This window comes from Suillus fuscotomentosus (genome assembly GCF_016647785.1).
Source record: "Suillus fuscotomentosus strain FC203 chromosome Unknown F5891scaffold_9, whole genome shotgun sequence".
Lineage (NCBI taxonomy): Eukaryota > Fungi > Basidiomycota > Agaricomycetes > Boletales > Suillaceae > Suillus > Suillus fuscotomentosus.
The window spans coordinates 1-208,730 of record NW_024539521.1 but is presented as its reverse complement, the minus strand read 5'-3'; the positions used below and the strand labels follow the sequence as shown (position 1 = coordinate 208,730).

Genomic DNA, 208,730 nt, shown 5'->3' with positions numbered 1-208,730 from the left:
AGAGTCTCTCTCTCAATGGACATAAATGGATACAAAAAAAAAACCCACTTTAGGAAATTTGCGACACGTGACTGATCAGACTCAGCCTGAAGCTTGCGCGGCCACCAGCGTTCAGTGCTGTTCAGTGACTCCTCCGATCTCTGCAGCAGACTCGATATGATGCTAGACATACACACACTGCAAGCGCTATCTGTCGTCTGGTACCTATTCCTTGGCTCCAATATTGGTCTGTGTCTCTTGGGCTTGGGATGGTCCTTCCAATAAATGGGCGAAGTTTCTCAGCTTTCAAAGAAATGGGTCCGAATATTCAGTTCAACCGGCACTCACCCCCTCAAGTTCATTCACAGGTATTTATTCACTGGCACATTCAATCTCGTCATTACTTTTGAACCACTAAACCGGAGTCATCGCACGTTCATTAAAGTGCGTATCATCACCACACCTTCATTGTCGCTTTCGTTCCATGTTCCCACCATTCCTTCTTCATCGTTCTTTCTTCGTACAACCGATACATTGGCTTTATATACCCGCTCTTCATCTCTCCCGTTCCCTATCTTTGTACGGCTGCCCTCGTCACTATGCACGCCGTGTTTTAATGACTGGGAATTGGGAACAACGCATGTACTATGTACTTCTTGTCCCATCTGTACTCACCAGCATGTACACGAATTAAAGGAAATGGTGCGGATACTCGCTTGTATCTCACGTAACCAAGGAACAACCGTCCCTCCCTCTATTTGGTTCGCAGGCATATAGTACGGGAAGCTAACTTTCAGTCACTAAGCATTGAGGTGGCACATCGCAAACTATACAGGCTACCTGCACCGATATGGATAGTATTTGAATTGTCGGAGCAATTGCATCTATCTAGTACGTTGTGCACTGAATTTTTATCTGTAACAAAGCTACCTACGCATGAGAGTCTTTGTGACATTGTAGCCCGATAAAGACATCGAAAACATGAACGTTACAGTGCGCATGGAGCGACCGATGATCAATCCCAGGACCGGGGATCCGATTGACTTTGGGAGAGGAAAGCGGTTTATTGGATTACGCGTTGAGGTATGTGTGCTGGCAGATCTCATGATAACGGTGCACTGGTGAGTTGTCTGTTAGTGACATTTACTAATGATATCGTTGTCTATCTGACCTTTAGGCTGATAGAATGTAACCAAGTCGTTCTTATCGTGCCTCGTAAATCGGCCCAGCGAGGCGAAGGGATTGCTGAATTCGATGTTATCATTGAAATCCGAGGCCTCAAGCTTTTTCGATGTTTATATTGCGCTAAGTTAGGACTGCATGTGATCTACAGTATTTCATTGATAGAATCCTTGCCTGCTTCACTTCATATGCCAACCAAGGCAGGAAGAGGCATCATCCCAAGCACTTGATGGTGGTATATCTAAGCCATCCCCATACGTCCTCCCAAGTTTCTCCTGCTCGCTCACTTCCATCCTCCAATAATATGACCGCGCTAGTTTCAGATGATCCCAGTTGGTCCGGGCCACTCCTTGATCCACATAACATGTGCAGCTATTTTGTAGGTTCGTGGACAGCTAGTCGGATTATGACAATGACAACTCGATCTCACCTTGCTCACGGTTTCGCAGTTGCCTCCTCTGTCTGTGTAATGTACGACTGGGGTGAGCAGGATCGAGTATCAAAAAATCACTGATATACCTATGTATTTTAAGCACTCACATTCGGACAAGAGGTCAGGTTGATGCCATTATTGGAGCAAACATCCCGCTAATGATGATTTACAGGTTGAGCTGATCTGGGTGAGTGGATTCTTGTATCAGAAGAACGACGTGATAGTCCAACTATTGTGCGGCAGAACCAACGCTGGTCCCTGATGACCGTTATGTATCTCAGTGTATGTACCTCGTGACATAAATGTGGTTGGCAAGTCATGGTGCTAACTTCGAAATATCCTAGGTGCGCTACATCGGAATGATATATGCCATGTACGTTTCGGAGGCTATGCAATCCGCGTCGCGCTAATCAGCTATTGTTTACAATCAGCATCTGCATTCTAGGTGTGTTTCCTCATATTCATCGTGCCTGTTCTGACCAAGGATATACAGTTTATGTTCCGACAATTTCGGTAACAGATATGGTGAGTATTCTTCATAAACCCTTGTCATTCCCGTTCAACTAACATATTGCCATGCAGGGGTGAGTGATATTCTCGAAAAACTCGTTGATTCAAGATAATGACTTCCACAGCTGTGAGTTTCTTTCAAATGTGTGCTCCTCCGAGACTAATAATTCATATTGCTTGATTTGTCAGGCCATGTGTTGATCGATGCAATAGAATATATCAACGGTGTTGCAAATATAATATTGGGTGGTGAGCTATGGATTTTCGTGATATGGACTTGACTAAAACATCAGCCAAGTCATCATGATCGCTCGCTTATATGTCATGTATCAGAAATCCAGACGTGTGCTGATATTCCTCGTCATTGTCTTCCTGGCTATCAGAATCTCCATCGGAGTAATGATCGCAATAATGGTGAGCCGTTTTGTAGTGGGTAAGCATTAATTGTGGATAAAAGATCAGGCTCATTGACAAATATCAGAGGAACACGTTCTTTACGGCAACTATGAGTGCGCTGTTTCTTTTCGGGGAGGGAGCCTACGAGCTCTGGATTACACCGCTTGGATGCTCCTCGCGGCATGGGAGGTCCTCACACTGTTTCTCGCAGTCTGGGTGGCTGTAAAACACTTGCGTGAACTGCGACAACGATCATCAGGGGGATTCATCACCGACTGTTTCACGGTTTTAATGAAAACTCACGTTGTTTACTTTGCGAAGTGAGCTCATAATCTGAATACATTCTTTTGGTGCTAATTCAAGTCCTGTATGTGCTAGCTTTGTCGCTCTTGCTTGCATAGAGTCCATCGGTTATCTTTCTCCGAAGATCTCAGCGGTACGCCGATCTATTCTGACCTATGCATGCAACCCTGATTCATCATTTTCATAGTCCTCATATTCCACGGAGACCCAAGCTTATAGTGGTTTCTCTGAAATATTTATGCTCACGCAGATGTTTATACTGGGACCACGCCTCATCCTAAGCATTCGAGAATATCATGCTGAGCTTGTGGCCCACTCCGATGCAGCAACCGCTATGACTTCAATCGATTTCCAGGAGCGCGCCTGTGTCAGCTAGCAGTACTATGCGAAACGGAAGAAGATTCTCGATACGAATTCGTTTGTGTTTATTCAGAATTTCGTTTTGATACTTAGATATGCAACTTGTTGGTCGCATGGAAGCAAATTTGAAAGAGAAACAGGTTCTGGGGCAGACCAATATATTCTTGCATCAGTTGTCCTTACCAATACCACTAGTGCATCGTTTCCCTGACGCGAGCATGACTGTACTATTCGGTCCAGGACGTATGTCGATGCTGCAGTGTTGATGGGGTACTGTACAAGCTGTACGGACTCAATCATAAATTGTTTGCAAATAGCGCCTATACTGTGCTATCGATAACTCATTATCAAGGTCTTCAGGAGACACTTTGAGCGTGTCAAAAATGCCTTAAACGCCTCGTGGGGCCATCTTGTTACATTGACAGCCCCGAGCACGTGCCAGAGAGCTGATACGAGTCCCTTGTGTGAATGTATGGACTGGGTATATAGGTAATCTTGTTATTCTTTTCAACAAGTTGCTAATGAAGATTGTTGGTACTATCCATGACTGTTTGCAATCCTGGGATCCCGTGAACAACCGCATTTAGTTGTCGTTCATCAGGGAAACGTAACTCATTACACATGATTACAGAGTGCTACGAAGCGCTCCGTAGCACTCTGTAGCACGATCTAACCCGCTGATGTTGGCGTTCAGTGATGATGGCGGGGTTGTTCGTATAAAGGGAACTGTCTTCAAGTTGGGAGTATGGCGCGGTTCCGAGATCTGGTATCTGGTAATCATGCCATCAATGAAACAACATCTGGCATACATGATATCAGAAGAAACATACGGGGACTTGAGTTGAGCGTATGAGCTCAGGAAGCGAATTAACATTCTTATTTGCAGATGCGAATGGCTATGAAACTCGGCACTTGCGATAGCACGAATGATGTGCGACACCAGATACATACTTGCCTTTGAGGGGGCCCTTGCCATCCTATCCATTGTCTCCATGTTGTCTTATCAGTATTGATGCGAAGAACAAGACTCGGAGGTCTGACTCTCCTCTGAACGGGTAAACAACCATCCGATGTTACTGTCAGAGTCTCAGCAATCAATATTTCATTCTTCAACTACACCAGATATCTAAAACCGATCGGGTACCGAAGGTCATTGACATCCTTTACGTCCCGTTCGTTCCTCTCAATCTGCTCATTCAGATGCTTCAAATGCAAATACATACCACCAAACATGCCTGTCGACACTGCAAGTGTAGCAATGCAAATGGCATAGGAATAACGATATGTCGGGCCCCAGTTCGACGGCCATACGTACCTATGTGGAGTGCAGTCGTGAATAATTAGCGAGAGATCGATGACAATGTCACTGACGATCCAATAACATTGCCTGTCTGCCCCAGTGTATTCATCAGAGCAATAGCAACGGCGCGCTTCGCAGGTTCTCTGGCGAAAGTGTTGCTGATCCACCCTACGAGCACCAAGTATCCACCGACGACTTGAGTCATCAGGAACCTGTATATATCTAAGTACAAGAGCCTTGATGCCCCACGAATGGCGATACCACTTACAGTGAAATATAGCGCGCAGCCTTGTCCATCGTAAACATCGATATGATGAATGCAAGGACGCAGAGTGCATTGGAGACCATGAAGCATTTGTAACGTTTCTGCTTTTTGTCAGAGTACCTGGGCCCCGTGAGATGCGACTTTCTGATAGAAATGATTGACTAACCATGCAAGAGGAAATGCGACCATGCCCCCGAACACCCACGGAGGAGCGCAAAGCAACAGCGTTACAGTCGCGTCATATCCCAGTGTCGCGCACAGCGTTGGGAAGTAAGCGATGAAAGACTGCCCCACTATCTGAAACATAGCTGCAACTGAAAACAACCACACCTTCCAGTCAGACACGGCATCCCGCAGTCCTTGCATGGTCGTCTGCTTCCGAAGTTCGTCAGCATTATCATGGCCATCTTCTGCAAGGCGAGAGATAGCAAGTTCTTTTTCCTCCGGGGTGAACCACCTAGTGTTGTACGGGAAATCAGGGAGTATGAGCATCGCGCAAATCGCAACCGAGATGGTGATGCCGCCTTCAATGTAAAATAACCATCTACAGATCATTCAGCTCCAAGGAGCGATAGAAACTGATCGCCACCTGCCTCCATGCAGCTTGACCAAGTTTGTCCTGCATGCCGTGAAGTATACCAGATGCAAGCAGCGATCCGAATGCAGAGCTGAGAAAAACTCCACAAGAAACGAGAGCTATTCTCAAGGCGACCTCGTCTCGCTTGTACCATTTAGATACAAGAAATATGATACCGGGGAAGAAGGGAGCCTCGGCAATGCCAAGAAAGAAGCGGGCGACAACAATCCCAGTATAACTTGAGTCAAACTATCAGAAACAAGTTCTGAACGATGGAAAACAAGGAAGTGTACTTCGTTGTGATCCCTGAGTACGATTAGCAGTCAGTCATCTTCATGAACGATCATTGTAGACAAACCTGTCAATACTGATATTGTACCCCATACTAACATACAGCACGGAAGCATGACAGAAGGTTTCTCCAGCCAGTGTAGGAACATATTCCTGAAGAAAAATTACATTCAGCTGTCTGTGGATGAATGACGAAACTCACCCTGGCACTTGCATTGTGATGTATCCAACAAATAGGATGGACAAACTTGTGGCATATTGTTCCCCATGGAGGTGCAGGTCTTTCTCAAAACCTTGCAACCGAGCGTTGCTGTAGACGTCATAAGATTCATGCAAGTACATCGGTATGTCACGCACCTAATATTGGTCCTGTCAATCTAGGGTGCAGTGAGTATCAAAATATAGTTTGCAAGAACCTCAGACTCACGAAGTTCAAGGTATATAAAATCAGTATTATGGACATACGCAAATCAAGCTTCCTCAGTAATCTTTTCTCAAGGTCATCACGAGCATGACGGTAAACACCAGCGGGCACGTCATCGATCATGACGACGATGTCAGCTGTTTTTGGATCGCTGAGAGTGGGCATCCTTGAGGGGAGGGGGGGATAACGCAACATGTGTGCTTGCATCTCTTATCAACACGCAGGAGTAATGGTGCCGATCTGATTACAGCTGATTGCATTGTAATTGTCTATCGATGTCCCATATCAATGTTGACTGCACCATCGATTGATCAGGACAGTAGATCAGGCTGCACCACCAACATCAACTTCTAGACCCAATCCAAGCGACGCACCGGATCAGCAGCCCTGGTGATTGGTTTGGCCAAATAGTTATGCTGAAGAATGAAGCTGGATGAAGCAACTGGGTGACGGAAGTCCGCGGCGAGAACGTACCCATCATCCGGCAGAAGCCCCGTGCCAGAGCCAGCGGATATACATATGTAACCTGTAGACATAAATATAAACACACCCTGGAAGTAGTTGATGGGACTGATACTTGTCGTGACAATGTCTGTTGAAATGAGCATCTGAGGCGCAACTGCCAAACATGACAAGTACTTGAAATCACGAGTGATTTTGAGACACATTAGGACAGTCTTCCGGGCGAACGTCTCACCCATTCCGTTGGGACAAACATTCTTACTTCAGGTGACCATTCAGAGCCGCAGCCGTCTTGCCAGATGACCGCGGTTGTTCGGTGTCAGAAAGAAATATAGGTCACGGCGGCGGCGATCGGGACAAAGGGTCTATGTTCGTATTATAGAAAGCTATACCAGAGGGCATAGTGCCTGGCCTAGCCTGCATGACATTGGGTTTCCAAAGTTCATGAGTCATCATAACAAAGGACTTGAACGCGTAAACAAGCATCAACAACGCGGTCGAACTGTTTTGATTAATGTCGGAAGCATCGAGCTCTCGTCTCCTATATCGCGGCTCGCTCTCCCTGCCGGACTCTTATATCCTCTTAGATGGACTCACGTTCTCAGCAAACCTTCTGGCTAACAAAGACCTCCTCCACAACCCACTCGCACTAGCACTCGAGAGCATGCGCGGTCGTCCCTCTCTCAGACTAAAAGGTACAGAATTGCTCAAGAATATATGCATAGACCCTTCAGATGATGTCTGTATGTATGTGAATACTTTGAACTCCCACAACACCCCGTTCACATCCATCAGGGACATCCATCCATCCGCCACCCTCTCTCGCGTCTACTTTGAGAACATGCTCTGCTTATCGCATCTGTCTCCTGATGGACGGACAGACACAGGCGTGCGTGTGGCCCTGGGAGATACTGGTACATTTACTCCTCTATTATTCTATTCGATCTGGACTGATTGCCATTTATTTGTAGATGGTCCAGCAACGACAGAAATACTGATATTTGGAAAGATCCATTCGTCGCTGACTACTCCATCCCTAACGATCCACGTTGCACGAATTATTCCTGCTACTCGTGCTCCCCGCCCAGATGATCCTACACCCCGAAAACCGCCTCAGCATCTTCTCACGCGCACACAATCTATCGGAGAACTGGCAGCGAACACGAGGATCAAAGTCAAAGGAGATGACTCAGAGGTAGTGAGACGGGCGAGAGAGGTCATGCTGCATTTACCGAATTCGAAACCACGAGGGCGAGGAAAGGAGAAGGAAAGAGGCAGCGTTGGATTTAAAGTACCCACGCTCCCAGCAAAGAAAACCAACCACGCACCAGAGGGAGACGTTTTTGGACCTGTCAGCGATGCTAAAGGTAAAGCACGCGCGGTGGACGAAGGAATTTGTGATATAGAGCAGGAGAACAAATCTGTCTGTCCAACCCTCCTTGGCATCGTTGTGCCGTGCTCAAACGTCACATTCCACAGATCATCAAGAAATTTACCGTAAGACACCTTGATGCAGTCGGCGTGTCCAAGACACATCCAGAATTTAAGGAGCTCTTTGGATTCGTGTATCGTGGTACAGCTTTTGCTCTTGTACGTGAATGTGTTCTTCTTGGTGGTCACATACTTACTTTTTGCTATTTCAGAGAGCCACGATAAAGAGATCTCCTGTTAGTGCGCGAGCTCTCGAGATGCTTGTGGAAGCACACATTAAGCTTTATGTTACATCACCCACTTGAGAGGAAGGGCTCTTTTCCAGCTGAAATCGCATTCCCAACAGCAGATCGTTCGCATACAGTACGGAATTATATACCCCGCTTAGAGAAACTATGAAGGACCATAATGCTACTAAATATGAATATTAAAAGTGCGTGAAAGAACATCTGCTGAATAAAATCAAGCCATTAGTCCCTAATATATGATTGACATAGATATTAATTATGGCATGAAGGAAAGCCTGCAGAATAGCATCGAGCCGTTAGATCGATATAAGTTAGCCATATATATTGATTATCGCGATTAATAAGATATGCAATAAGATATGCAGGGGGAAACCAATGGTACAAGAATCAAAATCCACTTGAAAGCATTAAGCGTCGATGCATCAAGCACCGCTCCCCACAGCAGCGGGTCTCGGATAAACACTCCCCACAATCTCCTTAAACGCCCTATCGTTCTCGTATCTCTCCCTCGTTTGCGTAACAATAACCTGCAATGTAGGCCTGGGACTCTCAGCAATATGCACATCATCCTCATCCCTCTCAAAAGTCGAGGATGTGCTGAAACAGTTTAGCACTTGGAGCACCGGGCTCGTAGGGCGCGAAGGTGGGTTGGACCGTGGTAATGCGGATAATGAAGAAGATGGAGAGGTGGTGGGAGATGGCGAACGTGAGAATATCCGTGGAATCCTCATCTGCGCTCTAGATGGCATACGACTTGGATTGCGAGAAGGAGTGGGAGTGGGAGTGGGATTGGGACGGATGATGGTGCGTGTGACTACAACGTCATCTCTCTCGTAAACATCGACTTGTTGAGCGTGCGATGGAGGCACATCATGCATAACGGAAGACGCAGTGGCGTATGTAGTAGAAGCAGAAGAACTTGGTGTGGATGAACGTGATGCCTCCGAATGTGCATCTCCCCCCTCAAGAGGGACAACTACAACCTCATGGTCCGGCCATACACCACCTACGCTCGCACGTACAGGAAACAGTCCACACGGTCGAGTTCTGACGCAAAGGCCCTGCCCCATTGTCGATTTTTCAGTGCCGGTTTTAGAGAGCGAGTTGGGCCTCTGAGAATGGAAATGGAGGTGAGCGTGGTGTTTAGAAGATGCAAAGAAATGAAATGAAAGGAAAAGAAATACTTACTGTGCTAGTGCGCAGTACTGGGTGGAAACGTTGTGCGTCCATGGAGTCGTAACGTGCGGTATCCATTTCCATCTTGGTATGTATACGGCGTGAAACGGCTCCGGAGCGATCAAACAAATTTTAGAATACCTGTGAGGAAAGGGGACGATGACTGCTCATCTCCAGGAACCAAGGATTTAAGCAAAAATGCCTGCTCCACAAATACCTGGACAATAAGGTGTGGAAGCAAAATGTTCGCCACATATCGTGACTGTACCACTGAAACTTTTTATTTACTTTCTTGTCCGTCTGTGCGCGTATGTGTGGGTGTAGACGTGCAGGGTGGCGTTGGCGTTTAAGCAATAGCCCGCTTTGTATGATTGCAAGTCCGAGGTTTTAATCCCGGGCGTTTGAAACTTGGTGAGGATCCACAGCGGAACGTGTCGTCCTAGTGGAAAAACTGCCACGCATTGGAAGCATTGGTTATCATGAGTCAACAGGTCTGTCGGCATGTGCATTACCGTGCGGTCGTCGTGTCTTTAACGTGTCTTTGGGCTTTAAGCCGGCGCCTACAACCATAACGTGTTTTTTCGGTAGGGAGCCCACGAGTAATACATGGTATGAGTCCCACAATCGGTCTCGGGCGCTGTATGCGCAGCTTGATTGGACGGAATTCGAGGTTGAGATACGAAGAGCGAGGAGGGTCGTGGTGCCCAGCCTGAGGGAGCGGACGCAGCTGATCGAGGTAAGTGTGAGTGGTGTTGAGGATTGGAGGATCAGATTATTGTTGTGACTGTGATGTCGTGTAATGTAGGTGGCACCCAGACAGGCAGCAGGTTGTCGGCCGCGTGTCAGAATTATACGGGCACGAGATGACTTGCCTACCGCGGGTACCCGGACAACGTGGTCAGAAGATGTCGATAGGTCAAGGGTTAGTCCTTCCACATCATTGCTGGTGCTGAGCGCTGATTTCCCTGTCCACTATACCAGTATTTGTAGCCTTTGAACTTTATGGGAACATGCTTTTGGTGCTTCCAAACATCAGTCACCAGTGCGTCAACATCCTCGCATGTCAAACGACATTGCCGCATTCACCAGTAACAATCAAGGTAAATTCCCTTTACACAACAACTGCAATGATTCTCTCCAGATTAATCGGAAATAAGGAATGGGAAAGACAACTACACCCTGATTGAGGAGTGGCAGTGCAGGTGAGAGCAGCTGTACCAGATGTTTTTCACAAATGTCTGCACAACTGTTCTCATAGTGGAGGTTGTACATTGTAGACCGTCGGCGTGACTAGTGACTAGTTGACTAGTTGACTTTGTGAGATTAGTAAAACTTCAAAAGCTCTCCCCCCTCCGACACGTCACATGACATCACGTGACTTCGTTGAATAGCGTGCTGTATGATTCTCGTATGCCAAGGCATGAGCATGAGCATTTATTTACTCATACCGCGCGGCGTCCCACCACGAACGAGCACCGCTCTCAGAGGGGTACCCAAGGAGTGTCCTAGGGCATTTTTCGTGATACACAGGCGTGGTCTCAGCACAAACATCTGCAGAAACTGCAGAACTGTCAGGGAAACTCAGTGAAAACATAAGTCATAAAAATGATGAAGCGATGAAAAGTGCTCAATTCTGGAATTGGCCATTTTATTGCAGCCTCTACTACAGGTCGCCTAGGTATCTGGCGCCTCTTATGATTTTCCGATTCGACAGATCGTGTCCCATCGTATCTAGCAAAAAGCCTTGATCGTGATTTCTGTTATACTTGTTGCATCGTGGGGCCATCGCCTGATCCTAGAATTTTCGCACGCGAGTTCCGCAGGTTAGTATCACGGTGGAAACCACTAGCGAATATATGCAGAGTTCGAAACAAATAGGGATCCGAGTGCACTTAGCACTTGCCCTCAAACGTCGAGTCAGAGGCTGGAACGACTATTAATATTGATCAGCGTCGTCGAGTCCTTAAGCATTCTAGTGGTAGCTTCCATATGACATGCAGTGCGAATCCCTGCCCACGATCTTCGGGGCATCCTATCAGCGCCCTACTTTTAGTTTGAAGATCCACGGGCCGTAATCGCCGTCCCCGTCAAATCCGACAAAGTTGCGGGCGCCGATGCGCGCTTAATGCTGCTCGAGACCAAGAAAAAGCAGTTGGTCAGGGCTACAGATACCATTGAACTGGACGGTCAGGGTATTTTTGTTTCGAGTATTGCATTGCGACAGACACCGCTAGGTCAAACACATATTCTCTCCGGTATATGTCGGCTACCCTGACCGGTGCACTGACTCCGGCGTCCATAAAGGTACAGCCATAGACCAGCCTAAAGAGTGCTTTAGTTGGATCGATTCTCAGCATGAATAATAAATTTTGCTGTTCAGGTAGTAGCAGTATTGTAGTTATGGCGGTTCGCAAATTAACTGTGATCAGGTTAGAAACAGCATGATGCGGCTAGTTCGTTACCTATCCTCGTAACATCCTCCCTCGGCAACATCACACGAGCTCGGCCGAGGTGATAAGGGTACTATCAGACTTTCCGATTCTGGGATAAGGCTGATCAAAAAGCCAACTAACGGAGCAAGGTATTTCGAATTCCACGGAGTAGATGGGGCTGGAGCCTTTAAATTTGAATTGGACAGACCTCTGCTCAAGTCGAGCGACATAGCTATTGCTTGAGGGAACTGAGGAACAGTGATTATTCAGAAGTAGGTCTGCCATGTATTCTGCCTTCCACAGTGTCAATAGCAATCTTGGTAATCAGATGCATGGCTGATATCGAGGCGCTTAGTCTCCACTAGGTAGACCAATAGAAGGAAATAAGAGTCTTTCTTTGTATAGAGGCGCTGGAGAGACTTACCCTGTTCTCTGCTCTAAACGTCAAGCGCGAGCTCATATCAGATCGTGACAAACTTGTAACATTCCGCCGCCGAATATTTTCGAGTTTTGCTCTTGCTTCTGATCGCTGGACAAAATACAAGCTGCCAGCACAGGTTGTATAAGATAAGGGCGGGTGGTCTGCGGACTGAGCCAATCGTATTTATTCCATGGGGTATATGGAGAGCCTTGGAATTCGAATTGAGAACTCTGGCTTCCTTTCAAGCCGAGCGATTGTTGCTCTGGGGGACTGAGATATGGAATTCAGTTTGATAGTTCGTTGTCCAATGTCGTGTCTCGCCAGCAGTATCGTTCGCAGTGTCGCTTCTGTTTTCCTCTATATTGCCGCTTTCCACGTCGTCTTTGACGGTCTCAGTAATTGCCTGATCGGCCCTCTGGGGCTCCACCCTTCCTCCTGATTGTTGTTGGAAAAAAGGTGATAGACTGCCAGCACAGATGATATGATATCAGAATATGGCTGTTAATTAACGCCGGGATGGACTCATATAGTGTCAATAGCGGCTGGCACTAAGTGATCACTTCGGCAGGAGAAGATGTGTGAGTTCAGTAACGATATCATGCGTAACATACGAATGATCAATTAACTGAAATTTGGGAGATCTGAGTTTCGAAAGATCAGTGCCGGACCGAACGGAGAGGATCAACTGACATTGGAATGTACCATATGATTGCACCCTATCGGCCACATGCTTGAGGATAAGTTATGAGTGGGAAGTTTGTCCCACCTGAATGGTTGTAGGATGACATTGCCCACGAACACTAGAGAGTACTTCTCACTCTGTGAATGCAAGTCTATCATGCGGTACGTCTTCTAGTTAAAGTTGGTGTGTCGTTGATCACATCATCATGATGAAACCGTGTCCATTGTTTGCCAAGGTCCTGTTAACGTCAAAATAGTCTGAGATCGCTATTGCTATGTGCAGCCTAGCAGGTAACATAGTAGACAACTTACGAGAAAGAGTAAATTGCCATGCCAGCTGGCAGCCAGCGCTGCGGTGTGGCTGTTGCAGACTGACCGTCGTGACTTGCCTGAATCGGCGTTCATTGAAATCTCTCATCCAAAGTTCTCAAAGGGCGCATTCACTTTTCCCAAGCTTCTTCTTCCTCCGACGTTCCTTCAATTCGATTCCCTTTTCTTCTTCAAGTTCTTTTTCTTGCCTGACTTCTCTATTTTATGGAGACTCCGTCGTCGTCGACCACTCTTGCGCTGCCGAAACAATCACTGAGTCGTCGTTATCCGAGGTTATCACCATCGTCAACAGCGTCTTCCGTTCCAGAGCTTTATTCATCATCATCGACAGACAGAGAACGCAGTTCAACAGAATCTGCCATATTTACCATATATTCCATGTACGGTGACGACGAAGAGCAAACCAGCTGGACTGCCTCTTCAACCTTCGAGGATCCTTCCAAGGAACTTGACTTGTCCTTGGGGGACAGCTTCAATTACAGTAACTTTTTTAATCACAGGACTTCCTATGTTTCCAATACCGACACCACTTTTATCGACCTATCCACAGACATGAAGCCCTTCGGCACATTGTCAAACCCTCATGATCGGACACCGCTATCAGCTACTTCGAATGGCTCTGCCAACTCGTCCTACCCACTCCCACTGTCGAATCACGCCAATTCTCATGGAAGAGACACCCTGGAACTTCCTACACGTTCCAAGCGCGTTCCTCCTATCCCAACTCGTTCCCAAAGTGCTCTCACTTCATGTAGTTCTTCAAGTGATCTAGACGCCGTTTCGCCTCCTGTATCACATCTTACGCCTCCCCATAATCACCCACCATCATCCTTGCTGAGAAGTAAGGAACGTCATGTTCCTGAACCTACTTTGGTTCTCACCCCCCTACAGCCAACGTCTTTTTTAATCTCACCATCCTCTCAAACGCCTTCTTCCTCTCCCACCACTAAACAGCAGTCGAAATTAAGCAGTCCTTCTAGCAAAACGTCGCTGGTGCCCTCAGAAGGTGAAGACGTGGACGCGTTCCACGTGCGGAGTACGTATGCACACCTCGACGCAACTGGTGTCAGAGGCGATGGCTACGAGGAGGGCGTGGAACGTACACGCGCACGAATTCGTGCCAGTAAAGGAAGCGAGTTACGCGCAGAAGCTGCCCTGGCTGGTCCCTCAGAAAAATCACGAGACCTTGAAGCTCGAGAGCTCAGCGTGTTGTCAAGTTTAGACCGGTGAGATTGGATCAGGGGAGTACATCCTCTCAAATCTCATATTTTGCAACTAGCTATGGATTCTTCATCGTACCATCTCACGACCGACTGGTTCTACTACCATCTGGTCCTCTGGTTAAACGATTGACCTCAGTCAGGGCCGGTTCGAAATCAGCCCCAAGCCATGCTGTGTCTGTCAGCTCATTGCCCGCAGCTTCATCTCCGCTCAAGGAACAGATGCGGGTTGCCAAGTGGGACAGGATGTTGGAAGTTCTTAGTCGAGACGGCGGCGGAAATGTAGAATCGTGGGGTATCAAGGCATCGAAAGCGCACAAGCTTCGCCAGAGGGTATACAAGGGGATCCCTGACCGGTGGAGAAGGGCAGCTTGGGAAGTACTCATGAGTCGGTTTTCGAAATCCGGACGCAAGTCGATTGAGAAGCTTGGAAACCATTATTCACAAGACCTGGAGAAACCCTCAAGCTACGACGTTCAGATCGACTTGGATGTACCAAGAACTATTAGTGGTCATATCATGTTTCACACGCGGTACGGACTTGGGTACGTTTTAGTGCTTACTTTGATTTTGCCAAGGCTGATCCCCTTACTTCAGGCAACGTTGCCTGTTCCACGTCCTACACTCCTTCTCATTACGATGCCATCAATGTGGCTACGTGCAGGGCATGGGTCCCATAGCTGCGACTCTCCTATGCTATTTCGAGCCTGAAAAAGTTTATGCCGCCCTTTCCCGCTTACATGATAACTACAACATGCACACCATCTTTGCTCCCGGTTTTCCAGGATTGTTGCAGGCCATTTACGTGCAGGAACGAATCATGGAATCGAAGATGCCGGACGTGTACGCTGCGTTCAAGAAACACATGATTTCTACGACTTCATACGCGACAAAGTGGTACATCACGCTTTTTGCCAATTCCGTCCCTTTTCAGACACAGCTCCGGTTATGGGACGCGTATCTCTTAGAGGGTGAAGACCTTTTCGTTGCGGTAGCAATCTCTATCGTATGGGTCTATCGAGGCATGTCGCTCTCTACTTATGCAGTGATCCTTATTCTAATCCAATCAATAGATCACATTACATCCAGTTCCGCCAATTTTGAAACCATCCTATCCCTTCTATCCTCTTTCTTCGTACCTGAAGACGATGACTCGCTTCTATCTTGGATAGAACGCATGCTCGGTGACAAAAAGCTGCGATTACAGATGGCGCAGTGGCGTCAGGACTGGGTCGAGCTCGTCGCTTCAGGTAAGGATAGCGAAGCCCTTCTATAGCATTGCTTTCTCTCCTCCCTCCCATTCCCCTCCTTGCCGGTGCTTTCGTTCTTAATTTTCCTTGTCTTGATATCAGACTTGCATTGCTATTGGAACTCTTGGTATATATTGCGACTGCCTCAACGTCGTTGTACTCACTCTCACTGCCATTGTTCGCGTCATTAATGGAACCAATTAAATGCATTCTTTATGAATCCCAATGCGGTTATAGTGAGTAAGAGATCATTAACCTTAGTAGCCAACTAAGGCATAGCTCATTGCCATTGGATCGGCGCCCAGATTATATTGCAGCTATCACCATGCTTACAACCTCTGCAAATCACTCGATGGCCGTGAAGTTCACGGTGTTTGCCACGTGGATCTGTAAACGGATAACTACAGCCATCTCGACTCTGTTGGCAGGTTTTGTCATGTTTCCAGGATTCCAAAAGACAGTGAGAAGCAGCATACAGATGGTGTCAACCGCGCGCTGGGATCCATGGAGGTTCTGGGGGAATGAAACAATACTTACCTCAAATTACTCTGGCCAGTCCTGTTCTGGACGCAAACAGTAAAAACGCGATGTTGCAGCCAGTTGACATAACTAGGATTTGTAGGTTAGATGGTGTTCCCAGCGTGCACGTCAGACAGTAAGTAATTATTATGGGACGTCAGTTTGTGATAAACAACGCGTCCTATTTGTTTAACTGATCACGAGACCAAAATAAATCCTCGTAATGAGCTATTATGTAATGTAGACTGCTGTGCTACTTCTGGAGAAACATCTCTGGAGCGACACCGCGAGTATACATTATAAGTGTCAATTTCAGGAAAGAGGATTGTGAGAGAGGCGAATTATTCTGTAAGATCTTCGTGTTGGTTATTCAGGGGATGTACTGACCACCATCGTGTGATCTGTCCCTCGTCTACTAGTACCCACCTGTCAAGCTCAAGTCCAACGTCATTCGACACATCTGCTTCACACTCTCCGGGGCTGATAACTGTCGATTCCTGTCATGTGGGAGCGCACGCTCCAGGATCTCATTCGCGGCTTGCGGGCCAACAAGAACGATGAAAGCAAATTCATTGGACAGGCCATGGACGAGATCAGGCATGAAATCAAGAGCAAGGATATGGAGCTCAAGGCTGGTGCTGTCATGAAACTCACATATGTGCGCTGCTTTTACTATCGATAAGCTTCGAGCCTGACATCCTTTTGTAGCTGGACATGCTAGGATATGACATGAACTGGGCTTCCTTTCACATCATAGAAGTCATGTCGTCCCCAAAGATCCATATCAAGAGTGTAGGATATCTTGGTGCCGTCCAGTCGTTCAACGAAGACACGGACGTGTTGATGTTGACTACCAATTTGCTTAAGAAGGTGAGAGGCAGAAGATCCAGCCCTTTACTGTGAAACACGCCATTGAATCACGTTCAGGATCTAAGTTCAACGCCTGCAGATATCGCAGTCACTTTAAACGGTGTTTCCTCTATCATGACCGCAGATCTTGCACGCGACCTCAGCCCTGAATTGATCGGCATGCTCAACCACTCCCGACCCCACATACGCAAGAGAGCAGTTGCTGCTATGTACAGAGTGTTTCAGAAGTATCCTGATGCCCTCCATCATGGTATCGGTCGATTGCAGGAAAAACTAGAGGATTCTGATCCAGGTCAGCTCAAGCTAGACGAGATCAAGCTGCTTGTTTAACCAATGCACGCACCCCCAGCTGTGGTTTGTGCGACAGTAAATGTCTTGTGTGAGCTCGCTCGAAGAAATCCCCAAGACTACCTTCCGCTTGCCCCACAGCTCTTCCATCTCCTAACCACATCGTCTAACAACTGGATGCTCATCAAAATTGTCAAGTTGGTATGGACCTCACTTTATTTTTACGAACCCACTTACTCTTATTAGTTTGGTTCTCTCTCACCTCATGAACCGCGGCTAGTGAAGAAACTGCAACCGCCGATCACTGATTTGATATCCACAACGTCTGCGATATCCCTTCTATACGAGTGTGTACACACATGTATCATCGGTAATATGCTACAGGGCATCACTGGCGACTCGCTTGCACGGACGTGTGTGTCAAAACTCGCAGCATTCATCGAGGATCCAGATCAGAATCGTCTGTGATTTACTTTGTCCTTTGAATGAGTGCGACTAACTGAGTTACAGTAAAGTACATTGCTTTGCTTGCAATGGTGAAGATTGTACCTACACACCCCCATTTGGTTGCAGAGCACCAAGATACAATCCTTTCCAGTGTCGATGATGAAGATATCAGCATCCGTATGCGTGCGCTAGATCTGCTCTCAGCACTCGTAAGTTATCGTGAAAATTCCTCTGCTTGTATGACATAAATTCTGTAGGTCAATCGAGACAATCTACAATCAATTGTGCAGCAGTTGCTGTCGCATCTTGTCAAGCCCGAGTCCTCCGCCATTCCGTCTGCAGTACAATCCTTATCTCAACACATCATCCCTTCTACTCCTGCCAAGTCCCCGGGTGCACCATCTCAGTCCACCGCCTACCGCCTTGTTCTGTCACAAAGGATCATGACAATGTGTTCTCAAAACACCTATGACAATGTATCCGATTTTGAATGGTACCTCTCAGTCCTCGTTGACCTCGCATACGTATCGAATGTCGATATTGGCACGCAAATTCGCGACCAACTCGTAGACGTTGTTGGACGCGTGAGAGCGGCTAGGAGCTATGCAGTTAAGTTGATGGTGAAGGTATTGTCTGACGATACTTTCTTGCTGCACGCAGGTGAGCAGGGTAGCTGTTCCGAGGTGCTGTGGGCAGCGGCTTGGATATGTGGAGAGTTCTGCAGGTGCGTTTCAATAATCAACTCCCTTCCGATATGCTGAACGATCGTACTACAGCGAGCTTTCTGCGCCGGACGAGCTTATTCCCTACTTACTCCAGCCAGAGATTGCCTCTCTGAGACCCGACATCGCCGCCGTGTGCATACAATCGGCCACGAAGCTTTTCGGATATTGGGCTTCTGAAGCGGCAAAGCAGTGGATGGAGAGCTTCCTTGAAGACCTCAAGCAAGCCGTTGATATCATGATTGAACAGATGGAACAACTTGCATCGAGCACCCAGATCGAGGTCCAAGAACGTGTGAGTGATAAGGATCGCAACGATCGGAGATTCGCAAATTACTCAATTCATTTTTGTAGGCTGCAAACGTTCTTCAGCTGCTTATTTTCATCAAGCGTGATGTCGCGATGTACAAACCAAAGCAGGACAACGGGTTCTCGGACCCGAGTGCAGCTGCCTTCGACCCCGTATCAGAACCGAGTTTTCCAAAGAGTCTCTACCTTATTCAACCACTCTTCTCGTCGCATGAACTTAATCCTGTTGCATCCATCGCGCAAGCGAGTGTGCCCGTTCCTGACGGGCTTGACCTGGACGCGTGGATTGTGCCTTCAATGCAAGATCGCGTTGCAGAAGAGGGCGATGACGGTGACGTGACTGAGCGGAAGATCAAGAGGAATAAGAAAGGGAAAGAGAAGGAGTCTGGCAGCAGAACGAAGGTTAAGGGCGGGAAGAAGAAGCAGAAGGAGGGAAGCTACCAGGAGGAGCTTGCACCGCAGGAAGAAGAGACAGCTGAAGAAAAGGCTGAACGAGAGAGGGTAGGCATTGACCACAATCTCCGCATCACTTTGACTTAACTAACGTTACACAGCTTAAGGCCGAGCGATTGGAACGAATGCGGGACGACCCATACTACATCATGGACGACCGATCTCCAAAGCCTTCTGCAGAGGATGTTGATTCAATCCCCGTCGTCCGACTAGATGGTCCCTACCAGTGTCACAAGGTATTTTTCTCTACACGCACATGAACATGGCTGACACCCCTGTAGAGGAACCCCGCCTTCCTGGGCTGAGAAGCAGCGCGTCCATACGATCGGCTCCTCCGTTATTTGTCGTGCAAAAGGAGGGCGAGATGCCTGCGGGCGTTGTCATAACATCGCAACCGTCAACTCCCGTGCCATCCTCACGGCGCCAAACTCCAAACCTATTTGACACCACCGCAACGCCTCCACTTTCCCTTCCTTCTTTCCAATCATACGAAGTTCCTGATGACGAACTACGCACGAGCACTCCAGAGCCTATCAAGGTCACGCGTGCAAAGAAGAAGGGAACAAGTACAGTAAAGAAGAAACGAACAGTGAAACCAGATGCGAAGGTAGGGGATGGAGGCACAGTAGTTACACGTTGATATAATATCGTACTGTCAATGGCCCTGGCGCTCGTTTTCAACATGTTTTGTGTTGATACTTGGGCCCAGATCAGCAGCAGCAGCAGCACTCGTTTCTTCAAACCCACTTCGTTTACTTGAAACAGGGTTTTATTCAACTGATATGTGTTGGCATGCTCGCAAGGTGGACTCAAGGTTTGAGATTGATCCCATATGCATACCTGATATGAATGACGATCTCACGCCATAAAAATGTTCCGCAGTGTTTTTGACAAAGCAAGAATCTCCAGACAGCTAGAAAGCTTTGGAAGACTTAAATGTGGACGCTAGCGCAAATCACGCTTGCTTCGAATACGCACGAGGCACAACGAAAATAACATGATACTAGTAATTAAACGGGACTACAACAGCGCTCACCAGTGTTTTCAATATTATCTCTACAATTGGGGCCAGTCCTACGAAGTTCCTTCTCTCTTAGTATCGGCGCCCGTATTCCTCATCAGTAAGGCCTCACAATTTTGGCTACCAGAGTCAGTTCCACGTTGGAAAAATCCACAAGGAAGAAACACTTGACGGACGATAACCCAGAAACGTGCTGGACATCGCGACAAGTACAACAATGTTCCCTTGGTAGAGACATCATTGACCTCGGAGATGGGTAGTGTCCTGCGCAGTATATCCATTCAACGTTCGAAAAGCCAGTAATACGCAAGGGTATCACCGTCGTTTTCGAACCAGGGTGGATTTGTCGGAACCAAATCTAGAGTCGAGGTCTCGGAGTCATCAGATAGGCCCGAATGACAGACGTGGACATATATCCACCCCGAGGATGCGGGCCGGCATCAGACTTTTGATTTGACCATAGTGATGGATTGCCAGGGAGGGAATTCAGAGTGTGAAACTCGTTTTCGAGGAGAGTTCTGGAATCACAATCTATGAGTTGAAGATTGAAGATATCCTGCTTTGAAATAACGAGGAGCTAGCTCGGCCATATTCTTTTTTTTATTTGTTTTTTGTAAACCAACCCCTCAGATCTCAGAGCCAAGCCTGCCGTGGGTATGCGCCGAGAAATTTGCATTCGAAGCATCCCAGTAAAAATTCAAGGTGGGGTTAAACGGGGGGTACCGGAATAAGAGATATATTACGTACATACCGGAACAAACTCAAATTGTACACACGTACCGACGTACCGTTTGAACTTTGCACCATCCAACGATGAGGCATCGATGAGGACCCGTCTAATATTCATTTACAGTATGTTTAGACTGCTGTCATGATTCCCGGAATCACGGGCAAGTTCATGCATACGAGTCTAAGCCTCTGGTCCAATGTCTCGTCAAAACTGACGTGATTTTTGATACGCACCGCGGTCCGCAAGCCTTGGTAGGAACATCAACACAAGCATTCGAACCGCGCCCCATTTTGTATCTTCCGTTTTGCCTGTATCTTCTGCTCTGACATGGTGGTGTTACTCTCTTATCCTTTCTTGTCCGCTCCCTTATTCAACTTCTACAGTGAACAGCGAATGACCGCGAGCAAAAATATTACCTGGTTGATGTTTGGTTACAGAACATTAATTGCGCATACTACAAACCCTGACATGTCCTCAAATATCACTTTTTGCCCACCAATAACGCAGTTTTGCGACAAGCTATTTCCTACGTATGATGTCGCCCCATCTCATCCAGACTTCACGCGCCAGGATACCTGGCGTATCTGTGCTGTGTTTCAGGAGCCGTAGTGGTGCAAATCAATGCCTGAGACGACTGTCCAACGAGAAGAAGTCCTTTGATGTTCCCTGGAAGTCGATGCCGTCGATAAGGATTTTTTTTCACTCGCCTATCCTTCACCGTATCAATCGTCCTCCCGGGCCAGACAGGTTTTCCTTGCACCTTGTTAATCTTGATGACCGCATATACAGGCACTAAAAGCGATTGGTTGTAGGTTCTCAGTAAGGTGGCAAAGACACGTTTGCATCGAGCAACCAATGTTGCAAGACGGCGATTTCCTCCAACTTGTGTGGTTTTGAAAATACGGAAGCAAAATGACAGTCGGACTTGTGTCTTCATTAGACGAGTCAAGTTCTGCCAGGATATTGCGATGTATGAACCAAGAAACAAAATACAAGTGTGAGTACTCGCAAGAAAGTGTAACAAGAATATTCGTATCCACGCCGTTTGGCGTCTGGCGTTTGGGTCTTCTCGAATTGGATGTTGGTGAGCCGTCTCAATAATCCTGCGTTTACAACGCGATACGAAAGGTGTAGATCAAGTTCTGCATTGACCATTGCACTTCGCATAGGTTCGTTCTTTGTCGCTGTTGTTGACCCGTTCACTGAGTATGCCATTTCTCCAAAGCACCGACATAACTTACGGAGATCTGATGGATCTTATCACTCAGTGTAATTTGGCCTTGGATCTATGATTACTCAACTGTTCGTGGAGCCAGAAACATAAGTTGTGGTTCTCCAATCAGGATCGTTTACCTCAGGAAAGCACAGACATCCACAGCGCACCTACAACGTGCTGCTCGTCTTTGCATCACGGACTTGCAAAAAGAGTGGATAACTCAAGCGTATATGCAAAGCTGAACACATCGAGCAAAATGGCCACTGCTCCACCTAATGCACAATAATCCTCCACAGTGAATGTTCGCCGAAAGCGAGGTCCCCACTAGTGGAACCACACTTTCAAAGCGGCACGCGAAGACCATATAAATATTGCTTCATTGACCTTCATCCTCCATCCCTTACACGATACACCTGCTGCTACTGCGAACGCATACCCATTCTCATAACATCTCAATTGAATATCTGCTGGCTCAGGTACATGTATTCCCAGCTTCGATGCCTACATTCTCTAACTATATCTACTTCTTACCTTTAGATGACTCAATCTCCCCCACATCCCTCATCGCACGGTTCCGACTCTTCCAATGCAAACCAGGACACCCCAAACACTGGCATGCATATGGGTACAATTTCCCTGGCTCCATCCCGCACACATGCATCATCCAGGCTATGCCCCCGCACCCCCTCCCTTCCCGTACGGTGTCCCTCCCCCATACGCGCATGCTGGAGTTGTGCATCACGCGCCCCAAGCGGGACAACATGGTCATTTCCCTCCTGCGGTGACCCACGTTTCGCATGCCACTCATGTTGGCCCACCGTTGACTACTGCACCTTTTCCTCCACAACACCCATCCGCGCCCCCCATGTACCATCAACCATTCCCGCCGGGACATTTTCCAGGAGTCACAACCTCCTATGCAACTCACACATCGTACCACCCATACTCCCAAGACCGTAACCTCAACCGAATTGAAATGGGCTCCGACGAGATAGAGGACGACCCGCTCTTTGTAAGTTTTCCTTTTAATTTTGTGAGATCGCATTTCTAACCCTTGGGACAGGAACCCGTGTTAGATCAACATGGTCAACATGATGGGAGATATGTGTGTTTAAAGGATGGCATGCTCATCCGTCCTGCAAGTTACAAACGCCATCTCAAGACAGGAAGACATCTTGGTTACAAACCAACGGAATTCGCATGCCCTCGTTGTCTGCACACGTACGTATTCCTACTCTCAAACAAGCGCGTCTCATCATTAATATTATTATGATTAGTTATACCCGACGTGATGCCTGCAAGAGGCATTGGGAGGACAGTTGTAGAAAGCTAGTAGCTAATGGTCGGCTATCCTACACAGCCGCTTGCCGAGCTTTCACGAGTTTGAATTCTGCTTTAGCTCCTACGTCGTTCATGCCCCCTTTACCCGCGACCGCCACGACGACGTCCCATAGCTCACCACCCGAGATCATCCCGACAGACGCCACAAACCCTTATTCCTGGGCAGCTAGTGACGTACAGGACCCTCCTTTTGTGGCACCTATACTTCCCCCATCCGAAGGGCAGGACATTGTACTCGCAGAGGTCCACGATACTTTGGCGGCTGATGCGATGCAAGAACCTCCTTTGGCGACACCCGTGCTTCCCCCATCTGAAGTACGAGAGATTACACTCGCAGAGGCTCGTGGATGCATTCACTTTTGGAGGTGGATTAATGACACGGAGGGCCTGGTGGATCCCCTCCCTCCCATCACTGAGCCTCCATCCTCTCGCCTGCCAGAGGCCATGCTCGTAGACGCCGCCGAAGACCCGGATGTTTGGCGTCTCATTAATGAGATAGACGACTTTGTAGATCCCGAAATCCCTCTCTCCGAGTCTTCCACAGACGCTGCCGAAGACCCTGATTTTTGCAACTTTCCAATCAGGACCCTTTTGGTATGCTCTTGGCTAGACAATTCTTACGGGAGTGATCTACACCAACGATCTCCCTCTGAATTACCACCTCTCTCTTCTGCCCCCGTCGACCATGAGATGTAGAGTTCTTTTCATATTTCACATCCTTACCAACTATCCACTATTCTTTCCATGTCTTGTAATTTCCCTGTCGCCGATTCACGTATAGCACCACACATTCTTTTCATTCTCCCTCGCATAACACATCACTTCTCGTTCATTTCTTTACCAACTATCCACTATCCTTTCCTTGCTGTCACCCATTCACGTATAGCACCACACGCTCTTTTCCTACTGTATGGCATAGCCCGCTACCACGTTCATTTCTTTACCAACTACACACTATCCTTTTTATGTTTCCCTCCTTGCTGTCGCCTATTGACGTATAGCACCACACGTTCTTTCATACTCCATGGCATAGCGCATGTCCCACTACCTCTCGTTCATTCTTACTATCACTGTTATTGTTAATGTCATCCTTATTGTGAAATGCACGCATTTCTTGTATATACGTGCTGGAAGATATAAGGAACTAGCGAGCAGGTGAGGTGAAACGTGTCATCATACTCATTCTCAAAGCCTTGCAACCGAGCGTTGCTGTAGATGTCATAAGGTTCAAGGTTTATTCTCAATCCATCGGCAGTCTGTACCCATGTACTTGAACATAGGTGAAGTAGTGGGCAGGTCGAGTGATGAGTAGAGGATGGGGATTGCCGGAGTTTAGAGGGGGTTGTATTATATCAAATCAACATGCATGCCGCCCATCTGCAAGCCAGAAAACACCAACATCAAAAACAGATTCTATTGGTCATTCGTACTACAACTTTTTTCTGGTACGCTATTCCCCAAGACAGCTCGCAGAGCACCACGTCCTAACAGTTTCGTTTATTGATATATAAATTCTCTCATGTGCAATGCAAATAGTTCTACATACATGCTCAGGTGACACAAATCAGACACCAGCTTCCTTGGAGTAAACACTTGAAGTCTTTTGACGCATCTTCAAGATGACCTGCATGAATATTAACAAGATACAGCCGCCAGCTGTGACGCTCTACATAACGTGTTAGTCAAAAACTGACAGCGCAGTTTCACATGAATCACTCGCCCCAGCAAGGATAGCAGCCTTCCACCAGATGTAATGCGACGTCAGGACAATCCCACAAATCGGTGCACCTAAGCCGAACGTGAGTGACTGTCGAGGAAATGTAAACGGCACACGTGCCCACGAGTGATCCGATACCTGTGAAAACGTGTTCAAGACTCCGAGTGTCACCAAATAAAGACCCAGAGACTCACTAGATATTGCATACGTTATTCCCATCCGTGCGCTTGAGCAGTGTCAGACAAAACCAAAGGCACATGGTAAGTGGTTACCCAATATGTGAGAATTCAGGAGTCAGATGCGATATCAACGGGCTCATCATTGCTATAACTGGAGTCGAAACTTGGTGAGTGTCAGAGGAGCATCACGAACCTACGCACAGCCTCCGGAAAAAAACCCATAGCTAACAGCTATAACAGCTACACTGGCGGCCGAGTGCAAGCCAATCATTGCAAATAGTGCGGCGGAGGATATTAATAAAGAGACAATGGTCGTGTTCGGGATGCCTACGTATCCAGCGACAACACTCCCAGTAAGTCTTCCGATGGAAGAACCACAATAAAGAATTGTGATCTGTCGGCGTGATAAGTAGTTCTTGATTATTTGAGTGATTTTTGATACGTACAGAATAAAACGAAAATCCTTGGCTCAGACCATGCAGGGTAGAATCTAACTGGATATAAAAATTTTCGAAAGAGTATCCAAATTCGAAAGCAGCCATCCTAATCAGTGAAAGCAACTTTGATGTTCATGTCATCGAGTATTGCAAAGCTTACGCACCCTACACAAGCACAAATGTAAGCACCATCTCTCGACGAATTTTGCAGAACGCGGGTGTAGCTAACGATCTTTGGTTGCGGTGGAAGCCTTGTTCGCATCAAAAGATTTGCGATGAAAAGCAAGCCACCACTCAGGGCCGCACTTGCACGGACACCGTTCGCAAAGCCGAGTCTTCCATTGATAAGATTGTTGAGCATGACGGGGTGCAAGATTGCAGCCAGAGCGCTCCCCGTGGCGACAATTCCCATCGCAAAAGCTCTGCGTCGCTGGAAGTGATGCGATACTACGGTGAAGGAGGGAACATTCGTAAGGCCTGTTGCAATACCCATACCGATGCCTTGAGAAAGGAATATCTACACACATAGCAATACGGTCAGCGAAGCTGCGCATTAACAGAAATGGGACTTGCTTGATAGTACTGATCTGGTTTCGCCAGGGACAATAAAAAGAGGGAGGAGCATTGGAGGAGACAGCCGATTTTCATCACAAGGTAACTGAAAGTGTATGATCAGGGATGCCTTCATGGGGACTTCTTGCACACATACAATGCCCCTCGGTCGGCCATCCTTCCTGATACGATGCCAACTGATAAACCCAAGAACACATTAACACTTCCTATCCAGCTACACCGCAGTAGAGGTCAGAAACACGAACAACCAAGAAACTACCTAGGCAGATCTAGAGCTCACTGACGCGATTGCAGATGGTGTGGAATTGGTTAGGTATGTTTGAGTATAAAAGTCTACATATCCTGGTTGTCAGTCCGTCCACGTAAGATAATTCACATATATGCTTGCCCTGGAAGACACCGTAAGCGTTGCTATATCTGGAACATGTTATTAGCTTGGGCCCACAAATGCAAAGTCGAATTTACCCAAAGCCACAGAATTGGATCAACAAGCTTAACGGTCGCAGTTAATGGTGAGGATGCAATGATAAATAGGTGGACAGAAGCACTTACGCGCCCAGCACTGTGCCCCAAGCGGTGAAACCACCTTCGGGAAAACTTAGCGCATCCGAGGGGTCGACAAGGCTGGTATTTCCAACATTTTCGACGGATTTCGAGACGCTCTCGAGAGTTTGCTTTGCAATCTCATCACCGGATGAAGGTGTGGACATGGCTAATGAGGGCCAATTGAGCGATGGGTTAGGCATGCATAGTATCCTATAATGAAGTTTAAATATGAAGCTGATCCGGACCGACCATCCTGGAGGCTCGTATCAAAATAAACACACCCTGGAAATAGTTGTTGGGACTGACACCGACCGTCTGGCCCGGGATCCAATTAATCGATAACGACCTGCAAGTCGCTGTAGATTCTTAGTAGAGACTCATTTGAATCACTGGCAGATGTGCAACCATCGCTGTACCCCTTCTCCATAGCATAAGAGGAGAAATGTTATAGATTGATTTTGAGTTTAGGAATGTGCCAACGATGCTCCTGAGCACAAATCATAATGCATCAATGCATCACACGACGTGGCACGTGCTAGACACGCCGACCAAGCTTGTCTTGGGCACATTAGCTCGTGAGAGATGGACCAATGCAACCTTTTACTTGGTCATGCAATGTTTCGGGGGGAGATAATCTGTCAGTCACCTGAGACAATCATCATGTCGTGCAATCACGCGAGACACAGTCAACGCAAATCGCAAAAATTATCTGATAGAAACCCGTCAATATCAAAACACAGTATTAAATAAAAATGCTATCAACTTTACAATCTAGTCATCAGGCATATTCGAGGAAACAAGGACGTTGTTGTCAGAAGAAACCTTCCCATACATAATGATAACCTACTATAAAGTTCCCACGAATAAAAAATTGTCCGGAGCAAGGTCATAAGTTCAACGAACCCCTAGTCACAAGGCACGGCGTCCTAGTCCGAATTGCCCTATTAAGATTGCCGGCAATGTGGTTGACAAACGACGATGACCTGGTATTTGTTCCTACGACTCAGCTTGGGAGTTCATGCAAAACCATTGCCATCTGCGGAACCAACTGTTCGTTTTAAAGACGTACACGAGACTAGTACTCGTAATGGACTTTCGTACTCCACATCAACTCGCCCTGCAGCCGCCCAATCTTTGCATGCACAATGTCCAACGAGTCCATGCCCACATACATGTTCACGAGGCCTGGAATGCCCTCTTGTACACCCTTTCGCAGGTGTTGATCATCCATCCGTATCACCGACCAAATGCGTTTGGTCACAACCTCAACGTCAGCCAGCGCATCGCTTTTGATGAACGCATCAAGCCCAGAACGCATCTTCGTGGTTACAGCTGCCGGTTCTGATGCGTAAGCTGCTGGAGGCTCAAGCATATCACTTGATGAGATAGGCGTGCGCGTCCAACCTGGGTGGATATTCACGAACTGTATGGCCGCTCAGTGATGAGCGACTGTCATCTCTTCCATCAAGTACTCACACGAATGTTCCAAGCAGGGAGCACTTCCTGTGCCAGGACTTCGGTGAACGAATCCAAGGCTAACGGTGGTGAGCAAACTTTACACAGGGTGCCATAAACAACATGACAAATTTACCTGCTTTCCTACGAATACCAAATGCCTCAGCAAGATTTGACCAGATAGCATCCACCCACTCACGTAGTGTTATAAAACCCGAGCAGAGGGACCCCGTTGATCGCTGCCACGCTCGATACTTGAACGAGCATCCCCCCACAACCCTTCGGGTTTTCCTCTCTAAAGAATCTAACCGCCTCAAGGCTTACCGCTGCCGCGCCCCAGAAATTGACATCCATCACAGCCCTGGAACGGGCCAAGTTGGACTGACGTCCCCTCCAGCTCCTGGTAAAACACCTGCCCCGCGTTGTTATACACGACATCGATGTGCCCAAAGGCATTCTTGGCCTGTGCGAAGACATATTTTATCTGCGCTTCGTTCGTCACGTCCAGGGGGAGTACTAGGAGCTGAGTGCGCGGATATTGGGCAGCGAGGTCATCAAGGACGGAGGGTTTGCGCAGAGTTCGCGACAGCAATCTCGCCGTTACGCAGGACCTCTTCCGTCATCGCCCTACCGAACCCAGAAGAAGATCCGGTAACTGCGAGCAGTCAGTGACCCGCACGCTGAGGAGTTACAGTGCACCAACTTACTCAACCAAACTCGAGGAGTGGATTGTGCCATGATAAATCTATTAGAAATGAACTAAGGGAGGAGTTTTAGTAAGACAAAGTCGATGTGCAGAATAAACGTGAGACATACTTCAGCGTCTGAGAAGAATTGCTGAGGGGTAAATGACCCTAGACAACGAGATTATAAAATACAGGAGCGGATGACAAAGAAGAGATGATATCATAGCTAGGTGATGCATTGATCATGATGTGACATGCCAGGCCTCCCTTGGGAGACAAATGTTGGACAGGGATTAATCTAACCAGTAGGCAGTGCCTTTGTGAGTGGATTCCGAGCCTGTTTGGAAGAAAGGTCCGAAGTTCCTCTCGATATGACGCGTGACGAGCCATGGCAGAAGAAAATCAATTTGGCACATAATTGAGATAATGATGATCATCTGCCTTGGTGTGCTCTACATCATGAGACAGCGAACGCCGTGCAGGAGGCCTTGTGTCGGAACATATCGGCGAGGAAAGAACTGGACAGCGACACATTAAGTATCTAAAGCGGGCGTACATTGACATAGTAAAGAGTCAGGATGGACAGGATAACTGGCAGGACAACGGCGTATAATTCATTGGCGCTTCACACTCTTCATTCATGCTAATAAGAGCTACATGATATATATGATGTACATCACGGATCGGTGTGGTAAGGTGGGGTGAATGCATCTGTGGGTTCGTATTTGTGGGGTGAGAACGTCCTAAGAATGTAGCAACGAAAGCAAGGAAAAAATGACTGCAAATCAAAATCTCACAATGTCAGTGGTATTTAACCTACTGCTGGTGATCATCCTCTACTCGCTCCACGGAATCTACGATCTCGTTCACGAGCTCCATAGTCACACCTGGGATGATGCGCTCAGCCTCATTGAATGCCCGCTGTAGGGCGCTCAACGCGACTCGCGCTTCCTGTGTCGATACTCGAGGGAACAGCTGAACACGCTGATCAGCCCTGTCTGGATAGGAGTACGGAACCCTTACCGAAGCTATTGCGGGTAATATGACAGAATCAAGCATAGTAGTATCAGGTAACTCATCGTCCTCTGGTTCATGCTGTTTCTCTTGGACAGACGCGCCTCTAGGATAAGTGTCCAAGTACTGGTCATCATAATCTTCATCAGAAGACTCCCGCTCGTGGCCAGTTTGTGTCTCGTTGCTGGGCCCTCCACTCGGCATGTGCCTCACGGTGGCTTGCTCATACACGCTTGGTGCTCGAGCGGGTGGTGCAGACGCTGGCGCCAGCGGAGGGGACGAAGGTAACGGCGGCAGCTCAGTCTTGGACCTTAACGATGACCCGGACGCCTTTTTCGCTGTGATCGAGGACGAAGATGACGCCTCGCGAGAAGATCCATTCATCTCCCATGTTAGGGGGGGACCAGATACCTTGATCGAGTTTTGTGCACGCCCAATCGTCCCCGACCGTCCTGTGTGTCGAACAGTACCAAAGTCCCAGAGATCTTCTAGGTCAGCGTTTGCAGGCCTAGAGAAGATATATGAGAGGATATTGGAAAAGCTGGAGCGACCCACAATTCTTGATTGACAACTTGTTCCTCTTCCTCCACGCGATCTCCACCCTCGGCCTTCCATCGCTCATGCCTCTCGATTAGTTCTGTGAGGTAACTAGTCTTCTTTGCCATACGAACAAACTTGTGCTTTAACAACTCGCGTGCCGTCGGGCGCTGTGATATATTTGTCCATTTCAGTTATGGTAACATGAAACGAACACAAAGAATGGAGATCATACTAACATCGCGGGGATCCCGTTGCAAACAATACGCAACAAAGTCCCGAAATGGCTTGGAGAAGTGACTGTCCAGCTGCGGCGGGGGGTTCTTGGGTATCAAGAATAGTACCTGTGTGACAAGGTGTAAGCAACATCTCGGAATCTGACAGCCGCCCAGTCCCGCTGACCTTCATCGGATGGAGCTCCGCATAGGGTGGCTCTCCTTTTGCTAGTTCAATTGCAGTTATACCCAAGCTCCATATATCTGCTTTATGGTCATAACCACTCTGCTTGATTACCTCAGGCGACATCCAGTATGGCGTGCCGACAAAAGTGTTCTTCTTGGCGGACAGTGTTCCAGAAAGCTGCCCGGACACGCCAAAATCGGCAAGCTTGACATCACCTCCTGCGGAAAGCAGTATGTTGGCAGCTGCGTGTGATATGACATAAGTGTCAGATGAATCAGGAGCGAGGCAGTGAAATGACCTTTGATATCCCGATGAAGCTTGCCCTCTGTGTGCAAATAGTCAAGTCCGCGAAGAAGCTCTCGGACGATGATCGCGATATACTCTTCCCGAAATACGCCGGGCTTCATCTGCGTAATGTGAAATAAGCGCAAGTTACCAGAGTTGACTGCGATCATACCAGATCGGAACACGAGCCGCCCGAGCAGTATCTATATAGTATCCATGAGGCAATGAGAATGTAATGGAATCTAGGAACGTACTCCATGACTATCCAGAGATTCGAACCCTTGAGGAAGGATCCATGATATCTTGCGTGCAAAAACGCTGCATGTTAACCTCGTCGAATCCAGACAAGAGCAAGACGGTGAGGAAGGTACGAACTTGGTGACGTGTGGTGAGTCTAGCTGTGATAGAATCTGGATCTCTTGCTGAATGTCCTCTATCTCGTCTTCTGCGCTTTCGAGATCTATGATCTTGATGGCGACGGTCTTCTGAGTTCGTTTGTCGTACCTAGAAAACGCGTGAGAGGGACCGCTGAAAAGCTCGTATCGTCATAACACACCCTTTGTAGACTTCTCCAAAGGATCCCTTCCCTGACGCAGATAGTCAGTTGGCTGTGGTAAGGAACAGGACCTGATACGTACCGATTCTGTCTTGTTTGACATACAACTCCTCCGGGTCTTGATTCCTAGTATCCTGGTAGTGTCTCATGAACTAACTCCTTACCGCCATCTCTCTCCTGCTCACCATCATTTATTGCACACGCACTGACTGGGAGTGAATGGTTAAATGGTTCTGGTATATTGAGTAGGTGTTGGACTGGTATCAAAGTTTGTTTGGTATAATTAGTGTCAGTTGCAGAGAGGGTGGGGGTTTCAAGTTGTTGATGGTTGGTGGTTATCTGACGTCGGTGATAGTAAGCGAACTCAGATTGTCGATCTTCCCATCATGTGCATGAAGTCCGATCAGCAGGCAAACTATATAAGGACACTACAGAAGGAGAGCCTCGCAGCAGTACGATTACACGGACACAACAGACAATCAACAGTGTATCCAGTACACAAGACATCGCATTCTCATAGATACTGATAGCACTTCCACGTTCGTTTAGCTGCCTTTCGCCTACAAAATCTTCCGATGTTCCTGTACAAGCGATTGAGTGGTTGAAAATGATGGGATTAGGTGTTACTTACAGGGGCATGAGTGGTCTCATGATCGACGTGCACAAAGGCACGCTCAACATTCGGAAGCACCTCGATCTTATCCTGTAGCTGCTGGCTAATATCGTGTGCCTTCCACAACGGGGTAGTAGCGTCCATGACGATATCCACCTCGACGATATAGTCCTAGTTAAAACTGTCAGTGAACACAATACGTCGGTTAATCAGACCAATGGCACGCACAGGTCCGCTCTGTGTCATTGGATCAAGTCAATATGCAACCATACGCAATGGGATTGAACACTTACGTGGTACGCCCGTACAGTATCAATTTTCTCAATTTCATCGCTGAAGGTCATAGCTTTGTAGATGATGAGCTGCAGGAAGTCGTGTGGCGCAGACTTCCCAGCCAAGAATCCAAATTGTTCGTAGATAGTGTGACTCCAGGTAATGATGACTCCAGCGCCAATCTGTAGCGATCACATGAGCGGAAAGTTCATGAGGGTACACGAATGAAGCGCACAATGATAGCGCCAGCAGGGTCCAGCCCTGTTTAATATGTAAGTTCACAAGAAATGCAAGGGTCGAGGTCACGAACACCATCGTAATCTACTTCCTCCAGCAGACATCAGGATACCTGGGGAGTATGATCGCTTCAGGGTACCAAATTGCTTGAAGGCGAGTCGTCTTACCGAATCCATTAATGAAAAGATCATTTCGATGATCCTCCCATAAGACCTGCACTTGGCTAGACTTTGATCTGAGGGCAAAACAATATAAGAAAAGGACGAATTTGACCGCTGTTTGATTTGAGATTTTATTAAATGATTGCAAAGGGCTCCAGTACAGGCTACATACCAAGCGCAGCTGCCACTGCGATGATTGCCTGGATGTGAAAACCGTTGTCTTTTTCTTGAGACATGAGTGCGCGGACGGATTCAACGATAACAACCAAATTGACCGAAGCCATGCTGCAAGAATGTTAATCAGGTTCAAGGACTTGATAGCTGAACGAACAGTGAACCTGAAAGAAAATGAGATCATTTCCCGCCGAGTGAACGAATGAATCACCATAGACTACATTTCCAATGGTTTCGAGTCGGGAGCCACCAACAGGCCATTTGTTAATATCCATTGACAGTGCTTTCTTGTGAGTCCAGTATAGAAAGATATTACTTCCAAAATCGAAAGTAGCATCAATCCCTGTTGCGATGAGGGATAAGGAGACGGACGACACAGCAGCGTATACTAGTGTGGAATAATTAGCGAAAGCAACACGGACATATTGCAAAGACGTACGCTGAAGTACGCAGAGAATGAAGTTGGCAAAAAGACTTGCCCAGACTGCGACTCTAACCTGAATGCGTGATTGATTCAGCAGAGATAAGCAGCCCCACAACGCTTCCTTACAGAAAAATGGAAGTGCGCTTCATCTTCTCTCGCCTCTTGTGTATGTTCTTCCATAGGCTTCAGCAATGATTGAATGAGCTAATCATTTACCCTTCAGCACGAAATCGAAATGATACAATATAAGAGAAAAACTCACGTCATTCTGCTTTCTATGAAATTTCTCGAGTCGTTTACCGGTCCTACGGCGACGACGAAGCTGTGAGAGCTCGTCGTCTGTCTTGAGACCGATCCGGATCCTGTATGGGTCGGGAAGATCGCTACCTTGAAGTTTTGGGGCCACCTCGATATCTTCGTTCCTCCTTGATACTTGTGCGTTGGAGTTCTACGACTAGGCTGTGAGTGGGGGGGACTCGAGGACACGTGCGCGTGAAATGGTCACCTCTGATGCTTGCCTTAGGCTCACTGAAGTTGAATTGGGATTAGACATCTTCAACAATTTGATAATTTGATAGTGTTCAGCGCTGCGAGATGTGAAAATGTGATGTTGCGAGTACCCTTGTCGACTCGGTCAATGAAAAACTGGTGTCAGACCAACGCTACACAAGGAGTAAGAGCGAGCCTTTAGTCAGAGCAAGGTGAATGTGTGTAGGCGTCCGAGGACCACGATACTTATGTACTTCTGGGCAGTGCAGTATGCCACGGTGGAGCCTTCCAAAGACATGCGGTGAGAAAAAAAAGTGTAGAGGCTAAGGGTTGGCTTATCAGATAACGGTTATCAGCTTATTATTACATACTTAGTTTGGTTCCATTTTTCCGAAGGTTTGTCGACAACTTGCTTGTTGACCTAATGGTAGAAACAGGTTACGATTCGTCATTGATGTCCTTACTTTTCGTTCTTGCGATCCTCATGTGTGTTCATTCGAATTCTTCGTGTCTTTTACCTGCTCAAATTCTTGTTCAGATTCGCATGTTTAGGATGGTGTTTCCTGTCGTCATGCATGGGAACACCCCTGCTTCGTTCCTTATCTGACCTATGGAACCTCATGGTTATATCTGGCTTAGTAACTGATACTGCCAGCTCGAGAAGACGGAGAGCACTTGGGGAGGATAATTTATGGGAGATGACGGATTACAGAAGAGGACCGTAAAAACACCCTCACAGATTTACAGTTGCACTGCTGCGGCATGGAAAATACTATGGTCTTGGACTTGGAGGTGTCTTGGACCAGATCATTTACTATTTTAACCCATTTGCACCTCATGATCATGCGTCATGACCGTGACGTGGACACGCACTTGGGCTGTGTTGCAGACCTATTCACAATCATAATGCAAGTGTCGTCAGCTCTGGGCAGGCACAAAATTCCCCGCGAAAGAACCGTGTCTGAGACATGTTATGCCTCACCTGTGCTCACGATTCGGGTTCGAGCCTGTGGTTTGGTCTGGAATTATTGCACAAACGTCGTCGTCGACAGGTTTCACCATCTCTGTCAGCCACCGTTCTGCAAAGGTATAAAGACCCATCCATGCCTCTGCAATCCTTACCCACATCTTTCCCTGCTTTCTGTCTTATCAGACCACTCTAGCGCTCCATTTAACGACCTTTACGAACCTTTCTTTCTAAATATCCTCATAATGCGCTTCCTTTCCCTCTATATCGTCTTTATCTCGTTCTCACTTGCTCTCTTGCTTTCCGGGGGTGTCCAAGGCATACCAGTCAGTGTCTCCAATCCCAATGCACCACCACGTCATAGTGAGCTCCTTCCTGCGCATCATTACCAATATCCTCTGACCACTTTTCCCATATAGCGGAGGTGCATAGGCGCGACGCCGCGGGCTCCCTTATCTCTGTTGTGGTTGGCATCATATCGTCCATTCTTGGCTCACTTAATCTTCCAGTGGAAGCAGTGCAACCAGTACAGGACGCAATTGGCCATGTACAGAATCTGACCGCTAGTCTGCCCCCCCTGCCAGCCTTACCAATTTCAGCTTTGCCAATTCCACGGAACGCAGTAGAAGCGGTCGGCGTCGGCAGTTCTTACTCTTCCTCGTCGACTGTTCAGGCAAACTCGACTGCCTCCCCTTCTCAGGCGTCAAACGCCGTCGCCTCTGCGTTGGGTGCTCATCAGCAGGCTGGTGTGCACACAGGTCGTGGACGCCACATTCACCATCGTGATACAACCTCAGCATCTGCACCATTGTCTTCAGGCTCGGCGCATGCCTCATTGACCAGCGCTTCTGGTTCAGTGCGTGTCCCCCTAGCTAGCGCCTCGGGCAAGCCTGCTCTTGCTGTGGTTCCTGCTCTCCCAGTATCACTACCCATCCCAAACCCTTCTCTCCCGGTACCGGTGCCTGTCTCGCTTCCTTCTCTCCCAGTATCGGTGCCTGTCCCGATTCCTTCTCTCCCAGTCTCGCCACCTATCTCCGTCCCGATTGCCGCCGCATCCCCCATGCCCCCCAAGACCTCTGGTACAACCAAAGGCAAGAGGACTCACCACAGGTAATAGCCTTCCATAATTGCATAGCTGGCCTCCGCTGTAGGGACTTCATCGTGTTGAGCGAATTGTGGGTCCGCTCCGTGTTGAATAGTTTATCCTCGCGTTGTAGGCCGCTATGTTATTTGGTTGAGCCTCATGCCTATTATGTAATGATTGGCGCTTTGAAATTTGAAATTCATAAGCATTCCCATACGCCGCGGCCCTGTCAAGCCGCCGGAGTACTGACTCTTACTGAGTACTAAGTCCCGCCTTTTGAACGGACTCGTGAGTACGATGACGTTTCACCCTTAGATCTTCCAGCACGTATATACAAGGAATGTGTGCATTTCACCCTAAGGATGACAATAACAGTAACAGTAACAGTAAGAATGAACGAGAGGTAGTGGGACATGCGCTATGTCATGGAGTATGAAAGGAACGTGTGGTGCTATACGTCAATAGGCGACAGCAAGGAGGGGAACATAGAAAGGATGGTGGGTAGTTGGTAAAGAAATGAACGTGGTAGCGGGCTATGCCATACAGTAGGAAAAGAGCGTGTAGTGCTATACCTGAACAGGCGACAGCAAGGAGCAAAACAAGCAAAGAATGGTGGATAGTTGGTAAAGAAATGAATGAGAAGTGGTGTTATGCGAGGGAGAAGGAAAAGAATGTGTGGTGATTGGGAAGTTGTAACAGTCAGGGTCTTCAGCAGCGTCTGTGGGAGATTCGCAGAGAGGAATTTTGGGATCTACAAAGTCGTCTATCCCATTAATGAGGCATCAAACATCCAGGTCTTCGGCGGCGTCTGCGAGCATGGCCTCTGGCAGGCGAGAGGACGGAGGCTCAGCGATGGGAGGGAGGGGATCCACCAGGCCCTCCGTGTCATTAATCCACCTCCAAAAGGGAACGCATCCGCGAACCTCTTCGAGTGTAATCTCTCGCACTTCAGATGGGGGACGCACGGGTGTCACCAAAGGAGGTTCTTGCACCGCATCAGCGCCAAAGTATCGTGGACCTCTGCGAGTGCAATGTCCTGCCCTTCGGATGGGGGAAGTACAGGTGACACCAAAGGAGGGTCCTGTATGTCACTAGCTGCCCGGGAATAAGGGTTTGTGGCGTCTGTCGGGATGATCTCGGGTGGTGAGCTATGAGACATCGTCGTGGCGGTCGTGGGTAAAGGGGGCATGAACGACGCTGTAGCTAAAGCAGAATTAAAACTCGTTAAAGCTTGGCAAGCGGCTTCGTAGGATAGCCGACTATTAGCTGCTAGCTTGCCACACCTGTCGTCCCAATGCTTCTTGCAGACATCACGTCGGCTATAACTAGTCACAACAATATCAATGATGAGACGCGCTTAGTTGAGAGTAGGGGATACGTACGTTTCCAGACAACCAGGGCATATGAATTCCGTTGGTTTGTGACCAAGATGTTTTTCTGTCTTGAGATGGCGTTTATAACTTGCAGGACGGACGAGCTGGCCATCCTTAGAACACACATATCTCCCATCGTGTTGATCATGTTGAGCTAACATAGGTTTCTGTCCCAAGGATTAAAAATGCGACCTCACAAAATTAAAAAGAAAGCTTACAAAGAGCGGGTCGTCCTCTATCCTGCCGGAGCGCTTTTTAATTCGCCTGACGTTACGACCTTGGAAGTTTTCCGCGAATGCGCTTCTCGCCGACCGACAAACCTGGTGCTTGAGGGAGAGATGGAGAAGCAGAGCCCGTTACCAGCCCGGCCCCGTGATGTTGATGGAGGTATGGTTGGTACGATGTGTGAGTTGCATAGGAGGTCATGACTCCTGGGAAATGCCCCGACGGGAAGGGTTGATGGTACATGGGGGGCGTGGATGGGTGTTGTGGAGGAAAAGGGGCGGTAGTCAACGGTGGGTCAACATGAGTGGCATGCGAAACGTGGGTCACCGCAGGAGGGAATTGACCATGTTGTCCCGCTTGGGGCGCGTGATGCACAACTCCAGCATGCGCGTATGGGGGAGGGACACCGTACGGGAAGCAGGGGGGTGCGGGGGCATAGCCTGGATGATGCATGTGTGCGGGATGGGGCCAGGGAAATTGTACCCATATGCATGCCAGTGTTTGGGGTGTCCTGGTTTGCATTGGAAGAGTCGGAACCGTGCGATGAGGGATACGAGGGAGATTGAGTCATCTAAAGGTAAGAAGCAGATATAGTTAGAAAATGTAGGCATCGAAGCTGGGCATACATGTACCTGAGCCAGCAGATAATCGTTGAAGACGTTATGAGAATGGGTATGCGTTCGCAGTGGCAGTAGATGTAGCGTGTAAAGGATGGAGGATAAAGGCCACCGAAGCAATATTTATGTGGTCTTCGCGCGCCACTTTGAAAGTGTGTTTCCACTGTGAGGACCTCGCTTTCGGAGAATATTTACTGTGGACGACTATTGTGCATTAGGTGGAGCAGTGACCATTTTGCTCGATGCATCTACGCTTGAGTTGTCCACTCTTGTTGCAAGTCCGCGATGCAAAGACGAGAAGTACGTTGTGGGTGCGCTGTGAATGTTTGTGCCTTCCTGGAGGGAACAACCCGATCGGAGAATCACAACCTATGTTTCTGGCTCCACGAACAGTTGAATAATCGTAGATCTAAGGCCAAATCACATGAGCAATAAGATCCATCAGATCTCCGTAAGTTATGTCGGTGCCTGGGAGAAATGGCATACTCAGTGAACGGGTCAACGACAGTGACAAAGAACAAACCTATGCGAAGCGCAATGAACAATGCAAAACTTGATCTACACCTTTCGTGTTACCTTGTAAACGCATGATTGTTGAGACGGCCCATCAACATCCGATTCGAGAAGACCCAAACGCCAAACGGCATGGATACAAATATTCTTATCAAACTTTCTTGTGAGTACTCACACTTATATTTTGTTTCTACATCGCAATATCCTGGCAGAACTTGACTCGTCTAATGAAGACACAGAACCGGCCGTAATTTTGCTTCCCTATTTTCAAAACCACACAAGTTGGAGGAAATCGCCGTCTTGCAACATTGGTTAATCGATTCAAATGTGTCTTTGCCACCCTACTGAGAGCCTACAACCAATCGATTTTAGTGCCTGTATATGCGGTCATGGAGATCAACAAGGCAATGTTAAATGCAAGGTAAACCTGTCTGGCCCGGGAGGACGATTGATACGGTGAAGGATAGGCGAGCGAGAGAAAAAATTCTTATCGATGGCATCGACTTCAGGGAACATCGAAGAACTTCTTATCGTTGGGCAGTCGTCTCAGGCATTGATTTGCACCACTACGGCTCCTGCAACATAGCACAGAAACGCCAGATATCCTCGCGCGTGAAGTCTGGATGAGATGAGGCGACAGCCTACATAGGACATAGCTTGTCACGAAACTGCGTTATTGGTGGGCAAAATTTGATATTCGAGGACGCGTAAGCGTTGGTAGTATGCGCAATTAATACTCTGTAACGAAACATCAACCAGGTAATACGTTCGCTGTTCGCTGTAGAAGTTGAATAAGGGAGCGGACAGGAAAGGATAAGAGAGGAACACCACCTTGTCAGAGTAGAAGATACAGACCAAACGGAAGATACAAAATGTGTGCGGTTCGAATGCTTGTGTTGATGTTCCTACCAAAGCTTGCGGTGCGTATCAAAAATCACGAGAGTTTGACGAGACATTGGGCCAGAGGCTCAGATTCGTATGCATGAACTTGCTCGTGGTTTCGGGTATCATGACAGCAGTCTAAACATACTGTGAATGAATATTAAACGGTCCTCATCGACATCGTTGGATGGTGCAAAGTTCAAACGGTGCGTGTGTACAATTTGACTTCGTTCCGTTATGTACGTAATACATCTGATGAGGCTCTTGTTGTTCCGAGTTCACGGCCCTTAAACATTTTTACTGGGATGCTTTGAGCTCGGCACACACATGTCACAGACCCGCTCAAGCACATGGCAGGCTTAGCTCTAGTGAGCTCTTGAATATGGTTGAGCGAGCTCCTCATCATTTCAAAGCAGGATACCTTCAATCTTCAACTCATAGATTGTGATCCTACCGTAAAAATCAGAACTCTCCTCGAAAACAAGTTTCATGCTCTGAATTCCCTCCCCTGGCAGTCCGTCACTGTGGGCTATCAAGTCGAAAGTTTGACGCCGGTTCGCATCCTCTGGGATGGATATATGTCCACGTCTGCCATTCGGGCCTATCTGATGACTCCGAGACCTCGACTCTACATCTGGTTCCGACAAATCCGCCCTGGAAAATGATGATGATACGCTTGGGTATTGCTGGCTTTCCGAACGTTAGATGGATATACTGCCCAAGGCCCTACCCATCTCCTGAGGTCAATGATGTCTCCAACCAAGGGAACATTGTTGTACCTGTCGCGATGTCCAGCACGTTTCTGGGTTATCGTCCGTCAAGTGTTTCTTCCCCGTGGATTTTTCCAACGTGGAACTGACTCTGGTAGCCAAAACTGTGAGGACTGGATTGTTGCTCTGCGAAATAATCACTAACTTGACATCCTGTGGATTAGTTGATATCAACGATACATAGCTGTTATCCATCGTTGCTCTTCATGAGCAAACTGCTATGTTGTGATCCCTACAGAACTTTGAACAGAGTTGGCAGTTTATTCTCACGCACAGGAAGATATCAAATCTCTCCAAACCTCCGCCTTAGCTTTCATCTTTCTCAATGACTGCAACATTATCAGTGATACCTACTTGGCTTGCCAGAGCATTGGCAAACGATTCCCGCTTTATCTCCGAAACTGTTTGCATCACATTGTCTGAACGAGAATATGCTCGCGATCACTTACGGACTCAATCTCTCGTGGCAGAACCACATTCTGCGTCGCTTCTTGCGCGTGGGCAGCAGGCATTGAATTCTGCACTGGGAAAGACCGATCCAGTCGCACACTACTCCATCATGATAGCCCATCATCCAGACAATGTAGTCGCTAATCGATATTCCAATATTCAGCCATATGATCGGACGCGGGTTGTTGTGGGCGATCTGCAGGGCAGTCGCTGCAGCGTCGGAGCCGAGGGTAGCAAGGGAAGATATTTTAATGCAAGCTGGGTTCGGGAGCTGTATGGCGGAAAGTTATGGATTGCTACCCAAGCACCCCTTCCGCGCACGGCACATGTGTTCCTCAGTGCCATCATGCAACCAATTTCTACTCCTCCAGCATCTCTCAATTCTCCTCATGTGCACTCTCCTAGTCGTGTTCGTACCATCGTTCAGCTCACACAAAATACGGAGAGAGGACGACAGAAAGCTCATATCTATTTCCCTTCCACCCCTGGACAATCAATGCTGTCGAACCCAGATCCAACAAGCGATGCACCTGTACTGAAGGTGACGCTACTAGAGAGAAAGCGAATAAACGAAGCCTGCTGCGTGTACAGCAAAGTCTCCATCATTCCAGTCACCTCAACAAATCCGCAAGATGCTGTGGTATTCACCCATATGCTGTATGCTGCATGGCCGGACCATGGAGTTCCTGAGGATGAAGACCGAGCTAGCCTTCTCGCCTTTGTTCGTCTGGTGGATTGCGTTAACACGGATGCCTCTTCATTCCCATCATCTCCGGAACCAGATCCAGACCCTCCTATCATGGTCAACTGCTCCGCTGGCATAGGGCGAACTGGATCATTCATTGCGATGTCGTCACTGTTACGCGCATATCGCCTTTTGAGTGCTAATAGCCCGCACCCGAACTTGACACCTCCTCCACAACCTCTGTGCTCTTTGCCTGTCCCTCCGCTGGGTACCCTACCAAAGGAGCTTCAGGAAGACCTGATAGCACAGGAGATTGACAGTTTACGAGAGCAAAGACCTGGGATGGTCCAGAGGGATGAACAAATTCATCTCATATATGACATCTTGGACCAGGCTTTTGAAAGGAGTCTAAAAGTTACTGTTTGATCATCCATTCAACCTTCGATTGTTTACTCCACCACTACAGTACATGATGACACCAGTGATATCGGTTACGCTTATTAGTCTACTGCAAACCTGTAAATGTATTTGCCGCCGGATGTCGAATCCAGCCCAAAATCTATACCCACGGAGCCAATAGTTTACATGTTCTCTCTTCTATTCATTCTAACGACATTATTCGAACTTTCATTCGGTTTGTGGGGCACCCACGGTGCCCGTGTATGACCAGGATATTGCAATTGTAAGCGTCACTACGCTGACTAACTTGAGCTGACGACTCTTATCTTTTCAATTTCCCACTCTTGCTCGCCAGTTCTCCACTGCAACCCCCAGAATGTCTTATCCATCAACGATTCAAGCCATCGCGATTTCAAAGACAGGGGGACCTGAGGTCATTGAGAAACGAGAGATCCCTTTCCCAAAAGTAGCCCCGGATCATCTGGTTGTAAAGGTAAAATCATTATCAAGTTCCTATGCAAATGTTAACACTTAATCTGTGCTGCGCTGAGTAGGTCCAATATCTTGGTATCAACTTCATCGACACATACTACAGGCAAGTGTCTAAACCCCCCAAGCATCCCGAAGAGCGTCGTTAAGTAAGTGTGCGACAGAGAAGGAATATACCCAGCATCTGGATTCCCATTCGTGATCGGGAAGGAAGCCAGCGGTGTAGTCATCGCACTTCCTACAGATGAGTCCGTTTTGAACGACCCGGATTACAAGAAGTGTGGGTACAAACAAGGCTCCCGCGTCGCACTCGTACGGTATACTGTCTATATACTTCTTGCAATAACTCACGAGCCGACAGGATTATTTGGGTTCGCATGCGGAATACGTTTCTGCACCTTGGAAAACGGTATACGTGATTCCTGAATCAGTGTCGAGTTTGACGGCTGTCTCGGCTCTCGTGCAAGGGTTGACGGCTATTTCCTTCATGGAAGAAGCATACAACGTGCAAAAGGGTGATATCATCCTCATTCACACCGTCGCAGGTGGTCTTGGACTGCTCATGACCCAGCTGGCTAAGTCGCGAGGAGCGATTGTGATAGGGACGACCTCGACGCCAGAGAAGGCCTCCCTTGCGAAAGCTAATGGGGCGGACCATGTGATATTGTATAAGAACGAGGACACGGTTGCACGTGTCCTGGAACTTACAAATGGAGAGGGTGTCCATGCAATCTTTGATGGTGTGGGTAAAGACACGTAAGATTCGAACCTGTGGCTTCTCTTGCATGACTTGAGTTGACTTTGGTGCAGGTTCGAGTCCGACCTCATAATGATCAAGCGGAAGGGCACTATTGTCTCAGTGGGTAATGCTTCGGGGCCCGTCCCACCATTTCCTCCTATCAGGCTCCAGAAAAAGAATGTGAAGCTTCTCCGGCCTACGTGCGCTTGACCACTGCATGGTCCAATTTTATGCTAACGATTAGATATTCTAGCATGAACAACTATACATACACCTCAGCAGAAGTGCTCTACTACGGAAATGCCCTATTCTCCCTTCTCGCAGACGGCACCTTAAAGACGCGGATCTTCAAGGAGTATCCATTCACTACGGAGGGGGTAAGACAGGCACAAGTTGACCTGACAAGTGGCAAAACTACCGGAAAACTTGTAGTCAAAGTCAGTGATTAATGGGACGTTGTACGATGTTTCAGTCAAGAACGAAGTTATTCGTAACGGTGTAATGATACTAAGTTATGTATTGAAGGAGCAGATTTTGTAAATATTGTCCTCGCACAAAGACCCGGTGGTTTTACCTGAACCGACATCCAAAGTTCCCAACAGATTTAGCTGTCAGATTAGGCCCAACGCATTATGAAGTTTGAGGAGTCGGAGGTAAACCTCAGGGACCCTAACCTTGGATATAATCTGAGCAATTCCAGTGATCGGGGATCTGCGGTAAAGGCAAAAACACTGCAAAACAAGTACGACAAATAAATAAAAATTAAAGCTTGAAGCTCGCCTGTGATCAAGCTACGCATCCCATTGAATATTGAGGTTCCCAGGAGTCGAGGGTGGCCGGTCGTATCCACCAGTCGCAAACATGGTTGTGTCTGGCGGTAAACGACTGTCTTCGTTTGATCGTGCCCTGTCTCAATTGGACCGGTTATCGTCTCTCCGTTCTTCACCTCCCACTGCCTGTAGGCTATGATCTATCGGAGGATCGGCTTACCACTTGACCACCATCTCGACTGCAGCACAACAACGCTGTCCCACCCATGACTTTGCCTGTGTTGATGTCCCACAGCCTCGTTCCACCTAATCCCAACCTACTTCCCAATCCAATAATCCGCGTAACGCTCGCTCGAAGCTCCCTACTAGTATGCCAGGGTGCAACTACGTGTTAAAGTTAGCCCCCAATGCTATAAACTTATCGGGTCACCTTCTTCAGTTTTGTTTGTCAATGTTCAGTTTGTGATCTTACTGTTGGCACGAGCTCTTACCGTCGAGCAGAAAACTGAGGATAACGTCTTGAAACAGGGCATGACTGTTGAAGTTCAGGTGCGTCAGTAGTAAGAATGTAGTTGAGAATGAATGGTTAACAAAAAGGGAATCAGCTTTTCGGTAGCCCGCTTCTGTGAAGGTGCCAAGGAGATTCGAAACCTGACTTCTCAAGTACCTGCAAGTCCACGCACGCTTACCAAATATAAAACCAACAATACAAGACCAATATAGGGAAAAATAAAAGTCACAGCTCGATCGACACGTCTGTTCTACGACCTTAGTCACGGTGGTCGTGGAAATAAGAAGACATACAATGCGAGGTCTCTAGTTGTGGATGGCAGTTGTTTTACCTAGGGCTATTTGGGACGACAATAGAAAGGCGTGTTGGTTGTGGACTTGTGGTTTTCCAGGTGTGAGATTTAAATAGGGACGCGACTGTTGGCGGAACGATGGAATTATTTTCTCCTTCAAATCTCCATCTCAACATCTCAACCTCCTTCGCATTAACATGCAGACATCTAACTCAAACGTCGGTTCACCACCGATCTCAGCTAGCATTTTGGAGCTGCAGCAACCTGTAAGTGCTTGGTCCTGGAGATATTTGCATCTGGATATAATAATGAAATTTACTTCAATATCATCCAGTCCAACACTTCGTCTGGGGGATCTTCTTCGCGTATCCCGCGCCTGCCAGCAGAAATTCTCTCGGAAATTTTCCTCCACAGTCTGTCCGATGACTTGCCCTTTTTTCCCACACAAAGACTAGCTCCCCTGATATTCACAAGAATATGTCGACAATGGAGGGAGGTTGCTCTTGGCTTGCCATGGTTATGGACACAGCCACGGTTGATCGCGGACGATGGCTTCCGGGAGAGAGCTTCTGCCTACGACCTCTGGCTCAAGCGATCGAGAGGATGTCCTCTCTCGTTGAAACTCGAATGTTACACTGATTTGAGTGAGGCACGAAGCCTACTCCAGCCATACATCCATCAAATCTCGTCTCTGGAGCTTACTTTTTGGTACTGCAGAAGCCCCTTCATTTTGGAAGACTTCCACGGACTCAAGGAGCTCGTCGTACACAAGTACCGTGGACGGTCCAGAGCAAATCACTGACCGCTCTATCTCGAAATTGCCGGTCAACCTTCGCAAGATGGACATATCGGATCTGCAGTGGATCAGCTGCAGGCGATTAGACTTCGTCGCTGATTCCGGATGGGCCCATCTCACGCATCTCGAGATCAACGTACACGGACTAGATGCATTCCCCCGCATACTCCGCCTATGTCCCGACCTCTCTTTCCTGATGCTGCACGGCATATTCCACCCGATCAAGAATCAAGAACCAGTCACGCACACCAACCTCCAACGCTTACACATGTGTGGGGACATGTATCCGACCTCGAGCAGGAACCTTGGCATATTCAAGGTCCTCACGCTCCCGAACCTTCGTGGACTCCAAGCCGCCCATATGGGGAGGTGGCCGCAAGAAGAGTTTCAAGCGTTTTTGACGAGGTCGAAATGTTCCCTGGAGCGCCTTGCTTTTTGCGGAGTGTCCTTGACAGTTCAGCAGCGAGAGGAATATGCTGCTCTCGTTCCTTGCTTTGAAATAATAAAAATTTAGAGGCTACGTTGCTACTTGGACAGATAGTCGTTAGGTACCTATTTTACGAAGTGATGACATTGGTTTATACTTACTTATACCCTTACGAGCTATAGACGCTATGTAGATACAAAGAGGACTTTAGATCTTATTTTCAATCGAGAGTTATTTGTCGTCGAAAGGATGGCCCAGGGGAAAGGTGAAGGAAATTTCAGTACTTTCCAATCGATGTTATCACTCTGAAGTTCAAAACGCCTCGCTCATTGAAGTCAAGTTCCGGGGTACATAGATTATTCGAAACAATCATGTAATGTTATATTACAGAACTTTGGCGTGGTCCAGCGCTAGCTGCGCTAATAACCAGTACCAACGCCATTCGAGTAGATATCGCTACTGTAGTTGAAGAGAGAACATCCGCGCAGGACAGTCTGATTGCAGGAGAAGCACCAGTTGTTAGTAAAGCTGATCGTGGTGTTCTAGATGAATGAATCTGAAAGAAGTCATATGTACGTGCTGTAAACTTTAAAGCACAAAAAGGGCTCACCACTAGACCACGTGCCATCTTGACTTGCAGCACAACGACGCTGTCCCATCCATTTTGCGATGTCTTTGCCTGTGTTGATCTCACTCCACCTAATCCCAACCTACTTTCCAATCTAATAATCTACGTAACGCTTGCTCGAAGCTCCCTACTAGTATGCCAGGGTGCAACTACATGTCAAAGTTAGCCCCCGGTACTATAAACTTCCCGATACTCATCGAGTCACTTTACTTGTCAATGTTCAGTTAGTGTTCTTACTATTGGCATGAGCTCTTACCATTGAGCAGGAAACGTCTTGAAAAAGGGCATGACTGTGTTGAAGTTCAGGTGCGTCAGTAGTAAGAATGTAGTTGAGAACGAATGGTTAACAACAAGGGAATCAGCCCTTCGATAGGCTGTACGCACGGTATTACTATTACAGGGACTCCTGTGGAGAGGTGCCAAGGAGATTCGAAACCTGACTTCTCCTTGAAGTACATTCAAGTCCACACCTATCAAATATAAAACCAACAATGCAAGACCAACATAGGGAAAAATAAAGGTCACAGCTCGGCCGACAGGTCTGGACCTTAGTGGTCATGGAAATGAGAAGACATACAATGCAAGGTCTCTAGTTGTGGAGGGCGGTTGTTTACCTAAGGCTATTTGGGACGACAATAGGAAGGCGTGTGGTTTGTGGACTTGTGGTTTTCCCGGTGTTAGATTTAAATAGGGACGCGACTGTTGGCGGAACGGTAGACTTATTTCCTCCTTCAGATCTCCATCTCCAATATCTCAACCTCCTTCGCGTTAACATGCAGACATCTAATTCAAACGTCGATTCACCACCGATCTCAGCTAGCATTGGGGAGCTGCAGCAACCTGTAAGTGCTTGGTTCTGGAGATATTTGCATCTTGATATAATAATGAAATCTCATCCAGTCCGACACTTCGTCCGGGGGATCTTCATTGCGTATCCCGCGTCTGCCAGCAGAAATTCTCTCGGAAATTTTCCTCCACTCTCTGTCCGATGACTTGTCCTTTTCCCCCACGCAAAGGCGAGCTCCCCTGATATTCACAAGAATATGTCGACAATGGAGGGAGGTTGCTATTGGCTTGCCATGGTTATGGACCCAGCTACGGTTGATCGCGGACGACGACTTGCGGGAGAGAGCTTATGCCTACGACCTCTGGCTCAAGCGATCGAGAGGATGTCCTCTCTCGTTGAAACTCGAATGTTGCACTGACTTGAGCGAGGCACGAAGCCTACTCCAGCCATACATCCAGCAAATCTCGTCTCTAGAGCTTACTTTTTGGTACTGCAGAGACCCCTTCATGATGGAAGACTTCCATGGACTCAAGGAGCTCATCGTACGCAAGTACGCTGACGATTCAAAACTAGCCATTGAGCGCACTATCTCAAAATTGCCGGTCAACCTTCGCAAGATGGACATATTGGATCTGCCATGGATCTGCTGCAAGCAATTAGACTTCGTCGCTGATTCCGGATGGGCCCATCTCACGCATCTCGAGATCAGCATATACCGACTAGATGCATTCCCCCGCATACTCCGCCTGTGTCCCAACCTCTCTTCCGTGACGATCCTCGGCATATTTCACCCGATCGAGAATCAAGAACCAGTCACGCACACCAACCTCCAGTGTTTATACATGTGTCCGAGCTTGTGTTCGAACTGGGACAGGGAACTTGGCCTGTTTAAGGTTCTCACGCTCCCGAACCTTCGTGTACTCCAAGCCGCCGATATGGGAAGTTGGCCACAAGAAGAGTTTCAAGCCTTTTTGACGAGGTCGAAATGTTCCCTGGAGTGCCTTGCATTTCGCGGAGTGTCCTTGACAGATCAGCAGCGAGAGGCATATGCTGCTCTTGTTCCTTGCTTTGAAATAATGAAATATTAGAGCTACGTTGCTACTTGGACAAATAGTCGTTGGGTACCTATTTTACGATGTGATGACATTGGGTTATACTTACTTATACCCTTACGAGCGATAGAATTATGTAGATACAAAGAGGACTTTAGACCTTGTTTTCAATCGAGAGTTATTCGTCGTCAAAAGGATGGCACAAAGGAAGGGCGAGGCAAATTCTAGTGCTTTGCAAGCAACGTCATTACTCAACGTGCATAGCTACTTGAAGTCTAAACGCCCTCGCTCGTTGAAGTCAAGTTCCGGAGAACGATAGATTATTCAAAACGATTAGATAATGTTAGATTACAGAACTTATAAGATTGCCGTGGTCTACCGCTAATAACCAGTACCAACGCCACCCAAGAAGGGATCGCTACTGTAATTGTAGACAGAACATCCGCGCAGGACAGTCTGATTGCAGGAGAAGCACCAGTTGTTAGTAGAGTTGATCGTGGTACTCTATATGAATGAATCTGTGAGCAAGAAGTCATACGTGCTGTAAAGAGCAGCTCACATCAAGTACTTGAACGAATTTGTCAAACGTGATGCTCGTGTTGCCGAACATTTCAAGTTGACGGAATTGGCTGTCCTCCGTACCATTTTTGAACTTCATGCTAACCTCGTACTGACCCTGCGAGTCCTGCGACAACTCAAGGGCAACAACAGAAGCATAGTTGGCTGTGAATTGGTATCAGTCTGCAGTGCTGAGCTCATACACTGTTGATACTGACCGATACCACTAATGTCAGGGTCCGTCAGAGTAGCGTTGGTGACGTTAAATAGACTGATGAATGGTTTGTAATCGACTTCCTGAATATTCATCTTGACTTTGTTAGAGGTCTTTGTCATGTTGCCCAAGGCCCAAAAGATCTCTGGGAGGAGTGTGCGAATGGCAACTGCAGCAAGGTTAGTGTAATGCATTTTTGTAATTGATCTAAACTTACCTTGTCCAATGCTAGCTGAAGTAGAATCAGTGAAGACACTGTTTTGGGCCCAATTAGCATAATAGCGAGCTTGCTGGAGGAAGGAGGGAGGTAGGGTCTCATAATAGGTCTTATTATAGGTGTATTGGACATTGACATGGTCGTATATCTGCGAGACAATGAGCTCAGTCCGAAAAAAAATCAAACGAACCCTTACATTCCACTACACAATTTTGTCAGAAAAGCTTTCACAGATGCGATGGAGTGACATACCATGTTCGTGAAGTTGTTACTGACGCTCCCCAAGTAAGGTTTCAATGCAGTCAGGAATGGCGCAGCAGTGGCAGACATGTTTAACCATGCAGATGAAGCGTAAGTTCGGTTTAGATGAGATTGGAAATACTAGGTTCTTGGGCGTTACGAAGTGACCTGCTGAAGATAAGATGGATTTCATACCTCGCAATCCATCCAGCTCGTGAGAGACGGACTCTGCCAATACTCCAAAGATTGCACTGCAGACCATTAGTTAGAGGACCAGCGAGTAGCTGGGACTGACTTGCCTGGAACATATTGGTATCCCCCAAGAGGAGAGAGAACCGTTGTACCATTCGCTAAAGTTATCTCTGACTCTTGTGTGGATGGGTAAAGACCCTGAAGCAGAGCATACGCGGAGTTCAGGATAACATTTCCTCCACCAGCGTCTGCGCGGACCGCCAACTGGTTGATGTCTGCGACATCAGTGCTGATATTCTGGATGAAAGATGGTGAATCGGGATTGAGATATATGTTACGAAGGAAGCTCCCGAGTTCGAATTCTTGTTGCTAAATATTCGTGAGCAAGATCCAGCATTATAGCACAGAGCTCTCACCTCGCCAAGAGGAGTGATGTATGCTTGGGTGGAGTTGTATGTAGCTGGGTCTTGGTAGTATGCCGTCCTGTCACCGTGGCGGGCCAAAAGAACTACACCGATGAGTCCCGCTGCGGTAGTAGTGTTGACCATGGCTGGAATTGTTGAAGTTGTAGCGATCAGGGCTTTAGCTTCACCGTTGTCCACTGGCACTTTATAGCACGTCAACGTGCATAGCAGTTTAGCCCATCTTCAGACTAGCGTTATTTGAGCTGAGTGCCGTAGACAAGATGAATACCGCCATGCTTAGTACAAATTTTTTAGCTGATATTGATGAAGCTAACAGTTGGAGGAATAAGTGCTTCAAGCGCCTAACCGCTGGTTACCGTACTAGGACCACCAAGGCTAGTGTCTGCTAGTGTGTAGTATGTCGCATAGCGAAGGCATCGCAAACTCACGAATACCGCCCGGCTGCGGCATACGGCAACAACAGAATACGACGGACGAACGCTAATGCTATTCAGGTTGCCACCGAGGCTCCGGTTTCAACAACTTCTGTACAAAGACAGGTGTACAGGAAGCAGTCAAAATCCATTTCCGCATTAGGATTTTACATGGCGATTTGAGTAATGGGAGCAGGAGATTGATCTTTTAGATGCTGCAACCATGGTACGTATAGGTCGAGGACGACGTGATGAAGAGAGGAAGTTGAAGAATGTTTTAACGTAATGTCTTGTCAGTAACTGCAGAACCGATCATGACGTGAGTACGTAGGCCTGAGATAAAATGCTGTTCTTGACGGAAGCTGCGTTACCAGGCAATATAGCCACGTATTTTTTGCTATACACAGGTACTTAGACTGGATGTATTTTGCATACCGACTAATCCATGAAAATCATAGCTTGTAACCAATATGAATCGATGAAGGGGAAAAGTAGTAACAATGTTGAAAGCTTGATGACGGGTGGACAAATCGACACCGAACCGCCAAAAATACTTGCTTACATATCACAGATCTGTAAGTTCAACGACTAGTGAAATTGAGATACCCGGGGACAGGTTTGGAGTTAGTCTACAAGCAGGATCACAACCAACCGCCCTTCTGATTGATGCATAGACACGATAGTATGTCTGAGGTCCTCGCACTGTTGTTTGCTGTGAAACAAAACACCTTTGTGACCTGTGATGGACAGAATGGACAATTGGGATATCTGAAGCGCTCTGGGGAGTATAGTGACCACACTGACCATGAATTCGATATAAGTATAGGGTGAACAACGCATGCAACGTGCAACAATTACAGCAACGAGGTACCAGGGAACGAGTGAAAAGCAGAGACGGAACCAATGGCTTCCGTGCTGGCCAGCTTTGGAGGAAGGAGAAACATATTCATCGTCGAGTAAGAATTCGGCAGAAGTGAGGGAGGACAACGCATACAGCGAGTAACGATTACAGCGACGAGATGCCTGATCAAAGTCAGTTAGAAGCAGAAACAAAACCGGCTTCTTCCATGCTGTCCGGAGTTGCCAATCCATAGGCGTGAGCCGGGATTGGGGGAAGGAGGAGGAGGAATATAGTCTTCGTCGCGTATAAGGTCATCTTCAGGGCCGGGAGCACCCGCTGCAGCGTACCGCTATACATGAATGCATGAGATTTTGAATACGACGAGAAAAACGAGATGCGTGTACCAGTCTACCAGGCGCGAGAGGAACATCGACGATAGCGGGTGATGCATGAGTTGATAGTTGGTGTAGGCGGGATTTGAGATTTGAGGAAGTATTGATGGCGGAGGATTGGGTGGTGCGTGGTACTGATGCGTGTCTAGCCTTGAAGAATGTAAGCTTGATATGTAATTATGGTGGTCCACACTCACATTATCGCCATGTTTTGGAAGTATACGAGGTAGGGGCAATGTAGCAGAGAACTGCAAGGGACTTGTTAATTCAACTGGAAAACAAAAAGCTACAAGAAACACACATCCAGGAAATCACGAGGCTCGTCGGTGCCAACCGCGTCTGTACGAAAAGAGGATGGAAAGAGTTTGCGTAGAAAGCGGAGGCGAGCGTGTGGATCCCTCGCAGGCAAAGGTCGAGGGATAGCAGACACGGCAGGTATTATCGGTTTATGACGCACGGAACGAGGTGTTGCATCGGACTGTAAGGAAGCAATGGTGTGGTGTAGATGAAGGAAAGGGCAGAATCACATACGTCAAGTAAACCAGCATGGCATGAACGTTCAGATTTATTGTTCTGTAAGGATATTAGCATATAAATGATGGATGTATGTGGGGGATACACACATTGGGCTGTGGTTCTTTAAGCTCGATGCTAGCAAGGATGTTGGCTGGAATGTTGCATATATAGATTTTAGCGTCACCCAAGGTCGTGTAAGCTAGTTGGCGTGAAGCGGGCGAAAAGACGAGGGTCCTGGGAAATCCCGAGACATCGAATGAAGCGAGGAGCTGGCGGAACTCGAAGGCCCACAGCCCGATGGTGTAAGCAGACGAGATGGCGAGAAGAACACAATCAGATGAAAGTGCTAGACTACGGATGTCATCAGTGTGTTCGAAAGGAGCTCCAACAATTTCGAGCGTCGACGCGTCAAACTCATAGATCGTTGTGACCATGAAATCATCCGTGAAGCTGGATGCGGCTACGATGGACTTGTCTTTTGTTGTCCAGAAGACCGGCAATTCGGACCAGGGCTTGGTAGGAGTAGATTTTCGTACAAGCAATTTCTGTGCCTGAACATCCCACACCTGAAGGTTCTGCCTCCAATTAGACGACACCGCCAGCTTCCGAGAGTCTTCCGAGAGTCGAACTGACGTTATTGGGCCATCGCCTGTTTTGAATGGACCAGCCACGAGTTTGCCTGTGTCCAAGCTCCATATCCGAGCTGTCCCATCGTATGACCCACCCGCTACCAACGCGCTGTCCGTAGAGATATCGATGTATCTGATCGACCCAATGTAAAATGTTCTCACGATCCCCGTCTCAACCTCACTGACTTTGAGTCCGAGGGTATAGCCAGCACTGACAACCCATCGACCACCAACCGCATCTATACCATTCCCGCAAACCTCCCGAGCCTCCTCAATCTCCTTACCCTCTCGCAAGTCCCATCGCCGAATCGTCTTATCGCGTGATCTGCTGATCATTTGCTTGCCGTCAGGAAAATAGGAAATGCACGAAATATGGCTGAACTCGTCAGAATCTTGCAAGGAATATTTCCATGATTGATGTCCCTCCAAGGTCCTGACTGGCGTCAGAATCGGTTTGTTTTCTGTTGTACCGGGTTGCATTGAGCTGGAAGCCATCACAGCCGTATTGGCCAGAAGATGTTAGTTGATGGACGTGTTTGGTGAGTTTTTCTTGTGCTCTGTAAGGCTAGGCTTGACGTTGGATCAATTTAATCTCTCATTCGCTCGAGAGCTGCTGCACTTTGCTGCTCAATCAATGGTCAGTTCCTCCGTGCGTGATGCTTACATGGGATTTGGTCTTACCAGGATGCTAGGAAGGACGAAGAGCGATGACGGGTACAAGTATGGGCGCGTCTTATTTCTATCTTCCAGAAGGCTGTGCATCATACAGCATATCCTTTTTCACTCCCCATTCCACAGCATACAATCTTAAGATGGAGACCTTTGAGCGACATCCACCCACGTGCATCTCGTGTAGTTCTTGCCAGTAGGGCCGCCTATGTGCCAGGGCACAATGGATTGTCAGTCGAGCATGAAACTCGTCATCGAGGATATTCAACTTCGCGTCGGGTCGCATTTTTGAACAGTTCTGTGTAGGCCCAAGTAGTGTGAAAACGTGGGGTGCCAGCGAATTGCCAGCGAACAAACTGAAATTTTCAACACCTTCGGAACAAAAGCTTATCGGGATTCGGATGCCAATGCGATCCAAAACAGTTTTTCTTCCTTTCCATACACGCACACCAAATTCTGCTGCACTCACGTAGTCTAAAATTCATTCAAATGCGTGTCTACACCTCCATCGTCATGTCCGAAACCATTATCAACTTCATGCGAGTAGTATGCATGATGACCTGGAAAGAATCATCAAAATGATACAGAGGATTTTCGGCACGCACCGCCCAGGCCCCACTGAGGCCCCACTGCAAGCTTGAAGGCCCACTGGCAGCAGAAGAATAGGAAGGTCATATGACAACCAAATAACGACTAATCTTCAGCCATTGTTGTAACTCATAAGTATTCAAAGCCTTCAAATCTCGAATGATCGTGGCCGGAAATATTACCTATTCGACATTTGGCCGCACTTAGGGAGTCCATACCAATGCGCCGGTTATGCACTGCGGATGTTGAACATAGCCCCGTGTCCTCAGGCATCACCTTCTCACCAATGCTGTCACTCCATCCTATCAGACTTCCGGACTCAGGCCGGCCTAGGACATGTGGATGTTGGTTCCGTGCTGTATCCACTGGCTCAGGTAGTTTAAAACAATGCGCAAGCTTCCTGGAGTCGATGACACCAATGAGCAATTTTTTGCCTCCGTGTCTCTTCACCGAATGGTTCCGATTCTTCCCATGCAACCAATACATCCAAAATTGAAACACCGGCATGTATATGAGTCAAAACCCAAGTCGCTGGTGTAACAGAGAACGGAGCTTTCGTTTTGGATGGCTGTCGGGCGGCAGCCATCAGATGGAAGGACTTCCCGGAGGTCCCATTTGCGACCACATTTTCGTTGAGGAAGATTGTCGGTTTCATACCGTATTTCTCCTGGCCATTCATTGTCATTGGTTTAGGGGTTATACCGAAGACCAGCAAAGCAGCAGGCTTCGTACTCATTGGCATCGGACTCCGCCTGTTTTTTCCCCTTCGACTATTTCTGTATAGCAAATCTGGGCGTATAATCAACAAACAACCGTAGTTGATCGGGGTCAAAGGAGTGGTTGATAGAGAAACGGTAGAGAGTCACTTGTACGGGGGTACCATTGCACGCTTCCCAAGGACGTATTTCACTCCGAGCGGTTCGCTGTTCTCAAAACCGGAACAGTTCTCGAGACGCTATCTTTCCCTGGTCCCAGCCCGCATGCATTCATAATCCAGGCTTCTGTAGGCGAGAGCAATCTCTCTAAGGGTGTATGAGTACAAGCGCACGGGTACAAGAATACATACCTCAGCAGTTGGCAAGAACAACGTTGAGGTATTATGAACGAGTATGACAAGTATCGGTGAGTTACGTAACCATCAGTGGCTTGGTGATGCCATCGATGATGTGAAGCACGGAAGGAACTGTACAGTTTATAATGTAAGCGTATAAGTATAAGCGTCAACATCTTCTACTATCTGTATGGTGTGCCAGCTAACGGGACACATAGTGCCCTCCCCCATACCCCGTCGCACCTTCGCCTGGTACGGGTGCTGGAGTGGCGCATCACGCGTCTTAAGTAGGGACACAATGATTATTGCCCTCCTGCAGTAACCGATCTCTCGCATGCCACTCACATTAGTCCATACTCACCACTGACTGCTGCTGCTGCCCCCCACAAGACCCATCCGCCCCACCCCTGTACCATCAACCCTTTCCATCGATTTCTTTTTCAGGAAGCGCGAACCCTTACGCTGCAAACATACCGCATCAAGGATACCTCCATTAGCATCATGGGCCTGGACTCGCAATGGGTTCTGCTTCCTCGCCCCCCGCGAAGCACCATTTTTTTCGATTAGTCAAGACATAGACTGCCACATCAAACAAAAATAGTCCTCGGCGGGATGAAGAATGACCCATTATTTGTGAGTTCCTTGTCAGTCCTGTGATGTCGGATTCTCAAACACTGGCACAGACACCCGTGTTAGATCAACTTGGTCGGCCCAAAGGGACATTCGTATTCTATGGACGGCATGATACTCGATCCTGAAGGCTATCTGAGGCACATCAGGACAAAAAAGCACCTAGGCTTCAAACTAGAGAGAATCTGATGCCATAGTTGTTCCAAAACGTGCGTTTTCCAACACTTACAACCAATGCGTCTTATCATTAATATTGATGTAATTATGTATACGAGACGCGACGCCTACAACTTGCCATTGACGACATGCCTTTTGTATGATAGCCGTTACAAGAGACACTTCGTCAATTGCAAGCGCGAACAGTCGACGGTTGTAGGGCGCTCCTCCATCATACTCAACTAGTCAGAATCCGATTCTGCCGCGCACCCCATGTTCGCCACGTCGATGTCCCAGAACATGCCGATCGCACTACCAGCAACTTGTATCACGCCGTTGTGTGGAACACCCAATTTTACAAATTCTTTTCTCTCAATCATCAGAGATTGCAGAACCCGCCGAAGAAGATGACGATGATGCTGATTTTTACGATGCTGATTTTTGGGAGGCTAATGAGATCAAGGACATTCATGAGATGTAGTCATACCCCACTGATTATTTTCTTTGGTATATTATCTACTGTCATTCATTTATGTATTGTCTTTCTACCCACTACATGCATTCTTTGTATTCTCTACGGACACAATGTACTGTTCGTTCTTTCTACCAACTACACCCATTCTTTCTATTCCCTATGGCACAACACGCTTCTCGTTCGTTCCCACTATTACAATCACTGTTATCGTTCTTCTGACTATGATCATGACCATAGTCATTTGGTCATTGATTGGTGACAATATACACATTCGTTGCATGTATGCACTAGTTGGATGGGTCTGAGGAACAAGCGACCAGGTGAGACGAACAGATTTGTGACATCATCTCCCAGTCCCTTCCAAAGACGAACCTGACAAGCATCAATGTTAAAATCAAAACATCGATATATTTCTACCGTAGAATATCGAGAGGTTGTTGAAGATTCAAGTGGAGATCAAGACACGCAAATCATTAATAGGCCCGAGCCTCAACCAAAGTTACATGGTAGTACTTACCACACGAGGTAAACTATTTCAACACAGGGCAGATCACAATTCACTCAGTCCCTTCGGCGGAGTCTAGTTATGCGGTAGTATGGAGGGTATTCATGGAGATTGAAATGTTCTAGAGACTGGATAGTAAATGCTCATAATGAATGGAGCAATACCTCAAACTGTTGTAGACACGACCATCGGGACTATCGATATAAATCAGGGGGTATAGTGATCGCGAAATCGTGTAGGGAGGACAACGCATATGGCGAGCAACAATTACAGTAATGAGATACCCGATCAAATTCAGTTAGAAGCAGAAACAGAACCGGCTTCTTCCATGCTGTCCGGAGTTGCCAATCCATAGGCGTGAGCCGGGATTGGGGGAAGGAGGAGGAGGAATGTAGTCTTCGTCGCGTATGAGGTCATCTTCAGGGCCGGGAGCACCCGCTGCAGCGTACCGCTATGTATGGATGCATGAGATTTGCAATACAACAAGAAAAATGAGACGTGCATACCAGTCTACCCGGCGCGAGAGGAACATCGACGATAGCGGGTGATGCATGATTTGTCTGAAGGGGCCACCAAGTTGATAGTCGATGTAAGTGGGATTTGAGGGTTGGGGAAGTATCGATGGTGGAGGATTGGGTGGTGAATGGTGCTGGTGTGTGTCGAGCCTTGAAGAACGTAAGCTTAATATGCAATTATGGCGGTCCGCACCCACATTATCGCCATGTTTTGGAAGTGCACGAGGTAGAGGCAATGTAGCAGAGAACTGTAAGGGACTCGTCAATTCAACTGTAAAACAAACAGCTACAAGAAACACACATCCAGGGGATCACGAGGCTCGTCGGTGAGAACCGCATCTGTACGAAAAGATGAGGAAAAGAGCTTGCGTAGAAAGCGGAGGCGAGCGTGTGGATCCCTGGCAGGCAAAGGTCGAGGGATAGGAGACACGGCAGGTATTATCGGTTTACGACGCACGGGACGAGATGTTGCATCAGACTGTGATGAATGACAGTGTGATGTAGATGAAGGAAAAGGCGAGACCACATACGTCAAGTAAACCAACATGGCATGAACGCTCAGATTTATTGTTCTGTAAGAACATTAGCATATACATGATGGATGTATGGGGGATACACACATTAGGGTGTGGTTCTTTAAGCCCGATGCTAGCAAGGATGTTGGCTGGAATGTTGCATATGTAGATTTTGGCGTCATACAAGGTCGTGTAAGCTAGTTGGCGTGAAGCAGGCGAGAAGACGAGGTTCCTGCAGCTGGGAGATCCCGAGACCTCGAATGAAGCGAGGAGTTGGCGGGACTCGAAGGCCCACAGCTTGATGAAGCGGTGGGAAGAGCTGGCCAGAAGAACATAATCAGACGAGAGTGCTAGACCATTAATGAAATCGTGTTTGAAAGGAGCTCCAACAGTCTTGAGCGTCGATGCGTCAAACTCATAGATCGTCCTGGGGAAGTCATCCGTGAAATTAAATGTGGCTACAATGGATTTATCTTTTGTTGTCCAGAAGACCGGCAATTTGGATGTTAGCCTGCTAGGAGTAGATTTTTGTACAAGCAATTTCTGTGCCTGAATATCCCACACCTGAAGATGCCCCGAACTTGAATTTAGAGACACCGCCAGCTTCCGAGAGTCTTCTGAGAGTCGAAGTGCAGTCATCGAGCCAAGATGATCCTCGCTATTTTTGAATGGACCAGCCACGAGTTTGCCTGTGTCCAAGCTCCATATACGTGTCCCATCGTATGACCCACCCGCTACCAACGCGCTGTCCGCGGAGATATCGATGCAAAAGATCCACCCAATGTGGAATGTCCTCACGATCCCCGTCTCAACCTCACTGACTTTGAGCTCCTCCCAATCAACAGTGACAACCCATCGACCATCCCTTGATACCCCCATCGCATCTATACCATTATCACAAACCTCCCGAGCCTCCTTAATCTCCTTACCCTCTCACAAGTCCCATCGCCGAATCGTCATATCGCCTGATCCGCTGATCATTTGCTTGCCATCAGGAAAATAGGAAATGCACGAAACATCTTTGTGCTCGTGAGAATCCTGGCGATATCTCCATGGTCGATGTCCCTCTAAAGTCGTGACTGGCGTCATAATTGATTTATTTTCTGTTGTACCGGGTTGCATCGAGTTGGAAGCCATCACATTTGTATTGGCCAGAAGATGTCAGTTAATGGACGTGTTCGGTGAGTTCTTCCTGTGCTCTGTAAGGCCAGGCTTGGCGTTGGGTCGATTTAAACTCTCATTCGCTTCAGAGCTGCTGCACTTGCTGCTCAAATCAATGGTCAGTTCCTCCGTGCGTGATGCTTACATGGGATTTGGTCTTACCAGGATTCTAGGAAGGACGAAGAGCGATGAAGGGCACAGTATGCCATGGCGTGTCTCATTTCTATATATTTACTCTTCTTCATGATGGCTGTGTGTCGTACAGCATGTTCTTTTAAAGTTCACTGTAGTAAGCACGTCGGCTTACCTCAGCAGTACATGCACTAGGTTGCTGATACTGAAGGCTAAGCTTCAGCAATCTACCTCTTGTGTAGCGGTTATGCGCGTGCGGCAGTCTGACCTGCTTACATTCACCCCAGGCCTGAGTGCCTGAGTTCAGCAAGCCTACCTCTCCCTTTCCGGTCCGTGCACAACATTTCTAGTTGCTGACGAATATTTTGTACACCACTGAGTACCAGTTCGGTTCCCACATGCAGTGCCTTATCAACGACCCATATCGTGTTATGAACTGCGCTGCTATATCTTGGCGAATAGCAGGAAAGTATCGCAGGTTTTAGGTAGGTGTTATTTCCTCCGCGTTCCTCATTTTGTATGAGTTCTTACTATCCAAACTCCAGGGCCTTTCAAGTGGAACACCTGCTCCGATATTGTCTCCATATTCACTACCATTTCTTCAAACGAACCCATGCAGCACACGGCCGAATCCGAACCGCTTTCAATAGATTCAGGCCGAACATCGAGTCATGAAATGAACCAACCTCTATTATAAGATACGAGCTCGCATCTCTTCTTGCGCCACAGCTTTGTGCAAATCGGGTAAAAATGACAGTATGTTAAATCTTTATGCCCGTCGAGTTCAAGTTCTGTGTTACGGACTCAGAGATATATGCCACAAAACGGCCCATCCCACCTGCTCACTCGTTAGATCTTGTAGCTAGCGCGTACATGCAAGTAATATGTGTATCACGACCAACGAATCATCAAATCACTATGATGATGATAACAATAATGATAAGGATAATAGCGATCACAATTGTGTGAATGAACGAAGAATACAATGAAAGTGTGTAGTTGGTAGCAGATAATACAACAAGAAAATATTCAGCAGCAGAATGGAAATATAGCTACGTCTCCTAGATACCCTTTATCTCATTAGCCTCCCAAAACTCAGCGTCGTCGTCGTCTTCTTCTTCGGGTTCTGCGATCATGCTAGTCCCTGATGATTGAGAGAGGCAAAGAACAGGATTCACGACAGTGGGCGTTCCACACGACTGCGTAACATAAGCTGCTGGGGCTACAATCTGCATGTTCTGGGACATCGACGTGGTGAGCATGGGGTATGAGTAAGAACACGTGAACGCCGTGGTAGGTGCTGTCACAGGCGCAGCTGAAGCGGGACTCATGGAGTTCTCACTAGCTGAGTATCCTGGAGAAGCGCCCACAGCTGTCGAGTGTTCGCACTTGCCATTGACGAAATGTCTCTTGTAGGCATCGCGTCTCGTATACCTAATCACATCGATATTAATGACGAGACGCGTTGGTTTTAAAAGTCGAAAAACGCACGTTTTGGAGCAATTATTGCATTTGAATTTCTCTAGTTTGAAGCCTAGGTGCTTTTTTGTCCTGACGTGCCTCAGATAGCTCTCAGGATTGAGTATCATGCCGTCCCTAGAACACACGAATGTCCCTTTGGGCTGACCAAGTTCGTCTAACACAGGCGTCTGTCCCAATGTTTGAGAATCCGACCTCACAAGACGACAAGAAAACTTACAAATAACGGGTCGTTCTTCATCCCGCCGGGGACTATTTTGCTTTGTTTGATGTGGCGGTCTATGTCCTCCGCGATGCATTTTGGACTGGCCGAAAAACCTGGTGCTTGAGGGAGAGACGAGGAAGCAAAGCCCGTTGCTAGTCCAGGCCCGTGATGCTGGTGGAAGTATCCCTGGTGCGGTATGGGTGCAGCGTAAAGGTTTGCGCCTCCTAAAAAAGAAGTCGATGGGAAGGATTGATGGTACAGGAGTGGCGCGGATGCGTCTTGTGAGGGAGCAGCAGCAGCAGTCAGTGGTGGGTATGGACCAACATGAGTGGCATACGAGACATTGGCTAGTGCAGGGGGTTGGTAACCGTTTTGTCCCGCTTGAGACATGTGATGCGCCACTCCAGCACCCGCACCAGGCGAAGGTGCGACGGGCGCGTATGGGAGAGGGACACTATGCGTCCCATTAGCTAGCATACCGTACGGATAGTAGACGCCTGAATTAGGAATGCATGCAGGCTGGGGCCAGGGAAATTGACCCATATACACGCTGGTGTTTGGCATGTATTGGGTTGCATTGGAAGAATCGGAACCGTTCGATGAGGAGACATGGGGGGTGTATTGGGTCATCTAGAGGTTGTATATAATTAGGAAGCGTAGGTATTAAAGCTGGAGATACACGTACCGTGGCCAGCATATAGTCAATTCAAATATGAAGTGGATGTGTACGCGTTCGCAGTGGCAGTAATTGCAGTGAGTTAGAGATAGAGGACAGAGGCCACCGAAGCAATATTTATATGCTCACCTAGAGCCGCTTTGAAGGTGTCCTCGAGGTGTGTTTCCACTGCAGGGGCCTTCCTTTCAGAGAACATTTCCTGTGGACCACTATGATTTACTAAATGGGATGATGGTCCTTTGGACCGACGACTCAGCTTTGCATCCACGCTTGAGTTATTCATTCTTGTTGCAAGTCCGCAAAGCAAAGACTAGAAGCGGGTTGTGGATGCGCTGTGGATGTTTGTGCCCTCCTGGGGCCGACAATCCGATCAAAGCACCACAACCTATGTGTCTGGCACCGTGAATAGTGGAATAATCGTAGATATGAGGATAACTTGCATGAGTGATGAGATCGATCAGATGTCCATGAATCACGTCGATGCTTTGGGAGAGGCAGCTTACCCGGCGAACCGGTCAACAACAGAACGAACCTGTGCAAGGTGCAATGCACAATCCAAGACTTGATGGTACACCATTCGTAACACCTTGTAAACGCATGATTTAAAGACAGTTCACCAGCATCTGATTCGAGAGGACTCAACCGCGAAGCGACATGGATAAGAATATTCTTATTGATTTTCCTTATGAGTACTCACACTTATATTTGGTTTCCTGATTACATCGCAGTATCCTGTCATAGATTATGGCGGAACGTGACTCCTTTCATCAAGACATAGAGTTGACCGTAATTGTACTTTCCTATTTTCGAAACTACAGAAGTTGAAGTCTTGCAACATTGGTCGATTGACGCAGATGTGTCTTTGCCACCTTACTGAGAGCCTACAACTGATTGCTCTTTAGTGCCTGTATGAAAAGTAACAAGACAATACCAATTGCAAGGAACATCTTTCTGGTCCGGAAGGACGGGCGATATGGTGATGGCAAGGGATCTCAGACTCCTTCATCGTTTAACAGCCGCCTCTGGCATTCTTTTACACCGTTACGGCTCGAGACACAGCGCAGAAGCGACATCCGCATGTCCTCGTGCAGCCTGAGTCCGGAAGTGGATCGGATGGATCGACAGCATGCGCAGGGACTAACTGGCTACAAAATGTGTGGTCTTGGTGAGCAGAGTGTGATACCTGAAAACAAGGAAATATTTTTTGAAATTTGCGATGTACACCGAACGCATTGGTGCAGACTTTCGGAGTGCGGCCGAACGTCGACCAGGTAATATTCCGGTCACGATCATTTACGGTCCCACTTCAAAGGCTTTCATTACTGATGTTTCAATCATGGGTAAGATCATATACACTTGATTTTCGTGACCTGCCCATTCTTCGCCAGTACCGGTGAGCCTTACAGCTTGCGGTGGCGCGCTGCGTGTCGAAAATCTTCTGCGTCATTTTGAAGGGGTCTCTACGGGGCAATACTCGCATGAACTTTGTAATGATTGTGGATATGATGACAGAGGTATGAACACCCATCAGAATAGATTCTGAACAGTCGTTGTGGATGCAGCAAAATTTGGTGCGCGTGTATGTCAATGGAAGGAGAAAGGAAAACTGTTTTGGGTTCGTTAGTTCTAGTTAGCATCCGAATCCCGATTGGCTTTTATTAACGTTCGACCGGTCAAACGTTCAGTACTCATATTCAAGTTTAGGTTATTCGCCTTGCGTTTGCACATTACTCGGCCAGACCTACACAGAACTGTTCAAGAAGCGAAGCTAACCGAATTCAATGAGCATTCAAATAAGGTCAAATCAGCTCTTCGTCATTTCAAGCAGGATCATTACTATGATGACCTTCAATTTTCAGCTTATAGTTTAGTGCGATATCACCGTAGACTCGAGTTTCATGCTCTGAATTTCCTCCTGGCTGCTAATCTATTTTATATGGGTTGTCAGGTTGAAAATTTGACGCTTTTTGCCCTCTCTTCTCATTCCTATCGAGATCTTCCCAGCACACGCTTCCTCTCCATCTCTCCATCTCTCATTCGCATTTTCTCAGCCATGATTCATTTGCGAAAGCATCCATGGCATGCTCATCGGTGTCTCCAATCACGTTGCACCACTACGGCATGGTCAGCTCCCTCCTACGCAACATACCTACATAATTTTCTCTAACCACTCTTGCACGCATAAAGGAGCAGTATAGTCGTTGGGCCATCAGTAAACCGGTGAGTTCTTGCTGGGGATTATGCTGATTATGGTGCTTTTACATGGTCATATATTGCTTTATATCACTTTATATTACAATGTGACGAAAACCTTTCCTATATATTACGATATATAACGATATATGACGATATCTTCTTCTCACAGGTTCTCTGATGGCCCGCCCGCCCACTTATGACCTCATGTCTGCTTTGCTTAGTATGGTATAGTCCATTCTTGACTCACTCAATCTACAGGCCCGATAGCCACAAACCATTGTTAACCGCCTACAGAATTAGACTGCTGGTTTGCCCTCCACTTAGCCTTCCATGGGGCGCAGTAGAAGTGGCTAGCGGTCGCAGTCCGTACAGTGACTCCTCGACTCTTCAGGCAAGCGCGACGGCGTCCTATTATAGGGCGCTAACTTCCTCTTCTGACGGATCAGCTACTACTCTGCTTCGGCTGCTTGTTATGTAGGTTGATGTGCATCCTGGTCACGAACATCAACGCCTCTGGTCAGTCTGCTTTCGCTGTTTGGCCAGTTCTACTTTCCATTGAACTTTTTTCTCTCCTAGTACTATCGGTGCCCATGTTTCTTGTCATCGCTATCCCAGTTGTCGTCACACGGTCCCTGGTACAACCGAGTGCGCGAAGAGGGCTCTCAGGGACGCCTATCACGGGTAATGCATGGGTATTTGATTTTGTTGGATGGCTCATTCACTCCCCTGTATCAATGTAGACAATTTGGAATCACGTTCATTTTTTGCTGTCGTTCTGCGCAGCAAGATCAAAACCATGCTGTGGTGCCACTAGTATGGGCCCCGTGATTGATGGTGCTAGTACGTTTGATTATGAATTCGCCAAAGAAATCGTGCACGCTCATGATGATGGTAGCCGAGTTTGGTTCTCTTGGGGCCCGTGCTATGTCGTGGGAGGGCATCCTAATACTTTCTGCATTCCATACAGTGACATCCATTCTCCGCCTTTGCAGAATGGACGGGATCAGCCAGTTTATCGTTCCGTGCACCTCGGACATGCTGTGGTAATCTGCCACCAAGCATGAGGGTGAATTACCACATACAGTACTGTGGATGCGGCACGAACTTATCTTCGGAGAAGTCACGTGATACATTCAAGCTTAATAGGCTTCTGCTCAACTTCCGCTCAATATTTGCACCATCACGATGGTGTTCTATCATTCACCCCCGCCCATTTAGGTACATACTCAGGTCCAAGTAGTGCTCACATTCTTATTCTGAGTCAGACTCGGACACAGGTTTCGGCTGTTATGAATAATCCCTGCTGACGAAAAACAACGGCGCCGGCTCCGAGCGCAATTGGGCATAGTCCTGTGTCTGCACTAGCCATTCAACTTCGTAGCCAAGGCAGTTGTCAGCATCCATAGAAGCGGCAACATATAAATGATCTCCCAATAGATCCCACTTCAAATCAAACATAACGATGAACTTCTTTACCATCCCCTCTCCATCAAGTCTCTGGACAACCGTACGTCCGGGTGGTGCATTTAACGTTGCTTGTTCATTTGCTGCATTATGGGCCTTTGTCAAAGTGTTAAGGATGCTTCGCTGGCGAGTGAAGACGACTCAACTACTGGGTCCGCCTCGTACCAGCCTCGTATATGGCGTCTCGCGCGACCTCGCCATGTCTGAAGATAGTGCTACAATCTATGAACGTTGGGCGACGGAATATGGGGTAGTGTATATGATTCCGAGCGTCCTCGGGCAGACTAGAGTCGTGCTGTGTGACCCAAAAGCCATTGCACATTTCTACGCTCGCGAGACTTGGACATATGTGCACACGCCCCTTTCGTTGGTGTTTTTGGAGGAATCAGTATGTTAATGTCATCATCTTACCTCGTCTGTTTCATATCTCCTGTCAGATTGGCAAAGGGCTACTATGGGCTGAGGGCGAAGCCCACAGAAGGTACTGTTCAGCTCTTGTCCTTGCACAAGCGACTTACCTACCACCTGCGAATTAGGCAGCGGAAGGCCCTCACGCCAGCATTCAGTAATGCAGCCATTCGGAAACTCACATCGGTGTTTTATGACTCAGCATACAAGGTAAGGATTTGCGATGTGGGAAATGCAGCATCTCTGAACTTGATCCGTTACAGGCCAAAGGAAAATGGGATACTGCCATAGAATCGAGCAAAGATGGTGACGCTGTAATTGAGGTCCAGAACTGGTGCGCAGCTTTTCTAACTTGGCAAGTGGCGTTCCTAATCAAACCGACTCAAAGGATGAATCATATATCGTACGCGAAGATATTTTGTCAATGACGCCTCAAACTGACGGAACATCAGTTTGGACACGGTTGGCATTGCTGGTTTCTCCCATGATTTTGGCTCGCTCGACGGAAAGCCCGCCAGCGTGACCGAAGTGTTTGATACATTCGGAAGCAACCAACAGGCTTCAGCAGTGAACGAAGTTTTTATCCTGCTCGCATCAGTATTTCCTATCATTCTCAACATCCCCACTAACCGGCAAAAACTGTTCAAGAAACTTGCCGTCACCGTGGAACAAATATCTAACGAATTGTTGATTCGCAGCCGCCGGGAAAAGGATGTCAACATAAACGAGAGAGGCCAGGAAAATTCTATCATAGGATTGTTGAGTACGCTCCCCGAGAGATTCATCGTAGTCTCTTGATTAACGCGGCGATAAGTTAAATCCGAAGGTCAAGATACCGAGTTGCATATGTCGGAGGAGGAAGTGATGGCTCAGGTCCGTGAATACGATGTATCACAGCCATGATTTACGAGCTCACGTCTCGCAGATGAAGGTCTTGCTTCTCGCGGGTTATGAGACGACATCCAGTGAGTCAATTTCTTGCCCGCTGCTGTCATACCGGCTGACTCTTCATCGACAGTCAGTCTTACTGTGAGTTTACTGCACGACTACGTCTGCACGCTATTAATGTGATGATCAGTGGGCGCTGATCGAGCTATCACGACACCCCGATATCCAAACCAGGCTCAGAGAGGAACTGCTTGCCTTTGGCCCTGATCCGACATATGACCAATTAAAGGCCAACCTCCCATACTTGGATGCGATTGTCCATGAAATTCTAAGACTCCATCCTCCGGTGCCGGAATTCGTTCGTCTTGTGAGTGTGTATGTCTACATGTGAGTAGACACGACAACTTTAAGTTTACAGGCAGCGGCAGATGACGTCATTCCCTTGAGCACACCTGTGCGCACAGTGTCCGGCAACATGACGGATAATATATCTATAGCGAAAGGGACATTGATCACGATATCAGCCGCGGCTATCAATCGTTCTTCGGCCATCTGGGGACCTCACGCAAAGGAATTCAAGCCTGATCGTTGGTTGACTGAAGACGGCATCGGTGGGAAGGCCAAGGAAGTCCAAGGTCATAGGCATCTGCTGACATTTGTTGATGGCCCGAGGACGTGCCTTGGAAAAGATTTTGCGATCATGGAATTCAAGGTGAGTAATGCGAATCAGTAACTTTGGACGTCATTCACTGTGATATAGACGGTTTTATCTGTTCTGGTGAAGAACTTCGTGTTTGAGATGCGGGATGGACCGAATACTCCAGTCGAAGTTGTGACGGGCATCTTACCTCGTCCACGGGTTGTTGGAGAGAGTGGTATTGGAGTGCCTTTGAGAGTTAGTCGGTATGAATGATTGGTTGCTCTGCACCAGATTTTACTATATTTCTCCCCACTTATTCGCAACCAAATCCCTTGGTTTGTATTCAAATCAGAAGAGGTACGTGCAATTGGTATTGTAATATGGACACTATATAGCTTTATATGCGCTATCCTTGTTATCCTTCTTGCTGCCAAGCGGGGCATTCCCAGAACATTGACCGCCATGGATTTGAAGTCATAAGCAGTGTACAATGCCAAGTCCTTATATTTCCCTCCGCCCGCCTCAAAAGGGACTTATAAGGCATCTCATGATAGAGTTATAAGCCTGCGGCTTTTTCCGACAGCGAATTGCTTCCGCGGGATCAAACGTGTCCCGTCCTTGCATATGATAGTCAAAATTGTAGGACACAAATGATAAAATGGCGCAATCAATTCCCTATGGAACAATACTCTCATTTATCACTATGCACAGGCCGGCCCACTTGGTCGTGCAAGTGACAACGCGATCGAGGGGCCAGACTTGAGTATATGGGTCACGTGTCACTGTGGACAAGTTGTTTTAGGAAAGTGTTGTAGTTCGCGTAATTTTTACCGCGACCTCTTCGAGTTTGCTTTCTGCAGCTGCAATCCAACCCTTGTATTTCAATTGAGCCGTCGCCATGGCCGTAATTTCTAATACAACAGCCAACATCTCCGTTGAGAGTCTCGCGACCATGAAAACAAGACTAATAGACTAGTAAATATCACTCGTGGCACCTCAAGGTGTTTTGTTTCTTTTCCCAATCATGTATGGCCAGTTCTCTCTGGTTTCTCGTCTCATCTCTCCGGCCTTCTCTTGGTCTCACTCTGGCGCCAATGGACGAAGCAGAATAGGAACAGGAACGTGGGGTGTGCGAGTCCACCAAGATTTCAATGGTCTTCCAAGTTTGAATATACTTTCTGACGACATATTGGTCGATCATATATTCGACTACCTGATGGTGGAAGATATCCTGTGCCTACGAATGGTAATGTCTATCTTGCATTTACTATCTGCTGTCACTAGACTTGCTTCAGGTCAACAGACTGTTCTACAATCTTACACACCATGGCATAATATGGAAACGGTTTCTGCGGAGGATTGGACCCAATGTACCAGCGTTACCGCCTTCGCAGCATTATTCTCCTAATTTCTTGACCTCGTTTGAGGCTGAACGATTAGTCATTCGCGCGATTACGGTCCACAAGAACTGGATCCTGCCAAATCCGCCTGCCGCGTCCTATCTCCCTGTGCAGGCACATAGGCACATATTATCAATGGTCGTACTTCCCGGTGGAAAATACCTTGTCGCTTCTGCATGCAATCTTGCCAAAACTCACTACAGCTTGGTTGTATATGTTCTTGATCACCGTATCTGTGGCATTGTTCCTCTAGCGGAAACACCTGTCCGAGGGAAAGCGTATAATATATGTGCCAAGTATATGAACGTGGAAGGCACGCCAAGCATTGTTATCGGATATATTCGCAGGAAGACGTTGAAAAATCATCAAAGTACTAACAGGTAGAAACTGATTGTGCCTTCGAGTGTACCTTCCAACACTGACTGTCGGCTCAGCATTGATCCCTCCATATACAATCCGTACCTGAACAACCCACGGTGTCAGATTGATGCTCCAATGCCGCTGGAGTATGTCGCGACGTGTTTACAGATATCCCTTGATGCACTAGATGCGTTAGGAAATCCTATCCTCGTGCCTGGCTCTCAAGAGTTTTTCGACTTTGCTGCATCACAACCTCCGCCATTTCGCTTTCTCGGACACCTTCGCAGCGATTCAGAGCTTCGAAATGTCGATCTTGGCGAAGTCGATGGCGTTCCGAACATGGTAGTCGCCAAGATGCCCGAAACCATTGTGATGAAGGAACTAACTTTTGATGGTGCCATATCTACTTTTAAATGCGCGCGCGAAATCACACTTTCACAACAGGTATAGTCCTTTTTTTTGCTGTGAAGATTACTCTAAACTTCTCAAAGGAGCAACCTATTTGTAACTTCCGGTTATTACCGTTGCAAGGGCAAATTCTCGTCGTGCGCTCCACTAATCGTCCGCGATTAGCACCGCCCAATCCCTCGCCTGGTGGTCCACCTATCATTCCTGATGTTATGTTCACTGTCGCCATGTTTCCCACGCCAGACCCTGGGGATACAGAAGCAGGAGAGTTTAACCCGCTTTCAATTGCCTCCTTCTACGGGAAAGACATTGAAGATTTTCAAATAAGCGACCCACATGTGCCCAATGACCAAGGTCGAAATTTCTTGCCGCCTCCTATCAATATCTTCTACAGGAATGAAAGCGGGGGTCGTATCTGCCACATGATCATTTCGCCAACCCCACGAGAGAGCGCGCCCGAGGCATTTAGATCTACAGGAAAACCACATTACGCTATCACGAACCTGAGGTCCAACATGATGCACCGCCTATCCTTCAAAAACGACGAATCCAGAACAGTATGCAGAACATTCGTCATCCCAGGATGTCTGCGTTCTTTATTCTACTCCATTCCACGCGATAATCGATCAGACACGCTTTCGGTCCGCAACTTCTCCGGCCATCTTCTATCCAAACGAGGCGATGATGCCTATAGTATTATGCGGCGCGAAACGCTACAGAATATCCTCCGAAATGTTCCCAAGCACCGCGAGACTATGCTGGGACAGTTTAATCTGCCTTCATATATTCTTGATCATATTCGTGATGGTGTGACAGCGATAGCCTGGGACGAGGGCACTGGGCGTATCTTTTACTCCAAGCCACACGAGACGATGCTGCACATACTTGATATGGCACAAACGCCATTGGAAAGTGAGTTGAAGTTCGCGTGCTAAATTGGTCATACACCTAAAGTTATTTTGTAGCGATAAGTGGGCAGCGTCATCCCATCCCTTTGGAGGATGAGCGCATGCTCGATTTGTGAATTATAGCACCCAATGGACACTTTGGACTCGATCGCATGAACCACAACTAAAGCGCTCATTACTTCTTGCATCGTAAAATTGACCGATTGTATACTAGTATACCCAGTCCGCGATAACTTCATTTTGTTTGTATCTGGTCATTACTCTAATGTACAACATAAAATTGATACAGACGCAACGAGGTAGAGATGTACGAGCTATGATGGAACGGTAGGATAAGAGGAACTCTCCACTTCGCGGAATAAAAACTGTGTATGCGATTGTAATTAGGATAGATGACTGAAACCTTTCCATGAGGCAACTGCTCAAGCAAGAAAATGGTAAACAAGATCATTAAACAAGATATAGGTAAACACATCTTTACCATGGAATACAATTCTAGCGTGCATCAGGCTCTGGACGAGTGAGAAGAGGAGGAGGTGATCGAATTACCGGACCGGGACACTCATTCCTGCTCTTTCCCCTACTAGCGCTGCTTATCCCTGCGGCCAAACGGGAATGACGCGGTGAAGCTCAACTTCCGACTCGCCCGCTTCATAGCACTAGTGGTATTAGTGGAAGCGCTAGATGGTGGAACTGCCTCCAGGGCGGTAGATGCACGTATTGACTTTGGCCGTTTAGGCAAGCCCGTCGCGCCTTCCTCGTACAACTTACTTTTCGCCTGCGTCTCGCCCTTGTCCGAACGAGGCAGTGTCATGGGTAATGTCCCGTTGAGTAGATTACCCACAGCACCTGGCAATGGAGGGAGATTATGGTCCCGGGGTATAGTTGCAGAGGAACGTGAACCAAGCGTAGCACCTGCAGTCGTTGGCCGAGCTGGGGATTTAGGTGATCTTGGTGGCTCTAAGTCATGAGGTGACGCCATTGGCCGTTTGTGCGGCCGTGTATACTCAGATGAGTGGCCTCGAGGAAAAACTGAAGGAGGGGATTGTGCTATACTTGAGTTTTGCAGAGAAGTAGGTATCATTGGCAAGGGGCGAAGGGTGTGTGAGTAATGGTCAGGAGATGTCGATGACGAGGTGCTTGTAGTGGAAGAATATGATGTAGTGGCTGAGATGGAAGGCGAACTCGAAGTATCTCGTCGACTGCTCGTACTATGCGATGATGCCCGAACAGGGCCAGAAGCAGACGAAGGGCGGCGATGAACCATAAAAGGCGCTACAGGACGATCAAGACCTGCAGGCTCCGACGGATGTCCAAAACCATTATCCTTGGAATGCCTCGATGTCAACCCGGTAGTGTGGAACCTCGATGGAGATGACGACGTATCCAAGGGCACGACAGGAGGCAATGGCATATTAGTTGCCTCAACTTCCAAGGTTGGACGTGCTTTCCCTCCTGATTTAAGGCTTTTCCTTCGGAACCAGTAGGTGCTCTTCTTCTCTGTTTCCTTTTCCTTGTCATTCGGACTCCGTAGAGCAGGGTCAGGTATAACAGGTGGCAGCGGATCTGATGGCTCGGACCTGGGGAAGGGAGCAGTGGATTTTGCAGCCGTGTCACGCTTGTCTAAACCGATCTTCAGTGAGGGGACATGTTTAAGTATGCCAGTACGAGCGGGCGAGGACGGCTTCAGTGACGAGCCACGACCGACTGTTGCATTATACGGAGGTACTGAGGGAGGGCTGGGTCTCATAAATTCCGAGGGGATTTTGCGCAATGGTCTCTCAGTAGGAGAAACGGGAATATTCATGGGTAAAGATGGTGGGGGTAGTATAGGCGCAGTCTCAGCATTTTCTGCCTCTACAGGTTCTGCAGACAGCCCGGGAGGCAATGGTATAGGTTCTGAAAGCGATGCAGGAGAATCTGTAGGGAGTCGTTGATGTAAATGTTCCTCAGGCACATGTGGACTTGTCGGACACAAATCAAGGGCGACAAGGTCTAGATCCACAGCTTGGTAGTATAGCACATAGGCGGAACCCGAATTGGATTCGCCGAAGTACTTGGGTATGTCGGATTCTTTGATCGACTCCACCGTTTCATCGTCAAATACAAGCCAGGAACCCAACGTCTTGATGATGCTGACATAGTGACCATGGTTTGGCCCGCTATATTTACCAGGGACAAACGAGGGAAGAAAAGCGTGTCAGCGGCGATTACAGATAACGAGCGTCACACGCGACAAGGGACGTACTTTCCGATGTGAACTACTATGGCGAAGAGTTCATACAGTCGATCAGGGTTCTCAGCATCATCGACAGTGTTGAACAAGCGGAGCTCGAAGGGAAATGCAACGCGATAAGCCAGCTTAATGTACTTTTGTACATCTTCTTGATACTTGAAGCGCTTGAGATGTAGAGCGAGAACATTGGGCAGTCGCTTTATCTTCATCCTGATGTGGGCCTCAGTGTTGAATCTAGATGAACAACCGATAAATACCTCTTTTCCGCTTCCTGGAGGTCGCAACATCCGTCGCAGAAAAACTTGTTTCGCTGGCAGAGCATTTCACTAGCGCTGAATTGTCGAAGACATGCTGTCACGCTCGAGTTCTGTTCGATATCTATGGAGAGGTCCAAAAACGATTCGTCACGTGAAGATACCTGTGCGCGATCAGTAAGCGCGGCAGTAAGAAACACGACAACACACATTCTCGCATGTTAAACATCGAGTTTCGCTAGTCAGTGTACCTTCGAATATCTGGTGAATAAATGTAGACCCCGTCGACGGATTGCCTGAGCTCGACGTGCTTGCTGTCATTACCAACGGTTGTGAGGTTGTAGATGATGATTTGACTGAATGATCCGCTAGAAAATAGAGCAACATTTGGGGTGTCAGTGGAAAAGACAAGTGTTCTAAATTCTGATTTTTCCACATACAATCGTCGAGAGGAACCTGCAGGAACTTCTTTTCTTCTTCTATTTCCTCAACAATCTTGTTGAGGAGGTAGTTTAAGAATTCGTGCGCATCCTGGTGCATTGTATTTCTAAACGCCTCATTTAATTCTTTGAGTTTATCTATGAATGCTCGGGGGGCAACGGTGCCTTTGTCAGCTGGGTTCTGCGAGATGTGAATGTACAAGGAGCGAAGTGCAGACACCAAAGTCCGTGGTGATGAGGGGATCGGTGGTGTTGGAGGGTTTACGATACCGGTTTTTGGGGGATATTCTTGTACAGACTGACGCTCTGTTTGCTTGGAACGGGCGGCAGCTGCGGGAGAAGCGGGAGCGGCACTGGGAGCGAACTGCGAGGATAGGGCTGCTTGGATGGCGATGCACGGATCTGCATGCTGAATTACGAGATCTCGAAAGGGACTGCAAAAATATAGAGCCTGTAGAACAGAGTTGGCATAACTTTTAAGTCATCAGCGGGCGGTTGGAGTGTGGGAACGAAATAAGTCGTACCAGGTGTTGCCAAACTACAGGAATGATGGAAATAAAGATCATTTGTGGAGATGGAGTAGTTAGATAACATACGTTCTCTAGACCAAACTGCTTTCCATCGGCGCAAGGGATTGGCAACGGCTGCGGGACAGAATGGTCGCTGGTGGTTTGTAACACAGGTTGACCAAAAGGGTTCCATTTCCCTATAGCCATAGTTCAGAGCTCGGGTAACGAGCTCTGTGATAGAAGAAGATGGCGGTTCAAATTCGGAATTGAGGGAAGATTGGTACGGCAGAGAAAGCTCGTTATGAGTAGCATCAAACAAGTTACTGACATGGATTTCCACCACAAGCGACCCGGCCCCCTTCTCCGGTTCTATAAAAGGTAATTTCTCGCGTGGCAGACCAAGGCACTGCAGAGGCTCAGCTGACATGTGCTGCAGCATATTGCAACCAGCGCTCACCAGCTCCACTGATGGCTGCGCATCAGGCATGCGCGGATTTCATGTTATCTAAGTTGGTCTACCGGTGTGGCATGCCGACGGCCCCCATGGCTTGGTTTCCAAAATGAGCTCAAGGTACCATGTACGTAACCCAATCATTCCAATCCATGACATGTCCATCTCCGTGCCCGTGTGCCTCGCCCCCCGAAACTTTGTTCTTTCACCTCCTTCAAGCTCTGTACTGCTCTTATCATTGCCTGAAACTCGTAGCTATAGCGCTGATCACAAACCCTGGATCTTCTTCATCAATGTTCTCATTGGTGTGTTCATGCTCTTTGACGCTTGACTATCTCACGCCTGCTCATCAGACCCTTTGATTTGAGTCGAATAGGCAACCATTTGTGCATCATGCGCTGCCAAGAGTACATCCGTGGCAGAAGGAACTATCGCAGGCATTTCATAATGTCTAGCATAAGTCAAATCAAAATCTCTATTTGGCGTTGAAGCCAAACTATGTGGTACGCAAGAGTTAATTAAAAATGAAACACGACAACACCATCAAAGATGGCTCAAGTTATACGAATCCCGTCTCACATACGTGGATCCAATCCCCGACCTTCACCACGCCATTCGCAGTGAAAATCCCGTTGCACCCCATACAGGGTAACCTGGGCCGCCCGGGATCCAGGCCTCTTCTATGCTTCATTAAAACTTTTAATGGCACGGCCTTGTCACGTACACCCGTCTCGGGATGTACATTTGGCAGCTGCGAAAGTGATAGATAATCAGCAACCATTTTTGAAAGGAAATAGCATATTCGTACCACGCAACGAGTGCATTTACGCACAAGCCGAACGATTGGCGATACCCCGTCGACAGCTTCGTGATGGGAATCGATAGTGAATTCAGTGAGTATATCCTCGAAGAAAGGTGCGCCGGCTCCTTTAATCACTATGTTGGGGCGGAACCTGCAAGTGAAAATAAGATGAGCACAACGATCCGAAGTCGTACAAGCTCGGACCGAAAAGGGATGGGTTTACCTTTCTATCTGTAGAGTGTCGCTGGACCACTTTTCCTCTATGCCCTGCGTGCCCACCATCCCTCTGATATGCTCCTGCGCGGCCGCGACACTTTCCTCGGATACTATCAATAAAGGGTACCCATCCTGAAAATATGAGGGTGCATCTAGGTTGGGAAACCGTATAGTCGGCGGACAGATCCGCTGACGTGGGCCCTTCACAGCCAAGTGTACTGGCAACCCCATATATTCCGAAAGTATCTCTGAGGGTGACCTTCCTATGTTGGTCTGGCATACGTACCCCTCGATGTCATCCTTACCCCACAACGATATATTGAGACTAGAAAACACATGGTTAAGATAAAAGACATCGGGCCGCAGTGACACATAGCTGTACTCACTTTTCCCAATCCTGAAGTTCTTCCTCGGTGGGGTTTAATGGTACAGAGAAGGTCTCACAGCCCGACTCCTTTGGGAAAGACACCTCGAGCCGGCCAGCCTCTGAAGATGAGGCCGGAATGATGCGAGGGTGTATAAGAACCATCTGTATAGAATTATGCGTCTACTGGACTGCGGTGCTACTGACGGCATAGGACGTACCTTAGCCACATCTCGGGCAGTCACGACTGCGTTATTATGTGTCTTTATTATGCACCATCTACGATCATTCTACAGCACAGTCAACATTGATTATCAGAAACATATTTGATGCACTGACATCGAACCCTTCAAGAGTGTAATTTGCCTCTGGAACAGAAGTGCCCTTGCAGCTCTACAAAATCAACACTGCTAACCAAGCGGAAATCAGCGTCACACACCTTGATGGGGTGGATGAGAATCCTTGTTACACGTATATTTGACGTATCGAACTTCGAGTGATCTGGGGCAGCAGATCCGGCTTCTCCCTTGTCTGATCGACCAGCTAATCCTCAAAGAACAGATTAGATATTAATTCGAGCAACTGAAGGCACAAAGCGCGCGCCCCAACAACCTTCCAAAAATATACAGAAGCACTCAGGAACATGGCGCACCTACTGATTTTGATTTTGATCTCTGCGATAGAACTAGATAGGCAAAGGGCGCAAGGAGAAGGATGATCGAAATCCACAAGGTTTGCAACGTGGCACGACCGTGTTCCCAAATTGTTGGCAAGTCCACCATCGGTTTCATTTCGTTTATGGAGTTGGCTCTTGAAGGCTGTTGTCCTCGTTACGCCACAGCTGCTGGCCCTGTGAGGCCCTGCAATGTTCAATTGGCCAGGAATTCGGGTGAAAGTTGTATTGGGAGATGGGAAACAACCTTGGTAATTAAACAGCAAACCTGGCCAAAGACTCGGATGATTTCGCTGTAGTGTACGCAATGAAAGTACTGGTGGGAATAAGTGGAAAAACTCTCAGAGGACTGTCTCACGAGGGCCCATAATAAAGGCAGAACCGAGTCAGTCCTCCATTTCTTACAGGAAGTCATTAATCATTGCCATCTGACACATGATATCCCGGGATACTGCTACTGCCGAGCCACGGAGAGCCTCGGAAGTCGGGACGATATCATCAAGGTAAGATTATCACCGTCACGGTAATGAACGAAGTACACTGCGGCCAACTTGCTCCTATGCCACCGCGTCATGCAGCGCCAACGCGGAGATTCTCAGAGCTTCATAGTATAACCAAATTACGGACGTCTCTTCTTGAAAATGATGTGGTAGTAGACCGGTGTGCTGGCACCATGGCATATATATTTGATCCCTTTCAGGCTTTCAGCTCAACCTAGACCTGAAGCTTGAAGTTTCAAAAATCAGAGTCGGCGACACAGTGACACAATCGCATATACTTCAAACGTATTACCATGCACAATGCTACAATCTGATGGACGTACAACACCTTCATCTGCATAAACTTCCCCACTGCTCATTCAATCGTGCTATGCCGTTCTCAAAATGATGTGCACACCACTGTCCGTGCTGATGATGTCGCTGAACTCTCCGACCTGCAGACCAAATGCAGCGTCTTCAAACGGCTTCTGCATCTGACCCTTCGAGAAAGGCCCGAGATTTCCCTTCTGGGAATGTGACGAACAATCGGAATGAATATTCGCCAGTTCTTCGAACTTCTCCCGCGAGTTGCCAACCTGGGCCTGATATCCTCGGAGGATGTCAGTAGCCTCTTCCTTAGAGCGTGTAATATTCGCCTAGGAGTACACAATGTCAACATGGGTCCCTTTTCGGAAGGCAGATGTATGCACACCTCCTTCCAACTCGACGGTCGCCGACTGTCTTTGTGCTTTACCAACAAATGGCTCGCCGTGATTGTCCCAGCCCCTCCACTGCTACCGCCGCTCAGGTGCTGTGAACCGGGAAGAGACTTGATCTGATCCTCCGATAGTTCTGAGGGGGCATCCCAGCTTGATTGCTTGGTGGCAGCGTTAAAGTAGTATGGTATGCCCTTCGAGTTGGACATGCGAATTTCCCAGCCAGACGACTGGGTGGGAAGCAATGAGACAAGATCGTGGTTGAACGTAGTAACCTGTGGTTACTCACCATCACGAGATTTATCTGATGTGAGGAGGATGTGGCTTTTGTTGTGTTCGTGGTTCGATTGACGACTGAAACTGTGCTCATTTCAGCATTATGTAATGCACTGTTTTAGGACAAGAGTATGTAAAAACACAGTAGACTTCTGTCATACGGTGGGGCCCTATGGGCCCCTGTGTCTCAGGATTGGATTGGGAAGTCTGGGAGACAGAATGTTAGAGACTTGGCCGGTCTGGAACAACGTCTGGGCTAAAGTATGGGACACGACGGCAGCCAACAGCACTCCCAACGGAGTTTAAATCCCTTTCGACGTTTCGAACGGTCATGCCAATCAAATTAAATCAATCCTACCAACACGCCCGCCGCTGCCTAACATCTCGTTGCAATATGCATGTTCATGGACCGTGGACCGCCTCAACTCTGCCTACATCTCCTTGCCTGCCCGTTATTGAGGGGGAAAGTATATCAGGGCAGCCACGATGCTGACAATGTGTGGCTGAGGTTGGATGATGTCATCCTCGAGGAGGCCAGCGCATCGCGAGACCGATATATGACATAGCGGCGAGCTTGTTGTGTTGCCGCATAGCAACAAAAAGACTCCCAAACGTCCATGGAAGTAAGTCCTCGGTGCTGCTGTAGACAGTGCGCGAGAAACAACATCAGCTTTCATACTCCGCTTGGAGGTGCCGATGGGCCAGACTTACTTTGGCCCAGACTTTGTCTCTGGCTATGCCGCTATTTCAATCTCCCTGGGAGAGTACTTGCCTGAAAGGCTGAGAGTACTCATATTAATACTGGGCGAATTGCGGCGCAGTGAGAGTTCTATCCTTGGTCTGTCTAGACCGCAGTCATCGAATGATCAGAAGGACTAAGTATGACCGTGAGCCTTTCGGGCCTCACTCTTTTACCAACGACGCACGGGTTCTGCAGGAAGTCGATCCCGCCAGAACAGTGAGCAGATTTAACACATTCTCAAATAGGTCCTCAATCGCACACAGGTGGTAGACTTGGCTATGTCAGAGCTATCTAGATGTGTACGGCGTCGAGATGACTGGTGGAATCTATTTAAACGTCCGGAAACCCGCGCTCGGTGGGCTGCCGAAGCCCTCGGTGAGCCTATGACTGTACGAGCACCAGACCACAACCTCAAAGTCTGGCTGACTCCTAATCAGGTTGGCAAACCTGCTGATTTTTTTGAAGAGTTAATAATGCAGTTTCGTTTTGGGGTAGGTTGAATATGTTCTAGAGGAGTTGCAGGGCTATGCAAGCCTTCGCGACGTCGAGAATAATTGGCAGGCCCTCTTTTCTGGATATCAACAATAGGCGCTGGCATACTCACATGCTACCAGTCAGGTTTCCTGCTTTGAGCGCATTTGGGAGTCTCAAGCAATACTTGACAATTCAGCGCGCGCAAGCCTAAATTGTCAACTCTCTCGCTTTCTGAACACCCTTCCAGACAAACTGGCACGTCGCGAGGGAGACGAACTAACGCGCCGCATTATAGACCCATACCTGTACCCTCTCATTTATGGTCGGACGCTTGGTTACGACTCAGCCATGGAAGAGTCTCTTCGTCCTGAGCTAGTGCCCGACGTTACAGACGCGACCGGCACAGATTTTCTCTCCCAAAAATTTGCATGTTTGCCTTGCGACTTTATCATATCTCAGGACGGCACAGCAAAGGCTCTCTCGTATATAAACAACCTCCACCCTTGCTACTCTGCACTCTATTGCCAGTTCGAGGAGTTGCTCTCGAAATGTGTTCCAATGTTCGAGCACGTCCTCACGGACTTGCATGTAGACAACCCGACCAGAGTGCGAATACAAGGACCTTCGTCGGCAGAGTGGGAAGAACCGGAGCCTCCAGATTTCTCGCGCGATTCCTTGGATTGGTCCGCGTTTGAGAGTAAGAAGCGGCAGTGGATGATGCGCCGGTCGATTGGGCCTGACGTCCCGATCACTGGTTACCCAGGTGGGCTTGAAGAACGCGGAAGTATTGTGCAACTCAGGGGGAAGACCCTTCAAGTCATACATGACGTTTACGATATTTGCATTGTATGGTTCACTTTTCGCACCGTTGCCATTCCCTAAAATCGAATTCATTTAGAAACCAGGCGGCCCTGCATTTCAGGGCTCTCAATGGCGCGTGGAGGGCATGAAGAACGAACGTATCGTCGCCTGTGTCCTTTATAATTCATCAAGTGTATGTCATCTCTTGATTTGTCAAGCAAACCCTCAACCATTTTTAGGAGAATATTACCCACAACTCGATTGAATTTCGCATGGCTGTCAAAACACCGCCCGCGTTTCCCAAGACAGGATACCAGGACGTAACAATGAAGACTTGGGGTTTACAGGCAAGAAAACCTTGTCATCAGTATATTGGCGCTGTCCCAATTCACGAAGGACTATGCATCGCGTTTCCTAATATTTATCAATATCATATCACACCATTCTCATTGGCCGACCCGTCAAAGGAGGGTCACCAACGCATCATCGGGCTGTACTTGGTTGATCCAAGTATTGTGCCGCTGGCATCCACGCAGAGAGTCCCACCCCAACAGAAGACGTGGACAAAGTTAGGTCTCGAGAAGGGGACTCGTGGAATCTTTGCAGTGGAGCTCGTTGATAAAGTACTTGATGAAGTGGACGGACTCATGGATATGGATGAAGCCGTGAAATATAGGGAAAGGATGGTGAAGGAACGAACCAGGCTGTCAGTGTTGAATGATGTACAGCGCTTCAATATCCCATGCAACAGCTGATTATCAGGTAAGCTACAACGACAGGTATCCTAATAAGTTCGCTCTTGATCTTCTATATATCCGTGATTAGAAGTGTGTAGATAGACTCTAGTACCACTAAATTACTGTTGGGTATATCCTTGAGGGTTCATCGACTGCCAGTTCCATAAATCTCGGCACATAACCTCGAGAGGCTGCGGTGCCTTGAAGCCCAGCTCCCTTTCGGCCAGCGCAGGATCCGCAGTAAGATCAGGAACATCGCCGCGGCTATTCAGAATTTGTAAATAAGGGATGATTACTATAAACCAGAAATAAACTTGCCGTCTCCCAATGACCTCATATTTGAAATCGAATCCTGTAGCCTTGCGCATCGCCTCGACAATCTGGAGGACACTCATACCCTTTCCTTTCCCTAAATTGTAAGCCTTGTAGCGCGCATCATCAGGGCAGTTATCAAAGATAGCAGATTCAGGCGCAAGTGCGTCAAGAGCGAGTAAGTGTCCGGAGGCCAAATCAAGCACGTGGAGGTAGTCTCGGACGCAGGTACCATCCCTACAATCCTACATGAACACTGAACGTTGACGAATGGTATTGGATACACTCACGGAGTGGGGTAATCATTTCCGAACACTTGCAGAGTGGCAGCGTCTACACGTCCAATAGCCATATGTGCTAGCAAAGGTAACAAGTTCCCTGGGCGACCGCGGGGGTCCTCGCCTATCAATCCGGAGGGATGCGCACCTGCAGGACTGTATGCAAGTCAGTATCAGTATATATCAATAGACAAGAGCGTATCACTTGAAGTAGCGAAGTGAGATGGCACGCCATCTATTCGGTTCAGCTGTTGAAGGGGTGTTAGTGGGATCTCAGGTACAGCAAGGGACGCTTACCGTGGCATAAATCATCGATAACCATCTCAGACATGACTTTTGTCTTGCCGTAAGGGCTGTCTGCTTTAAGACGCGTCGTTTCGGGAATTGGGATCACAGGGGGTGTTCCGTAGACAGTAGCAGAAGATGAATAGACAATGCGAGTGCAGTCGAAGTCTGACATGGTCTGCAGCAACGATACCGTAGCAGCAACGTTGTTCGCATAGTACGTCAAGGGAATCTCAACAGACTCGCCGACCGCTTTGTACGCCTGAAAATTTTTATTCGGAACAATCCAACTTGCGTGAAAAAAACCAGTACTGACGGCAATGTGAACAACACCCCATATTCCACCCTTGCCATAGCGTTCAAAGATGCCCTTTATTTGCTCCGAGTTGGTCAAGTCGCACTGAAATACATCAATTTCTGTGCTCTCCTTGTCTGCCTCCGACGGGTTTTCGGGAAGTGTGTCTTGCGCAATTTGGGCTACACGAGTGAGCGACCCAGGGAATGAGTTGTGGTAGTTGTCGGCAGATATGACTTTGTATCTTCTTGTCTGCTGTAGAGCGTAGATGACATGTGAACCTGGATAATCGATAAAACTTTGCTCAAAACGCAAGCTGAACAAGTCGTGCCTCGAGATAATTACCAATGTAGCCAGCTCCACCAGTCACCAGGACACGCTGTAACGACAAAATATGAGCCTACCCGAAATATGAGATATGCAGTGAAAGTACGCACTCGCAAACCGGTGGATGTGGACATCGTCGAAGGTTGAAGAAAGCAGAATTTACGGAATGTTGGCAACCGACTTGCAATGTGAATTCATCCCGAAGTTTGGCTCTGAGACGCACGATCACGGCCGCGCCTCGGCAAGCACTGTTAGACTTTTCTAAGTGCATCATGGGCTAAATACGACAGGGAAAAATAAAAGGTACTAAGAAAGTTCTTGACAGCGAAATAGTACAATTAAGCCTTGCATGCATCCTCCCAATTCGTACTACGAAGCGAATTCCGAAATTTCGAATTGTCTTCTAGCCCATCACCGATCTTCCATCTTTACATCTCCTTCAGCATCCAATGGAATCCCTGCAGTCCCCGTGGCATCACCTGCCTTGCCGGCTTTGCGGTCCTCGTGCCCTTGCATGGTCGACAGAGAAGATACCATCTCTTCGGCCTTCTGCGTCTTCTGATTCTTTTCTCGTTCCTTCTCTATCTCTATCTCATTGGCAAGTAAAACAACATCTCCCGTACCGATCTTGCCAAAATGCTGCAGATATTGATCTCGTGCTGTACGCAATGCAAGCCATGACCAGCGTTGTCTGTTCTGTTCAAGCTTATCAGTGGGATCATGGAAGAATAACTGCATTTTGTACCTCTTCATATCGAGCTATCTGGTCATCAGTAAGAGAAGAGGCGGGTGGTGGAACAGAGATGGAGGGAGTTTCTGAGACTGAGGCCGCAGCTGAAGGAGTTGGTGTGGGTGCTGCTATCGTTGAGGACGGCGGTGCGAGAGTGATTGGGGGACGAGCAGGACTCGATGCGCCCGCTTCTAGGAATGACTTTACTGGGGATGAGCCAGGTTTTGGGGGTAGGGATGGATGCAAGGGCGAGCTGGAGATACTGGGTGTCGATAGCAAAGCAGAGAACGAAGCTGCTGGCAGTTCCACTTTGGATGGTTCTGCTGGTGTCGATGCGGGAGCTGGTGTCTCTTGCCGTGCACTGGACTCTTGTAAAGCAGCTGCCTTGGCTCGCGCTTGAGCCAAGCGTTCAGCATTCTTCACAAGCTGCTTTCTGCGCATGTCAATGCGAGCATCTTCTTGCTTGACTTTCTTCACGAAATCCTTGACATCACCCGGCCTGCCCGGTCAGTCAGTATGAGGTCATTGGATAGATGTGAAATCCTTACTGGAAGGGATTCTGCAGGTCAGACAGATCCCTGTACCCCATCTCCCATATCTCAGTCAGCGACTCAGATCCTAGGTTCCACTTCCACGACTCAGGAGCCTTCTTTCTATTCGACCGAGCTTCCCTCGTGGCTTCTTCCATCCCTACCTTTCTGCCACCCACTTCAGCCGACCATGGCTCCCTATCAAAAGGTGCGCAAAGGTCATTCTTCCACTTCACCCAGTTCTTTTCCCGGTCAAGAATAACATTCACAGTATCGGCAAATGTAGGACCGTTTGGAGCGGTGGACCGCAGCTCCGCAGACACCTTTGTGATGGTGTCATGGACCCACTGCGCATCTGCAGATTCGAGCGTGAAGTCCATTTGGAGAGATCTATTCCTGGGCGTGGACCACACAGCCTTTGCGACTTTAGTGAACGATAATAGATGATGAAGGAGGATAAGGAGTTGGAACAGAACTTGTCGACGAAAATGGGTATCCGCAATCTACGAAACTTTAGTGATCTGCATGTTTGAGAAAGCGGATAAATACCTCTAGATTGAGAAGGTCTGGACTTGTCAAGAACTTTGCGAAGAAGTATTCGCTATTATTACTCGTTTCACCCAACTCTGGTTCTCGTTTGCGTTTTAGGTTGTTGCTTGTACCACTGGTGCCTCTATTGCCCATCATGGCGCGCTCCTTCGTGGTCGCCTCCTTGATGACAGGTAGAACCTTGTCCACAGCATCCTTAAATTCTCCGAATGTATTGGGAAAAGCAAACAATGGGGGTCGGGAGAAAGGCAGTTGCAGGGACCAGAACGTAGTGTAGAAACCTGAGAATGACGTGAGGCACAGAACATCATGACAGAGTTCTAACCTACCGTCCTTATCTTTAGAATCTGCAGATTCCTTCTTTCCAGCGTCTACCTCCATTTTTTGGCTGTCTTCAAGGCCCCTCCCTGCCTCCACATATTCGTCCTTTTTCTCAACGTCCTTGACACCTTCCCACATGGGCCCATACTCTCCTCGCAAATTGACACCACTTCTTTCACCCAGAGGGAAAACGCCACTCAGAAAGGTCAATATACGACCACAAAATATCGTCGTAGAGCCCATCTTTGAAAGGCGACGCAGAAGATCATTGAGGGTGCGCAGTAGTATGAGCGCCTTGCCCTTCTGCGGGACCATGTCCTTGGTGAGTCGAGAAGCACTTGACTCGATCCAAGAGAATATTTGTGAGCAAGACGTGATAGTCTGTGTTTCGAGAAGATCCTGAAGGACAGTAAAAGGGAAGGTTGCCTCGCAAACATCTGTTACGGAGTAAGCACTTCATATACAAACTGTAGTCAGAGACCACAAACCGTGTTCAGTGAATGTCAACACCAAGTCGAGTCTGTCGCGGAGACCGTTATAGTACGAGGTGCTGTCGCACTTCAATGCACTACCCTCAGTTGCCTACAAAAGTATTGATCAGGAACGATGAAAACCAAGAAAGCAAGCACGTACTGCTAAGGTGAACACCTCATTCTTAAGGAGGAACTCCCATTGACTTTTGACGTTGTCTGCAGAAGACTTGCCTTGAAACTTCTCGACCTCTTTTCCTACTAGTTCATGCAATGATTTCTGATCAAATGGACGTTGGGGGAAAGATTTGAGCAATGACTGAACACTCTGCGTTTGTGAGTTCATTGAGGTCGTTGGAACGAAAGTTCTTGCCGAGATGCCGTTTGTCGAAACTAAGTTTAGCCTTTATGTGGCGTTCAGTGAACGTTCACACGAGAAAGAGTCGATTGGTTTGAATTGTCTTAAGGTTCGAACAGGATAACTGTCCTAACTAAATGTTATTCAAGGGGGGGGGGGGGATGAAAATCAACTACCCTACAAGTAAATACGCGATGGCTTATATACTGAAGGGTAAGAAAGTCAGGGACTAAAGGAGAATGAAACTAAATGAGTAACTAGAGAGAATGATAAAGTCTAATATTCGGTTGCTACCGTCGACGTATCGTCGACAGCTTTTGACGAGCGTTACATACGCCCTCCAGGTCCTCTAAGCGAGAGGACCTGTCTTCAGGTGATGCGAGTTCCTTAGGTTCGCGGGGAGGGTCCCAAGGAGGCGAACGCAGCTATGAGAAGCATGAGGATGAGCACATTGACTAACAATGAGCAAACAGGAAGGATTCTACCGAGAACATCTTCGGTAGTGACTCCAGGCATATGGCCAGCCTGCTCGAGGTCGAGCTGCTCAGCAGCTGCGATTATGTCCTCGACGTCACGTCCGGGGTCGACTGCAGGAGGCGTGGGGATAGGAGTAGGTGTGAGGATAACAGATGCGTTGCTGGATACCTCAGCAATCAGCTGAGCAGCCGGGGTAAGTGCAGAACGGTTGCTTGGGACGGAGCTGGCGCGCGATGCGCGGCGATGAGGAGGGGACTGTGCGCGGCGTACTCGGCGTGGTGGTTCTTCAGGTGGTGTGTGAGCACGAGGACCACGCCGGTGATCCAGCGATAGGTTACGGGTACGAGGGTAGTACCTTTCGTAGGAGCGTTGGGCGCGCTCGGCGCGCACCAGCGCGTCAAAGGCGTGGGACTCCTTCCTAGTAGCCAATTCCTTGGCCTGTGCCTCAGCACGGAAGAAGCACGTGAACGCGCCAAGGGCGTCAGAGTCGTGCTCACGCTGTTGAGGAGGGCGGACACGCCCTCCTCTCCCTCTATGGTAACGTCCGGGACGTCCTCGACCAGGCCGAGTTGGCCTGGGAGCATCAGCATAGTTGCTGGGCTCGATCCCGTCGAGTGGCGCGTCAACGAGCATGTCGTTAGTGCGTGCTGGGAGAGCGGTGGAGGACATTGGGGAGTCTGGGCGAGGAGTATGGCTTTGGGGGCCCTGCAAGCCCGTTAAATAGGCATCTTGCAGCCCGCTTAAGCGAGAGACGGATGCAAAATCGTCGACCATTCGGTCGACGATACCAAAAACAGACTGCCGGGCCGCAGAAAATTGATCTATGGTGCTGACGGGGATAGTGGTTGATGGCGTGCTAATTTTCTTTGGCAGGTGTGCGATCCCGGGGACGCCGAGAGCCTCAAGGTATTGAGACAAGGCCTCCAGACGGGAGACTTGGTGGTAAGGGAACCAGACTTTGTCTCCGGTGGAGTATTCGACCTCGAAGAGAGCGTCCGGTCCAGCTCCATGGTGGTCAGTGACCTTGGTCACTGACCATTCCTCCAGGTGTCCAATATCGGACACCTGGTCAAGCTGTCGTCCAGGGAATCGCCTATCGTCGTTTGGCACGTGGAGACGCAGTAGGTGCGCGTGAAAGGAGGGGTGGAGGCCACGTTGCTTCAACTGAGCAGGGAGGTCCAGTAGGAACGCGTTGTTCTTGTAGTCTTCCAGTATTCTGTAAGGACCAATGTATTTTGGCGCCAGCTTGCGCGCACGGCCCTTGGGCAACGATAAGTTTTCAGTAGATAGGTACACTAGATCTCCCTTAACGAAGGGAGACTCAGTACGACGACGGTTAGCGTTAGTGGTGCTCTTCACGCGAGCTGCTATAATGGAGTCATGCGCGTCCATAATCGCGTCTTTCATCTTCTGCGCGAAGACTCTTACTCCAGGGAATTCAGAGTTAGTGTTCCAAATTAGGGGAGGAGGTAGTCTACCGTAGTTTAGAACAAACGGAGGGTACTTCGTGGTTTCGGAGCATGCTGAATTAATCGCGAATTCAATTGTGGGGAGCTTGATAGCCCAGTCCCGTTGATTCGGCGAAACGACCTGCCGCAGCATTTGCGTTATGGTGCGGTTCGCACGTTCGGTGGCACCGTCAGATTGAGGGTGAAACGATGTCGACATACGTAGCTCAACACCCGTAAGTTGGTGAAAGCGCTGCCAGAAAGTGCTGGTGAATAGCGTGTCCCGGTCACTAACGATGTTGGAGGGCATACCGTGATGCTTGTACACCAGATTGAACATGACTTCGGCGATATCTTTCGCGCGGTAGGTTTGCTTCGTTGGAGCTAGATGTACCATAGACGTTAGATGGTCAATAGCTACAAGTATCATGTCAAACACGCCTTGTAGGGTTTTGGACTCAGGGAGCGGTCCAACAAAGTCAATTCCAACAGTCTGCCAAGGACGCGTTGGGACTTCGAGAGTTTCTAGCAGACCGTACGGTTGGTGATTCGACGGTTTGGACACCTGACATGTTGGACATGACTCACAGAAGGCTTGAACGTCCGCGGTTATCCCCTTCCACCATACATTTTCGCGGAGGTATAGTAAAGTTTTGGATGGGCCTAGGTGCGCCAGTATGGAGTGAGCATGAGATATAACTAATTCTCTTACTCGCCGTTGCGCAATCTTAATGTCCGGTATGCACAAGATACGTTTTCCCTTGTCTCTAAGGAAAATCCGGCCGTTACTGACTTCAAAGTTCTTATACGCGGATGGGCTGCTTAAAATCTTCGCAAAGAAGGGGTCCTCCCCGTATTTATTGGTGATCCGTTCGTGAATGTCCGTATTAGGGTCGCCAATAGCTATGACTTCCGTCAGAAGAGGAGGGGACATGGGCAATAGCGTTGGTGCAACGTTGGCGTCAACTTCGGTTTGTGGGTCCTTGTTTGTCTGGGTCCCATTGCTTATGTCAGGTGAGGTGATGTCACTTGATTCCGGTTGCTGAGTTCTGACATCATTGCTTAGGTCAGCTTGTTGTAGGTCCTTGTTTGTCACACGGTGCGCTGTGTTTTGTTTGTCTAAGTCTTTCTTGGGTGCTGTCACCTTTCCGCCCTCCAGTGATTCTGGAGGGGGTTTACTCACTCGCAGGATCACTTTCTTTATTTTGGTGACTGGTGCTTCCCTCACTTCCGTGATATCCCGGTCTACCGGGTGAGGAATTTCCAAGGTGGAGGTGTGTTGCCTCGAGTTGGCTACCAGGTACGTTAGTTCAGGTTTCGCGTCCTTTTTGCCTTGCGTAGTGGCAACTTCGCTGACACCTTTGATCGTTAGTTCAGGTTTCGCGCCCTTCCTGCCTGGTTCGATGGCGACTTCGCTGACCTGGCTGGACGGTAGTTCAGGTTTCGCGCCCTTTGTGTCTTGGGCAGTGTTGGTCTTGCTGACTACCTTGAACGTTAGTTCAGGTTTCGCGCCCTTTGTGCCTTGCGCAGTGGCAACCTTGCTAACCTCCCTGAACGTTAGTTCAGGTTTCGCGCCCTTTGTGCCTTGGGCATTGCTAACCTTTCTGACCGGTAGTTCAGGTTTCGCGCCCTTTTTGCCTTGGGGCTTGGCCATCTTCATTGGGGCCACTTCGTCCATGCCTATCTGCTTGGGCAATCGCGCTGCAATGCGAGTAGATCGTCGTTCTTCCGTCGCTCCAAGGAAGAGTGGTGTACCAGTGTAGACCGGGGCGGTGACAAAGTTCAGTAGGAGTGTGCGTGGTACGTCCTCTTCCTCGACACTCACATACTCACTAGCGGCTCTAACGGTTCCCTTAGGTTCATTGCTATACATTCTGGACAGTGCGTCTGCTAAGGTATTGTCTTTCCCTGGTAGGTACTTTATACTGAAGTCAAACTCGCTTAGGGCCTCCAGCCAGCGCGCCTGCCTTGGCGAGAGTTTGCTTTGGGTGGTAATCCACTCAAGGCCTTTGTGATCCGTGAAGATGCGGAACGGTACGCCTATCAGTAAGTGACGGAATCTCTTGAGGGATTCTACAATTGCTAATAACTCCTGTTCATGCACTGGATAGTTCTGCTGGGCGGAATTGAACTTCCCAGACCAGAATGCTACTATGTCAGCACCTGGCAGGGGTTCGCCTTGCGAGAGGACGCCGCTCGCCCCGGTGAATGACGCGTCCGTAACAAGGTTAACTAGGGAGGTGCTGTTGATAGCCTTAGGTAAGTCGAGAGCTTTCCGGCGGGTGTCACGATGGGCATTGACGCATGCGCGGACTAGATCGAATGCACGCTGATCCGTGGGAGTCCAATCCCATCGCGTCAACCGTGCAGCTACCTTAGAAAGGTGCTGCATATGCACCCGGACACCTTCACATCCGGCAGCAAGATACCCCACTGAGCCAATGAACTGCATGAGCAGTTCTTTGGAAGTGGGGGTCTTCCAGTGGAGGATTTTGTCGACCTTGTGAGGATCGAGACGGATTCCCCCGTCATCTATGACGTGGCCAAGAATCGTAAGTTCAGTCTTAAAGAATTGTAGTTTGTGTTCACTTAGGAAGAAGTGGTTGTCGCGCAGGGTGTCAATAACCGTCTTAACGTGCCGGACGTGGTCCTCTGGTGAGTCCGAATAGATTACTATATCGTCTAAATAGACGTCCATGAATATTCCTAGGTGGGGACCGAAGATATGGTTCATCAGCGATTGGTAAGTCGCTCCAGCGTTACAATCTCCTATTTGCATAACGTGACTGATCATCGTCCCATCAGGCGTCGCGAATAGCGACTTATGCACGTCAGTAGGTACGATACGGATTTGCTCGTATGCGTCCTTACCATCAAGAAGGGAGCGATACGGGTGCGATGCTACGTTGCGCAATATAGTATCTATGTCCGGGAGTGGTGACGCGAGCTTTCGCGTGTTCGCGTTGCGTTGCCTGGTGTCGAGGACGGTGCGTAAACGCAGTTCATTGTCTTTGGAGGTCTTTTTCATCATGATCATAGGTACAGCGTTAGTACCACTAAAGAACTCCCACCTGCCCGTCCGGATATAGTCGTCTCGCTTGGACCTCCAGAGTGGGCGCAGTGCCTCTGGGCATTTAGATTGACGCCAAGAATAAACTTGGTCTTCGTTGATGAGGGGTATGACGTGGTTTATCGCGCGCAGCGGAGGTAAGGGTGTCTCAATGGCTTCCTTACAAATATCCTTGGCGTACTCACGCAGTTCTTTCGAGTAGGCTTCAATTTGGTCTGAGGACAGGCTCATCCCCTTCAGCTCGAGGACCTGGGTCTGCGACCCACGTATGGGCAACGGCTCCAGGCTACGGATCTTAATTTCCGGGGGGTTGAATCCCAGCAACACTTGATGCTGGAATAAGAACGGCATCCCCAGGATGACATCATAAGATTCGAGGTTGGCTATATCGAAGGTACGTAGGCCCTTAATGTCTTGGTATGTTAACTCAACGCAGGTAGTAGCTTTCACAGCACTCCTGGATCCGGACACAGCGAGTTGCAAGGGGATAGGCTTATCCAGTAAGTCATATTTTAGTTTGAGTTGGTCTACTACAGTACTTGACACGAAGTCCGTTAGAGACCCGGAGTCCAGCAGTGCGCGACAGGGTTTACCGTTTAGCAGGACGACCACGACCAGGGATCTCGGAAGGATCCTCGTGGAGTTCTTCGGGCGCGCCGATTGACGCTGTAGGGATTGTAAGTCCGGTAAGTCAGCTTTTGTACGGGAAGTCATCCCACAGTAAAGCTCACCTCCAACGTCAGACTCGTCCCCTTCGCTGGACTCGCAACTTAGTAGTCCGGGGAGGTCGTCTTCCTCACCATCACTGCTTTCGCAGTCAGTTGTGACCCAAGAGGACTCGTTATCGCCCTCGTCGTCGTTTGCGGGTGTTTCGGGCGCGGTAGAAGTTTGGCCGAACCAGGTAGGTTTGAAGGATGTCTTCGTCTTCACAAGATACTGATAGTTATGTAGCTTCATATCGGTTAGCCACGACACTATGTCAAAGCCGGGATCCCTCAATTGTGAGTAATAGACAATGTATTCGTCATAATTGTGCCTGTCTGACAGTAAGTATGTCTCAGGGCCACCCCAAGTAGTGAGGCAGAATCGGTCCGGTCCGAACGGATCATACAACGGATCAACGAGCTCGTCCGTGGGGAACGGTACTGCCAGTTTCAGCTTGGCTATAGCTTGGTGCGTGACCAGTAAGTGATCACTAATCCCAGGTTCTACTAATGGGTTCACAGACTTAGGTATTTCTATGGCGAATCCATACAGTCCTTGCGCGTTACCTTCATCGATAGCGGCTGATCGGATGTCTGCGGGGGTTACCCCAACAGCGTTGGATCTGAGTGTGCCAATTCTGGGCGCATTGTGAGGAGGTAGGCGGTGTCTTTTGGGACAGTCTTTAGCTAAGTGGCCTGTCTGCTCACATTCAAAGCACTGATTTAGGTCTCTTAATTTGCGTATAGTGTCAGCGCTTTTGCCTGTCCGGGGGCTTCTGTGAGGCTCGCGAGGCCGTTTCTCTGATCCAGGACGTCTATCACGTTGATGGCTCCTGTGCAGAGACGGGTTCACTGAGTTCGCAGAAAGTGAATGGGTGCGGTGCCTCCTATCACGCCTACGGGAGTGATGGTCTGGCCTGACGCTGCTGCTGCCTTGAGCTGCTAGGCCTGCAGCTAGAGTTGGTGTCAACGCTAAAAGTACGCTAGGGTCTTTAGCGTTCTCAAGGAATGCTCTCTCGGTGCGTAGAGCTTTTCGCTCGATCGTGTCCATACTAACGGTGTTAGGGTCGTAACCCTTATCTACTAACGAAGCCTTGATAAATGGCTTACAGTTCATCCAGAACTGGCGTACGAGCTCCCTCTCGTCAACGTCACCTGTCGTATCGGCGATGTTTCGGAGGCGTCGTATGTAGTCCTGCACTCCTTGTTTCCCTTCCTGACGACATTCTAGGAACTTCTGACGTTGCATCATCCTGAAGTCCGTTGGGAAGGAATAATCGAACAATTGTTCAAAGAAGTCGGTAAGCGTATATTTCTTTTTAAGATCAAGGACATCGCGCTCATAGAATCGATAGGCATTTCCCCCCAGATACTTGCCAATCATGCTAATAGTTTGTTTGGTGGAGAGTCTGGCTCTGTCCCGCCATTCCCTTACTTCGCGGACCCACTTCTTAAAAGTGGACGCGTTAGCTTCCCCATTGTAAGTAAACGGGGGTTCATGCTTTAAGAAGCCTTGCTGATATTTTAGCAGGTTCAAATTGGACCTATGCTTGCGACGGGCCTTTCGTTTGAGGCGCTTGGTGTCCTCAGAGTCGCTGCTATGGTCTGATTCTGGCTCCATTTGCAGCAGCTTCACGTTGAATTCATCCGAGGATTCCTCCTCTGAGTCTGCACCGGTAATGAACTTGGGAGGTGTCCTCGATTTCCTCTTGTCTTTGCGTAGCTGCTTATCACGCGTAAGTGTCTTCAATCTTTTCTTGTCCTTGCTGGTGTGCCTCATTTCTTCGTTGGCAGATTCAGTGGATGACCGGTCGTCGTCAGAACCAGGTCCCGACGGCGAGTCTGACGAGTCAGGATCACTGGGGTCACCACCAACTATAGCGCGTTTGACCGAGCTTTTGTCTGGGAGGAGGGAAGACGCCCTCCAGAACCTGGTGTTCTCTTTGACAGGTCTATCAGTAGGTTCTCTTATGCTTGGTGAGTCATCGTTTATCACCGTTGCGTGACGTCGTTCATTCAAGTTCGCAGCATTCTCTAATGGGGGAACTGGCGCTGAAGGTGCGCTGTCTGGGGGCGGATCTGGAAGAGGCGCGCGTTGCGCCTCTCGGATCAGCTTCTGCGCCATTTCTTCCCTAGACTGTGCCTCGATAACCAGCCTCTCGAGCTCCTTGACACGGTCGAGTAAGTCGTCGACTTCCTCACACTTTTGCGCGTAATCTTCTTTGGCAGATTTTCTAAAACCTTTAAGTGCAAAGTTTTGGATCCTAATGGATCCTGCTCGGTTATCGTCATCCCATAGACGACGGAGGGATTCATCGGACTCGTTCTCCCCTGGCCGGTTGAGCTCTGCCATCTCCTCATCAAAGTCTGTCCAGTCGAGCAGGTGATCCGTCAGTGATCTGAGTTTAGGTTGGTTGCTTTCTTTACTTTTCTCAGAGCTATCTTTACTGATTTCGGGTTTACTTTCACTAGCCGTTGGACTGGGCTTTAGTACGGGGAACTCAGGTACGTCTCCTAGTTCGTCGTCGTCGGTTACCTCTGACCAATCGAAGACGGCTTGCAGGCGTGGTACATTATCACTATCGGGCGATGTGAAGGTACGTAATCGCCCAATTATAGGGCCACCAGGAGGTATCTCGCTGACTGGTGCTACAGGACCCTCGTCACTATGTGTGGTACGGATGGTGGCGGCTCCTGCGTTGACCAGCAACGGGGCTCTGCTCTGGGCGGGGCTGCTCACAGCGTCCTTCGCCTGGGTGGACTCAGTGTCCACCTCGTTCAGGTCGCGTGGACCGAACCTGGAGGGAAGCTCAGCCATTGGGCTGTCATTCCCATCGTCTCCAGAAACAGGGTTACTGTTTCGAGACCTCGCGCCGTCTTGCTCGTGGGCGCGGCCATCAACGCTCACGTTCCTCGAGGAACGTGGGGAGGCAATTTCTAGTGCACTAGTAGGCATTTCCTTTTCTTGACGATATCGTTGGGGTGGGGGAGAGTTTTTGTGTGTTAACAAGAGTCGAAGTTTTGGAGGGTGATCAAGCCTCTTAGACAACGACTATAGCGGAATAGATTTTAGATTTGAAGGCAGTTAAAAATATGTGGCGTTCAGTGAACGTTCACACGAGAAAGAGTCGATTGGTTTGAATTGTCTTAAGGTTCGAACAGGATAACTGTCCTAACTAAATGTTATTCAAGGGGGGGGGGGGGGGATGAAAATCAACTACCCTACAAGTAAATACGCGATGGCTTATATACTGAAGGGTAAGAAAGTCAGGGACTAAAGGAGAATGAAACTAAATGAGTAACTAGAGAGAATGATAAAGTCTAATATTCGGTTGCTACCGTCGACGTATCGTCGACGGCTTTTGACGAGCGTTACACTTTAACTATTCTGTCACGTCGCTTCAAAGGTCGTTTTGCATCGACGATTATGCCCAACAACACTGCCGACACTGGATCCAATGGTTCTCCGATCAATAGACTAGACAGCAATCTTGAAGCAGACATCACTCATTTGAATACTCTTTTGTTAAACGGCTCATTGGACGGTAGTCACGAAACAGAAGACCTGATGGAAATGTTGGCACGTCTGGATAGTGCTGATGGTGTAGCTGAGGGCATTGAAGGGAGGTTGGACGGGATATTGGGAACCCTGGATAATCTTTTGACATCCCTCGAGACCCGCGATGAGGCGAGCATCGCGGAGACAGCAGTATCAGTAGAGGCAGAACAAGTCATCGTCTCATCAACAGAGAGCAAGACTATTGACGGGCCTACTCCCTCGCATTAGCAAGGCAGTCTCTGCAGTAAGTAGCACTACAGTTTATTGATCATATGCTTGTGCTTGACACTGTTCTGTACCGCTTGTCGCAGTCGTTCACAGTGTGCTGCGACATCACAAGCGACCTCACAGCAAGTCCTTCAAATATGCCTAACATCAGTCATGACACATGACGAAGTCGTCATTAGTCGTATCTCTGAATCATTCTGCAGATGGGCCTACTCAATCTCGAGAAAGATGTTGTTTGACCCATGCGGAGAGCTTGGATAAGCACGGGGTCGCAGTCCTCAGAGTACTATACTCATGTCAGGTCCTGTCTTCGACTGTTATGACTGCTGTAGGGTATCCATGACCGTCGGACTCTTTAAAAATGCACACTGTCTGTAGGAGATTCGGGCTGTAGGTCATAGACGAGTCCACAAATGACTTGATAGTGAAAAATCGAAATGTCTTTCATGTAAGTGAGCATACACTATCGCGGTATGTGTTCAAATCCTCCGGGGAATAGAGGGACACAACTAGTGTACGAGAGGAATCATGGGATATCAACATTACGGATCATGCATCAATATCCTCTATAGCCATCGGATCAAAGCGATTTACAGTACGAACAATGTCCCGGTCCTTCTTTGCGAAAACAAGCTAGAAAGCAGTTAGTCGTATCACATCAGGAATGGTATCATGTCCACACTTACCAAGTACGGATTCGCAGTAGACCCTGTTGTGTCAGCCAAGACCTCGTTTTTCGACACCTCCGTAACCTGATGGTCATTGTACTTGAACCAATTATCAGGTTGTTCCGGTATATGTCTTGAATAGAAGAAGTAGTGTCCAAATGAGGGTGATGAGCCACGATGTATGAAGACGGAGGTCAGCTCATATGCGACCGAGGTATCATCTTTCCAAATATTCTCCAGTTCTTCCTTCAGCTTCGATATCGTGTCCTTGAGTTCGACAATCTCAGTCTCGATCATATCCTGTTCGCCGTTGATGTTTGTAATGAGCTCTTCATCGACATCCGGGAGGATAAGCGTTTCTTGCTTTGACAAGAAATCAAGCGTGTTTTTGAGCGATGCAGGGAAAGGTGCGTGCTAAGGTAATCTATGCAGTTAATTCACAAGAGATACACACAGGGACCTTACCTTATCTTGTGTCAGCAAGCGCAGACGTTCACGCCGCATGTTTAATTCCGCCTGTACCTCCTTTGACCTAGCCCTCTTGCCTGGATCTGCGGTATCAAGGAACCGGTCCATATATATCGTCTCGCCAAACTTGACATAAGCTTGCGATTTGTATGGTTGGAGGGTCTCTCTGTTGAATTGCACCCGCTATTCACTTGTTTAATATATATCGCTGAGTTATCTGGGCAGGCACTTACTTGGAGTTGAATCTGCAATAATGGTGGTAGATCGACCAGTGTCACCTCCATTCTAGCTTTCTCGCCTTCGTAGTCAACGACATCGTCAAAGTATCCGCTTAAGCCATCGTAGATATCAAAGCCGCTATCGGCTACATTCACGGGAAGATGCGAGAAGAGGTCTTCTTTCTCGTGTGTCGAAGTTCTAGGATGTCGCTGGGCGGGGACTTGTGTAAGTCTTTGCCGCAATTTCCCATAGAATAGCCTGGCGAATCACAGGTTCATGTATGTGCCTGATGGAATTCAAAGTACTCGCCTCTTCACAACACTATTCTGATTGTCCGAGTCACCCAGCCCATCGAATTTCAGAAGCGCGATCTCAATCTGGAACATGCAATTGTCCATGCATTCAGAGACATCGTGTTGCTTTCCTACATCCAAGTATTTAGATATGCCATCATTCGGAGTAGTGTGCCTCACCAAACATCATGACCGAGTCTGATTGAGTAGGCTTGCGTGTAGGTAAGGGAGGAGCCGTCTTCTGCTCCTCAACCTGCGGGTTCTCATGGTTCACAACCTCCACATCTGGAAGCGGGGATGGTAGTGGCATCGTGCTTGACGAGCTTTCCCCATGCAAGCGAGGAGACTTGGACCCACGAGATGGTTGGGATATCATGACGTACCCATTCTTCTCTTCCGTGATAGGAGACGTGGGTGTGTCAACATCCATATCCATGCGTTGCTCGTCGCGTGGCCGCTTACCGAGAACCGAGCCATTTGAGTCAGGTGACCGCACGGGCCCGTCCTCAACAAGCGTTGCATCTGTGTCGTTCGAGGAATCGGTACCGCCTCTGTCAGCTTCCTCTTCCTCTTCGTCTCTTGATGTTACGAGTGCTAACTTCGCAAGATCGATAGTCGGTGTGACAGCCTGGTTCTCACAGAATTGGAGCTGCCAAAATAAATCGGCCAACTGACTGACGACTACATTGATGATAGTTTTAGCTTGAGGTAAAAGGAGTGGGTGGCAGACATACATTTCTTCGATCGCAGTATCTCGCGCCGCGTAATTAGCCGTCCGCCAACCCGATGCCGTTTCAGGTCGTCCTCCGAGTACTTCTCGTCTTCAAGGGCCTTTACATCAATGTTGGCCATGGAAGCGACAGCTTCACGAAGCTCCCTAATGGTGTAGAAGTATTGGAGCAGCGAGTTTAGATAACAGGTGTTTCCAAGTTGATTCAGGCCTCTTGGAAGATCAGCACGCGTTGAAGCCACAATATCTCCAGCTGAAGCGCCTCAGTTAGATAGTACATCAAAATCTGGGCAGGTACTTACGATCTTTGCCTTCCTCTAGGAAATGACGCAGCCGGCTGCTGTCCCTCACTTCTGCAATTGTTCTCAACGCTTCGCGCCACTTGTCAGATTGATGGGGCTGCTCCTCGACCTATTGACGTTCATCAGAACCGCAAATGAGGCCACGGAGCCTCGCATACCCGCATCATGAACACCGTCAACACAAGTTCATCGTCCACATCCGCGGACACCTCTAGTACCGAGTATGCACGTGAAGGGTCCATTTGGTTCTTTGACGACTCAGAAAACAGCTTCATAAGCCTCTTACTACCCCTCGATTGTGCAATCATCCTGAACGCCTCGTTCGCATCACGTTGGAGCTGTGTGCAGTCCTTTGCGTCACGCCAGGCATTTTTGATGGCCGTCCGCCACGCTTCCGCAAGAAAGTCGTCTTCAATGTCATCTTCAAGCTCCAAGCGTAGCGCGCCGTCCTTGCCAAACCCAAGAACTGCGGCAGCATTTTGCAGGTCCTCCTCCGTGAATCGCCCACGAGAGCGCTCTTCGAAAACTAGGGCCTGCAATTCCTGAGACGGAACGCCACCGAGGGATTGGATTGCGGCGACGATTGCGTAGAAGTGGGTGAAGTAGAGTATTGTATTGGCAGGGTCGCAACGGCATTGAGCCATATAGGCGAAGATGAGAATATCTAAGCACCGTTAATACTGAGCAGATCTAAACGAGCGGACTGTTCAACTGCTTACCCGGAGAACATGTTGTAGGGGTTATTCCTAACGTCTTCCACGTCTGCAGCAGAGGTGTATACTCCGCCAATGAACCTAACGGATACGACAAGGACGATCTCGGCACTGTACAGATAGCTCAGGTCTGCCTTTCCACACAGCAAAACTTGACCTTACTCTGATCAGGGTGTGCACCGATCGCCTGCTGGTACATCTCTCGGGCACTGTCGATTTTGACGTACAAAGGGTGTGGCGTATAGGACTTAAGCGCAGATGCTGCGCTTCATGAGTGAGTGATACAGGAAACCAACAGTATCTCTTACCGAAGCGACGTTGGTAGTCTACTAGATACGCATTCGTCTCGACCCAGAAACGCAACAGCTTCATACGTGCCTCCTGACCTTCTGGACTGCTGAGTTCAGTGTTGGGGGGTGACAGAAATTCGTCTGTTTTCTCCTCAGGTGTGCCAGGAGCTTCGATGCGTGTGAGGATTTCGAACCCAAGTTGCTTGAAGATATAGCTCCTGTAAATGAATTCGTGAGCTGTATTGAACAACAAAATGAAAGCTCCTGACGTAGTTGGGGACCACCCGATCTTGTTCTGGAACGCCTTCCCAGAAATGGAGAGCTGACCGTTCTTGCCTTTCCATAATTTGTTTTCGATAATTCTGTAAAGAGATGAGATATCATCAGGCACGGAGCGAATTGATGGGCGTACGCGTTCAGTGTCTCCCACCCACTGACAACAGACTCGTCAGGCTGCCTCCCGATGGGAGGGTGTTCATATCTATACTTCGTAAAATCCTCCAGGTATTTGAGGGCAATGACGCCGGGCATGGCTTCTGATGCAATGCAATAGACGGAGCACTGACAGCAGACATAAAGATCAAGCAGTTCGCCCTCTACGCGTCCCTCGGGCAGGTCTTCGTTCATTTTGACATCTGATTCCTTGAATGCATAGTCATCGATATTAGCAGAAGTGATTTTTCGACGCTTTTGCTTCCTCTGCGCAGCGACTTCCCAAGGGGCACGGTGGAATGCTGGATTGAGCTGGCCTGAATCGACGGCCTTTGGATAGCAGTGGAAGTGATGCGTTTTCTTGGACTTGTCAAAAGAGTCGTCAGTGCAAGAGACGGTGCGTTTACGGCGGTCTTGGTCAGGGAGGGGCGGGTACTTTTTGAAGTCGAATGATTTTGCAAAGGGAGGGACAATGGTGGATGTTTTCCACTGGAGGAACACCCAACCATGGTGTCTTCTGCAGTAGTATGTATTGGCATGAGGAACAGCGCGAAGGATTTCATCATGGCTTGGAGGGATGAAAGGGGATACATCCCCAGCCGGCTTCACGTCAGGTGCGGTAACGCTCACCGAGAACAATGAATGTTCAGCGTTATGCAACAATTCAGCAACGAAAGGCGGCAGCATTCCCGGCCCTGGACGGTTTCTCGTTCCCCGCAGTTCCGCATCCCACCAGTTCGTCTCCTCCTCCTGGTCCCGCGCATCAATATCCATGACCTTTTGGGATGTTCCGCCGGCCCAAGAACTGTCCCACGGCATCGGTTCATTCCAAGCATCATTTTTGTTCCAGTCATCTTCACCCCACTTGTGCTCGACAGTCGGCCAATTGTGATGGTCGTCAGCTGGGATGAGCGCAGGGACTTGATCGGTACCGATTGTATCCTCTGAAACGAGCTGGGGCTCGCGAAATACAGTGTCATAGGTTGGCGGGGGTTCGATGTTGACCTTTGTGTGAGCGGATCCTGCAGAGCCCTTCGGGCGCAGTGGCAATGGTGGAGGTGTGAGCCCTGCGTTCGATTTTGAGGCTGACGCGTAAAAGGTTTCTGGAGGAACCGTCCCCGGGGAAGTCGGTTGGTGACGCACGGGTTTGTTATTGCTGCTGCTGCTACCGCTGTTAATATCCATACTGCTGTGCGCCGAATACGATGGTAAAGATGTCGAGATTCAACTTGTCAAGGAGAAGCCCTGCAGCACGAATAACACGATGAGATAAGCTTTGTCGTTGTGCGGGCTAACCAAGACTCGCACTGGTTGCTCAGATATGAACCATGCAGATTCTGACGCCCAATTACCTGTGATCTCAGTGACGAGAGATGAGATCGAGTAGACCAAGTACGCGTATGCTTATGTAATACAACCCCACAACCTTTATCATGGTGTGGATGTGCAGAGATACAAGATAAAAGGAAGCAGCAACTGCTATTGATATTACTTGCTGTAGATGGGGGAGCATAAATGTAAAACCTTCATACGTACTCATTCCCTCAGTTTCATGCTGATACTTACCAGCTGGAAATACTATGGTGTATGGAGCAATATCAGCGAAGAATGCGGCGGGTGACGATGGTTTTAAAGTGTCACGTATTTGGTTGGGAAAGGTGGAATAACGTGATTGAAATAAGGTTTCGATACCTCAGCTCGCATTCTATTGCAAGAAAGGGTTTCGACACTTGATCGTCGTAGGACTTCTATATAGATCTACTTGATATCTGCTGCTCACAATTTATACACCTGACAAAGAAATACTTCAAGGAAATGATAGCTTGTTGGATAGCACGGTCACTTACCTGGTCTTTGGTGTAACCAAGTTCCTTGAGAACACCATTTAGTTCTCCCTGCTCCCTGCCTTTCTTTGCGCCTGCAATCGAGGCAACCTGTCCAGGCGGACCTATGGGGCATTTAGCTATTGGCGCATTCCAAATGTGTTGTGCATACCGCAGATGAAGACCTTCACTTTCTCGCCCAGTGATGACGGAGCAACGTGCTGCTTAATGAGGTCAGCGCTAATATATCCAGTGGGACCCTTCCAGTTAGTATCGCCCTTGTCGAGGACATATACGACATCGAAAGTTTCGGGGTACTTTTTCTTCATGGCGTCGAACTCCTCGCGAAGTATGATATCTTGCTCAGTAACATTAGCATACAAAAGTTTGAACTTCGTCTTGTTCGTCTTGTCTGCAAGAGCATGTTGTAGGATCTGGTAGAGTGGAGCACTGTGATTGCGGAGTAAAGTCAGTAATGTAAATATAAGAGACCGACATCCTTACATTCCACTTCCACCACCAATGAGGCCGACTTCTTCCAGCTCATTCACTGAAAGAGAATTAGAATCCAATCATCTTAAAGTATCAAAAAAAACCATAATCACTCTTCCAAGGCCATTTTGGCAGAGGACCTTTAATTCTGAGGATGTCCCCAGCCTTGAGAGAGTGAATGTGTTTGGAGACCACGCCTGTCTCATATTTTTTGATGATAAAAGTGAGCTCTCCCTCCAAATCAGACGCTGAAATGGGGGTATACGGGCGACACATAGGTTGACCCTTGTCATCCTTGAAATCAGGAGTTTCGATGTAAACACAGGAAGCAATCGGAAGAAGCGAAGCCTCGCCCTTTTCGAGCTCAAGCACAAACCTGAGGGACATATATGAGCGTGGGGTTGTACGTAAAAGGTAGCCTGAGGTCTCACTTAGAGGTGTTGTGATTGCAAGGCTCCACCTTTTTCAGTTTGAGGTCAATGAATTTTGACGGGTCAAGAGGACTCTTCAGGTCCTTCTTGGCAGTTACTGCCTCCCCTTTGCCAAAGCCCATGTACACATACGTGCCGAGACCTACAAGACCAGCGCCACCAAGGTAAAATCCGAGGTTGGATGATTTTTTAGCACCAGCTTCGGTCGAATAACGTCTACAGCTGCTCGTTGCCTAATACCGCACATGAGACTAAGACTAACACAATTTCATAATTGCTTACCACAGAACGGGCGAGCGTCGCTGCTCGGATGAAGGACATGATAGTTCAGTGGATGAAATGAGCGTTACGGTTGTCTCGGGCAAATTCGGTCTGAGCCTGAGAATCGATGGTTGTCAGACAAGCTCATGCCAGACGGGCGCGCGACGGGGTTTCGTAAAACCACTAGCGTTCAAGCTGTGCGACTTATTTCTGGCAACTGACCGATTCCTGCCGTTTTGCACCTCGTGTATTCAGGTGCGGATCGATCACAACTTTTCTCAAGAACCTGATCGCTACTTGTATTCCTGGAAGCCCCCGGTCACTGATACTTGCACCAGTCACTATCCACATTATTTGCATCATTAAATCCATTGACTTTTGACTCCAAATATTTCTAAGATCTGAAGGATCCGAGGAGGTCATTCTCCGCAGTGTGGAATCGAGACTCTGGAGAACTCTAGAAGCCTAGGGCGTCACGGGACCCCTGGCAGTAGCAGTTTCATATCCAATCATATAGATTCGGTGGTCAGCATTATTGTCATCACTATCTAACATCTCTCTCTTCCTCCTCGTTCATCGGGTCAACAAACACACTTGTGTAAACCTTTCTACTGACCGCCGAATCCCTTTTTATCTTTTCATCCACCTCGGTTTAACCCTACACCAGCCAGTCTGTGCCATGTCTTTTGTCAAGCTAAGCATATTTGGCACCTCTTTCGAGGTGTGTTGCCTGTGTATGTCCTTGAAAATAATTGATTCACGATTTGCTGATTTCATAGGTCACTACTCGCTATGTCGATCTGCAGCCTGTTGGAATGGGTGAGTATCAACCATCCTCTCGATCTGCTCGATGTCCAAACTCTAGACTAACCGAGATGTGTAGGGGCATTTGGCCTTGTCTGGTATGTTGCACGTTTGAGACAGACACATGCACTTATAGGCGGTCTAGCTCTTCTAAGGATCAACTCACTGGGTCTTCTGTTGCCATCAAGAAGATTATGAAGCCCTTCAGTACCCCAGTTTTGAGCAAGCGAACATATCGTGAGCTCAAGCTCCTCAAGCACATACAACATGAGAATGTGCGTCTCAGACGCGCCACGCAGAATTGCCTACTCACATGTACTATTTACACGTGTAGATCATCAGTCTTAGTGATGTGTTCATCTCGCCACTTGAAGATTTGTATGTCCCTGCTCCAAACCCTAAACCCTTAAAGTGATTGATTATCACAGGTATTTCGTTACCGAACTCCTTGGAACCGACCTTCATCGACTACTGACGTCGCGACCTCTGGAGAAACAGTTTGTCCAATACTTCCTATATCAGATTCTGGTACGTGATGATGTTGTAACTCTTAGTCCATCGGTCTGATCTGATCTAGCGTGGACTAAAATATGTTCACTCCGCGGGCGTCGTGCACCGAGACCTCGTGCGTCTTTTGTTCTGTCTATATCTGTGATCAGTTTTGAGACAGGCACACAGAAACCCAGTAATATACTTGTCAACGAGAACTGTGACTTGAAGGTCCGTCAGGTTCATCACATCATCATGGGATATCTTATGATGTCATCGCTTCTACAGATATGCGATTTCGGATTAGCCCGTATCCAGGATCCCCAAATGACAGGCTATGTCTCGACGCGATATTATCGTGCCCCTGAAATTATGTTAACCTGGCAAAAGTACGATGTTGCGGTCGACATTTGGAGTACAGGTTGCATATTTGCTGAGATGCTCGAAGGAAAACCCTTGTTCCCCGGGAAAGACCGTGAGCGTTTACGCGCTTTCATTCTCACCTTCTGACGTTGTGCCTTCGTTTCAAGATGTCAATCAGTTTTCCATCATTACTGAACTATTAGGCACACCTCCAGATGATGTCATCGAAACTATCGCAAGCGAAAACGTGGGTGATACCTCTAAGCTATGGGCTAGGTATTCCCATTCTCACATTGATCGATCGCTGTAGACTCTCCGCTTTGTGCAAAGTCTGCCCAAACGCGAACGCGTGCCTTTCAGTCAAAAACTCCGAACTACCGATGCGGATGGTATGGCACCATTCTGGCTCCTGGTGACGTACTTCCACTAATGCTCCACCACAGCTTTGGATCTTCTAGAAAAGATGCTAGTGTTTGACCCTCGGAAACGCATAGATGCTGCGGAGTCACTTGCTCACGAATATGTGGCACCATATCATGATCCAACCGATGAGCCCGTAGCTTCTGAGAAATTCGACTGGAGCTTCAATGATGCCGACCTCCCCGTTGACACGTGGAAGGTCATGATGTACAGCGAGATTCTGGGTTAGGGTTTCTGCCACATTCAGTTGTCACAGCGCTTACGATATCTTTGGTGCGTTTCTAGATTTCCATCAGGTTGGGGACACATCTACATCAGCGAGCGGTATACCCGAAGGTGCACTAGCAGGACCAGACGCACCAGCAGGAACTACACCAGCAAAGTGAATCTTCCCATAGTCCCATATTGTTTTCAGCTGGATGTCTGTTTTGACGTGATCCTTATACGCAATATCTTTTTGTCACTGTTGCATTAAAGGAGTACAGGTTTTGGAGTGCCTTCGCTTTTCCGGACACGAATCGTTCACTACTACTATCTCTTCCAGAACCAATCACTTGTAATGTTTTCAATTTTACATAATGAGCAAGCAGGATTGTATGTATCAATCGATATCTTTTCGAATACACGCACAGATAGAACTACTACTCACAAGTACTTGGATTCGGGTAGTATTGTTGTGGGTCCTTGAACATGAACCGCACTCATTCGTGTGGTTGAATATATACTACTAGAACAACCTTGGTTTAGAGCAGACCCACTTTCGCAAGTTTGCAAGGTGAACTGAAATAGGACTTCCTGATAAGACCTATATCAGTGTGTATGTCACGTAGACGGTAGGAAAAATTCCCTTTTTTAGGTTTCAAGTTGTTACAGACTCGGCCTGCTTCTTTCAGCAAACACCAGACTGAGTATCGGACTCAAGAAAGCGTGACAAGGATGCCCCCTCGTCGTAGACCGACCGCGTTCGAGATAACATATCCAGGTGAAGTGCAAGATGAATCCGGCAGTGGTACAGATGGGGGGAATAATCGCCGGCGTCAGCGCGATGACACGGATGACTATCATGACTCAGTGCGTGTTATGATTCATTAAGATCGCGAAAGCGTACGTTTGATAATGACTGTCCTCTCCATCTCACAGCGCTTAAAACGTCAGAAGACGAACGAACGTCCTCGAGCACGTGTGTTGGCATCCATTTCCGCTGAAATCTGATTGACTTACAATGCACCATCCCAGCGAGATATTATCAACCGGAAAACAATGAACTATTGGAGACTGAAGACCTTCTCATTATTGGCGAAGATCCAGGCGCACTAGAAAATGGGCAGAAACCTACCCGGATCCTACATAACTTTGCGTTTTTCGACCCTACTCGTGACATGGTTATGGTTTCCCTTTCTTATCTCGATAAGCACCGCGAGAACGATGATCATATGTTTGAGGGTGCAGGTGAGGTTACTTCAGTGCCAGAGAACGATGAGGATGAGGGCCAGGAAGACGACCTTGAAGACGACGATCCCCAGTTTATTCGCATCACAAATATCCTCGGCTATTCTATCGACTACACCGACGATGAAGAGTAGGTGCTCTTCTTCTTTGGATTTACTCAATAATATACGCCTATTGTGTCCAGTCCAATGTACATCGAATCCGGCCACGCTCGGTATCGTCTGGGTGCTCCGTCGAAGGATTACCGACGGGAGTTTAGAGCATTCTTCCTACCGCATCGTGTCGTTCAAGCGATTGTATCGTCCGCCATACGGGAACCGGATATGCAATATCATGACTTTCTGGCCAGTTTCTCAACCATAGAGATTGGCAGTATTCGACTTGGCGAGCAATATCTTTGGGACAGTGTGAGAATTTTTTCGGTTGTTACTGGACTTCACTGCAACGTATCGTAGGTTGCTGAACTGAGATATGCGCTCGAGGGTCTAGAAAATTCTCAACAACTGCGTGCCACGAATATAATCCGACATCTTTTGACAGAGCCTGCGCCTCCGATATTGAGATCCGTTGAACCACGTCCTCGGCTACGAGTTCCGCCAGTAGCAGTGATTACTACCAGGGGATGCAAAGATATCGCCGTCCTTCGTCCAGAAAATCAGAACGCGACGCATGTAACGCTGCGAATTGCAAAGTTAGCGACCGGGTGGTTTAGGGAACAGCTAGTGGTTGTCGGTCCACAACCTCGTGTTGAACCTGGGATCCCGTATGATGACCTTCGGAAGAGGGTAAAGGAATTTGTGCAGCGAGTATCTATGCGGAGGGAAATTCGATTCCGTCCCGTGGAACAACGCCTTCGTCAAGGTTCACGTTGGCTCAAGTACATCACAATAGATGGCAATGATTATGCAGTATGGTATTGTTGATTCCTATCGTGTCTAGCTTCACACTGCTTGTAGGTTGGAGACACCATTGTTGTTGCCATTGGGAACGATGACCAGAAGAGGGCTCCCGAATTGCCGGACCCAGAAGACATTCCAAAATATGCAACCCTGGCAGACTACTTTTGGTATGCTCCTAGCGCTGATCCGTTTCACTCACCGACTCCCTTTCTTCAGGTTCGGAAAAATTATGTATATCAGTGACGAGTTTGAAAATGTTCATGTCGAATGGTTCGAGCACAGCACGAAGACGGCTATGGAGCAGCTTGGACATCCCCAAGAATTGTTTCTGACCAATACATGCAGCTCTGTCGAATTCGACCTTATCGTCGGAAAAGTTCCGGTCCAGTTCGTCAATCCTTCAAAAGACATGCCTGTCGTTGGGCCTTATAACTTTTTCTACAAGTCATGCACCTTCCACAACTTTTGAGAACCTCGCTGATATTTCCGCCCGAAGGTTCATATATAACAGCCTTGATGGTTCATTCACTGAAATACCACAAGAACGACTGCAACACAAACGGGAAGAGCTCCCGTCAGACCACTGCCCTGTGTGCTTAATGGTTGACGAGGGAGAGGAAGCACTCGTTCCCCACAAGATTCACCGCGGCTTTGCATGGAAAGACACTAAATATCATCTTCGTGACATTGTTATGATCAAGGCTCAGGAGGGACTATGTCATATCGGTCAAATCACCCGTATTCATATTCAGCAGTCAGATGACGATGGTTGGGTTCGATTAAGAATGTTTGGAAGGATTGACAAGTTGGGCCTTCGACCTGAGAATGAAGTCAAGGATGAGGTGAGTGTACACAATTCACGTATGAACTTCACTTTAACCCAGGTCCCCAGCGCCATCTCTTTGTCACACGAGATAAAATGAACTTTCCGATCTCCAGCATTATTGGAATGTGTCATGTCTACGTGCGAGCAGCTGTGCCAGAGCTCAAAGAATGGCTCGAAACGTCGCCTTATCACTTCTATGCTTGCTACTCCTTCCCAAGCCTCGATGTGACCTCCTGGGATCACAAACACAAACTTCTGCCTAAAGATCTCCTAGTCTGCGGATACTGCGCTGCAGAGAACCTGGATGAATGGAAGAAAATCAAGGAATTTTTGAAGAAGCAAAAACCCCTCCGTGCTTTAGACCCGTTCGCTGGGGCTGGAGCTTTCGGGTTGGGGTTGGAGGAATCCGGCTGCATCGAAGTTACACATGCGGTCGAAATTTCCCCGAGTGCCGCAAAGACCTTGAAGTGCGCGTTTTGCTACTCGTTTCAGCGACACTAACAAGGAGTTAACAGAGCTAACTCTCCTAAAACGGTGGTGTATAACCAATGCAGCAATCTAGTACTCGCAGCAGCGATTAGATCACACACCAATCTTAACGTTCAACGATTGGAGACAATACAATCTGATATCACAGATGACCCATACATTCCCGCCCCTCCGAAACCAGAGGAGGTTGATTGTATCATTGCTGGGTTTCCCTGGTCGGTGATGGCGTATTTTCACACTCTATTTGGTCATACTGAAGCTTCACCTTAGCCAGCCCCATTCGCGCCTGAACATGTACGTTAAGGCAAATGACCGCAAGAGCAACCTTATCCTCAACGTCCTATCATGGGTTGACTTCATGCAGCCAAAATACTGCTTCTTTGAGAACGTGCGTGGGTTCTTGTCGTTCGGTCTAAAGGTACGGCAAGCCGGGCCATATAGAGTTAAAGGGGGTATTGCCATGGGCGGATTGAAATTCTTGATCCGGGCGATGACTGACATGAAGTAAGTGTCGCTCAAATATCAAATATCTGTCTAGTATCATACTTCTCAGCTACCAAGTGCGCTATGGGATCCTACAAGCTGGTCACTACGGTACTCCTCAAACCCGTGTGCGATTTTTTATGGTCGCAGCAAAGCACGGTCAACCCCTTCCTCAGCTCCCTCAACCTACGCATGCCTTCCCTACGGTGGATGCGCTGGGAATCGATTTGCCAATTGGACACTATATCAGACCTATTTTGACACAGCCTGGCTACGCGCCTCACCAATTTGTCAGTATTGACGATGCCATCAGTGACCTTCCTCGATTCGATTGGTACAGCCGTATTATCCTAAAATGTACTGCGTGCACTGATTATTGGTTGCAGGGTAAACCCGAGACCACCCAGGGATCCAGCCAAACGACGGGAAGAACGGGAACGCGCTCAGACGATCCCACCTAAGAAATGTAAGAAAGATCGCCCATGGTGCGGATACTTCGGAGCGAATGTAGAGTACGAGCATGAGCCAATGACGGCATTCCAAAAGTGGTGTCGTGAAGAACCTTCTCAAGATCTGCAACAATATACGCGGACCTACGAGGCCATCAAAGTCGAGAGGTGTGTGACGTCCTCGCACATTAGATGTCTTTAACTTGCGTAGAGTTGTCAGTATCCCGATGAGGGCGGGTGCAGATTATAGGGGTACGTGCCTTTTTTGCAGGACTTCACAATGTTGACGATAATTTAGAACTGGCGGGGCATCTCTGGGAGTGGCACTTCGCAAATCCATCCTCAGCCATTGCACGCACGGGTTTCAAACCAGGTACTCTACTCCCGATAAAGAGTTATTCGTGATGTTTGACTTATGGTGTATAGGTCTTTATGGACGAGTTAACAAGAACAGTTATTTTCAAGCTACTGTCACCAACGTTGACCCAAGTGCAAAGCAATCCCGTGTGCTCAACCCTTACGTGCGTCGTTGATTCCACTACAGTGCACCTAACCAAATGAGTACGAATCGCGCAGTGTAAACGCATTGTCACGGTGCGCGAACTCGCTCGGTCACAAGGCTTTCCCGACAAGTTTGTGTTCTATGCGGAATTTGATCGTGTCGTCACAGTGTGTGCTAGAACAACCCCCCTCCCATTGCGCACTGATCGAACAACATAGATGCATAGACAGATTGGTAATGCCGTGCCATGGCCAGTCGCGATGGCGATCGGCCGCGAGTTAAGGAAAGTGCTGGTGAAGAAATGGTGGAAAGAGCGGGAGGACGCCATAGTGGTTGACTGAGCTTGTGTAACGCTGACAATACAACCTAAGTATTATTAGCGAGCAAATGTAAGGTGTCCAGACTCCATACCGCACAATCGCAACCTGCACAACATCTAAGTTGGCGATCTGATTAACCATTGGTAGCGTGACGCTCATCATTGACGAGTTCATATCCTACCCACACAACCTCGGAACAACTCTCACAACCGACGAGGTGTCTTCCCGCATCCATGTCCTCTTCAATGATCCTGTATGTTCCACCACATCTACAAGAATGTGTCCATACACCCTCTTCTGCTTCCTCAAAATCTTCCAGTGAGATAACCTGTGCAGGACGCGGGCCAGTGGAGGTCTTTACTCGAGTATTTCGAAGAATATCATCATAGGCTACGCGGGAGGACGCATTCGACAAGGTGGTATATGCTTCTTTGAGGAGTGCGATGTCGACATCTACGGGTGGTATAGTGGATGAGAATGATCGTTTGTCTGGATGGGAAGCAAGAAGAGCCTTATGGTACGCTGATTTTATTGTACTCAGCGGGGCATCGTATGTTATCCCAAGGAGCTGGTAGAAATCGATGTTGGGAAGGATATCCAGCTTGCTTGAAGGTGATGGTTTGTTGTATTTATTTACATAACGAGCTGATCGTGATACGTGATGATTACCACACCTGTAAGTAAGGGTATCGATCTACGTAGGCAAATTGAGCAAATGGGTCTCAAAATAAACGCAGGGACATGGTTAATGAGAGTAGGGTAAAATGACGTGGTGGTAGGCCAAGATGAAATGAAACTAAGTAGAAAAATGGGCAATGTGACTGGCAGTATGAAATGTAAGTACGTCCAGTATTATTCCGAGTCCATCGTCTGTGTACATATCGACATTAAAGCAGATTCCCGTGAAATAAACAGGCTGTAAGCAGATGAGGCAAGTCTACATGATTGTGCAGTCCTTGTTGGTGGCTGCATTCTTGGCATCGGATCCGTCCCGCATGACTCCGCCTTGTTGTCCGATAGGTGGGCCCTTGAGCCGTTGTTGGGCACGCTTATCACCCAGTTCTGCGGCTTTCTTGAAATACGACATCGCTCTGCACGTATACATCGGTATCGAATTCGGGACTAAGACAAGATCACTCACTCTGGGAGGTCTGGCGGGGTACCAATCCCTACTTCCAAGAAGTACCCGACAGCGTACATCGCTTTTGCAAGTCCAGCATCTGCTGCTTTGCGTGCCCAGAGATATGCTTCGGTGTCGGATTGGGGTAGCACACCGGGTGAACCAACTAAGTACCAGGCTGTGAGCGCGAAACATGCATCACGATGATTCTGCTGCGCTGCGATGTTCTGCGCAGATACATTAACTTTGGCGCGCTAATCGGTGAGGGAACCCACATAGTAATGGATTGACAAGGCTGGATCCTGGGGACAACCTAACTTCCCATACTCATAACATTCCCCTAACCGGTAAGCACTGGGAGCATACCCGAGTTCCGCCGCTTGTGCGAGTAGTTCCACAGTATACTCCACGTCAACAAACACAACGTTGTCTATCCCCCGTTCGTGCAGCAAGGCAAGCTCATGCAAGGCGTGCGGGAACTCGGCCGTTGCGTGCTCCGCAGAGCGTTTCAGCCATTTGACACCCTCGCGTGGCCGTTTTGAGAGTCCGAGCTCGCCATTAAGTTCAGCAATACCAAGACGGTACATAGCGCCAGGGTGAAGTGCTGCCCCGGCTTTCCGGAAGAATTGGAGAGCCTTGGCAGATTCGCGCCTGCAACCCCATCCATTCTCACAGCAAGTTCCTGCGCGATATGCGGCATCTGGATGTCCGTGTTTTGCTGCGAGTACGAATAGTGGGTACGCCCGATCAAAGTCTTGCCTGCCCTTGTAAGTGCCTAGACCATTGGCGTAGCAGTCTGCAAGGAAATATTGTGATGCTGGATGTCCCCGGTCTGCTTGGCGTTTGAGGAGGCTTGTGGCTTCATGCACAAGATTATCGCGCTTTTCGATTGCCTTTTCAATTTCCATTACATTTCCGGGGGTGGGAGCCGGGATGGGGAAAGATTTAGATGCATCAATCATGAATACTGCGAATTCGAATTGGATGTCTGGATCCTGTGTTTTCTTTGCATTTGCACGATATAGCTCGAGGGTACGCTCATAAGAAAGTAATGAGGCTTGGTTTCCCGGGCGGAGGTGTGAGTGATCTAAAAGGGGACCCTGGGACAGTTGTGATTGAGAATGAGACCGCTGAGGTGGGAAGGTTGTGCCGTTATTCTGTTGAGCACCATAAAACTCATCCGCAGCATCAAGTGATTGACCTGCGAGTCCCAAGGGTTGGTCATCGTCATCATAGTCTGGATCTACTGGCTGTTGTGGGGACTGGTAATGGTTCGGGGAGCCTTGAGCACGGGGCTGGCGATGACGGCGCGGTGGCTCTGGGAGATAATCTGGTTGATTTGCCGCATCATCCGCAGCATAGAACGAGTTGGGCCGTGACTGAGCGTGGGCGTACATTACTTAGTACGATGCGAAGAGTTGAGCTGATACTTAGATCAAGCTGTTCGATTGTCAAAAATGATGTTAGGCTGGACCAGCGAAGCCTTCAGGATAGATTTGAACCCACTATTACCTGGTGAAAAGGAGTTATGTGGTCGTTCCAAGTGTTGTACTGGTAACACTCTAGTTAATTATGGTTACAAGAGGTAGGCACGGATTTGCCTACGGAGTGGCTGACTATTGGACCAATAACACCACACACGGTCGTCGCTGCAGTCGTCGATGAGGGGACTATTCACTAAATCGTTCTCGGTGTGGTCTGACGTCGACGGAGTCGATCGCCAGTAAGGAGAGGCCTCAAGGCAGCTGCAAGGCTTGCAGTGGATAAAGAGAAGCGGACGATGAAGTGAACTATGTAATATTACCGGTGTGAGCCGGTTCACATGATGTCGAATGCGGTGTCGGGTCTTCACCGACTCCGACAATCAGCCGTGGTCGTCCTCAACGTCTAGGACGACCAGCACAAACATTTTTTATCATGCAGTCATTGCGCACACGCAGGCCCTCTGAGACGCGCACCGTCAAACGTCAGGCGTCCAAACTCGAGAAGAAACCTATCAATAAGAATGTTCGCAAGTCCACCGTCGATGACAAGATAAAGAAGCGCATGTCACTGCGCTATGCAGATATATCTGCGCCCACCGAAGCTTCTGTTCCGGATGTGCCAAGTGTTCCCATTGGGCTGCGTCCAGGTGCAGTGAGGGACCCAGATGAGCTTGTCTTGGAACGTGCCAGCATCAGAGAGGACCCGAAAGTTATAGATCAGAGGTTGCTGGACAAGGAAGACTTTGATCCAGACACTTGTGAGTACTATGCATTTGTAGTCTGGATGTTCTTACGCGTTCGACATGCTATACAGATTTGAAGGCCAAACTGGCTAACTCGACCGAAGCGGAGCTTAGGTCTCTCCAGTCTTCACTCAGATCGTCCAAGGATGATACTGCTGTCGAACTACAGCGGAATGTGTTTAAAAAGTATCTCTCAGTATCTCCGAATGTTCTGCCCCGTTGAATTCGCTAACCTTACTACAGCTATGCCGAATTCGTACATATTTCCAAAGAAATTTCTGTCCTCGAGAACGAAGTGCTCGAACTCAAAGAAAGTCTTTCTGAATGGAAGTCTATGCCGAGCCTTTTGCACATTGATGAATCCGCCTCTGCTTCGGAGCGGCGGCGCAACGTCCGTTCATCTATTGCGGACCTTCGCGTGCTCTATGCGAATCAGATGCAGACACTGCACACTCAAATCGAGGGCTCTGCGAAATTTGCTCCAACAACGCCAGGCAGACATGTAATTTACGAAATGGACGGGATATATGCTCTCAACGCGGCAACTTACAGGGTTAGTAACACTGTTAAGTTTGTCGTACTAGATGATTCTGTGCTCGTCGCGAAGAGGAGGAGGAGGAATAACGGAGAAGGGGGACGGCTGGTAGCAGAGAGATGTTGGCCTTTGAATGAGATGTTAGTTTTGGATACGAAAGATACAGCAAGTGAGTGTGATTTTGATTGTAGAAATGTACATAATATCTGATCGACCTGCCAACTTGAAGCCATGACAAACGTCTTTAAAATTCGCCATCAAAAGGAGACATATGTTTACAGAACAGAGGGACCCTCTGATAAGAAGACTCTGCTTGGACAGTTCCGCCAGGTTGCTGAAGAACTTGCAATCCGCAAACGCAGGGAGCGTGAAGGCGAGCACGAGCGATGTAAGAGCATGTGGACCAGTGGAGATGTCAGCCTTCATGCCTTAAGTGATTCATATTCGGTATCTGACATGATATTTTAAGCAGCGCACCTCTATGACATTGCATCCTGACAAGGTGCCGCCCCTTCCTGACTGGATGGCTGAGCTTGCCCGCAAAGCGGGCGTTGACGGGGATACTAGCGCACGGGACAAATCCGAGAGCGATGCTCGCTTCATCAGTGATTTTTCGGACGACCTCACAGTCGCCATCGCTCTACGATCCTGGGAACGGGCCGTTCAGCTAGTGGAGGAAGGTCGTGCCAAAGTTTCTTCCATACCGTCATTGAGCGCCAAGCTCACTCCTCTTACGGCGAGCCTCACCTCAGCACTACTCGATGCACTCAGTGCGCCTGGGAACCGCAAGAATACTGCAGTGAACCTCATTGGTCACTTGTTAAAGCTTGGACAAGGTCCAGCTGCGAGGTCGACATTCTTAAATGCACGAGCGGGGGCGGTGGACCGGTACGTCAGGGCCATCAGATTCGAAGGACATGTCGGGATGTATGTGCATGATTTGGCTTTAGTCGTGTTTACTGGGATCAAGCACACAGCAGATTGGTTCCTCGCGGGCTTTGTAGAGCATGATATGACTAGCAGTCAGTGATTCTTCGCATTTTTCATGCAATCCTCCTTACTAATAGGCACCAAGCTTTGATTGACTGGGCCAAGAAACAGATTGAGATGTATGCTGAAAGGTTCAGAAAGCAGGTCTATAGTTCCGATGTTGAACAGCAGACTATCAAAGAAGCACTCAAAATCACATACAATCAGAGTCGCAAGGTTTGTCCATTATCTTCGCCATCAATTCATACTCATCTGTACTCCTGTCTTTCCTTCTTCCTGTTTGTGTAACCCATCCACTTACATACTGCTCAGCTCCTACAAGAATTTGGGCTTGACTTCCGCTATCTCCTTGACGAGCTTCTAGTCCAGGACCCCCAGACCAACGACACCTGCGTTGTTTCCGCTACCTTCCATGCGCCTTCCCTAGCGCCCTCCATTTCACGCTCGCACACACCACAATCTACATTATCCTTTGTGTCTTCCTCAACGCCTCCCATACCTCCAATTCCAATTCCACCTACACCTGACTCGCCTGCTCGCCCTACTACACGCTCTTCGACACCTCTGCGCCCAATCAGGCAGATGCATGACTCCGATCCTTCGTCGAAATCTGTGCGGGATAGCCCAGCTCCTCCACCACGCTCGTCAGATCGTCCTGGGAACGCTATCAGACCCCCTCCAGTCGCTATTCCACAAAGGGAAGGAATGTTTTGACCACGTATCCTGTTACTAGTTTTTGTTCAACTTCATTGGCCGTTCGTGGTAGGCATGTTACTGCCTGAGATGACAAGTACCAAAGTATGTGATTTCAACCTCCAGCACTCTGTCATGGGTTAGTACCAGGGCTAGAAGAATGGGTGCGACACGGACTCAAATGTCAATCTAGTGATTGCCTACGCCTTCCCCCCTCAGACACTGCTTGTCTCCTACTCTGGAGTCCGCATATCTGTCCCTGAATGTTTTGATAGCTTGTACTCATTCAGACTTGCACCCACATTCCCTATTCATTAAACATTGACCATCCAGACTCCAGAACCTTTCAACCTCCATGATACGTCCTCCTGCATGGCTAGCCTCCACCGAAGGGACTGAGTGAACTGTGTGTCTGCTCCGTGTTCAAGTAGTTTGACTGAGGTTGTAATGCCGCTGTGTGACTTTGGTCGAGGCTCGTGCCTGTCAATGATTTGTGCGCCTAGGTCTCCACTTGAATCCTGCGCAACCTCACAATATTCTACGGCGAAAATGTGTCGACGTTTCTGATATCAATGTTGATGCTTGTCAGGTCCGTCTTTGGGAGGATGCCAAATCAGTCAATCTCATCTCCTCGCTGGTTCCTTGGATCTTCCAGCTAGCACGTAGATGCAAGGGGTGTGTATTATAACCAATGAATTACCATCCCACAACTGGTCGCAGGACTCGCAGAACCATACGAAGGTCGGTCATACCACGTGGTAATAGAATGTCACCTTTCCTTTTTCAAAAATGCCCTTAACAAATCAAACACAAAGCTAAAATGACTCACTATTGACAGCTAAACTACCAGTCAATTTCTTACCGGCCTCGAATATCATTCGTAGGCTGCACGACATCGTAAGTGCCTTGCAGAGTAGTCTTTTTATATGCAGCGAGCATTTTGCAACTAAAATACACATCCAAGTCACCTGATCGATGCAGTGTTACCATCACGTCACAAGCTCGGTTTCGCTTCGACCGAGGATCCCAGTCGGATATCTATTCACCGCACGTAATACGAATCGGGCTAAGTTCCGTTGTTTTCATCCTATCCACGAGTCTGGATCATCTTATTCGTCATTGACAATATATAAAATCAGCGAAAATATAGAGGAACGTGATTGCATGCCTCATCTGAGTTCATGTCGTCAAATAACATTGCGAACAAGCAGGTAATGATAGCGAGTACCGGAGGGCGCTGAACGAACCATTCAATTGGCTCCGTGTCTAGAATAATATTTGACACGGATCCCCAGGGCCCACTTCCGGAACCGCATCTATCATGACGTGCATACTCTCGCATTTTTATCCGAACAAATACAAGCAAGGTTACATTATGTTGGTTTTGGTCTCGTCACGCAACGTTCGATCAACCGCTGACTTTGAATACAAATTTTCTTGTATTCTTCTGCTTGTCAGGTCGATCTGCGCCTGTTTAACACCATCCGTTGTGAATGGATCTTTCTTGAAGACCTGGATTTTAAGGTACCGTTGACGAGAAGGAAGAACAGGACATTTCCTGGTAGAGCACTCCTGCTGGAGTGTATGCGTAGTTGTCCATCCTAAGCGTAAGCATATAGATTGAATGATAGACAATCACCGAGCACGCGAAGGTTAGAGAACATATGTAGACCTGCAGAGAAACAAGCTGTCGTATGGCTTGAACATTTATTTTTGACTTTATTGGCTGAAAGCTGAGACGGAGCCGTGACCAGTAGTCCGTTATGTCTTCACCCATCGCAGGGAGGCGGGAGACATCAGTGATAACGCCCCATCAGAACCAGGCCGACAACTTGTTCATATAACTGTTCGCTGCGGGTATTTTGAACTTAAAGAGTGGGAAACAGATGTCGGATCAAAGTGGTTAGCGGACGGTTGGATGGTGGAGTGAGGCTGTGGGACATCAACACAAGGCAAAGTCATTTCGACATTGAAAAGCAGGTATAAAGATCTCTTTGTATCCATATAGCGCCAATCACTTGTAAGGGTATAAGGAAAGCTTGAGCAAAGTAGTCTATAGCAGAAATTGGTGTATATCGAAGTTGCTATCAGGTTCAATGATAAATTCGAAGGAAGGGACGAGGGTGACATAGTCTTCTTGCGGCTGGTCTGTTGAATCCACTTCACTGCCGAGATCTTCTAGAAATTCGTGCATATCGAAGTTGCTATCAGGTTCTACGATCAATTTGAGGGTAGGAATGAGGGCGACATATTCTTCTCGCTGCCGGTCTGTTGAATGCACTGCATTGCCGAAAATAAGGCTCTCCAGGGGACATCCTGACCGCATCAAGAATGCCTTGAACTCTTCATGTGGCCACGGCCCTATATTGCGGGCTTCGACCACGCGCAGGTTGGGGAGTGTGAGAACATCAAATAGGCCAAGGGCCCCGGCTGAACTCAGGAATACGTCCCCAGACATGCGCAAGGATTGGAGGTTGACGTGCGTGACCGGTTCTGGAGTTTGAATTGGGTCGAGTATTCCAATCATCACCACGGAAGAGAGGTTGGGGCATAGATGGAGTATGCGAGGGAATGTATCTAATCCATTCACGTTGATCTCAACATGCGTGAGACGGGCCCATGCGGAGTCAGTGACAAAATATAGGTCCTTGCGGCTGTATAACAGTGATGTCATATCCAACCTGCGCAAATTCAGCGGCAAATTCGACAGAGAGCGGTCGATAGTTGATTTAGGATCAAACCCATACTTGTGGATGGTAAGTTCCTTGAGTGCGTGAAGGCCTTCCATCATGAAGGGGCCGTCGCAGGCAAAAAAATCAAGTTTGAGAGACGAGATTTGCTGAATGTATGGCTGGAGCAGGCTTTGTAGCTCGCTCCAGTTAGTGTGGCACTCGAGTCTCAACGAGAGAGGACATCCTCCAGACCGCTTGAGCCAGAGGTTGTAGCATAAAGCTCTCTTCTCCCAATTGTCGTGCTCGGCTTTCATCTGCAGCCTGCACCATAAACTTGGCAAGCCCACAGCGACCTCCCTCCATCGTCGACATATTGTGGTCAACAGTAGGGGAGCCGCCTGTGGTGTGGGGCACAAATACTCGTCTTGAGGCAGACAGTAAAGGAAAACTTCTGAGAGTATTTCTGTTGGCGGGTGCCACGAAAATGCCTTGCGCGAAGTGTTGGACTGAACGGTGTTGGCCCTCTCTTCGACGAGTTGCCGTTGACGATAGGAAACGCCCTTCCTAACTTTTTCAAGGCCCGAATTCTCGCGCACGATCATCTCATTCAACTGTTGAAGTAGATGTTTATTATTATATCCAGACGAAAATACCTCCAAAACCAGACACTTACAGGTTTCTGCGGCTCACCAGTGGTAGCTGAGACCGGTGAATCGACGTTTGAGTTGGATTTCTGCATGCTGATGCGAAGAAGATTTAGATGTTTGATACAGAGATTTGGGGGAGGAAATAATTCTACCAAAGTTCTACCGTTTCGTCAACTGCCGTGTCCCTATTTAATTCAACACTTCAAAAAAAAAGGCCCACAACAAACACACCTGAAATTCTATTGTATTTTCTTGTTACAATGGTAGTTAGTGTGGGCCCGAGCACCTGTGGAAGGGTGGTCTCACTCAATGGTTTCAGCACATTCGATCGGCACCAGTGACTGGGCCATTCAAGACCTTGTCCCGGTACCCACGAAAATCTGGTTCAATTCGAGTCTCCTTGGCACCTCTCCACATCCCTACCGTACGTACTGAACGGCCGATTCCCTTTTCAGTCAACCGTTTCTCCTCACTACATTCTTAGTACTGACTGAGAGTCTAAGACACGCTCTAGCTCATGATGCCAACAACTGGGATCACGTGAAAATTACATCATCTTTCCTTTTCCAAAAAGCTTCATTGCTTCCTTGAACAATTTACGAGTCAATTGCAATATTAGGCGCCGTTGCCGGCGATGACCTTACTTTCGTTTGTAATTGGAAAGACGAAGGGAATGAGCGCAGCTGAATGGAAGGACAGAGACTGGTCACAATCGTAGCAAATGTTGAATGCGGAAAATGCCGTTGTTTGTAATTGTGGACGATTTACAGTTGGCACATGACCTTGCAAGCAAGGTGAGCATCCATTCGAATTACTCGCGATCGTGTGTTGCAAAATATCGAAATGCCACGCGTCGAAGGGTGATCTTGTTACTAATATGCAGAGAGTAAATATTACAATTTAAATATACGTCCAGCTAATAGTACACACTCCTTGCATGTACGCGCTGGAAGATCTAACGAGTGGGCGAACGGACGAGGTGAAGCAATTTATGACATCATCTACCAGTCCATTCACCACACAGAACTCGAAGTTGACAAACATCAAGATATACTAGATATGTTCACGCGATTGCTATCGCACAAAACTGCCGCTCAAGAAGGGATCCGAACTGGTATCTTATAATATCTACGGCAGGTTGATTTCATGACATGACGTTTAGATCCATTAAAACGGCTCGAATTCAGCCGTGTGCGGCATGCGATTGTTTGAATAGATCGTAGTGAGCCGTTTGAAACATGCAGACAGCGTTGGAACAGGTGCTCCACGGAGGTTGAACTTTAGAGTCCGGATAGCAAGAAATGAGGAACTTGGTGCCAAGTCTAAGTGAGTATAGATGCAAAAGACAGATCAGGAGACAAGTGGTACAAAAACAGGTACCAAACTAACCTCCGATATCGCGCGCGAGCGCACTATGCCAAATTGTGCTCTTACCTAGCAAAAATGATAAGTGCAACCACCTACGTCGCAAAGGCAATCGAGATCTATAATATTGGATGGGTTCGCCCTGGACTGGCAACGATGTATGAACAGCAGAATCCGCTTTAGGAACCACCTAAGTCTCATCGAGCGAGTCTATCGACAAGATGATTTCAATATGCAAAGATAGTACCATGACGTACTGAAGTGTGACTTGTTACAATCACTGACGCAGAAAGAGAGATGTGACTGAAGCTAGAAATAGTATGGAGTTAAAAGAGGACATGCTGTACAATGCACAGTCATCATGAAGAAGAATAAATATAAAGAACGCACCCACATGCCCATCATTGCTCTTTGTCCTGGCTAGCATCTTGGTAAGACCAAAGTCCATATGAGCATTAGGCACAGATGACCTGACGATTGAATTAGCAGACAATAACTAGTGCGTCAGCTCTCGAATGAGTTGGAGTTTAAAATGACTGAACATCAGGCCTAGCTGCCTTAGAGAGCACGAGGAGAACCTCCACCGAACATACCCATTAACCAATATACTTGCCAACCTGTCTGGCGAATACAGCTATGATGGCTTCCAGCTCGACGCAGCCCGATGCAGCTGAAAACAAATCGATTCTGACACCAGTCATGTTCTTGGAGGGACATAAACCATGGAAGTTCCCTTCCTATCTGGAAAATGAACCTGACCGGCCCGAGTTCAAATATGTTTCGTACATTTGCTATTTTTCCGACGGAAAGCAAATGATCAGCGAATCGGGGGATAAAACGATTCGGCGATGGGACCTGCGGGAGGGTAAGGAGATCGAGGAGGTTCGAGAGGTTCACGAGAATCGTATAAATGCGGTGGGGGTATCAAGGGATGGTCGATGGATTGTCACTGTTGTTGATGGGGAGCTCAAAGTCAATGAGGTTGAGACGGGGATCGTGAGAACATTTCACATTCGGTCGACCGGATGCTTTCAAGTTGATATCTCCGCGGACAGCACATTGGTAGTGGGTGGGTCATCCAATGGGACACGGATATGGAGTTTGGACACAGGAGAACTCGTGGCTGGTCCATTCAAAACAGGCGAGGATCATCTTAGCTCAATCATAAGGTCAGTTCGACTCTCGGAAGACTCTCGGAAGCTGGCGGTCCTGTCGTTAAAGGGAAATGTAAAAAGCCTCATGAGGGCACAGAAATTGCTTGTACAAAAATCTACTCCTGCCAACTTCGGGATACATTTACCGGTCTTATGGGCAAATCCATCGTAGCCACATTCAGCTTCACGAATAGCCTCCCCAGGACGATTTATGAGTTTGACACGTCGACGCTCAAGCCTGTCGGAGCTCCTTTCAAACAAACTTCTGCCATCCATGATCTAGCACTCTCATCTGATTGTGTTCTTCTCGCCAGTGCTTCCTACCGCATCATCAAGCTGTGGGCCTTCGAGTCCCACCAACTTCTCGCTTCATTCGACATCTCGGAATCTCCCACGAACCTCATCCTCTCGCCCAATTCACGCCAAGTTCCAACTAGCTTACATACGATCTCCGATGACACTAAAATCTTCATATGTGACATTCCGACCAACATCCTTGCTAGCATTGGGCTTGAAGCACAGCCTAGTGTATGTATCCCTGCATCCATCCATCATTTATATGCTAATATTCTATAGACCAATAAAGCTGATTCACGCCATGCTATTCTGCTCAACGTATGTGGACCCGCCCTTTCCTTCATCTGCACCACACTGTTATTCATTACAAGTCCGATGCGATACCTCGTTCCGTGCGTCGTAAACCAGTGATAATACCTGCCATGTCTCCCATCCCTCGACCTTTGCCTGCCAGGTATCCACATGCTCGCCTCCGCTTTCTACGCAAGCTCTTTTCTCGTACAGACGCGGGTCGCATCGATGAGCCTAATCCCCTGGATGTATGTTTCTTTTACCTGTTTGCCTCCCAGTTGACTCCAGTTAACTCACAGTTTCCTGCTACATCACCCCTGCCTCGTTCACTTCCAATACACGACGAGAATGTGAGTGCGGACCTCTATCATCACATGTCAAACTTACATTCTTCCAGTCTCGATGCACACCAGCACCACCCAATCCTCCGTTATCAATAATTCCCCAACCCTCAGATCAAATCGACTATCAAGCTGGTGGCGTGCATCGCCAACTATCGTTGATGTTCCTCTCGCGCCGGGTAGACTGGTATGTGCGCGTTTTTCTTGTCGTATTCGAATTCTCATCATGTATGTATAGCGGTATGCTGCAGCGGGCGCTCCCGGCCCTGATGATGAGTTGATACGCGACGAAGATTATGTCTCTCCCCCTTCCCCTAATCCCGGCTCGCGCCCAGGAATTTTTAACTCCGGACAGCATGGAAGCGGCCGGTTTTGTTTTTGCTTCTAGTTATCGGGCATCTCGTTCGACGTTACTGTAATTGCTGCTCATTGTGTCACGGTGTGTTGTCCTCCCTACACTTATGTCGAATTCATGATCGCTATTGCCCCCTAAAGCGCTTGAGATATGAACACAGTGCCAATGGTCGATTCTGTCTAGACTCCAGTGTCTACGGCGCTCCGAGATATTGCCCCTGCGTTTCGATTTGTCATGAGCATTTACTATCCAGACTCCAGAACCTTTCAACATCCGTGGTACATTGCTACATAGCTGGCCTCCGCTGAAGCGACTTCATCGTGTTGAGTCAATTGTGGGTCCGAACCTTGTTGCAATAGTTCACCTCGCATTGTGATATCTGTGTATTTAGGTCGAGGCGCTCTCTCGACAGAGAAAATATGTTGACCTCTCTGATATTGATGCTTCTCAAGTGTGTCTTCGGGAGGGACGGGTGATGATGATGTCACAAATTGTTTCATCTCACCTGCTCGCTCGTTCCTTAGATATTTCAGCCCGCGCACACATGAGAGAAGAGTGACCAACGAATCACCGAATCACCATGATGATGATAATGATGATAGCAGTCATGACAGTGTGAACGAATAAATAATGTGTTATGCCATAGAGAATAGAGAATGCGTGTAGTAGGTGGAAAGACAAGTGAATAAACGACAACAGATAATAAAACAAAGAAAATAGTCAGTAGCAGAACTGAAACATGGCTACATCTCATGGCCGTCCTTTATCTCATTAGCATCCCAAAAAGCAGTTTCGTCGTTATTGTCGTCTTCGGCGGGCTCTGTGACCATGTCATTCTCTGGCAATCGAGAGAAAACTGCAGGATTCGCAAAACTGGGCGTGCCACATGACTGCGAGATATAAGCTGCTGGGGGTGCGATCTCCACGTTCTGGGACATCGATGCGGCGAACATGGGGTATGGGTGAGAATAAGTGAGCGTAGTGGTAGGCGCCATTGCAGGTGCAGCAGAAGCAGAACTCGTGGAGTCCTGACTAGCTGAGTATGGCGGCGGAGCGCCCACAGCTGTCTGTCCACACTTGCTATTGATCAAGTGCCTCTTGTAGGCATCGCGTCTCGTATACCTAATCACAACGATATTAATGATGCGAGAAGCTTATTTGAGAGTTGAAATACGCACGTTTTGGAACAACCAGAGCACTTGAATTTTTCTAGTTTGAAGCCTAGGTGCTTTTTTGTCTTGAGGTGCTTGAGATAGCTTCCAGAATTGAGCACCATCCCGTCCCTAGAACACACGAATGTCCCGTTTGGTTGACCAAGTTGATCTAACACGGGTGTCTGTCACAATGCTTGAGAATCAGACTTCACAAGATGAAAAGAAAACTCACAAATAACGGGTCGTTCTTCATTCCGCCGGGAGCTATTTTGGCTTGCTTGACATCGCAGTGATGGAAGTGTTCCGCGACGCCCTTTTGACTGATGCTTGGTGCTTGAGGGAGAGACGAAAAAGCAGAGCTCGTTGCAAGCACAGGCCCGTGATTCTGGTGGAGGTATCCTTGGTGCGGTATGAGTGCAGCGTAAGGGTTTGCGGCTCCTGGAAAAGACATAGGTTGATGGTACAGGGGGGTCGCGGATGGGTCTTGTGGGGGATGAGTAGCCGCAGTTGGCAGTGAGTATGGACCACCATAAGTGGCACACGAGACATCGGCTCCTGGAGGGGGGTAATAACCATTTTGTCCCGTTTGGAACGCGTGATGCACGACTCCAGCACCGACACTGGGCGAAGGTGCGACCGGCGCGTATGATGGAGGGGCGCTATGCGTCCCGTTAGCTGACACATCATACGGGTAGTAGAAGCCTAGATAAGGAATGTGTGAGGGCTGGGGCCAGCGAAATCGACCCATATACATACAAGTGTTTGGCGTGTATTGTGTTGCATTGAAAGAATCGGAACCATGTGATGAGGAGACATGGGGAGTGAAGTGTCTCATCTGGTGGCAAGAAGTACATACAGTGAGAAAACGTAGATGTTGAAGCTCTGAACACACGTACCGGGGCCAGCAGATAGTTGATTGAAATGTTAGGGTGTGTGTACGAGGTCGCAGTGGCAGTGGGTGCAGTGGGTGAGGGATAGAGGATGAAGGCCACCGAACCAATATTTATATGCTCATTCAGTGCCGCTTTGAAGGCATATCCTCGAGATGTGTTTCCACTGCAAGGACCTTCCTTTGAGGAGAAAATTTCTGTGGACCACCATCATTCACTAAATGGGACGATGGTCCTTTGGACCGATCCGTTCAGCTTTGCATGCACGCTTGAGCTATTCGTTCTTGTTGCAAGTCCGCGATGTAAACACGAGCAGTGGATTGTCAATGCGCTGTGAATGTTTAGATCCTCCTGAGGCTGACAATCTGATTGGAGCACTGCAACTTATAAGAAGTTATAGCGAACAGATGAATCATAGTAGATTGAAGGCAGATTCGCGTGAGTGACGAGATCTATCAGGTCTCCGTGAGTCGTGTCGGTGCTTTGGGAGAAACAGCTCGAGTTCAGTGAACTGGTCAACAACAATCACAAAGAACGAACCTACGCGAAGTGCAATAGACGATGCAAAACTTGATGCACGTCTCGCATCATCTTCTGAACGCGTGATATTAGAATCGGCTCACCGGCACCTGACTCGGAAAGACTCAAGCGCCAAGTGTCACGGACAATAATATTGTCATTGCATTTCCTTGTGAGTACTCACACTTTATTCTTGTCCTTAATACATCGCATCCCGTCGTAGATTCTGGCCCGACTTGACTGTTCTAGCCAAGATACTTGCAAAACTACACCATTAAGTTGAAGGAACATTGCTGTCTTGCAACGTTGGTCGCTTGACGCAAAGGTGTGCCTTTGCCACCCTGCTGAGAGCCTGCAACTGATCGCTTTTGAGTGCCTGTATATGCGGTTATGAAGAAAACAAAGACATACCAAATTCAAGGAACGGTTTCCTGGCCCGGAAGGACGGGTGAAAGGTAAAGAAGCAAAAAATTAGTTACTACCCATGCCATCGACTCAAGAAAGCACCGAAAAACTCCTTCATTGTTAAACAGTCATCTCGGGAATGACTTTGCACCACTACAGATCGTAAACACAGAGCATCCTCATGTCCTAGCGCGACCTCACTGCTCAGTCCACAAATCTGGATCGGATGGAGCGGCAGTATGCGCAGGAAATGACTGGCTATAAAGATGAAGTTGCGTTATTGGTGAGCAGAAAGTGGTACCTGACGACATGGGTTTATTGTTGATGACTGCGATGTACACCGAGCGCGTTGACATAGGCTTCCAGGGTGCAGCTAGACGTCGACCAGGTAATGTTTCCAGTCACGATCACCAAAAGCTCTCAATACTGAAGAGTTTCAACCATGAGTAAAGTTTGCTTATCATTTGGTTTCATATGACCTTCATATTCTTCTCCTGCCAATGCGCCTTACAGCTTGCGGTGGGCGGTGGGCGTCAAAAATCCTCTGCATCATGTTTGATGAGATTGATGCTCTCTGAGGCCATACTCGGAGTCGCATGAACTTGACAGTGGTTTCAGATATGACGACGGCGGTGTCACGACACGCACTTTAGACGTCCATCAACGTGGATTCAGCAAAATATGGTGTGTGTCACAATAGTCACGGTACATGCGTAGTGTCGTGCAGAGAGAAATTGGCCTCCTGGTGTATCAGCATCCGAATCCCGACAGGCTCTTGTTCCGAAGGCGTCGCCCAGTACTTGGCCCACATAGAACTGCTCGAGAATGCGACCTAGTTGAATAAAGTGAGCTTTCAAACGAGATCAAGTCATCTTTCGTAACCTTCAAGTTTTAACGCATGGATTGCGATTCTAAGTGACCATGCGCTAGCTTCTCACAGACAAATAAATTTCCTCCTAACTGGCAATCCGTTACGTGCTGACACATAAGAACCACACAAGATGCGCCACTCCAAGGTCATCATAAGGTTACATTGTGGGATGTTCAGGCACAGAAATTGCTTGTACAGAAATCTACTCCTAGCGAGCCGTTCGGGTTGGAATTGCCAGTATTCTGGACAACAAAAGACAAAGCTATCGTAGCCGCATTCACCTTCAGGAATGACTTTCCCATGACGATCTATGAGTTTGACGCGTCGACGCTCAAGACTGTCGGAGCCCCTTTCAAACACACTGAGAAGATCAGTGGTCTAGCACTCTCGTCTGATTGTGTTCTTCTCGCCAGCTCTTCCGACCACTTGATCAAGCTGTAGGCCTTCGAGTCCCGCCAACTCCTCGCTTCATTTGACATCCCAGAATCTCCCAAGACCCTTGTCCTCTCGCCCAATTCACGCCAACTAGCTTACACGACCTGCGATGACACCAAAATCTACATATGTAATATTTCAGCCAACATCCTTGCACGGCCTAGTGTATGTATCTCCCACATACATCCATAATTTGTATGCTAATATTTTATAGACCAAGAAAGCTGATTTACGCCACGCTGGTCTGCTCAACGTATGTGGTCCTGCTCTTTCCTTCATCTGCACCGCACTTTTATTCATTACAGTCCAATGCAACACCTCGTCCCGCGCAACGTAAACCAGCGATAATACCTGCCACGTCTACCATCCCTCGACCTTTGCCTGCCAAGAATCCACATGCTCGCCTCCGCTTTCTACGCAAACTCTTTTCTCGTACAGACGCGGTTCGTATCGATGAGCCTAATCTCCTGGATGTATGTTTCTTTTACCTGTTTGCCTCCCAGTTGACTCTACAGTTGACTCACAGTTCCCTGCTACATCACCCCTGCCTCGTCCACTTCCAACCCACGACGAGAATGTGAGTGGGGACCTTTATCATCACATGTCAAACTTACATTCCATCAGTCTCGACGCACACCGGCACCACCCACCACCCAATCCTCTGTCATCAATTCTTCCTCGACCTTCAGATCAAATCGACTATCAAGCTGGTGGCGTGCATCGCCAACTATCGTTGATGTTCCTCTCGCGCCGGGTAGACTGGTATGTGCGCGTTTTTCTTGTCGTATTCGAATTCTCATCCATGTATGTATAGCGGTATGCTGCAGCGGGCGCTCCCGGCCCTGATGATGAATTGATACGCGACGAAGATTATGTCTCTCCCCCTTCCCCTAATCCTGGCTCGCGCCCAGGGATTTTTAACTCCGGACAGCATGGAAGCGGCCGGTTTTGTTTCTGTTTCTAACTTATTTGGAACTTCCTTGTTCCCTGGTATCTCGTTGCTGTAATCATTGCTCGTTGTATGTGTTATCCTCACTACACGTATGTCGAATTTACAGTCACAAAGGGCTTGAAATATATCAACAATCTCAATGGTTGATCCTGTCCAGACTCTAGTGTCTACGGTCGGAGGCTTTGCAGTTCACCGAAGGTATTTTGTTTTCGCTAAGAAATAATTGCAAGGATACCTCCTGCGTCCAAACTAATGCGATCAGAATATCAGTACTAAGTTCCAACACAGCCTGAGATTCATCTAAAAATATGACATTCTGATCTTTCATACGCACTAGGCCTAGTATATCAGACAAAAATGTCATTCCTATTTCTAACTTCTGTGTGCTCGATGCTCTTCCGAACGCGTATTGCGTGAGTTTCTGCCACTGCACGTGTGTCCGACGATCTACGTATCAATTCACGGTACTCCTTGTCATAAAGACTCGTGAATCACTTATTTGCCACTGATATTGAAGATAAATGGCGCGTCATTAGCACATTAGAAGATGTTCATGGTACAAGAAACTAACCTGCTATGCACTCGATCTCAAACAAAACATCTTTCGGAAGCCGAGCAACCTCAACGGCTGACCGTGCAGGCTTGTGTTCCGAACCACTAAAGAACTCCTCGTAAATCTTGTTAACGGTGGCAAAGTCCTCCATATTTTTCAGGAAGACCTATCATACATCCATCAAATTCGACTCGGAGACAGACGACTGTCTGATGACATACCGTAGTCTTGACGACCTTGCCAACTGAGCTAGAGCTGGCTTCAAGAACAGCCTTGAGATTTGTGAGGGCCTGCTTGGTCTGTTCCTCGATACCGCCTTCGACTATCTGCATCGTGGAAGGTACGAGGGGGATACAACCCGAAACAAACACGAATTCGCCAGCTTTGATGGCTTGGGAATAGGGCCCAATGGCTGAGGGCGCGTTGGGCGTCGAAACGGCTGTGATCGTAGACATTTGTCGGTTTTTTCTGACAGCGAGTGCAAAAGCGGGGTATTGCGCGAGACGAAGAGCGGTTGTCCTACAACTGGGAGGCCCACCACGGAAAACTAAAGATCTTGACAGGCGAATTACACCCAACATCCACGTTCAACTTGAATCGAGTATTATAACCGCACAAGTGACGAATCCGATACACCCGAAAATGTGCTACGATACCATGAGAACAATAAGATAAGATTACGATTACTTAGTACTACATCTCTGGGTCTTACAAGTATCTCATATACAGGCAGTATCCAAATGACTATGTTCCTTATCCGCTCCAATACCAGTCAATGAGCTACTCGGATGCTACTTTCACGATCACTTTCTCTCCGTTGACCTGTCCATTTCGTACTACATTAAAAGCATCCTGGCACCGATCTTGTAATGATCCTTGATCAAATAAGCGAACTCGATTGGGTTTAATGATGCCTTCCTCCAACAGTCGAAGGAGAATCTTTGGCATCAGGTTGTCACGAAGGTACTCATTCTACGCCAACTTATCAACATTTTGAATCAAAAAAAATTCAAGAATACTCACCTGCTGGTACAGTATCGCCTTCACGCCTACAACTTTCACCGAATCTGGGAAGGGGTTTCTGTCCATCGGTAATTCCATCCACATTTGCGCATCTTTCCCTGCAACATGCCTAGTGCCGTCCGTCACTGGCAATAGCATGGCGACTACACCGTCAGAGCCAACGACATTGGATATGCTTTTGAGTGTGCTCTCAGCGCTGATGCAGTCCAAGACAAATTGAAGCTTTGTGCCTGCGGCAAGTAGGATCTTCTCGAGCATGTCGTCAGCGCTGTAGTCTATGACATGGGCGGCGCCAAGAGACTTGAGGTAAGAATGGTGGCGAGGGGATGCTGTTGCAATGACCCGCTTGTACCCAGCAAGGGCTAACAGCTGAACAGCGTATTGACCAGACGTAGCTCCCGCACCATAAACGAGGATGGGAGTCTCTGCATGATGAGGTGGTACAGAGACGGGGAATGTCGGTGGAGTAAGTTCCAAACGATCGAACAGCGTGTAAAATGCAGTTACAAAGTTGTCGGGAATTGTTGCAGCTGCTTCGAGGGAGTAATCATCGGGGAGCTGTGAGTCTGATCAGGACCTGCATCAAATCCATGATTTACTCCAAACCTTGGCGCACGCGGAACTGTGTATAATTGCACGTTCTTGTAAACCCTTCCCCTTCGATCCACTCGTTGTAAATCCACAAATCTAGAAAACAAGATGGGGCCATCAGACTTGCTCGTTCATCTTGCGCATATATTTATGTTCACCTTGTCTCCCGTTTGCAGGCCGCCCACACCAGGGCCAACGGCTTCCACAACTCCGCTAAGATTGAGGCCTAATATGAGTGGGTATTCGCCATTGATGATTCGACCATAATCCGCAACGTATGTGTCAAGGGGTATGACTGCGCTGAATGCCACTTTTACCGTCACCTCACCAGGTCCAGGAGATGGTGTCGGGACCTGAATAACAGATGTTATCCCAACAGCTGTACTCACGAATGCAAGATGAGTTTGCGACGACATGGCAGTAACTGGGAGGCCGATGAGTCGAAAGTAGGGTGGATACTGTCATGTATTTATAGCTCCCTACAGGGTGCGCCTTGTCGAATTCTGACACAACCAGGGCGACGCTTACGAATCCAACAGCGGGATGATCACAAATCTGCACCACTCCTAACAATGTCGTCATTTAAAGATGCGAGTGATAGTGGCTTGGTCGGTTACTGGACTCAGTCAGCATTACAAGACAATTAGTCATGGATTGAGGTGCTTACAAAGATATCATCATTACTCACTAAGGTACTTCCGTGAACAACGGATGTCACAAATCATACTGAATCGTCATAAGATTTGAATTCGATACAAGGAATCGCAAGAACGTTGTCGAAGAACTCAAGCCAACTGGATGTTTGGTCGTATTTACTTTCAAAAGGTTTTGCTAAACATCTGCAAACAGCATTGTCTGGCACACAATGCAACATTTATTTCCTCTTTTAGCACTGTCTCCGTCCCGTAATCGATTGCCCGTAGATCATCGATCATCATGGGCCCATGTGTAACATGCAATCCGTATTTTCCTAAAAAGGCTAATTTGCTTGAAGACGGTCGACACTCGATTCTTGATTTCCTGACACTCCGTCGTCAAAGCACCCAGCACCCAGATACTTAAGCAACGCGATGTCCGTCACTTTATTCATCATCAGCACTAGCGCCCTCAGCCTTCAAACTAAATATCTCTGAATCTCACACTCGTCTCCAAACAAATAGCTCGAGATGTCTTACACCACCCTTAACGTTAACACCCACTTCTCCCTCTTCCCCTCCCCGCCTGCATCCTCAAACGTATTTGCTGTCTTCGCTCCAACACAATCCCCACGTGAGACACATGCGATGTACGCAGAGTTCCGCCAGGTGCTTGACGCTTCCAACGGGCAAAAGAAGCAGGGCAAGAGCGTGCTGAAGAAGATCTTTGGTACCAATTAACAAGTGCCTACAACACGCGCTTTCAAGCGCATTATCCCATCCGAGATCAAGCTCTCTCGCTCGATGTGTTGAGATTATTCTCATCTTCCGAGTAACTCCACCAGAATGAGGCACTGTTTACCACCGCCCTCTCAAACCACCATATCGGCGAAGCGCAAGCACAACCACTACAAGCCGCTTACACCCCTTGATGCGCATTCGCATTTAAAAACTATTCGACATGTGGATCGCGTCTTAGAATTGACAATCCGGGAATAGTATGGATGAGTTGGGAGGAAAACAGGAGCGCTGCATACTTGATAGAATTCAAAAAATGCATCGGACGCAGTCTTCTAATATCATTTCGACAACAACTTATATCTGGGACCTGCTTCAAAATACCATTGATCAATTAAATGCTATTAAAAGTATTAGATATGAATGTTATGAAGTGAAAGAGACATTAACGCATGCCACCAGGAGTGGGTGTAGGTGAGACCATATTGCTGCCTGTTAAGATTGCGGGCATAGGCATTCTGAGCCCCATTTTTGGTGCGCCAGATGTTGGCGGTTCGGGATTGGGGCGGTCGGGGGGTGTCATGCACGGTGGGGGTATATCTTCTTCCTCGGCTACTTCTTCCTGCTCTGCCTCTGCAGATATCCTCGGCGGACGTGCTTCCACAATCCTCGAAATCTCCTGAAATTCTTCCTGGCCCGTCCAGCTCCCAACGATGTCTTCGATGTCTTCATACCCCTTGGCTTTAGCAATCCTCGACTTCAGCTCGTGTGCATCCGTCTTGGACACCTCTAAGCGTGTACCCTTGAATTGAGTGACACAAAATTTCGTAGAGGCCCAGTGGTTATCCAAGTATTTGCAGAGGCGCACATATGCAGGTGAAAGTGTTAACTCAACATCTCGAAGTGGTGTCGTGGAGAAACACGATGGATTTGACTCTGCCGCAGTTGCAATCATGACCGAGTCTGCGCCTGAACGGTGTATTAGAATACGTGCAGTGGTATAACCTCCACGATTGAACTCACCAGTGAAGTCTCTAATGCGCTTTGCATCTTCCCTTCCTGTACAATCTCCATTTTGAATTATCGCCACGTCCAAACCCAACCCCTGCACAAATTCAACGATCTCTTTGAGCCTCTCAACCAATGCTCGTTCTCTCGGCCTCATGTTTCTCGTCCGACAGTGCACTGTGATCGCATTCACACCTGTCCTTGCAATCCTTTCTACCAACTTCTTCGTCTCTTCCTGAGTTGACAGTAGTCTGATCTTTGCCGATACACTGATTTCCTTCGGCAATTCCCTCCTCAGAGCTTCTAATATTCCACAAAGAAGGTCAGGATTCGTCAAGAGAGCCGCGCCCATGCCAGCGTGTGTGCTGAAGGGTTTCGGACACCCACAGTTGAGGTCAACGCCTGAAACGTCCTGCATGACAGTTTTTGCGGCTTGCACCGCAAGCTCGGGGTCAGCGGAACCGATTTGGTATATTAGGTATGGTTTTTCGAGAGGATGAGTCGTAAACATGGCGCGAGTCTTGCCGTTGTACGAGATGACACCAGTAACAGCTGAAGAACATCAGTTGATCAGTGGAAATGAGACATAGGTCATACATACGGTCAATCTCGCGTTCTGCATGTAGAATAGCCTTGTCTACCATTTCAGGGCCCCAGACAAGCGTCGCACCATGCTTAAGAGCCATTAATCGCGTCGGTACTGTGATTAAAAGCTGCATTAACTCGGATCGGACTGCAAACACAGAACTGGGACGTACGAGCACCAGATCTAACCATTGGAGCGAGAAATATCCCATTTCTGAACGAATCTGGTGTGAGATGGTCAATTCGCGGACGTTTGGGTGGTCGTTCCGAATCGCCCTGAGGCCCAGGGGTTGGTGATGTTGAGATTGGGCGACGAGACATCGCACAGGTTAAGAACACGGAGCTCGGTGATATGTGCAAAAGTTTTGAATGTGCTCTGGATGAACAAACAAATCGAGCGAGCATTAAAAATTACAATACAGTCGCTTTTTGACTTGGCAAAGTATACGAACCGTGCTGAGATGGCCCGGAGAAATAGCCGCATCAATCGGTTATCGGAATGACCTGAGCCGAGAAGCAACCGAGAAGTACACTTTCCACGTGACCGGTTCGCGGAAGGACCTTCCGTGTCAGTTGAGGTCCGAGACTACTTATTGACCTCTCTTATTATTTGTCATTGAAGTTGCGTTCAAGATCCAAGAGCTGATTCAAACAACGCGCAGGATGATACCCACAAACCGAGCAGCAGCCTCCTCTTTCCTACGCTCTTCCATCCATGTTCATTCCATTCCACGGCCCTTGTTGGCTACAGACGTGAGCAGTAGCACGAAATATGCACGGACATTTCAAACGAAGGCTTCTGTAACCGGAGCCATGGTGTGCCAACCTAGAATGCTAGTACAGCCTGCTGTTTCATGGAGAAGATTTGCAACTGCCGTTCAGAGTATGTGGTTTTCTTCCTCTGTGTGAAATACACTTAGTGTCATTTAGATACCTTATCATCTGAAAGAAAGCCTCACTTTGACAAGATACTTATCGCAAACCGGTAGCGTTCCAGTTTCTCTTATCGCCTAACTTGCCTAACCTGTCCTCAGGGGGGAAATTGCGTGCCGCGTAATCCGTACCGCGAAGAAGCTGGGAATAAAGACTGTAGCAGTATACAGCGAGGTTGATGCGAACTCGCTACATGTCCTGGAAGCAGATGAAGCCTACTGTATCGGACCTGCGCCTTCAGCTGAGAGCTATGTCCGTTCATAATCCCACTCATCTAGTAGTCTTTTACTGACGCTGCTTTACCTAGTTACGCATGGACAAGATCATCGATGTTTGCCATCGAAGTGGAGCTCAGGTTGGTTCAGTCTCAAGTTCTGTCATGTGAGACGGAGCTTGACTTTGAACTTGCATTGTACCAATCACAGGCGGTCCACCCGGGGTGCATAGATTATTTTCCATGTTCGTGCATGGCAAGCTGATGTCCCTGTTAGCTATGGCTTCTTGAGCGAGAATGCAAAGTTCGCGGAGCGACTAGCAGAAGAGGGTATTGTTTTCATTGGTCCTCCCTCCAGCGCTATAGTCAGCATGGGTTCGAAAAGGTCGGTTCAAGCACCCTCGATGCCAATATAGAGCTAATCTTCCTCCAGCGAATCTAAGAATATCATGTCTGGTATGATGCATCATACAGGGTGCTCCTGAAAGCCTGATGTTCAATTCTTTTGTACAGCTGCCGGCGTTCCATGTGTGCCAGGTTATCACGGCGTGAACCAAGACGCTGACCTCTTATTTGCAGAAGCCGAGAAGATCGGTATGCACCTTCATCCAGCTCTTCCCGAACCTCCTTGTTAAGCGCGTTATACCACGCAGGTTACCCAGTCTTGATTAAAGCCATTCATGGTGGCGGTGGCAAGGGCATGCGTGTCGTCTCATCTGCATCTCAGTTCAATGATGCTCTCGCTAGCGCACAACGTGAATCCTTAAAAAGCTTTGGTGATGCAGATGTACTTGTGGAGAAGTACATCGAGCGTCCTAGACATATTGAAGTACAGGTATTTGCGGATACACTCGGGAATGCTGTAAGTCTTTGGGAGAGGGACTGTTCTGTGCAAAGGAGAAACCAGAAGATTATCGAGGAGGTAGGTTTGAAAATTGTACCAAAGGTGTATAGATCGACAAATCTTGATAGGCCCCGGCGCCTGGCTTGAGCCCCGATCTTCGTGCAGACTTATCAGCGAAAGCAGTTGCTGCTGCAAAGGCCGTGAATTACGTAGGTGCTGGGACCGTGGAATTCATTTTCGACAACGATACAGAAAAGTTCTACTTCATGGAAATGTATGCACTTTCTAGTTGTGCGGCGCACTACTCATGAAATCTCAGGAACACCCGCTTGCAAGTTGAGCATCCCGTCACAGAGATGATCACTGGCCTCGACCTTGTCGAGTGGCAACTGGAAGTTGCGGCTGGTAACCCTCTTCCACTTTCGCAAACACAAATCCCTCTCGTCGGGCACGCATTTGAGGCTCGGATATATGCTGAGAATCCGCGGAACGATTTCCTACCTGACTCTGGGCCACTGTTGTACCTTGACACCCCGAAACCAACCCATATCTTTGCCCCTCCTATCCCATCACTCCCTCACAACGACTTGTGCTCAGAACTTGACTCGGTGAAGCGGTCACCTGATACCTCAACGCATGTGGCACCGTCGATGCGCTTAGAACAAGGGTTCACGCAGGGCGCACAGATTGGTGTGTTTTACGACCCGATGATTGCCAAGCTGGTGGTACACGGACGCGATAGGTCCTCTGCGCTTCGTGCTCTCCGCCGTGCGCTTGAAGAATATAAAGTGGTTGGTGTCTCGACAAACGTTGAATTTTTGAGAATGCTTGCTGGTAATAGCGCATTTATCAATGGAGAGGTTGAAACTGGCTTCATCAAGGTGTGCCTATTCATCTCGCCATCTTGTTCAAGTTTATAGTGTCCTATGAATAGAAACACTACGAAGACCTTTTCCCAGCTGTTGAAACTCCCTCTCCCGAGTTATTGGCGCAAGGAGCGCTGTTCGTCGCATTACGAGAACATCCGATTCAATCTACAGGCCTTTCGACACCATGGGCAACACTGACTTCAAGGCGCTTTGGCGGAGATGTTTACGAGCGCACCATCTCCATCCAACCCGATGATGCCTCCGCAGATCCCACCCGAGTTTCTCTGAAATCCATATCTCCAGGCCATTTCGACATAGCTGTTCACTCTGCCACACTAAAGACATTCACGGGTGTCTTGGCTCGCCTGCTTTCGCCTACAAGATTGAGCACGACGCTCAATGGATTTTCGACAGAACTGACGATTGTGTCGCAGCGCCCGTCTCCTTCCCACCCCGCATCACACGCGACGAACACCATGGAACGCCTACACGTGTTCTCAGCGTCGGGAACCAAGACTACGTTAGCCATCCCACCTCCTGCGTACCTCCTCTCCCTCGGACAGGATGTTCTCACATCATCCAAGGGCGCTTTGCGTGCACCGATGCCAAGCTTAGTAGTAGAAGTGAAAGTCAACATAGGTGATCGCGTTGAGAAGGGTCAGCCAGTGGTGGTGTTGGAGAGTATGAAGACGGAGACTGTGTTGCGTGCTGAGGTAGCTGGCGTTGTAGATGCAGTGGCGTGTGCGAAGGGAGAGATGGTGGAGGAGGGGCGGGAGTTGGTTAACATCAAGGAAGATGAATAGTAGGTGTGGTTTGAGTCCTATTTGTATTTTAGTCAATGGATTTTCAGGAGTAAATGCACCGATGGCGTCTTCACATTGAAATCTGAAATTCCAAGTCAATACTAACCGAGCCTTGAGGACCACCCATGAGCCTGACGAAAAAAAGTATATGAAGCAAGCTTGTAGTTATGATTGAGACACAGCTAGACCCTCCCATACGGAGTCGGACTCTCTTCAATTCTCCCTGCTTTCGCCAGCTGACTTCCAATACCAATCGTATCTTGCAAAAGATCTTCCCCTAGAAGCCTGAGCTCAGCAGGACCTCTCCCGTGCTTGCGCTGCGCAGGGGGGATACCAAATACAGTCTCTTCCTGCACTTCCAATCCACCGGCATCACCATCAACAGAATCAAAACTATCGTCAAATCCATCCCCATCGTCCTCCACGGTGCGCGCAAATGGATGCACTGCACCGCCTTCGTCGCCGAAGCCCTCTCCGATCGAATCGCTGGAGTGGTTTGAATTCGACGAGCCGAATGAATCGTCCGCATCTTGATTGCGTGCGGAGGCCATTAGGAATGCAGTCGATGGCTGTCCTGGGTGTGCAGGCTCGCCAAGAGAGTCAGAGTCAGAGTCGGAGTCCGGACTTTGACCAACTGGTTGTAGTGTACTGAGTTCTTCTTGTTGAAAATGGAAAAGGTCAGGGTGTGGATCGGGGGTATGGAGGGCCTGTGATTGAGAAGTAGGGGAAAGCCGCGCTGTTTCAAGACTTTGGTGAGAATGTGATTTTGATGCAGAGGTGGATTCGGGTATGCTGAGTCCCGTCTTGCGCATTATCCGTGCATAACTTGCGCTCGCATCGTTGCTGTCGTGCTCAGAGAGATAAGTGTGGCGGGTATATCGTGTTATGGATGGTGGGGTTGGGATCGTAGACATGGTGTCTTCTGTGCCTTCTGGAATGGAATAACCAAATTTCTTGAAGCCACCAAACCGGTCTACGGTAGCACTACTTCGGACGGAACTGTGATCAGATTGAACATCTCCAAGAAGGTCGCGACGTATACGCTCTGCAGCTTCCTTCTTGGGTGTCCTTCCCAACGCATGATGTAAGTCCTTGCCTGGTGTCCGACCAAGTGGAGGTAGCAGGCCCAGTCCCACGCTAGACCTCGGTCCGCGGGGAAATGCCACCGTTCGTGGTGGTGAAAGACCACGCATGAGTTCTGCGGAATCATCGAAAGAGTCGTTGAACTGATCAAATGATCTATTTGAGTCATCGGATGGTCTCGTTAGAGATGGTATATCTAGCATGGATGACGAATTAGAAGTCGATGACAGCGGGGGGTATGGCTTATGTGGAGAACGCTCATATCGTTGCCTCCTAGGCGACGGAAGCGGGGGGTCTGGATGATTGCGTGGAGGAAGATATGCATGTAGATGTTGTGGGATTGCTATAGGTGTCTTGGGCTTGACTTTCAGTGGAGATACCCTTGCGCTAGTCGGGAGGCCACGAGGAGTGGGAAGCACACTGGGTGGAACCCGTAAGGATGGAAAATTGGGGCGCGATGCTCCCTGTGAGACAGAGTCTTCATGCGAATAATCCCTTGACTTTCCCTTATCCAAAAATTGCTGGACAGTATTCTCTTCTTCATAAGCAAAGCTATTGTAGGTAGAATCTTGGCCTGCTGAGGCCTTGCTATCCTCCCCAAGAGTGAAATTCTGGAGTTCGCGATCAAGCCGAACGAGTGGAGATTCTAATGATGCACTCCAAGAAGGTTGATCATCCACAGTATCATTACCAGACAGCCCAGCACGAGCTGGGGTAGATGATACTGCATTCAATGGCATGAAAGAGGATTCAGATGCAGTAGAATTTGGACCATAAGTGCGATTGCGATTATGAGAAGGCGTTGCATCGTCTTCGGTATCGAACAAAGATTCCTCTGCGTCGGGGCGGGTGGAGGAATTTTCGGCTTGGGATGTTGCTTCTGACTGCTGTTCATGCAAAGAGGAGTAGTCCTCATACGTAGGAATATGTACTTGTGCGGCTTTCTCGTAAAACGATGTCCAGAACTGATAATATAGTAGGTTCATCGACAACAAAACAGGACAAATCAAACTTACCTTTGCAGCCTCACGAACGGGTTCAGTGCTCACGGCATATCGCTTCACAGCTGGTAGTAGCTTTGTCGCCATAATATTCTGAATCTTCGAGAAATTCGTGTCGATGTTCTAACGACTTTATTAGTGTTAGGCGGCAAGAAGCACATGATTAACAGCACCTGAAGTTTGATGGTTATCAGCTGTTCGATCTGGTCGATCTGGTCATTTACAGATGCATTAGTGTCGAGACCTGGAACATCTATGGATGCAGGATCAGCGCTAGCTTGCCAGCGCGGAGGATTCGGGATGATGCTCATCGTCGCGGATATCTAAGACGCGTCTTGTCACGTGTGACATATCCGTGCTTCATGTCACGCTCATTTAACCTTAGCTTTACCTTTGACAATTAAAATATTTCAGGCTTCAAGTCTTGCATAATTATTAGGCCTTCAGTTATAGCCCTTCTCGTCTCTGTCTCTCATTGTTTATATCCTCGATACGCTGGTTCCTCGTCTTCTTTGAGCTAACAGGCGGGTCAAGGAACATTCACTGTACTAGTCACTAATTAATATTTTCAACGATTTTACGTACGTAATTTAAATTTGGAACCACAACGTGGGCAGAGTAGTCTCCCAATCGCAACTGAGGCCGAAAGAATACAAATGTGTACTCCAACATAGGGGACGTGCGACACGTACGTATACTACTACTAATACTACGGATTTGATACAGTTCGAACATACACTCAATTGAAGTGCGGTGTCATGTATATACAGGTGATTCAACGGCAGATACATGTAACATGGTCAGACCGCCGCCACGCATAACCGTTACACCAAAAGGTGAAATACTGAAAGCTTAGCTTTCAGTATCAGCGACGGTATATGTACTGATTATGAGAACTCAGGTAAGCCAGCGTGCTTACAATACATTATATCTGCCCAACTCCCGATCAGTTACGCAGCTGGACATTGTCCCACCACCGTGGCTTTCTACCAAGAAGAGTCAACAAATAATCTACCTTCTGGAAAGGGAAGGTAGTCCGCTTCGTCATTAGAGCGCACACAACTCTCTGCCGGCATTCACATGCTTGGGAGGCGCACCATCTTGTTTGGGCTGGAAGCATATCTCTATAGTCAGAAAACCAATTTTGTCAGCCCAGCAGATATGCTGAAATCCCATAGTGGACGTTCTTTCCGAGATCAACGGGCCACTCATAGCTGAGCCAGAAGCCATAATATTGCTTGTGACGGTTCCTGGGTGTACGAGAGAGAATGAGCTCATGGGGACTCTGAGTGATACGAAGGGTAGATAGGTGGACTTCGATTCGGTGCGCAACCTGAAGTTATGTCAACTTGATACTTGAGCTACGGACGAAAACGACAAAACTGGCTCACCCTCGGAATTTACATCGATTGTCGGAGAAGTTCAGATGCAGACATTACAATAAAATAAAAGTGGGACTCGAAGTAATATTTGACAAGCGAGATGAAGGCTATCACCGTCACGGTTAGATAAATTTGAGCAAGATGTTGACCAACTTGAATGATGTCTTTTAAGTACTTACATGTGTACATGCTTCTCTTTTCGTACTACAACGAAAATCTGGAAGAGATGCATGACGTTAACAAAAATCACGTTTCATAATCATTAGGACCAGTAGCTGCCCAACCACATTTGTACAAACCTGAAAACCCTGCAGAATATCTCGCAGACAATCATTTTATGTTAGCCTATGACACCTCGACTAGTGTCTTGAGCCATCGATAGAAATCGCTCGACATGAGGTCCGCGATAGCAGAGAGATTGGCAAGGACACCAATGTCATCCTCTTGGTAATCATAACGATGAAGATCTTCGTCGCACTCCACTTCGTCATCCCGTCCTGCTCGCACCGCTCTGGGTCAATGCAAGGACGAAAATTGAAGGAGCTGCAGCTGTAGCTGAATCCACTTGCGAGCCAATGAGATGGAATATCGGAAGCGTCAAAATCAGGTTTGATTTTGCTCTTGAGGTAGAGCATGTGTATCCGGTTGACGTGATCACCGCATATTTTCACACCCACGCTATGGGCAGAAGAGATGACTGAATGCACCGTGTAGTAAGCTTGAAATGGTATCAAACAGCCAGAGAAAGTTCACCTGTTCACGCGGCACAACAAGGTGGTTCATGGTGCGAGCTGAACTAGTATCAAGGAGAAAAGAACGATATATTCAATGAAGCACAACTAGCGCCATGTGCGTAGCATAACGAGCATCCTACTGGTAGTACTCACGAAGGCACAATTCCTAGTTCAACTAAATTACAGCATATGAGCATATCCGTCCCACACACTATTTGCGTGTACATATATTATACGTCTGCACGCGGTATGAGGTGGGATGATTTGATATTGCACCGAAAAATCACTTCAGGAGCTGCAATGGGCAATGCGGCGCCTGTACACAATGGTGCGTTGGTCGAATTGTTGGGGATTGCAACGGCACAGCCAAGAGAAGGAAGCAGGGAAAGAAAAATGAAATAGAAATCGGACTCGCGACTCGCGGGGAACTGTAGATGGAACGCGTTTCGAGGAACGATCGACTTTACTACCATCAGATTATCTGGTTGGGTACCACTGGAAGAAAAAAAACAAAGCCAGAGCGCTTGAGACTGTTACACATAACTCGGAAATTATGCTGTGGAGGAAAGGAAAATTTAAAATTTACTGAAGATGAAGTTTTGTTTGCATCTGTTGATCTATAGCTCCCTGCAATCGCAACGATGTCCACATGCACAGATACCATGATTACGTCTTGGTGTCCTTGTAATGGGAGATTACAATGTAACAATCGTGTTTACTTCGCCGATCAGCTTGATGCACATGCGTTGGATTCATTATTGATCTGGAACCCACGTCCGTTCCAACATTTCCAAATGGAAAAATCATTCGCCAAGGTTTCAAAGGGGCCTTTTGGCTATGTCAGTTTGTACTATGATGACGGGAGCCGCGCAATCATCCCGTGCATGAGAATCGACATCTATCATGATAGTCATGTAAATATGGCACTGGTTGAAGAAATCAATCAACTGCACCGAGCGTCGCTATGATGTAAAATACTTCAGTGAGGAAAAATTTTCCGTCTGAATAGGCTAGTCTGCAAGGATTAAAAAAGTGTGAGCCAAGGGCGTGGGTCAACTAATAATAATTTATAAATCCTGTTATCTGCTTAGAGTGCAAGACCACACTGCGACTGAATATAACGTTGCATCAGTAATAAATCAATAAGATTCACTAAAACCGTTTCAGGACTTACTGGATTCTCGGGGTACTCAAGAGTGGAGCTAGCATTCGATAATCTGTTATTCTTGGGATCATCCCTCAAGTCAGCAGACAGGTACTCTCTCCCCTTACCCTTGTCCCTGGAATGGAACGGATACGGAGATATGATGGAAACAGTCTCGTAGCTGCCACTGCCCCCAGAATCATCACGGAATTTTTGCCGGGACGTTTCACGTAAAAATGGATTGATGGTGGAGAACGAATCATTGAATGGCGTGACTTGGGGACGGGACTGCGTGGGCGTTTGGAGGTCCTGACTTGACAGTGGATCATCATGGTCGTCTTCATCACCTGAAAGCGCATTGAAACTCCGAATTGCTTTTGGCGTGGGTAGATCATGATTTACAGGGCTTACAGCCACCGCCAAAGACGCTTGTAGCTTTGAGAACTGACGAATATTCATTGGAGCTTGCGCGGCGTTTTCAGATGAAGCTGGGACCGCTTGACAGATTTGTGGTGCGCGAGAGGCCACAAAATAACGAGGATCGGCGCCATCAAGGAACGGGTTCATGGGGGGAACAGGGAATGCCGAAGGACTTGGTGTGGGGCTATAGCATTCTTCATCATTATCCATAATAGCGTGGGCCCCCGCATCAAGCATGGTAGCGGCGGTATGATATGAGTGGAGATCCATGCTTGATTGAGAGCCGATCGCAATACCTATACCGCGACTCAAGCTAGATTGCTCATCACTAGACGCGTGAAAACTCTGTGCGCTCGCGAAATTGCCTTCTGATTCGTTGTATGAAGAGATGTCCCCATCGTTCGACTCCCTGTCGAAGTTCTCGTGCAATACTGAGCCAGACAAACTACGAGAGAATTTATGCGGGGAACTGGCAATTGAGGGGTGAAGGAAGGCCGATGAGCTAAATGAGTTCGAGGCCTGATGCAAGTCGCCACGACTCTCGCTCGCACCTTGCACTCCTACGACAGAGTTGTACGTAGGACTGAAACGGTGATTCTCGCGCATTGTCGTTGCTTCTGCTGGAGAGAGTGGCGCGGCCAGATCACTAGCATAAAGTTGCTGCTGGGCCCGCAAACGCCGCCCGCGGCGAATGAGACAGTATACTGCAATACCGAGAAGCAGAAGTACTAGAACTCCGCCCACAATCCCTCCAATAATGAGGGCTTCATTTGACCTTGATTCCAGTAGGTTCTATGCAACGTAAAACGATTAAAATGACGTACTTTGTTCCCGAAGTTGGTACTGGAGTTGTGGTACGAATCACGGACGTCGATGTCGACGTCAGGGTCACGAGCGCTGAGGTAGACACAAAGCAGGAGTATGTTATAATAGTAGAGGTACCAATCGAAGTATAGGTGATCGAAGAGAACGTATCCCCACTGTGTGTAATGGGCGATGTCGTGCCTATGACATTTTTTGCAACTCCGGTGAAGCTTAGAATCACACAATAAGGTCAACACCTTTCGGTCATAGCTCTAAGGACTTACGGCGAGTGAAGAGTAGTAGAAGACGGGTTGCCTACGGGACCGCCAGAGGGCGTAGGTGAATATGTGGATGAGACTGTGAAATCATTCCCAGTTGTAATTGGAATGTTCACAGAGCTTCCACACGGAGATTGCGGGATATGGGAAGATTGTGCACCTGGCACTGTTGTTGGAGAGCCTCCGGGGAACGTGGTTGGTAACGCGGGAGTTGGTGAATCAGAGGAACTAGTCTGCGAGGATTGCGGAGTAACGTTTTGGGGATTGTCTGAAGTTGACTGTTGGCTGGATGTTTCTTGGCCCGGAGTGGAAAGATTCGTGACCGACGTTGTAGATGGAGAAGAGGTTCTAGTGGTCAATGTTTCCGGTATAAATGGTAGAGAAGTTGGTATGGACGAAGGTGGCGAGCTGAGTATAGATGAAAGTAGCGAAGTGAGTATGGATAAATTAATACTTGGCGAAGTCGGTATCATTAATTGTGGCGAAGTCGGTATAGTCAAAGGTGGCGGGATAGATGTGGATGAAGGTAAGGCAAATATGACCGAAGGCAGCGATCTCGGCAGTTTTATTGAGGTAAGATCTCTTGGACTAGGCCAAGATTCGTCACTAGGAGGTGAAGGACTAGTATCTGACGAGACGCTCGCAGTGGAATCACTATTTGAAGGGTCGAAAGTCCGGCCCGCGCTTACAGGTGGCGTTAAAGTGGTAATTCCGTCACCTGGCAGTAGCCCGTTTGTCGGTGCTCCTCCACCAATGCTCATCGATGAGTGTGAAGAAGGCAAAATGGATGTTAACGTATCCGTGCTCGCCTTTGACCTCTTATAATGAGTTGATATGCCATCTGACCGTGCCCTTATGACGCCCATGTGAGAAATCCACCAGATTGCTATGATGGATGAGGATAATGGAACGTACAATGATGAGAATGGCGTGCTTATTGAGGCGCTGGGGATTTGTCTGGACGTCTGCGATGAAATATGTTTATGTTTTACAGGATAAAAGAGTACTCCGTACCGCCGGCAACGATGATGGATTTGTCGACGGTTGTGTACTCTGCTGATTCGTGCTTTGGGTCCTATCCGATGAGTAGCTGGAGGACGAAACTGGGGTTGTTGGGCTAGGCAATCCTGCAGTTGTAGGCGCAGGTGAGGTTTCCGTGGGGAGAGGATTGAAAGTGCCACCTCCAGAAGACGCAGGACGAACAAAGGGCCCTCGAATGGACATACGAATGAATGGGAACGAGGATGCGAAAGCCACTTTCATATCAGCCCATTCGCGGGATAATATCTACTTTTGCAAGCGGCATGGCGAGTGCGGTGTAGGCTATCTGTGTTACCCCTTGATGACGAGCGGTAACGTTTCGGAAGATCGATGAGCTAGCCACGGGAAGAACCAGTGTCGGCTCGTTCGTATAACGTGATATCGCCAAGATGTCTGACAGTCAACATTTTTGTTCGAAGGGAGAAGCCTGAGGCATGAATTGCTGGCCGGAACGCTCGAGAATTGCATGCGAATAAAATTGTGGCAGTGATTCGGATTGTAATCAACATCATGATGCATATGTTACAGCAGGACAGCAATACATCACCGTTCAAGGACAATCCAGGGAACAATCCACATACGCAGAATATGTGTCATGCAAAAGCTTATTCCTTATTCCTGCTTGTCAAAGACGAGTTATGCGCTTGTCTTCAAAATGCTAAAGTAGAGCAAGAAGCTTGGGAAGGTGTTATCATCGATTATGCTTATCGAAAAGTACTGTTGTTCCCTTTCGTAGAAAGTTGTCAGCTGAGGTTAACCAAATGAGATCTTCAAATACCCACAGAGAAAAGCCGCAACGTCCACACGAAGGAAAGAATGAACTAAAATAAGAGTCCAACCAAAGATTGCATAAGTGCCGTGTATTAATGAAGCTCTACGCCGGTGCTAGTGATTGATCAAGTTCGCGAAGAACAGTCTTCCATGAAAACTAGACAAAGTGCACCCCGATTGAGCCTAGCCCCGAGGCCCTTTGTAGTGTTTTGAAATGGCCCTTGATCACAGTATATGGGGGCGTTGATTGCAGTGCTATACTAGTGCGTGAAGTCGTTCTACTGTGAGAAGGATGTCAGTGGGCGAGGGCGTGCGCGTTGGTGTGGGCGGTCCTGAGGTTTTTACGTTGGGTTCAAGCGGTGCCAAAGCAGTCGCTAGTGTCACCCCCTAGAAGGCAGCGATAAGTTATCGATATAGAGAGAAGATACTTGGGATGGTTCTAAAGATACCGAGAATGGCTCCCCTGAACCATAGAAGTAGCGGATGAAATGTAGTCCTTCGTTCGGCAGGAGGCTTTTCCCATGAACAGTAGACGAATGATCATCTTGCTCGCCATATGGAAAGCATAAAGTACAATGTCGGGGAGTTTTGAAGAGACCGACGTGTGACAGACTTGACATCGGCGGTCGGACATTTCCAGTGTATATGTAACATGACAATCCTCCCGCACCAACTCGAGTCTAGTAGCTCTCCGCGGCGTACTAAAAGGCGTTGGCCTGGCTCCGAGTCGATGTTTTTACTTAATATCGCTCAGGAAGCAAAGCTTAAGGTAACCGTATATATAGCGGCGTGACAAGACAAAATAAAATAAAAGAAATTCAGAAAAAATATCCACGTGCGAACCTTCTTTTGGAAGCGCTTGTCGTCGCGACCTAGCTTCTTGTTAGCTTTGTTGCACTTATAAAAGCCATTTCTCAAGCACGATTACGTTTTCGGCTTTCTCTTTAGACCATCCTTGTCTCTTTGCCCGTCTTGTGGTAGTCCACGACAATGGCTCGGCCTCTGGAGCCAAACCGACGCCGATCCTTTTCCGATCCACTGGCTGCTGCGCTCATGCCCCCTCCAAACGAGAGTGCTGCAGATCGTGAAAGGAGATTGGAAGCAGAGTCAGAGGCTAAGCGGGTCAGCGATGGAATTGATGAAATGCTCCGTGCAGAGAAGAAAGAGAAGAGGACCAAACCTGAAATTAAGGTCTTGATTCTGGGGCAGAGCGAGAGTGGCAAGAGTACGACTTTGAAACGTGAGTCTTCGTCATCTACTTCGTTTCTCTATCGTTTTGTGCGAAAACGAGCTGCGAGCATAATAAACCGTCGCTACGGTTTGGAGATATGTTGTTGGTTTCACTACATCATGTCTGGACCTTATACACTACCGGGTTGGCACGAATGTGTACTTGGTCAGAAGAACCTTCATTGCGGTCTTCGTTCGCGCAATACTATACGTTTCATGAAACCGCACTCTTCAGCATTTACGCATTGGGATGTCTGGGCCGCACTGACTTATCTCATCCAGAATTTCAATTAATGCATGCGACGGCTGCCTTCCATGCTGACCGAATCGCCTGGAGAGCTGTAATATATCTTAACCTCGTGCGATCCGTCCGCCGGTGAGTCCCGTCAATACTTCAAATTTAGCAGCATGCGTGATAACAACATTCAATTCCAGCATCCTTGATGCTGTTTCCCCTGAATCAGACGAAGCAGAGGATCAGGAGACTGTATCTGGTCGTGCAATCTCCTTTACTAGTCAGTCTTCCGTGATTTCTGCGACTAGGATCCTCAAGTACCCCCAATATCGCCATGCATTGGAACCTCTGAGGGAGCTGGAGGAACGTTTGATCAGAATGTTATCATCTCCGAATGAAGACGAGCCTACCCGCACTGCCCCAAGGCCTGATTGGAGTTACTATGCAAACGGTAACTCTGATACCCAAGTTACTGTTGGCAAGAACGGCCGACCCGCGCCATTCATTACCATACCCCCCTCACGGACATCCTCCCCACTTTCACCCTCAACGAGCCTCCCTTCTCCTGGTGGGTCAAGCAACAGCTCGTCTAAATCAAAGAATGTGGAAGTTAGCGTTCATCATACCTCGAACTGGAAAAAGGCCTTTTCCCTTGGCAATAGAATCAAGAGTCCTAAGAGTGCACACACGAATGAGATTGAGGGCTGGTGGGACGATCCAAGCGACCCTGTTCATGTGCTCAATTCTTGCGCTCAGCCAATGCTGGCATTATGGAAGGACCCCAGTGTCAAGCAACGCCTACGGGAGAAACGGATCAGAGTAGAAGAGGGCAGTGGCTTGTGGGTGTTTTGTATCTGATATCGGATTTCTCTTGACAACAAACAGCTTTTTGGACGAAATATCCCGTATCACCGCTCTACGGTATTTTCCGAGCGACCGTAGGTCAATTGGCTATCTAAAAACATGCCATTTCTAATATTTGTTTAGAGGATGTCTTGAAAGCCCGGCTCAAGACCACGGGTGTCGTAGAGCACTCCTTTTCAATTGCTGATTCCCAGCGCCGGTTAATCCCGTGGAAGATTTATGACGTAGGAGGTGCCCGAAATCAACGGCACGCTTGGGCGCCTTACTTCGAAGATGGTAATTATGAGTCGTTTTTATGACGATCATTCATTGATATCACGATGCAGTAAATGCCATTATTTTTCTGGCACCTATCTCTGCTTTCGATCAGGTATTAGTAGAGGTCAGCGGGTGATTGCTCATCTCTACGTGACATACTGATACATTATGCAGGATCCAGAGGTGAACAGACTAGAAGACTCCGTGCTGTTATGGAAATCTGTCGTATCAAACAAACTACTTGCGCACGTCAGCATCATTCTTTTCCTGAACAAGGTCGATCTTTTGCAGGTCTGTTGCTCATTGTTCGCAAAGCAAGGTAATGATGCTGATGATACTTAAGGCAAAGCTCAAGAGCGGTGTCCGACTCAGCCACCATATGCCACGCTATGGTGACAGACCAAATGATTACGAAAATGTATCTTCATGTAGGTGGCAACGGTCTTTGCCATGGGAGTACCTCTCAAGTGATTGATTCTATGCAGACTTTTATAACAAATTCGGGAGCATTCACCAAACATTCTCGTCGAATAAAGAGAGGGAGTTCAAGAGTAGGCAAACCTTGACACCAGAGGATTCGCTTCTTACGCCCCATGACAGTTCATCTTACGTCAGTTACTGACACCAGGCGGACAGCCACGATCATACAGAATGGTTCGTGATGTTTTGTCTTCAAGGGCTGATTACTTACTACTTTGCTACAGTACGAGATATCATCATTACCGTAAACTTGAAAAACATTCATTTGATGTAACGCCTTTTACCGCTCTTTTCCCGAGGCGTCTAAAATCATTCCTTTGACGGATTTCTACATTATCCGCGTACTATTATGCCCTCTCTTTATTCATCTGTTATTCGCAATTGTTCGTTCCAAGCATCCCCCCATGAGTTCTAATACTGTTCTTCTATCTCATATTCAGACCTTTCAGATTGTATACCATGCGTCCCAGCATTACGATTGTTGACTTAGTATTACAGATTTACCATACCTTTCCGCTAATTAGATCTTTCATACCAGTATTAACAATGTTCGACTACTCTTACCCTTCACTCAAATGCCAAATGCGACGAGATGCCAAGAATGGCGTTAATATTGTCATCTACCTCACACGTTACACGTCGTCAGTTTTCACATTCAGACTCACGTCGTTGTGCGCACCTATGCGCGGCGACCGGGCTGTGCCGTCCCCAACTTACAGACCAGACATTGCCTATGACAAGGCATTTGAATCTCGTTCAAACTTGAGGTAATCAGACATCCTGATTGTGTACCGATGTAATGCGAAATTGCATTGAAATTATGATAGTACAAAGCAGTGAGGTACATTCGAGCATATCCTTCCGAGCCTATGATTTTTGCGTGCAGAGCACTGATCGCGTTGTCATCGGATTTGTCGATTACCAGGTCCAGGTTTGTTAAACCACAAGCATGATATTGCATGAATACGATATGAAGACAAGTACCGTAAGCAGAGCTACAAGTGCAGCATGGTATTTGTCCACGACACCGCCGTATGCGCCAGGAATAAGATTGTGTATAGTGGTGAACATAAGCATCAAGAGCATGAGAACCTCCAATGTATGCATAATTTGTCCGAGCCCTCTAGTTGGATGCTGCCACCAAATGTTCGAACTCGCAGCTTTCGGAATGTGAACGGGTCAAGGTCGGGGAGGCCAGCATTCCGAAAGGTGATACGAAGAATGCAGAAGCGATTTGCAGAAACACAGGGAGGGACTCTTGAATATCTTCAACCCTGAGGGAAACATAATCAGTAGCGGTACACTGATTGATCGAGACAACGACATACTCATGAAAGTAGTCCCATAGTATTGACGTAGTGGACTTCTAGTACCTGGATGAGGACATTGTACATTGAGAGGCCAGGTACGTAGGCATTTAAGGGATTTGAGAAGCGCAAAAGCGAGTGTCGGTCCGGTTCGAGCAGATTTCCGTTGAACTCGAACTCGAACCTAGTAGCTATATGCTTCCTCATGGGTTCGCCAATGGACCGGTGAAGTAGGTACCTCTCCAGCGGGGGTAGCACAGGCGGGTGTTTGCCACCATTTGCGTGGAGCCTTCGGGTGTTGTCGTTAGGGTTCCGCACGGGTAAGGGCGTAGCTATTTTGACGCGGTCCTGCCGCGCCTGCCGCGGTCGTGACGCGCATGTGACGCTTGACGCGGCACTAACGATCCTTGACGCGGCCACTGACGCACCATTCCTATATTATATATTCAACTTCCAGATCAAGTTGGATGAATTCACGACCATTCTTTTGTTATTTTATTTGCCTCAGAGCCATGTACAACTAGGTATACATAAGCCAATGACTATTTTCTTTTCCTCCCTCTCTGGACCCTTCGAGCCTGTGGAGCACATCGACGTTTAACGGGCGGACATTCTTCGGCCGGCAGAGAAGGAACTACAGCTTCGGATAGCTCGTCTGCAGACTCCAAAGATGTAGCATCAGAGTTATCACTGAATAAGGGGCCGCGCTGTCAATCACATAAGTTAGATATCTATCGAACGGAGCAGGTAAAGTCTTCCTCACTTCAAGTTCACTCTCGCTATAATCTCTTGCAGAAACCCATTCATCAGGAATTCCGAGATACACATTCCATCGCCTGTGATGTTGGCCAGCATCCAAACCCCACTGCTGGTTGCCTGCAGGTCCTGCTTCTTCGGAATCCTCGAACATCCTTGCTTCTAGTGCGGTCAGACACTCGAGGTCGACATCAGCCACGAAGCTATTGGTAGGATAGCTTATCGTGAGATCAGCCCAGGCCATCTGCGCGATAATAAGGGTTTCTTCTCTAGGCCAGAGGAGACAATGCTTGGTAAAATAAATTTATTACTGCCTATGGACAATTACAGTGTACGACGTCTAATTCTGTCAGGATGAAAAGGAACACTGTTAGAATATCAATTATTATGACAGATGTCAAGTAAAATATACCTAAGTTATACGGACAGTGCGACAGTTGAGGTGGTGAGGTTTGACGCGGCATGTGGAGGTGTCTGACGCGGCATGCACACTAGTGTTGCTCTGTAAGGCCACGTCATGGGGTATGATTCATAAATCATTCGCGTCACTGTTAACGTTTGGGTCTCTAGTTCGTCGACATCCAGTCTGCGACTACTTGTTTTGGCTCGATCTACAGGTGAATCGTGATGCATTTTCAGTATTGCTCCGCCTTGTAATTTTTGCACTTCGGCGACTCGCTCGGTACACAATCAGACTCAGTTTACTCCGATGTCTTGCCGATAACTCACACACACATATACAGTAACATTATTATCATGATAGATTGAACGCTACTTGTGCTTAAAAACCGACTACCTGGGTCAACCGAATATGGACGATCAATCTACCAGTACTTCCAGTTCTCAGGACAAGGCTTTTCAATCAAGTGTTCGCTCATGACGTATGTACAACACAAGTTGGAACCATGATTGCGTGATTCATTTTGACCTGTAGGTGGCCATGCATTACATATAGGTCTGTGGATTCCCCATACGAGTCCGAGACTGGTGTGCGTCGCTACGGGATCATATTCGCCATGCGCCTTCGTGGTCGAGGAATCGACCCTGTAGTCATGCAACCTCCGGCAAAAAATTCTTGCTTGCATAAATGAACTATCGGATCGTGTGTAAACAGCCGTCGTGCTTCAGAAAATGGCGAGCTTCGTCACTGCTTCATCTTCGTCGATACCATCATTCTATTGAATAATTTCGGGTCGAGTTGAAAAATGGCCTCAAACGGCGTCAGTTCAACAATTCGATCACTGGCAAGGCCAGGACAACCAGGGACGACCGCTCTCCTCAGCAACGCTTGCTACACCAGCCTGATGCTGACGTTCTGCTGAGGTGTATTATTGATGGGTGAGCGTTTCTACGGAAATGAACGTGAGGTAAGTCAATGAACTGATGGGCCATGGGTAAACAGGCGAATTGTAAATTTCTGCCGCCTTGGATCAAAAACAAACAACCTTCCTGTCATTCTTATTTGATCAGGAAGTCGAATCTATGCACTCGTGATAACTCGGACCGCCACTATTTCGTCATCGCTTTTGAGAGGGGACGTTTCATACGTAGCTAAGGTGCCCAATATTCGCGTTCGCCAGTACATATATAATGGATCACTGACTCAGAGTATGATATAACTTTCGAGTCAGTCATCATTCATGTTCCCCGCTGCATCCTTGTTGACAATCATCTTCCTGGCTTTGTCAATCGCGGGATCGCCCGTTGAAATCGACAATTCCCCCATCACCCTCCCCATTGCCAGGAGGCTAAACGTCTCCGATGGTCCCATTAACCTCTTGCAACAGGATAAAGCTCGCTTGACTGCCTTCAAGGACAACTCCTTCAGCACGCAGGGCGGCCGTACTGGTAGCACTCCTGTGACCAATGCTGCTGTAACATACCTCATAGAAGTTGGCATCGGCAGCCCCGCCACAACCTGTAAGTTCAGCACTGAAAAAACGCGCGGCTGCTAATGTACTATTACAGACAACTTGATTGTCGACACTGGCAGCTCGAACACATGGGTTGGTGCCAACACCAAATATGTGAAGACCAAGACCAGCGTCGACACCGGCGAGCCTGTAGCGGTCACCTACGGTTCTGGCTCCTTCTCTGGTATGTCATATAAATATATCATAAGTTGAAAATACCTACGAATATCTACAGGAACGGAGTACATCGACACCATCACTCTCGGTAGTGGGCTGACCATCGCCGCGCAGTCGATCGGTGTTGCTTCTACTTCGACGGGCTTCACCGATGTTGACGGTATCCTTGGCATCGGGCCTGTAGACTTGACAAACGACACTTTGATAAATGAACCGACCAAGACGATCCCGACTGTCACTGATAATCTGTATAGCCAAGGCACCATTTCTCAAAAGGTGGTTGGCATCTCTTTCGAGCCCACCACTTCGAAGACAGTCACCAATGGAGGGCTCACCTTCGGTGGAACTGATGCTACCAAGTACACCGGCTCCATTGGGTACACGTAAGCTGCCTCAGCTCCTAGATCAATCCAGGCTGGTAGCAATTGTTTTGTTTCAGTCCTATCACTACGACCTACCCTTCATCGACCTATTGGGGTATCAACCAGAGCATCTCCTACGGCTCCACGACGATCATGTCCTCCACGGCTGGAATCGTCGATACTGGAACCACCTTTGTTTACATTGCCAGCGGTATGTATCTAGAATGCAGCGAGTAATCATGGTCTAATCAGCGTTCGTAGATGCCTACGCCAAGTACCAGTCTGCAACCGGTGGTACTCCGGATACGGCGACTGGTCTTCTCCTCATTTCCTCTTCCCAGTACAAAGCCCTGAAGAACCTGAACTTCCATATTGGCAGCGTACGCCATTTCTATCAGCCCTCGTGCCCCTTGTTTACCATTTGCACAGGAAACCTACGCTCTGACGCCTAATGCCCAAATTTGGCCTCGTTCTCTCAACTCTTACGTTGGTGGTAGTAGCAACGCCATATATCTCATGGTCAGTGACATTGGTACGCCCAGTGGCTCGGGGTTCGACTTTGTCAACGGCTACACATTCCTCGAGCGCTTCTACTTTGTGTTCGATGCCGCCAACTCCCGCGTTGGTTTTGCTGAAACCTCGTACACTGGTGCCACCACCAACTAAAATATAACCACCAAAGTACACAAATGATCAAATTTCAGACGCAAAGCAGCATACGGATTTGATGGCTGTATGGAGTAGGCTATGGAGGTCTTATTCCTCGGTCGGGTTTGCGTATTATTAGCAATAGTATCATATTTGCTCGTGATCTTTGCACTTCACTGGCGGCAGCTCGGTACACAATCAGATCTCAGACTCAGTTTACTCCGATGTCTTGCCAATAGCTCACATGAAATACAATGTTATTCATTTCGAAAAGACTTGTCTGCAGACTGCATCCCAGAAACATCATTTCTCGATATGTAGATACCCAGGATTATCAAAAGTATCTATAACCGTAATTCACCGCTTCGAGGGAAGGAATAAGGGAAACGTATTCCGCTCGCTGCGCATCTGTTATCGCCGCTCGACCATTGATAGCCAGGGTCTTCAGGGGACACATTGACCGTGCCAAAAATTACTGCATGTCCTCATGAGGCCAAGATGCATAAATGTGGCTATTGCGGCGAGCTTCGAGCGCGCGCAAATTGGGGAGTGATAGAACATTGAACAGGTCAGATCAAGGGCGCGCGAGCAAAGGGTCATGAAGCATGAAGCATAAGGATTGTAATTTTGTGTGCGTGAATGATTCCATGGGTTTTTTTGGGTCGGATGTTATGTGGACATTTACATCAGGAAAAACCTCCCGGCCAAAATTTCGATAATCTTTGATAAAGTCCAATAATTATGTCTAATTAGCAGCTTTAGGAAAATTAGGAAAATTATGTAGTTTAGAAGGACTTTCTTACCCCCTCGTAAGTTTTGCATAATTATCAAGAATTAGCTGATACTAGACACAATTATTGTGAACTGCAGAAAATGTATTTCAAACTTTGCATTGCAAATCACCCACAATAATCAGACGATGTTACAAGAAAAAACCATTGATATTTGATTACATAGAATAATAGACACAAAAGTAATTACTGTATAGCTACAATTGACCGCAAATACCTAATCCCTGGCTTAGATAAAGCAAAGCCGTACCTGTTGCAGCAAGAACGAGTGTGTACAAGCACATACAGGTGTGAATGTGTGGATGAGCATAAGCTAATGAAGCTACATTAGTAAAACGCACAAGTGGATTTATAGAAAGGATGTATGGTGACCCCTGGAAGGAGGATCAACACGCTGCAAATGGTGGACAACAATGATGATCAGCATGGCTCGAGCTTGAAGGAGGATCAACACACTCACCTGCGGCGAACGGCAGACAACAAATTGGATCAGCATGGCAGTTGGGCAGTTGCTTGAATGACGATCAATGCACTCACTACCTGCAAACGGCAGACAACAACTTGGATCAGCATGGCTCTGGCTGGAACAAGGACTGACACACTCACTTCAAATGGATCCAAGCAAAGTTGATATGAACTTGATACCCATTTTGTAGTTACAAATGTTAGATAGAACTTTTAAAAAAACCTAAGACATACCTATCAGCTTAATGATTGAGGCTGACGACATTGAACATTGAGGAATGAGGGATTGACGTCGGAAGTTCAAAAGTTTTCAAACCAAAGTCATGCGAGCCAAACAAATACATGCAAATGGTTCAATATCAAACCAAACAGTCATGTGAGTGAAACAAATATGTGCAAATGATGAACTTGAACGAAATTTGCGCTGTTCCTGCTCTCATGCATCGTTCCTGCTCTCATGCATCGTTCCTGCTCTCATGCATCGTTCCTGCTCTCATGCATCATTCCTGCTCTCATGCATCGTTCCTGCTCTCATGCATCATTCCTGCTCTCATGCGTCATTCCTGCTCTCATGCGTTGTCTGTATTCGTCTGAGCCACGTCAGCAGTTGCTGATGTGCGCTGGGCGTTTGCGGTGTTGGGAATGGCGTGGTGGCACTCACCCACATTGGGAGGCTGCCCCTTCAGCCCTTCCAAATCTAACATACACATGTCTGAACTCGGTACAGTAGCGCTCCTTCTTTAGAGTCAAAATTTACCACCATAACCCTCACTTCGATCCAGTGTTCCCTTACTACTCATGCATCTCCCTCCACCTCCACCAATCTCTTCAGATTCATCCATCTACTCGAGCCGCGGCTTTGTCGAAGATCCTGCGGAGTGCCCATCTTCTGCTGAATTTTGGTGCCATTGTCCCACGAGAGTGGTCGAGTGATACAGTTCTAGATGGCTATAACACTTTTTGGTTGAACTTGTATCTAGATAGATAAACTTTCTGTATCTTCAAATAAGTCTCAATAATTCCATTGTACATTATTGTCTTTTAGCCGTTTTATTCCTAATACTTGAAATTAGATAGAATTATCAGAATAACATCATTTAGATCAATTTATTAAAATTTTTGCCCAGGAGGGTGTCCCTGATGTAAGGAAGAGAGGTTTGGACATAGATGGAGCAAATGGAGGAATGTGTTCAGGTTACATACGGACAATATTGTATCAGCTTCTCTTGCCAGTGATGGACAGGTGTGCAGTGCTGTGTCAAGAGCGATTTTACGTTGTCACCGCGCCAGTATTAAATTAAGTGCGAGATAGACAAAATCAGCATGCTGAAATCATGCCAACAGACTGGTGCGAAACAGGTGCATATATGCGGATGCAAGATGTTGTCAGAAGAGACAAGATGGCAAAATCAGGAAAGGGGCGAGTTTTAGGATGAAGTATTTGAGTTTGCAGGAAGAGCTTGGAACAAATGGGTGGAAAACATACTTTTTGATGCCATGGAACCTGGCAGGGTTGAGAAGTAACACATCGCTAAAGACGGACGTGCTTTTGAGTTTGAAAGAAGGCTATCTTTGTGGAGGCCCCCTGAAGCTCCCCCATAGGTTTGTCTGAATTTTAGCATTTTTGAAGCCGAAATTTGGCCAAATCTCTGTCCGGACTTAGCATTTTTGAGGCTTTTGGTGGGCCAATGTCTGTCTGAAGTTAGCATTTTTGGTGGTGATTCAGGCGCACTTCAGGGCAGGTCATGTAGTGACTTGGAGATAGATACTATAGGCTTTGCCAGCGCAGGCCAGAGCCCTGTTCTAGAAGTTAGATGTCCCCAAGCACCAACATACCTTGTTTATGTACTCCCAGTATTGCATGGTGCACAACGCGGAAATATCACACTTTGGTGGAGGTCACACTTTGTGACCACTGACCTCTATCCAACTTAGCATTTTTGACGGTCGAAAAGTTGCATTTTTTAGGGCTGATTTTGGGATTCTGGATGGACAGACCTTATAGGGAGCTTCAGGGGGCCTCTTTGCGGAGTCAAAGGTGGTCTGGTTAGTCTCAATGCATCATCGATGCCGGAAAAAAATACAAATGATTCAGACGAGTTGCAAGAGCAAGAGGTCTTAAGAGGAGGACATGTAGGAAATGGACAGTCTGCAAGAAGTCTGTGCAGGGTCCAGACTCAGCGCCAAAGTTCAGGACATCTGGAGACATGCCTGTGATCGGAAAGTCCTGGGTGGTCAATAATATGTCTGCACCATCGCAACCACTGTGCCGTCTACGTCAGCCACGATTGGCACGCGTCCCACCATCTATGTCAACTGTCATGCTGATATCATCATCTTTGTCAACTTGCTGTCACGGTTCTAGTCACTTGGAGGGAAGACATGGCAGTCATAGACTGGGAGCTGCAGACAATGGCATGATGTTGGCAGACAAACAGGAAATAGGTAAACACATAGGAAGTGACAAAGCGTGTGTTACAGTCACTACGTGAGCCCCCAGCTACACGACCTGCCCTCTGCCACCTCGCACGGCAACGATACGATACGATACCCGGGCCCTTGGGCCTTGATGATAGATGACGAATAGAAGATGAATCCGGAAGATGCCGGATTAGGTAAGCGATCTGGATCGCTTACATGATATGACGACATAGGTCTAGAAGACCTATATATGTTATCAAGATAGAAGGCAAGCCTCGTGTTGCCTCATGTACTGATAGAAGGACGCCTCGCGGTCCTTATCCTAGATAGAAGCCTGCCTCATGCATGGTATCTCTGACTCGATAGATAAGCAGATTAGAACCCAGCTTCAAGCTGAGCTTAGATACGATAGAGTAGCCTTATATAAGGTCGACAGATTAAAGTAGATGTTCCTTACTTTAATCCTACTGGGTTTACCATTGAAACCTTTGTCCTGCTAAAGCTACTTGCTCGACATCAGATCCATACCTTCAGAAGGACTTGAGACCCCTTCTGCCTGTAACTCGCTATCATCGTTCACCTCCGTGAACGTACGCAACTCCTGCTCTTCTGTAGGAGCCGACCTCGGACTCTCAGCACGAGGTATCACTGTCGTGATCGTCGCTGTTAGATTATCCCAGTTCGCACGCGACACACGTCGTAACAAAGGATTAAAGTCCCTTTACTGTACGCCTCCATCACAGGCTACAAGATAACTGATCGCACTTGCTGTCAACGCTACCGACACTCGTAGAACCCCGAACCTAGATCCCGAAAGGATTTTCATATCCCTGATTTAGAACCCTGATCGTACCGGCCTGACCAGTCGCAAGAATATAAGAACCGTCGTCACTGTGGAAAGCTCCAAGAAAAGGATACCACGAAGATCGTAGAACCCATCTCCAATATGGCAACTACCAGAAACACCTTCGCCGCCTCGCATCTGACCGGGAAGGAGACTCGCCTCTGTCTGCGAGAAAAGAAATGTTTTGTGTGCCACGTCATCGGACACAAAGCCGCGAGCTGTCCTCAATGGACCCGAACCTCACGGAGAAAGATGATCGAAGAAGAACCCCTGCGCGCTATCAAGAAAGCCGGGGCTAAGGAGGACATACGGGTGAATGCCACCCTGATCTCCAGAACGAGAAGCAACCCCATCACGACATCTATGATCGTAGATTCTGGGGCGTGTGAGTCCTTTGTCAACCAGGACATAATCACGCAGCACCGCATCTCGACGCACCAGCTAGAGAATCCTTTAAGATTCTCGAACGCTGACGGATCCTGCTTCGGAACGAAGCCGATAGAAAGGTTTTGCAACCTTACTTTCCAGATCGACGAACGGGTAATTTCCGAAAGGTTTTACCTAGCCGAACTTAGTCCAAAAGACAAGTTCCTGCTCGGACGACCTTGGCTTATCAGCCAGAACCCCGCGATTAATTGGAAAACCGGCGCGGTGACCCTAAAAAGCACCGCAGATTCCCGAAAGAAGGAAAAAGAAATAGATTCTGATCGGAAGAAGAACGGCAAGGCGCCCCTCTTCCTGAAAGAAGAAAAGAAGGTGACACAGAAGAGAAAAAGATCGGTATCCCCGACAACTCCCCGTACCTTCTCTTCGGGCACAGTACCACTAGCCCGAACGACACGAATTGCACCGGTCCACGAAGAACCGCAGGACGGAAACCCCGTCGAAACTTCAGAAGAAACCGCACCACGGCCCGCGAAAACCGTGACGAAGAAAGACTCGCTGCCAAGAATCGACCTTGCAGCGAAAAGACATGAACAGAAGAAACCGGCCACTGACCCGGAGACAACTCAGAAGAAGACTTCCAGACCGGCGCTGATATCTGACCACATTTATCCCGAACCGCCACGAACGAAGAAGATTGTACCGGCTGTTCAGCCGATGAAGATTGATGAAGATCCCGCACCTGCCCGATATGAATTCTCGGCAGAGCCCGCACAAGTCCTTGGGAAGGGACGTGCAATGATGAACGAAGAACCGCCTGTATCCAAGGCGCCCAGACTGGCCCCTGAACCAGAAAAAACTCAGAGATTCGAATTTTCTGGAGAACCGATATCCGTTCTCGGAAAAGGACGCGCAGTCCGAATCGAAGACCCTCCCACCGCCAAGAAACTCAGATTCTATGAAAGTCCTGAGTCCGCAATGGAGGAAGACCCCGAACCGGCATATTTAACCGCTGATGAACCGCCGAATTCCCTCAACCTCTCCATGACACCCGCGCATAATTCCGAAGAAGCAATGACGCTATCTTCTGATACCGAACTCCCTCCTGTGTTACAAGAAGCCCAGGATATTTTCATCGAACGAATCGCTTCAGTCCACGAAGCATATCGTCAAAATGAAATAAAACAGGAAGAAGAAGACGCCGGGCCGAGTTTTATCCGATTTATCGACTTGGATAACTCCAAGGATGACGAGGATGAAGACGAAAACGTACCCTCTTCGCATGATCTGCGAATGGTAGATTCAGAAGGAAACGACTTCGAAAGACGACGGCCCGCTCCCTGGCCTAGACTTCTGATTGGATATGATTAGTCGGTGACTAATGGCCTAGTAAGGGGGTGAAATCCTCCATTTTTACTTATTTTCCACGCCTATTCCACCCCGAACACTGATCACCGAATCCTGAACTCGACCAACTTCTATTGGTCCGGAACGACCTAAAACTATCATAGGTCCGGAATGACCCTAAACTACGATTGTCCGTAATGACATAAAACTAGACGATGAAAGGACGAACCCCGGAAAACTCCTGCAAGCTTCGGGACCCCTCACATCACTGCACTTCGACCACCCGAGTTGACCACGTATGTAAACAAAGGGTAATAGAAGACGACCTCCCCGCTGGACGACCCCAAGAAACTCCTACAAAAGCCTTGGCACCCACGCTCGGACCCCCACCTTCGATATCTAATAAAGAATCTAGAAATAGATCTCTACAGAAGATAAGAAGATCAGACCTCCGGAACGAGGCTAAACTATCACGAGACGAACTCCACGGAAACTCCTGCAAGCCCATGGAACCCTCTAGAACCCATCATGGCAATGACGACCACCCTCTGATGACGACCTGATCTTTCAAACAAAGATAAAGGATGATAGTACCTATCACGGCACTTTCCCTCTGATAGCGAAGAAGAATCTCGAACACGAGTTAGCCTCATGGCTAGATAAGACGATAAGAGATATCGATAACGATAACAAGTTTAGATTGAAACGGAGCTTGGATTGATCTGGAAGAAGGTTATAAACCCTCTCGATCCTCGAACATCTCTCCCACGAACCTCCATCATCATCATGACGAACACTATCGATAACGACTCTATCAAAATGACACTGAAGGACTCAGACTACGGAACAGTCCTCAGAATGACGGAAAACAGCGCGTTCAATGAAGCTGCTATCCTGACCCCCGCGTACTCCCAAGCGATCGACGAAATCCTTGGTGATCAAGACGCCAGAACTGCAGCGTGCACCTCCCTCACCGTCTGCATTATACGAACCACGAAGCTGCTGGAAGATGTAGCCAATCGTGTTGACCTTGATGAAGCAACTCGGAAACTTGCTGTACTTCATCTGCAACGGCGGATCAGAAACTTCGCACTTCACTTACTCCCCCTCGACTTCTCCGATATCACCGACCTAGCGATAAAGAAAGTTGAAGTGAAGCCACTTATAGAAGAACCCCGCCCGGTACGCCCGCTGAGAAGAAAGGCGGCTACCATAGATCGAACCCGCACCACGCTCTGCAGGCGCTGCGGAGGATACGGACATAAATTCAGAAAATGTCCAGATTATGTTTGTTGCATCTGCGATGAACTAGGACCTGACCATCTGTCGGTCCACTGCCCGCGACTCAACGGACGCATCGTACTCCAAGAGTTTAGCGATGAAGAGAAGTTTTTCGAAGCTCTCTTAGATTGGGAGCACAACCACAAGGCACTCGCGGATCTTGAACTTCAGCATCCCACTGAACTTTCCCTTGCCTCTGAACCTCCCTCCGCACCTTCTACATCCACGATAGCAATTCCTGCACTACCCGCCGCTACGATGGAAGAAGACGTTTGATGATACACAAAGCCGGTGACTTTGTGCGTAGTAATGGGGTAATGTTACAGTCACTACGTGAGCCCCCAGCTACACGACCTGCCCTCTGCCACCTCGCACGGCAACGATACGATACGATACCCGGGCCCTTGGGCCTTGATGATAGATGACGAATAGAAGATGAATCCGGAAGATGCCGGATTAGGTAAGCGATCTGGATCGCTTACATGATATGACGACATAGGTCTAGAAGACCTATATATGTTATCAAGATAGAAGGCAAGCCTCGTGTTGCCTCATGTACTGATAGAAGGACGCCTCGCGGTCCTTATCCTAGATAGAAGCCTGCCTCATGCATGGTATCTCTGACTCGATAGATAAGCAGATTAGAACCCAGCTTCAAGCTGAGCTTAGATACGATAGAGTAGCCTTATATAAGGTCGACAGATTAAAGTAGATGTTCCTTACTTTAATCCTACTGGGTTTACCATTGAAACCTTTGTCCTGCTAAAGCTACTTGCTCGACATCAGATCCATACCTTCAGAAGGACTTGAGACCCCTTCTGCCTGTAACTCGCTATCATCGTTCACCTCCGTGAACGTACGCAACTCCTGCTCTTCTGTAGGAGCCGACCTCGGACTCTCAGCACGAGGTATCACTGTCGTGATCGTCGCTGTTAGATTATCCCAGTTCGCACGCGACACACGTCGTAACAGCGTGAGAGACTCGCAGAGATCAGAAGAGATGGATGTGAAGGTTATGATACGAGTGAGTGGTAGCAGAGGGCTAGAAATAGAAATCTCAGTCTATTGGACTGAGATGTTCATTCGTTGTCGACTATCCTTTATACTATGTACCGCGAATACTATGTTACCAAGACTGTATGTACCTGTGTATGCTTACAAATGAGTCCATGGTCTGTATTACTAACTTTACACATCTTGTCACATCACCACATGACTGCGCTCAGAACTCATTCATGTCCGAATTGGATCTCAACACTCCCCCATGAGCACTGTCATCCTAAACTCAATCCTCTGCACAATTTCTGAAGGTTTGGTCCAGGCAACACTTTCGTAAAGATGCCTGCAACATTTTCGGCAGTAGGACAGTACTGGAGTCGAAGAGTGCGATTTTTGACGAGGTTGCGGATGAAGTGATATCGCAAGTCGATATGCTTGGTGCGTGCATGGAACTTGTTGTTTGATGCTAATGCAATAGCACCTTGATTGTCGCAATAGGTGGGAATGGATTCGTCAATCATTTCATATAGCTCGCTGACGAGAGCTTTCAGATACAGGATTTCGCGTGCTACTGAAGTAAGTGCTATATACTCTGCTTCGGCCGTTGACAAGGCAATTAGCGATTGCTTTCGTGCACTCCATGCAACTGGGGATCCGTGCAATAGGACAACATATCCTGATATCGAGTGTCGGTGGGGTTGACTAGCACAATCAGCATCTACAAATGCTTCTATGCCTTGACTCGTGGTTCCTAGGGTAAGTTTCAAGTCCTTTGTGCCCTTGAGATAATGAGTGGCTCGTTTTCAGCTTCCCAGTGTGCATGTGCTGGATCTCACATGAATTGCGATAGTATAGATACCATGAAGGCTATATCAGGGCACGTGCTCATTGCAGCATACATTAATGAGCCAATTGCTCGTTGATATGGTATGTTTTCTGATATTTCAAGTTTGGTGCCTGTCAAATGATCTGACTGGTTCTTTGTCAACACAGCTCTGGTCTCCATGGGGATCAATGCAGGCTTTGCGTCTTTGAGATGAAAACGTTTGACAACCGTGTTGATATATGCCTCTTGGGATAGTGTGATCGTTCACACCTCTCGGTTCCTTTCTATCTTCAATCCTAGGAGCCAGGTAAGCACATATTACAGTGACCTATCTCCATATAATACGAGAGAATGGATGTGCATAATATCCCGTATGATACGGGCCAGCGGACCATGGGCCCAGGATAACAATATCCTCAACTATGTATGACAGATGGGCTGGGAGGCAAATTATTCCCGATGGAGGCGGGTGGGCCCATGCAGGGAATATATAGAGTAGATGAGTGGGCCGATGTACATGAATATTAGGTAGACGGGTGGGCTGAGGTAGTTGGATATTATGCAGATGGGTGTATTAAGGTAGATGTGTATGAGATAGATGGGTAGGTACTTGTTATCACATTCACGGGTGGGCCCAGACACATATTAAATTAGACCGGTTGTCATATCCCATATTCTGGACCTACATCCGATAATATTCCCACGCCTCATCCGGACCTTCGGATGTGCTATCCATGTCTCCAGTACCCATCCGGATCCCTGCACCTCTGCACATCCACATCTGCATGTCCACGTCCAGAACCCTTATCCTTTGCAGCTAGCCTGCATCATTCATCCTTGTCCCATCGCCCTAATGCCACATCCTATATATCCATGCATCTCATCCGGACCATATCCGGTCCAGTCCGATCCGATGTATAGATCTGCTTCTGATCCGATATAGATAAGCTTCCTAATTCATTTCCTGTTCTTATAACGTTATACACAGCCTATTCGGTATTTCCTCTATTCCGCTGTTTCGGTTATATCTATTACCGGTATGCTTACTGATCCATTAACCTATGTTCATTTCCGACTCACATTTGTTAACCTTTGCATATGCTTCATACATAGCCTCAGACTCTGCTTATTGATCCTTCCGTTATTTCTCTTAGTATATAAACTCGTGTATATGTCTTGTAGTACCTCAGTCTGAATATCATATTAGTCCTCGCACTAGTCTTCACTCTAAGTCCTCATATCAGTTCTAGTCTTCCAACTTAGTTGTTATCCATCTCAGGCCTAGGGAGTTTCTCCCTAGGCTGGAGCTCTGCTTATCCAATACTCCGCTCATCCGCTCATCCGATCCTCTGTAGTTTCCGGAAGTTCATCCGGATCTTTCCCACGGTCCTCCGGACCTATTCTGCTTCGGACTTTGTCCTTGCAGCCCTTCCTCTGTTTACTTCTACTCAGGACAAGTCCCGAGTAGCCATTATACATATCCATATCAGGACGAAACCTCATCGTAATTTCCGGAAGTTCCTCCGGAACTTTCCCACACTCATCCGGAAGTTACTTGCACCCGTCCGGAAAGTCCTTCCGAAGTTTCCCATGCCTTCGGATGTCCTTCGGACATCTTCAGACTTTCCTCGGACACCAATCTGAAATTAAGGGCACATACTTGGGTAAGGGGCGCAGCGCACGAGCTGAAGCCAAGCCCCTCAGAATCAGTCCTACCCTTTGTGCATGGTCTTAACACCGGTGGGCCGAGGGTATTATAAAATATTGTATTATACGGGTGGGCCCAGACGCATATTAATTAGACCGGTGGGCCAAGGGTGTTGTATGGGATGTTGTATTAGACCGGTGGGCTGAGGGTGGTATAAAATATAGATGAGTGGGCCCATGTGTATCATAATTGTAGACATGATGGAGCTGAGGTAGTTGTACATCAACCAAATCAGAGGAGGTAATAAATCAAAGTTACCAAGTTCCCAGAGCATCAGGTGATCTCCTGACATGGCAGTGTGAAGCTTGTGTTGCCTTACGGGACGCCAAGTTCTGACCACCAGAATTTGAGTCAACTGTACCGAGTTCCGAGTTCCAGGACCTGGAACTCAACGCATAATTTAGTTAATACTTTTTGATGGTGCACAGGTTGTCTTGCAGAATGTGGAATCTGGGGTGCGAAGCTTGTGTTGCCCTACGAGAAGCCAAGTTCTGACCACCAGAATTTGAGTCAACTGTACCAAGTTCCGAGTTCCGAGTTCTGGGACCCAGAACTCAACACATAATTTAGTTAATACTTTCCGTGTTAAATGGCCAACCGAAGTTGAGATGTTTCTGAAGAGAGCAGCAGGTGCTCTTTTGACATGGCCTTTGATGGTGCTTAGGTTGTCTTGCACAATGTGGAATCTGGGGTGCGAAGCTTGTGTTGCCCTACGAGAAGCCAAGTTCCAACCACCAAAATGTGAGTCAACCATACTCAGAGGAGGTAATAAATCAAAGTTACTGAGTTCCCGGAGCAGCAGGTGATCTCCTGACATGGCTGTGCAGAGCTTGTGTTGCCCTATGAGACGCCAAATTCTGACCACCCAAATATGGGTCAACCGTACCGACTTCCGAGTTCTGGGACCTGGGAGTCGACAAATGAATATCTGATGACCAGCACACTTCCAATCAGGTAGTATTTCATTGAGCAATGGATAATAATACATCTTTGACAGCCAAAATTATCCCAGGCTCCCTTATCTGATCCTCTCTATCTCCACCCCCTATAACACCAAAGTCCGGACATCCAGCATTCAGCGTCTGATTTCCCAAGATTAACATCCAGCATGAACAGTTCTTCCCCTTCCCCTCCTGATAGCATAAACATCTGGCGCACTTGGGCCCTGACTGTGACTTATGAAGCAGGGGAATATACTGAACAGAAATTCAAGGCAGAGAAGACTGGAGGAGGCCCAGTCATACCTTCCTCCAACCTAGACACTGATCTGGTGATGTCGTTGTCTTCTTAGATAGATGATCTATAGATAAACACCTATAAAACCAAATATCTCCACGGTCAGCGATTCAGACAAATACCAATGACTGATAACGTGGTCGTTCGTGGGTGGCTTGTCTTTGCTCCTAAGGTACAGTCAGCAATGTATAGCTCTGCACAACAGTCAGCAGTCAACAATCAACAGTCAACAGTCAATCCAACAGTATGGATATGAAGCACAATGATAACAGAAACAGAACCGGATTGGTCAGCGATCAACAACAACAACAACCAAACAACAGCAAAAATATCAAGAGACACAGTCACTCTAACAGTATAGAGATGACACAATACAAACAGACACTCGTCCTAACACTTCACACAGCAACAATGATTCATACACAAACTTAGTGCAGCAAGTTGTGCGGAGTTACAATGATAATCCCCCTCAAGAACAAAACAGGTGAGACTACTGTCAGACCTAGTCAGAGCTACCATAGCACTCTTAGCCTAATATTGAACCTGCTGCCAAGGAACTCACAATGAGTATTCAAACAGACTCAGGAACGGGCGGCCTTGGACTTCAATACCAAGTCCCCTTTTCAATAGCTAAAGCCTAACTCGCAAATGACTACTTTGGCCCAGTATAACACGCAGATGTCTGAGGTCAGCAATTCACTGTCAACACCTAAAGTCTCCCCACAAGACTATCCTAAGTCTTCAGTGGACAAAAGAGACAACACCAAACTTCTGGGTAAGAATGAGACTGAAACTTTGATACTTGAGAGAAAGTTGATAGGAAGGAACAACAACACAATCAGACCGCTACAACAGAAACACCAACACAGTCACGTTCACAGAGACTGTTAGCAACAACGATCATGACACACAGAGACAGCGATCAAAAGAGATGGTCAGCACACACAGTCACCAACACACCACACTCAAACTTGAGAGACAGAGAGAGTGAAACAGAGAAACAGAGATGTTAGTTTCACAGTCACAAATCTCAGACACGTTTCCAGAGAGACAGATAAAAGAAAAACAATCACAGAGACAATCTCAGAGAGAGAGACACAGACACAGACACAGAGAGACAAAGAAACAGAGAAAAACAGAAAAACAAAAGGAAGAAACAAAAGGAAAATAAAACTAGTCTTGCTAGTCGTCAGACACAGTGAGCTCAAGGTATGTGCTAGATGTTCAACACAGTGAGCTCAGATATGTTGTGCTGGTTGTTGAGCACAGTGAGCTCCAACCTTGAACCACACTTGCTGAATGCTGATTCACACTTCACTCACAATTTTATTCTGAGAGGGTAAAAGTGGCACTTGGGCATGCATTTATTGGGCAAGAAACAGCTCCTTATATAGACAAATTGATGGCTATACTACTAGTTTCTCGTACTTAAAGTTGTAACTTTACTGTGATAGTACCAAGTCACACGATATCTTTGAGTCAAAAAGTAAATATTCATCACTCTTGTTGGTATAATGATGACTCAGCCAGACAAAGAGTGAGAAAGTGATTACATATTGTGTACATATGTTTGTGCAATCTGTGGCTGATGAATTGATTGGTAGCATAATGACATATGTAAGATGCGTATTTAAGGATTTGTAAGCTTTCCCACAGGGTAACCTTATGCAAACATATTTTTCATAGTCACCTGATATGTGTGAGAATCTTTCTGAGTCATCCTCATGGCTGACTAAGCAAAACTCATCGCAAAAATAAATGTACAAAAATATTCAGTCCACTCACATATAATCTCATAAAATGAAAAAAAAGCGAAAAATATTCCCTTAGCCTTAGTCTGACTTCAGATCACAGGAAAAATGATTTCATAGGGCATAGGGCTCATAGGAGAGTATTAGTCATCCATGCACCGAACCAGTTTGGTGCAGGTCAGCGTGCAATCACTTGGCTGATGTACTCATAAAGGCATATAAAAATCCCAGTGGGTCTTCATGCAGATTCGGAAAATTCGTTTTATCATTCAAATTCCTGCATGACAGTTCAGATGCAGATGGATATTGCAAGATATAGCAAATTGATCTCCCCAAAGGACACTGGGCATAATGAACATAGAGAGGTGAGGTTGCTTGAGAGGTGTCCTCCTGGCCATGAAGGCAAAAGGTTGGTCAATGAACCTGCCACAATTGTCGATGCATCTGGTGCCATCATTGCATGGTACCTCCCAGACGCCCTGACCGACACCACCCAGGTGTGTAATATACATTGTTACTCAATGGATATTGAATATTAATGGAACCTACAGAAGGAAATCAGGGAGGCCACCGATTTGCTTGCTCCAAGCCTCGAAAAAAGTAAGGGCTGATGGAAATTGGCGAACTAATCAAACATTGTTCAACCGGGGTTTGGAAGATGTTGGACCAACTCCCTGGATGCATCAATCTATCTCCGGCATGGTTTCAACAGGGACACGAGGTAGGATCTGATGAGATGGTGATTCCGGCAGTCATACTCACCAATCCCAAAGAATGTGTCAGATCCGGAGGTATCTGCATCATTGAAGGGACCTTCCTGCGAGAATATCCTCAAAGCCATTGCAAGGCCAGCAGCCATTGCATCCACGGCACTCAGAGTCATGCATCCTGAGCAGTACTGGGCAGGATTGAGAACCTTGTCAAACCTTGGAAATATAGCAGTAAGCAAGGATCTGCCACAGATGCTGGAGGCCCTGCAGTACTGGGCATCCGTGTTTAACACCCTCTCCATCATTTCCAATCGGGAAACCCCCCATCATCGAGACCACATGTCCATTGCTGAATGCTTTGACATTCTCACCACCGTGGGGATCTATTCTAATGCTCAGATGACAATGCCAAGTCTTCAGCTGGAGTTCAAGTACAATTCCGGCTGTATGATTGCATTTTCCGGAAGGATTGTGAGACATGGAGTTTATGATGTGGAAGGGGATCAGATTGCTTGGGCATGGTATATGAGGGATGCTGTTCACATTTACGCTGGTGTTCCATCATGTGGATGGGCTAGTGTGGATGGTCCATACAGCGTGTGAAAGATCAAACAAAGAACAAGCATTGTGACCTATATACATTCCAACAAATGAATACCATGTACCAATAGTTATCCAGACCTCAATACTCAATTTTGAGCATTTGCAAAGTGATATGTGGGACTGAATAATTTGGATGCAAGCCTCGGTATTCAATAATTGGAACTCAGGACTTGACATGTGGGAGTCCCAAGTGCCGGGTTACTGAGTCCCGACACCCGGACCTCAGCACATGATATTTGAGACTGGGGGAAGATGTATAAATACGCTCGAATTAACATTTGTTATTGCCATACACATTTGACAAAACCCTGAGCCCTGACATTGTGGACTCCGGACTTGACACTGTTCTGAATACCAAGTCCCGGAAGCCCAGGTCCTGAGTCCCGAATTTTGGAGGTCGGGGTTCGGCGACCCGGAGCTCGGCCACTGGGTTGGGTGTCAGGGTATCCAGAGCATTGGAGATAGCATGTGTCAGTATTTTGCGTTTCATGGTTCATGTTTCGTGGTTATGGAATCGGGCATCAGGGACTCGGTATTGAGAACAGTGTCGAGTCCCAGGTCACAAGCTCCGAGTCCCAAGTGCTGAACCCTGGGTCCCGAGTCTCGAATTTTGGAGGTCAGGGTTCGGCGACCCGGAGCTTGGCAACTGTATTTGGAGCATTGGAGATAGCATTTGTCAGTATTTTCCGTTTCATGGTTCATGTTTCGTGGTTATGGAATCAGGTGTCAGGGACTCAGCATTGAGAACAGTGTTGAGTCCCAGGTCATGAGCTCTGAGTCCCGAGTCCTGAACCCCAGACCCAACAGTTGCTGAGCTCTGGGTCGCTGAACCCTGACCTCTGAAATTCGGGACTCAGGACCCAGGGTTCGGCACTCGGGACTCGGAGCTCATGACCTGGGACTCAACACTGTTCTCAATACCGAGTCCCTGATGCCCGATTCCATAACCACGAAACATGAACCATGAAACGCAAAATACTGACAAATGCTATCTCCAATGCTCCAAATACAGTTGCCGAGCTCCGGGTCACCAAACCCTGACCTCAGAAATTCAGGACTCGGGACCCAGGGTTTGGCACTCGGGACTCAGAGCTCGTGACCTGGGACTCGACACTGTTCTCAATACTGAGTCCCTGACGCCTGATTCCATAACCACGAAACATGAATCATGAAACACAAAATACTGACACATGCTATCTCCAATGCTCTGGATACCCTGACACCCAACACAGTTGCCAAGCTCCGGGTCTCTGAACCCTGACCTCTGAAATTCGGGACTCAGGACCTGGGCGTCCGGGACTCGGATGTGAGATTTTTGAATGCATAGAATATGTTACATCTTGTATACAATGAAGACTGAATGGGACTACACTCCTTTGCCTTTCCTCAATTTCTCTAACATGTCAGTGTACATCTTCACCTCTCCCATCTTGGCTTTGATGCCCTGATCTTGCTCCTCCATCAATGCTTCCATGCATTCTTTAATGAACCTCAGTCCCATAAGTGGTGGAGTCAAAGTGTTTTTCAACTTCTCTGGAAGAACCAAAGCATCATCCTCAACATTAAGCTGAAACAGATAAGTCATCAATCAAGGTAATTCAGCTAAGATCTTACCGCCCAATACTGGTAGTGAGAGACACAGGAAGCCATTATTTCATCCCACTGCCATGGTTGATCAGGGATTGTGGTGTTTCCCATCCACCATGGACATGTACATGCGAACAGAATCCGGAATGGATGTCCTGCAATTGGCTCATCATGAAATGAAAGGAGGTGGAATGAAAAGACGTCGTCCGGAACCGTGTTCCAGGTTAGCATGGGATACAACTTAAGGATATAAGCGACAGGGACCGGAACCACCGACACAATATTCTGTGAAGTGGAGTACTGCAGGAGTGGTGTGACAAAAGTCTGCTCAAATTCTTAGCATTGACCAACAAAGTCATCAGGGCAGTGGTAACATACATTCATCTCCCATTGCAGCCCAGCTTTAAAATACTTGATCCGGTCAGAAGATACACCATTGTTGGCAGCTTCTGTCTGATATTGAGAGATGCATGCATGGACGTGCGATCCAGCCATTGCCAATGTGCAGGAAATAGTTGCAAGGCTCAGCTTCAGAGGTCGGTAATGGCTTCTGGCATTCAGAGTGCCAGAAGTGGATGCAGGAGTTGCAGACATGGCTAATACAAGACTATGGCACTGGCAATACAAGTGAAAGATGGTGAAGATGTGAAGATAAGAATCACTGATGGATGGATACGAAATTCAAACTCTGACATGGGCTGACCTGGACAATTCCCGGGCCTCAATTGTGTATGTGGAAAAAGGGACTTCATGAGAAAACAATGTTCATTCATCTCCAGCCTCTATCAACACATTTTGTAGGTCTTGAAAAGCTGCCTGCACATCCTGTGCGAGCAATGAATACATTTGGGATTGCCTTCTGGTGTAGCATCCGTGACCTGGAAGGTGTTTCTCCAATGATTCCTGCATGTGGTCGCCCCATTGGGTTGTTTTCCACAAAAAGAACTTACATGTCCAATCCATCTCCAATTTGACCAATAGCATTTCTTCCCTCCATCGATTACGTAGTGCCTTTGCCATCAGCCAATGAACTCGGTAAACTTGGCATGGGTCCAGTCAGGTAACCGCTGGATATGACATGCAAGCAGAAACTCACATTCCTCATTCCACGATTGATCGGGACCCCCGAGGTCGACTTCAACAGACCAAAACCAAGCCAAAGATTCATTTTGTTGACCTCGGGCATTTGGGTCGCCCACTGCAGTGCTGATTTTGAGTTGCTCGCGAAGCAGGGGTTTGTATTTCTGAAGCTGGTCTTGCCCCGGCTCAAGTTTCATCATTTGCTTCCTTGTCTTTGTATATATGCTGGCATGGAGGGAGACTGCCTGCTGCACCGATGTCACCTGGGACCAAGCTTGAGTTTTCAGGGCCTGGGATTTGGCCTGCCTAATGGTTGTTTGGAACAGGATGGCCTTGTTGCAAAGGTAAATGTGGAGATTGTGAAGGGCATCATTGGCCTGCCCTTCATGAAGCGACATCTCCAGGGGAATCAGATCCTCTGCCATGCATCACCTGCATCTATCAGCCCCCAGGTTTGATGGCAATGAGATTACAGTGAGCTCAGGAGAGTTTGTCCATGTATGAGATGTCTCTGTGAAATCCGCTGGGTCATCATCGAGATCATCTAGAATGTCTACGTCCAAGTCCTCAGGTTCATCATCTGCATCAAATCCCTCCCCGAGATGTGTTAGAGCAGAGCGAGCAAATCCATCTATCTGGCTTTGGAGCCAATCCCGTTCACGGGCGATGTCTAATCTCTGTGTCTCAGTGGATCTTCTTCCGATCCTTTGGACCTCAATGAGCAATGCAATCTGAACCTCTTCAATTGCTAACCCTGTTGATATCCATGTTGCCACAGATCTGCGAGAGGGTGCTGCATTGCAGGTGTTGCCCTCCTCTAATAATCTAAGCTCGATCTCCTTTTTGCTAGGTGCTAAGTGCAATATTAATTCAGACCTTGATGGAGACAATGGAGCTCAACGTACCCTTTTTGATATTGATCTCATATTTATCCATGGCTGAAGGATCATTCAATCTGCTTGACTGAGCTATCCTCTCCCTGGCTAACCATTCTGTCTTCAAATGTGAGGGTGCTGCTTCATCGAGTCTGTCAAATGCCTTTCCACTTTCCGAGATGCCATTCCTCGCCAGTTTGTATTTCTGGCATAGAGTCCTTTTCATGTGAATCATCTTGCAGAAATTGGAGTCATTCATCTGATAATCAAGGCATTCCTTTCGGTGGGGAGATGACATTCCCCGAGCAGCAGGGGAGATCAGATTGAGCCATGCCCATAGCGTCTCCATGATCTCTCCATCGATCTGACCAATGCCTTCAATAAAGTTAGAAGCATATCGGACATAGCAGCTGTCCTGATGACCATGAACATGCCACAACCCAATTCCGGGAATGATGGTTAGTTGTGGTGCCATTTCTAGAAATCGACTTTGATCCACCCGAACCTGAAAGTGTTTGTTGTATTGACAATTAATATCATAGAAGGTGACAGCCCTGGTGATGCCTTCCATGTTGTGCCGGGAAGCCTCACAAAGGGCGTAGTCCATGTTCATTTGTCTGCAAGTGACCCATGGTTAACTTGTGAATGGGGAATGGTGGATGTGGCTTGCCTTTTGCCTTTCTGAAAATCCACCATGGAGTGAGGGACAAAGCAACTGTGTCTGGCACAGGCAACTCCCCCGATACTGGTGGACTCCAGCTTGTGCTGAGCAGCATTAGCTTGATTTACTGCCCGGTGATTGTTGCAGCTTGATTTTTCCACTGTGTCAGCAGCCTCTGCCAGATGCATTTTATACCTGTCCTTTCCTACCATGAATCCAAGCCCATCGGACAGCCAAACTTCATCGAATGGCTTAATGGGATGCAGATGTTCAGCTTTGAAATTTCCCTCCATCACAAATGACCGGGTGTATTTCCAGCTTGGATCGCTAGTATTATTATGGAGGCCACAGTGGTTGAGAATAGGACTCACTCATCAAGAGATTCATCCTCTGACAACAGCACATTAATCCCAGGCTGAGGACATGCTGGGCAAAATAATGCAAGTTCTCCTGTGCTCAGGTTATCAGAACGATGGCCAAAGCCATGTCATTTCATTGTCTTCAACTGCCTCCACTGTCGAGTGACCCTCATGAGCTCTCTGTATCGGTCCTTGCAATGTGCTTTTTCAATATGATGTCCAGTAGATGAAGAGGGTAAGGCATTACTGGAACAAGGTGTGGAAACATGCTGGAGGTCATTCACCGGAGCTTGCTGTAATAGTTCATCACCGAGGTGCCGCATTCAAGGCTGTCCAGTAGAAAATCATTGAGCACTCTGAAGGTGAACACAGTCTTTGGCCTGTTGAAAGATGCAGGGAAAAATCTGTGTCGAAACATTTGAATGTCCGGACTCATGGCATTCAGACATTCACAGCATCGAACCTCCAGGCAATGAACTCCGGACTTGTCGACAATGACCATGGTGTTTTCCTTTGGCTGGAACTCGGGTCTGGACACAAATGGCAGATCTTCAGGCTCGAGCAGGTCTTCGGGTTCATCTTCTTCAAACAAATTCCACCAATTGGTGACCGCCAGACATTGTTTGCCATCATGGCCAAGGTATATAATGAGTCCCACATGAGCTAGACAAATCCGCTCGAAGAATCGCCCATTCCATTGACTGATCCAGTGAAAAGGATTGCTATGATGTTGACTCCTACAACAGCCCATGCAATAGAGTGGCTCGCCAAGACAATCTTGACATTTGTACACCCCATCCTGTTGGCAGATGATGCATCTCCTGTCTTCTGGTGGAGCTTCTCGATTGAGGAGGTGATGTAGATATGATTCCTGCCTTGGCAGCCATTGCCTGAGATAGTCATTTTGACTCTGTATTTTTGAATGCCTAGCCATAGTTTGAATGACACTCCAACATTGTACATGAACTTGCCATGGTTTTTGGGAGTTGCAAAGGTTCAAATGAGCCTTGATCCTGCTCGTAAGTATTGTCAGGAAAGTCTTCCCAAGGAGGTGGTGCCTCAACAGGCTGAATTGTTGGTGATTCTGGGGGAGAGTTAGGCATGGACCTGTAGGCATGTCGCCTTGTGCTTGCAAGTGGGACCTTGACCCAAGTCTTCCTACCTTTGCTGCCCCTTGCTTCCACCCTGTAAGATTTTTGCACTGGGGTGCATCTACCTATCTTCATCTTATTTATTAATGTTGCAAGCAAGGCATCAGCTCAGGTGTAATGAATTGTTATTGCAATATGATGTGGTGCAGTCCTGTTGGTGCATTACAAATTCATTTCCATTAATGGCTTCAGGTCCAATATGGGCCGATTAACCTATCATTAGGCTTTGCTCGAAGTTCAACTTCGCACAATTCATTAATACTTCCATCTTGCAAATCCTTAGCCATTTCTGCATTCTGATTCACTATGGCAAAAACAGGTCATTCCACCAACACGACTTCTGGAAGACACAGGATGCGTCAACCACAGTCTCAGAAGCTCACGAACAAGGAGATTTTGGAGTTGAAGAACTACCTTCCTGAGTGGACTGCTGCCAAAAGGAGTGAGAAGTGAGCGATTTTCACTGCCATAGCAAGGGTGGCCAGGTTGTTTGCTCCTAAGTTGGACCAAAAACAATGGAAAAAGAGGAAGCAGGTGAGGCTTCTTTGTTGTGTGGAAAAACTAAATTTTCAACATCACATTCTTTCATCAACTCTTAGGTGTACAAGACTTGGTTGTTCAACAACAAGAAAAAGAAGGAAAGGAAGGACATGATCAAGTATGGGAGGAAATGGACGCCCAGGATGGTGGTCTACCAGCAGAAATGCGAAGAGGTGCTGAAGAGGATTGAGGACGAGTCCAGGGTAAAGCCAGGAGATCCTGGTATGTTCAAACATTATCAGGCGGCGGTGAAGAGAGTCATGGCTGAATTGGACAATGATGAGTTGGAGAAGGTGAAAGAAACAGCTGAAGAGTGGTCCAACAACTGTCCGCCTCCGGAGATACAAGCACAAGTGGCTCGTAAGAAGGGTCCGGCATATATGGAGCACTTTTCAAATGAGATGTGGAGGCAATGTGGGATGAGAGTGTTTGTGATGTCGGCTTGGAAGAATGAAAAGGGCGAGGTGCTGTTCGGGATGTGAGTACATTTATCCATTGACAGAGATCTTTCGTCTCAAAATATTTATGCAGGCATGATGATAATGAGGCCTTAGGAGATGGGGACAGCTTCATGAAGACGAAGGACTGGGAGGACATTGAGCCAGTGTGGCAGGAGTATGTGCAGGAACAGTTCAGTGAGTGTTTGAACCATGTATACCAGATTGAACATGTTGAGCATCACGATGATAGGTGCTGGGGCACAAGATGGAGGACGTCAGGTCAAGGGAGGTCAAAAACAAATTCGAAAACCAGCCTTCGAACTCGAAATGGACGGGGAGGGTATGCCACTCCTTCCGGACATCACCGACACCAAACTTGAGGAGAAGAAGGCCATAGTGAGGGCCTTTCTTACATCGCACTATCGTGAGTTTGTCGTCACATCACCTGACAAATTGTTCAATGCATGGACAAAGGGATATGCTCCAGGAAGGACAAGGTGGTTGTGCCATGGAGTGCCATTGTACAAAGTCAGGATGACTTCGTGGCCCGGACATATCTTCCAGCAGATGTTGACTTGAAGGAACCTTCGAAGCTGCAAATTTGGGACACCACTACCTTGCTCCATTTCTGGCGTGCTCGGCAGGAAACAGGCGAAGGTCCCACATTTCTGTTCAAAGCATGGAAGAACAAAGATGGGGACATGATACCATCTGTCATATCTGGCAACTCGCCCTCTCCTCAGACTCATATAGTGAGAAGGCAGCAGAGGGTTACCATATGAAGGCCTCGGGAGTCATTGACAGAAGCTGAGAGTGATAAGGAGAGTGCTACTCATCATACGGAGCATGATGTGGATGATGACCTGGCTGATGGGAGACCTCCGCTGAAGAAACACAGGACGGGAGGTCCTACACCCAGAGGGCCGGCAGTCCCATGTGCAATTCCAAAGCCTCACCCGGCCAAGCCGGCCAAAAAAGGTGCATTACTGACATCATGAATGGGAGACCTCCTTGCTGGGTTAACTGAAGACGCAACAGGCAAGGTTAGAGATGATGTTGAAATGGAAGAGAGTATCATGCCACTGGCACAGAAAAGGAGGCGGGGTACTCGAGTCACTGTTGAACCATCCACGAGGACGACTCAGAGTAAGTTGCAAATGCCAGTAGACAGTACACCTAGAGTAACCAGAGCATGGGGACGCACTTAATGTACATATATGTTCCTGCCCTCATGTGTAATGTCATATGTGCTATTATATATATGTCAAAGTACTAACGACCTAATTGTAAATCCCAAATCCCAAATCTCGAGTACCAAGGCCCGAGTACTGAACCCCGAGTACTGAACCCTGAACACCGGGCACCGAGTACTGAGTACCAAGGCCCGAGTACCGAGCACTGAACACCGAGTACTGAGTACCGAGCACCAAGTACCGAGCACCGAAAACCGGGCAGCGAGTACTGGGTAGGTAGAGTATACAAGTACCAAGGACTACCTACTGAGTAGGTACAGTATACAAGTACCAAGTATTAAGTACTTAGCAGGTAAAGTATACTGCAATGTGTCTACTATCAGACATTGATCAATATTTACATGTTACTTGAGTCCTCAAAGGCCTCAATGAGGGTATCTAATACCTTCAGCATTTCAGAGGTTGACTCCCTTACCCTTTGCATCCTCCGGAGGTCAGCATCTGCTTTCTGCAGCTTGTCACATGTTTCAGCCCATGCCATCCTGAATGGTCTGTCAGCCTCAGCCTCAAGAATTTGTGCTACTGTAGGGGCAGGAAGATCTCCATGACACTGTTGGTAATCACCCAGGCGATCTACAATTGATTGAACTTGCAGGATATTAGCAGAGATAAATAATCAAATGTTGCATACTTACTTTCAGCTTGATCATAAGATCTGATTGGCATGAACTCCTGAACAATAGCATGCAGTGCTTCATTGTTGAGTTCTGGCTCAGGCGATTGATGTTCAGCAGTTTCTGAATTAGCTTGGGAAATAACATGAGTAAAGAACATGAAATGATATGACTATACCTACAAGGTATGGGTGCCTCTGGTACAACCAGAGTGGCCGGATGAGGCTCCGGAGTCGATTCATTCACTGGGGAAATGCCATGAAAGGTGAACATGAAATAGAAAGAATGACCTCACCAGCCATAGGAAAATTGGGTACAACTGGAGCATCATCAGACAAAATCAAGGTATCCTCCGGACCAAGATACAAGTCCGGGTCATCGTAAAGGGCCAGTCCATCCGCCAGAGCCGGATATGAGGGATCTGGAAGTATGTGATGAATTTGCACATGTGGAATATGTACATTTGAATTGGAAAACATACCAGGAATCACATTCAACACATCCAAACCACCGGACAACCCAGAATCAGAGTCTAACTCATCATCTGGCCCAAGGTATATATCATCTAATGGATCTAAACCATGTCAGATCAATTGACTGAAATCAGAAAAACAAAACATACCAAGGGACATCCGGGACTGGGAGGACTCATCCACATCCATTGAAGTGAATTCAGTGACCGGAGGGTCATGAAATCTGACCCCAGGTTGAGAACTCATGATATCTGATGAGCTGATGAACTGATGAACTGATTGATAACTGATAATGTCGAAGTTCAACAGATGGCCGGCAATTGCCGAAAGTTGAACCATGACCAAACAAACACAAACAATGAATGATTTTCAACATCATCCTTCAATTGTATTGTTTCTTTGAAACTTCATTCTAGTGATAACAGATTTCACCCTGCTTTCAACATTCTCACATCTGTCAACTCAATCCAAATGTCTACTCAAGTTCAATCTTCCTTGGCTGACCTCAAGGCATCCACTGCTCACGCACCCCTGCTCTCCTCCCCTGAACCCTATTCCCTCCACTGCGCTTCGCCCCTTCTCGCAGATCTCCATAGACCTGATCACTGATCTCCCTGAGTCAGGAGGCTATGATTCTGTTATGGTCGTGGTAGACCATGGCCTTATGAAGGGGGTAATTCTCTGTCCATGCAAGAAAACCATCACTGCTGAAGGAGTTGCTCAACTCTTCTTCAAGAAAGTCTTCCTACGCTTCGGCCTCTATGACAAGATTATTTCTGATAGAGGTCCCCAATTCGCTTCCAAACTTGCAAAAGAACTTGGAAGACTCCTCGACTACGAAGTCGCCCTCTCCACTGCCTATCACCCCCAGACTGACGGGCAAACTGAATGCCTGAACCAGGAACTCGAAACCTATCTCCACATCTATTGCCGATCCACACCTTCTGAATGGGTCAAGCACCTCCCTATGGCTGAATTTGTCCACAATCACCGAAAACTTGAACCTCACAATGCCTCCCCTTTCTACCTCATGATGGGCTATGAACCCCAAGGAATCCCCTACGCTTTCCCTGAATCATCCATCCCTGCAGCAGAAGAACGAATCAAACACCTCCAGAAGATCCGAGAAGAAGCCTTATCCTGCCACAACCTTGCAATGCAACGCATGGCTGATCGGACATATGGAAAGAAGTTTGTACCCTGGAAACCTAAAGACAAGGTTTGGCTCTCTGCTGTGCACCTCATCACACACCTTCCTTCCAAGAAGCTCGCCCCTAAGCAATATGGACCCTTTGAAGTAGAAAAAGTCCTTTCCCCTATCACATTCAAGATCCGACTCCCTCTCTCCTGGAAATCACACCCTGTCTTCCACGCCTCCGAGTTATCCTCCTATCATGAAACAGAAATCCACGGACCAAACTACCCTGAACCTCCCCCTGACCTCGTTAATGGGCAGGAAGAATACGAAATAGAAGCCGTTCTCGCCCGTAAGGGAAACGTAAAAGGAAAATGCCACTTCCTCGTGTCATGGAAAGGGTACCCTAGCTCCGAAAACTCATGGCTTTCCAAAAAGGAGCTTGCCAATGCCCAAGAAATTCTGAAAACCTATAAAGACCGCCTCAGACTCGCTAGACTCCTCATCTGACCACGCACAAGCAATATGCCTTCCTCCAAGAAATCATCTTCCTCCTCCGCCTCCTCTCTTGACATCCATCGCTCTGACCTTGCCCTCTGTGAGAGACAAGCTCTTGTTGAAGCCACTCTTCTTTCTCGATACTGTATCCTCCCTTTTGAATCATTTTTCTCTGATGACCTCGATGCGCTTGCACAAATGACCACTTTCTGCGCTGCAGACCTTACTATCGCCTATACCAACTCCATGATGATTGATGACGAAGCCAGACTCGTCATCACCCAGCAAGTCAAGGTCAAAAACCTTGTCCTCCGCCGCCTAATGGATAAAGGAATCAAGTCCGCCATGGCTCTTCCTGACTTCCCTAAGCCAGATGACTACCTATGTTCATCCTCCTATTCTATTTGTCTTTCCCCAGAACCCATCGAGCAGACCATACCTGCTTCCCCCTCTTCTTCAGAAGATGATACCCCTATTCCTGCTCAACCACGTCCTCCGACTCCACCTCACTCCCAACTTGCTGTCCGCTCCTTGGGGTCCCCTCGCCGCAATCACCAGAAAAAGAGAGAAACCATTTCCTTCGGCATCAGACTCTCACGTCCTATCAATCCCGCTCCTCCCTTTGTTGAAGATAAAGAATATATCTCCAACTCCATCCGAGCTCTATCTGAAGAAACCTTCCGCGATCGCAACGGTGTAGATTACTCCACCATCACCTGTCGTTATTGCAACGAAGAAGGCCATCGCCAGATCAAATGTCCCAAGTACTTCTGCCATGTCTGCAACAAGCACGAACCCCGCCACCTCTCTTCTAACTGCCCAGATCTTAAGGGAAAACATATCATCACCACCAAACCCGGCACCCACACCTTTCATTATCAACTCAGGCAATGGGAAAACGAGAGAGACAATGAGGCAGACGAGTATGGAGGTCAATTCGCTAGAGACACTGATCTCGACCCGGAGCTTTACCAGAATTGTGATTGAAGTCGGAGACCTCAGACATTGACAGGGGGGTAATGTTACAGTGACCCCATCATTTTCCCATCATCACCTGCAGGACTACACATGTACTATACTTCTTGATCCCTGTCGCACTTCTAGCGCACCTCATGTTGACCATGAGGACTTTCCTTATCTCTGACTTCCTTTTCCTGTACTTCTACAAATGCCTCTTGGACTGGTCCGTGCACTTCTGTCTACGTATATAAGCCCTAGCTACCACTTGTACATTTCCTTAACTTGAATCTACTCAGTTCTTCCTGATACTTGACTAGGACCTAAAGGGTGCCTCCGATCTAGCTCTTTGCGAAGAGACTAGCCTTTATTCGATCACTTCGCCAGAGTTCTACCTCTGGTTGTCGTTTACTTGAACCCGTACTCTTGATCTCCTTTATTGGAGCTGCTATGGAAGACTCTATCTGAGTCCGTAACACTCACCACTTCCTGCATCTGAATCATTGGTTGCCTGTGTTTTGGCAGACTCTTTCTTGTCACAGTACTGGCACTTGAGCCGCTTCTTGATGACATCGTTGCGTACATGCTCTTCATGAACATACATCTTGAGTTCAGCGAGGAGTGTGAGTGTTTCTGTTGAGAGCCAATTTCGCCATTTCATGAGAATTGCGCCAAAGACACTAAAAAGGTGCTCGCAAGAGGCGGAATTTGGGCAGATAGAGAGAAGGCGCAGGGCAATAGAATGAAGTGGTCTAAGTGGTGACCCGGGATGTGACAGTCCATCCCAGATATTAATTGGATCAACTGCAATACCCTGAAGGCAATTTTAGTAAATTTTCTTAAAAAATCAACTTGACTGCAGACCTCCTTCTCAGCATGAGATAACAATGCAAACTTGTAGACATCTATGTGTGCGAAGTCACAGGAACCACTCATATAGTCCTCTAGGTCTGTGTAAAGATCAAGTGGTGCATCTGAGTTGAAAAAAGGGCTCCAAAGACGTCCGAAAAGTGCCGCAAGCCCTGCACGTGTTGTGAGAGGTATCTTTTTGAATGGCAAAATCTTGTAGAAAGGATTGATGATGACAGCAGCAATAAAAACTTCTTGGTCACATTGTCCCCAGCGGCATTCAGCACTTGCAAGAACAGCTGTACGAGCAGCGAGATCAGTGTGATTTTCAATCTTGGAGTAGCGAAAGTGCAGGAAACCAAATGAAATCACAACATGTTCAGGTCTTGCTTGGGCTGCTTGGTGAATATTTGTCATGAGGGAGATTGGTTCAAGCAGAGTTTTCCATCTATGAAGAGAATCAGTTTTATTTCATAAAATTTTATTATTTACTTTACTGTGCCATTGCATGCCAGAATGTTGTGTTTTTTATTGTGTTGATAGTAGTTTGAGTCTTCCTGTGTGATTGTGCATCTCCACTTGACATTAGATTAGCCTCGTGCTTTGTAACAAGCAGTTCAAGGGCAGGTCGAAGCTCAAGAAGACAACAATATGCGAGATAGTGTGATAACCAGCGTGTCAGCACTGCTCTGAGGACTGCGAGTGTTTTTCCAATGGTTGCCATCTGTATCTCACAGAGAATGGCAAGTACTTGTGTCTTGCTGCGTAACCATGTAATTAACTCCTGCACCATATCTCCATATACCCCATAGTCATCTTTGACCTTGAAAAGGTCTCCGACAATAAGATTCCACTTATAAATCACCTGTAAGTACAATTTCATATCAGTTCCAATGTAAATTGCCATACCTGATGAGCTACACAATCAGGAACAACAAGGTGCGGAAATTTCTCTCGAAGTAGACGATGGGCCTTTCGAGATTCGCCAGATGCATCTGTAGTGCATGCAACCACAGTGGCCCCCCATTCAGTCTCGATCTTGCTGATTGCCTCTAATATCTGCCGAAGAAGTTCTTCAGCTGTCCGAGGATCCCTCAATGCATTGTGAACTTTGACTGTATGTAACTACATCGACAATTAATTAGTATTCTTGACACTCGCAGCCTTTGCGGACATACCTTTCTCTGTGCTGTCATCATGAAGCCCAGAAGGTGGTGATGATTTTCACCCGTCCAGCCATCGCACTGCAAGGTTGCATTGGCACCTCAGCATTCATCTTTAGCAATAGTCTTAAGTGTGTTGAGGGTTTGCAGCATGACACATTGTGTAAGGACTTTCGCCGAAGGTATTTTTGCTTGAGGAAGGAAGCAATCACATAAAACTTTCCATTCATGATTCTCGACCCATCACAATTGTAAACCGGCACTCGCAGTGAGCCTCGCAAGGCCAATCTCCCAATCAGCTTGGTCCGAAGCTGACCAAGGTTGGTCACTAAAACCATGGAGACTTTGTCCCAGCACAACCGGGGAAAGAGGTGGAAGTGAGCCAGAAACAGAGCAGAACAGACCAGATTGATTTAGACATTGGTGTTTCCCTAGCTGGGATGGTAATGAAACTGTGGAGAGTGCTGGACTGACTGAAAGAGAGTTGCAGGTATAGAGACTATAGGAACCTGATGACACAGTCTCAGGAATCAGCAGGGTAGGCAAAGGGCGCACAGACTCGGACCCTGGAACAGATGGAGCATTAAGAGCTGGCATGGTGAGAATTATTGGTTGTATACCAGTTGGCACTGTCATATGAACCCGAGTATTTTTTTGTGGTGAATGTTGTTCATGGTATTCGAGTCATGCTTGTGAACGAATGTCTTCCGAGTGCAATTCACATTTGCGCAAGTGATGTAACAGTGTCGATGGCCGACTAATCAACCAGACATGCTGGGAATCATTCTGATCAATAGCCCATACTATATTTCAAAGTTAGCAGGAGACACTGGCAGTAGTTACACAAGAGATCACATACAAGCACCTGCAATTGCAGCTTCATCTCTTGGTATATCTCGCTGGCCTACATGAATTTGCTGCTCGTCGAGTGCCTGCTCATGAGTTATGCGTTGCTCATAAAGCCTCACACATATAACTTTTGCCTTTCCGCTGACTACAGAGCCACTTTCTTTTGCAGCATAACCTGGGTGCACTATGAAGTGGTCCCACTAGTGCTGCCGTGGTCCAGTTCGGTCCAGTTCAGGGGGTCCTGGATGAGAACTGAGAACCGAACCGTGGTCCAGTTCTGTGAAATCTTCAAACCCAGAACTGGACCATAGAGAACCGTTCTCTATGGTCCAGTTCAGTTTTTTTCTGGTCCGAACTCGAACCGAACCCAAAGATTTTCAGTAGGGTGCACAAAAAACATTAACGAAGTACTAGTCTACACATTGAGTAGCTAATCTAATAAAAATAGCTGCATACTTCTGGCTCAGCCGCTGCCAAGAAACCAACCAGGCACAAGTGCAAACAAGAGTCGGCTGGATGTCTTCTCAACTGCAGCCATTCCCTCCGCGAGGCCCAACACATATTTACACGAGAACGCACCATCAAACCATCAGCAAGCACAGTTTGGGAAATATATAGTGCGTGCTTAATTACGTATGTCTCTTCCATAATGTCTGTGAAGAACGCTGCTGGTCCGCCTGGCCATGTATCGCGATATTTCACCAGGCAATTTTCGACATGAATGATGGTCATGATTATGTGCTTCGGAATTGTCAGCCAATAATATCATGCTACATTGGAAGCAGGAAACTGACTGCAGTGCTCACTAATAATAACAGGACAGCCACCACAGCAACTGGGCGATTGACGTCTCACATTCGACACTTGTAAGTCAAAGCCCAGATGGTACCGATAAACATGAGGATTGAAAAGCCTGAAGAGGGGAGCCTAGCTTGGTGAGTATGAAATGGAGAAACCCATTGCGATACTCACCATATACAATGCTTTCCAGTGCTGCTGACATCAAAGTGCTCATATCTGCAGGATAATGGTTATCGTGGAGACATTTGGTCGCTGTATCATGATGCGTCGCTTTCGTCTATCAATTAGTCTGCTGGAATCATAATATTTTCCTTTGAAGCCGCAGGAGAAACGAGTTCCGACAATTGTCTTCAATATGGTTTGAATAGAGGTGATTAGGGACCTCGGCCTTCAAGTTGAATGTCATTTCTCTGGTGCCTATCGCATAAGCCTGCAAATATATGACCTTCGCTCTGGCTACTTATCAACTGATATGAGGCATAGAATGTACACGCACCATCTAGTGATATACATAGTACAAACATACATAAATCAACATAGGCGCAGGTGGCATGGCGTGTGATGGGTTGTGCGGTCGTTTGTTCCGGTGCCGATGCTTCCATGAGTATGATGCGCGCCTTGACAACACATGATTCTGTTCTGCCAGTAGTAGTTGGTTGAAAATTGAGTTAGCAGCACATTGTGACAGCAAGTCATGTGAGAGTTTGATTGATTAGTACTTACCTTCAAAAAGGCTAAAGGTAGCCTGATTAACCAGTAGTGCGAATCCCGAAGATAACAGTTTGACGTGGAGACCGAAGTTGTCACAGTCAAAGTTGAAGTCGAATTCAATAACAGTTCGGAATGGTTCGGCAAGGCCAAACCAGAACGGGACCATTGGGGAAGACCTAGAACCGAGAACCGTTTTCTGGTCCGGTTCTGGCTGGTGTGAGCACTGTGGACCGAACTGCGGAGAACCGGACCAAAAGTCCGGTTCGAACCATGGTTCTAAACCGGACCACAGCAGCACTAGGTCCCACCACCATCCTCTGTTTGATTTCTTGCCAGTCTTCGTCATCGAGGAATTCAAGTCAGTAAAGGTGTGTTGAAAGATGAAATTGGCAGTCTATTGTCAGGCCATGAGTTCTTGAATTGTGCCTCCAGCCGAACAGGTGAAAGCCGCATGTTAATAATGAGACTGCGCAGTGTGCAAAGATATCAATTTGATAATCATTGATCAATATTGATATGGTATAGTCTGACATGGTAGGACCAGAGAACCGCTCGAAGTCATGTTCAAGTAAATGACGATGAACTTCACCAGTTTTCCCACAAAATGCAGTCAATAATCATGACCTTGAGTCACTGACTGGCAGAACACTGGTACTGACTACCCATGGATTCCGTGGGTAGTCAGTACTCAATATTTTTCGGCCGAGTCAAACTCACAACTTGTTACCGAACTCCCACCCAATGTCAAAATCAGATTTGTTGTTATCAGAGCTATCAAAATGTGATATTACTTCTAAGTTTTCAATGTTCAAAACTCGATGTGCAAAATGACCAGTCCAATTCCATTCCTCGTCCTCAATCAGATTTTTTCCCCATACTGTGAACCTTATCGCAAAGGTACGTTTGATTCATCTTTGCATGTATTATATTAATTTTTCATAACCAGGCTTTTCTTTCTTTCTTCTACCGTCAGCCAAAGCGGAAACAACAAGTGAAGGTCGCAAAACGAGGCCGTAAATGTCCCTCTGACAACAATGACATCATAACTCTTGAAGATGGTTTGGAAAATGCCGAGCTCACCCCTCTAGAGCAAGAACTCCTCGACGAGGAATGTGGTGGCCCTGCAAACTCTGAAGACTCAGCTGAAACAGCCACATCATCAACAGTTTCGGACGACGTTGATGAAGCAAAGTAGTAGTGATCTAATGCTCCATAGCTTCCTCAGTTGATGCCAAACATGCTTTCTCTGGTGGCCGTCTACAGGTGAATCATCTTCAACACGGTATCAGCTCCCAGACCTTCAAAGTGCAGGTTGCTGTTGGATCGTGGTTCAACACGCCTCTTATGCCGGATCTCAGTGTCGCTACGAATATCATGCGGCAGAAGATGGCAAAGGGCAAGGAAAAAGAATCAGGCAGGCTGGTATCAGCAAAATCGACTGTGATTGATATTATGTAGTACTACCCATGTCGTATTCTACGATTCATAATAGTGGGACTCACAGTAGCTTTTGGGAAACTCGCTAAAGCTCGCTAAACTCGGGTCGAGTTTGCAGGAAACAGCAGCTGAAAAGCTACATAATACTCGGCGCGCATCGGCACAATAGCAGAGTTAGAAACAACACTTGTGCATTTTCAAAGGTTGTGATACACAAAATGAGTAAATTAGATAGATTAGGCAATCCGAAATATGTACTTGTGAGGAGTAGTGATAAAGTAGATCCCCCCAAGGCGCTTTGTATTTGAACTGACATATATCAATAAATTTGTGAAAATAAACGAAGTCCATTGAGATTAGTGTGCATGCTGTAGGTGGGGAGCACCGGAGGGAGCTGAATAAGGCTCACTGCCAGAGGGAGCAGGCTGAGGTTGCATGCCGGGGGGAAGAAGCTGAGGCTGAGTGCCGGGTGAAGGAGGATGATGAGTGCTGGATGACTCACCTCCAGTGTGGTCTTCCTCGTGAGGATCTTCACAAAGATCTGCATGCCTCTGCGGAGACACAAGATCGGATGAAGGGTGGACTCCCTCTGGATGTTGTAATCTGAGAGTGTGCGACCGTCTTTGAGCTGCTTGCTGGGGAAAATGAAACACTGTTGGTATAGAGGTTGAGGAGGAGGAGGGTCGCACAACTCACCTCCAGTGTGATTGAGACCATTGGTAATTGTTTGATGCTTGACGGCTAGCGAGAGATTGAACTCCTTGTGCGTCTCCACACACTATGAAATAATAAGCATAGAGAAACGTGCAACTAGACAGAGTGACGTACCTTCTGGAGATAACGGTAAACATCCCTCGTCAACTTCTTGAACAGCATGCGGAATAGACCAGCGAGTAGAGGACCATCCAGCTCTCTCCATTCAAGAGCGGCGAGAAGTAGTCTGCGGATCGTAAGATATGACGCTGAGAGCACGGAGAACTGGATCTTTGCCTTCACGTTGTCGATGGTGTCTGATGACTCCATCTCCAACGTGATGGTCTTGACGAAGATCTGCATACCGCCATGAAGACGGAGAACAAGGTGGAGTGAGGACGGCGATAGTAAAGTCTTTGTGCCAGAGGAGATTGCAAATGAGAGCCTGGATAAGAACATGTGTGAATGGTGAAAGTAGAATGCATTCGTTTGGCAGATCGTCGAGGGATAGCACAGATCTGTGGAGCTGGTGCACCCATGGTCGTCGTTGATGTTGTGGATGTCGGTCATGAGGTGCATCTAGGCTTGACCTAGGCTGTGAGCTGGACTTGACCGGAAATTCCCGAATTTTTAAACTCCGCTGTAACCAACACAATATCAGCCAGCGCAAAAATAGGGGAATTGATCCCTCGAACCTCACTATGCCTCGTCCAAGCAACCGTGCACAGATACTGCATGACCTTGACATGGCTGCGCCTGCCGTAGCCAGGGCCACTTATGAGCATGTAGTGCAAGATACCCATTCTAGTACGGACTCTCTCTCAAGCCCCTCTTCTGATTTGGAACTTGGCGATTTCATGAGCATCATGGCTATCACACCTCCTTCACCTATTTCACCATTCCTTTCCGACTTTTCTGAATCAGACTTCGACTCATCCAGCGATGAAGCCGATCATATTACGGCTCGTTATAACTGCCTTCAAGACCAGATTGCTGCTCTCTGGGATGAGGTGGAAAAGGCATGTATACTCCACCGCCCTGATGAGCCTATGCCACGAGCCAGTCAGCTGCACCTCCTTGTGCATTTTGGGGAACATCGTCCTCACCTTTTTCGGCAGAAGCTACGTGTCAAGCCTGAAATCTTCGATGACATCCTGGATTTAATCTCTGACCATCCCATCTTTCACAACAACTCACACAATTCCCAACTCCCCGTCTCTATCCAGCTCGCCATTTTTCTCAACCGCGCAGGCCACTACGGTAATGCCATAACAGTGGAGGATGTGGCCCAGTGGGCAGGTATTAGTGTTGGATCAGTTGTGAATTGTACGAACTGTGTTATGGTTGCACTGCTTGATCAGCATGATGCATTCATGAGTTTCCCTCCTCCTGACTCAGAGGATTTCCAGCACGCCTGGGAGTATGCAGCCAAAACTGTTTGCCCTGAGTGGCAGAATGGGATTCTAGCTGTGGATGGCTCCACAATTAATGTATATCAGAAGCCTGGTTTTCACAGTGAAGTTTTTTTTGATAGGAAGTCAAGATATTCCCTTGGCTGTCAGGTGTGTTTCCTTTCTGTCTGTCTCCTGTTTGTAATTAAATTAAATTATAGGCCATCATTATGCCCCATAATCTTCTTATAGTCGACTACGCTCTTGGTCACCCTGGAAGTGTCCATGATGCCTATGCTTTCAGGGCCACTCGCCTTTATCGAGAACACGCCACACTTCTTCCCGACGACCACTGGGTCTGGGCAGATAGTGCATATCCTCTGGAGCCCTGGTGCATCCACCCTTTCAAGAAACCCCACAATGGCAGGCTCACAAACAATCAGAGGACATTTAATTATCACCTTTCTTCAGTTTGTATTTTTTTTCTGTTGCAGTTAATTTCTGATTTAAAATTTATTTAGATCCGAGTTCATGTAGAACACGCCTTTGCAGCTCTCAAAGGATGCTTTCAATCTCTTAGGGACCTTCAATGGAATATCCATTCAGAAAATGACCTTCGTACGGCCGTTCATTGGATCCAATGCTGCCTAATACTCCATAACATGATCATTAGGCTAGAAGAAGCTCAAGGATGGAATGAGGACACTGGTACAGTAGCATGGGCCCATCAGCAGGGCAGAGGCATGATAGATGAGGAGTTTGAAGCCCCTGATGGTAACCAGGTGGTTGGTGACAGATTGTATGATGGCACACCAGGTCAGGCTTCCCGCGTGAAGTTGATGGACCTACTACTTGACAGCCCCGCGTCGAGAGCACAGTGCCGAGAAGGATAGGGAACTCACACAATCAATCACACAGCACGTAAAGTTCAACATATAGTATTAACAAGACCTACATACATGACATGAGGGAAGGGGGCAACAGGGCAACATACTATGATGATAGGTAGAAGAGTAGCTACAGGAATGTCAAACAACAGAACTAGAAAGACAAAGCATGATGCGACACACAAATATAACTAAAATTGGAATGATGACATACATTGTGACAGCGCGCGAACCTTCAAGGCCCACCTGTGAGCTGGCAGTACTGGATCTTGAGGCGCAGCAATGCTGCCTCCTCAGCATGCGCTTTCGCTGACGACTCGTGCATCCTGGCCTCCGCTTTGCGGAGGTGGATCTCAGTGTCCTTCGCCTCTTGCGAACGTTGATGGACGGTGGTGGCATCCATGCGCTCGTCCTGGCGCTCAGCTTGGAGGAACCGGTGTTCGTTTTCCTGCCGGGTGAGATTGAGCTTGGCCATGTACCGATCGTTCTTGAGTTCCTCACGAGAGACCTGGGACAACTTCTCCGACTTGATACTCCCGATCTCGTCAGTGATGGCGCCAACCTGGCTCAAGATGTCTGAGCGCGCCTTCTTCGACGGCCGACCCTTCCACTTCTCAGAGCCCGCGGACTGCGATGTCAGAGTTGTCGACATCGCAACTGACGGCATCGATGTCGGTGTCAACCGCGAACACGAAGACCCCGACAGAGGCTTGAGCAACCCCGCTCACACGTCTCATAGGGTCAGGGGTGGAAAAGGCAGCGCGGCTATCGCGCTGCATCATCTGTGGCTTCTCGGGGAGTTTGAATTCAGTACAAGGAGGGGGGGTGATAGAAGGCGATGGGGTGGATGGGGGGAGCTGGCGTTTGTGGGTGGACTGGCGCCTGGGGGGGCTGTTGAGGTCCGTGACGTTCTCACCATAATCGGCCGTCACACGGGACCCAGTTATGCGCATGTCGTCGTCATAGTCCATTCCCCCATCCTCATGATTGAGGGGGGAAAAGAGCTGGCCTTGGCCAGGATGAGAGTGGGGGACAGGTGTTTGGATGTGATGGGGGGTGGGCGCTGAAGGGTGGGTGCTAGGCGCATAGTGAGGCAGGGCGCTAGGGCCAGGGTGATGGACGTAGCTGCCATAGCTAGCGCCAAGGACATTGGAATGGAGGGCAGGCTGAGCGCTGAGAGGAGGGGGCTGGGCGCCTTGCGCCCAGCCCCCAAACTGAGCACTGGGAGGAGGGGGCTGTGTGCTAGGCGCATAGCCCCCATATCGAGCGCTTGAAGAGGATGACGCACTACCAGCAGTGCTCGCCTGCACGAGGGAAAAGTATTTGGACGCATGGTCCACCCCCGGGGCCGATGATATTGTCTTGAGGGACAGGGCTGGGTTCCCCCCAAGGATAGCAGCGAGGTTGTCGTACCAGGAGAATTCCTCCAAGATTTGTGCTATGAACATAGTCAGTAGTAAAATTAAATTAAACAAAGCACGTACCATGCAAATTTGCTGCAGTCGTTTCATCAAGTGGCATGACACCAGCGCCCATCGAATGTAGTTTATCGTGGAATTCACAATATTTTTTCCTCAGGCTGTAAAGGAGATAAGTTTACATACATACAAAAATAAATAGGAGGGCACTCACCCAGAGATATGGCTGTTTGTGGAGTCACGGAATCTTTCAGGATCGTCGGGATAGTAGTTTGCGTATTCGGGATCGTTCTCGAAGACAGACTTTGCGATGATTTGGCAAATGGATACCTTGTCTTTGGCCAAGGGGCGATCACCGTCAGCGTGCGACTTATTGTCAGAGTAGAATAGGACGCGACAGTCAGCAGGATGTGTGCGAAGATGTTCCATGATTTTTTCGGTGTGCCTAGGGTCAGCTTGCCACTGAACACTGAATTTGGGGGCGCACGCTTGGTCTTGACCACTAGTACAAGTACTAGTGGTCGAATGTACTCGCGATCCTCGAGCTTTCCCTTTCCCACGAGTGGTATGTGGCTGGGTGGGTTCCATGGTGGGTACGACCTTCCGCGAGTAAGTGTGCAAGGCTTTGAGTCGCGCAGAGCGACGAGGACATGGTGGTCGAAGGGCAGGCATAATTTCGAAGTCCGCCGTCATGCCGAAGGGTGCCGCATGTCTTGCGCGTGTTGGGTGGGCGCTCGGCCCAGCTTTATCCGAGTTTAGCAGGCTTTAGCGACCTTTAGCGATTTTCCCAAAACCTACCGTGAGTCCCACTAATGTGTCACCCGTGGGTGACCCATACCATCTGCGGACCCACCCGTGGATCCACCCCCACCCGTGGTACTCTCACCCGCACGGGTGCGGGTAGGCTTCTGAAGTTCCATCCACCCGCGGATTGGGTACGGGTGCCACCCGGGTCCACCCATGTCACACCCTAACCAAGGGCACTTACACATCGGGGTGAACGATATTTAAAAGAGGTTTATATGTTGTACAAAATGTGAAGACAATATTTAATATTTAAACTAACATAAAGATGGGTGCACGACTTCAAATTTTGGTGGTGTTTTGTGTGTCATCCAAAATATCAAATATTCACAACCATATTCCCACAGACAATATGTCAACAAACATAAGAAATATAGTCAGATTTTTCATGTCTGCTTCAACTTAAAGTTCAATTTCCATATAAAACTTTGGAGAAAACTTGAAGTTTTACAGATGACATGACATTAAAACTCGATTTAAATGTCAAGCTTTGGCAAAACTTCAAGTTTTCTCCAAAGTTTTATGTAAGAATCAAACTTTAAATTGAAGCAGACATGGAAAATCTGATTATATTTATTATATTTGTTGACATATTGTCTGTGGGAATATGGTTGTGAATATTTGATATTTTGGATGACACACAAAACACCACCAAAATTTGAAGTCGTGCACCCATCTTTATGTCAGTTTAAATATTAAATATTGTCTTCACATTTTGTACAACATATAAACCTCTTTTAAATATCGTTCACCCCGATGTGTTAGCTCGCACCTCTCAAATGGTTGTACGGCACTCGCATGCTATATAACATTCCCCATGGTCATGGAATACTGGTACGTACGCCGGCCGTGACCGCAGCAGCGTAGTCTAATCTCGAGGAGTCTAATGGCTTATCAATGTGTGTCAACTTCGGGACCGAGTTTTGTAGGTCAAATAACCAATGGTCACTGGTTTTATTCAAGCTCTACGTCATACGCCTTAAAACATAGACCCGTGGAGGCCCCACCTCGGTGCGAATTTCTACAAATTCTGACGAACAATTGGCGGATGCGGTACGCCTGGCGGTTGACCGAAGTTGTGATAACCGATAGTATTGGCTAACCTCTGACTAACCAATTTTTCTCCTTTTTTACAAGGCCTCGGACCCTACCTTTACGGTCTAGCATCGTGGTCACACATGCCGTTGTCGGATAAGTACAACATACTGCATTCATTTATTCCGGATGTATATGTGAAACGGGCCGATTCTGACCTGGGCACGTATATAAGTTCTGCAGGAAGCTCTGGACTGGACCAGCGACGATTCGCCCCTCTTTCAACTTTTGCACTCCTCATCAGAAACTATATTTCGGAAGTCATGGATGCTCGCCCAAAGACGATATACCTCCCAGACACCATGGTCAGCTGGCCCTGGCCTCGTACCATCAATCCTCATTACGAAGATGTGAAAGCTGAAGTCGATGCTTCATTCCGTGATTTCAAGGCACTGAGTCCTGAGTTGCAAGAAGCATTCGACAAATGTGATAATGGTTCGGCCTATCTCACGAGCCCTCAATTCTGACTATGATTAACATATTCTTATAGCCCGCCTATCAGCACTGGCTTATCCCAACGCACCAAGAGGTTCGTCGTACTCTGGCAATTAACACATCGCAGAACCCTGATTCCGTTCCTGAACAAAATAGAACACCTTCGAAGCGGTTGTGACTTGTTGAATTTATTCTTCATTGTGGATGAGTACACCGACATCGAGAATGAAGCAGTCACGAAGGAAATGGTGAACATCGTGCTTGATGCCTTAAACAATCCTCATAAGATACGACCAGAAGGCGAATGCATTCTTGGCGAAATTACGCGACAGTAGGTGCTTCTGAATTGTTTGACGATCATCTGAAGCTCAAGGGGTTTTTGCATAGATTTTGGGCTCGCGCGATCAAATCCGCAAGCCTGCCTTCTCAACGTCACTTCCTTGAAACCTTCGATGAATACATCAATTCAGTAATTGTCGAGGCCCTCGACCGTGAGCAAGGCCGGAAGCGCAGTCTCGATGACTACCTCAAGCTCCGGCGCAAAACTATTGGCGCAAAGCCTTGTTTCCTAATAACAGAGATGGGGATGGACCTTCCTGATGAAGTGTTCTACCATCCCGTCATCATGGATCTTACTGATTGCATCGCAGAGCTCATGATCATCGATAATGTAAAGCGATATTGAGAACGTCATAATTTGCGGTCTGCTAACATCTTTCACAGGACATGATGTCGTACAACAAGGAGCAAGCGGCTGGGCACGAATCCCATAATTTGATCAACATTGTCATGTTGGAACTGAACCTCGACAGAGGCAGCGCGATGGCTTGGGCAGCACATTATCATGCTGAAGTTCAGAAACGATTTATTGACGGTCTTGCGAAGGTTCCTTCGTGGGGGCCTTCTGACGACGTCCTAGTCAAGGAGTACCTTAACGGAATAGCAAACTGGGCTCTAGCAAACTATTCTTGGAGTTATGAGAGTCAAAGGTAATGAGACTTTCTCGTTGGTATGAACGATCACTTAACCCGATTGAAATTGTAGGTACTTCGCCACCAAGGGCCCGGAAATACAACACACTAGGCTTATCCCGTTGTTGCCAAAGGTCAGCGCCGGGCGCTCACAACTACTATGTGCAGCTCCTTCCGCATGAGCTGATCCTAATTCTTCTTGCACTTCGTTGTGATTAAGCTACAATATATATGCCTTCGCACTGCCGCTCGCAGGTGTTACTCTCGTCTTGTCATTTTCCTACCTTCCAGTTGATTAGAAAGTTGAAGTGATATGCCATTCCCATTCGTGTAATAATAGCTCAGTTCTCTGAACATTGACCAGGTTTTGCAATCACTAAATGTTAGCAAAGACACATCTCGAGGCTGTTTGATTAATACCGTCATCTACCTGAAACATTACATGGCGTCAATAATTTCTTTCAGTTGTACTTCATCTAGTATCGCAAATCCTTTCTGTGGCGTGACCTGTGGCGAAGTTGGTTACGAATATTTGAGAGAGAACGTAGGGAGACACATGCCTGTGCCAACTGGACGTTGTGGTGGTCTAGTTTCTCCTCCATGACTTGCTTTAGAACTCGCAGCGTCAGTTTTTGTGCCTCAAGCAACGTCATTTGCTGTTCAATTGTGTGTTGAATACCAAAAAAACACGTTCAAGAAATGAGAATTCTACCTTATGCCACTTGTCTTGTAGCTCGCTTTGTGCTGCTTCTGAGCCTGACCCTATGGCTTTTGCATTATACCGCATGAAGGTGCCCGAGGGATCCGTGTGGTATCTACCAAGGGTCCGTATATGATCAGGTCGAACAAGGCTATCCACTCGATTGCACTCACAGTTGTGGTCCCAGTTCGTCGACACCAGCAACAAGCAACGCAACACCAAACGGCCGACTCATCATCGCCTCTTCGTCGTGCACACTCTCACCAAATCGCAATGCCAGATCACACACAGCCTGAGTGACACTCTCCACTTTAATCTTCTCGTCATAAGTAAAAGCGTGGTTCTGGGCGGTGACGCGTGCGTGGTCAATCATTGTGCGAGCGTCAGCTGTGAGGCCTGACATTGCGCATCCTAGATGGGTATCGATTTCCATAATCTTTTCTATGGAGCTTGATTCTAGGAGTGGAGATTGGACGCGCTTCTCAACTGCGAGGACTACGCCGTCGGGAGTGCGTACGCCAACTGTTGTCGATCCGAGCTGAGAAAGATGAGATATACGCTGCCGTATGGCACGATGTAATGCGTACCTTGATAGCTTCGATAGCATATTCAACTATATACTTTCAATAACAATTTCAGAATGTCGGGTTATCTAACGCACCTTGGAACAGTCGACCTTCTGGGGAGAATGTGTTGACACCACGATCTGCAAATACAATGAGATCTGTCATATGACAGCGTTGGGCCCTCAAAATTAACATACCGTACTCGGAACGCGTCAAGAACATGGTTTACAGGTAGCAGAGAAGTGGAAGAATGAGGGGTTCTGCTTTAAGTGCACTTGTCGACGCGCGTCGATCAAGCTGGCTGGCGTGTGGAAAACACTTTCCATTTGCGGATTTGTGCGATATCTTCAGCGCTTTTGGTTTGTACTTTTGTACTCTAACCTGCATCTCGAAAAAATGATTGACTGATTCCAGACTACCTTTTTCTATGCTTTACTGTCCAGCCTAGTAGCGTTGACATCCAAAAGGCTTCATTTTAGCTCGGCTGAACAACATTATCGTAGCGTCATCGACAGGTTCAGGTGGCAGCTGACAGCGTTGATATCTCAACCCAACCCAGCTCCCACAATCAACAACTTGTTATGAGAGGCGAGTATCTCTGATGGTGACCACTCTTGGTCCTCGTAAGTCTGGATCTCACCTTGCACTGTATGTTCTAAACAACATCTGAGAAGGTACGCATGCCCGTTTACAATTATCATCTTCTTACTTATCCCCAGATACGTTGATCATAGCACCCTCTTCATTCACGATTACCATGTTCGATGACTCTGGTCCCTTCATCCCTTTCAGAAGAGTGTTTAGCATTGTGCGTTTGAATACGTCGTTGCTAGCAAAGACCTTGGCATGTTTTTAGTGGCGTGGTCGCGTCAGCTAGTCTTGTTAAACACCAGTCGCTGCAGAGATGATACATATGCATCTAGATCTGCTAGTTAATTACAAGCTCAATGATATCAATAGATCTCTTAGAGGTAATGTTCTCGGCCCTCGCAAATCGGCTAGCTGGTGGACTTAGCTCAGCTCAACTCAATTACTCCACTTACTTTCGACCACTATGTCAGCCAATACACAAACATTGAAACCCGTCGACCTGCGTTCTATCTTGACTTTCACTGTCAAGCTCGCGCGTACTGCCGGTACATTGATTCTTGAAGGCTCGCAAGCCATTCAGTCAACTTCGGATGTCAATGAGAAGAAGAATTCCGTTGATTTGGTTACTGAATACGATGTTGCTGTCGAGGAGCTCGTGAAGAGCGAAATCACAAAAGCTTACCCCAGCTTCAAATTGTGAGTCCATAAAACGCGCAGAAACGGGATGATGCTGATCGATCGATCCATGTCTTCAGCATCGGAGAGGAATCATACTCCTCTGGAACACGCAATGAGCTTACAGATGAGCCGACATTCTGTGTTGATCCGATCGGTGGGCCACGATCTGCTATTGAGTTAGTTGAGATCTAACAGTGACTTTCAGACGGCACCACGAACTTCGTCCACGGCTTCCCATTCGTTTGTATTTCTCTCGGGCTGATCTACCAGAAGCGGCCTGTTCTGGGTGTCATATACAACCCCTTCCTAGATCACCTTGTGCGCAGTATACTACTATCGCATTGAACGCAACCACTGACTCTTACACAAAGTACACCGGGATCGAAGGCCAAGGATCATTCCTTACCCGTGGTAATGGCCAACCTCTAAAATTACCCCTTACCAACCCTAAGCCCCTCCCCTCCTTGCAGAAGGCTCTTCTGGGTATGTCATTCGTCATGCACGAGAATATCCAAACTTACTTTCCCAGCTGTCGAATGGGGCTCTGACCGTGGCAAAAAGACCCTGGTACCAAAATCCGATTCATTCTTGCGTCTCGCGGGCGATCCTGCAGATGGCATCGCAGGGGGACGGATGGCTCATTCCATACGGTCCCTAGGTAGTGCAGCGCTTAATATCTCAATGGTTGCTCAAGGTGGCCTAGATTTGTTCTGGTGAGCCGTATCATTGCACATATTACACTTCATGACACAAACGTGTTCCCCTGACGCAACGTGGATAGGGAAATCGGTTGCTGGTAAGTGTGCTACACTTTTATGTTGACCATCACGTTAATTCCCAACAAGGTCATGGGATGTCTGCGTAAGTAGACCTGTTGTATATGCTCGATTTCTTCACCTCACCTGTTTCTACAAGGCCGGTATCGTTATTGCCCAAGAAGCGGGTGGTGCAGTAGTTGGGTCTCATGCAGCTCTGGCCGCTGCAACATCTGCTGGCTCTAGCATTGATCCTTTCAAGGTCACGCCAGAGGTCTTGACAGGTCGCAAGTATTTGATCATCCGTGCTATTCCGGACACCCCCAACGAAACGGGTAGAGAGGCGCAATTGGGGATTGCTAGGGATTTGTACCAGACTGTGGAAGATAGTGAACCGAAGTAGAGTTTTCCTCGCTGGATACTTCAAGGTGCATAGAGTGGGATACGAAAATGATCCAACGTGATGTATATCGACCCGGTGCATGTTATTGGATACTTAACTTAGCATTCTTGGAGAAATAGCTCGTAAAACACAACGGCAGGTCGCGATATTACCAGACGAATAGTGCAACAGCGTCGTACACATACATGAGCCAAAGGTGATCGGTGATGTCGGAAGGGATGCCGGCAGCCTGACGACCAAACACCATCAATGTCGAGGCTATGAGCAGCTTACCAGGGGAATACCGGCGGGCTAGGATAACATTTACATCACCAAACGCTAGTTCTCCCTACAGACTCCAGAGGCGTTTGGACCCACCATAGTAACATGTCTGTCGACACTTCAATTTTTTTTAGCTAAGAGGTGCATTCACTGGACTCACTCACGGTTCACCTTGGAATTTTGAAATGCCACCGGCCCATCAAGCAGCTTGATGTGAAGTTCGTGGGTTATTTTGGGCTATGCAGTACTAATTATAGATCATTTTGTCATCGACATACGTGGGACTCTGTGATCGGAGCTCGGCTGTTACAGACCTGACAACCAAGTCACACCGACCCGTCATGACAGATCTAACATGACAGCTTTGCAATGCAGATCGCAAAGTTTGGCTGTGGTTTTCTGGTTAACTACGAGTTTGGCGTCGACATTCTCCAGACGAAGCCTTGCTTCAGTCCCTGAAAATGTGGTCGCGAACTCTTTCGCCGACGCGGAAGATTCAGTTTGTTCACAATTTCGACGTGGTCTCACTGGCATCGTTTCAGCTCAATCCTATTTTGGGACCAATTCAGCGCCTTGTTGTGGGCAGGCTAAGGGCTGTGACTGCAGTGCTTGATATAGCTCTTCTGGGGACGCCAGTCACGTCCCGTGGAAAATAACGACTGCGGCAGAGTCTAAAACAAGCCCTGCATGGGACTAGGACGCATTCCGTGTGACAAAGTCATGCTCTCTCAAGGTGCACGGTTGCACTACTAGCTGCTCTCTCCATTCCACACTCCTTCCGCTAGTCGTCCCGCCTACCTCACAGAAGCTCTTCTTCCTTTGAGCACAACAAGCCATGGATCGTCAGCTTGATCTGCAGCGCAGACAACAGAATGGAAACGCTTCAGTTTCAGCTTCCCCTTCAGCATCAATCTCTGGCTCGGCATCCCTCGTAAATGGGAGTACCCCATTGCCAACAGTCCCGACAGGAGCTCAAGCTGGATCAATCACTATAACGATGCCTCCCATTCAATCTAACTCCTACTACAAAATTGCCCCCAGTGAATATGTTACGTTTGGGTGGAACTTTTCGAGCATCATTGTGACACCCACCGCCCTCACTGTTGCAGCAGTTGCAAACGGGAACACATACCCTATAGGCCCCACCGATGGTGTCATTTCTGGGACCGCTCAGAGCGTGGTCTGGTATCCATATGGCTATCAGACCGCAAACCCTAGCCTTCCACTGGTTCAGGCAAGCTACACACTTCATATTTGGGCTCAGGGTGGCCCTAGCGCATTCCCCACGCCTGGTTATCTGGAGCCAAACAGCGAGCTTGTGTTCGCTATGTATACGCCACAGGGATACACACCTTTATCTAGTGGTAAGTCTAGGTTCGCCTATACTGGCCGTTTATCTTATTCTTGAATACACTCAGGGTGGCAATGTGCCGGATGCTCAGGAGCGTTACCCCAGCTTAAAATAAACTCGGCTCTTCCCGGTGTTGTCGCAATGATTATTATAATGCTGCTCTCTGGGTTCACTACCCTTCGCCGCGTTTGGGATTGATTGGAGTTGACCTATGATTCCCTAGGTCTGGTTTCTCGGGGTCGTAGAGGATGGTCCCATTTGATTGACATTTAATGGATTATTATGGTTTGTAATTGGACTGGACATTTACATCACATGTAGACTTCATACACATTGTTTGGCACGATATATATGGACAGGTAATGATGTTACACTTAGGTTAGTGTCAGAACCTTTTGCTGATGTCATTATACACAGTACTACTGTCATTGATCGAAGCCTATTTTACCTGCGCAGCTTGGACACTAATGGCATGTTCGTGTATTGCTCGGCCTATTGCGCTGTTTCTTGAATGAAACTGGAAGCCTATTCCCGGTACATTACCGGTACCCTGACCCAACCACATGCTATTACCGAACTTTCAGCGCGATTTGCACCAGACTGACCTATTGGCGTCCAAAGGCGTGTCCGCGGGTGAATGGGGTTTTTCCCTTGAGCGCTCCCCTATGTTCGTAATATAATCTGGGAGGGAGCTGTTCATTCTCCTACGTCGGCAGTTCAACGACATCTCTGGAGGACTTCAGTCGGTGACTCAATTCGATTATCGGTGTGACCGCTGAGGCATCTGGTTCGGATAACTACAGGTATAGTTTTCAACCTTGATTTTTGAGGAGCATGGGTTCGTGGCCGACCATTATTCTCATTCGTTCTCCTGACTGATCTCATCCTCCTTGTTATCGTTATCAGGGTTCGTACCTGACTTAGCGAGTCATGGAACTCCGATTCCATTCGTCAAAAATACAGCTCAAAATCCGTTGTGGCGTCGAAACTTCTACCGGCGCATTGCATGTAATGTAAAGCTGTGACGGAGTAGGCGCTACGGATAAGAGTATATAAGTATAGTCACCACAGCCTTCACAAATATTTTCCTGAGGACATCATAGAAACACGCCGGTCCTATCCAGTGATACTGATTTACCTTTTTGACACCATGGCCAGTGTGGCTACGTAGTACCGACTGACGGTCGGCCGGTGTCTGGTTTCAGGATTTGAACGGCGGTAGATATCTCGTAACAGTTCCAGAGAGCTCTCGGAAAGTCCAATCTGGGTTGCACCACAGCCAGCACCTGTCCAACGAAGGTTTCGGTTCGCAAGACTGACCCTACCCTTGGGAACTCATGTGACAATGGCTTAGTTGATCACGTTGACAGTCCGGTAAGCATATGTGCCGGCTTATCACTCCATTCCAATGCTCATTGAAATAGGCAGCTCATTCAGGCCTATTCCCGATACTATCAAGAAGACAAGCCAGGTCGGTGACTATGTACCATATCAAGCTCTTATTACAGCAGAAGCTGTTAGAAAGCAGACGCGCCACAAAAACGATGTAGAAAAGACATTTAGCTAACCTTTGACTAGCCAATTTTTCTCATTTTTCACAAGGCTGACCCTACCTTTACAGCCTGACGCTAACAGAAACATGGTCACACCTGCCGTCGTCGGATAAGCACAATATACCGCATTCATTTATTGCGGATATGTAAAGTAGGCTGATTCTGACCTGGGCACGTATATAAGTTCTGCTGAAAGCTCTTGACTGGACCAGCAACAATTCGCCCCTCTTTCAACTTTCACACTCCTCATCAGAAACTATATTTCACAAGTCATGGATGCTCGCCCAAAGACGATATACCTCCCAGACACTATGGTTAACTGGCCCTGGCCTCGTACCATCAATCCTCATTACGAAGATGTGAAAGCTGAAGTCGATGCTTCATTCCGTGATTTCAAGGCACTGAGTCCTACATCAGTGAACCGATGAACATATTAAATTGTCATAGTAGACTATATATTGATAACAAACACAACAATCGTCGACAATGTGGCGGGGGGGGGTTACGTGACATTATACAGGAACGGTGAATTTTTGAGATAACCAACCAAGTTGTCCTATGTCCAACAAATCATCTTCTGCTTAAATTGTCCCGCAAATGAAAGATGAAACTCGAGTCAAAGAAGTAAAATGCGAGTCCGTGGTTGTCAGGACAGGCCCAACAGTTGCTAAATACTACTGGTGCGAGGTCCATTCCTCATGCGAGAATCTGCAAAACGATATACCCGGCGCGAAAACCATAACTCTTCATACTACTTGTGAATTGCTGCTGTGAATATTCGGTTGCATAATGAGAGAATGCGAAACTCACATTTGAGAACCTATTTGCTTGGTAAAACACAGGACCCTTGACTTCTACGTGTCGCAAGCTTGTATGCTTCACACAAAGTCTTGCGGCTACTTCACATCATACCCGTCATCAAAGTATTTTGTCAATGATGGTATACCGGTACAGATTAGAACAGTGCACTCAACTTATGGTATCGGAAGCTTCAAATAATTTTGGCTTTGACGTTCCAATCTTCACAATCAAGGGGTTACGTGAAAATTTGTAAGCCGCTGGTCTAGCCGCTGTATCGGGTTAGACATCGCTAAACTGCCATATTGAACAAAATACTGTGATGCCGCTCGAGTATCTGCCAGACAACACGAAAGTCAGATTTCCTTCATCAGCAACACGATCCGCAAACTCTAACACAAGAGGTACATTTGGTGGGCGGGAGAACTGTGGGTAGTTGTAAGCACGCTGGCTTACCTGAGTTCTCATAATCAGTACATATACCGTCGCTGATACTGAAAGCTAAGCTTTCAGTATTTCACCTTTTGGTGTAACAGTTATGCGTGGCGGCGGTCTGACCATGTTACAGTAGTGTTAGTATAGCAAAACAATTGGAGGCTGATAGGACCAATGCCAAAGAAAATATCTGACACAAAAATGTATACTTCTTATGCGCTGTCTGAGCAATAGTGGAGCGTTTGACTGAAATGAGAGATACAGCAGATGTTGAAGTCAAATTGCATGACTGTCAGTTTGGCGGCAGTCCCAAACAAGACGAGAAATATCTCCTGATGGAAAACATGATGGCAATCAATACGAAGGCGCGAGGTTCTGGAATCGCTTTTGTATAGGAAGACAGGTTGTTCTGATCAAACCTCGAGAAAGACGATAGAACTTATTGCTCCGTCCCACTTGAGCCCTGGATACAACAAATTTTGTTTGCCAGAATGATGTGCCCCTTTGGAAGTGAATAACAAGATGCCGGAGCTGCGAGGAAGCGATGGGGTGTGTTTAGACTGTCATTCAGGTACCAATCTGTCCGTGATTTCAAACAATGTGGTGGCTTGAACGAGTTGCACATTCCAATGAGGAGGATAGATTGTTACCAGGAGAGACGATTGTCTGTTAACTGTACTAACCACTGAGATATTTCTATGTCTGCCGCCGTTCCATCTCCTACAATTGTGTGCCTTTGATGTCTGAGATTGTCAACTGATAGTACTCCTCAGACCGTGACGGAGACTGTGGGTGACTTCCTGTACCAGGAGCATTTTACTTGCACAAATTTTCACGGTTGGTGCCACACGCAGGTAAGGGAACATTTGTTGTCGCAGTGGTGAATGTAGTTGGTTATGCACAGCGCATCCCTATGGCTGGACTGGATTGTGACGAAAAACAAGTTTGGTGGTAAATGGCATGCTAGACAGTAATTACTTAATGCACCAGTGCTACTATTATCAGCGAGCTCTCAAATGATATTCAATCTTGATCACAAACGGTGGGATGCGATATCGTGATTGCATTAAGAAACAATGATATTATAAAGCCTATATATGATGACAGAAGGTAAAATAATGAATGACCTAGTCTGAATCAAAAGCAGCGTCTTCTAGCGCCTTCCTCTGTTCTGCCAGTGCTGTGACGGACATTTTGGATACAACCTCTGGCGTGAGGTCCTCACGATGGTTTTTTCCAAAAACCTTTCTAAACAGGTAAGTTAGATATGGGAAACATGTGCAACAATATAATCGATACCTGGTCCACCATTCAAGAAGTATGGTCACCCTACGTCACGCGACAGGGCCAGGGGCATCCTCGAAAAAGTCCACGATGTTGTTCCAGAATGCTTCGTAGTCGAAGTCACCGTCGACGATACACCAAGATGAGACATTAGATAGCGCGAACCGAACCTGCCACAGAAGATCGTAAGCCAGACGTTGACAGGGTGTCATCTTAACTGACCTGACAGGCGACATAAGCGATGGAGCGAGGAGTAACTTTCCTCATGTTAATGATCGATGCCACACACATTTTGACCTTGACCTGATTTAGCGCACGCCGGGTGTGCCTGTTGTTCTCGAGGATATCGGCTCCATCGCCATTGCCATCAGCTTCTTTTGCGGAAGATGGTGATGTAAAGATGGCCTTGAAAGCCTGGAGCCGTGATAAATTTGATAAGTATTCAGGACCACGACCCAAAACTACTAACCTGAACCAGAACCTTGGACATGAAAAGACCTTGCTCAAGGTTACTGCTGTTCACTGAGTAGTTTTCGTACACAAACAGCGGCCAAGAATTTTCCGACACGATATATTCTGACGTTCTGTCCCGAATACCTGCCTTCACGCTCCCCAAACATATCAGCGTCATATAATATCGATAAAGATTGATACTCACTAGTCCTTACTCCAGTCCCACTCAGCAGGACAGAGTAATTTGCCACAAATGTCGTGTGCAAAGCCTCGCGACTGTTTGTCATCGGACTTGAGTAAATTGGATGGATGGAAACTTTGGTTGACCCAGGCAGCGACCAGATCCTTGAGAGTGGAGGTATCGTCGCCGCGGGCCGCATCCGCTCCTTTTTTGATCTAAACACTCAATATGCAGCGTGAATAGTTCAGAAATTGAGAGCATGCACCTTTTTCAGCATATCCTCGGCGTCATTGGCGTCAAGCTCTGCAAGTCTTTCATGGATCCATGGAAGAGCGTTCGCCAGTGCAATATAACCACGCTGCAAGCGATTTTGACTAAATCATAAATCAAATAATATTGCAGAACCAAAAAAAAACGACTTACTCTGCAGTGGAATCCTGCCAGGCCTCTTCACATCTGCGATCATTCTCTGCAATCAAGTCTTCAATGTTAGCATAAAGGGCAACGATGCGGCGGACTGCTCGGCCTTGAGAAACATGGTAGGTAGTCTTTCTGTGAGGATTGACGAGTAAGAGGCATGTAGTGAACAAGATCGGCGATGAATCTCTGCTTTGTTCCTCTTTCTTGCTTCATCACCTGTAACTCCTCTTCTAGAGCAGCAATACGACGCTTCGCCCTTGCTTCTGTGGAGGTGGGTACTGCACCAGAGAGGTCTGGAAGTGCGAGTCCGTGTGTCGCATTGTGATGATCAAGCTCTGCCACAGACATGGTCGAAGCAAAAGGTGTTGAGTGAAGGATGATGGTGGAGAGAGTTAGAAAAAATGCAGGTAAGGAAACCCTGTTTTATAGTGTGCGCTCGCGCTAAATTTCAAGATGAGGTCAGTTATCCCAATAAGGCCAATTATCCTAACAAGGTATGGCGGGAGGAAACCGAAGAGCATTATGGTATCATAACATATGAAAAATCAAAATTTCGGCGTTGCACGAGGGCAAGTTGGGCCGAGTGTGCTCCAGATGGATTGAGAACGCTCAGGATAATCAGAGCAGCGTATGGTTTTCGACGATGCACTAGACAATACTTCTGATCATCTCTACCTGTTGTCTCCCAGTTTCCAGGGCTTCCGATGCGGTCTCGATGGAAGGAAGCTCAACGCGCTAACCAGCAAGCTACAAAGAGCACCATCGACGGGGCGATCAGTATGGTAGCACGCATGACAGCGGATCACGATTGGTTTCACCCATCCTGGAACTGGTGGCTTTATAGAACAATCCTGCCGAAGATGTTACGGATCTACATAATTAGTTGAGAAGTTGGCGACGATTGCTTGCGAGATGCAACACTTACTGTGTCGTTTAGGCTCTTCTGTCCCTCCTTGAACTTGGACTCCTCCACACGAGCCTTGTGCTCCAGGATGGCATTGATCGTTGGTCCTTCAAATGAATATGTAAATGAAAGTGAATTGGTGGAATGGGAGCATACCTGGTTACAGTACTCAAGGCCCAGATCATAGCACTCGAAGTTCTGTTGTAAATAAAAAAGAATCAGCTTGAAGTAGTAAGCACGTCGCGTGATGATACATTACTATATTACGATGGTGTAGAGACTCGAGAAGGCGAATCTTGATAGCACATTAATGTCAGTGTGCATGATATGTCAACATATCGTCACAGTTATGAACCTCTCGCAGTATGTTGAGCAGATAAGAGTGGGACTCTCCTATCGCGATTTTGACGAAGCAGCGTGTCAGATGGTTGCAAGTGGCGAAGCACCATGTCCCATTCGTGGACCTCACTACCCTGAGCTGCTTGAATACAGCTCGTGCGAAATCCTGGTCGATCGAGATGACCGGTTGTGTGGATGGGAAGCACAAGCATGGGTAAGAATAGCAAATGTTATCTCTGCCCGACATTTTTCGAGGTGTTGGACAATGAGTGTCTCACAAGTAAGGCCCATATTCTTCGTGGCTCGTCTGAATCAGCCATGCACTTTAATTACGGTATTTTTTTCGTAGCACCTTACGTATTTATAGCGCATTTTGAAGTCAAATCCGAACGACCTCTGCTGCGAGCGGCCTTGCGCGTTATTCTTTCAGGTATCATACTACAGCATCAGGTGTAGTTGATAAGTGGTACAGAGGAAAACTATGTGACTGAGGCAAAACACATGTGAGAGCAGAAACCTTGACCCCTGAAGATTCCAAGTTCATATACGATTCTGATACAATTGGAGATGAGATATAGTATGTTAGGGTCAAGTTTCCTTACGGCGCAGAAGTCGCACACTAACATGAGAAACACCCACTGGCACGCGCTGTTTTGCCTTCGTCCGAGTCTTAGCACGAGTATTGGTAGCCGGTGGGCCTATCGTCGGCTGGAGCTGCTCGAAGGCAGATTTCCGCTTGAGAGCTTTGGATGCCTTCGCGTACCATGCTGAGTAGCGGCGGTATGCAGTTTCATGCATAGCGCCCGCGATCTTTGTGATGATGTCATCCTTCCTGACGCAAAACTTGATGGTGGGGTCTCGTAGGGCAGCAGAATCGACGTCTGGATCAATGGCCAGGGCCATCGAGATGATCTGTTCCCTCAATATATTCACTCCCTTCTGAATCATGTCGATGACTGGGTCCATATTGTCTACAGGGTAGAGAGTCTGGGAAGAACAAACACATCACTTAAATGTGAATATTAAAATAATATTGGCTCACCCCCTCTGCCATGAAGTCTGGATCGCACGACTCAAGGTCTATAGCTTCGTCTCCTCTCACCCAAACCTTGAACGTTACCGACTCCACCAAACTCCACATGTGACCTTCAACAATTACTGGTGCATCGAGGGTTGGGAGTACGTTTGTCGCAGAAATAAAGTCCTTGGCTGAGCGAACGGACCCATCACGCATAAATGCCATCCGTGAGGGCGATTCTTTCGCTGGAGAAGAGTAGCGTTGACTTTCTGTCACCACAGCCATGATTATCATTTTTAAGGATGGATCTGCGTCAAGCGCGTCTTGCAACTTGTCCATCAGGACATCAGTGTGTTGGGAAAACACTGTCTCTCCGATGATGGGAATAGTAACCTCCGCTGCTACATCTCGCATATTTTGCAATGAAACCCTCAAGTCCGGGGCGAGGGAATCGGAGGCCTCAATGTTGCCCAATACATTTGTGTTGATTGAAGCGCGATCAAAAGGCAAATTTTTGAGGAAGCACGTGAACACGGAGTGCAAGGCGGTGAGTGGGGCGTCATGGACCGCGGATGGCATTTCGACTATTAGGGTGCTGTCTGAATCGATGTACGTTAATCTGTAGCATTGCGATGAAAATCGCCAAACAGATCAAAATATATTCAAAACTCACCTTGGCTTCAAGCCAAAATTGTGGTTGTCTTCGATAAATTCTACTATCGTTTCGAATTCCTCACGCCAGACCCCAGAAAACTCCTACAAGTGGTAATGCAGTCGGTGTTACTATCGTAGGTGCAGGCTTATCAATTTGATGACAGAGGCTTACTTCACACTCGTATTGACGGTCTGGCTTTGCAATGAAGCGAAGGACCTCCTTGGCCACACGGATAGCTTCAGGATGAGGGATTAGAAGTTACACAATATGGATGTGGTTTGCATTAGATGCTAACCTGCTGGCGAAAGCTCAGGATTGTCCCATGAAAAATGCTTGAAACTATGCAATATATGATGCAAACGATCTGATGGAGAAAGAGTAGTGACAAGATTGCACTTTTGTGCACTAGGTGGAGAGCTTTGGATAGGAAACCCAACCACAGGGGCATCCTCAACTACCAGATCTCTCGGCTCGTGAGTTTTCACATACTACAGTGACCTATCTCCGTATAATACGAGGGAACGGACATGCATAATATCCTGTATGGTATGGGCCAGCGGACCATGGGCCCATGATAAAAATATTCTTGACTATGACAGATGGGCCGGGAGGCAAATTATTCCCAATGGAGGCAGGTGGGCCCATGCAGGGAATATATAGAGTAGATGAGTGGGCCGATGTAAATGAATATTAGGTAGACGGGTGGGCTGAGGTAGCTGGATATTATGCAGATGGGTGTATTAAGGTAGATGTGTATGAGATAGATGGGTAGGTACTTGTTATCACATTCACGGGTGGGCCCAGACACATATTAAATTAGACGGGTGGGCCGAGGGTATTATAAAATATTGTATTATACGGGTGGGCCCAGACACATATTAATTAGACCGGTGGGCCGAGGGTGGTATACAATATAGATGGGTGGGCCCATGTGTATCATAATTGTAGACATGATGGAGCTGAGGTAGTTGTACATCAACCAAATCAGAGGAGGTAATAAATCAAAGTTACCAAGTTCCCGGAGCATCAGGTGATCTCCTGACATGGCAGTGCGAAGCTTGTGTTGCCCAACGAGACACCAAGTTCTGGCCACCAGAATTTGAGTCAACTGTACCGAGTTCCGAGTTCCGGGACCTGGAACTCACCACATAAGTTGGTTAATACTTTTTGATGGTGCACAGGTTGTCTTGCAGAATGTGGAATCCGGGGTGCGAAGCTTGTGTTGCCCTACGAGAAGCCAAGTTCCAAGTTCCGGGACCCAGAACTCAACACATAATTTAGTTAATACTTTCCGTGTTAAATGGCCAACCGAAGTTGAGATGTTTCTGAAGAGAGCAGCAGGTGCTCTCTTGACATGGCCTCTGATGGTGCTTAGGTTGTCTTGCAGAATGTGGAATCCGCGGTGCGAAGCTTGTGTTGCCCTACGAGAAGCCAAGTTCCGACCACCAAAATGTGAGTCAACCGTACTCAGAGGAGGTAATAAATCAAAGTTACCGAGTTCCCGGAGCAGCAGGTGATCTCCTGACATGGCTGTGCGAAGCTTGTGTTGCCCTACGAGACTCCAAATTCCGACCACCCAAATATGGGTCAACCGTACCGACCTCCAAGTTCCGGGACCCGGGAGTCGACAAATGAATATCTGATGACCAGCGAGTCAACCTTACTCAGAGGAGGTAATAAATCACAGTTACCAAGTTCCCAG

General features: G+C 47.7%; 68 protein-coding genes across 68 annotated transcripts; 31 read left to right on the top strand and 37 right to left on the bottom strand.

Moving 5' to 3' along the window:
- Positions 1 to 4,495: 4,495 nt before the first annotated feature.
- On the bottom strand, positions 4,496 to 6,514 carry F5891DRAFT_1011639 (major facilitator superfamily domain-containing protein). Its single transcript, XM_041360678.1, has 10 exons — positions 6,495 to 6,514; positions 6,024 to 6,273; positions 5,954 to 5,973; positions 5,799 to 5,906; positions 5,664 to 5,749; positions 5,599 to 5,611; positions 5,322 to 5,543; positions 4,895 to 5,272; positions 4,732 to 4,848; positions 4,496 to 4,675 (listed from the first exon to the last, which is right to left on the bottom strand). Exons 2-10 carry the CDS (start codon positions 6,183 to 6,185, stop codon positions 4,504 to 4,506), a joined length of 1,278 nt encoding a protein of 425 aa, XP_041230114.1. The 5' UTR covers positions 6,186 to 6,273; positions 6,495 to 6,514; the 3' UTR covers positions 4,496 to 4,503.
- A 464-nt stretch (positions 6,515 to 6,978) lies between these two features.
- Positions 6,979 to 8,510, top strand: F5891DRAFT_1011624 (uncharacterized protein). The gene is made up of 6 exons (XM_041360677.1): positions 6,979 to 7,229; positions 7,278 to 7,396; positions 7,454 to 7,905; positions 7,962 to 8,072; positions 8,126 to 8,346; positions 8,411 to 8,510. The coding sequence occupies exons 1-5, from the start codon at positions 6,997 to 6,999 to the stop codon at positions 8,216 to 8,218; spliced, it is 1,008 nt and encodes a 335-aa protein (XP_041230113.1). The 5' UTR covers positions 6,979 to 6,996; the 3' UTR covers positions 8,219 to 8,346; positions 8,411 to 8,510.
- F5891DRAFT_747639 (uncharacterized protein) lies at positions 8,401 to 9,521 on the bottom strand. Its single transcript, XM_041373081.1, has 2 exons — positions 9,350 to 9,521; positions 8,401 to 9,273 (listed from the first exon to the last, which is right to left on the bottom strand). Exons 1-2 carry the CDS (start codon positions 9,419 to 9,421, stop codon positions 8,584 to 8,586), a joined length of 762 nt encoding a protein of 253 aa, XP_041230112.1. The 5' UTR covers positions 9,422 to 9,521; the 3' UTR covers positions 8,401 to 8,583.
- A 3,728-nt stretch (positions 9,522 to 13,249) lies between these two features.
- Positions 13,250 to 16,077, top strand: F5891DRAFT_1011613 (rab-GTPase-TBC domain-containing protein). The gene is made up of 5 exons (XM_041360676.1): positions 13,250 to 14,427; positions 14,481 to 14,966; positions 15,019 to 15,443; positions 15,495 to 15,907; positions 15,977 to 16,077. The coding sequence occupies exons 1-4, from the start codon at positions 13,406 to 13,408 to the stop codon at positions 15,695 to 15,697; spliced, it is 2,136 nt and encodes a 711-aa protein (XP_041230111.1). The 5' UTR covers positions 13,250 to 13,405; the 3' UTR covers positions 15,698 to 15,907; positions 15,977 to 16,077.
- A 375-nt stretch (positions 16,078 to 16,452) lies between these two features.
- F5891DRAFT_1011611 (adaptin N terminal region-domain-containing protein) lies at positions 16,453 to 20,141 on the top strand. The gene is made up of 12 exons (XM_041360675.1): positions 16,453 to 16,538; positions 16,610 to 16,848; positions 16,899 to 17,060; positions 17,118 to 17,352; positions 17,410 to 17,549; positions 17,595 to 17,808; positions 17,859 to 18,004; positions 18,053 to 18,519; positions 18,572 to 18,812; positions 18,872 to 19,327; positions 19,381 to 19,515; positions 19,563 to 20,141. Exons 2-12 carry the CDS (start codon positions 16,693 to 16,695, stop codon positions 19,917 to 19,919), a joined length of 2,709 nt encoding a protein of 902 aa, XP_041230110.1. The 5' UTR covers positions 16,453 to 16,538; positions 16,610 to 16,692; the 3' UTR covers positions 19,920 to 20,141.
- A 284-nt stretch (positions 20,142 to 20,425) lies between these two features.
- Positions 20,426 to 20,644, top strand: F5891DRAFT_904643 (uncharacterized protein; the record flags this gene model as incomplete). The annotated part of the gene is made up of 2 exons (XM_041373523.1): positions 20,426 to 20,509; positions 20,561 to 20,644. Coding segments are annotated over 2 exons (168 nt in total), but the record flags the coding sequence as incomplete, so codon positions are not given.
- Positions 20,645 to 23,324: 2,680 nt separating this feature from the next.
- On the top strand, positions 23,325 to 24,663 carry F5891DRAFT_1011606 (uncharacterized protein; the record flags this gene model as incomplete). Its single annotated transcript, XM_041360674.1, has 2 exons — positions 23,325 to 23,467; positions 23,524 to 24,663. Coding segments are annotated over 2 exons (903 nt in total), but the record flags the coding sequence as incomplete, so codon positions are not given.
- A 488-nt stretch (positions 24,664 to 25,151) lies between these two features.
- On the bottom strand, positions 25,152 to 27,203 carry F5891DRAFT_944858 (major facilitator superfamily domain-containing protein; the record flags this gene model as incomplete). The annotated part of the gene is made up of 14 exons (XM_041374588.1): positions 25,152 to 25,243; positions 25,295 to 25,375; positions 25,419 to 25,442; positions 25,499 to 25,530; positions 25,577 to 25,634; positions 25,685 to 25,877; positions 25,930 to 26,026; positions 26,085 to 26,437; positions 26,479 to 26,578; positions 26,630 to 26,707; positions 26,778 to 26,826; positions 26,870 to 26,910; positions 26,959 to 26,985; positions 27,046 to 27,203. 14 exons carry the CDS (start codon positions 27,201 to 27,203, stop codon positions 25,152 to 25,154), a joined length of 1,383 nt encoding a protein of 460 aa, XP_041230107.1.
- Positions 27,204 to 28,693: 1,490 nt separating this feature from the next.
- On the bottom strand, positions 28,694 to 29,462 carry F5891DRAFT_1011601 (uncharacterized protein; the record flags this gene model as incomplete). The annotated part of the gene is made up of 3 exons (XM_041360673.1): positions 29,126 to 29,462; positions 28,881 to 29,087; positions 28,694 to 28,855 (listed from the first exon to the last, which is right to left on the bottom strand). Coding segments are annotated over exons 1-3 (476 nt in total), but the record flags the coding sequence as incomplete, so codon positions are not given.
- A 311-nt stretch (positions 29,463 to 29,773) lies between these two features.
- Positions 29,774 to 32,336, bottom strand: F5891DRAFT_1011590 (kinase-like domain-containing protein). The gene is made up of 12 exons (XM_041360672.1): positions 32,160 to 32,336; positions 32,057 to 32,108; positions 31,975 to 32,005; positions 31,794 to 31,922; positions 31,673 to 31,720; positions 31,591 to 31,621; positions 31,432 to 31,540; positions 31,134 to 31,375; positions 30,971 to 31,075; positions 30,750 to 30,901; positions 30,204 to 30,702; positions 29,774 to 30,155 (listed from the first exon to the last, which is right to left on the bottom strand). Exons 1-12 carry the CDS (start codon positions 32,163 to 32,165, stop codon positions 29,997 to 29,999), a joined length of 1,563 nt encoding a protein of 520 aa, XP_041230105.1. The 5' UTR covers positions 32,166 to 32,336; the 3' UTR covers positions 29,774 to 29,996.
- F5891DRAFT_1011582 (CDF manganese transporter) lies at positions 32,337 to 34,667 on the bottom strand. The gene is given in 14 exon segments (XM_041360671.1): positions 32,337 to 32,555; positions 32,606 to 32,758; positions 32,816 to 32,824; positions 32,881 to 33,042; positions 33,096 to 33,121; positions 33,171 to 33,209; positions 33,265 to 33,372; positions 33,431 to 33,543; positions 33,626 to 33,632; positions 33,644 to 33,820; positions 33,872 to 33,929; positions 33,983 to 34,060; positions 34,119 to 34,304; positions 34,362 to 34,667. 14 exon segments carry the CDS (start codon positions 34,407 to 34,409, stop codon positions 32,535 to 32,537), a joined length of 1,185 nt encoding a protein of 394 aa, XP_041230104.1. The 5' UTR covers positions 34,410 to 34,667; the 3' UTR covers positions 32,337 to 32,534.
- A 48-nt stretch (positions 34,668 to 34,715) lies between these two features.
- Positions 34,716 to 36,599, top strand: F5891DRAFT_1011574 (uncharacterized protein). The gene is made up of 3 exons (XM_041360670.1): positions 34,716 to 34,831; positions 34,884 to 35,675; positions 35,732 to 36,599. The coding sequence occupies exons 2-3, from the start codon at positions 35,108 to 35,110 to the stop codon at positions 36,424 to 36,426; spliced, it is 1,263 nt and encodes a 420-aa protein (XP_041230103.1). The 5' UTR covers positions 34,716 to 34,831; positions 34,884 to 35,107; the 3' UTR covers positions 36,427 to 36,599.
- Positions 36,600 to 37,099: 500 nt separating this feature from the next.
- On the bottom strand, positions 37,100 to 38,110 carry F5891DRAFT_747221 (uncharacterized protein). Its single transcript, XM_041373080.1, has 3 exons — positions 37,988 to 38,110; positions 37,779 to 37,936; positions 37,100 to 37,721 (listed from the first exon to the last, which is right to left on the bottom strand). Exons 2-3 carry the CDS (start codon positions 37,928 to 37,930, stop codon positions 37,367 to 37,369), a joined length of 507 nt encoding a protein of 168 aa, XP_041230102.1. The 5' UTR covers positions 37,931 to 37,936; positions 37,988 to 38,110; the 3' UTR covers positions 37,100 to 37,366.
- A 2,747-nt stretch (positions 38,111 to 40,857) lies between these two features.
- F5891DRAFT_747189 (protein-tyrosine phosphatase-like protein) lies at positions 40,858 to 42,476 on the top strand. Its single transcript, XM_041373079.1, has 2 exons — positions 40,858 to 40,882; positions 40,941 to 42,476. The coding sequence occupies exon 2, from the start codon at positions 41,102 to 41,104 to the stop codon at positions 42,335 to 42,337; it is 1,236 nt and encodes a 411-aa protein (XP_041230101.1). The 5' UTR covers positions 40,858 to 40,882; positions 40,941 to 41,101; the 3' UTR covers positions 42,338 to 42,476.
- Positions 42,477 to 42,505: 29 nt separating this feature from the next.
- On the top strand, positions 42,506 to 44,071 carry F5891DRAFT_747110 (uncharacterized protein). Its single transcript, XM_041373078.1, has 6 exons — positions 42,506 to 42,803; positions 42,865 to 42,905; positions 42,964 to 43,111; positions 43,161 to 43,555; positions 43,610 to 43,738; positions 43,792 to 44,071. The coding sequence occupies exons 1-6, from the start codon at positions 42,687 to 42,689 to the stop codon at positions 43,985 to 43,987; spliced, it is 1,026 nt and encodes a 341-aa protein (XP_041230100.1). The 5' UTR covers positions 42,506 to 42,686; the 3' UTR covers positions 43,988 to 44,071.
- Positions 44,072 to 45,143: 1,072 nt separating this feature from the next.
- Positions 45,144 to 46,535, top strand: F5891DRAFT_1275500 (uncharacterized protein). The gene is made up of 3 exons (XM_041370209.1): positions 45,144 to 45,377; positions 45,446 to 45,755; positions 45,829 to 46,535. The coding sequence occupies exons 1-3, from the start codon at positions 45,309 to 45,311 to the stop codon at positions 46,419 to 46,421; spliced, it is 972 nt and encodes a 323-aa protein (XP_041230099.1). The 5' UTR covers positions 45,144 to 45,308; the 3' UTR covers positions 46,422 to 46,535.
- Positions 46,536 to 47,569: 1,034 nt separating this feature from the next.
- Positions 47,570 to 49,008, top strand: F5891DRAFT_747077 (uncharacterized protein). Its single transcript, XM_041373077.1, has 2 exons — positions 47,570 to 47,804; positions 47,863 to 49,008. The coding sequence occupies exons 1-2, from the start codon at positions 47,736 to 47,738 to the stop codon at positions 48,835 to 48,837; spliced, it is 1,044 nt and encodes a 347-aa protein (XP_041230098.1). The 5' UTR covers positions 47,570 to 47,735; the 3' UTR covers positions 48,838 to 49,008.
- A 90-nt stretch (positions 49,009 to 49,098) lies between these two features.
- Positions 49,099 to 50,994, bottom strand: F5891DRAFT_747014 (phosphoglycerate mutase-like protein). Its single transcript, XM_041373076.1, has 9 exons — positions 50,639 to 50,994; positions 50,330 to 50,591; positions 50,226 to 50,281; positions 50,043 to 50,171; positions 49,987 to 49,992; positions 49,791 to 49,938; positions 49,578 to 49,742; positions 49,361 to 49,524; positions 49,099 to 49,305 (listed from the first exon to the last, which is right to left on the bottom strand). Exons 1-9 carry the CDS (start codon positions 50,768 to 50,770, stop codon positions 49,183 to 49,185), a joined length of 1,185 nt encoding a protein of 394 aa, XP_041230097.1. The 5' UTR covers positions 50,771 to 50,994; the 3' UTR covers positions 49,099 to 49,182.
- A 1,843-nt stretch (positions 50,995 to 52,837) lies between these two features.
- F5891DRAFT_746997 (uncharacterized protein) lies at positions 52,838 to 54,027 on the bottom strand. Its single transcript, XM_041373075.1, has one exon. It carries the CDS (start codon positions 53,931 to 53,933, stop codon positions 52,878 to 52,880), a length of 1,056 nt encoding a protein of 351 aa, XP_041230096.1. The 5' UTR covers positions 53,934 to 54,027; the 3' UTR covers positions 52,838 to 52,877.
- On the bottom strand, positions 53,955 to 54,782 carry F5891DRAFT_1011542 (uncharacterized protein; the record flags this gene model as incomplete). The annotated part of the gene is made up of 4 exons (XM_041360669.1): positions 53,955 to 53,977; positions 54,047 to 54,075; positions 54,377 to 54,581; positions 54,713 to 54,782. Coding segments are annotated over 2 exons (275 nt in total), but the record flags the coding sequence as incomplete, so codon positions are not given.
- A 2,077-nt stretch (positions 54,783 to 56,859) lies between these two features.
- F5891DRAFT_746885 (uncharacterized protein) lies at positions 56,860 to 57,537 on the top strand. The gene is made up of 2 exons (XM_041373074.1): positions 56,860 to 57,327; positions 57,430 to 57,537. The coding sequence occupies exon 1, from the start codon at positions 56,940 to 56,942 to the stop codon at positions 57,264 to 57,266; it is 327 nt and encodes a 108-aa protein (XP_041230094.1). The 5' UTR covers positions 56,860 to 56,939; the 3' UTR covers positions 57,267 to 57,327; positions 57,430 to 57,537.
- Positions 57,538 to 57,759: 222 nt separating this feature from the next.
- Positions 57,760 to 58,464, bottom strand: F5891DRAFT_1011535 (uncharacterized protein). The gene is made up of 4 exons (XM_041360668.1): positions 58,329 to 58,464; positions 58,225 to 58,275; positions 58,019 to 58,177; positions 57,760 to 57,963 (listed from the first exon to the last, which is right to left on the bottom strand). Exons 1-4 carry the CDS (start codon positions 58,364 to 58,366, stop codon positions 57,807 to 57,809), a joined length of 405 nt encoding a protein of 134 aa, XP_041230093.1. The 5' UTR covers positions 58,367 to 58,464; the 3' UTR covers positions 57,760 to 57,806.
- Positions 58,465 to 60,896: 2,432 nt separating this feature from the next.
- On the bottom strand, positions 60,897 to 62,216 carry F5891DRAFT_976747 (uncharacterized protein; the record flags this gene model as incomplete). The annotated part of the gene is made up of 4 exons (XM_041376646.1): positions 60,897 to 61,269; positions 61,327 to 61,484; positions 61,535 to 62,149; positions 62,205 to 62,216. The coding sequence occupies 4 exons, from the start codon at positions 62,214 to 62,216 to the stop codon at positions 60,897 to 60,899; spliced, it is 1,158 nt and encodes a 385-aa protein (XP_041230092.1).
- Positions 62,217 to 64,049: 1,833 nt separating this feature from the next.
- On the top strand, positions 64,050 to 65,356 carry F5891DRAFT_746706 (uncharacterized protein). Its single transcript, XM_041373073.1, has 7 exons — positions 64,050 to 64,319; positions 64,383 to 64,415; positions 64,650 to 64,782; positions 64,838 to 64,907; positions 64,968 to 65,072; positions 65,132 to 65,231; positions 65,287 to 65,356. The coding sequence occupies exons 1-6, from the start codon at positions 64,132 to 64,134 to the stop codon at positions 65,203 to 65,205; spliced, it is 603 nt and encodes a 200-aa protein (XP_041230091.1). The 5' UTR covers positions 64,050 to 64,131; the 3' UTR covers positions 65,206 to 65,231; positions 65,287 to 65,356.
- A 497-nt stretch (positions 65,357 to 65,853) lies between these two features.
- On the top strand, positions 65,854 to 68,064 carry F5891DRAFT_1183933 (cytochrome P450; the record flags this gene model as incomplete). Its single annotated transcript, XM_041366375.1, has 12 exons — positions 65,854 to 66,243; positions 66,293 to 66,336; positions 66,392 to 66,473; positions 66,527 to 66,597; positions 66,652 to 66,666; positions 66,716 to 67,026; positions 67,078 to 67,136; positions 67,189 to 67,228; positions 67,282 to 67,292; positions 67,342 to 67,518; positions 67,570 to 67,863; positions 67,912 to 68,064. 12 exons carry the CDS (start codon positions 65,854 to 65,856, stop codon positions 68,062 to 68,064), a joined length of 1,647 nt encoding a protein of 548 aa, XP_041230090.1.
- A 585-nt stretch (positions 68,065 to 68,649) lies between these two features.
- F5891DRAFT_1257190 (uncharacterized protein) lies at positions 68,650 to 71,030 on the top strand. Its single transcript, XM_041370047.1, has 5 exons — positions 68,650 to 69,037; positions 69,087 to 69,571; positions 69,626 to 69,995; positions 70,043 to 70,871; positions 70,925 to 71,030. The coding sequence occupies exons 1-5, from the start codon at positions 68,816 to 68,818 to the stop codon at positions 70,981 to 70,983; spliced, it is 1,965 nt and encodes a 654-aa protein (XP_041230089.1). The 5' UTR covers positions 68,650 to 68,815; the 3' UTR covers positions 70,984 to 71,030.
- Positions 71,031 to 71,140: 110 nt separating this feature from the next.
- Positions 71,141 to 74,805, bottom strand: F5891DRAFT_746462 (uncharacterized protein). The gene is made up of 8 exons (XM_041373072.1): positions 74,764 to 74,805; positions 74,322 to 74,712; positions 73,798 to 74,248; positions 73,568 to 73,725; positions 73,361 to 73,521; positions 73,116 to 73,313; positions 71,349 to 73,029; positions 71,141 to 71,285 (listed from the first exon to the last, which is right to left on the bottom strand). Exons 2-7 carry the CDS (start codon positions 74,511 to 74,513, stop codon positions 71,451 to 71,453), a joined length of 2,739 nt encoding a protein of 912 aa, XP_041230088.1. The 5' UTR covers positions 74,514 to 74,712; positions 74,764 to 74,805; the 3' UTR covers positions 71,141 to 71,285; positions 71,349 to 71,450.
- Positions 74,806 to 74,965: 160 nt separating this feature from the next.
- Positions 74,966 to 77,208, bottom strand: F5891DRAFT_1011479 (MOSC N-terminal beta barrel domain-containing protein). Its single transcript, XM_041360667.1, has 9 exons — positions 76,792 to 77,208; positions 76,579 to 76,682; positions 76,479 to 76,532; positions 76,361 to 76,429; positions 76,162 to 76,304; positions 75,783 to 76,100; positions 75,566 to 75,710; positions 75,135 to 75,508; positions 74,966 to 75,063 (listed from the first exon to the last, which is right to left on the bottom strand). Exons 1-8 carry the CDS (start codon positions 76,928 to 76,930, stop codon positions 75,317 to 75,319), a joined length of 1,164 nt encoding a protein of 387 aa, XP_041230087.1. The 5' UTR covers positions 76,931 to 77,208; the 3' UTR covers positions 74,966 to 75,063; positions 75,135 to 75,316.
- Positions 77,209 to 77,605: 397 nt separating this feature from the next.
- Positions 77,606 to 78,529, bottom strand: F5891DRAFT_746199 (uncharacterized protein). Its single transcript, XM_041373071.1, has 3 exons — positions 78,297 to 78,529; positions 78,004 to 78,237; positions 77,606 to 77,947 (listed from the first exon to the last, which is right to left on the bottom strand). The coding sequence occupies exons 1-3, from the start codon at positions 78,375 to 78,377 to the stop codon at positions 77,681 to 77,683; spliced, it is 582 nt and encodes a 193-aa protein (XP_041230086.1). The 5' UTR covers positions 78,378 to 78,529; the 3' UTR covers positions 77,606 to 77,680.
- A 765-nt stretch (positions 78,530 to 79,294) lies between these two features.
- F5891DRAFT_945133 (uncharacterized protein) lies at positions 79,295 to 81,055 on the top strand (the record flags this gene model as incomplete). The annotated part of the gene is made up of 5 exons (XM_041374605.1): positions 79,295 to 79,462; positions 79,521 to 79,568; positions 79,614 to 80,345; positions 80,398 to 80,493; positions 80,540 to 81,055. Coding segments are annotated over 5 exons (1,560 nt in total), but the record flags the coding sequence as incomplete, so codon positions are not given.
- A 101-nt stretch (positions 81,056 to 81,156) lies between these two features.
- Positions 81,157 to 85,480, bottom strand: F5891DRAFT_1126349 (THO complex subunit 1 transcription elongation factor-domain-containing protein; the record flags this gene model as incomplete). The annotated part of the gene is made up of 13 exons (XM_041364083.1): positions 81,157 to 81,301; positions 81,356 to 81,586; positions 81,640 to 81,783; positions 81,833 to 81,875; positions 81,925 to 82,174; positions 82,229 to 82,488; positions 82,553 to 82,586; positions 83,069 to 83,230; positions 83,280 to 83,763; positions 83,813 to 84,297; positions 84,344 to 85,101; positions 85,153 to 85,246; positions 85,298 to 85,480. 13 exons carry the CDS (start codon positions 85,478 to 85,480, stop codon positions 81,157 to 81,159), a joined length of 3,273 nt encoding a protein of 1,090 aa, XP_041230084.1.
- A 9,064-nt stretch (positions 85,481 to 94,544) lies between these two features.
- F5891DRAFT_1103405 (uncharacterized protein) lies at positions 94,545 to 95,385 on the top strand. Its single transcript, XM_041363613.1, has 2 exons — positions 94,545 to 94,994; positions 95,062 to 95,385. The coding sequence occupies exon 1, from the start codon at positions 94,619 to 94,621 to the stop codon at positions 94,976 to 94,978; it is 360 nt and encodes a 119-aa protein (XP_041230083.1). The 5' UTR covers positions 94,545 to 94,618; the 3' UTR covers positions 94,979 to 94,994; positions 95,062 to 95,385.
- On the bottom strand, positions 95,037 to 100,365 carry F5891DRAFT_745863 (uncharacterized protein). The gene is made up of 14 exons (XM_041373070.1): positions 99,074 to 100,365; positions 98,931 to 99,023; positions 98,680 to 98,879; positions 98,534 to 98,632; positions 98,378 to 98,482; positions 97,817 to 98,322; positions 97,659 to 97,767; positions 97,361 to 97,609; positions 96,807 to 97,307; positions 96,643 to 96,757; positions 96,348 to 96,591; positions 96,112 to 96,297; positions 95,665 to 96,060; positions 95,037 to 95,611 (listed from the first exon to the last, which is right to left on the bottom strand). Exons 1-14 carry the CDS (start codon positions 100,276 to 100,278, stop codon positions 95,528 to 95,530), a joined length of 4,092 nt encoding a protein of 1,363 aa, XP_041230082.1. The 5' UTR covers positions 100,279 to 100,365; the 3' UTR covers positions 95,037 to 95,527.
- Positions 100,366 to 100,751: 386 nt separating this feature from the next.
- On the bottom strand, positions 100,752 to 102,469 carry F5891DRAFT_745839 (uncharacterized protein). The gene is made up of 7 exons (XM_041373069.1): positions 102,122 to 102,469; positions 101,840 to 102,072; positions 101,522 to 101,784; positions 101,421 to 101,466; positions 101,089 to 101,366; positions 100,941 to 101,041; positions 100,752 to 100,884 (listed from the first exon to the last, which is right to left on the bottom strand). Exons 1-7 carry the CDS (start codon positions 102,158 to 102,160, stop codon positions 100,870 to 100,872), a joined length of 975 nt encoding a protein of 324 aa, XP_041230081.1. The 5' UTR covers positions 102,161 to 102,469; the 3' UTR covers positions 100,752 to 100,869.
- On the top strand, positions 102,363 to 104,922 carry F5891DRAFT_1011433 (mitogen activated protein kinase). The gene is made up of 13 exons (XM_041360666.1): positions 102,363 to 102,821; positions 102,880 to 102,919; positions 102,984 to 103,002; positions 103,050 to 103,179; positions 103,239 to 103,282; positions 103,333 to 103,432; positions 103,482 to 103,529; positions 103,583 to 103,624; positions 103,682 to 103,868; positions 103,924 to 104,003; positions 104,067 to 104,145; positions 104,200 to 104,400; positions 104,462 to 104,922. The coding sequence occupies exons 1-13, from the start codon at positions 102,780 to 102,782 to the stop codon at positions 104,560 to 104,562; spliced, it is 1,113 nt and encodes a 370-aa protein (XP_041230080.1). The 5' UTR covers positions 102,363 to 102,779; the 3' UTR covers positions 104,563 to 104,922.
- Positions 104,923 to 105,112: 190 nt separating this feature from the next.
- F5891DRAFT_1183923 (uncharacterized protein) lies at positions 105,113 to 109,614 on the top strand (the record flags this gene model as incomplete). Its single annotated transcript, XM_041366374.1, has 18 exons — positions 105,113 to 105,247; positions 105,317 to 105,356; positions 105,413 to 105,755; positions 105,810 to 106,032; positions 106,081 to 106,533; positions 106,582 to 106,691; positions 106,741 to 106,968; positions 107,021 to 107,366; positions 107,417 to 107,817; positions 107,866 to 108,054; positions 108,110 to 108,343; positions 108,393 to 108,656; positions 108,709 to 108,939; positions 108,992 to 109,023; positions 109,070 to 109,144; positions 109,198 to 109,292; positions 109,348 to 109,440; positions 109,492 to 109,614. The coding sequence occupies 18 exons, from the start codon at positions 105,113 to 105,115 to the stop codon at positions 109,612 to 109,614; spliced, it is 3,615 nt and encodes a 1,204-aa protein (XP_041230079.1).
- F5891DRAFT_1257080 (uncharacterized protein) lies at positions 109,455 to 110,473 on the bottom strand (the record flags this gene model as incomplete). Its single annotated transcript, XM_041370046.1, has 3 exons — positions 109,455 to 110,198; positions 110,263 to 110,267; positions 110,438 to 110,473. 3 exons carry the CDS (start codon positions 110,471 to 110,473, stop codon positions 109,727 to 109,729), a joined length of 513 nt encoding a protein of 170 aa, XP_041230078.1. The 3' UTR covers positions 109,455 to 109,726.
- On the bottom strand, positions 110,211 to 112,522 carry F5891DRAFT_1011363 (uncharacterized protein). The gene is made up of 3 exons (XM_041360665.1): positions 110,989 to 112,522; positions 110,735 to 110,940; positions 110,211 to 110,684 (listed from the first exon to the last, which is right to left on the bottom strand). The coding sequence occupies exons 1-3, from the start codon at positions 112,108 to 112,110 to the stop codon at positions 110,531 to 110,533; spliced, it is 1,482 nt and encodes a 493-aa protein (XP_041230077.1). The 5' UTR covers positions 112,111 to 112,522; the 3' UTR covers positions 110,211 to 110,530.
- Positions 112,523 to 112,630: 108 nt separating this feature from the next.
- F5891DRAFT_911557 (Cullin repeat-like-containing domain protein) lies at positions 112,631 to 115,005 on the top strand (the record flags this gene model as incomplete). Its single annotated transcript, XM_041373633.1, has 7 exons — positions 112,631 to 112,955; positions 113,012 to 113,126; positions 113,184 to 113,644; positions 113,705 to 113,889; positions 113,948 to 114,497; positions 114,551 to 114,681; positions 114,778 to 115,005. Coding segments are annotated over 7 exons (1,995 nt in total), but the record flags the coding sequence as incomplete, so codon positions are not given.
- A 2,206-nt stretch (positions 115,006 to 117,211) lies between these two features.
- On the bottom strand, positions 117,212 to 118,569 carry F5891DRAFT_976736 (uncharacterized protein; the record flags this gene model as incomplete). Its single annotated transcript, XM_041376645.1, has 2 exons — positions 117,212 to 118,441; positions 118,504 to 118,569. 2 exons carry the CDS (start codon positions 118,567 to 118,569, stop codon positions 117,212 to 117,214), a joined length of 1,296 nt encoding a protein of 431 aa, XP_041230075.1.
- Positions 118,570 to 121,367: 2,798 nt separating this feature from the next.
- On the top strand, positions 121,368 to 122,260 carry F5891DRAFT_745269 (uncharacterized protein). Its single transcript, XM_041373068.1, has 4 exons — positions 121,368 to 121,524; positions 121,573 to 121,934; positions 121,982 to 122,112; positions 122,164 to 122,260. The coding sequence occupies exons 2-4, from the start codon at positions 121,614 to 121,616 to the stop codon at positions 122,204 to 122,206; spliced, it is 495 nt and encodes a 164-aa protein (XP_041230074.1). The 5' UTR covers positions 121,368 to 121,524; positions 121,573 to 121,613; the 3' UTR covers positions 122,207 to 122,260.
- Positions 122,261 to 123,023: 763 nt separating this feature from the next.
- On the bottom strand, positions 123,024 to 124,269 carry F5891DRAFT_1183918 (uncharacterized protein; the record flags this gene model as incomplete). Its single annotated transcript, XM_041366373.1, has 4 exons — positions 123,024 to 123,402; positions 123,459 to 123,616; positions 123,667 to 124,136; positions 124,191 to 124,269. 4 exons carry the CDS (start codon positions 124,267 to 124,269, stop codon positions 123,024 to 123,026), a joined length of 1,086 nt encoding a protein of 361 aa, XP_041230073.1.
- A 1,980-nt stretch (positions 124,270 to 126,249) lies between these two features.
- On the top strand, positions 126,250 to 127,997 carry F5891DRAFT_1257034 (uncharacterized protein; the record flags this gene model as incomplete). The annotated part of the gene is made up of 8 exons (XM_041370045.1): positions 126,250 to 126,264; positions 126,318 to 126,518; positions 126,561 to 126,719; positions 126,769 to 126,807; positions 126,860 to 127,027; positions 127,081 to 127,131; positions 127,179 to 127,316; positions 127,369 to 127,997. 8 exons carry the CDS (start codon positions 126,250 to 126,252, stop codon positions 127,516 to 127,518), a joined length of 921 nt encoding a protein of 306 aa, XP_041230072.1. The 3' UTR covers positions 127,519 to 127,997.
- Positions 127,998 to 128,072: 75 nt separating this feature from the next.
- On the bottom strand, positions 128,073 to 128,514 carry F5891DRAFT_1126341 (YjgF-like protein; the record flags this gene model as incomplete). Its single annotated transcript, XM_041364082.1, has 2 exons — positions 128,073 to 128,225; positions 128,281 to 128,514. The coding sequence occupies 2 exons, from the start codon at positions 128,512 to 128,514 to the stop codon at positions 128,073 to 128,075; spliced, it is 387 nt and encodes a 128-aa protein (XP_041230071.1).
- Positions 128,515 to 128,705: 191 nt separating this feature from the next.
- F5891DRAFT_1011306 (chaperonin 10-like protein) lies at positions 128,706 to 130,468 on the bottom strand. Its single transcript, XM_041360664.1, has 5 exons — positions 130,362 to 130,468; positions 129,832 to 130,123; positions 129,689 to 129,769; positions 129,083 to 129,640; positions 128,706 to 129,031 (listed from the first exon to the last, which is right to left on the bottom strand). The coding sequence occupies exons 2-5, from the start codon at positions 130,087 to 130,089 to the stop codon at positions 128,840 to 128,842; spliced, it is 1,089 nt and encodes a 362-aa protein (XP_041230070.1). The 5' UTR covers positions 130,090 to 130,123; positions 130,362 to 130,468; the 3' UTR covers positions 128,706 to 128,839.
- A 108-nt stretch (positions 130,469 to 130,576) lies between these two features.
- F5891DRAFT_1139873 (uncharacterized protein) lies at positions 130,577 to 131,443 on the top strand. Its single transcript, XM_041364876.1, has one exon. It carries the CDS (start codon positions 130,840 to 130,842, stop codon positions 131,047 to 131,049), a length of 210 nt encoding a protein of 69 aa, XP_041230069.1. The 5' UTR covers positions 130,577 to 130,839; the 3' UTR covers positions 131,050 to 131,443.
- Positions 131,444 to 133,132, bottom strand: F5891DRAFT_1011298 (uncharacterized protein). The gene is made up of 5 exons (XM_041360663.1): positions 133,092 to 133,132; positions 132,813 to 133,015; positions 132,656 to 132,754; positions 132,070 to 132,606; positions 131,444 to 132,015 (listed from the first exon to the last, which is right to left on the bottom strand). The coding sequence occupies exons 1-5, from the start codon at positions 133,121 to 133,123 to the stop codon at positions 131,492 to 131,494; spliced, it is 1,395 nt and encodes a 464-aa protein (XP_041230068.1). The 5' UTR covers positions 133,124 to 133,132; the 3' UTR covers positions 131,444 to 131,491.
- A 338-nt stretch (positions 133,133 to 133,470) lies between these two features.
- Positions 133,471 to 136,390, top strand: F5891DRAFT_1257024 (carbamoyl-phosphate synthase L chain, ATP binding domain-containing protein; the record flags this gene model as incomplete). Its single annotated transcript, XM_041370044.1, has 10 exons — positions 133,471 to 133,522; positions 133,570 to 133,624; positions 133,674 to 133,824; positions 133,880 to 133,931; positions 134,048 to 134,175; positions 134,275 to 134,380; positions 134,440 to 134,708; positions 134,759 to 134,904; positions 134,950 to 135,511; positions 135,565 to 136,390. The coding sequence occupies 10 exons, from the start codon at positions 133,471 to 133,473 to the stop codon at positions 136,300 to 136,302; spliced, it is 2,259 nt and encodes a 752-aa protein (XP_041230067.1). The 3' UTR covers positions 136,303 to 136,390.
- Positions 136,391 to 136,420: 30 nt separating this feature from the next.
- On the bottom strand, positions 136,421 to 138,719 carry F5891DRAFT_1103370 (uncharacterized protein). Its single transcript, XM_041363612.1, has 3 exons — positions 138,560 to 138,719; positions 138,402 to 138,509; positions 136,421 to 138,350 (listed from the first exon to the last, which is right to left on the bottom strand). Exons 1-3 carry the CDS (start codon positions 138,695 to 138,697, stop codon positions 136,485 to 136,487), a joined length of 2,112 nt encoding a protein of 703 aa, XP_041230066.1. The 5' UTR covers positions 138,698 to 138,719; the 3' UTR covers positions 136,421 to 136,484.
- Positions 138,720 to 140,551: 1,832 nt separating this feature from the next.
- On the bottom strand, positions 140,552 to 141,058 carry F5891DRAFT_745001 (uncharacterized protein). The gene is made up of 2 exons (XM_041373067.1): positions 140,656 to 141,058; positions 140,552 to 140,607 (listed from the first exon to the last, which is right to left on the bottom strand). The coding sequence occupies exon 1, from the start codon at positions 140,973 to 140,975 to the stop codon at positions 140,733 to 140,735; it is 243 nt and encodes an 80-aa protein (XP_041230065.1). The 5' UTR covers positions 140,976 to 141,058; the 3' UTR covers positions 140,552 to 140,607; positions 140,656 to 140,732.
- A 471-nt stretch (positions 141,059 to 141,529) lies between these two features.
- Positions 141,530 to 143,107, bottom strand: F5891DRAFT_744943 (uncharacterized protein). Its single transcript, XM_041373066.1, has 2 exons — positions 142,891 to 143,107; positions 141,530 to 142,841 (listed from the first exon to the last, which is right to left on the bottom strand). The coding sequence occupies exon 2, from the start codon at positions 142,670 to 142,672 to the stop codon at positions 141,590 to 141,592; it is 1,083 nt and encodes a 360-aa protein (XP_041230064.1). The 5' UTR covers positions 142,673 to 142,841; positions 142,891 to 143,107; the 3' UTR covers positions 141,530 to 141,589.
- On the bottom strand, positions 143,079 to 144,185 carry F5891DRAFT_1011273 (uncharacterized protein). The gene is made up of 2 exons (XM_041360662.1): positions 144,064 to 144,185; positions 143,079 to 144,000 (listed from the first exon to the last, which is right to left on the bottom strand). Exon 2 carries the CDS (start codon positions 143,907 to 143,909, stop codon positions 143,151 to 143,153), a length of 759 nt encoding a protein of 252 aa, XP_041230063.1. The 5' UTR covers positions 143,910 to 144,000; positions 144,064 to 144,185; the 3' UTR covers positions 143,079 to 143,150.
- Positions 144,186 to 145,782: 1,597 nt separating this feature from the next.
- F5891DRAFT_1011266 (guanine nucleotide binding protein, alpha subunit) lies at positions 145,783 to 148,655 on the top strand. Its single transcript, XM_041360661.1, has 10 exons — positions 145,783 to 146,200; positions 146,473 to 146,566; positions 146,626 to 147,264; positions 147,311 to 147,363; positions 147,413 to 147,565; positions 147,616 to 147,671; positions 147,722 to 147,838; positions 147,891 to 147,975; positions 148,033 to 148,098; positions 148,148 to 148,655. The coding sequence occupies exons 1-10, from the start codon at positions 145,951 to 145,953 to the stop codon at positions 148,207 to 148,209; spliced, it is 1,575 nt and encodes a 524-aa protein (XP_041230062.1). The 5' UTR covers positions 145,783 to 145,950; the 3' UTR covers positions 148,210 to 148,655.
- A 1,142-nt stretch (positions 148,656 to 149,797) lies between these two features.
- On the bottom strand, positions 149,798 to 150,540 carry F5891DRAFT_1011255 (uncharacterized protein). Its single transcript, XM_041360660.1, has 3 exons — positions 150,518 to 150,540; positions 150,099 to 150,309; positions 149,798 to 150,045 (listed from the first exon to the last, which is right to left on the bottom strand). Exons 2-3 carry the CDS (start codon positions 150,242 to 150,244, stop codon positions 149,877 to 149,879), a joined length of 315 nt encoding a protein of 104 aa, XP_041230061.1. The 5' UTR covers positions 150,245 to 150,309; positions 150,518 to 150,540; the 3' UTR covers positions 149,798 to 149,876.
- A 1,190-nt stretch (positions 150,541 to 151,730) lies between these two features.
- Positions 151,731 to 153,208, top strand: F5891DRAFT_1126335 (aspartic peptidase domain-containing protein; the record flags this gene model as incomplete). Its single annotated transcript, XM_041364081.1, has 6 exons — positions 151,731 to 152,010; positions 152,059 to 152,187; positions 152,239 to 152,563; positions 152,620 to 152,753; positions 152,804 to 152,922; positions 152,972 to 153,208. The coding sequence occupies 6 exons, from the start codon at positions 151,731 to 151,733 to the stop codon at positions 153,206 to 153,208; spliced, it is 1,224 nt and encodes a 407-aa protein (XP_041230060.1).
- A 7,020-nt stretch (positions 153,209 to 160,228) lies between these two features.
- Positions 160,229 to 160,999, top strand: F5891DRAFT_976724 (uncharacterized protein; the record flags this gene model as incomplete). Its single annotated transcript, XM_041376644.1, has 1 exon — positions 160,229 to 160,999. The coding sequence occupies one exon, from the start codon at positions 160,229 to 160,231 to the stop codon at positions 160,997 to 160,999; it is 771 nt and encodes a 256-aa protein (XP_041230059.1).
- An 8,923-nt stretch (positions 161,000 to 169,922) lies between these two features.
- Positions 169,923 to 170,737, bottom strand: F5891DRAFT_1183903 (uncharacterized protein; the record flags this gene model as incomplete). The annotated part of the gene is made up of 3 exons (XM_041366372.1): positions 169,923 to 170,123; positions 170,171 to 170,467; positions 170,522 to 170,737. 3 exons carry the CDS (start codon positions 170,735 to 170,737, stop codon positions 169,923 to 169,925), a joined length of 714 nt encoding a protein of 237 aa, XP_041230058.1.
- Positions 170,738 to 170,908: 171 nt separating this feature from the next.
- Positions 170,909 to 172,573, bottom strand: F5891DRAFT_1183902 (uncharacterized protein; the record flags this gene model as incomplete). Its single annotated transcript, XM_041366371.1, has 4 exons — positions 170,909 to 171,183; positions 171,240 to 171,621; positions 171,697 to 172,076; positions 172,129 to 172,573. The coding sequence occupies 4 exons, from the start codon at positions 172,571 to 172,573 to the stop codon at positions 170,909 to 170,911; spliced, it is 1,482 nt and encodes a 493-aa protein (XP_041230057.1).
- An 8,066-nt stretch (positions 172,574 to 180,639) lies between these two features.
- Positions 180,640 to 182,293, bottom strand: F5891DRAFT_944964 (ribonuclease H-like domain-containing protein; the record flags this gene model as incomplete). Its single annotated transcript, XM_041374599.1, has 5 exons — positions 180,640 to 180,993; positions 181,044 to 181,476; positions 181,526 to 181,809; positions 181,938 to 182,153; positions 182,207 to 182,293. Coding segments are annotated over 5 exons (1,374 nt in total), but the record flags the coding sequence as incomplete, so codon positions are not given.
- A 3,498-nt stretch (positions 182,294 to 185,791) lies between these two features.
- Positions 185,792 to 185,941, top strand: F5891DRAFT_909339 (uncharacterized protein; the record flags this gene model as incomplete). The annotated part of the gene is made up of 1 exon (XM_041373595.1): positions 185,792 to 185,941. A coding segment is annotated over one exon (150 nt), but the record flags the coding sequence as incomplete, so codon positions are not given.
- A 4,647-nt stretch (positions 185,942 to 190,588) lies between these two features.
- Positions 190,589 to 191,071, bottom strand: F5891DRAFT_976719 (uncharacterized protein; the record flags this gene model as incomplete). The annotated part of the gene is made up of 1 exon (XM_041376643.1): positions 190,589 to 191,071. The coding sequence occupies one exon, from the start codon at positions 191,069 to 191,071 to the stop codon at positions 190,589 to 190,591; it is 483 nt and encodes a 160-aa protein (XP_041230054.1).
- Positions 191,072 to 192,272: 1,201 nt separating this feature from the next.
- F5891DRAFT_1011243 (terpenoid synthase) lies at positions 192,273 to 194,065 on the top strand. Its single transcript, XM_041360659.1, has 6 exons — positions 192,273 to 192,712; positions 192,768 to 192,806; positions 192,869 to 193,043; positions 193,100 to 193,382; positions 193,436 to 193,701; positions 193,757 to 194,065. The coding sequence occupies exons 1-6, from the start codon at positions 192,361 to 192,363 to the stop codon at positions 193,863 to 193,865; spliced, it is 1,224 nt and encodes a 407-aa protein (XP_041230053.1). The 5' UTR covers positions 192,273 to 192,360; the 3' UTR covers positions 193,866 to 194,065.
- On the bottom strand, positions 194,066 to 195,206 carry F5891DRAFT_1011239 (proteasome subunit alpha type 5). Its single transcript, XM_041360658.1, has 8 exons — positions 195,147 to 195,206; positions 195,045 to 195,089; positions 195,022 to 195,023; positions 194,971 to 194,994; positions 194,557 to 194,921; positions 194,396 to 194,498; positions 194,244 to 194,339; positions 194,066 to 194,190 (listed from the first exon to the last, which is right to left on the bottom strand). Exons 1-8 carry the CDS (start codon positions 195,169 to 195,171, stop codon positions 194,122 to 194,124), a joined length of 729 nt encoding a protein of 242 aa, XP_041230052.1. The 5' UTR covers positions 195,172 to 195,206; the 3' UTR covers positions 194,066 to 194,121.
- Positions 195,207 to 196,003: 797 nt separating this feature from the next.
- Positions 196,004 to 197,376, top strand: F5891DRAFT_1183891 (myo inositol monophosphatase; the record flags this gene model as incomplete). Its single annotated transcript, XM_041366370.1, has 8 exons — positions 196,004 to 196,236; positions 196,296 to 196,372; positions 196,424 to 196,536; positions 196,590 to 196,701; positions 196,748 to 196,931; positions 197,000 to 197,014; positions 197,064 to 197,079; positions 197,134 to 197,376. 8 exons carry the CDS (start codon positions 196,004 to 196,006, stop codon positions 197,374 to 197,376), a joined length of 993 nt encoding a protein of 330 aa, XP_041230051.1.
- Positions 197,377 to 197,904: 528 nt separating this feature from the next.
- On the top strand, positions 197,905 to 198,361 carry F5891DRAFT_744602 (uncharacterized protein). The gene has a single exon (XM_041373065.1). It carries the CDS (start codon positions 197,993 to 197,995, stop codon positions 198,248 to 198,250), a length of 258 nt encoding a protein of 85 aa, XP_041230050.1. The 5' UTR covers positions 197,905 to 197,992; the 3' UTR covers positions 198,251 to 198,361.
- Positions 198,362 to 198,472: 111 nt separating this feature from the next.
- F5891DRAFT_945209 (uncharacterized protein) lies at positions 198,473 to 199,186 on the top strand (the record flags this gene model as incomplete). The annotated part of the gene is made up of 2 exons (XM_041374609.1): positions 198,473 to 199,001; positions 199,056 to 199,186. 2 exons carry the CDS (start codon positions 198,473 to 198,475, stop codon positions 199,184 to 199,186), a joined length of 660 nt encoding a protein of 219 aa, XP_041230049.1.
- Positions 199,187 to 202,901: 3,715 nt separating this feature from the next.
- Positions 202,902 to 204,460, bottom strand: F5891DRAFT_1183889 (uncharacterized protein; the record flags this gene model as incomplete). Its single annotated transcript, XM_041366369.1, has 8 exons — positions 202,902 to 203,022; positions 203,113 to 203,228; positions 203,281 to 203,472; positions 203,528 to 203,666; positions 203,717 to 203,907; positions 203,958 to 204,066; positions 204,116 to 204,209; positions 204,259 to 204,460. 8 exons carry the CDS (start codon positions 204,458 to 204,460, stop codon positions 202,902 to 202,904), a joined length of 1,164 nt encoding a protein of 387 aa, XP_041230048.1.
- A 1,483-nt stretch (positions 204,461 to 205,943) lies between these two features.
- Positions 205,944 to 207,601, bottom strand: F5891DRAFT_1183888 (uncharacterized protein; the record flags this gene model as incomplete). The annotated part of the gene is made up of 6 exons (XM_041366368.1): positions 205,944 to 206,342; positions 206,398 to 206,992; positions 207,047 to 207,129; positions 207,200 to 207,264; positions 207,324 to 207,482; positions 207,544 to 207,601. 6 exons carry the CDS (start codon positions 207,599 to 207,601, stop codon positions 205,944 to 205,946), a joined length of 1,359 nt encoding a protein of 452 aa, XP_041230047.1.
- Positions 207,602 to 208,730: the final 1,129 nt, after the last annotated feature.

Bases quoted from the DNA above. Each gene is read 5' to 3' on its own strand.
- F5891DRAFT_747014 (XM_041373076.1), bottom strand. From the start codon at position 50,770: ATGGTCAACACTACTACCGCAGCGGGACTCATCGGTGTAGTTCTTTTG. The intron at 50,592-50,638 runs GTGAGAGCTCTG...ACGAATATTTAG, and splicing joins ACATCACTCCTCTTGGCGAG to CAACAAGAATTCGAACTCGG. The intron at 49,306-49,360 runs GTGAGCTGCTCT...TCATTCATATAG, and splicing joins AATTCGTTCAAGTACTTGAT to AGTACCACGATCAACTCTAC.
- F5891DRAFT_1011590 (XM_041360672.1), bottom strand. The intron at 31,541-31,590 runs GTATGATCGCAG...CACATTACGCAG, and splicing joins GCGGCTCGTGTTCCGATCTG to ATGAAGCCCGGCGTATTTCG. The intron at 31,376-31,431 runs GTCATTTCACTG...TATCACACGCAG, and splicing joins GCTTCATCGGGATATCAAAG to CTGCCAACATACTGCTTTCC.
- F5891DRAFT_1011298 (XM_041360663.1), bottom strand. From the start codon at position 133,123: ATGCGGCTATTTCTCCGGGCCATCTCAGCACG. The intron at 133,016-133,091 runs GTTCGTATACTT...TTGTTCATCCAG, and splicing joins CTCCGGGCCATCTCAGCACG to AGCACATTCAAAACTTTTGC. The intron at 132,755-132,812 runs GTACGTCCCAGT...TTTTAATCACAG, and splicing joins AATGGTTAGATCTGGTGCTC to TACCGACGCGATTAATGGCT.
- F5891DRAFT_746199 (XM_041373071.1), bottom strand. From the start codon at position 78,377: ATGAGCACAGTTTCAGTCGTCAATCGAACCACGAACACAACAAAAGCC. The intron at 78,238-78,296 runs GTGAGTAACCAC...CTTCCCACCCAG, and splicing joins ATCAGATAAATCTCGTGATG to TCGTCTGGCTGGGAAATTCG. The intron at 77,948-78,003 runs GTGTGCATACAT...GTGTACTCCTAG, and splicing joins GACCGTCGAGTTGGAAGGAG to GCGAATATTACACGCTCTAA.
- F5891DRAFT_745839 (XM_041373069.1), bottom strand. From the start codon at position 102,160: ATGTCCTTCATCCGAGCAGCGACGCTCGCCCGTTCTGTG. The intron at 101,785-101,839 runs GTGAGACCTCAG...TATGTCCCTCAG, and splicing joins TGCAATCACAACACCTCTAA to GTTTGTGCTTGAGCTCGAAA. The intron at 101,367-101,420 runs GTAAGGATGTCG...CCGCAATCACAG, and splicing joins ATTGGTGGTGGAAGTGGAAT to TGCTCCACTCTACCAGATCC.
- F5891DRAFT_1011266 (XM_041360661.1), top strand. From the start codon at position 145,951: ATGGCTCGGCCTCTGGAGCCAAACCGACGCCGATCCTTTTCCGATCCA. The intron at 147,265-147,310 runs GTGGGTGTTTTG...GACAACAAACAG, and splicing joins GTAGAAGAGGGCAGTGGCTT to CTTTTTGGACGAAATATCCC. The intron at 147,566-147,615 runs GTAATTATGAGT...ATCACGATGCAG, and splicing joins GGCGCCTTACTTCGAAGATG to TAAATGCCATTATTTTTCTG.
- F5891DRAFT_1011239 (XM_041360658.1), bottom strand. From the start codon at position 195,171: ATGTTCTTGACGCGTTCCGAGTACG. The intron at 195,090-195,146 runs GTATGTTAATTT...TTGTATTTGCAG, and splicing joins CTTGACGCGTTCCGAGTACG to ATCGTGGTGTCAACACATTC. The intron at 194,922-194,970 runs GTACGCATTACA...CATCTTTCTCAG, and splicing joins ATGCTATCGAAGCTATCAAG to CTCGGATCGACAACAGTTGG.
- F5891DRAFT_746885 (XM_041373074.1), top strand. From the start codon at position 56,940: ATGACGATGATGCTGATTTTTACGATGCTGATTTTTGGGAGGCTAATG.
- F5891DRAFT_747639 (XM_041373081.1), bottom strand. From the start codon at position 9,421: ATGGAAATGGATACCGCACGTTACGACTCCATGGACGCACAACGTTTC. The intron at 9,274-9,349 runs GTAAGTATTTCT...TTCCATTCTCAG, and splicing joins CAGTACTGCGCACTAGCACA to AGGCCCAACTCGCTCTCTAA.
- F5891DRAFT_1011535 (XM_041360668.1), bottom strand. From the start codon at position 58,366: ATGCGGTTCTCACCGACGAGCCTCGTGATCCCCTGGAT. The intron at 58,276-58,328 runs GTGTGTTTCTTG...AGTCCCTTACAG, and splicing joins AGCCTCGTGATCCCCTGGAT to TTCTCTGCTACATTGCCTCT. The intron at 57,964-58,018 runs GTATGCACGTCT...ATCCATACATAG, and splicing joins CTCTCGCGCCGGGTAGACTG to CGGTACGCTGCAGCGGGTGC.
- F5891DRAFT_1011611 (XM_041360675.1), top strand. From the start codon at position 16,693: ATGTGGGAGCGCACGCTCCAGGATCTCATTCGCGGCTTGCGGGCCAAC. The intron at 18,005-18,052 runs GTAAGTTATCGT...TAAATTCTGTAG, and splicing joins TAGATCTGCTCTCAGCACTC to GTCAATCGAGACAATCTACA. The intron at 18,813-18,871 runs GTGAGTGATAAG...TCATTTTTGTAG, and splicing joins AGATCGAGGTCCAAGAACGT to GCTGCAAACGTTCTTCAGCT.
- F5891DRAFT_744943 (XM_041373066.1), bottom strand. From the start codon at position 142,672: ATGCGCGAGAATCACCGTTTCAGTCCTACGTACAACTCTGTCGTAGGA.
- F5891DRAFT_1011479 (XM_041360667.1), bottom strand. From the start codon at position 76,930: ATGAAACCGATGGTGGACTTGCCAACAATTTGGGAACACGGTCGTGCC. The intron at 76,533-76,578 runs GTGTGTGACGCT...TTGATTTTGTAG, and splicing joins TTCTCATCCACCCCATCAAG to AGCTGCAAGGGCACTTCTGT. The intron at 75,509-75,565 runs GTACGAATATGC...TCACTTTCGCAG, and splicing joins GTAAATGCACTCGTTGCGTG to CTGCCAAATGTACATCCCGA.
- F5891DRAFT_1011624 (XM_041360677.1), top strand. From the start codon at position 6,997: ATGTCGGAAGCATCGAGCTCTCGTCTCCTATATCGCGGCTCGCTCTCC. The intron at 7,397-7,453 runs GTACATTTACTC...ATTTATTTGTAG, and splicing joins TGTGGCCCTGGGAGATACTG to ATGGTCCAGCAACGACAGAA. The intron at 7,906-7,961 runs GTCTGTCCAACC...CACATTCCACAG, and splicing joins TAGAGCAGGAGAACAAATCT to ATCATCAAGAAATTTACCGT.
- F5891DRAFT_746462 (XM_041373072.1), bottom strand. From the start codon at position 74,513: ATGGCTATAGGGAAATGGAACCCTTTTGGTCAACCTGTGTTACAAACC. The intron at 73,522-73,567 runs GTGTGTTGTCGT...GATCGCGCACAG, and splicing joins GATGTTTAACATGCGAGAAT to GTATCTTCACGTGACGAATC. The intron at 73,030-73,115 runs GTACGTCCCTTG...TGGTAAATATAG, and splicing joins ATAGTAGTTCACATCGGAAA to CGGGCCAAACCATGGTCACT.
- F5891DRAFT_1011574 (XM_041360670.1), top strand. From the start codon at position 35,108: ATGGAAAATACTATGGTCTTGGACTTGGAGGTGTCTTGGACCAGATCA. The intron at 35,676-35,731 runs GTGAGCTCCTTC...TTTCCCATATAG, and splicing joins CAATGCACCACCACGTCATA to CGGAGGTGCATAGGCGCGAC.
- F5891DRAFT_1011639 (XM_041360678.1), bottom strand. From the start codon at position 6,185: ATGCCCACTCTCAGCGATCCAAAAACAGCTGACATCGTCGTCATGATC. The intron at 5,273-5,321 runs GCAGGTGGCGAT...AATGATCTGTAG, and splicing joins CTTGGTCAAGCTGCATGGAG to ATGGTTATTTTACATTGAAG. The intron at 4,676-4,731 runs GTAAGTGGTATC...AGATATATACAG, and splicing joins GCTGCGCGCTATATTTCACT to GTTCCTGATGACTCAAGTCG.
- F5891DRAFT_1011433 (XM_041360666.1), top strand. From the start codon at position 102,780: ATGTCTTTTGTCAAGCTAAGCATATTTGGCACCTCTTTCGAG. The intron at 103,869-103,923 runs GTGAGCGTTTAC...CTTCGTTTCAAG, and splicing joins CTTGTTCCCCGGGAAAGACC to ATGTCAATCAGTTTTCCATC. The intron at 104,146-104,199 runs GTATGGCACCAT...GCTCCACCACAG, and splicing joins CCGAACTACCGATGCGGATG to CTTTGGATCTTCTAGAAAAG.
- F5891DRAFT_1011363 (XM_041360665.1), bottom strand. From the start codon at position 112,110: ATGTACGCCCACGCTCAGTCACGGCCCAACTCGTTCTATGCTGCGGAT. The intron at 110,941-110,988 runs GTGGGTTCCCTC...GTATCTGCGCAG, and splicing joins CCTTGTCAATCCATTACTAT to AACATCGCAGCGCAGCAGAA. The intron at 110,685-110,734 runs GTGAGTGATCTT...GTATACGTGCAG, and splicing joins ACCCCGCCAGACCTCCCAGA to AGCGATGTCGTATTTCAAGA.
- F5891DRAFT_747110 (XM_041373078.1), top strand. From the start codon at position 42,687: ATGTCTTATCCATCAACGATTCAAGCCATCGCGATTTCAAAGACAGGG. The intron at 43,556-43,609 runs GTAAGATTCGAA...ACTTTGGTGCAG, and splicing joins GATGGTGTGGGTAAAGACAC to GTTCGAGTCCGACCTCATAA. The intron at 43,739-43,791 runs GTGCGCTTGACC...TAGATATTCTAG, and splicing joins GTGAAGCTTCTCCGGCCTAC to CATGAACAACTATACATACA.
- F5891DRAFT_745863 (XM_041373070.1), bottom strand. From the start codon at position 100,278: ATGGATATTAACAGCGGTAGCAGCAGCAGCAATAACAAACCCGTGCGT. The intron at 97,768-97,816 runs GTATGCGAGGCT...GAACGTCAATAG, and splicing joins TGACGGTGTTCATGATGCGG to GTCGAGGAGCAGCCCCATCA. The intron at 96,592-96,642 runs GCGAGTACTTTG...GTGATTCGCCAG, and splicing joins CAGAATAGTGTTGTGAAGAG to GCTATTCTATGGGAAATTGC.
- F5891DRAFT_744602 (XM_041373065.1), top strand. From the start codon at position 197,993: ATGACAGCTTTGCAATGCAGATCGCAAAGTTTGGCTGTGGTTTTCTGG.
- F5891DRAFT_747189 (XM_041373079.1), top strand. From the start codon at position 41,102: ATGACTGCAACATTATCAGTGATACCTACTTGGCTTGCCAGAGCATTG.
- F5891DRAFT_1011582 (XM_041360671.1), bottom strand. From the start codon at position 34,409: ATGTCTAATCCCAATTCAACTTCAGTGAGCCTAAGGCAAGCATCAGAG. The intron at 34,061-34,118 runs GTGAGTTTTTCT...GTAAATGATTAG, and splicing joins TTCATAGAAAGCAGAATGAC to CTCATTCAATCATTGCTGAA. The intron at 33,210-33,264 runs GTAAGACGACTC...CATACTCCCCAG, and splicing joins TCTTTTCATTAATGGATTCG to GTATCCTGATGTCTGCTGGA.
- F5891DRAFT_1011255 (XM_041360660.1), bottom strand. From the start codon at position 150,244: ATGTTCGAGGATTCCGAAGAAGCAGGACCTGCAGGCAACCAGCAGTGG. The intron at 150,046-150,098 runs AGTGAGGAAGAC...CTTATGTGATTG, and splicing joins TATAGCGAGAGTGAACTTGA to ACAGCGCGGCCCCTTATTCA.
- F5891DRAFT_1011273 (XM_041360662.1), bottom strand. From the start codon at position 143,909: ATGAGCATTGGTGGAGGAGCACCGACAAACGGGCTACTGCCAGGTGAC.
- F5891DRAFT_747077 (XM_041373077.1), top strand. From the start codon at position 47,736: ATGCAGACATCTAATTCAAACGTCGATTCACCACCGATCTCAGCTAGC. The intron at 47,805-47,862 runs GTAAGTGCTTGG...AATCTCATCCAG, and splicing joins TTGGGGAGCTGCAGCAACCT to TCCGACACTTCGTCCGGGGG.
- F5891DRAFT_1103405 (XM_041363613.1), top strand. From the start codon at position 94,619: ATGCCCAACAACACTGCCGACACTGGATCCAATGGTTCTCCGATCAAT.
- F5891DRAFT_1139873 (XM_041364876.1), top strand. From the start codon at position 130,840: ATGTCTTACACCACCCTTAACGTTAACACCCACTTCTCCCTCTTCCCC.
- F5891DRAFT_1011243 (XM_041360659.1), top strand. From the start codon at position 192,361: ATGCCGTTGTCGGATAAGTACAACATACTGCATTCATTTATTCCGGAT. The intron at 192,807-192,868 runs GTTCGTCGTACT...TGAACAAAATAG, and splicing joins TTATCCCAACGCACCAAGAG to AACACCTTCGAAGCGGTTGT. The intron at 193,383-193,435 runs GTAAAGCGATAT...CATCTTTCACAG, and splicing joins AGCTCATGATCATCGATAAT to GACATGATGTCGTACAACAA.
- F5891DRAFT_746706 (XM_041373073.1), top strand. From the start codon at position 64,132: ATGGGTTGTCAGGTTGAAAATTTGACGCTTTTTGCCCTCTCTTCTCAT. The intron at 64,320-64,382 runs GTCAGCTCCCTC...GCACGCATAAAG, and splicing joins CGTTGCACCACTACGGCATG to GAGCAGTATAGTCGTTGGGC. The intron at 64,416-64,649 runs GTGAGTTCTTGC...CTCAATCTACAG, and splicing joins GTTGGGCCATCAGTAAACCG to GCCCGATAGCCACAAACCAT.
- F5891DRAFT_1011306 (XM_041360664.1), bottom strand. From the start codon at position 130,089: ATGTCGTCGCAAACTCATCTTGCATTCGTGAGTACAGCTGTTGGGATA. The intron at 129,770-129,831 runs GTGAACATAAAT...CTTGTTTTCTAG, and splicing joins GCCTGCAAACGGGAGACAAG to ATTTGTGGATTTACAACGAG. The intron at 129,032-129,082 runs GTGAGTATTCTT...AAGTTGGCGTAG, and splicing joins AGGCGATACTGTACCAGCAG to AATGAGTACCTTCGTGACAA.
- F5891DRAFT_746997 (XM_041373075.1), bottom strand. From the start codon at position 53,933: ATGGCTTCCAGCTCAATGCAACCCGGTACAACAGAAAACAAACCGATT.
- F5891DRAFT_1103370 (XM_041363612.1), bottom strand. From the start codon at position 138,697: ATGAGCATCATCCCGAATCCTCCGCGCTGGCAAGCTAGCGCTGATCCT. The intron at 138,510-138,559 runs GTGCTGTTAATC...TAAAGTCGTTAG, and splicing joins TGATAACCATCAAACTTCAG to AACATCGACACGAATTTCTC. The intron at 138,351-138,401 runs GTAAGTTTGATT...CTATATTATCAG, and splicing joins CCGTTCGTGAGGCTGCAAAG to TTCTGGACATCGTTTTACGA.
- F5891DRAFT_745001 (XM_041373067.1), bottom strand. From the start codon at position 140,975: ATGGTAGTAAAGTCGATCGTTCCTCGAAACGCGTTCCATCTACAGTTC.
- F5891DRAFT_1257190 (XM_041370047.1), top strand. From the start codon at position 68,816: ATGTATGGCCAGTTCTCTCTGGTTTCTCGTCTCATCTCTCCGGCCTTC. The intron at 69,996-70,042 runs GTATAGTCCTTT...AACTTCTCAAAG, and splicing joins AAATCACACTTTCACAACAG to GAGCAACCTATTTGTAACTT. The intron at 70,872-70,924 runs GTGAGTTGAAGT...GTTATTTTGTAG, and splicing joins GGCACAAACGCCATTGGAAA to CGATAAGTGGGCAGCGTCAT.
- F5891DRAFT_1275500 (XM_041370209.1), top strand. From the start codon at position 45,309: ATGCAGACATCTAACTCAAACGTCGGTTCACCACCGATCTCAGCTAGC. The intron at 45,378-45,445 runs GTAAGTGCTTGG...AATATCATCCAG, and splicing joins TTTTGGAGCTGCAGCAACCT to TCCAACACTTCGTCTGGGGG. The intron at 45,756-45,828 runs GTGAGGCACGAA...TTGGTACTGCAG, and splicing joins CGAATGTTACACTGATTTGA to AAGCCCCTTCATTTTGGAAG.
- F5891DRAFT_1011613 (XM_041360676.1), top strand. From the start codon at position 13,406: ATGGAGACTCCGTCGTCGTCGACCACTCTTGCGCTGCCGAAACAATCA. The intron at 14,428-14,480 runs GTGAGATTGGAT...TTTTGCAACTAG, and splicing joins GTGTTGTCAAGTTTAGACCG to CTATGGATTCTTCATCGTAC. The intron at 15,444-15,494 runs GCATGTCGCTCT...TCCAATCAATAG, and splicing joins TATCGTATGGGTCTATCGAG to ATCACATTACATCCAGTTCC.
- F5891DRAFT_747221 (XM_041373080.1), bottom strand. From the start codon at position 37,930: ATGTTAGCTCAACATGATCAACACGATGGGAGATATGTGTGTTCTAAG. The intron at 37,722-37,778 runs GTACGTATCCCC...TGTTGTGACTAG, and splicing joins TGCCCTGGTTGTCTGGAAAC to TTATAGCCGACGTGATGTCT.
- F5891DRAFT_745269 (XM_041373068.1), top strand. From the start codon at position 121,614: ATGTGGACCCGCCCTTTCCTTCATCTGCACCACACTGTTATTCATTAC. The intron at 121,935-121,981 runs GTGAGTGCGGAC...ACATTCTTCCAG, and splicing joins TTCCAATACACGACGAGAAT to TCTCGATGCACACCAGCACC. The intron at 122,113-122,163 runs GTATGTGCGCGT...ATGTATGTATAG, and splicing joins CTCTCGCGCCGGGTAGACTG to CGGTATGCTGCAGCGGGCGC.